The 267,504-nt window shown below is 39.3% G+C and overlaps 8 protein-coding genes and 1 non-coding gene across 16 annotated transcripts in view; 6 read left to right on the top strand and 3 right to left on the bottom strand.

Annotated features, from left to right (window-relative positions):
• The window catches only part of nufip1 (nuclear FMR1 interacting protein 1), a 17,528-nt gene extending 10,164 nt beyond the window's left edge, over window positions 1-7,364 (bottom strand). The window contains 1 exon segment of the mRNA XM_057823059.1: window positions 7,003-7,364. Coding sequence (XP_057679042.1) covers window positions 7,003-7,222 — 220 coding nt within the window. The 5' untranslated portion in view covers window positions 7,223-7,364.
• Window positions 7,365-7,762: 398 nt separating this feature from the next.
• On the top strand, window positions 7,763-16,077 carry nop58 (NOP58 ribonucleoprotein homolog (yeast)). The gene is made up of 14 exons (XM_057823074.1): window positions 7,763-7,954; window positions 9,435-9,511; window positions 9,645-9,697; window positions 9,941-10,065; window positions 10,156-10,292; window positions 10,481-10,545; window positions 13,326-13,606; window positions 13,801-13,927; window positions 14,113-14,276; window positions 14,348-14,482; window positions 15,167-15,228; window positions 15,320-15,468; window positions 15,535-15,656; window positions 15,723-16,077. The coding sequence occupies exons 1-14, from the start codon at window positions 7,910-7,912 to the stop codon at window positions 15,774-15,776; spliced, it is 1,596 nt and encodes a 531-aa protein (XP_057679057.1). The 5' UTR covers window positions 7,763-7,909; the 3' UTR covers window positions 15,777-16,077.
• Window positions 13,647-13,730, top strand: LOC130912583 (small nucleolar RNA SNORD11B). The gene has a single exon (XR_009062636.1). It is a non-coding gene; the product is annotated as a small nucleolar RNA SNORD11B (small nucleolar RNA).
• Window positions 16,078-19,738: 3,661 nt separating the features above from the next.
• Window positions 19,739-31,487, top strand: wdr12 (WD repeat domain 12). The gene is made up of 13 exons (XM_057855965.1): window positions 19,739-20,411; window positions 20,600-20,694; window positions 21,626-21,720; window positions 21,816-21,922; window positions 22,003-22,118; window positions 27,332-27,486; window positions 27,557-27,602; window positions 27,669-27,754; window positions 27,836-27,976; window positions 29,734-29,839; window positions 29,946-30,078; window positions 30,906-30,978; window positions 31,074-31,487. The coding sequence occupies exons 1-13, from the start codon at window positions 20,371-20,373 to the stop codon at window positions 31,149-31,151; spliced, it is 1,272 nt and encodes a 423-aa protein (XP_057711948.1). The 5' UTR covers window positions 19,739-20,370; the 3' UTR covers window positions 31,152-31,487.
• A 1,044-nt stretch (window positions 31,488-32,531) lies between these two features.
• On the top strand, window positions 32,532-47,414 carry ical1 (islet cell autoantigen 1-like). Of its 2 annotated transcripts, none has more exons than XM_057830562.1 (13): window positions 32,532-32,683; window positions 33,424-33,455; window positions 33,534-33,687; window positions 36,337-36,409; window positions 36,499-36,622; window positions 36,696-36,894; window positions 36,967-37,092; window positions 37,867-37,965; window positions 38,032-38,114; window positions 39,898-39,944; window positions 44,899-45,177; window positions 45,248-45,343; window positions 45,419-47,414. In XM_057830562.1, exons 2-13 carry the CDS (start codon window positions 33,448-33,450, stop codon window positions 45,532-45,534), a joined length of 1,404 nt encoding a protein of 467 aa, XP_057686545.1. In that variant the 5' UTR covers window positions 32,532-32,683; window positions 33,424-33,447; the 3' UTR covers window positions 45,535-47,414. The 2 variants fall into 2 exon arrangements, with proteins under 2 accessions (XP_057686545.1, XP_057686546.1); XM_057830563.1 differs by lacking the exon at window positions 32,532-32,683 and adding an exon at window positions 32,740-33,092.
• A 4,322-nt stretch (window positions 47,415-51,736) lies between these two features.
• On the bottom strand, window positions 51,737-63,986 carry fam117ba (family with sequence similarity 117 member Ba). 2 transcript variants are annotated; one of them, XM_057857411.1, is made up of 9 exons: window positions 63,523-63,986; window positions 60,767-61,016; window positions 55,584-55,667; window positions 55,201-55,311; window positions 54,746-54,889; window positions 54,453-54,663; window positions 53,447-53,567; window positions 53,105-53,346; window positions 51,737-53,070 (listed from the first exon to the last, which is right to left on the bottom strand). In XM_057857411.1, exons 2-8 carry the CDS (start codon window positions 60,785-60,787, stop codon window positions 53,121-53,123), a joined length of 918 nt encoding a protein of 305 aa, XP_057713394.1. In that variant the 5' UTR covers window positions 60,788-61,016; window positions 63,523-63,986; the 3' UTR covers window positions 51,737-53,070; window positions 53,105-53,120. The 2 variants fall into 2 exon arrangements, with proteins under 2 accessions (XP_057713394.1, XP_057713385.1); XM_057857402.1 differs by having other exon boundaries at window positions 51,737-53,346.
• Window positions 63,987-71,753: 7,767 nt separating this feature from the next.
• Window positions 71,754-141,931, bottom strand: LOC130907278 (bone morphogenetic protein receptor type-2-like). Of its 2 annotated transcripts, none has more exons than XM_057822168.1 (13): window positions 126,091-126,441; window positions 114,701-114,883; window positions 89,821-89,988; window positions 86,319-86,426; window positions 86,060-86,151; window positions 81,655-81,885; window positions 80,210-80,324; window positions 76,115-76,275; window positions 75,849-75,996; window positions 75,600-75,736; window positions 75,280-75,452; window positions 73,866-75,205; window positions 71,754-73,404 (listed from the first exon to the last, which is right to left on the bottom strand). In XM_057822168.1, the coding sequence occupies exons 1-13, from the start codon at window positions 126,194-126,196 to the stop codon at window positions 73,154-73,156; spliced, it is 3,213 nt and encodes a 1,070-aa protein (XP_057678151.1). In that variant the 5' UTR covers window positions 126,197-126,441; the 3' UTR covers window positions 71,754-73,153. The 2 variants fall into 2 exon arrangements, with proteins under 2 accessions (XP_057678151.1, XP_057678156.1); XM_057822173.1 differs by lacking the exon at window positions 126,091-126,441 and adding an exon at window positions 140,983-141,931 and having other exon boundaries at window positions 71,755-73,404.
• Window positions 141,932-151,222: 9,291 nt separating this feature from the next.
• On the top strand, window positions 151,223-199,268 carry LOC130909407 (dedicator of cytokinesis protein 9-like). Of its 5 annotated transcripts, none has more exons than XR_009061750.1 (52): window positions 151,223-151,435; window positions 153,334-153,450; window positions 158,132-158,221; window positions 158,633-158,715; window positions 161,087-161,156; window positions 161,463-161,558; window positions 161,974-162,108; window positions 162,415-162,589; window positions 163,687-163,736; window positions 163,947-164,021; window positions 164,096-164,236; window positions 164,334-164,681; window positions 164,765-164,847; window positions 165,147-165,269; window positions 165,320-165,423; window positions 165,518-165,705; window positions 166,084-166,149; window positions 166,711-166,803; window positions 166,942-167,053; window positions 168,667-168,785; window positions 168,957-169,043; window positions 169,430-169,519; window positions 169,608-169,723; window positions 169,807-169,876; window positions 170,127-170,252; window positions 175,601-175,672; window positions 175,770-175,916; window positions 176,054-176,137; window positions 176,216-176,327; window positions 176,395-176,570; window positions 179,882-179,989; window positions 182,641-182,722; window positions 183,080-183,210; window positions 183,357-183,471; window positions 184,468-184,534; window positions 184,604-184,651; window positions 185,078-185,214; window positions 185,676-185,791; window positions 188,260-188,397; window positions 190,022-190,204; window positions 190,293-190,406; window positions 191,463-191,678; window positions 191,774-191,831; window positions 191,944-192,050; window positions 192,335-192,457; window positions 193,543-193,656; window positions 194,298-194,444; window positions 195,012-195,222; window positions 195,823-196,013; window positions 198,015-198,115; window positions 198,252-198,379; window positions 199,123-199,268. XR_009061750.1 is itself a non-coding variant. In XM_057825829.1 (52 exons), the coding sequence occupies exons 1-52, from the start codon at window positions 151,319-151,321 to the stop codon at window positions 199,219-199,221; spliced, it is 6,210 nt and encodes a 2,069-aa protein (XP_057681812.1). In that variant the 5' UTR covers window positions 151,223-151,318; the 3' UTR covers window positions 199,222-199,268. The 5 variants fall into 5 exon arrangements, 3 of the variants coding, with proteins under 3 accessions (XP_057681812.1, XP_057681828.1, XP_057681839.1); XM_057825829.1 differs by having other exon boundaries at window positions 198,241-198,379; XR_009061751.1 differs by lacking the exons at window positions 198,015-198,115; window positions 198,252-198,379; window positions 199,123-199,268 and adding an exon at window positions 195,423-195,555 and having other exon boundaries at window positions 195,823-195,957.
• Window positions 199,269-199,678: 410 nt separating this feature from the next.
• On the top strand, window positions 199,679-217,120 carry LOC130929431 (solute carrier family 15 member 1-like). Its single transcript, XM_057856546.1, has 23 exons — window positions 199,679-200,095; window positions 202,895-202,926; window positions 205,917-205,996; window positions 206,168-206,309; window positions 206,386-206,505; window positions 206,577-206,676; window positions 209,562-209,652; window positions 209,746-209,829; window positions 210,231-210,313; window positions 210,418-210,504; window positions 210,645-210,734; window positions 210,838-210,882; window positions 210,959-210,991; window positions 211,081-211,169; window positions 212,987-213,068; window positions 213,166-213,282; window positions 213,357-213,497; window positions 213,574-213,620; window positions 213,693-213,800; window positions 213,887-214,001; window positions 214,096-214,233; window positions 216,426-216,533; window positions 216,607-217,120. Exons 1-23 carry the CDS (start codon window positions 199,679-199,681, stop codon window positions 216,841-216,843), a joined length of 2,586 nt encoding a protein of 861 aa, XP_057712529.1. The 3' UTR covers window positions 216,844-217,120.
• The last annotated feature ends 50,384 nt before the right edge of the window (window positions 217,121-267,504 follow it).

Genomic DNA, 267,504 nt, shown 5'->3' with positions numbered 1-267,504 from the left:
GTCTTCCCGATTCAACATGTTGCTTGCGTGCCTGCTTTCACTTTGAAAACGGCCCCTCCTCCTCCGCTCTGCTGTTCGGCCCCTCCTCCCTCCACTCCGCACTAGCAGGGGAGGGGGAGGAGCCGATGACTGCGAGCTCGAGGGAATGAGAGAGCTGTGCGCTCTCCTTCCCGCTCCTTCCTCAAAACAAACGTTTGTGGATTTAAAAAAATGAAATGAAAAAACTATCGCACGTCCTTGCGATGGGACTATTGCGCATGCGCACATCGCGATGGCGATGTTTAAACGATATATCGTTCAGGCCTAGTATCTGCCGATCCCGATATTTCCCGATCCGATTGCTTTTTTTTGCACCCAATTCAATTCCAATCATTCCCGATAATTTTTCCCGATCATATACATTTTGGCCATGCATTAAGAAAAAAATTAATAAAACTCCAACGAATATATACATTCAACATACAGTACATAAGTACTGTATTTGTTTATTATGTTTATTATGACAATAAATCCTCAAGATGGCATTCACATTATTAACATTCTTTCTGTGAGAGGGATCCACAGATAGAAAGACTTGTGACTTTGTATACTGTGACTAAATATTGACATCTAGTGTATTTGTTGAGCTTTCAGTAAATGATACTGAAGTCCATGCTCAAATGCATGATGGGAAGTGGAACCATTACTGTGCGTAGTGCTACCAATTTATATATCTTCTCTGCATTGGGAAATAAAATAAGGTGTTAAGAAAAAGATAAATTGCTACCTTGCTTCCCCACATTGCTTCCCATGATATTTCTAATCGTAGGGAGAGGGATTGTAAGGCTTTAGCCAATTACATAAAGGTTCCAAAGGCTGCCAAAATTCACTCTACTCATTTTACGCTGCCTTTTATCTCTCTATATAGGTAAAATGCCGCCATTACAGATTGAGCGCGACATTGCGTGAGTGGGTCGTGCAGCGCATGCATTAATTGCGTTAAATATTTTAACATGATACATTTTTTAAAAAATTAATTACCGCCGTTATTGGGATAAATCTGATAACCCTACCTTAAGCCTAAACTAAAGACTCTGGATAAGTGTAACATATTATGTCTGTAACGTTAAATACAATTAGAAACGATTTAATTTAAAAAATATATCTATCTATCTATATATATATATATATATATTTAAAAAAGGCGTGGCCAATATTTTTTTGCTGATTCAGATACTTTGAAAATGACGTGATCGGACCTGATCGATCAGCATCTCTAGTATTTACATAAAATAAATGCTACCTGCACGTTTTTTTTTTAACTTTTAAACAAGAATCGAGACGGTTTTATGTCCATACTTATAAAGAATTCAGGGATTTAAGCATTTATTCACAAGAATGTTCAATGAAAAAAGCTCTTTGTTTGCGATTCCACTCGGTCAGCTTTGACAGCCTCACCAACAATGCAGGCCCCCTATTTATCAGCCCCGCGCCCCGTCAGTTACATTACGAAGTCTGCTGCAAGTTTATCAATGATTGACACATTTGTGCCTTTGATCGTAGAGCTACCAAAATTCTCTGGTAAGATCAAATTAATGGGGACTTTTCAAAGTGATGATGGATGATGAAAACTTTTGAGATTTGATTTTTACCCGTTTGGATGTTGTCTACATCTCATATTACTTGTATGTGAAGAATGAAGTTGCTCTGATGATGCCATAATGTCACGCCTTGCCATATTGGCTAGTACGTGGACTGTGCCTAAATTATGTCAAAGGTCAAGCTTTCAGGTCAAATGTTAGGTACATAAAGTTCATGTCATAAGGATTCTGTACTGAAATTTTGATTTAAGATAATAGTCATCAAATTTGACTGAGATGTGGTTTAAAATGGTTTAGAATCCTCTGTAATTTATTCAAATTTGGATCACAAAAATCAATGGGCTTTTGAAACAATGATGTGTCAATGGGCCAAATAATTCTTTAAATAGTTTCCCCTGGTTCTGTGTATAATAAAAATGATTCTGTGAGCCTTGTAGAATGCAAACCAAAATTTGTGAGGAAAAAAACTTCTAATTTCTTGTCCAAGTGCCTACCTATGACTGGCTCTTGTACGCTCTAGTAGTGACTTTTCTTTATCATTTAATAAGCACGCTCACAAATGTTGACACTCACTATGGGGCGCCGTTTGTAAAGGAGCACATGCTGAAAATTTCGACAACATTTTCTCATATTTAGCGCCACACAGTGTTTAAAATGTGGTGTGAAATTTTTTGTCACTTTTTTTTTTGCACATTTACAACATTATTTAAAAATAAATATTTAAGTTGCTAAACAATCAGTATTGTACCTGAATGTTGAAATCCAGAACTAAATGTTTATTTATATCTTAAATGTAAATATTAAATTCATATCCTAAATATTAAATTTATATTCTAAATTTATATGTTAAATCCAAACTTTATATTTATATATTAAATCTAAATGTTAAATTTATATCCTAAATTTATATGTTAAATCCAAACTTTACATTTATATATTAAATCTAAATTTTAAATCTAAATCTTAAATTATATATTAAATTTAATATTTTAAATCTAAATCTTAAATTATATCCTAAATGTAATTATTAAATTTATATACTAAATGCTAAATCTAAATGTTAAATCTGGAAAAGGGTGAAACTAAATATTTAGCTTAATATGCAAATTCACACGACTGGACACCGGAAGTAACAAAATAAAAGCTTGGAGCAGCTCAGACTGTTTGTTCACGTTGCTTGAAAATGAATAAAGCCTACTGAACGGTGGCGGTCGCCTCTTGGACATGAGTCATTGTGATAATAACAATATCTAGGTTAAATACACATTTAGGAGAAACTATTTAAAGAGTATTTTGTGCTTTTCGTGTCACTTTTACGTCCATGAGCCCAGTAAAGTTACTAAGAATAGCCACCAGGGGTCTCTGTTGGACTGGACCGTAGCTCAAGGTTGACCTTTCTCACTTCATTCATTCATTCATTTCTACTGCAAAAATCCCGCGTTTCTCACAGTCGGCGAAGGTGGGCTGAAAGAAAATATGTCGGTCAAGTCAAGTTTAGCAGAGACTATCAGCCAACAGTCACAATACACTTAAGTTACCGAAGTGGATCGTGAAGTGGAAGCCGCTGTCGCCGACGCTGTAGCTGTGGGAAAATTTTGTATCGGTCTTTGTCAGTCACGTGCCCAAACTAGCGGACACGCCCCCATGCGCCATTTTGAGTGTATCACGGATGTAAACAAACCAGAACAGGAGTAGCTCCGACGCCACGTTACTGCCTCCAACTTCATCCCTGGATATAAAAAAGTCCCTCGTTTACGGTATCAGCGCTTACCTATAAATCTCTCGAAGCTCACGGACATTTAACGAATGGCTCGGTGCAGGATCTTCGCATTTCGACCGCAGGACTGCGACAACACAGTCGTCACTCGTTGCTACTCTCAGAAACATGATACAGCTCTTACTTGAACATCCTTGAACTTGAATTGTACCTTGAATATCATCTTAAACATCACATGACTAAAACAGGTGAAGGAACTGTCATAATGACATGCAAATTCATGTATATTGCACAATATATTGTTTCAGTGTTGACATTGCCATGCAAAGATGTGCAATTCTCTCAATGCAGGACTTATCATGTGAAGTGGGACAAATTTACTTGAACACGTTATTCTACAACTAGTGTTATTTTTCTTCATATGCACGTTTTATATTTCCTTGTATTGCTATTTTCTGTTTACCATTGTGCTGCTGCTGCTGTTTTGATTGAGAATTTTAAATCCAAAAAAAGTAAACCTGTCAAACATCTCGTTTTGTTAGCAAACATTGTATTTCCTATTCAGTGTTTATCTCCACAAAATTGTTTGAATTAGTAAAAAAAAAAAAAAAAGTACTTTTCATCATCAAAACCAACACGTTTTACGTACCTAAGAGTAGCAAGGAGTCAAGACTTCAAAATTGTCACTGACATACTTTATTAAACAGGTTTAAGTCATCTACAAACGTATAAAAAAAACTGCTTGTACAAACACTACGAAAAGAAAATTGTACTATACTACTGTTGGGCAATGGCTTATCAGGGCACAGCAGAAAGTGACCTTATCCAACATTGTAGCTTCTTCACCTTCACATGGAAGAATCATGTTTATGGGTATGGTTCCTGTTAAGATATTATACTTCTGACAAACATTTCCGATGACCCTTTCAACATGGATTCTCAAATGTGCTGACAGCGGCCTTTTGTAAATGCTGGGAGTTTGACATCTGAACACTACATGCCCACACGTTCTTGTATGTCAAAACCTCTGTCAGCCAAGACAATGTCCCCAGGCAACAAATTATCACAAAAAAAAAAAAATCACTGTTCAGGGTTTTATGTTTGTCACTTGTATGCCCTCCCCAGCCTTTTGATATGAAACAAATGGCTCCCTTGGGTGTAATACATATTAAATACTTCATAGTGTGGTGGTGCTTGTACAGTGGGGAGAACAAGTATTTGATACACCTCCAATGAGTTTTCCCATTGGCAGTGTATCAAATACTTGTTCTCCCCACTGTAGCTGGAAAACATTTGGGCACGTGCTTTCAGATTTGATGGGTTTTCTGTGAAAATTTCAAAACGGTCAATAATCACAGTCTGTGTCACATCGTGATTGGTGTTGTGCGTCTCATCCTCTGTGATTAGCTGATCACCTTCTTCTCCAGCTTCATGTGTCCCCTCTTCAGTCTGTAGCTGACCACTTTCTTCTCCAGCGTCAGGTGTCCCTTCCTCATTCTGTTAGTGACTGTTTATTTCACCAGGCTCAGATGGTCCCTCCTTAGTCTGCAGCTCTTCAATGTTTGCATCCTGCTGGACCCCCATCTCTGGTGCTTGCAGTGTCTCTTTCCGTAGCTGCTCACATTCGTCTTGCAGAGCGTGCAGTGTTTGTCGGTGTAACACAGGGGTCTCCAAACCAGTCCTCGAGGGCCGCTGTGGGTCCTGGTTTTTGTTCATACCGATCAAGCATAGACCTTTTAACCAATGTGGTTTGTACTAAAACAAGCAGCACCTGACTGCAATCAACTAATTAAACATATAAAACACCAGATTGGTGAAAAGGTGTGGTCTTGATTTGTTGGAGTGAAATCCTGCACCCACTGCGGCCCTATGTGGAATAGTTTGGAGACCACTGGTGTAACAGATGTGTGTCCCAGATGTAGGGATGGTGCCCAGTCTGGGTCAGTCTCCATCATTTCATAAGCTGGTTCACCTGCAATCACAGGTTTTATTTAGAAAGCTAGGTAAGATTGGATATTTCCATGGCATTTCACTGTCGTAAACACTTAATCAGACATGCTGCCATCCCATCAGATCTCTCAGATCACAAAAGGAAATCTCGCGCATTGATAAATATTTCTGTGCATCTTTGCTGTTAACCTTTATATTTTAAATCATTCACTCTATAATGTTTTTATAAACAATAACTGAATAAATTAAACACTGATTTATCACGTACAGATTAACCCATTTCAACTGCCCTCCCTCTTTGCCTGTAGTTTACAAGTGAGCCTAGCTAGCTAAGGTTAGCCAATGAGAAAATAGCGACTTTAGAAAGAAAAAAAACAGCATATTCAGTATCAATACTTTGAAAAAAACTGACTTGCCTTTATGAAAATGCCGAGAGCAAACACGCCGGAAGGGAGATATGGTGTCGAAAGTGATGCCCTTCCGTCTCACTGCTGCGACCCAGACCATCCGACGCCGCTTCATTAGTTCCTCAACCTGCTGTCTATAACCTCTTTTCCAAGAGGGAAAACGAAAAAATCATACGTCGTGGTCAATTTGCTGCCATTTTTGCCGTGTGATTTAGTATGGCAGCCTTTCAAACAACACGAGTGTCCCATTTATCAAAGACAATGATGAAAGCAAAGACGATTCTCACTGCTCAGTTGTTTACAATAAGTGTACACTCAAAATGGCGATTCAACCCACAATGCACTGCGGCTTTTGACAGCGTTACGTCACCTGACAAAGACCGATTGCTGTGAGAATGGCTTGGCCGATAGTCTCTGCTAAACTTGACTCGCCCGACATATTTTCTTTCAGCCCACCTTCGCCGACTGTGAGAAACGCGGGATTTTTGCAGTAGAAATGAATGAATGAATGAAGTGAGAAAGGTCAACCTTGAGCTACGGTCCAGTCCAACAGAGACCCCTGGTGGCTATTCTTAGTAACTTTACTGGGCTCATGGACGTAAAAGTGACACGAAAAGCACAAAATACTCTTTAAATAGTTTCTCCTAAATGTGTATTTAACCTAGATATTGTTATTATCACAATGACTCATGTCCAAGAGGCGACCGCCACCGTTCAGTAGGCTTTATTCATTTTCAAGCAACGTGAACAAACAGTCTGAGCTGCTCCAAGCTTTTATTTTGTTACTTCCGGTGTCCAGTCGTGTGAATTTGCATATTAAGCTAAATATTTAGTTTCACCCTTTTCCAGATTTAACATTTAGATTTAGCATTTAGTATATAAATTTAATAATTACATTTAGGATATAATTTAAGATTTAGATTTAAAATATTAAATTTAATATATAATTTAAGATTTAGATTTAAAATTTAGATTTAATATATAAATGTAAAGTTTGGATTTAACATATAAATTTAGGATATAAATTTAACATTTAGATTTAATATATAAATATAAAGTTTGGATTTAACATATAAATTTAGAATATAAATTTAATATTTAGGATATGAATTTAATATTTACATTTAAGATATAAATAAACATTTAGTTCTGGATTTCAACATTCAGGTACAATACTGATTGTTTAGCAACTTAAATATTTATTTTTAAATAATGTTGTAAATGTGCAAAAAAAAAAGTGACAAAAAATTTCACACCACATTTTAAACACTGTGTGGCGCTAAATATGAGAAAATGTTGTCGAAATTTTCAGCATGTGCTCCTTTACAAACGGCGCCCCATAACTCACCGGATGGCTGGGAAACGGGTCCCGTCGCCGGTCGGTGGGCGAAGTTGGCGTGGCCGCCCTGGGCCCATCTGTGATCGGAAGGTGTTTCTGTCTCGCTCCAAGTCCACATGCTTGGATGGAAGTTGCTTCTTAAACCCGACGGCTCAGGCCGTGACAGCTGGATGGAGTTCGCAGGAGGACAATCGAAATTAGGCGAAGGATAGGAGTCAAGTTTATCCATAATGCGCACCAAAAGTCTTAATTTGACAGTAAAAGATTTAAATAAAAACAGAAGCAATCGTCGGCGACTTGCTGTATGTGCACATGTGCTTGTTTTGCCCAAATCTTCTTCGCTTGGTGGTAAATGGCGCTTGGAGAAATGTGTTGTTCGCTACCGTCATCTATTGGTAAGGGGTGTGCTCACGAGTATATGCAAAAACGATTAAATAAATGTCATGGGAGTGACTAGAGCCGCTCTAATTGAGTTTAAAAAATGTATATATTAGATTTTTTTTTCACTTTTTCTATCAGGTTGAGTCAGAGAAATACTCACGGGTTTTATTCTGTAAAAATAAAACATGTTGGATTTTTCGTTTAATTAAGAATGTTTTGTCGTTACACCTATGTTTTAATGCCCGATTAGTAATAATAGTCCTGCAATTAATGATTTATTTGATAACATGGCATGAAACAACTGCGCAAGAATGGAATAACTAGTCACCATGCAGTTACATTTGTGTCCTGCATAAGGCAGTAACACAAATTGCCCCACGCGTCCGATTTTGGATTAAACCAAAGAAGAAGAGGCTACGCGTGGCGAGCATTTTCCAGTCAAGAACGTTGCGGTGAACTAAACTTGGATAACATCGCATAAAGAGAACCCCGACCTCAAAAAGAAGGAAAGGGGCGACCCGTTTCTGTGGTCAAAATGCTCGTCTTGTTTGAGACCGCTGCAGGCTATGCCATTTTTAAAGTACGTAATCAAACCCTTCTTTTCTTCTTCTTATGCATGCAGCAACGTGGGTTAGCTTACACGGGTCAATTCGCTAGTTTCAGACTTGGGTCTTGCTTTACTTTCGTATTTTAACAGTTGTGTATTTTAATGTGAATACGGTTATGTCATGTCTCTAACACCATACTGTATCGGAGAATTGTGGAACTGCAATCCAGCTTCTTGACTTCAGTGTGTAAAGTTTATGTCCCAACACTTTGTCGGTAGGCCATGCAACCACGTGTATGAACACATTTAGCCAATCTGTACTTTGCCGTCAGAATTAAAACGTTTTGGTCTTTCTTTTAGCACAGTAGACCAGGGAGGTTTCAAAATATCACCTTGTTGTTCTTCCGTAGAACACCAACTTACGTTTCTATTCCTCCGTTATTCATGGGATGATCAGAATGAAATTTGGTACGTATATTTTAGGGATGTATACACTAGGAGTGTGACAAAATATCGAAATGGTGATAATCGTGATACTTTGTATCCCAAGAGGTTATCAATATGCTCTTGCCAAGAATCGAGATATCGTTTTAAAAAGGTGTCATTGTTTAAAAATAAAATAAAATTTAAAAAAGGAACCAAAAAGTTGCAAACAAAATCCTCCATCATAATAGCGTCTTAGTTAACTCTATGACTGCCATTGGCGGTGCTCGACACCCAATCCATTTAGACTGGGACGGGCGAATGAACATTCGTTCATTTAAAACAAGAGCATTTACAGTCACACATTCCGATTTTTTGGGCATTTACAGGTCCCTTCCTGTTGAGTTTGAGTCATTGCCTATTAATTTGGGAGATTCCCAGGTCACTTCCTGCTCTGTAACTCAAAATCAACAGGAAGTGACACATAAAATGCCCCAAAATCAACAGGAAGTGACCCATAAACTGCCCCCCAGTAAGCAGGAAGTGATGAAAATAAAAAATGTAATGACCTGAAATGCCCAAAAATTAAATCGTACCAGGCATTGGATGCCACTGACGGCCATAAACGTTCAATCCGTTTGAAGTGGGAGGGATAGCAGCTCATTCGCTGCCACCCTCCCAATTCAAATTGATTGGACGTCTACTCGTGCTAAACTCATTCCAATTCACAGCAGAAGCTTGTTTTTCCTGTTTATTAGTTATTTGTCGAATATCCTAGAATGATTTCCTGACCAATGTATGGATAATCGTTGTATCACCGTATTGTGAGATCGTTATCGTGAGCTTTGTATCACAAATCGCATCGTATCGTGAGGTACCGAGAGGTTTCCGCCCCTTGTATACACACAAATTCGCAGAGCCCGATTTGTTCTTTTGTTTGTCTCAGCTGTCGGGCGGTCATAATTAATTTTGAACTTATTTTAAGGTAGTTTTCATGGACAGTATGACTTGATGAAAACCCCGTCAATGTATAGTTTTAATTTGTACTAATCTGAGTGGTGCATGAGTATTCACAAGCCTATTTTTTTAGGTTCTTGATGAATCGAAACTGCAGCAGGTTGACAGTTTGTACAAGGAGTTTGAGACTCCTGAAAAGGCAAATAAAATGTGAGTAAATTCACCGCCCAAGATGGCTGGGCTAGCCGTAGTGCTTGGCAACATTATTTAGCCAAGGCTCATGACACAACAGCAAACAAAAAATGACATTAAAAATGTTTTGTTAATATTCATTGTTTTTCAGTGTGAAACTTAAGCACTTTGAGAAGTTCCAGGACACAACTGAGGCCTTGGCAGGTAATCGAACCCCCCTATTTTAAAGAGCCATGCCATTTCACATTTGTGGTCTGTGATGTGTTTCCTTATTTCTGAGTTAATAGTGAAGTACATCTTGTTCGTCACTACCCCTGAGACCACAAACTGCACATTTATCAAGTGACTGAACTGAATAAAGTCGGGAGAGATTAGGCAGGAATTGTATTTTCATGTGTCCTGTGCATCTTTTTCATTAATGTACTGTTGATTGCTTCCTCTATCCAGCTGCCACTGCCCTTGTCGAGGGTAAAATTGGTAAAAGTTTGAAGAAAGTGCTGAAGAGGGTGGTTGCCAAGGAAGCTCATGAACAGTTAGCCATCAGTGATGCTAAATTAGGTGGCGTCATCAAAGTAAGTGACTTGACTACTTCATGGAAGTTGTTAGTGGGAGGTACTTCCTAAATAGAGCATTGTTGGTAATCAGAATTTCCTCATTTTCAGGAAAAGCTGGATCTGAGTTGCATCCACAGCCCTGCTGTTGCGGAACTCATGAGGTGCATTAGGAGCCAGATGGAAGGCCTCATCTCAGGACTTCCACCTAAGGAGATAAGCGCAATGTCTCTTGGACTGGCACACAGGTGGGCATTCACATATTTGGCACTGACTTTGGATCCGCTGTCTATGATTACTTTGCTGTCTGAAACACACCTGTAGATTTTCCTCAGCATTCGTCACTACCACTGAGGCAGCAGCTGCCCTCATAGGAGAGTCGAATGTTTTGACCTGCACTAAATCTTGACCATATTATTATCTAATGTTTTTCTAGTCTTTCCCGTTACAAGCTGAAGTTCAGCCCGGACAAGGTGGACACCATGATTGTGCAGGCTATATGTAAGTTTTGTTTGGGGAGTTGAGTCCTATTTTACCAAGCAGCTGAGTTGCAGTAATAAGGTGTTGTGCGGTTAAAGAGTTTCGCGCACTGTATTCAGGAGGCTTCGGAACATTTGTTGAGTAATATAGGAAGCGATCGGAGAAGTTTAGTGATTTTTAAATTTTTTTATCATTAATGTTTCAGTCATTTTGATTTTTTTGGGTGTGATCATTGCAGCCTGAAATGCCAGATTTTTTTTCAGCTGTGGTTTATGAAAATTGTGATGAATTTGGCAGTTTTTTTTTCTTCATTTAAATAATTGCATTTACCAATATTTATCATGTTTAAGATGCATTTTCTTTTGTAAACCTTTTTTGCTGTGTCTTAGCACAGGACACTTGATTGTCATATAGGCAATTCATTGAGGTCTTATTCATCAACTGTTCCCCTGGTGGTTGGTTAACATGATTAGATGTGCAGCAGAGACAATATTTTAAATGTAAAAATCCCCAAGTGAGATAAATAGTCTACACAATTAAAGTTCATATGATTGACAACTGGCACGGTAGCGGCACGGTGGCAGAATGGTTACAGTGCCTTGCAAAAGTATTCGGCCCCCTTGAACCTTGCAACCTTTCGCCACATTTCAGGCTTCAAACATAAAGATATAAAATTTTAATTTTTTTGTCAAGAATCAACAACAAGTGGGACACAATCGTGAAGTGGAACAAAATTTATTGGATAATTTAAACTTTTTTAACAAATAAAAAACTGAAAAGTGGGGCGTGCAATATTATTCGGTCCCCTTGCGTTAATACTTTGTAGCGCCACCTTTTGCTCCAATTACAGCTGCAAGTCGCTTGGGGTATGTTTCTATCAGTTTTGCACATTGAGAGACTGACATTCTTGCCCATTCTTCCTTGTAAAACAGCTCGAGCTCAGTGAGGTTGGATGGAGAGTGTTTGTGAACAGCAGTCTTCAGCTCTTTCCACAGATTCTCGATTGGATTCAGGTCTGGACTTTGACTTGGCCATTCTAACACCTGGATACGTTTATTTTTTAACCATTCCATTGTAGATTTGGCTTTATGTTTTGGATCATTGTCCTGTTGGAAGATAAATCTCCGTCCTAGTCTCAGGTCTTGTGCAGATACCAACAGGTTTTCTTCCAGAATGTTCCTGTATTTGGCTGCATCCATCTTCCCGTCAATTTTAACCATCTTCCCTGTCCCTGCTGAAGAAAAGCAGGCCCAAACCATGATGCTGCCACCACCATGTTTGACAGTGGGGATGGTTTGTTCAGGGTGATGAGCTGTGTTGCTTTTACGCCAAACATATCGTTTTGCATTGTGGCCAAAAAGTTCAATTTTGGTTTCATCTAACCAGACCACCTTCTTCCACATGTTTGGTATGTCTCCCAGGTGGCTTGTGGCAAACTTTAAACGAGACTTTTTATGGATATCTTTGAGAAATGGCTTTCTTCTTGCCACTCTTCCATAAAGGCCAGATTTGTGCAGTGTACGACTGATTGTTGTCCTATGGACAGACTCTCCCACCTCAGCTGTAGATCTCTGCAGTTCATCCAGAGTGATCATGGGCCTCTTGGCTGCATCTCTGATCAGTTTTCTCCTTGTTTGAGAAGAAAGTTTGGAAGGACGGCCGGGTCTTGGTAGATTTGCAGTGGTCTGATGCTCCTTCCATTTCAATATGATGGCTTGCACAGTGCTCCTTGAGATGTTTAAAGCTTGGGAAATCTTTTTGTATCCAAATCCGGCTTTAAACTTCTCCACAACAGTATCTCGGACCTGCCTGGTGTGTTCCTTGGTTTTCATAATGCTCTCTGCACTTTAAACAGAACCCTGAGACTATCACAGAGCAGGTGCTTTTATACGGAGACTTGATTACACACATTTGGATTCTATTTATCATCATCGGTCATTTAGGACAACATTGGATCATTCAGAGATCCTCACTGAACTTCTGAAGTGAGTTTGCTGCAGTGAAAGTAAAGGGGCCGAATAATATTGCACGCCCCACTTTTCAGTTTTTTATTTGTTAAGAAAGTTTAAATTATCCAATAAATGTTGTTCCACTTCACGATTGTGTCCCACTTGTTTTTTATTCTTGAGAAAAAAATTAAATTTCATATCTTTATGTTTGAAGCCTGAAATGTGGTGAAAGGTTGCAAGATTCAAGGGGGCCGAATACTTTTGCAAGGCACTGTATGTCCTCCGCCTCAGTTCTGAGATCAAGGGTTCAATCCCGGGCTCAGGCCATCCTGTGTGGAGTTTCCATGTTCTCCCCATGCCTGCGTGGGTTTTCCCGGGTAGTCCGTCCCCCTCCAAAAAACATGCATGGTAGGCCGATCAAACATTCTAATTTGTCCCTAAATATGAGTGTGAGCGCGCAAAGCGTTGTTCGACTCCTTGCTGGCAACCGAGTGTACCCCGCCAACTGCCCATAGTTAGCTGGGATTGGCTCCAGCACCCCTGTGACCCTCGGAGGGGCTCGGAAAATGAATGAATGATTGACAATCTTTGTGGATTAGCACCATCTGGATGGCACCCTTTTCAAAGTATAGCTTAAAATCACGTACGTGTATAAGTTTGCACCGAATTAATGCGTTGCTTGAAGATTTGAGACGTAAGGATTTATGACTTGATGTATGTATTGTGCTGGCTTTGTTAATTTTACAAGTTCAAAGTTAAAATTACAAAACAAATATACAAAACTGGAATGCACTGCAATGGAAACAGACTTTCAGATAAAGGAAAATGTACTAATGAGGTTTTTCTCCACAGCTCTGTTGGATGACCTGGACAAGGAACTGAATAATTACATCATGCGCTGTAGAGAGTGGTATGGTTGGCACTTCCCGGAGCTTGGGAAGGTTATCACCGACAATTTAGCCTACTGTAAGACAGTCTGCAAAATAGGTGATCGCACAAACGTGGCCAGCAGCGACCTATCAGAATTGCTCCCTGAAGAAATTGAGGCAGAGGTAAAGTTGGCAGCAGAGATCTCAATGGGAACCGAAGTGTCGGAGCAGGACATCAGCAACATCCGTCACCTGTGTGAACAGGTATAAGTCCACAGTAGTATTTGGAGCATGAGGATTTAAATGGCTTTGGTGATGATGACGACAAATATCTTTCTCAAGAAACAAAATATGTATGTTTTCAGTCACTACCTCATCTGAATGGTCATGTGACTCAACCTTATTATTTATTGAGACTTCCTCTTTCTTAAAACAAAATGTCTAATTTTTTTGTGCAGGTGATTGAGATTACGGATTACCGCTCTCAGCTTTATGACTACCTGAAGAATCGAATGATGGCTATTGCTCCCAATCTGACAGTGATGGTGGGCGAGTTAGTTGGTGCTCGTCTCATCTCACATGCTGGTAAACCATATTGTAATTTAGGCTATAATGCCAACTTGAGCGCTGATGATCACGACTTAATGTCAATTTCCTGAACATTTCTGATGTTTTAAGTCACTACCTCATCTGAGCTTTGAAAGTGGTCCAATTGGTGAAATTTTACCCAAGAGCCAGACAAGTGCTTATTTGCTGTTTTTGTTACACAGGCTCACTGTTGAATCTGGCAAAGCACCCAGCCTCCACAGTTCAGATCCTGGGTGCAGAAAAGGCACTGTTTCGGGCTCTTAAGACCCGCAAGGACACGCCTAAGTACGGTCTGATCTACCACGCCTCTCTTGTGGGCCAAACAACTGCCAAGAACAAGGGCAAGGTACATTCAAAATATAGTATCCCTGAACCCTTAAACAATGGCATGGTTAAAAAGGTTATGGTCAAATCCAGATCTCCAGAATGTTGGCAGCCAAAACCTCCCTTGCCATACGCTACGATGCCCTTGGGGAGGACACCAACGCAGAAATGGGCGCGGAGAACCGAGCCAAACTGGAGGCCAGATTACGACAGTTGGAGGAGAAAGGAGTAAGTAGTCAACATTGGAAAATCCAATATATTATCTCTGTTTTTTTCAATGGTTTTCTTCTTGGTAGTTTTGTGCGCAACGTATCAACACCAGAGGTTCCAAGACTTTTTGTTCTAATCATGCATAAAACAAATACTTTGCTCTCCTTGTTCCACCTTCATGACTTAAAATTATTCTTCTATTAATAATATCAATAACCGTGTTGGTTTTGCATGACCAAATTTATCAACATGTGTCTAGATTTAGAGGCGTCAACTAGCAGTTGTAACCTTTTATAGTTGTGGATTGCTGGAGCCACAAATTCCTGTATCGATCAGCAAGAGCACTGAAACCAGGAGCTCACAGTAATAAAGACAAAAGGGACACGGTCCTTGTCAAATGCTGCAGTCAGTTGACTTGCTGTGCAAGGTTAAATATTGTAGACCAAGGCCAAATTTTAAGGGGTTGGACCAGTCACACATTATACCAAACTAGGAGTTGTTAATAATCATTTGTTGAGAACTTCAGGTTGGAGGCAATGTCCTCAAACAAATTTGCTTCAAAGTCAGTTGTTTATTTTTTTTTTTAAACACTCGACTGACCTTGAGTTGTAAATAATCTGATTTGAATTAAGTTCCCAGTTCAGTATGTGCATGCATTTCCAGAAATGTAATGGTGTGATAAGCATCTCTGGTTTTCTTCAGATTCGAAGAATCAGTGGAACAGGAAAAGCGATGGCCAAGGCAGACAAATACACGCACAAAAGGTAAGTCATGTAGTCATCAACATCACCACCAGCACATTTATCCTCAGAATATCTACATGAGCAATGCAAACCTCTTGTTCCCCCACAACAGTGAAGTGAAATTATATGACCCCTCCGGTGATTCTACAATCCCCTCTACGTCAAAGAAGAGGAAGTTTGAAGAGATGGAAGAGCAAGAAAAAGAGGCACCTTCAACACCTGTGATGAAAGCCAAAAAGCCTAAAAAGGAACAAGTATTGGGTAGGATAGAGTAAAAGCAAAATGAAATACAACTGGCTATTTTTATATTAAACTTGCATTTCTCAGAGGTAGAAGGTGAGACGTCCACAGTTACGGCTGAGGAGCCCCCCAAGAAAAAGAAGAAAAAGAAGAAGAGCAGTGCCGAAGAGCCACAAGAGGAGGAAGAGAGTGTTGAAGTGGCAGAGCAGGTACAACTTGTTCTGAGCATCGTTTTTATGTTCAATGAATTTTTAGTAATTTTGATTTTCTTCTAGCCAACAGAGAAGAAGAAGAAGAAGAAAAAAAAGATCAAGGAAGAGGAAGACTGAAAAGTACATAGTGTATAGTTTTTTTTTTGTTTTTTTTTTTTAAATCACAAGATTTTCTTTCAGGCGCAGAGCTGTATTAGCTCCTGATGATAAAGGTATAACCATTGTCTGATTTATAACTATCTGAGACCTCAAATGTTTGTATAGACTAAAAAGTTATGAATTTAAAATTACATTGATTTTGGGATTTCCTACGTGTTTGAACTTATGTATCAGATACAAATCTTCACAGCAGATGTGAGAAATCTGAACACTGAAAACACAATAAATACTGCAATAAGACAATTGTATTCATGTGATTTTTAGTGCAATACAACAATTAATGCAAAGCATTCCAATTGGAATGGTGCTGCCATATTGTACCTTGGGAATGGTTTTTAGGTTGATGGAATGATCCTTGATAAGGAATTAGTGACATGGAATCATTATTTGCTACATATTGCATCTTGGGAGTCCCAAAATCCTCTAACAATAACAGCCATTTTCCATGCTTGCTATGGTTATGAACCTGGCAAGGCTTTTGGCAATTTCCAAACAGGACTCTCATGTCAACCAGCATTCTTGGTGTAATTTTCAGATTTTTATTTGTAAATGTGGAACATTTTCATATCACTTCATGGGCCAAATTGGGGGGGGGGGGGGGTGTGTAATGGTTGAAATCATTAAAATCCATAACAGTTGTGGTTGCATTCTGAAAAAATGCATTGCACACTGTGTGTGTGAGGCCATGTATGTGCAGTATGTCTTTTGGAAAGATGAATCCAATTTGATGGGAACGAAAGTAAATTAATTTTTTATTTTTATTTTTTTACTTTTTAATGCTTAATACATGTATTTGCACAGTCTGAACAAAGAAATCCAACTGACAAATCGAGAAATAGAATGGGAAGAACTAGGCACAAGCATATCCGTCATTTACATGTATGGACTACATAATGTTTCATGGAGAAACTTTTCAACATAATGTAGTTTCATGGGGAAACTTTTCTCTACAGGATGAAATCGATCTTTTGCAGTTGCTGCCTCCAGGTTGTGGAATAGCCTACCCCCTGAAATCCGCACCATTACCAATCTAGGCCTTTGTAAAGCTCTGTTAAAGACGCACATTTGTGGACTGACTTTTTCCCGTGACTAGGGTAGCCTGGTTTCATTTCTGAAGTGTTTTAATGTTTTCTGATTTTATCTGTTTTATTTGCTGTTTTGACTTTTATCGTGATGCGTTGTTTTTTTTTTTGTTTTTTTTCTGGGTCGCCCTCAGAGGTCATGGGTCTTCCAGCAGGACAATGACCCATAACACACTTCAAAAAGCACTAGAAAATGGTTTGAGAGAAGGCACTGGAGACATTTAAAGTGGCCAGCAATTAGTCCAGACCTCAGTCCCATAGAACACCTGTGGAGAGATCTGAAAATGGCAGTTTGGAGAAGGCAGCTTTCAAATCTCAGACCCGAAGCAGTTGACCAAAGAAGAATGGTCTAAAATGCCAGCACAGCATTGTCAGAAACTCATTGATGGATACCGGAATAAGTTGTTTGCAGTTATTTTGTCTAAAGGTTGTGCTAGGCAGGTATTAGGCTGAGGGTGCCAATACTTTAGTCCGGCCCATTTTTGGAGTTTTGTGTAAAATGTTAATTACTTAAAATTTTTTCATTCTCTTTTGTGTTTTTTCATTGCAAGCTATTACTACCAAAGCATTTGTAATAGGGAATGGGACGTACTACGTCATTGTTTGGATACGCCGCCATGATGGCAGTATCCCTTCCTTCCGGTCCGGCAGACTCAACGCGGATTGTGACCATAGGCCAGTACTTCTCAAATGGTGGGGCGCGCCCCCCCAGGGGGGCGCAGAGCGATGCCAGGGGGGGCGCGAGTGACCTCGGGGAACATGCTTTTTTTTTTTTTTTTTTTTTTTTTTTGGCCGTACTAGAATAAAGTGTACTTGCACATCCACTCCGTGGGTGGCAGTGGCGCTCTCATTTTCAAAGTGCGTGCAGTATTTTTGAAGTAAGCAAGAGCACACGGAAGAGACTCATGCAGAGCTGGACTCACGCAGCGACCCACTGTCTTTCTCACGTGTCCGGCCGAGAAGTGCCGTTTTCGGCTTGGGATCGTCACGACCACCGCCCTCACCTACGGTTCTCCCTCGGCCGCCGAGAATGCGCTTTTTTCGGGCCGTTTGCCTTTGACTTTTAATATAGTGGGAAATGAGGAAAGACCACTGTTTACTGAGTCTAAAAATGATTATAGCGGAGAAGCCAAATCAGTTAAGACGCCACTTAAAGACATTAGACCTCAATCTCATTGACAAGCCGCTTGATTGTTTTTCAGCGAAAATGTGCCGAATATTGCCAATTGTCACAATCGTCCCGCTTTGTCAGTGTTATATCAGTAAACCAGTGAGCACTGTGGTGAATCAGCGAAAATAAAAACTTTCCTTCTGTCCAGAGACCTTTTCCCCCCCTTCTATTCAGTTTTGGTTTTTTTCGGTCAAAATTTTTGGCATGTTGTCCTGAAGAGTAAATGTTTCTAATCAATTTGAATTTGTTATTATTTACTGATTTTATTACATTTTATTTTTCAGTATCAAATGGTCAAAAATGTACCTTGAGTGTATTTTTACAGTTTGGATGTGACTTTTTTTTTTTTTTTTTTAAACTTCAGGCAAATTGATGCGCATTAAGTCTTTTCTGTTACAAGCAACACAATGTTAAAAAAGTTATACTTTATTATAAGTTGATCTATGTTACTTTTTTTCTTTAATAGAAAAAAAAGGACACAATGTTAGGCTGAGGCGTACTTATAATAGTAATATAGACGAATGATACTATTTACAGTGGCGGCAGAGAGTTGGGGGGGGGCGCGAAACATTTACGTCTTCCTTGGGGGGGCGTAACGGAAAATAATTGAGAAGCACTGCCATAGGCGGAGTTTGACTTTTGGAGTATGGGGCACAACATGTTGATGACTCGGAAACGCAGTGTCAGCAATAAAATTAACTTACAAGAATATTTATAATAATAAGTTGACAATGAGCGCTTTTTGTTTCCCATCATTCTTGAGGGGAATTCTAAATTAGGCAATACTTTTCGCCAAGATCGTCATCCATTGAATATTGTACGCCCGCCGATGTTGTGCCACTGTAGTTACCCCAGTCAAAAATTTTATCCCCTGGGCGGAGCCAAATGGAGGTAGATTTGTGTCTTTATTATTCAATCAAAAATTGTTGCTTCATTTAGCAAAAAAATGCTTCAATCAAAATATATATTTTCAACCACAAAAATGTCGCTTCAATCAAAAAGAAATGTTTGAGTGCAAAAATAAACTTAAACTCAAAAAAAAAAAAAAAAAAATGCATGTGAAAGCTATTTTTCTTTGATTTATTTATTTTTGATTGAAGCAACTTTTTTGATTGACCTAATGTTGATTTGTCTTTTGGCCACATTTTGCTAGGGCATTTTTGTTTTTATTATTCAATCAATAAATAAGTTGCTTAAAAAAATAGATTTTCAAAAAGAAAATCACTTCAATCAAAAAAAGAAAAATTTCAGTCAAAAAAAAGTTTTTGAATGCGAAAAAATATTTGAGATTGAAAATTTTGCATTTGAACACTTAATTTTTCATTGAAAAAGTTTTCTTTGATTGAAGCAATCCTTCTTCTGTTAGGACATGTGTGTCTAATCATTCAATCCCAAAAAAGTTGCGTCAATCAAAAAAAAAAAAAAAAAAATTCAATCAAAAAAAATTATTTAAAAATTATTTTTTTTTTTCGTTTTTTTTTGGGGGGGGGGATCATATGCAAAGCAAATGACCTTCTAAGGTGCTCAAAAATAATTTTGACCCATTATAAAAATTTTTTTTTTTTTTGTGCATTTAATTCATTTTTGTTGCAGTTTATTACTTTACAACTTTCGTATATATAGGAAAGTGAATTACATGCAATGACACTTTTTGGCCTCCAAGGGGGGCCTGGCCTCCCCTGAAAATCCGCTTATGATTGTAACGTGTGGTAGTTCTAAGATAATTCCTTCGGTGTTTCTAAATTCAAACGCATGACTGGAGAACAAACATATTTTAAACATGTTAAGAGCATTCTCATTTGTTCATGGAACCTAACTGCAAACTGATGCTATAAAGCTAGTCCTAACACACGACTGTTTAAAAACACTGCCTTAGTCATAAAAATATCAATGTGTTAGCGGGAAAATGTTTTTTTTTTTTTCTTCTTCTATTTATCCGAAACTATGACTTCTACAATCATTGACCATCTTTTAATGTGAACTTAAAAAGGCACCAAATGAGAATTTACTTGAGAATTTCTCAGGTTTTCTGATGAATATTGAATGGGATTTCTGGATTGGATTTTGCTGTGGTGGACTGTGCTTTCCCACAATCCATTTCGTGTTAAGCGTCAACGTCATGTGTTGTATCTGCATCATTCCCTCGGAGATCTGTTGGTTTTCCTTGTGCAACCACATGGCAAGACAGCGACACGCTCTGTCCGGAAAATGTGAACGAGCTCATTCCGCTTTACGTATTGATTTATAGTTGCGTTTTGATTTGTTTATTCAGGGTTTGACCTACACATAAGTGTTAATAATGTCGCAGTTGCAAGCGAGGTTTTTCACACAAAACCCAAGGTAAGACTTCATAGCATACGATTACCCAAGCTGTGACCAGACATGGATAGCTAAATTTGTTTAGCCTACAATAATGTCGTACAGCAAATAAATACATCGGTGGAAATGCCCCGATATGATTTTGCTGCTTTCTCTGTTAAAAGATACTTTATTATGTGTTTTGGCTCAAACAAGACGTTTTGTTATAGGTATGTAGTAGAAGATGTTCCATTCTCCATCCCGGCCAGTTCTGAAGTCCTTGACCTCAGCAATGTCATCAACAAGCTTCTGGGGGCCAAGAATGGTTTGATGAGTCTTTATTATATCCATTACTTTATTAGTCTTTTTTAAATTATTATTATTTTTATGTCACCATAATGTACCGTCACCGTTTCACCACTCCGACCCCCCCAAAAGTAGAGATTTTCAATTAAATTTAATAATTGTACTAAATGGATGACTGGCTGTTAGAAATGCATATTTGGTTAAGTTCCGCTTTATTTTATTTATTTATTTATTTTTTAATCCAACAACAACAACAAGCCGAAAATGTCAAATACTGTATGTAAGATTTCTGAATCCAACAACTAAGCAGACAACATAGAAAATGCAAGATTTCTGACGGGGTAAAATTTAGATTTTTATTTTTTTAAACGATGGATATTATGTTATAACAGCTCTTTTATTATCGATGACAGTGGGCAGAAAACACTCAAGTGGCTCAAAGTTCTGTTCTGAGACCCTCGATTTGGCTAAATTTCAGAATTGTCCCACATGCATGTGTGATACATCTTTGGGAAGCTTGGAATCTCCATTATTTGAGGGGGAAATATTGGAGAAACAGGGCATTTTTTGCATAGTTGCAATTGCATAGTTTATATTAAAGTCTTAACTTCTCGACGTTTTTTTTTTAAATTAAATTAACTTCTCACAGGGCTAATTATAACTTGTATATAAATACCAGTCTTTAAACTCGAGCAATTTTTTTCTGCCCTGCGGTCAGGGCATCGAAACAAAGAATCGAAATTTAAAGATTCGAACGATTCTGGGAGCATCGGAGTGTTAGAACCGGTTCCCATCGATGCTCGATGCCCAACCCTAGTTGGGAACACATGAAAATGTTCAGTATGCTTGTGAAATTAGAATAGCCATAATCAAAATAACATACTTTATTTAATCAAATACATGTTTTGCAAAGCGTATTTGAAACCCCCTGTTGGTTTTCACCATTACAGAATCTCATACCAGAGTCGACTTCGACTTCCTGGTCAGAGGTCAATTTCTCCGAACATCTCTGTTCAGTCACATGGAAACAGAGAGCATATCGACGGTATGACTAAACTTTGGTGTTTATTTCCGACTGCATATATTATTGCATTTATTTATTATTTCAGCCTCATGTTTAGTTGTGTGTTTGTGTCACAGGAAGATGTTGTGGAGATTGAATACGTAGAGCGGATCACAGCGCCACAACCTGAGGAGTGTATGATGCACGATGACTGGATTAGTTCTGTTGAGGCAGATGCTGAATGGTAATGGGAAGGATGCTTCCGAATCCTGGCTTTACATGAAAACATTGAAAGAATAATTAATTTGTCTTGTATTTTAATAGGATCCTGACAGGATGTTATGACAAGTCAGCCAATATCTGGTCCTTGGAGGGCAAGGCTATGACAAAAGTGGCCGGACACACAGACGTGGTCAAAGATGTCGCCTGGGTGAAGAGGGGTGAGGGAGTAGAATTTTCCTCTGAGAATTGTGAATTGGCAACGGCATACAATATAGTTCGAGAGCTAAACGATCAGTTGAACATATCAAATAATTACTGGATTTTGCAAAGAAAATTCTCTGCCATGACGTGTTGGAGAAAATAATTTTTCACATGGGAGAATGTTACTTCAGACTGACGTACCAAACGATGTAGAAATATGCTGGCAGTGAGGCTACGTCTACACTACGACAGAGAATTTTCTCTAGGGTATATTGCAGACTATTTTTATACCTGTCCACACTTAAATTTAAGATGCATTTAAGACCCCCCCCCCCATGCTCCTGCATTTGCGCAAACTACGCATGCGTAAAAACGAGCCGCCTCATATGTTACGTTACCGCGCGGTTTACCTCTGAGCCGGAAACTCATTACTTGCTGGCGGCCAATTTTGAAATTACTACACCTTCTAGAGCAGGGGTCAGCAAACTTTTTGGTGTGGAATGCCACTTTCAATTTTTCTTGTCAATCAGTGTGCCACACCAAGATTAATGACGTACATCTGAATGTTTATGTCCAACAGAGCTGTAATTTTACTCCAAAAAAAACAACATGGACATACATTGAAATCCTATAACTACCATTCTTCTTTATCACTTCACTAAAAAATAAATGCATACTGTACAAAATGTCAAAACTTGAAAATAAGTGCAACAGTAATAACTAGAGGTGGGAATCTTAGGGCACCTAACGATTCGATTACGATTCAGAGGCTACGATTCGATTATAAATCGATTATTGATGCCCCCCCCCCCCCATTATTAGCTGCTTTTAATGTTTTGTACATTAGTTACAAAAACTGTAAAAAAAAAAAAAGCCTCGCAGGCTTAAATAAACGACTATTTCAGTATCAAGTTAACAGTTAAAACAATAAATAATATACTCAAATCTCCATTCTGTATCAGCAGCTTTAAACTACGTTCAATTAATTTAATGTTGTGAATCAACCGTCAAAGTCGTTAAAATTGCTCCCGTTATTCCATAATTTCCCTTTTGTCTACTTTCGACATGTGAAAGTTTTAAAACTATTTTAAAGATAGATTCAAGTCAATATTTTACCGATTTAGGAGTATTTTAGATAAAAAGTTAATTAGGTTCGCTTGAAGGTTCGCTACAACAGCCTTGCAGGGAAGTCTACTGCATTAAGATGGTGGCCGTTTACTAACGCCCACATCTAGCTTTTTGTACATGTGCTGCTAACGCCACGGAGTCTATATTGCATCTAGTCCTATATAAATATGATATCTACCGTACCATTATGTGGACGTACTTTGTGGCAGCTGTCGGCAGCAGTCAGGTATGTTGTTGTTTTTTTATCTCGCGGCATGAGTTGAGCTAGAGCCGTGAGTTGAGCATTGGCATTACCCGAGGGGCCAGGTCATGACAAGCATGATTTTTAGCTACTCTCGCTCTGTTCCTCATTGCGTCCCGAAGACCACGCGGCGCGCGGCGTGTGTTTTACCTCCGCTTTACTTTACATATTTCAATAATAGGAATTTGGATGTTTGTGAATCGTTCTCGAATCTTCCACGGCCGAATTGCGAATAATCTAAGAATCGAAAATTTCGCACACTTCTAGTAATAACACCTGTACAGCAGCATCATCTTATGTAAACATCACACACACACACCCCAGCAACAGGTGTGATTTTCAGTGCTGGTCTCTCACAGTACAGAGTGGGCTGTTTTAACCTTCAAAGTCATAACAGGCGACTCTTAAATTTTGTCTTGTTCACTAGCAAATTAGACAGTGAATTCTATCCACAATTTTAGATTTTATATTACAAATATAAAAGATGCCTACCTTAATGTGATCCCTGGCCCTGTTTTCCATTATTTTTCATGTTTTGTCTCATAGTGGTATTTTGACACTTGTTGTGCGACACAACGCTCTCGAGGCATAATGCACAAACAGAGCTTTCGGAAGTAACCAGCCAACCAGTTGTTACCGGCATCCCTAAGGGGCCGCTGTCCCCTACAATATGACCGGCTTACTAGTTAAGCGTAGAAGAAGTGGGCCGTCTGGGCGAGAAAAAGAGAGGCAGCGAAGCAAGGTGTGTTGAGAGAGAGTTGCGCGGAGAGCACCGTGAAAAGTGGCTGTATCCCAAGCTGGTTTTTGTTTTATTAATTAAAGTCTCCAGCAAAATGCTATCCAGCGCGTCACTGTGTTTTTATATCGCCACCTCTCCGAAGTAAGCACCGGACGAATCGACGACAACGAGCCACGTTAATCGCGGTCCACTCCACACTACGGTGCAGAGTTGAAAGCACCGCAATTATCAAAAAGTGCAAATTGGTAACACAGTGTACTTCCGCCTGCTCTTTGATTGGTTGGCTTAGTGACACGTTGGTAGTGTGGGCTGAATTGAGCGTGCTGAGAAAAAAATCCGACTGGCGCAGGAGTCGAGAAATTGAGCAATAGCTGGAGGTGTACTCAAAATCCAATATTGCTCACATATAATGCCATAGGCAGAGGGGGTGGGAGGGGTGCTTCCGTAAAGCCCCTAAATAACGGGGCGCGCAACTAAAAGTGCCTTAATTTCAGGTAAAAAGGCGTTGTTTTGTTTTTTTTGCCATGCGCTCGTGTGTCACTAGTTAACCCTTCGCGTGCCAGTGCTGACACGCGTGACATAGGTTGCCGACCCCTGTTCTAGAGTGTCATTATTTTGTGATCATTTTCGTGAATGCAATTGTACGCATCACGCAGGAGTCAGAGTGAAGGGAGAGCACGCTTGGCTTTTACGAGCAGTCGCTGAGTTTAGATTAAAATAAATCTTTAGCAAACAACGAAAGCCTGACATCGTTACTTGGGATGTTACAGTCGATGCTCGGTTGCGCTCTCACCACTTGGAAAAGCCTCAACTACAGTCGCGATCCTGGAAGTGGCAACAGTTTGGACAGGCAGAAATGTCATGGAAAAAAACTGATCGCCTGCCTAGGGATGGGAATTGATAGGATTTTTACGATTCCGATTCCATTATCGATATTGCTTGACGATTCGATTCTTTATCGATTCTCTTATCGATTCTAATTTGGGGGGAAAAAAGAACAAACGTTTTGATTGGCATCGAGTTTGTTTAATCAGAAGTCACAACCTTACAAACTCACAACGAGATCAAAAGAGGCCCAAAGCCTCAATGTTAACTGTGGCAATAAGTGGCAATTACACAAGAATGTGTAACATTTTACTAAAACATGTATCTAATAGAAATAAAAAATATTGGTATATATTGGCAGATAGGTTGTTGTTCTGCCTTTGGCAATATGTGTTAAAGCAGGGGTCCCCAATTTTTTTTCCTGTGAGGGCCACATAACTTTTTCCTTCTCTGATGAGGGGCCGGGGTCAGTTTGTAACAGAAAAAGTGTGACGATTGCAGAAGTGCATAAATGTAGAAAATTATTGTTTTTCAGAAAGCCACAATCAAATAACCCTTTCTGGATTCTTCACGGAATGAAAGTAAATAAAATAAAAATAATATAAGAATAATAATAATTAATAATAAAAACACTATTAATTAAATAGATAATAACCAAATAACCCTCTCTGAATTCTTCAAGGAAAATGCCAGGAAATAAATAACACAATTGAGAAAAAAAAGAAAATTTCAAAATGGCCGGACCAAATGTGGAGGCGGGCCGTATTTGGGCCGCGGGCCGCAGTTTGGGGAAAACTACGAGCCTTCGTTCTTTGTTAATGTTAATATCTACAGAGGCAACGCCTGTATGTATCATCTTTTGTGTTGTTGTTGTGTTTCCACTCGCGATCGGACACTTAAATCCAGTTGTGTAGTGGTTTGAACAATGTGCTAATGCTAGCGAACGAATGCTAACCATTTGTTATTACTGTAATTAGCAGCTAATCATCGCTGATTTACGTTGATGCAAACCTGTTTGTTATTGGGGACGAAATTGATTTGTTTCATTTCTATTCTTAGTTTCACTCTTCAAGTGATGGTTGAATAAAGTCAGCAAATTATACCAACGTCTTCTGCATTGTCATTTGGGAGTTTAGCTAGCTGTATAGCCATGACTGAGCCTTAGCCTCTCTGTGAGGACAGCGCAGTCGTATTCCCTCCCGATGCAGTTATCTCCACCTTGCAATGACTGCAAGTCGCTTTGTTGTAATTTTTCCTCGTGAAGTGAAGACACACTTTCGAGCGTTTGAACCTACGTGCTGTCATTGTTATGTTTATGGCTGCAATGCTCGTGCTTATCCGTCGTAACCTTTCATTTTCACACTCTTTCCTGGTGAAGTGTAGTCAAACTTTGGAGCGAGTGGTTCTTGGCGCCATGCTAGTTTGATGCGTCTGGACAACAAGGCACGTCACGACGCAATACGCGTCTTTATGAATCGTTAAAGGGATCGTTAAGGCTTTTTCATTGTGATGTCGAGGCTTCGAAACACTCGAATTGGAATCGGATTTCGATTCCCATCCCTACGCCTGCCTCTTTGACTGAGGGTATCACGCAGGTCACTTTTCGGGGTTTAATTTTCCTCTACGCATTTTTATATACTCATATTTCATTGGCATTAAGTTGGGATGGGCAAGCCCCGCAGCTGGCTGATCGGAGACAACGCGGGAGACTAGCTCTGTAAAAGAAACTCATCTCCGCGTCATCCGCGATGGGAGGACCACAAATGGAAATTGAATTGAAGCATTATTGATACGTGGTTTCAAGGTTCCAGAAAAAATGTGTGGAAAAGAAAAGAGGAGCAGGAATGCCACGTCGTGATCGTCTGCCTCCATTGTTTACGATGCCGTCATGCCACAATACAAATGGCGATGGCATGACGTCACTTCCTAGTATCCGATTGTTGTTCGGAGACAGTGGTCCATATTAAGCAGCGGGTAATATTACCCGCCTACATTATCCGTCTAACAACTAATCCAGATAATAGGCATCCTAGTGTAGCAGACATGGCGTTTAGTCCAAATAATTACACGTTTAAGGCCATTATCCGTCCTAGTGTAGACGTAGCCTGAGGAGTAATAATCGCAAAAAGGACATAATATTCCAGTTTTTGGATCATTTTATCTAAAGATGGATAAAGTTACTTGTGTTCAATGCAAAGCAGAACTGGCTTCCACAACAGAATGTGTACAAACATGGACACAAGGTAATTTGCTTTTGTATATTTGATTCGCTGGGAGTAAACACAATATTTGTGCAGATGGCCTGACCTCTCTGCTTCTGACTGCCTCGCTGGACCAAACCGTCATATTGTGGGAGTGGAACTCTGAGAAGAACATTGTGGTGGCGAAGCACTGCTGCCGAGGACACACGGGAAGCGTTGACACGGTAGCCACGGACCCCACTGGTTCAAAGGTATGTCCAGGTTGCAAGAATAATGGGGAAAGGGCAGAACAATGTTTTAGTACCTGCTGCTGTGTTTCAGTTCTGCAGTGGCTCCTGGGACAAAATGTTGAAGATATGGTCAGCAGGTATGTCGAGAAAGTCCCGTAGCGCAGGAAGGAATTTGATGCTGCAGTATTTGCTTGCTTTTCTAGTTCCCTCTGATGAAGCAGATGAGGTCGAAGAGCCTGCCGACAGGCCAAGGAAGAAACAGAAGACTCAGCAGCTGGGCCTTACTAGGGTTTGTACAGATTTCTCAGAAATTGGTTGTTTGTCGACCAAAGCTGACGTGGCCTGTATCCATTCCTTGGTTCCTGCACAGACACCTATAATGACGTTATCTGGGCACAACGAGGCTTTATCCTCAGTGCTGTGGTCTGACAGCGAGGAGGTTTGCAGTGCATCCTGGGATCACACGATCCGTTTGTGGGATGTGGAGACAGGAGAGACGAAGACAACCCTGGTAAATGGATATGAAGAATATTGGTTGTATCTTAAAGAGCATATGACACGAGAAAAAAAGTCTTAATGGCATTATTATGTGAATTAGAATCATATTTTGAGACGATTCGACTATATACAACAATTTAGAAAAGCACAGATGACGAGAAATTAGTCTTTTAATCTGCCGGTTAGCCACGCCTACCATTATAGGGCTTTAGCATCCCCAACAGGTGGATGACGTCAGCGGTAGACTGGGCTCATCGGTTTTACCTTTCAGCCCATTGAGGGGGAATTATTCAGAACGAGGAAAACGCGACGAAGAGAGCCACAAAATGTAATTGTTTCAGTCTCTTTACTCCAATATTTTTACAGGATATTCTTTTTATCCAAGTATTTTTCCCCAATAGCTATATAAATGGCTTGAGAAGGACCAGTCAGCCCGTCGAGGGGGAACTATTCACAACGAGGAAAACGCGACGAAGAGAGCGGCAAAATGTCATTGTTTCTGTCTCTTTACTTCAATATTTTTACAGGATATTCTTTTTATCCAAGTATTTTCCCCATTGCTATATAAATGGCTTGAGAAGGACCAGTCAGCCCGTCGAGGGGGAACTATTCACAACGAGGAAAACGCGACGAAGAGAGCGGCAAAATGTCATTGTTTCTGTCTCTTTACTTCAATATTTTTACAGGATATTCTTTTTATCCAAGTATTTTCCCCAATTGCTAAATAAATGGCATGGTCATGACAAATAACAGTCTTGTGCTGAATGGAATATGAAATAATAAAAATGCATTTATTCAGGACGACATGGCAAAATTACTCCATAATGGTCAAAAATGTCGACTTCACCTTTACTGTCGCACCTCCCGAACGATATTTTATGACACCTAAATCGGACATATGTCATTTCCCTTCCCCGGCTTCGGAGAATGTAAACAAACCAGAAGCCGTGACAGCTAGCCGACATGCTAACCCGAACCGAGTGATGTTTCAAAGTCTTCAAAGTGGAAAATCACGCATAACTATCCTGGATTATTTGACATGACGACCCGGTTGTCGATTGTCTTAGTGGATCGGCAAACCGCCCGGCGGAGAGCAATTTACAGTTCGTTCCCCGGAGGAGGGTGGCTGGATTTGTTGTGCAGCTAACGTGCTGCTGCTAATGACCATTAGGAGAGCTTTTTACATGCCTATCAATGATCAAACGTAAGTAGTCCTTCATTTAAAGGAAGTTTGTAGTGTTTACTTTGTAATCGCTGTATTCGTATTTGACATAATACAAAACAAGATGTTTACTCACTTCCTCATAAGTCCAATGGTCCCACAGTAAATATCCACGGTGAATGGGAACCTTTTGAAACTCCAAAAAGGCGCATACGCCTCTCATACAGAATGATTTTTCTGCAGCCGTTTGGCTGGCGTGATGCGAAAAATAAACGTATTAATCCGCAAAATCAGCTGAATCCTTCGTCCTCATACACAACAGTACACTGTAGCGTGAAGAGGATGTCTTCTACCGTACACGTCACAGCGCCCTCCTCCTCAATGCAAGACCGAAGCCGGAAGTCACTCATTTTCATGGCGCGGGATTAAAAAAACTAAATAAAAATAGCGATCGCTTCCACACACATCCAAGCGGCCCATATCATTCAGGGGCATAAAATACCGCGTGTATTATGAAATAAACATGCTTTTTCGTGTCACAGGCACTTTAAGGATCCAAGACAGCATTAACAACTTTAGATACACTGATTGTCTCATTCTTTCAATAGACTGGGACCAAAGTATTTAACAGTATTTCCTACTCGCCTTTGTGTCGTCGCCTGGCTTCTGGAAGCACTGACCGACACATCAGGCTGTGGGACCCTCGTACCAAGGGTAATGTTCTTCATTTTTAAATGAAAGAAATTGGGTACATCTACATCCATGTTCTATGTAAGTTCTCCATTCCCTCATTGACACTCCAACTCTTTGCCTCTTTCAGATGGTTCACTGGTGTTACTGTCCCTGACCTCCCACACTGGCTGGGTCACCACTGTCAAGTGGGCCCCGTCACATGAGCACCAGCTGGTTTCCGGATCGCTCGACAACCTGGTCAAACTGTGGGACACCAGAAGGTCTGGAATATAGTAGAACTGCTTATTTGCATTATGTGCATACATTTATTAATTACATATACAGTTCAGTTATACAATGTGTAGATAAACCATACCACAGACTTGTGCGACCTTTGGCCAGTTGCTTTCTAAGGGGCCTGACCGTCAGTCACTTGTTTTGGATTTTAAGAATAAGTCAGACCAAGCTGTATAAATACAGTACGGTCAGTTGGTGAATGGAATAACAGTGATTGATCATTGCCAACTGCCTGTCAAAATATCTACTCCCACTCTTCTCCACTTCTTTTTAAGATTCATTAGAAAAATCAGTAGGGCTCAATGCTGATTCCAATATCTGGAATATGAAATTTCAAGCGGAATACATCAATAATTTACATCACTTAGTTCTTAGTTAATGTTTTTAAAAAAAAAAAAAAAAAAAAGCAGAAATGAATTTTTAAGAACAAAAACACACGAAATGTGGCATTACTTGATGAATTATTCTTTGGGTTTAGAGCTTAAGCGGCATGAAAATTATAAATGAAGGAATGGATACATGATATGAGCAACATAGTGAGTGAAATTTCTAGCTAAACATTATTTATTCACAATGCCCTTTGCTGTTAGTAATGCACTGAATAATCCTATTATCTTATTTTCAACAGATAAAAGGTAAATCTGTCAAATATAATGTAACGTAGAACGTCATCATCCCAACCAAATTCGGTTAGCGCTAAAATGCATAGAGCTTGGTAGTAACCACTAATTATGCACTGTGAGTGTTAGATTGTATTCTTTACATAAGGGATTGAATTCAAGAGTGGATTAATTTTTTTGTATTGTTTCAGCTGCAAAGCTCCATTGTATGACCTAGCAGCCCATAAAGACAAAGTATTCTGTGTGGACTGGACAGAAAGCGGGGTAAGATCCTCAATGATATGTGTCTTTAGAAAATGTTTGCAGATTAAATGCAGTCTTTTTTAATATTTGTGTCCTTCCTGTGTTTCTTTGTTCAGCTAATGTTGAGTGGAGGAGCTGATAACAAACTGTACACCTTCAGATACTCGGCATGTCCGACAGATGCGGGAGCATAGTCTCAAAAGAGACCCACTTCCTTCTGAATCTTCTGTGCAAAAGCCCTTTGTGACTCGTGACCATTTTATTTTTACGTTTTTCAAACGAATTATGTAATTTCTCCTAACAATCATAAACGGATTTAGTCGCCAAAATATTGCCTCCGTCATTTGTTTGCTATTGTGTTTGTGTAGTGGTAGGTGGGTTGTAATAGTTTTATTTCCTTTATAGATGCTACGGCAACAGTAAATATATGGCGAAAAACACAGACAAGACTGAAAAAGCAGTTTCTGCTCTTGCACTCCTCAACTGCTGTATTTTAAGCCAAAACAACTGTTGTGTTTGATAGAACAATGTCTATATGCTGCCATAGCAGATTCATAGCGCATTAAGCCCCCGAACTATTTTTAATTTGTCTGTTTTACCCTGGAAACTCCTGTTTACAGACGTCGCGCAACCGCTTTTGTTTCAACCCAGCCATAAAACGAAGGTAATTATATTATTCAAAAATGTCTGTCATTTTTATCTTAGAATCATTAATTGATGTCTAATATTTCGTTTAAAAAAAAAAAAAACTTAATAAAAAATTATTCACTCGCATATTTTGAACTTTTAAACAAATTGCATCACAATGAAAAAAATTGTGTATTTAAAAAAAAGTCACAGATATCTACCTCATCACTATCGCTTCATTGTATTTTTTATGTTACAGTGCAATTTTTTCTGATATATTGGATGATAAATAATCGATCCAAACAAAGAAAAATTGGAGAGAAAAAAAATTAAAATGGTAAATATATGAAAAAAATAAATCTTGACCACACCTTGATGTCTGCGATTTCTGCATTGCAACCCTTGTTATATTACCATGTTTCACCCATAAAATCCCCCCAAAAATCCAGCTGTGGCCATTCACAGCTGTGTCTTAACACTCAGTGATACATGCTACATGGAGTTTTTGGATCGAAACAAGCTAAGTACGCGATATCTCGTTAAAATCATGGCGTCTTTAATTCTGCTCTCGCGTGTTCTCACCTCCAGATAGGGTTTTTCTGTTTAAATTATTTATTTTTTTAAATTTACTCCTGTTCAAAATTTTTCTTCCCCCAGAAAAATTTAGATTTTAAGCTTTCCAGTGACGTATCACACAATGGCACACATGCATATGGGACAATTTTGAAATTTGGGGGGTCTCAGAGCGGAACTTCAAGTCACCTGAGTGTTTTCCGCTATTTATATGTTTTTTTGTACTTGTTGCTCTACTGGCACCGACGCAAGATGGCCGACAAGCGATGACGCCCATCCCATTGGCTGACAGCGCGCACCAGACATCTTGAAATGATATGTACGGAAGTTTGTTTTGTGTACGTCAAAGCAAATTTGCATATCCGCGTTTTCTGACTCACACAATGAGTTATCGCGAGAGGACCGTAAACCTGCTACTGTTAGATGTTATCAGTAAAGGATCACTTGAACATTAGAGAACAACTCCATATCGCCTCTCCTTGCTGATGCCTGGCATATAAGGACAGAGTATTTCCCCGTGTTTATAGTAAGTTGACAAAGTTTCGAACGCAACTAAAGCGTAGTCGATAGCAAGCTAGCTGGTGTGCTAACAAACATTTTCTGGCACACGTCGACAACTAAATTAGTTTATTTAGGTATTTAGCCTTGGGTGTAGCTTTAACTATTTTGTCAAAGAAGGACGTCAGGAAGATGACATTGTGCTCACTCCATAGTGTCTGTGGATAAGCGTTTGATGGTGGTGAACCACGTCCACCTGCTTTGGCAGCCAGCTGTTGTCACTGCTCTCTTAGCAGATGCTAAATATTCGCTTGCACTTAGGAAAACAACTGTTGTTCTGCAAACACAAGTTTGTGTTTGTTTTGAATGTACACGTATCCAGCTTGGACGAGCAGTGGCGAAACCAAGAACGGATTTGTTTCCTAGTTTTATAAACGGTACCAACTGTCAGTTTACACGCACCTGGTGTAGTTTTCCAACATTTGGTGATCTAGGTTTAGGAGGATGGGCCGGTGTTTCAATGGTACGCTCTTAATACGTCAGCCTCAAGATTGACTAGCTGTGCAAGGCACTAAATTCCTCGTCACGCAGAAAATGAATGGTTGAATTTCAACAGGAATTTTCTTACTGTCCTCAGAATTTAAAAGTGATTTTACTGAGAAATATCTACTGTTCTACACTATTTTGTTATGCAACTATTTTGTTCGTTAGTTCTATCGCCGTCAGTGGCACTAAATGAATTAAGTATCATACCTTTCATACTTGCAGAGTGGAAAAGACTGACATCCAATCATGGATGGGTATGTATCTACGTTTGCGTTTAACCATTTTATTATCGTAAATAAAAATGTAGAAGGGTGCATACTTTCTCCCTGCAGGTTTGTCGGGGAACTGCTTGGTGAAGACAGTTCTGTGGTGGCACGCATGCAGAAGAAGTTCTGGAAGACCAAGCAGGTGTTAATCAAAGCCACTGGCAAGAAAGAGGACGAATATGTCGTGGCCTCGGACGCCGACCTGGATGCAAAGCTTGAGGTACAAAAGGGGTGCGAAGCCTGCAGTGTTGTTAATCTTAATTTTAAAAAGTAATTAGTTACAGTTAGACATTACTCCTCCCAAAATTGAGTTAGTAACTCATTTAACGCATTGTAAGAGAGATCTCTAAGGGAGAGCCCAGACACCCTGCGGATGAAACTCATTTCCGTCGCTTTTATCTGGGATCTTATTCTTTCGGTCACAACCCCACGGCTCGTGACCATAGGTGAAGGTAAGAATGTAGATTGACCGGTAAATAGAGAGCTACACCTCCTTCATCACCACGGCGGACCGATGCATAGTCCGCATCACTGCAGATATCCCGCACCGATCCACCTGTCGATCTCCACCCCGTTCTTCCTCCACTGGTGAACAAGACCCCGCAATACTTAAACTCCTCCACTTGGAGAAGGACTCCATCCTTTACCCGAAGAGGCATTCCACCTTTTCCCCACTGAGGACTAGGCATGTGCCAATTATCGGTTTCAAGGTATACCGTGGTATGAAAACGTCAAGGTTTCCATACAGCAAAAATTTTCCGTCATACCGTCCCTAAGGTATTAGCTATTTTTTATGTCCCAAAAACGCATAGAGAAATCCCTCGCTTGCAGCTGTAAGACTCAACCCTCCCGCACCGGTTGTTGCTCGGTGTCAGTGAGTAAGCTGTGCTACACGATGGCTGGAGGAGGTGAAACTCCTGAACTTTTTCCCCCCCATTGAAGAAAACGAAATCGCTGGTATGGGAATACTTCGGCTCAGGGGTCGCGTTAACTGAATATTTTCCGTTGTTGACCGGTTTTTTAAAACGGTGATGGAAAAAATTGAAGTCCATCTTTCATTTTGACAGGTTGCAATTCATACCCCAGACCACAGGGTGGCGAGTGAGCATATTAATTAGCTATTGTCTCTCTTGATGCATGACGTCATTTGCCTTACTCTGAAAAATGTCAAGGCAACTGAGTGTCCGAAGTTTCTTCAAAAAGCCCCAAAACGACAATGGTGTTGATAAAAGGTGAAAAAACAGGGACTGCACAAGCGGGCACGCAATTCAAGTCCATGCGCACCAGGAGGAAGGTGTAAGACTCCGTTCAGGCCACAGCAAGTGAACTGTTAATTTCATTGTTCCATATGTAGCCTACCTACTGGGGCCACAGTCAGCTGGTTATGTCACTGCGGAGAAAAAGTTACATATTCATCTGCTTGAAGTGTGATGGCACGGTGTGGATTCTCTGTTAAGCTTGTTCGGACAGAATATTAATTTAAAATGAATGAAAACTAAATACTATTGAATATGTTGAAGCGGTATGCACTGTTAAGAGTCTTGTTAGCTCGAATTGCTGTGTCCAGCCGCTGTAGCTCTGCTGCTCTCTGTGAACTCTCTATTCAAGCCAGAACGCGCGCGGCTCTTAAGTGTCTCTGTCACGTGACTGTGTTGTAGCCGGTAACGCGCTCGGCCAAATGGACACACAAGTACGGAAGGTGAATTATGCCAAACAAAGGGTCACCACAATGTCATTATCATTATTTTTAAAATTTAAGTGAATTTAAGTGAAATAGATTATGACCGGATTTTTATGACCCTGTTAGTCAAAATGACAGACAACGAAAAAGTCTAGCGCAACCTCTGCTTCGGCTACAGAAAAGTTAAACGGCCGCGGCTTAGAGGGGGGCCAACCGACATGTAAAACATGATTGCGGAAGGTTGCTGCCAAGGAGGCAATGCTCCAATATAATTTGGCATATATACAAAATTAAAAGGTTACTAAACACGGTCATTTTAGTATTTTAAAAAAAAAAAAATCAGTTTTTTTTCTTTAATTTATTTTAACCAATTTGCCAATGTTTTGAAAAATAATCGTGTTCGATGGATTTTTTTTTTTTTTTTTTTTAAACCTAGATATCTCAAAGTAACACATTTTAGAGCTGTAATTTCAATACCGTGATATTTTTGCTTAAGGTTATCATAACTTCAGAATCTAATACCGGCATATGCCTACTGAGGACCATGGTCTCAGATTTGGAGGTGCTGATTCTAATCCAGAGTGCTTCACATTCTGTTGCGAACCCCTCCAGTGAGAGTTGAAGGCCTGATGAAGCCAGCAGAACTACATCACCTGCAAAAAATCTGAGTTGTAATACTTAGGCTACCAAACCGGACCCCATCAATGCCTCAGATGCATCTAGATATTCTGTCCATATAAGTTATGAACAGAATATGAGAAATAGGGCAACCTTGGCATCCAACCCTCACTGGAAATGGATTTGACTAACTGCCGGTACATGGACCAAACTCTTGACAACGGTCATACAGGGAGTACCCACCTATCACGGGTATCGGTACCCCATACTCTCGTAGCAGAGCAATGTAGATTGGTTGGGCGAACTCCTGAACCCCCCCCCCCCCCGAGAATCCTGCTGAGGGTATAGAGCTGATCCACTGTTCCGCAGCCAGGACGAAAACCACACTGCTCCCCCGAACCCGAGATTCGACTTCCTGAAGGACCCTCCTCCCTGGTATCCCTGAATAGTTCCCAAGGAGGTGCACCAAATAATTTATGTTTAACAGGCTAGCTGACGTCAATTAGATCAGAACCTATTTTCTGTAAGGAACAGTCTGTCATAACCATCTTCCTCACTTCCTCCCTGCAGTTCTTTCGCTCAGTCCAGTCTACATGCACAGAGTTGCTCAAGGTGATTGAGAAGTATCAGCATAGGATCACGCGTAAGTCGAGATTCCCGACATCTGCAAAACCTTAGTTCTATCCAAACTAACAATTGCAAAGGCTGCAAAACTGCTTGTCCCGTGTGCAGGTCTGTCCCAAGAGGAAAACGAGCTCGGCCTGTTTCTGCGCTTCCAAGCCGAGCGTGACCGCACCAAGGCTGGTAACATGATGGATGCAACCAGCAAGGCCCTGTGCACCTCTGCCAAGAAGAGGTTAGAGGAACGAGGCTGCGTAGAAATTGCACGCCACTCCGAACACTTAAATGAGATGTATTCCACTTCGCAGAATGGCGCTTTGTGCACCGCTAAAACGTTTGCACCAGGAAGTCGAGACGTTTAGACGGCGTGCCATTGCAGACACGCTCTTGACAGTCGGCCGCATGGAGAAAGCTCGCACGGAATACAGAGGCGCTTTGCTGTGGATGAAAGACATCTCTCAAGAACTCGATCCAGACACTTATAAACAGCTGGAAAAGTTCCGTAAGGTACACAGATGTTCAACTTCTAGTCGTTGTCTGGAAATGGAGCTTGAACTGATTGGTTTGATCTTTTGGTAGGTTCAAGGCCAGGTGAGGTCAACTAAGAGCCAGTTTGAGAAACTCAAGAATGATGTGTGCCAGAAGGTAGACATGCTTGGTGCCAGCCGCTGCAATATGCTGTCACATTCACTTTGCAACTACCAGGTTTGCTCAGCTACAAAAGTATATATTTTAGTCTAGTCAAGTTTATTTATAGGGTGTCAATTAACAACATTCTCTCAAGGTCCTATGCATATTTATCAGGTTTTCTCATAGTAAGTCTGTGCTGTGAGAGCCAAGTTTAGTTTGTTACGTGACCAAGCTTCTTAGTTAAAACACTAATATTTCACATCATTGTTCCCCACTGAAATAAGTGGAAATGCTTCTTTTGCTCATTTCAGCCTCCCTCTTTAAAAAAATAGCAAAACATGATTACAATGTTTTTTTAACAAGTAAAATACTATTGGACATTTTAAAAACAGTTATATAACAAAAAATGTAATCTGTCAATATAACCGTTTGCATAACCCAAATAACCATATTGTGATTTTGCAGCTTTTGTTTATGCGCCTTGTCTAAAGTCACTTTTTGTGGTAAAATATAGGTAGCTTTAAGGGTCATAACCCCAATAAATCAAAACTATTGATTGTTATTATTTTAAATTTAACAGAAAACATTCAACAGGTGGCATTAACAGCGTGAAGTCGCTTTTTTTGTGGGGGGGGGAGGGGGGGGGGGCTGTTCACCAAATGCCAGAAGGCGATTGGGGAAATAAGATACAGGAGGTTTTGGGGATGGACAAGGGAACAATGGATACAACACCAATATCAACCACAGTAACAGCCCTACAAAAACGAACAAATCTAAGTGTGAATGCACTGTAGATGCAGTCTTGCATACAATTATTCCGGATTTCACAAATATTTCTTCTCTCTGCAGACAACTCTGCTTCAATTCTGGGAAAAGACAGCCCAAGCCTTGTCTGGCATCCATGATGCTTTCCAGGGACATGTACCTTACCAGTTCACCACAATCAAGGTAAGTAGATGTTGTTGTGCAAAGGTTCTATCTGTCTAGCTTGATTACTTATCCAATCCTTATCAGGATCTACGGGACCCACTGGACCAAATAGGTGCTGTGCATCAAGGAGAGGAAGAGGAGAAAGTACTACAGGGAAACACTGACAGGTGGAGTAACCCACCTAAGTTATATTCTAAAGAGCAATTACACATTAGTATCACAATCAAAAAATCCCTTTTAGTGTGCTTAAGGCTGTATGGCAATGCTCAGTTTTGATTGAAACCTAGGGAGGTATGAATTTAGCAATATTATTATTAACATCTGACAACTGCCTTATTCAATGTGTGATCCTGTTTTGACAGGTAGTCATTTGCAGAGCGTGCGTGAGATAAAGGTCTCACCACAAGATGCCAAAAGCACCAAATCTCCCTGACTTCCTAAATTGCCCAAACAATTATTTTTGTTGCTTGTGTGAGAAAGACCATACTGCTATGATTAGTTTCAGAAACATCAATTAATCAATTAGTGTTGAAATGTCATCTGATTGTACACATGTATATGTCTTGAGTTGTTCATAAGCACTGTATTTTCTGCACTATGAGGTGCACCTAAAAGCTTTCAATTTTCTCAAAAGCCAACAGTGCGCCTTATAAACCAATGCGCCTTATATATTGGTTAATCATGGCATGACAGTCCCTTTAACGCTGCCCCATCCAGTAGATTCATAACGCAACCCCAACCACCACTACTGCTTAGGAGTTCCAAAAAATCGATTATTACATGCATCGCGATTCGACACGTGACAGTTCGATTACGATTCATAAAGGTTCAAAAACGATGATTTTCCCACATAACTTTATGACAGCCGCTCGTAGCGGAACGAAATTCAAGACACGTCTGCCGCCTGGACACCTTTAACGGACGCATGCACAACGTTATAATGGATGCTGCCTGTAACTGAGTGAGAGATTTACTCCTTTTCAAAAGACTGGAAAATTGTGTACGAGACAGGCAGACAGAACGCACAGTTATTTTTAGAGCGAGAGGGGAAGAGAGATAGTTCGTTGCTCATTGTCTTTCAGATGTCCAGCTGTACTTTCCAGTCATGTCAATTGAAAAATGTCCTGAGTGTGTTGCTAAGACCTGTGTGTGTCTATAAGAGGTGAGTACACGAACCCTCTTGTACTGTTTAGCCTTTATTGTTGTTTTTTAGGTGTTAATAGTTAGCGCCGAGTGCTAAGCTAATTAGCTAATTCGCTAACGTGTATTTCATATGCAGAACGTGTAAAACCATGATTAAGTACAGCGGTAACACTACAAACGTGCGAAATAGTACAGAAATCTGTCAAAACAAAGTATATTGGTTAAAATAAGTCTTATTTCTAAAGACACTTTGTTTCCAGAAAATGTGGAATTCATTCCACTTGTGTAAATTTGATTGTATTGTTGAGAGAAATAAGTACTCCCTTTAAAATGGTTAATGTTTTTGCACTTTCTTGTAAAAATCAATAAAAAAAGCCACTTGGGGCAGCTTTTTGTTGTATGGGTATGTTTCCATCGTTCCAGTTGAATAATTAGGGTATTTTAAATAAAAAATGGACAAAAATTTATTTGTCTACTTTATTAATTAGTAATGTACGATGCATCGATAATCTTAACCGTGATCATCGTCAATACCGGGATCATCGTTCAAGAATCGAATCGTAGCCTACTGAATCGTAATCGAATCGAATCGTGCGGTGCCTAAGATGGCACACCCCTACTACTGCGCCTGTAATGCGGTGTGCTCTATATATGAAAACAACTTTTAAAAAGGCCATTCATTGAAGGTGCGCCTTATACGCCGATGCGCCTTATAGTGTGGAAAATATGGTACATATGAGCTCGTTGTTCAAAGTTTTTGTTGTTCAGTATTGTTATTTATTCATATATTTTTTTACAATCCTCTAGTTTAGTGTGCTTGGATGACGAAGCATCAGGAAGTGCTGCTGACACAGGTATGGAGTAGCGAATTACAGTTCACTTAATGTCACACTCTGGTTAAAATGATCCCGTTTTATGCAAAATGCAGAGTACAATTACTTTTGGCAACCTGGGGTAAATTTGATTTTGCCAAGTTGACAGGAAGTGTTCAAAATAACAAATGATTTGCTTGCCTCACATGGGCATACAGTCCTTCTGAAGAACCAATGTCTTGGCAGATTATGATATACTGCAGGGTTCACCAAATCTGGACCTCGATGCCATCTATCCTGTCGTGTTTTCCACGTCTCTCTCCCCTAACACACCTGAATCAAATGATTGTCATCAGCAACCTCTCCAGAAGCCTGATAATAGGCCTGTAGCGATAACAAATTTTAGTGTGCAATAATTTATCTAATAAATTATTGCGATATGCGATATTATTGCTCCTCCTCCCTTTTTTTTTTTTAAACCAATTTACAATAACACAGTGAGAATACAGTATATATTAATAGATCAAGTACACCCATTTAAACGCGATAAGAAATCGCAACTAAAAACAATAGACCATGCCTCTTAAGTAAAAGACAACAATAGTAATACCGCACAGAAACACAGAATAAATAAAATGTGTTTTTCAAGAAAAAAATGACAATTGCAGTTAGTAACTTAAGCACTTAGGCAAATTAAAACGTTTCCCCTCATAGCTTCTGCAATGGTGTTCCATAGGGATGCAACGATAGTTAAGTCACGGTTCGGTACGATTTTCGATACGGGGGACACAATTTTCGATCTGATTCAATACATTTAATGCCCTGGAAAATAACAACTGTAATTTTTTTTTTTTTTTTTTTGCAAACTAACAAAAATTTAATTGCCATCACATAAACATGCATTTTAGTGCATAATACAGGCATTAAAATCTCTCACCTTTCGACGAAATTCGCCGTTTTGAAGTCAAAAAGGGCGACCTACGTGAATTGCGTAGATCCGAGGAGAAATTCTTTTTTTGGGGGGGGGGGGGGTCAGGAGGTTTTATTTAATTATCATTATTATTATTATCATCATGTGATTAACTTAGTACGTAAACTGAGCACTTAAGAACACAGTCAGCAAATCCTTCTAGACGCTTCGCTGACGAGAACCAATCATTGGCCCAAGCTGCGTTGCATTATTCCCAACGCGCGCACTCCTTACTGTACATGGAGTGCTCGGAGAGCCTTTGGTTACATTGCAAAGCTGCGAAAACAAAAAGCAGGCCTTATCCACACCGGGGCAGACCAGAGCGCAGCATACACACTTGCCTGTATTTGCCAGCAGATTGAATTTGGTGAGTAATGGTTTCAATCGTTTTCACATTTTGCGATATAAAAAAGTTACTGCCATTCGTTGCAGCTTGCGTTGAACACTGCCAGAGCTAGCCAAATCTCCCATGAAAAAAAATAGCTCCCGTTAAATTGGCGTCAAGCTTGTGTATTTAGCGGTAATATAAACGAAGAAACACACTGTTGAGTCAAATTAAGCGGCATGCTCTCGGATGAAGGGGGCGCCTCACATCGCTCCCGTCGTCCGCCGGAGACGCGTTATTTTCGGCTTGGATTTGAGCTGACGGGCGGTGTCGGCACAACACCGGCCCGACGAGTGGTGGGAATGAGTCCAGCTTCTTAAAGCTTTTCAGAAATACAGGGATCCCTCGTTTTTCGCGGTTAATGGGGACCAGAACCCGCCGCAATAAGTGAAAACCGCGAAGTAGCGCCCCCTCCCCCCCCATTTTTTTGTGCGTGTTCAATGCATTTATTCAGATTTTACATTGGAAAAATGATACATATATATATAAGACATGTTTTTTCACTTTTTTTCACCAAAGTATCATTTATAAATGGTTTTCAAGTTGCCTGGTACACCAGACTCAACGCTGTTCCAGCTATTGAGTCTGGCCATCATTCCCACAGATACAATTTCCAGCGCGGAGCAAGCCACAGCAAACAGACAGCGGAGTGGACCAATCAGCGACGGGCAGACGTGACGTTATTAACTGACGACGGAAGGACGAGGGACTTGCGCACAGAAGTAAACATACGAATAGAGCGGAGTTTATTCAACATGGCTAGCGCGAGACAGACTATTGTCAATGACTCGTGTCGCTGTGTTTTTGGTAATTTAAAACAGAATTTACCGCGGATTGGAACATGTTCTCGGTTATCCCGTTGACCATCTGTGTTGTAGAGATGACTTTCGGCGCGCAAGAGTGACGTTGCTCGTGAAGAACACGTCACGCAAATAAACGAATCTGATTTGTCGATTGATTTTGTACCTGCTCGAAAAGGCCGTTAATGGGATGGTTCCCAGACTATTTCTCTCAGTGTTTGAAAAATACAGGGAGAATAGTCTGGCAAAGCCAGGCAAGTTTTCAAGCACTTCAAAATGTAAGAATTATGATAAGTTTTAAACATGTTACTGCCCCACCGAATTATTTTTAAACAAGAATAAAGTAGTAAGAAAATGCTTGGCTTTATTAAATGCTTCATAGTGAGTCTACTCAAACCCTCTCAGGCTTTGGTAAACGGTGATTGACACATGTGCAAAGTTTTTCTTTTTATATATATTTTTTTGTTTGAAGCAACTTATTTGATTGAATAATAAAGACACAAATGTCCTAGCCAAAATGTAGCCCAAACGCAAAACAACATTACTTCAATGGAAAAATTTTCAATCAAGAAAAATAGTTTTCAAATGCTTTTTTTGTCTCAAATTTATTTTTGCAATCAAAAACAATTTTTTTTTCTTGAAGTGACTTTTTGGGGATTAAAAGTATATACTGTATTTTGATTGAAGCAACTTTGTTTTTGATAGAAGTAACTTTGTTTTTTGATTGAATAATAAAAACACCAATCTACCTCCATCGTTATTGAGAGAGAAAAATTAAGAAAGCTTTAAAACTAAAAGCCACCGGGGAGTGTTTTTTTTTTTTGTTTTTTAAAATATTTTTATTTCATTACATAGACATGCGTCGTAGGGAAGGGATATTGAGGGATAAAAGGAGTTAGATGAGGCTGCTAAAGGCAGTGGATACCTCATCAGCTGGGTGAATAGCAGACCTGGTAAGAACAAGTTTGCAAGGATAGTCGGGTATTAAATACAATTATAAACACAATTACAATGTTATTTTTCTATAAGATTTTTATGTCATTGCTTTATTAATCATTAGGTGCTAGAGTTGTTAAGTATGGATAATAATGAAATAATAGTTTTAAGAAAACTGTGCTGTTGGTGGCTCAGTGACCATCTGATGTGGTTTGTTCTCAGATGAACAAGTTGAAGAAGGAAGTTTTGATGCAGAGGTTGAAGGAAGAAAAGAGGCAGACTGACTGAGTCACAGCCAGAAAGTGTTGATGACAGTTTTGATTTCTATTCACTGTTGCCCCCTCCCAATTAAAGTATGTCACAGTCGCAGCCAATTATAATCTAAAGCTGGTTAAAATTGAAGTTATGTTGTTTTAAGGTGTATTAAATACTTGTTCATGTGCCCCTTTTGATCTACGAGCACCCGCCCCTCCACCGGTCTCTGCACGGCCCTGCTGAAACACAGTGTGGGTCGACAGAGCTCAGTATTTTGTTGGGGTGTACAGTGTACTGGAACATATTTCCTCCACAACCTTCTCACCTTTTTAACCCCTGACCCATTTTCATGCCTGATAATATCTATGTGCTTACTTCTTACTGATCTGAAGAAATTTAGTATAAAAGTGCTGAGAACAATCTTTACTGTTTGTAAAGTGAGGCGGGGCATACTGTTGATTGCTACAGCTCTCTTAGCAGCTAGGTTTACTACATGAGCAAGACATCACTGGTATGGATTGATTTGGCCTTCTTAACTTCCATTCAGTCATGGCGGTTTATAATTCACTGATGTAGTATATGGACTACGTGTCCCATAATCACTCTGGGCTCACGTAGCCAATGGCATAGGACGTAACACATCTAGTTTGCTATTTCAAGATATCTAGTGTGTGCGCGCATTTAAAAAGTTAGAAAACGCCACAGAAGTCACGTCTGCTCATTACCGCACAACACCAGCATATGACAATCGATTTTCGTAAACAGGACAAGTTTGAAGCACAGCACTCTTAATTTGCCACTCAAATATCCGGTGTTGTGCCGAAAAATAGCCGCCCCGCGTGAAATATCACCCCTGATGGGAGCGCCGACACGTCAACAACACCGGCACGCTGGAGATGGTCCGCAGTCAATCCGGAGCACTGACGCGGCCATTATACATTGAACAATAGGATATAATGGGAACGATTGGCTCCGGCGCTATTTTTTGCCAGACCTGGAACGAAGATGCATTTTGCGCAGTTGCTAACAACTTTTAACAGCATGTCTGCCGCACGCACGTGCACGAGAGGCGATAAATCACAGCGGAAAAATTACCGCCTTCATTTTTATTTATCGTGCGATAATTGGAATTATTGCATATGGCGACAGGCTTACCTGATAATGATCCTGATTATTTGATTCAGGTGTGTTAGTGGAGGGAGACACGAAAAACACAACAGGAAAAGTGGCTCCAAGGTCCGGATTTAGTGAACCCTGATATACTGTATTGATCCTACAATTGAGAAATACAACGTTTCAGTTAACACCTGCCAAAATAAAAATGAGAGTGACATATACGCCGTACTGGGGGCCTTCCAGCAGATTTCACTATCTGCGATGAATCCTTAGGTGGAGAACGTAAAATGCAATCAATGCTCCTTTGAGACCACAATTTGGAATTGGGAAGAAACATGTCAACAGATAAACAACAGAATCAAAATACACCAAAATCAAACGACTAGCGTATTTGAATTATTGTAGGGGGAGTGCTGCCTCAGCACAGACACAGACAGATACCTTGTATATGAAATCAATATCCTTGTTGAAATTAATTCAGATTCCATTGTATCAGCGACATGTCAGCAAATTTGAGTTTTCCTCCACTCCTAGGTGTTTTGTTGGACCCCACCGGCATCGAGTCGAGAGCCGATGATGACGACGGTGAACAAGGTGACATGGCTTTTCTCAAAGACCTGCTTAGCCCTAGTCCGGGGACGACCGACGACTTCAGCAAAGAGTGGCAGGATGCATTCGGGCTCTTCGACGCACCTGTCGAGGGGCCACCACCACTGCCACAAGGCCATTCTGCCCCACCACCGCAGGCTATGTCCCCAAACCCTACTGGTTTTCTGCCTTCCCAGCTACTGGATCAGAGTCTGAGTTCCACAGGTGAGTCGTGTCCACCTGCTGGCGGGAGGCTGACACCGCTTGTCACCATCACCATATGTTTGTCTATCAGGCTGGTCTACCCCACCCATGTTCCACGTCCCGCCCCTTCAGCCTCCTCCTGCACACAACCAACCAGCTACACCGGCGCCAGCTTCTTCAGCTAATGGTAAACTGCAAACCAAGTAATTATTTGTGTAATAACCATGATTTGTTATTAAAATACGACCTGGGGTGACTATAGCTACTGCAGGTGGATCCCGAGATATGTCGGCTTGGTTCAATCTGTTCGCCGACCTGGACCCGCTCTCCAATCCTGACGCAATTGGACGTTCGGCAGACGAGCTCCTTAACGCCTGAAACCCTCCAGGACGATGTCTTAGTCATATTCTAAACATTATTACACACACTCACAGAGGAAATGACTGTTAACATACCACACCAAGGTTGCAAATGTCTGGTAAATTTACATGTAAGTTTATTTGAAGGGATTCTTCTTATTGGAAATGTGGGAATGGGAATTTTAAGAATTAATGGGTATCAAGTAGTAATTTATTGGAAAGGAATCGTATTGTCATTTTTGTAGCTGTCCATGCTAAATGGGTTGCTCTCCTTGTCCATTTAAAAGTGTATTACAGTATCTAAATTTCTTCATTGACCAAGCCATTACTTCAGTTACGTCAGTTACAGCTACTCATATATATATATATATATTTTTTGTCGGGGATATGCAAAAATATAATGTGAAAATATATTGAGGTTCCCTTTGAATGAGCCAACCTTCGCCTAAGTAATTTCCTCTTTATTTCCATTAATTAACTTCGCACAAAAAAATCCAACCATTTGCAACCCTCTAAAAATGTGCATAATTTGACTTTATTTTTGTGTTTCCTTCGTACCTGCACATTGGATCTATTCTGGATGTGTTTTTTTGTACTTGATCACATTAATGCCAATGCATTGCAAAGAAGGGTTTTAAGTTTATCACATAACATGTATGCACTGAACTGTCTAGAGTGCACCTTTGTGTCTGTGAACCAGAAGCCATCATATCTTTGCTAAACCTCTTCCTGTCTATTTTTGAGAAACGTGAAAATGAAAATAACAAAATTACCCTTTTAGATCAAAAAATGGACTTCTTACTTGGTTTTGGCAGCCCTCTGCTATTTGTAATTTTTAATTCATTTCTGCTAATCTGTGAATCGGTAAATTAAATGAATAACCCCAGAACACCCCCCCAACAGGTCATTGTCCACCAACCAGTTTTGTGCTTGACGCCATCAGCAGCAGAAATAGTTGTTGTAGTTGGAAAAGGTTTGGGTTCATATAGTTTTGTGTTTTGGTTGTACTGTTTGGTTTCACTTGGACCTTTACGGTTATTTTGTCTTGAATACTTATACAACAGAGCACCAGTTTAATACTAGAAAGTGCAATACACAAGTCTCTTGCTCTCGCTCGCTCATTCTGCAAACATTGGGATGACATTTAAATCGCTGGCTGCCGTTGACAGTGATTGACGCCCCCTCCGTTTTAAATATGTTCAGTCCCTGCCAACACTCCCTATTAAAACGGTTTGGATCTACATCGCTCCAACAAACTAACTTTAAAGATCACTTGAAAATGCTCGCTAAACTGTTGAGTTGTATGTATAATTTAATTTTGGATTTATTTGCAAAAGAAGACTTAATTTCGTCCTAGAGAAATGGGGGCAAATATTTTGAGACGAAATATGTATGTACAGCAGAGGTGCCCAAGTCCAGTCCTCGAGAGCCCCTATCCAGCTTGTTTTCCATTTCTCCCTCCTCCAACACACCTGACTCAAAAAATCAGGATCGTTATCAGGCTCCTGCAGAGCTTGCTGATGGGCTGATCATTTGATTCAGGTGTGTTCAAGGAGGGAGACATGAAACACAAGCTGGATAGGGGCTCTCGAGGACCAGACTTGAGCACCCCTGGTGTACAATATATGCTGGATTTAGTGCATCTGTTGTGCAGGCAGAGCCTGTGGGATACAATACTGTATTACTATGACTATTTTAATTTGTTTCCGTATGCTACAAGATCACTTTTTGCTACTATAATAAAAATCATATCTAAAGATGTTCTACACTGAAGGTAGTATTTACACTGTCACTTGCTGTCCATTGTTTACTCTTGAAGAATGTATTATCAGCCTTTTATTTCATCTAGCTTCATGATTTACAAATGGAATTAGGTAACAATAAACTGGAGGAAAAATGTTGGACTTGTGTGGTCATTGTTGTAGTTCATCGCTCAACTTTGCAACATTCATTAAAGCGATGACATCGATGGACAGAGTACATGACGTCTGGTTGCAGACGTGCGTTGTTTTATTTGGCCGAGTATCAACAGAATGGTAGATCACGGGATTCACTGTGAAAAAAAAATCCATCTGATATTGGTGTAAAATTTTGGTTTTTAACTGACTATGCGAGTAGAATATTCATTGTCAGTGAACGAGTTATGGGCTTCAAACAAAGTAATGCAGAGCTATAATGATATTCAAAAATATACTAGTCCTTCTATTAAAAAAAAATAGCATATTGTGATAAAGTGCATTATTTTCTGTAATGTACTGATAAACATTAGACTTTCATATATTATAGATTCATTACACACAACTGAAGTAGTTCAAGGCTTTTATTGTTTTAATATTCCTGATTTTGACAAAAAAAGACAAGAAAAACCAAAAATCCCTATCTAAAAAAAAATGCATATTTCATCAGACCAATACAAAAAAGTGTTTTTAAAACAAAAAAAGTCAACCTTCAATTAATTATATCAGCTATGCACTCAATACTTGGTCAGGAATCCTTTTGCAGAAATGACTGCTTCAACGCGGCGTGGCATGGAGGCAATCAGCCTGTGGCACTGCTGAGGTGTTATGGATGCCCAGGATGCTTCGATAGCGGCCTTAAGCTCATCCACAGTGTTGGGTCTGGTGTCTCTCAATTTCCTCTTCACAATATCCCACAGATTCTCTATGGGGCTCAGGTCAGGAGAGTTGGCAGGCCAATTGAGCACAGTAATGCCATGGTCAGTAAACCAGTTTACCAGTGGTTTTGGCACTGTGAGCAGGTGACAGATCATGCTAAAAAATGAAATCTTCATCTTCATAAAGATTTTTAGCAGATGGAAGCATGAAGTGCTCCAAAATCTCCTGATAGCTAGCTGCATTGACCCTGTCCTTAATAAAACACAGTAGACCAACACCAGCAGCTGACATGGCACCCCAGACCATCACTAACTGTGGGTACTTGACACTGGACTTCAGGCATTTTGGCATTTCCTTCTCCCCAGTCTTCCTCCAAACTCTGGCACCTTGATATCCGAATGACATGCAAAATTTGCTTTCATCTGAAAAAAGTACTTTGGACTGCTGAGCAACAATCCAGTGCTGCTTCTCTGTAGCCCAAGTCAGGCGCTTCTGCCGCTGTTTCAGGTTCAAAAGTGGCTTGACCTGGTGAATGCGGCACCTGTAGCCCATTTCCAGGTTTCTGCAGGTCCCCCGAGGTCTGGAATCGGCCCTTCTCCACAATATTTCTCAGGGTGAGTTCACTTCTTCTGGTTGTGCAGCGTTTCCTGCCACACTTTTTCCTTCCCACTGAGGTGTCTTGATACAGCACTCTGGGAACAGCCTATTTGCTCAGAAATGTCTTTCTGTGTCTTGATGATGGCCTTCTGGACAGCCGTCAGGTCGGCAGTCTTGACCATGATTGCAGTTTTGAGTAATGAACCAGGCTGGGAGTTTTTAAAAGGGTGAGGAATCTTTCGCAGGGGTTTAGAGTTCAGATGCATGGTTAGTAGCTTCTTTAGAGTACCTTTTCATGATATGCTAATTTTTTGAGATAGGGATTTTTAATTTTTCCTTACTTTTTTGCCAAAATCATCAATACTAAAATAATAAAAGGCTTGAACTACTTCAGTTGTTTGTAATTAATCGAAAATATATGAAAGTCTAATGTTTATCAGTACATTACAGAAAATAATGAACTTTATAATAATTTTTAATAATTGAATAAAGTGTCCTTGAGCAAGATACTCCTTGAGCAAGGTAGATGGCAAGATAGTGTAAAGCGCTTTGAGCGCCTTGAAAGGTGGAAAAGCGCAATATAACACCATTTAATAATTTTTTGAGAAAGACTAGTATATTTACACTACGTACTGCAGAACAAAGGGAAAATGTCCAGTGATGACAAAATGGTCAAGAAAATCACAACCAAGACAGCTCAGTTTATCACATTTGTATTAGGGCTGTCAAACGATTAAAATTTTTAATCAAGTTAATTACAGCTTAGAAATTAATTACTCATAATTAATCGCAATTCAAACCATCTATAAAATATGCCATATTTTTCTGTAAATTATTGTTGGAATGGAAAGATAAGACACAAGACTGATATATAATGTACATTCAACATACGGTACATAAGTACTGTATTTGTTTATTATAACAATAAATCAACAAGATGGCATTAACACTATTAAAATTCTCTTAAAGTGATCCATGGATAGAAAGACTTATAGTTCTTAAAAGATAAATGTTAGTACAAGTTATAAATTTTTTTAAATCAAAACCCCTATTAATGTTTTCGTCTTACTAAAATTTGTAAAATTTTCAATCAAAAAATAAACTTGTAGCTCGCCATTGTTGATGTCAATAATCACACCATGCTCACTCATGGTGTAACACATAAAATCAGTTGGACCCAAGCGCCAGCAGAGGGCGCCAAACACCAAAAAACAAGTAACAAGCGAACACTAAACGGTGCTGTCATTTATAATGTTTGAGCGAGGCATGTGCGTTAATCGTGTCAAATATTTTAACGTGATTAATTTCAAAAATTAATTACCGCCCGTTAACACGATAATTTTCACAGCCCTAATTTTTACATAAGTTTATTTAAAATTTCAAAATACTAGTTTTCTACATTGATTTCAACATGTCAGGTTTTGACCCCTGAGCTAATGAAGTGGTGCTGTTTAAGTGACTACCTCCATCTCGTGTTAAAACTGAGAAGTGCTATAGAATGTAGGCTCAATTTCAACTTCTTGTCCAGGCCATATTCAATGATATTTTTATGATTTGCGCCGGGCCAATGAAAACTGGGTAGCGGGCTGCAGTTGTAGTTTGGACACCCTTGCTGTAGAGGATGACGTTATTTTGTAATTTGGAATGGAGTAAGCTTGTCTTTTAGAAACTAATAGACGAGTCATGTTTTCCAAAAATGGGTCAACTATATCTGGATGAAAATCTTATATTTGTGCATGTTTTACAGTCTATTTAACATAAACTCTGAGATTCAGAGATTACATTCAAGCAAAAGCGGCAACCATATAAAAAAAAAAAAAGTATGTAAATATCCCTGTTTTGTACATTTGCATCACAGCTAAAATGGTTTCAACAAATCAGGAAATGTCATAATTGGAAATCACAAGTCCAGTTCTGAATATTTGAAGCAGAGCAGCGATTACGTAACGTAATAGAAAGTAATACAATGGAGATAGATTTGTGTCTTTATTATTTAATCAAATAAAAAGTTGCTTCAATCAAAATATACATTTTAAATAATTAAAAAATGTTTGAATGCAAAAATAAATTTGAAAACTGTTTTTTTTCTTCGATTTATTGTTATTTTTATTTTGATTGAAGTCAAGTTTTTTTTTTTTTTTTTGATTGAAAAAACTTTTTTAATTGAAGAAATGTTGTTTTGTATTTGGGCCACATTTTGGTTAGGGCATTTGTGTCTTTATTATTCAATCAAAAAATAAGTTGCTTCAAACAAAACAAACAAACAAAAAAAAATTTCAAAAGAAAAATCACTTCAATCCAAATAAGAAAAATTTTAATAGAAAAAAGTTTTGAATGAGAAAAAAATATTTGAGATTTGCATTTGCATTTGAATAATTTTTCATTGAAAATGTTTTCTTTGATTGAAGCAATCCTTTTTGTGTTTGGGCCTTATGGGTAGGACATTTGTGTCTAAATCATTCAAATCCAAAAAACTTGCTTCAATCAAAAGACTTCAATCAAAAAATCTTTTCAATCTTTTTTGATTGAAGCAACTTTTTTTTTGATAGAATAATAAAGACACAAATCTACCTCCATAAAATACTGATTATTTAAAAATACATTTTGTGTAAATGAAGTTCATGTTTCCATGAGGCATAAATTGTTAATTCATGTGCAACTGTAATATTTAGTGTGAGAAGTGCCAAAAGTCGACCAGTTTAGGGTGCGGTCCGTCTTTTGCCCCAAGTCAGCTGGGATAGGCTCCAGTGCTCCGTGACCCTGACAAGAATATGTGATGTTATCATTAGTAGAAATCCAATCCATTTGAACTGGGAGGGTGGCAGCAAAAAGTGACCAGTTTAGGGTGTGGTCTGTCTTTTGCTCCAAGTCAGCTGGGATAGGCTCCAGCGCTCTGTGACCCTGACAAGAATATTTAGTGTTGAAATTGGATGGATGGGGATGCCGAAAGCTCCGTTATGAAATAAAAAGTCACAACAGTTTATGGAACAAGACAATTTATTTCTTGCTTAGTTAAAAAAAAAATGGGGAAAAGTAGTACAAAAAGAACAAAAATCCAAATCAGGTTGTTGAAAATCTTTCAGTGTACGTTTTGTCTGCTACACATTCCCATCTTTGAATGTTGACTCATTGCAGCTTTTGCTTGGTTAGCACTTCATTCACCACAACCTGAGATGGATGATGCCGTTGTCTAGTCTTCATTTGACTCCAGTCTGATAAATAAATACAATACTATTCACAAGAATGATAACATGTAATTCACAGTACTCAGTCGCGCAAATAGATAAGGGGGTTGAACCGTATATCTGTTGTTTACTCAAATCAGATAAGTCTGTCAGCGGATACAATGCGACATATATTTACATCCCAGTACATTCCTATGGCACATTATAAATAGTGTTTTAAGAACATTATGAATTGGATCATTTTCATGTTCTGCAGCTGTTTTTGAAGCTGCAGTCATTTGCTAATGATGGGAAAGTGTCTGAAGATGAGTCTTGTCTGGAGAAGGTCAAGGTGTTTTTTTTTTTTTAGTTTTTCCCCCCTCCGTTGCCATGGTAACCACTGCCATCTGTACTATGGAAACGCAGAGTGGGCGTCTTTGGGCTCGGAAGTTACGAGCGGACCAAAGAGAGAGAATTCAACTCAAGATTTTGGCTGGACGGATGAGAGCTGGTACAGTGGAGATAAAAAAATCGACACACCCATGTTCAAACGTTTTGCTCCATTTCAAAGGGTCGGTAATTCATTTTCCTCACGTATTCTCTATGAAAACTCTTTTTGTTCATATCTCAGTAACCACTCACTGCCATCACTACCAGTTAAAATGGAGAGGATATCTATCGCCGTCTATGGCAGCAAATGATGCAAGGGTGTGTAGACTTTTTATATCCTCTGCTTAGCTGCCACAAACAAAATAAAAATTGAAAAAAAGGGAAAGTTGGCAAGTTTGTTTTAGCTTTGGCCTTTGAATACAAACGTATGAATTTTTGTGGCACCGCCCTTTGCAACTAAAGAAGAAAGGTTGAGGCGCTACATCACTTTTGGGAAATGGGAGTTCTGTCCTTGAAAATATCAGGCACATTTTTTTCCCCACCTCTTCAAGTTTTGCTACAATCTGGCAGCACCGTGGCCTTTTGTAGTGGAAGGCATATTTTATAGAAAGAATTAGATACAAAAAAAAAAAAAAGATATGTCTGCGGAAAGGCGTCATGGTATCATAGGTGAAAAAAATGCGTTTGCCCTTTTCTGTACAGAACAACACAAAACAAATGGACAGCAATGAGACGGGTCGTACAGAGGCGAGGCAGTGGGAAGCGTTCGTTCAAACAAAGACATCAGAGAGCGAGCATGCTGAAGGCCTTTCTTTTCTCCACGTTTTGGGAGGTGCTCGTCAGAAGCTCTCGGGCTCCTCCAGGAGGCAGGGCTGGGTAGACAGAGGCACCAGCGATGGGGACAGACTACGCAGGCCCACCCCGGGGCGAAAATTAAGGTCCGGGGCCGGCAAGAGTGGCTTGAGGATGCTGACGAGGCAGAAGGCCGAGCCGCTGTTGGGGATGAAGTTTACTTTGTTGCGGTCGGGACACAGGAAGGGGGGGACCTCCTGCTGGGTTTTAGGCCTGAACAACCACATACCAACACACTTCTGTCATTTTCTGGTTTAGCATAGTGACAGGCAGACAATCCAAAACCAAAATAGCAGTTTTTTTTTTTACGTACAGAGACTCCTCAGACACTTTGACTTTTTCGCAGCCCTCCGGAGGTTCTCTCTTGAACGTGTAGCTGTTGTTGGGTCGTGGAGAAGCGGCGTATTTTGGCAGCGGGGAGCAGGGCCCCAACTCTGAGGACAGACAGATCACATTTGAAACATAATATTCTAGTTGTAAAGCCAGTGGGAAGATGTAACTACTATGTAATGTCACAATTTTTTTGTTCTCGATTCAGTGACCACTAGGGGTGGGAACCTCTTGGTACCTCATGATATGATACGATTTCCTTACAAAGCTAACAGTAACAATGAACTCGCAATATGGCGATACAACGATTACCGATACATTAGTCAGGAAATCATTCTAGGTCAGTCTACAAAACAACTAATCAACAGAAAAACAAGCTTCATCTTCATCCTTATGCTGTAAATTTATCAGTAGTAGACATCCAATCCATTTGAACTGGGAGGGTGACAGCGAATTAACCCCTCCCACTTCAAACGGGCCCCTCCCACTTCTATGGCCGTCAGTGGCAGCCAATGCCAGGCAATGAGGTCATTTTGGGCCATTTCAGATCCTTTGTTGACTTTCAGCCATTTTCTGTTGATTTTGGAGCATTTTATGGGTCACTTCCTGTTGATTTTGGCTTAAAGAACAGGGAGTGACCCGGGAATCTCCCAAATGAATAGGCAGCGACTCAAACTCAACAGGAAATGACCTGTAGATGCCCCGAAAATCAGAAAGATCTACATTCACTGTCACTGGCAGGGATAGAGTTAACTGAGACACCATTATGGTCTGAGGTTTTGGTAGCAACTTGTTCCTTTTTTTTCTTTTTTAAACATTGACACCTTTTTAAAACGATATCTCGACTCTTGGCATGAGCATATCGATAACCTTTTGGGATGCAAAGTATCACAATATATCACCATTTTGATATTTTGTCATACCCCTAGTGACCAACGTGCACAATTTGTGAGTACTTTTTATCATTTTTTAAAATCACTTGTCATTACCTTTGTCCTCCAAGGGGCTGCCGCCGCCGACTGCGTCATTGAGAACTGTGAGGTAGGAGGGCGAGATGGAGTCAGGGCGGCTGCTGCTGTTACTGTGGCTCCCACTTAAGCCGCCACCCGAAGGTGTCTGTGTGTCAATGCTGCGGGTGCTGCTGCTGCGCCGCGGGGGGACAGGTGGTGGCGCGCGGTGCCCGTCCGGCACATCCTGTGGCTGTTAAGCCAAAAACAGTGTTCAGAATATTAGTGTTGGTGGGGATAAAATGAGCATGGCATTAAACAATGGTGTCACCCACAACAATGGTCTCTTCCTTTTCGGGGGTGTCCCGGATGATGATTCGTTCGATCTCCTGGTTGAGACCCTCCACGCTGTTGCGGAAACGAGGCGCGGACGACTTGGATATGGGAATGGGAATCAGTATAGTCTTGGGCAACGGAGCCTGCCGAACACACGTCAAACGCTCTTCAATAAAGGTGCAGTACGTGAAGTGATTTACAATGGTTATTTAATTAACGATATTTCTTCCAAATTATATTCTCTTTGTTAAACTGAAGTTATTTTTATTAAGATCTCCTTAGCTACCATTGACAGTGAATAGAAGTCCCATCAATTTTGACTGGGAGGGCTAGCCAAAATGGAGTAGCTGCTTATCGTCGTCAATGGCAACCAATGATATATTTGTGGTTGTCTGTAACCGATTCATAGGATTTCCATGACTTTGCTTAGGTCAACTCCAAAATGGTTGATCACCTGTGAAGACATGATGGTGTGGCTGCCATTGAAGGGCGACTTGCGCTCTTTGTCCCTCCGATGGCGGCTGCTCCGCTTGCTGCGCTGGAGTTGCTGACGCAGCTTGGCAATCTGAAAGATGTTCATTGCATGCATGTTGTCAACGCATGTATCACTCACTTTCCATTTTTAATTTGCCATGGGGAAAAAATATATCCTTTTTTTTTTTTTTTAAGTATGGCATTGACACTGATACAGATACTCAGTTATTTCCCTTTTTAAATTGTTTTTTTTCCCAGTTGAAAATTGATATAATGAATAAAACATTTCTGCAGTTTATTTTCACATATTTGTTGTCTTTATACTAAAAAAAAAAAAAAAAAAAAAAAGGTGAGTGCACTTACCTCCTTGAGCTGGTCGGTGCTCCCACAGGAGGCCGAACGCTTATGAGAGCCTCTCCTTCTCTCATCTGCCCAGGCCCTGGGGGTCTGACACACAACAACAATAATAATTTAAAAATATTTGAGTGTGTATACGCCACTCAAAAAGTGATTCGACTTTAGCTGTGCATGATAAATCGATTGATGATTTTTTAGTTATTTATTTTATTGCAGATGTTAAAAAGAAATAATAACCCAATTTTTTGTTGTAAGATGTTTGTTTTTTTTGTTGTTTTTGCCAAAAAGGGAATCTGGCAATCAGTTATTAGCTAGATTATTCAATGAGAAAGAGTTTATTTCTTTATGAAGTAATTACAGTGGTACCTCTACATACGAAGTCAATTTGTTCCAGGACCTTGTTTGTAAGTCGAAATGGTCGTATGTCGAGCAGGGTATTCCCATAACAATACATTATAATTGAAAACCTACACTAAATTCTCAATAAATACTGATGTTACCATTGCAAATATCAATTACAAAGAGCAAAACAAATACATTATGAATACAAATCGGAATAATAATAGTAATAATAATAATGATAATAATTAATAATACAGTACTTTGTATTTGGGGGCTGTCAGCCCGAATAGGAGGAGAGAAAAAAGATATTTCAGTTTTTCACGTATTTTTGTTCAACATTTAACCCTTTTTAAAAACCTATTACAGGCAAAGTGACTTTATAATTTTTCGTGATGAAAAAAAAAAAGTAACCCTAGCAAGACCTGGCTTCCACATAGGTGGACACCACATTTTGGGTCTTATACTGTAAATTTGGCCAACATGACCCAAAAAGTGATGTCCACATTTGTATTTCACCATTTCCAGTCAAAATGGATTGGATGTCTAGCTGTCAATGGGAGCCCATGAGCTTTCTCTACATTCAATTCTGATTGTCTCTTTAAAAAAGAGAGCGCGAGGGGAAAAATATCGTAAATCAAATTTTGGATGAAAAAAATTGGAAAGCCTAACTTAACTCTTAATTGCATGACAACTTTCCACATTAACACGATCCTATAAATCAATTTGAGACCCTTGAACAACTTTCTACGAAGAAAAATCACACTCTACATTATTCCATATTACTGTAAAGTATAAAATATACAGCGAATACATGAATACACACAACGAAAACAATAAAACTGGTTGTACATCATCCTTTCATGCTTAAATTCAATGGAAATTGTGCTGTTCCTTTGACTGTGCACTACAGGTAGCAGTATAATATGTAGTTAATGGAATACAAAACAAGTTGAAAGAACTATACACTATGCACTTTGAATTATCTTGTGTTAAATTGTGATATACAAATAAATTTGCCCCGCGTAGGAAAAACATCACAGTACACTAATACACTGTAAAAAATAAAACTACCAAAAATTTGCCAGTTTTTGTCAGTGACTGGTTATTTTGAGCGTTCTTAACGCATATTATCAAGATAATGGTGTTAACTTGAAAAAACAAGCTGTGCTAAGTATTTTTGTCAGTGTACTGTAAGCATAAGCAGAGTTTGCAGGGGGGGCGAGGGGGCCAGGCCCCCCTGGTGACCGAAAATTGTCATTGCATGTAATTGACTTTCCTATCTATGATTTTAAAATTAAGAGTTTTCCAGTAAAAATTGTATATACAAGTTATAAAGCAATAAAACAAACAACAAAAATGAATGAAATGAACAAAAAAAGATACTTTTATAATTAGTCAAAATTTACCCGATTTGCGTTATTATTGTAATTTTACTCCTTGCCACAAGAGGCTGCCAAACGTTTCTTTCCACTGATCTGGAGTCAGCCCCGGTACCCTTAAAATGACAGCTAACCATGACACAAGGTTTGGCAGTTAGGAGGGCAAAACAGTTTTTGACCGCAGCTTAGAGCATTGTGCTCGAAAGCAATGTACTCATTTTGTTTGTTCCGTTGTGAATACGTTTTTGAGTCTTTTGGTTTGTTTTTATTTGGATAAAGAGCATTTGACTTAAGTTACAAGACGCCGCCAAAATAAACTATAGGATAAGAGAAATGGACTCACTGTGTATGCATCGCTTCTTCAGCTGCACTGGGCGCACATCCTGACGAAATTATTTTTAGAACTGATAATGTGACTAGCACCTTAGACGGTCATTTGCTTTGCTTAGCCAAAACCACCCAAGGACCGAAGCGGCAACATTTTTTTTTCTTTTCTCCAAACCTAAGCTTTCAAAAGCGACAACAACTACTGAGCAAGAACCAAGGACTGAAAATGTGGACCACGAACTACCAGACAGCACCGCCAAAACGGTGAGCAGAGTTTCAATTTGCCCCACTAAAGATTCTAATTGTACAACAGAGCCACCACCGGTTTCTTGGCACGCACACACATTAGTTATGAGTTATGTCCACTTATAATTTAAGACAGAAAAGAACCACTGTTCTATATTTTTGACATCGAAGTTTATTAAACTGGAGAAACTCCATACAGGACTTGATTTACAGTAGTAACAGTTATAGGTCATCCTACGAGTAAAACAGTAAAACCTTCCTATTTTGTAAATACATTGGCACGACAACGCCGGGAGTACTAACTTCAATGGACGACGATCTCGGCCAAAAGTATAGCTATCCTAAGCAGCCTGATTTAGAATTCCCTTCAAGAATGATGGGAAACAAAGAACGCTCATTTTCAACTTATTTTTCTAAAAATTTTTGTAAGTTCATTTCATTGCGGACACTGCGTTTCGGGGTCATCAACATGTTGTGCCCCCCCTGCAACAAAAGTCAAACTCCGCCTATGACTGTAAGTAGCAATGAAATGACATATTTAGTGTATATCCCAACTTAATTCAATGACAGCTGATGTGTATGTAATCCAAACACATACAAACCTAAAGTTTATATCCATTTTTTCTTTGGTGATGCTGATGTGTGATAAAATAATAAAATCCATAAATTAACTTGTTAAATTGACAGTGACATCTCTAGCCTTAATTGTATTGTTGTAAATTGCTCTCAAAGCAGATAAAGTTCAGAATCATGTTATAATATGATGAATGTCACGGTACAACTAGGAATGTCCCAATGGCACATTTTAGCACCAGAGTCTGAGTCAGCAGATTTTAAGAATCCCGATCCGATATGGGGGAGAAAAAAAAAAAGTTTTTTTTATTTTTTATTTGAACAAAATATAGTACTGTACATTTTACAGTACTGTACTTCCTCTGCTGCTTTTTCTGGGAGTGTAGAGGAGTATAAAACATATATTTTTGTAACTTTTGGCAATGCCATTGTATTTCTGGATTATTTTGGAATTAACCTCTTAAAAAGTAAAAACATATATAAATTAGACGTCAATGATACTTAGGGATTTTTTGAGGGGTTTGCGATATAGTGTGATGTTAAAACTAGAAGAATTTTTACCAGATAACTTGAATAGCTTTGTTTGGGATAGGCTTGAATGATATTGGAAAAAATGGACATCGCAATATAGTGTATATTGCCAAGGCGCCACATTTACTTTTTGCATTGGTTGCACTGGTGCGCCTAACTTTTCTCTTAAGGAGCACCAGTACAAAATGTAGGCGCACCCACATTTTTCATTGCACCACTTAATGCCATACTTTTGACAACTCTCTATAACACTCAGATAATTCATATGAGTGCGTCAACTCAAATTCATTCACACTTTGACACTCACGATGCCAAAAACAGCCTCTCACTTACAAAATAAATGAGTTGGCACAGCACACTTCAGACTGGGGCTGCAAGTTTAACGATAATTAACACATTTGATCATCAGCTACCGAAGCTTCTCTGGCCAGATAAAAGCTACAAACCAGTCAATCATCATTAACTTTAAGTACCAAACGCCAGCTGCAATGGTGACCAAGAAAAACAGTTTGGTCGCACTGCTTAGCAGGAGAAAGGGTGAGGGGCTGTGGCGCTGTATGAGCATGAAGCAGAAAAATATAAATACATTTTTTAAATAAAAAAACCTGGTCCTTTTTACCAGATTCTGATCCTCTGAAAAATGGCCTGATTGACCTGATTTTCTGATCACGTGATCAGGACATCCCTAGGTACAACACAATAAATATCATATTTTAAGTACAATAACTTTGACTTCTGCATTCATTCAAACAAAATGTACCATTTCCTTCCTGTTCAGGGGCTCATTTAGTTTTATGAGTCTTCCTTTTGTGTTTCATAACTCAAAGTTATGAGCTATACGCAGTGCTCCCTCGCTACTTCGCGCTTCAAACTTAGATTTTTTTAAAATAAAAAAAACAACAAAAAAAACCCCACAGATGAGCTGTCCAAAGCCAATCACTCTCCGTCCCGTCTTCAGTCTCCCTGCTCTTTGTTGGTCAGGCAGCGAGTGCTATGGAGTTGCTTATTAAGGTAAACGATGATTGACAGACGTTTAATGTTGAAGTTCTGTTCTCTGGCTAGATCAAAGTGCTGCATGCGTCAATCATTGTTTAACTTGTTAAACAGTTCCTGCGGCAACTCATTGTGTGTAAGTGAGCAGCGTAAGCGGAATTAAGTGGACTCTTAACAAAGCCAAGCCATTTTTCTGTTCTATTCTTGTTTAAAAATAATTTGGTGGGACAGTAACAAGTTTTTTTTTTTTTTTTTTAATTATACTTTGGGAAAAAAAAAGTGAAAATAACATGTCTACTATATACTGTATCTCTTTCCAATGCTAAATCTGAATAAATACATTGAACACACAAACAAAAAAAAAAGTATATACAGTACTGTGCAAAAGTTTTAGGCAGGACACCTGCCTAAAACTTTTGCACAGTACTGTATATTTTTATTATATTATGTATATACAGTATATACTGTATGTATATATTTTCCCCAAGGGGAAGCTTCCATGATCCTAATAAATTTAATAATTAAAAAAAATATATATACAGAACTGTGCAAAAGTTTTAGGCAGGTGTCCTGCCTAAAACTTTTGCACAGTACTGTATATTTTATGTAGGACCCACCCCCCAAAAAATAAGTACCGTATATATATATTTTGTGGGGGGGCCTACTTCGCAGTTTTTCACTTCTCGCTGTGGGTTCTGGTCCCCATTAACCGCAAAAAACGTGGGATCACTGTAATGCCTTTTCTCTTCTATAATACTGTAAAACAACAAATAAAATGGATGAAAAGTATTTGCTCACCTGTGTGGCCTTGTCCCTCATGTAGGAAAGGTTTTGGTGCTGGCAGTCGTCCTGAGGCCAAGGACCTTCCAGGTGAGCGCCAGCGGTCGCGCCCTGTGAGGGCCACAGCTGGGCGGGATGGTGGGGGGCGGACAGGAGAATGAGGGAAGCTCTGAGGGGGGCTCCGAGGGCGGCCCGGGTGACAATGGATTTAGGGTAAGGCCGTGGGTGCTTTGTGAGAAAGAGGAGGGAGAGGAAGAGGAAGGTCGTCCTGGAAATGTAAACATGTCAAAGAGAGGATGAGCCCGCTTAGGAAGTCGCCTTGTACGTCGTGGTACCAGATTGATGTTAATCCCTACCGGCATTAACACTGTTTACTAAAATGGGTAGCGGGCAGACGTAGGGGGGAAATACAGGGAGCCTTCTGCCAGACTGACCCTGATAGGGAACCCCTGACAGTGACACGTCTTGTAGTGTCGACAACTCGACATTTAAAAGCGCAGAAATGCAAACAGCACATGTTCCAATTGTGGATCTAAATTTGGCCAGGGTCTTTGACCGCTACATGCTTTGTTGCTAGGAAACGGGACAAACAACTTCAGGCTAGTTTATGTTAGTGTTGTTGTATAAGTCAACACACCCTTGTTAACTCAATGGCTACCATTGATGGCAATAGACTGGACATGTGCCAGTATGATAATCTTAAACCAAAATATCACGTTTTTTTTCTACATTACAGCTCTAAAATATGTTACTTTGAGATATCTGGGTTTAAAAAAGAAAAAAAAACCTTTTTCCCATTGAACTGGATTTTTATTTTTCATGCATTTTAGCATAACATATATTCTAAATAAAAAGAAATATGTACTGTATAATAAAACATATTGTTTATATATTTGTATGATTTTTGCAATATACCTGGATCTGGATTATTTTGTTGCTTGCAGCCTTTAACTCTTTCACTACCATTGAGTTACAGACATCAAATCCTTTCCGACTGGGAAGGCTAGCGGCCAGCCCGTCACTGGCAGTGAAATATCCATCCAGAGATAGTTCAACCAGTTTACAGGAATTGGACGTACAGTAGGGCAAATAAGTATTTAGTCAACCACCAATTGTGCAAGTTCTTCTACTTGAGAAGGTTAGAGAGGCCTGTAATTGTCAACATGGGTAAACCTCAACCATGAGAGACAGAATCTGGAAAAAACAACAACAGAAAATCACATTGTTTTATTTTTAAAGAATTTATTTCCAAATTAGAATGGAAAATAAGTATTTGGTCACCTACAAACAAGCAAAATTTCTTGCCGTCAAAGAAGTCTAACTTCTTCTAACGAGGTCTAACGAGGCTCCAAAAAAAACACCTGTCCAAAATCTCAGTCAGTCACACTCTAAATTCCACTATGGCCAAGACCAAAGAGCTGTTGAAGGACACCAGAGACAAAATTGTAGACCTGCACCAGGCTGGGAAGACTGAATCTGCAATAGGTAAAACGCTTGGTGTGAAGAAATCAACTGAGGGAGCAATTATTAGAAAATGGAAGACCTACAAGACCACTGATAATCTCCCTCGATCTGGGGCTCCAAGCAAGATCTCACCCCTTGGAGTCAAAATTATAACAAGAGCGGTGAGCAAAAATCCCAGAACCACACGGGGGGACCTAGTGAATGACCTACAGAGAGCTGGGACCACAGTAACAAAGGCTACTATCAGTAACACAATGCGCTGCCAGGGACTCAAATCCTGCATTGCTAGAGAGCATTTGGATGATCCAGAAGAGGACTGGTAGAATGTGTTTTGGTCAGATGAAACTAAAATAAAACTTTTTGGTAGAAACACAGGTTCTCGTGTTTGGAGGAGAAAGAATACTGAATTGCATCTGAAGTACACCATAGCCACTGTGAAGCATGGGGGTGGAAACATCATGCTTTGGGGCTGTTTTTCTGCAAAGGGACCATGACGACTGATCTGTGTAAAGGAAAGAATGAATGGGGCCATGTATGGAGAGATTTTGAGTGAAAATCTCCTTCCATCAGCAAGGGCATTGAAGATGAGACGTTGCTGGGTCTTTCAGCATGACAATGATCCCAAACACACAGCCAGGGCAACAAAGGAGTGGCTTCGTAAGAAGCATTTCAAGGTCCTGTAGTGGCCTAGCCAGTCTCCAGATCTCAACCCCATAGAAAATCTGTGGAGGGAGTTGAAAGTCCGTGTTGCCCAACAACAGCCCCAAAACATCACTACTCTAGAGGAGATCTGCATGGAGGAATGGGCCAAAATACCAGCAAGATTGTGCGAAAAGCTTGTGAAGAATTACAGAAAACGTTTGGCCTCCGTTATTGCCAACAAAGGGTACATAACAAAGTATTGAGATGAACTTTTGGTATTGATCAAATACTTATTTTCCACCATGATTTGCAAATATATTCTTTAAAAATCAAACAAGGTGATTTTCTTTTTTTTTTTCACATTCTCTCTCATGGTTGAGGTTTACCTATGTTGACAATTCCAGGCCTCTCTAATATTTTCAAGTGGGTGAACTTCCACAATTAGTGGTTGACTAAATACTTATTTGCCCCACTGTATATAGTTATAGGGTCAGGCAATTAGTTAAACTGTAACTAGTAACACTATTAGGCGCACTAATAGCCTCACCGTCAAAGGTATTGAATGGAATAGACAATTCAATTGCAATAATATCCTTGATTTCTCCAGTCCTGCGTGCAATTTATTCATGTTAGACAACATGAACTTCGCCTGCTTGTGCTTGACTTACCTGGAAAGGTGAGATGTTTTCCAGCGGTGTGCAAAGCAGCATGGGAGCTCGCCGTCCACCAGACAGATGCTCGCCGCCTTCTGAAATGCTAACGCGGATAGAAAAACACGAGGATATTCGTGGACATCAACGCGCGCGTAAAAGGCAAACCAGGGTCAAATTGGTGACGCATGCAGGGTCAAAATAGGCGACGACGCTGCATGGATGCTTGTTGTTTTTTTTTTTCTGTTGCGTTTCGGGCGGCTAGCAAACACCCCCCGAATAATAATAATAATAATAAAAAAAAAAAACGCTTTGCACTCGAAGAGAAAATGTGGAGAGTGAAAGAAAGGCGCCTTTTACACTGGATGGAGTCAGTGAAATGTCGAAAAATGACAGAAATGCAACAGAAGGCTTAGATAGAAAAGACAGAAGGGATAGAAAGAGGGAGGGCGGTGATGCTCGACTAGCTTCGATTGGCACGACTGGTGGAGGACCAGAGTGAAGCTAGAGGAAATACGTGGAGCATCCGGCGCTGGCTTTCAAAATAACGCTCACGAGAGCATTTGAATTTGGCTTTTTTGGTTGTTGTTGCAATTGCTAACGCAACAAGCGATTACAGTACTAAATGTGACTGAATTTTCAGAATGCTTCAGAATTACAGTACTCTCCTTTGCAGTGGTGCTGTTCAGAACCACCCTCACCTTATGTGACATCTACATTCAGGGCTGTCAACAGATTTGCAGGGGCCCGGGGACAAGAGACCTTTATAGGGCCCCACCACCCCTGCCACCGGCTTGTCACGACAAGATACGCAGTACTTTTAACGCTTTGCAAGCAATTACAGTGTAAATTTTCAAATTATTTAATTTGAGACAGTTAAATTTAACATACCGTGATGTGATGTGACACAATATAAACAAACAATTTCCATCTATTGTTCCGTGTAGGCTACAATACAATACAACTGTGAGTGCTATGCCTGCCTGCTAAGCAACAAAACAGTATAACTAAACATCCTGTGCCTGCGCCCTCCTCATCCCTGGGGTTATCGAGCCCTCAAACAGTGATGCGCTTAGATTTTTTGACAGCAAAGTCATTTATAACCAGTGTTGTTAATTTTACTTTAAAAAAGTAATTAATTACAGTTACAAATTACTTCTCCCAAAAAGTAATTTGCGTTAGTAACTCAGTTACCTTAATGTAAGAGTAATTAGTTACTTGGCAAAGTAACTAGTGATATATATATTTTTTTCTCTCAAAAAAAAAAATAAAAATAAAATAAAAAACAGGTCACGCAATGTGAAGTTTAAAGGGTTTGGGGGACAATTGGCCCTAGCCCAATTCTTTACCCTCCTCTTAACTAGACACAAGGGTATTGCGATAACTAGATTGTAACCTTTGCTATGTGTGGAAGTCATTTAAAGTTGTGAATCAACCGTTAAAGTTGTTAAAAACGCTCCCGTTATTGCATTAGTTCCCTTCTGTCTACTTTAAACATGTGTAAGTTTTAAAACTGTTTCATCATTTAAAGATAGATTTAAGTTAAGATTTTGCCGATTTAGGAGCATTTTAGATTAAAAAAAAAAAAAAAAAAAGTTACTTAGGTTCACTAGGAAGGATCTCTACATCAGAGCCTTCCTGAGAGGTCTACTGCTTTAAGATGGCGGCTGTTTACTAACGCATGTAGTCCTTAAAACATGTTGCCAATGCAGCTGTGTCAGTTTTTGCATCTAGTTCTATAATATGATATCTACCATGTCATGTGGGCGTAGTTTGTCGGCTATGGCTACAGTCAGGTATTATTGGAGCCACCTAGCATCGCGGTTGAAACGGCGTCTTTCCCACTCCTGCTCTGCTCTCTCGTCTCCGTGAGTCCGTTTCTCTGACTTTTTTTAATTCAACCAACATAGTAACGCATAGTAACGCACGCCTTTCCCGTCTCAGTAACGGTAACGGCGTTGCCAAGATGAGAAAAGTAATTAATTAGATTACTCATTACTGAAAAAAATAACGCCGTTAGTAACGCCGTTATATTCTAACGCCGTTATTAACAACACTGTTTATAACATCAGTAAAATCCAGTTTTTGAGCAGACTCACGCTCAATGGAGAGCAGACAAGGCGCTCCGCATACGCATAACACGCACTGCGCGTAGGGCACCAACTCTGCCTGAAGGGGCACAAAAAAAAAAACAAGTTTGTAAAAAATCCTAAAAAATAGTAATTGTAATAATAACAACAATATATAGTATTTAAAATAAAACTTACAACTGATAAATGCAAGTAATACAAATATAAGTAACACAGGCTCATTATTTACACACAAAAAGAATCTCCTGTGCGGCCCTCTTTGCCTGGTACACCAGACTCACCGCTGTTTCAGCTATTGAGTCTGGCCACCATTCAGCGGATACAATTTCCAGGGCGGAGCAAGCCACAGCAAACAGACAGCGGAGTGGACCAATCAGCGACGGGCAGACGTGACGTTAGTAAAACGACGAGGGCAGGACGAAGGACTTGCGCGCGAAAGGAAACATACGAGGAGAGCGGAGTTTATTCAACATGGCTAACGCGAGACAGACTGTTGTCAATGACTCGTGTCTCAGTGTGTGAAAAAGGGAGAACAGTCTGGCCGTGCCAGGCAACGGCCCTCTCGTCAGTCTATCTTTGGTGCCCCCCCCCCCCCCCAATTCCCTAGTGGTTTGCTCCATTATGCTTCAGTCGCAAATTTGGCAGAAGTTTATTCTTGAAAGGAAATGTCATCAAAAAGACAAGAAGAGTCGGGGGCGGAAAAAAGGAAGAGGAAAAAGGAGCGAGATGATGCCCGCGCATCACTTGCAGGTAAGAATGTTGTTGTTGCTTTTTAAACAATTGTTTATTTATTATCAGCTACGTTTACATGACTACAATAATCCGATAACTGGGAATAACCAGGTAATGACAATAATGAGATTTGACGCATTTACGAGCACTTCAGTGATGTGATAATCAGGAAAAACCTGGTAGTTCGATTTCTTTCCAAGTACACGACGTAAAACTCTTGGTCTCAGCATAGGCCTTCCTCCATGTCGACCAAAAACCCATGCTTACTTGAAGTTGTCCCACTGAACCTCTTCAAATGTGAGTGTGGCGATTGCGTTACACAAGCTCACTAACTGCAGAGTAGGCCCATAGGTTGAAAGCGAATCAGTTTGGCGTCCCTAAGGCCTCTCTAGCGACATCCGTTTTTCCATTTGTACACATTCTTAGAGATGTAAAATAGCGGTGTTTATCAGATAAAGGATAGCGGATCATGCTCTTTACATGACCACTTGAATAAACTGGTAACTCGAGAAATCGGGTTATGATCGGTTTATTAGTGTGCACAACCCAAAAAAAAAAACACTCCAAAACACTGTGGTGGAAATGATGTGACTTGCAAATTCATTGCACAATGAAAATTAAATGGAATGTTACTAAACTTACCGTTAGTGGTTTTATGCAACGACTATGTTGATACCGAAATTTTTCCATTAGTAAGAAGCCGTAGTCATTTTCGAAAGGTTCAGAGGCCAAGAGCGACATCTACTGGTGAAACTAATTAGAAAAAAAAACAACAATCTTAAAGCTATGTAGATTTCCCCTTTCATATTCATTGTTTCCACATTATGTCCAGAATGTTTATATAGTGCCCTATCAGTCCATGTCTATAAAGGTATAATATTAAAGTTTTCATGTATCTGTGTTTTAAATATGGGCCTGCTTAATACTATAATTAATTTAGAAAATGTTTTTACCATGGTTCAAAGCAATATTTCACCGTATAATCCCTGAATGTTTTGTCTTGTATTGGTGGATGGGGGGGCACCACAAAGCATTTATGCCTAGGGCACCAAAATAGCTGGCGCCGGCCCTGATGGAGAGCATGGCTAGGTTGTTGACCCAAGATAAATCCAGCCGCTCCCCACAGACTAACATATATCCCTGATCTCCCATCACCTTCTCTCTCCTTGGCTCAACGCGAGGAGCATGTCTTGTCATACCGCAGCTCAATAGGCTGCAAGCAGCTGGTAACAGAGTCGAATCTGGGTTTGGTCCCGGTGATGGCGAATGTAAACGTTCAGTGTTAGCGGCTATTATTCACTTACCGACATTACCGTCCACAGCCTAACTCTAACCCTACTTCTCTGGCTTCTTGTCCCTCTTTTAAAGACTTCATTTTTTCTCGTTCACCTCTATGATCTTCATCTCTTTTTCTTTTCTTTTCTGCGCACCCGATTTATGGCGACTCTCCATGTTTAGAGTTTATAACAATGACAGATTTTAATTTCCCGCTACAGGGCGCGTACGTGGTGTAGCCTTGAGTGCGCCAGAGCGGGGTCAAACCATTCTCTGCTAAAAAAGAGGGGTGGGGTAGGGGGCGTTATGCACAAAAAAGGAAAAAAAAATATTTGAAATATTTAATATGCTAAAGTTTTTAAGTATATATCGAGTAGAACGTAATATTTCATCAGACATTGATTAAAAAAAAATATATGTGAATGTAAAGTTAAATAAATTAAGGGTCATTCAGGGGCCCCTATGGTCCTGAGGCCCGGGATAACATACCCGGTTGCCCTTCCCTGTCGACGGTCTTGTCTACATTATCGAAAATTACAGTATTTAAACGTGCATATTTATTATTTCCATTACATGTTAAACATCTATAATCCGTATACTGAAAGCAAGAGCAATGAATAACAGAAGATATTGTGTAACAAGTACAAAAATGAAAGATAACAACTGTATTTAGGTACCCTTAAAGAATCTGCGGGTTTGCTTTTCAATTTGATGCCCGAATTGTTCACCAATCCTGGTCTGACTCCCATCAATATGGAAATACTAAATGTGGCCCACATCTAGTTATTTTTATATATTTGACTGCTTTTAGTTGACTGTGACACGTCAAAAATATTTACAAATTAAAATTCAACAAGTTCAGCTCGCTCATGCGCTAAAATGTATTTGCATCGTGTGAAAAACTTCGACTATCTAATTTAGGGGCTGTCTGGAGCCCTACATATACAGGAGTTATGTGTGATTTTACTTTGGAGGGTTAAAGTGTATTTCCGGTTGGTCTTCTCTAAGGTTGTGTGACTTTGATGCCGTCAAAGGCGAGCTGACGTAGATCACCGACGCTCGCAGCTCGTGCTGATGCTGCAGTTGCTAGGGCGCGGGAGCAGAGAGCAGAGAAATAAACACATTTTTTAGGGGGTGGGGTGGGGATAGGTTGGAGAAGAATATTGCCCTCGTGTGGCCGAATTCATGATATTCCTCGAATATCAGACGGATGGACGAGTGGTTGGCTGGCATAGGCGGACGGACGGACAGACAGACAGAAGATTAGGCCTTTCAGAGACAATCTATTCAAAAGTGGACACAGTTAAGACCTTTAACCCTTTATACGGCAAGTGACGAATGGAAATAATAATAATAACTATATATATATATATTAGCAAATATCATACTATTTTTTCATTAATCACTATTGTATTTTCTATATTATTTTTTAAACTATAAATGTATAAATTAATACTATGTCAATTAAAATGAAATTAAAATGAATAAAAACCAAAATAAACACTGGTTGTCGTCCCAAGCAATATAGTTGATTGATTTATTTATTTTTTAGGTATTTAACTAATTTCAGCTCGTCCCTCCCAGTATAAATGGATTGGACTTCTCATCCCGTCAATGGCAGCCAATGAGTGAAATATGTGCTTCGTAGGGGTTAAAAAAAGGACACACACCCACTCACACACAAAAACAATTTGTGCATGAAAGGGTTAAATATAAATAGATTACTGAATAAAATTATTTTGGGACCCCAAGTAATGGCTTGCATCCCCATAATTTAGGACTACTTCTACAGTATTTCACACTTTAAAATTTTGAGGAGCTAAAAAGCCCCCCTAAAGACAGCCAAAACACCCCCCCCCCCTTTTTTTCTTTTTTTAAATAAAGGCCAATAACTGAGCTTTTGCGTGCTTACCTGTAGATTTTTGCTCGTCTCAGAAGGGCCAGTTCTCAATCTCACATAACATGTTGTCATAGCTAAACACTCTTATCTGAATCCAGCGTTTTTTCTGAAATAATTTTCATTGGAGTACACCAATATCTAAGGAAAATACATTTAACAATGTAAAACTTACAAAAAAAACATACATAAATAAAGCCCTGCTCAACAAAATTGGCACCCATTCATGTGCACTATTTGAAATATTCTCTGGAAAAAAACGTCATTTCCTTTGCTAAATTACTTTGGATTTCCATTTAAAAGATCTTGATTTTATAAATTTGGAAATGATTAATTCTGAAGATAGTCAGGATTACACACACACACACACACACACAAAAATCAATGGCACTAATGATCATGAGTTAAAATTACAAAATAATAGTAATACATTGCTTATTTTGCAAAATACACAAATGGTCGATTTCCATACATTGAAAAACAAACATTAAAAGTCACACATGGGAGTATATTACTTGACGTGTTGCATGATATTTTCCTACATACAGTGCTGGCCAAAAGTACTGGCACCCCTGCAATTCTGTCAGATAATGCTCATTTTCTCCCAGAAAATGATTGCAGTTATAAATGTTTTGGTACTAATATCTTCATTATTTTGCTTGGGACGAAAAAACATAAAAGAGAATGAAAAAAAAAAAATGAAATCATTATCATTTTACACAAAACTCCAGAAATGGGCTGAACAAAAGTATTGACACCCTAAGCCTTGGTAGCACAACCTTTAGACGAAATAATTGTGAACAATAGCTTCCGGTAGGCCTATCCATCAATGAATTTCTTACAATGCTTTGCTGGAATTGTAGACCTTTTTTTTTTTTTTTAGTCAACTGCTCCAGGTCTCTGAGATCTGAAGGGTGCCTTCTCCAAACTGACATTTTCAATTGCTCAGGTTTTCTATGGGATTCCGATCTGGACTCATTGCTGGCCACTTTAGAAGTCTCCAGTTCTTTCTCTCAAACCATTTTCTAGTGCTTTTTGAAGTGTGTTTTGGGTCATTGTCCTGATGGAAGGTCCATGACCTCTGAGATAGACCCAGCTTTCTCACACTGGGCCCTACATTATGCTGCAAAATTTGTTGTTCGTCTTCAGACTTCATAATGCCATGCACACAGTCAAGCAGTCCAGTGCCAGAGGCAGTAAAGCAACCTCAAAACTTCAGGGAACTGCCACCATGTTTAACAGTAGGGACCGTGTTCTTTTCTTTGAAGGCCTTGTTTTTTTTCCGTGTAAACTCTAAGTTTATGCCTTTTCCCAAAAAGCTCTACTTTTGTCTCATCTGACAAGAGAACATTCTTCCAAAACGTTTTTGACTTCCTCAGGTAAGTTTTGGCAAACTCCAGCCTAGCTTTCTTATGTCTCTGGGTCAGAAGTGGAGTCTTCCTGGGTATCCTACCAGAGAGTCCCTTTTCATTCAGACGCCGACGGATAGTACGGGTTGACATTGTTGTACCCTCGGACTGCAGGACAGCTTGAACTTGTTTGGACGTTAGTCGATGTTCTTTATCCACCATCCGCACAATCTTTCGTTGAAATCTCTCGTCAATTTTTCTTTTCTGTCCACATCTAGGGAGGTTTGCCACAGTGCCAGGGGCTTTACACTTATTGATGACGCTGTGCATGGTAGACACAGGGACATTCAGGTCTTTGGAGATGAACATGTAGCCTTGAGATTGCCTATGCTTCCTCACAGTTTTGCTTCTTAAGTCCTCAGAGAGTTCTTTGAGCATGGAGAAAAGAAAGAAGACCAATGTGGTACACGCAAGGACACAGAGTCAACTTTAATCCATTTTAACTGGCTGCAAGTGTGATTTAGTTATTGCCACCACCTATTATGTGCCACAGTTAAGAAACAGGTGCTATTAATTACACAAATTGGAGAAGCACCACTTTGTCCAGCCCATTTTTGGAGTTTTGTGTAAAATGATAATGATTTTTCCCCCATTCCCTTTTTTTCCATTGCAAGTAAAATCAATGAAGATATTACTACCAAAGCATTTGTAATTGCAATCATTTTCTGGGAGAAATTGAGCATTATCTGACAGAACTGCAGTGGTGCCAATACGTTTGGCCAGCACTGTTCTGCAACATATTGGTGTTATAAGGGGTTGAGCCATTTTTTAAATTTCTGTTGGCTACAACAAAATATTTCCCAAACTTCACCCAACCCAAAAAGACAAAAAACAAGTTTTCATACATTTATTGAGATTTTTTTTCTTCCATAGTCTTAAAAGGTTTATGGAAATTGTATCAAGCAAACGTGAAGCAATGGAATCCAAGGTCATCCATGTCCATTGAATGCAACACAGAATCCCATAAAAATATGCAAATAAATGCAATATTTGTTTTTTCTTGCATACAAATTACAGATTACAAAAACTTAAATGCGATCTTTTTTTAATTGATCCTGAAGTGGCGCTGGGAATAGAGAATGGTTACAGCAAACATTGAATGTACAGCGCTGGACTCCAGGCAAACAAATTACTCAAAGAAACACACACACATACCGTACATACTGTAGAACGACCCATTCACACATTAAGCAATGTGACAAGTAGACGTACAAATATTCAACGTGCTTTTAAAAGGGTGAGTTATTCTGTCACTATTTTTCTTTTTAAATTTCCAGCACAATTCCAAAAAGTGGAAATAGGACAATTTTTTTTTTGAAGTCTCAGGTTATAAATTCAGTCACATAGACAAAGTCGGACATAACGTGTGACACTTAGACAAGAGCCTTCGATTGTGAGCATTACACAAACAATAAAATGTATGGTGTGATTATGTGGAAAGGGGGGGGGGGCAATGTTCTCAACCACTCAGATGAGTTTGATTGTTGGTGCCCCAATTAGGAATCCCCAGAGATGGAAAAAGAAGGATTGTCATTTGTTTTTCCCTCTTCAATCAGGGTTTGGGAGGGCAAGGTTGATGATTGTGACTAATCATAAGTGCAAAGGAGATTGACATATTTAAAACATGATTGATGGTTAAAAACAAAATATGAAAAGCATCTATAAACTACATCCTATTGCACAAGTAAAATAGTGTGATGATACAATACATGGAAAGTCCACGACAACGGGTCTTGCATACCAAAAAAATCAAATAAAAATACAATTAAAAATGAGTTTTTCTGTCTTTTAAGACCATTTCTTCTTATCAACAGGGCTTTGTGCTTGAATGGAACAAAAAAGCGAGACCACGTGATTGAATTCCGTGCCGTGTTGCGGTCACGACAGGCAGAGCAGGACCAAATGCCGAACTCATCGGCTCAAAGTGCACGTAGAAAGAAAACACTTGTATGCGTGTGAGGAGCGAACATACAGGGGATAGCGGCTGCAGTGAAGGAAATGGATAAGCGGGGAAAGAACGCTGCATAGCTTGGATTGCGTTTAAAGCACATGACGCCATCGGAATAGACACACAGCAGCGAGACCTTAATTACTGTACTGTACATCGGACTCGACTATTAGGCCACGATTCGCCGTAGCCTTCTCTCGATTATTCTGATCTGACACCCCTCAAAACAAAAAGAAACAACCTCAGTGGTTTTCTCTTCTTTAGTCTTTAACAAGTCTTTAACAGAATGCCGGTGCGCTCACACGCGTGTGTCGTTGCGCTCACCGACCAAGTCTCCACCCCGCAGGTAGATGGCCGAAGTGGACTTGGGCCGGTTGTGGCCTTGGCCCCGCCCAGAGCCGTTGTTGTTGTTGACTTCGAGCCCCCTTGCGTCTGTGGAGATGACCCACGTGGTCGGCCGCCATTTCTTCAAGGAGTATGGAGTCTTGACGCGCTTCTTGATCTTATCGCTGGTGCCCAAAGCGCTGTCGGGGTGCCCCAAACTGGCGCCTGCAATCAGGAATGGATTACTGTTGACGGAACGGTAGAATTTCTGCCTGCTTTTGCTGCTGCTGTCCAATGTGAACTATGTACACTGAACCTGTATTAGCATAAGAAAAGGTCATCATTTGTAGACAGAATTTTGTGTTTACTAGTTTTGTCTATAGCCACTTTTAGACATAATGTACTGCAACATTACTACGTTATGTGGCCTGCAGTAAACGCGACTTTTAGATATACAGCCGTGAGCTGGAATTTATCCGGGTTGCCCTCTTTCAGATATGCCGCCTGCCGGTAAAGACTAAAATGCCTGAACATTATCAGAATTCAGGTCATATCTGAAAGGGGTTTTTGACTGTCATTGTTGCCATTGCCATTGACTGAAATATCTAAAGTTTGACTCATAAATCAAGATACCACTGTATAAATTTACAGTCACTGACATACAATGTAAACAGTTGCTGTCTCACCTAAAGAGGCCAGGTCTTGTGTAGTGAAGGACAGGTCCAAGGAGTTTGGTCTCTCTGGTCTGCGAACTCTGGGCTGTCTGAGCAGGGACTCATCTCGCATGGTGACCGTCACCGGGAAGTCTGAAACACCAGAGCCGGGTCCCGCGCTTTCGCCTGGTGGCCCGTTCGGAGCTCCACTCCCTCCTTCCATACTCGAATCCTCCTCTCCGCCTCCTTCGCTCTCGCCTCCGCTGTCGCCATCGCCCCGGCCATGGCCTGTGTTGCTATTGTTATTGTTGGTGTTGGGTCGAGCGGAGCGGAGCGCGGTCACACCCGAGGACGTGTCCCCGGGATCTGGCTGCTCGCGGCTCAGTAGAGGCTCGTGTTCGTCAGGGCTGGCCGTGATGACGCCAAGGCTAAGACGACTGTCATCAGACCGTAACGCTCCGTTTCCACTCGGAATGAAACCGGACCCTCCAAAACCCGTATCTCCACCAGTGGCCACGGAAGAGATAATGCTGCCATTGTGACCGTTAACGGCGCCATTTACACCGCTGTTAGTGTGTGCGTCCCGTAGAGCGGGTATATTGTTTATGCCTGCTCCTCGATGAGCTTCTACCTCCAAGTTGGGGCCTGTTACTGCACCACTGTTAATCTTGGAACCCTCCACTTGCCGTAGGTTGGACTTGCCCGAGCGTCCGAACTTGAACCTGAGTGAAGAGGATGATGGCTCCTTCTTAGCTGGCTTGTTACGCAAGGACAAGCTTGATGGCCTTTTGGGCAGGTTCTGTTGTTTAGGCAGTGGGAAAACTGTGGGAGGCATTGGAGCAGCAGGTTCCGACGTACCCGAGGCCTCAGTGGCCATCTTGATAAGGGGGTACAGCAAGCTTGAACTGCCTGGGCTCAGAGGGTCCGGTGAGCAGAACTGCTTTTGAGAGTGTTCCATCAGGTTCTCATCTGAGCTTTCTTTCAGGTTCTTGTCCACCTCTTTGGGGTCAAGCTTGGTGGTCTCCAGGTCTTCCTGTGTTAGGTGAAGGCAGACCGGCACTGCTGGTGCCGCCACAGGCCCCTCAGACTCAGAAATTATGGTGGTGGTTGTAGTGGAGGCCGAGGGGCTCCCTCTTAGACCCAGGCAAGCTCCGCTGGTGCTGCTAGCCTCAGGGCTGGGCAGCCGGGCGTTCGCTTGTTGCTGACGCTCTTGGTTGATAGAGTTCCTGTTCCTCTCTCCGGTTCCGCCTCCGACTCTGCCACCCGCAGAGCTTGAAGTATCGCCCTGTGTGTTTTTAGGCACGCCTTCATGCTCTTCAATATAAGTGGAGGAATGATCCGCATATTGGCCAGACTTGGGTGTCACACGGTTTCTAGATTAAAATGCAAGTAATTGCGGTTTTGAATAGACATTTCAATAGGTTAAGAACAGTCTTAAGAAGTTTACCTCTCATTATACAGAGTGGTTGACATGGGGTTGAGCGTGGGGCTGACCGATTTGGAGCGGTCCCAAATGACGAGCAGCTCTGCCAGGCGTTCCTCTGCACACTGGGCTGTGAGGCGGGCCTCTGCATCCTGGTCCCAGCAGTCATTCATAGTCTCTTTTAAAGAGCGGACAGCCTGCAAGATAAGAGACATGAGGTCATCATTTGCAAACACTTTCTACAGCCACAAGAGTGTTTTTTGTTTTTTTTTTTGTACACATTTTTGCTTTCTGGCATTTCTGTTGCTCCCCTTCTGCTCTTGCCCTCCTGTACACACACATACCAAGCTGTTCTCTTTCCAGGCCTCTGGGAATTTGGGCCGCTGTTTCTCCCTTGACACCAGCACTTGCATGTCCTCAAACGTCGGGTGGTTTCCGGCCTCCGCCTGGAATGCCATCTGGTACTCTGGTACAGATTCACCTAGAAAAGGTTCATTAGAAGTAGGAAAGGGAAATTTAAGAACCAGTTTTATGCGCCTACTATATAAAAAAAATATGAGTTTCCATTAATGTGTGTGTGTGTTAAGTCTCACCGGGGAAAAGATCTGTGCATCTCATGAAGATCTCCCAGTAGACCAAGCCCAGAGCGTACATGTCCACCTGCTTCAGCGCAGACTCACAGTCCTTTAGATTCACTGCTCCCTCCAAGACCTCTGGCGCCATGTAACGGATGGTGCCCACCTACAAAGGGGTAAAGAATGGGAACCCGCAAAAATACATTTTGAATATTCACTGCCATGTGCCAATGCATCCCTTTAATTAAACTCTCTGAGCAACTGTAACTAAAGTCTTTCCTCACCTCACTGATAGCAGTGTTTTCCTCTTCGCCGTGGCGTGCTGGCCTGTTACCCGTCAGCTTCATGGACAGGCCAAAATCGATTATCACACAGGTGCCATCGGCCTTGACAAGAATATTCCGACTGTTCAGGTCCCTGTGTGAGACCGCTGGTTTGTACATATCTTTGAAAGAAGAAAGGAAGAAGTATTTGATAAGAATTTGGTTATTGCACAGGACAAACAGCTGAACACAGAAACACACAGAATCAAAACACACAAAGCTGATAAAGCAGACATTCATGTGACTCATGTGCCAGATGACTGGAGTCAAATTATTTAATAACCACACCCTATTAAATGAACACATTAAAACATGGATAACATGTTTGATACATGCACTGCTTTCATTGTGTTACATTCAAAAATTTTATAATGGGGGGTATTTTTATTTATTAAAAAGATAAAAGCTCGCATTTTACTGAAGGTAGTTGAAGCAGATTTCTCACTAAACCAGTTAAACTTGTGTGCCAAGGAACTAGTTTGTATTTGGTACTGAATTATACTTGAAGCAAATCCCTTTATAAAACTTGCTCCAGTCTTAACATTCTTCCAAAACATGGTACTTTCCAGAGACTCCTAAAATGTGTCCTCTATCAACGCTCCCAAAATAAGATTATGAACATATTGCCACATATACTAGTATTCTGCCTGCGCAAACTTACTGCGCCAACGAGCGACATTTGGAGGACAGAATCCCGAGATTTGCCTGATCGGAGCTCCAAGTACAACAGGACACTCTTTTTTCCCCTTCCAAATCTTCACCCATCACTTGCTCATCTACCTGCCTTTTGCTCCCTCAACCTTGTTATTTGTAAGCCTCACTGGCTACTGCGATGAGTACCCCTGCTGATTGAGATGAATGAGGAGGGCTTGAGGAGTTTCAACTCAGTTGTCAGTTCTGCCTACGAAGAGTGATTTTACTAAGCCGCAAGAATATTCATATCAACTCACATCATCCTTCTACCCAATTGTGTATGACTTGGGTGCAAGCAAGAGGCAATTTTATAAATAGCCCTGGCTGCGCAGGAAACATGCGTGTGTTTCTCCCAATGCAGTAATGCGAAGACCACAGCTCCAGACTAACATTTTTTACTCGGAGCACAGTGGACCATAACCTAAGATTTTAGGGGTGCAAGCAGAAGATTTAGGGGCGCACACTGTAAATCGACATACAAGTTTTCCTCTAATTTTCACTGTTTAACCAATAAATTCATAAAAAATGCAAAAAACTACAAACTTAATCTATTTTATTCTCCATCAGTTTTGACATCAACCAATATACTGCTTAGAGATTAGGTAAACATGGGATTTTTTTTTTTAGGGAGACCCAGCTGTAACATGGATGTGGAGTGTGCCATTTATGACAAAAAATAAATATATATATGAAAAAAAGTTTTAAAAAGCATCATGGTTTTAAATCAGAGGTCGGGAACCTTTTTGACCGAGAGAGCCAAAACATCCAACATATTTTAAAATCTGATTTTACGAGAGCCATACTGTTTGTGTGTTTATATATATGTATACACTATATTTTATGTTCTGTTGCGAGATTGTCAGAGAGTCAGTTTTGTGAGCACTGTTTCTTTCGTGAATGCATTTGAATGCAACACACGGGAGGGAAAGCGTGGTCACACTCTGCCTTTACAAGCAGTTGCCGAGTTGTGATTGAAATAAATCATGCGAAAACGACAAAGAAAGTCTAACACTGTTACTTGGGATGGGATCGTTGCGCCGTTGCGCTCTCACCCCTTGGAAAATTAATTAATTAATTCATTTTCCATGCCGCTTTTTCCTCACAAGGGTCGCGGAGGTGCAGGAGCCTATCCCAGATAACTACGGGCAGTAGGCAGGGTAGAAACATGGTGTGGCGCTGCTTATATTTCCTGGAAGCGGAAACCACAACCGGAGACAACCAGGGGGATGTGTCAGTAAAAGTGGCCAAGACGGGCAGAGCCTCTACGGGTGCCCGTTTTGTGAGTCTCGCTCTCTTGGAACTGGCAACAATTTGACATTACCAAAAAGTCACAAAAGTGAAAGCGATCGTGCCTGTGTGACTTTGGGTACCAGGCAGTTAGTTCCCTTTTGTGGTTTAATTTTCCCCTAGCGGCGACCGCTTCACACATCGCCCACCTCCATCTTCGTTTTCGTCTGTTGTATTTTCACTTGGCAAACCAGCTCGTGACATGACCGCCGACAAGCGGATTTAACCATTAAGGAGTTTGTCAGCAACAAAAAAAAAACAGCAATGTTACTGGTCATGCATGTGTGCGTAGATGAAAAAAATGCTCGCACTGGCTTCAATTTCAGTAGCAACATGTGACCATTTGGTCGCAGTCTGGTGCCCTGGAGACTAGGGGTGTGACAAAATATCGAAATGGTGATATATCGTGATACTTTGTATCCCAAAAGGTTATCGATATGCTCCTGCCAAGAATCGAGATATCGTTTTAAAAAGGTGTCAGTGTCTAAAAATAAAAAATAAAAAGGAACAAACAAGCTGCTACCAAAATCTTCCACCATAACAGTGTCTCAGTTAACTCTAAGGCTGCATTGATAGTGCTTGATGCCCAGTCAATTCAGCCTGGGAACGTTCGTTCATTCGAAACCAGAGCATTCACAGTCATTCTGATTTTCACGTGTATTACCATGCTGTTTGAGCGCTGTCTGCCCCACGGCTGTCAACAACATAGCTGCTTCCTTGTCAGAATGCTAACAGTGAAAGACAGGCTATATACCGCAAATGGTTGCTTTTACTCACTGGAAATACAGCCATTACTTCACATTTCTGTCCAGTAAAGATGACAAAAATATCTTCGTGCATTGCAAACTTTGCGCTGGCTGAAAAAGACTGTCGGCCGCTAAAAACTCTACATCCAATTCAACAAGGAAGCACTTGGAATTACAGCACGACGCGACAAAACTCGAAACAAAGCCTACCGGTAACAAGACAGCCAGCATTTCTATAGTTTGTAACCAGCCTTTATGCACATTTTATTGTTAGTGTTTGTAACCATAGGCGGAGTTTTACTTTTGTGGGACTGGGGGCAAAGCATGTTGATGACTCTGAAACTAAAGTCAAAAGTTTGGACACACCTCATCATTTTAGCGTTTTATATATTTTCACTACTATTGTAAATCTTTTCTGAATACATCACAACTATGAACCAACATGTGGAATGGCAAAAAAAAAGGGAAATAACTGAAAACAGGTTTTATATTCTACATTCTTCAAAGTATCCACCTTTGAGGTGTCGCCAAACTTTTGGCCAATACTGTATATACACATATATATAAAACTGTTCAAGCTCAGTTGTTGGTTGCGTTTGAAAGCTTAGGTTTACAGAAATTCTAAATATCCATCTTGCATCCACAGGTGTAGTTTTGGCTAAGCAAAGCAAAAGATAAAGTGCTAGTCACATGATGTGCTCGAAAAATGATTTTGACCCATACGTTGTAGGATTCTTGTTTATTTCATTAATTTTTGTTGTTTGTTTTATTGCTTTGCAACTTTTATAGACAATATTCTAATAGCTAGGTCTTTATTTTAAAGGGGAAGTTCAGAATTTTTTACATTAGGCCTTATCTTGGAGTTAGCGGGGGTTTATTTAGTCGTTGGAGTTGATCTGAACAAATTCCGTGCAGTTCGTCAGTTATTTGTTAGTTTCAGGGCTCCGGAGTGGCTAAGCTAGCGCGAGTCAACGGTGGTTGAAATCAACTCCATCGACTAATTAAACCCCCGCTAACTCAAAGATTAAGCCTTATGTGAAAAATTCAATTACATGTGATGACATTTTTCTGTTGTCATTTTTATGCTGAGGCAGCAAAAGGAGAGAAATTGGTAAAAAGTAAGTGATAAGTTACTTTTAAAGTAACTTACTTTGATAATAAAGTAATCAGTAAAGTAACTAGATTACTTTTTTGAGGTGTAATCAGTAATTAAATTACTTTTTAAGTAATCTGTGACAACACTGGTCCTGTGCAAGCTAAAAATCATCTCAAGGTTTTGACTGAAAGACAAGGCTTTCAGAATAGTTTTCTAAAAAAATTGCCATCTCACCTCCTTTGACAAGTACTGTGTGCAGATGCGCCAAGCCATGTGTGACGGAATGAGCAAGCCGGCAGCTGTTGACCCAGTCATTGGCCTGAACGCTCAGGTAGCGGCTCAGCGATCCCTGGAGAAGGAAAAGGTAGGATGAAGAAAAAGAGGCACCGTTGTAAGAGATGGAGAGTGATGATGCGGCAACGTCAAATCAATCACCAGCATCGCTTTTGAGCTCTGACAAGAGGATATGCGATGTGTGTGTTGGACGTGTGCGAGTGGGAAAAAATGCTGAGTCTTTGTTTGCCACTTCAAATAACTAATTGACAAAGGCCAAGTGACATACTGGTTTCCCTGAGTCACATGCATAACATCCAGGTGATAGCAGAGGTTTCATTCTTATAGCAAATAATTATGCTTATTTTAAGCTTCTACTTTACATTGACAACAAATTGGCAAATGTGTTAATCATTACATTCAGTTTTTACAATTTGTGTAGTGTCCTAAATTTTTAAATTTGGACGTACAAATAAACTACTAATTAAACTACCTTATTGGCCCGAATATAAGACGGTGTTTTTTTTGCATTGAAATAAGACTGAAAAAGTGGGGGTCGTCTTATATTCGCGGTCTAGACGTTATGCCCATTCACGACGCTAGATGACACCAGATATCATTGAAGCGATTTTCTGTCATGACAGATCTCAGCTACTCTCAAGTTTAACCAGTTTGCATTAATTTATTGCATGTTTTTCCTTATTCAGATTTGTTTCAAGACTACAGTTAGCTAGACTTCACTTTGATAGTTAATGCAGTTATTGCAATTTTGTTGTTTTATCACAATAAATTGGTTTATTTACATTTCAAAAACCAGAAGCCATTCATTTACGAATGTGATTGTACTTTAGTTTACATATTTAAATGTTCAGATATTAAGATTTGAATGAGGCAAAATAACATGCTTTTTCTCTCAAATATATTGTTATAATCATTTGTTTCAGATGTATTGTAATTATTTTCTCTATAAAAATTAATTTGATGTTCAAAAAGTCTTTTTTCAAACTTGAGTCTTGAAAAAGATATTCGGGCCTATACGGTATTTTAAACTATTAAAACTACTAACACTTTACTTCTACTACTTTGAAATAAATTAATTGTAAAATGTTTTATTAAAAAATAAAGTAACTTCTTTGTTCTACTATAAATAATCAAACTGCAAACTGAAATAATTTTAGTCATTTGTCTACGCTAGCTGTAATATTCAAACAAAATAGATTCAAAGTCATTAAGCACAAGTAGGACTGATACATAAGGCGCACTGCCAATATTAGGGAAAAATAAAAGATTTTAAGTGCACTTTACATTCTAAAAACAGGTAGGTTTGACACAGATACTGCATTCAACCACAGTAATAGTGCATGTTGCCCTGATTGCCATACACCCGTGGGAATCACTTAACTTACGTGTGGGTAGTAATCCATGACCAGCAGGTACTCGGTGCGCCCCTCTGGGCCTGTCCGCTCATCGGCAGCCACAAAGCAGGCGATGTTGTCGTGTTCGAGTAGTGGCAACCGGTATATGGAGCATTCGTTCAGAAAGTTCTGGCGGTTAGCGGCAGTAAAGACCTTAACGGCAACAGGTCGCTCATCTAGGGAGCCGCAATAGACGGCACCGTATCGGCCCCTACCAATCAGCTAAAAGCAAAAGGGTGAGGGAAGAAGGGCAGAGAAAAATGCTAAATTAAATTAAATTTATCAAACGTTTTATCTAAAATCGGCTAGACATACATTGGTGTGGAGTCAGAGAAGCATTTTTTTTTTTTTAAGAGAAAAAATTTACTTCAGGAAGTACAAATCTCATGAGCACACATTTGTGTATTTTGCAGTAGAGTACGCATAGAAAATCATGATTCTAAAGGAAAAGAGCATTCTAACATAAGTTGAGCACTGTATAGGCAAATCAGTGTCCCTATTTTAAACTCATTTAACGTCAGCAAGCTCTAAAATGAAATCGAAGGTTAAGAGAAATACTGACAGTTAGGCTGCAAGTAGAGAAATGACAACCAGATGAAATGGCTGAGTGGCAATCCAAAATAAAAACAACCAATCAAACTGCATAATATTAAATTAAGGTTTTACCATTTGTTGAAAAAAATTCATTTAAGTTAGTGTTATGAAAGTGGCAGCCTTTAAAACACAACCAAAAAACAAACAAAGCTAGTAAGCTACACGTGAAATGCAAGAAAGACACAAAAAATTAAAAATGGTTTTTCTTTAGCCTCGCTCAGTTTACCAGTTACAGTGAACCTGCGGATTTTTTCTGCCCTGTGGGAAAGAATGCGTAACTGCATGTCATAAGCAACAAGGATAGCATTGGGAATTTAAACTCCTGCTTGAAAAAGTATTCTATATTCGATAAAAGGCTAGCTGAGGTTATCCAACTTTTTGAAAATGAATTTTCTTTTAATATCCTCTGGTTTCTCTTCTGCATTCAGCTAGTGGCACTGGTTTATCAGTGTGATAACGAGCAAGCAGAGACTTGCCGCTTGAAGTCAAATATCCATTTTGTCGTTGATTTTATCGTAGTGGATGTTAACCTGCAAGAAAAAGCTAAGGAAAATAAGCAGTGATGATTTACCTAATTTTTTCATCTAAATAAATATGAATATTGAATTAATAAAAAATCTCATACTCTACTGCATTTTGCATTAACCTTTTCAATCTTTTTAATTTGTGTTGATATAAGTTTTATCGCAAAGATTTAACTCAAACAATACTGTATTGCTGTTTCTTCTTCCTACAGCTAAGTGTGTGGCATGACATCGCTTTGCTACAGTGACACTATTAGCAGACTGCCGTCACGCGGGCAAACAAGGAAATGGCTACTGGTTGCGTGAGTATGTCAGCTGTATTTTGAAATAAATAATAATAACCTTACGCTTGCCAAATGTGAGCTATGCAAACTTGGGATTTCAAGAGGTGGTAAGTAATATATTGACATGACACTTCCAGCAGACCGTGCGCCATGCCTTCAAGTAGGAGGCTGGCCAACCCCACACCACCCCCTGCCCCTGGCAGGGTGAGCAATTCTCAAATACACACTGCGTTCTAACCTTGGATTTACGTTGAAACAGGACGAAACTTAAGCCTACAAGCAGGCTCGAGTGTATCAAGAGTGATTTGGTCGAGGATTCAAGGTATTTATATTTTTTGCACCATGCATGCATTTTGAAACGTGAATACAATGGGAAAAATTAGCTGGAATGGCTGCCATATTGGATTTTTCACTAGCGTTGTACGTCGAAATATTTACGGAAAATGAATCGTAACTGCCCGTTTTGCTTTTAACCAAGAATCTTGTTGGAAAACCCATTGCGTGTGTGTGTGTGCTTTAGTTTAATTGTTGCGATGCTGGCGCTTTAAGAAGAGGGAAGCTCGCTTGAGTAACTCTCTCTTCTCTTCACATCAGTGTAGTTTGTTCCCGAAGCTACAGTCACGTCCCTACCATCCGAAAGTTGTGTGTAAATGAGAGTAGTGTTGAAGTGTGCCTTTACAATGTATAAACACGTTGGTTTTTGACAGTTCCTCAGCTAATAATCTGTTGCATTCGCTAGCCACCGCGAGCTAACCTCTGGCCGCCCTGTGCTAATTGCTAACGCTAATCGTTGGCCCCTTTGACTACATTGTTGGGGCTAAAAGTTGATTTTATTTCCAATTCATTTGTCAATCTAAGTTATTATTCTAATTTTCTGCTTAATGTGTTTGCTGATTATTGTCCACGATGAGCACGATATGCATTATGTGAGCAGTATATTTTAATTTATATTTAATGTTGAGCGTGTTATTTTAGGTAGATATGTGCATACAGTATATGCGTGTGTGTATTATATAACTGACATGTTGCATATGATTATAATGTATTGCAGAAAACCACACACACCCATCCTCATCATTCTCTTAAGTAAACCAAAAATAAATCCTGAACAGCCTCTTTGAATGTCTGATCGGATTTCAAACAACATAGTGTCACTGGCTTTATTCCAAAAACCCATAGAGAGATCCCAATCTGAATTAGCTATTTTTCAATCTAGACTGTTTTACATTCATATCTATAAAACATTCTGGGATTTACACATTTATTCACAAGATTTTTCAACTTAAAAAGCTCTGTTTTGTTACTTCCAAATATCTATGGAAAAATTAATGATAACTGCCTTTTTTTGTGTGTTTTTTTTTTTTTTGTGCTTTTAACCACCATGGGGAAGGAGCTGCAAGATTACTGGACCAGCGTAAAGAACTTCATGGCCAGCAATAGACCGGCCCAACGCCTGCACTTGCTAAAGCTCGTCGGGTTCTTCCCCGGGGATGTGCAGGCCGAGCTGGACCGTGCCAAGTCAGAGGAGAAAGAGGATGAGGAGGAGATCTTGGCCGAGCTTGACAGGGAGCTGGCTGACGATCAGGCAGACTCGCCGTGGAGCTCGAGAGGGGTGACACGCCCTACGCGATGTTCGACGTCCTAGTCGAACTGGTGGACATGGGAGAGCTGGGCTGTCCTCAAGGGGCCATCTCTCCCAATGACCCATAGTAACATTGAAATTCAATAAATTATAAGTTGTGATTGTATAAAGAATTTAAAATGTATTCAAATATTATTTATAATTGATTCTGCATGCTTTCCTCAAGTATTATGTTTCTGATGTGAAAATTGAGTAACTTATTAGCTCTTGAAAACTTATGTTAAATTTGCACAAAAAAAAAAAAAAAAAATTAAATTGCTGTTTTGGGCAAAAACTTAATGATATTTTAAATATTGCTATTGATCCTGAAAATATAGGTGATTATATCTACATTTGGTCATTTTTGTGCATCTAGTGTAAAATATGAGAATTTTATAGTCATTTTAAGTTTTGTTATACTTACATAAAAAATAATCGGGATTTTATTAGGGAAAAACTTTGAATTTCTTGATGCCGTTGTTTATGGTGGCTCAAATATGCCTAATGTAGGTGCCTGTTTTGGTTTTAGGTCTGTAGCAGCTTTGGTTTTGAAAATAGTTGAATTTTAAGTTGTTGTTTTTTTTTAAATAGGACCCCTAATGAATCGGCCCTGCGCCACATGTCCCGTCAATATATTATAAAGTCTATGCCTTGTGTTTCTTAAAAAATATGAAACAGAGGAGAAGAATAAAAAAAATAAAAGTAGTTGCTTCAGTTATGTGAGTAAAATACATCTCTGTCGACACATCCACTTTCAATTATCTATTTTTACAGTCTAATCTTAAGAAATGTCGAATTAGTCATAAGTTTGTATCTATATCAGAAATATTGGCTGATGACATGGTATCGGTTACAAATAAAATAACTCTGACTCCAGGCCAAAAAACCTGATTGGGACATCTCTAATGATCATTAAGCAAAAATGAGCATTCTCCTATCATGCTTTTCAGAATTTTAAACTGGTGCATGTAGAGAAAGTCATCAAGAAGACTGTTTCAAAGAAACGCTTGGCTTACAAATCACCGTACGAAGACATAGCATTCTCACACCCCCACATGAGCTGAATTGACTTATCAAGATTCTTACAATATCATGTTTTTTTGAAACAGTCACATGATGCGTGCTGCCGCATTTGGATGATGAGTCACATTGAAACAGCAATTGTAACTACATTGCTTGTATGCATGTATGTGACTGATTTGACAATACAAAGTAAATGTATACATTTTCAACTTCTGCAGTACTGTTGCAGTGAGTGCTAGAGTTGTGCTGCCTTGTACTGTATACGGTACTGACCTACTTAGGGTGGAATAAGTAATATAATTTCTTCAGGGAAGAAAAATTGTACCTATTATATTTTGATTTGAACATACCTCAAGTAGTTTAAGATTATCTAGGTCCAAAGAGCTCTCTGAGCCAGCAGCCTCCATCATGTTCAGATTGTGAAGACCTTGCTTACGATCTCCTGTAAAATAAAGGAGAGGGGGCTGAGTGTGTAAATATAAAGAAATCTTTTCAAATAAGGTCATCACTGATTCCGTTCATTTCAATGATTGTGACCCCATCATATAACAGACTTCCCAACTGAATATGGTCTGTTCTTCCTCTCAGCTGAGCACCATGGAAACTCACCAGGCATCATGCGATAACCAAAGAAAGCAGCTACCGCGACGACAGCCAGCACAGAGACTGTTGCCAGGGCAATTATTATTGTCTCTTCGTAACTCAGAGTGTGAGGGTCTGCAAGGACAACAGATAAAAAATAAATGACAAAACAAACGGCCAAAACATGCTGAAAGTATTTGTGTTTTCACAAGTGAATCATATAAAATGTGGTTTATGGGAAAGCTATTAGTAAAATGGTAAATGGGCTTTCACTTGTATAGCGTTTCTTCACATTTGAGATGCACAGTGCGGCTAAACACAGTCTCCTCATTCCCTTTAAACTGAGCCAATAAAAATGTATTGGGCAACTAACCATTCACTATGCTGTGCCTTATACTTGGTTGCAAGGGGCTGAAGCAGAAATATTAAAGGAACATCTAAGCATTTTAGAAACGGGAAGTCATAGCAAAAATCTGACTGAAAAACGCCTCTCTGCATGCAAGCGAAATATTGATGCTTCGTGTCGTTGAAGAACTTTTTAGTCTGCATCTCGATGATGCGTCAAAGTCACCTCACACATTGCTGAAGTCCACGAGATTCCCACAGACTACACTGATGTTCAATCAGAGCAAAGAGTATTCAAATTAGATCCATTCAGGTCTATTTCAAACCACATATCTGCAAAGAAGCCCCAAATGGACCAACTAAAGTAACTTGAAAAATGACATTCTGGGCATTTTCAACATTAATTGTTGCGCGAGCCAGGTAAAATGTCATCCAAGGTTTAAAAAAAAAAAATTAAAAACCCTACAAAAAACGTATGTCTCTTTGAGGATAAAATCTAGGCATTATTTCCGACCCAGCGCTTTCTTTTCAGGCACATATTAGGAATATTACTAAAACTGCATTTTTCTATCCCTGCAATACAGCGAAGATAAAACCCATCTTATTCACTAGTAACACAAAGACGATAATTCACGCGTTCGTCATGTCTCACCTTGGCTATTGTATGTACAGTATTGTACTCTGGTCTTCCCATGTCTAGTCCAGTTTAAACAGCCTGCAAAAAAAGGCTTTTGACCAGTATGAGAACGTTTGATCAAATTAATCCTACACTAGCTAATTTGGACTGGCTCCAAATTCATTTACGACGCGATTTTGCTACTGACAGTACTTAAAAAAATTAAATATGTACAATAAACTACTAATTCATTCAAAGCATGGTTAAAATATTAAAGTTTTGTTAATTATATATTCACAACAAAATCATTATTTCAATGTGAAAATTCATTTATGTGAATATTTTATATATTATTTTTATGAACTTATTTGGAAAAAAGGAGGAGAAAACGCATTCTTCATAAATTATTAGATCAAGTTGCCATGAATGTGGGCCTCACAAAACCAAAATGAGTTTGACAACTCTGATCAAGATGGAGGGTCCGTGACCTGTGACTGAAACCAAGCTCTCTGATGCAGAGGAGCACATTCTGCTCCAGGATGTCTTGAATGTTTTGAGATTTCATCGTACCCTTGTAATCAAGACACTCTGTTCCAGATGCAACCATCAAGTCCAAAACATGACCAAGACTAATTAAAATCAGTTTTCGAGGGTAATACTATCTGTTTAGAAGTTAAGAATTAGAGCAGTGTAATTACACATGGCAAATTGGCCCCAAAAAAGTGTGGCGTGAAAAGGGTCTTTTATAGCTACTGTACAGTATCAATGCTCTACAATACAAATGGAAAAACTGGAAATCGCAAGCTATATAATTGTTGCCTTGCTCTGCCAGACTATTCTCCCTGTATTTTTCAAACACTGAGAGAAATAGTCTGGGAACCATCCCATTAACGGCCTTTCGAGCAGGTACAAAATCAATCGACAAATCAGATTCGTTTATTTGCGTGACGTGTTCTTCAGGAGCAACGTCACTCTTGTGCGCCGAAAGTAGTCTCCACAACAACACGGATGGCGAACGGGATAACCGAGAATATGTTCCAATCTGCGGTAAATTCTGTTTTAAATTACCAAAAACACATCGACGCGTGTCATTGACAACAGTCTGTCTCGCGCTAGCCTTGTTGAATAAACTCCGCTCTCTTCGTATGTTTACTTCCGCGCGCAAGTCCCTCGTCCTGCCCTCGTCATTTTGCTAACATCACGTCTGCCCGTTGCTGATTGGTCCACTCCGCTGTCTGTTTGCTGTGGCTTGCTCCGCCCTGGAAATTGAATCCGCGTGAATGGTGGCCAGACTCAATAGCTGGAACAGCGGTGAGTCTGGTATACCAGGCAAATATAATTGTCTCATGTTCTAGCTGACATACGTTTATATTTTTTTAGTCAGCCAACCATTAAGTAGAGAACTACTGTACTAAAAATTATCCCACAGCCACAAAGTAAATGGAAATCATTGGATGTCATCAATAATTTTGGCTCGAGATCGCAGTTAGCCAATTTTGCCGCCTCAATAGTGGTAATGGAGCGAATATAATATTTCAATCCATTATCTTGAAATCATGACTTTTTCTTCTTTCCTTCCTTCCATGTTTGTCTTGTCACCTGCCTGCTACGATCAGTCAGCAAAGTCACTCGCAGACAGACTGATAATATAGATGCCTTGAATTCCGAGGAATGTGGAGTCGCAACATCAACGGTAATGGGTGTGCCTGTATGTGTGTTCCGCCACCTGCGCACCACTACACACACAATACATACTGCATTTAAGTAACTGCTAAACCTTGAGGAAGGAACAATTGAGAGTACATGCGCTTCCTTTACTTGACTACCTTCCAAAGAACAGCCAGAACACTTATAAACGATTAAAGGTGATCTTGAATTACTTTTATTCACTGTGCAAGCACATTATTTCAAAAACATTTATCATTTCAACATTGTTAAGAGTGCTTTGCTTAATGGTTTATTATTGTGTCACGAAATTAGATTCACTATTGCTAACTATATTATACAATTATACAAAAATGAGAATGTTTACGATGTTGTGTGCCGAGGATGCAGGGTTGATGTCTCCATGGAGGCGAGGCGGAGCTCCTTAACACCAGCTTAAAAAGTAGGCGCTCCAGTGGATATGACCCAGCAGGGCCATTAACCTAATCCAGTCGTTCTCAAATAGTGGGGCGCAAAGCAATGCCTTGCATGCGACCTCGGGGAGCATTTTGACATACTAGTAAAGTGTAATTGCACAACCACTCAGTGGGTGGCAGTGGTGCTCTCATTTTAAGAGCTTTCACAGTATTTTGACACCAAACAAGAGCACACAGCAAAAGCAAGAGATATGAAGTGCATTGAACAAACGCTTCAGCCCGAGAGCTCAGATAAATTAACTCGGGACCTAGTAACTTCAATGCACAAGTAATATATGGGTCTATTATCAAGTGTAAACCAGAAACATTAAAACAAATGCAGGTGTAAGCTCACTCCAACTGTTTGATAGAATTATAGAAAAAAAAGTTGAGTTGTATTTTCCAATGTATATGTAGCATGAGTGTGCATCAGTGTGCTTGCACGTACAGATGGGCTGTGCAGTAGTGGGGCTCGGAGGTGGGAAATCCTCTGTGAAGTTGACATTGCACATGTCACTGCCGCAACAGCAGAAGTAGTACGTCCCATTCTGGATATTCTTCACCTTGCAGCGGTCATCACGACAATCTTGGTGGTCACCAAGGTGGGGCCAACAACCTGATTTGGATGAATAAAAATATATTGAGAAATTACAACAGTTCAAATTTGGTGTCCAATATCTGTTCTTCCCCTAAAACCATGCATAACTATGAAATGTTTGACTATGAATATTATGTCAAGTTACATTTAGTTATATAGCTATTAATCACAACAAATGTCACAAAGGGTTTCAAAAGCTCACAGTTGGCAAAGAGTTACAACAGCCCCTGATCTGAATCCCCAAAAGAGAAAAAAAACACAAAACCCCATCAGTGGACATAGGATACCTTCTTGCATTCAAAAATACTGAATCCTTTTTGCCCGCTAAGTTGGTACTGGTAGCTATGACACTCTTCTGTACCTAAATCGGTAAACAAGATACAACTGACCAAAACCTTGAGGAAAAAAAACACCGTATTTTCGCGACCATAGGGTGCACTGTATTAAAAGGCGCAGGTTCATTTTCGGGTAATATTTTTGTACTAAACACACACACAAGGCGCACTGCATTATTGGGTGCATGAAAAACATACGCTAGCATGCTAACTAGCGTTTTCTTTTCTTTTCTTTTTTTTTTCTTTTAAGGCAGAGGAGCAAAACTGAGTTCAATTGCATTTTATTAAATAATTTAACAAAAGACGCATATCAATCTTAATCCACAAATCCATCAAAGTCCTCATTTTCTGTATCTAGAGTTACCACCTGTCCCGGTTTTCGGACGGACACTCAGCCTTTTAAGTAATGTGTTCGGCACAACCCATAAGCCAGACTATTTGTCCGGCTTTCAAAGAAAATGGGCCGCGGTTCAGTTTATGTGACGCAACTGAGCACCATGGTTGTCACAACTGGTCTGTGATTGGCCAAGAGTGGCTTTAGTTAAAAACTATCATTACCTTGGTCTTTCTGAAAGAAAGAACAAGGTATTGTTATTGTGCAACTTTATTATTATTATTATTATTATTCAATAATTCTCCGCGTTTTTTTGAGCCAACGCACAGCCCAAACCGTAGCACCGATCGGCACCGTTGAAGTATCGGCACGACCGGATTTTTCGCGTGACGATGGGAATTTTTCAAACCGCCACGAAAAATTTTCCGTTCGCCCGTAAACGGCAATTTTCCGAAAAATAAAAAAAGTTTCAAAATGTATCTAGTCCTACAATTTTTGACCAAATCACATAATTTGGGCATCAAAAATTCCGGGACGGTGAGGGGCATAAAAGTTGTATACAGAATTTGGCAAAAATTTACGGTTCCCCGGAAATTTGCCAAAAACTTTCCTATTCATTTTGAATGGAAAAAAAACGCGCGCTTCAAAGCCCGAACCGTTAGACCGATCGGCACCGTTCAAGTATCGGCACGACCAGAATTTTCGCGTGACACAGGAAACTTTACAAATGGCCCCGAAAATTTTTCCGTTCGTCCGTAAACGGCAATTTTCCGTGAAAAAAAAAAAAGTTTCAAAATGTATCTAGTCCTACAATTTTTGACCAAATCACATAATTTGGGCATCAAAAATTCCGGGACGGTGAGGGGCATAAAAGTTGTATACAGAATTTGGAAAAAAATTACGCTTCCTCGGAAATTTGCCAAAAACTATCCCATTCATTTCGAATGGGAAAAGTCCCATTCACTTCCAATGGGATTTCCAATGGAATTTACATTGCATTGATGCCATTGACGGCCATGCATGTCGAATCTACTGATGCCAATGTACTTGGATTCTATTGACTATATGGATGTCGATGCCATTGTCTGCCATGGACGTCCAAAATTTTTCCCATTCATTTTCAATGGGGAAAAAACAAAATTACCCCAAATCAACAGAAAATGACCAGATATCAATAGGACGTGTCCCCCAAACTTCCCCAATTCCATTGACGCTTATGAAGGGTGCCGCCATTGACTTACATGGACGTCCAAAATTTTTCCCATTCATTTTCAATGGGGAAAAAACTAAATTTCTCCAAATCAACAGAAAATGACCAGATATCAATAGGACGTATATCCCAAACGTCCCCAATTCCATTGACGCTTATGGGGGGTGCTGCATTTGACGTCCATGGACGTCCAAAATTTTACCCATTCATTTTCAATGGGAAATTTTTTTTTTTCCCCAAATCAACAGAAAATGACTAGATATCAATAGGACCTGTCCCCCAAATGTCCCCGATTGCATTGCTGCTTATGGAGGGTGATGCCATTGACGTCCAGGGACGTCCAAACTTCCCATTCATTTCCAATGGCATTTCTTCATGTTTGTTCATTCTTTTGATGCCAATGTACTTGGATTCCATTGACGCTTATGTAAGTTTATACCATTGACGTCCATGGACGTCCAAAATTTTTCCCATTCATTTTCAATGGGAATTTTTTTTTTTTTCCCCAAATCAACAGAAAATGACTAGATATCAATAGGACGTTTCCCCCAAATGTGCCCGATTGCATTGCTGCTTATGGAGGGTGATGCCATTGACGTCCACGGACGTCCAAACTTCCCATTCATTTCCAATGGCATTTCTTCATGTTTGTTCATTCTATTGATGCCAATGTACTTGGATTCCATTGACGCTTATGTAAGTTGATACCATTGACGTCCATGGACGTCCAAAATTTTTCCCATTCATTTTCAATGGGAATTTTTTTTTTTTTCCCCAAATCAACAGAAAATGACTAGATATCATTAGGACGTGTCCCCCAAATGTCCCCGATTGCATTGCCGCTTATGGGGGGTGATGCCATTGACGTCCATGGACGTCCAAACTTCCCATTAAATACCAATGGCATTTCTTCATGTTTGTTCATTCTTTTGATGCCAATGTACTTGGATTCCATTGACGCTTATGTAAGTTTATACCATTGACGTCCATGGACGTCCAAAATTTTTCCCATTCATTTTCAATGGGAATTTTTTTTTTTTCCCCAAATCAACAGAAAATGACTAGATATCAATAGGACGTTTCCCCCAAATGTGCCCGATTGCATTGCTGCTTATGGAGGGTGATGCCATTGACGTCCACGGACGTCCAAACTTCCCATTCATTTCCAATGGCATTTCTTCATGTTTGTTCATTCTATTGATGCCAATGTACTTGGATTCCATTGACGCTTATGTAAGTTGATACCATTGACGTCCATGGACGTCCAAAATTTTTCCCATTCATTTTCAATGGGAATTTTTTTTTTTTTCCCCAAATCAACAGAAAATGACTAGATATCATTAGGACGTGTCCCCCAAATGTCCCCGATTGCATTGCCGCTTATGGGGGGTGATGCCATTGACGTCCATGGACGTCCAAACTTCCCATTCATTTCCAAAGGCATTTCTTCATGTTTGTTCATTCTATTGATGCCAATGTACTTGGATTCCATTCACGCTTATGTAAGTTTATACCATTGACGTCCATGGACGTCCAAAAATTTTCCCATTCATTTTCAATGGGAATTTTTTTTTTTCCCCCAAATCAACAGAAAATGACTAGATATCAATAGGACGTTTCCCCCAAATGTGCCCGATTGCATTGCTGCTTATGGAGGGTGATGCCATTGACGTCCAGGGACGTCCAAACTTCCCATTCATTTCCAATGGCATTTCTTAATGATTGTTCATTCTATTGATGCCAATGCACTTATGTTCCATTAACAATTATGAAGGGTGCCGCCATTGACGTCCATGGACGTCCAAAATGATTCCCATTCATTTTAATGTACCTGGATTCAAATGACTATATGGATGTCAATGCCATTGACGGCCATGGACGTCCAAAATGATTCCCATTCATTTTCAATGGGGAAAAAACAAAATTTCCCCAAATCAACAGAAACTGACCAGATATCAATAGTAAATGTCTCCCAAACGTCCGCAACTCCGTTGATGCTTATAGGGGGTGCTTCCATTGACGTCCATGGACGTCCAGATTTGTTCCCATTCGTTTTCAAAATCCCCAAATCAACAGGAAATGACCAGATATCAATAGGACATGTCCCCCAAAATTCCCCAATTCCATTGAAGGGGCCGACCGCTCGTTGGACGTCGGCCCCGTCCGCTCGATGGACGTCAAAGTCGTCCAAAGTTTTGACGTCGGCCACGTCCAACCACATCGGGGACGTCCGCTCATTGGACGTTGGCGCCGTTTGCTCGTTGGACGTCGTCACCATCCGCTTGTTGGACGTCGGACGGCGCCGTCTGCACTTTTGACGTCACTGTCCGCTCGTTGGACGTCCGCGCCGTCCGCTCGATGGACGTCGGCAACGTCCGCTCGTTGGACGTTGGCGACGTCGTCCCTGTCCGCTCGATTGATGTCAAAGTCATCCAAACTTTTGACGTCGGAGTCGTCCGATCGTTGGACGTCGGCCTTATCCGCTCTTTTGACGTCGGTGCCGTGCGCTCGTGGGACGTCCGCTCGTTGGACGTGGGCCGCGTCAGCACTTTGGATGTCGGGGACGTCCCCTCGTTGGACCGGTGTCATCCGCTCTTTTGACGTTGGACGTCGGCGCCGTTTGCTCTTTGGATGTCGTCACCGTCCGCTCGTTGGACGTCGGCGCCGTCTGCACTTTTGATGTCGTCACCGTCCGCTCGTTGGACGTCGGCGCCGTCTGCACTTTTGATGTCGTCACCGTCCGCTCGTTGGACGTCGGCGCCGTCTGCTTGTTGAACGTCGGCTTCATCCGCTTTGACGTCGGCGCCGTGCGCTCGTGGGACGTCCGCCCCGTCCGCTTGTTGGACGTCAACGTCGTCCAAACTTTTGACGTCGGCGCCATCCGCTCTTTAGACGTTGTCACTTCACTGTCCCACGTTGGAAGTTAGCGCCGTCCGCTCGATGGACGTCAAAGTCATCCAAACTTTTGACGTCAGCGCCTTTCGATCGTTGTACGTCGGCCTTATCCGCTCTTTTGACGTCGGTGCCGTGCGCTAGTGGGACGTGGGTGGCGTCAGCACTTTGGACGTCATCGTTGTCCAAACTTTTGACGTCGGCGGCATCCGCTCTTTTGACGTCACTTCACTGTCCCACGTTGGAAGTCAGCGCCGTCCGATCGTTGGACGTTGGCATGTGTTGTCATGGTAGTTATTTCTCCGCCCACTCTGAGGTATACGCATAAAGAAGGACTCGCTTGACACTGACCGGGGTTTGAACCACCATCCTACCGTCTTTAAATCAGTGATATTCACACTGAGCTATCCATCCACTATTAGCAATTGTGTGTGATCTCTATATAAAATCACCGCCCATTCTGCGGTAGAGGTATTAAGAAAAGCTAACGTAGAATCGACGAAGGCTCGAACCTACGACCTCCCGCATCAAAGGCAGCAATAATAACACAGAGTTATCCAGATGGACTTGAAATGTTCACAAGTCAGAATAAGACGACGAAATATCCGGGCGAGCGAACTCATCATGGAGAGAAAAACACACCTGCGAGTCTACCTGCATTTTTGATGCTTGTAAAATATATAGAGGCAACGCCTGTATGTATCGTTTTATTTCCATTTTTAGTTTCACTTTTACATTCATGTTTTTAATTTACAAAATGTGTTATAATGCTTATGTGTTGCATTCGTGTTTTCAGTAAAATCCTCCACATAACTTCCGTTTCACTTTCGCCAGCACCTCAACATAACCTTTTTTTCTTTTTATCTCTTTTTTTAACAGCTTTATCAACTGAATTTGAGGAGCCAGCAATGTCGAGCTAGCGTTAAGATTTTAGTGAGGAACAAATTGTTAAGTTTCCGATGTCACTTGAACGCATCTGGGGTCGAATTGCCATTACGACACACGTGGCTGTTGGATTCAGACTGGTTTTTTCCCGTTCGAGGTAAGTGTTCAAAAATAGGCATCGTGTATTTTATAAGCTTTTTTCTTCTGTATGTGTGGGTTTTATCCCCCATAAATTGTATGTATGTAAAATGTATGAGCGTGAAGTGTTTTGCTGTCAGCTAGTGCAATGATTATCAATATAAACGTCATTATTTTAGAGTTATTGTGCTTGCATAACGTGATGAAAAGCACGTTAGCCATTTAACGTCATTCAATGATCCAACGTCTTAAAACGATGTCATTTTGATAAACTATGTCTTGTTCGAGAATTCATGGAAACCAGTCAGAGTTCAAGAAGTGTTGAATAATATTGTATAAGGCTTATCTTATCGTTGTGTAAATTACATGCTAATTAACGAGTAGCACGAGGCTAGCGCTACTCGCACCTGACTAAGCTAGCATAACCTTGCTAATTAACGATTAGTAGTAGGCCAGCGCTACTCGCCAGTGGCTAAAGTAGCAGATACTGGCACATTGTGAATGCTAAATATGCAGCTAGTTAATGGTATGTGCTTATTTTGGCATGCTGTATAATTCATTTTGTTTGAATGAAACGCACTTATTTTAATGTGTTTGTGAAAATGGGTTGAAAGCTGTTTAAAAATGTAAATGTTTTAAGTGTTTATTAATTCAGAATGTGAAGTGTGATTTTTAATAAATGTACTTAATATTCTCCCCTCATTATCTTCATAGTCTGACAGAAAAATAACTTGACATTTTATTACAACTCAAATGGTACGATTGTTGTGAATGTTGTCTTTTTATTAATTGTATTCCAACATAGTTAAGTAACTCAATAGGCCATTCTCGTGGATGCCACAGCCATAACAGTCATAACTGTAACAAATGTTTCCAGCAAGTAAAAGTTTTTTGTAATTTGTATATACCGTATTGGCCCGAATATAAGACGACCCCCCCTTTTTCAAGACTCAAGTTTGAAAAAAGACTTTTTGAACACCAAATTAATTTTTATACAGAAAATAATTACAATACATCTGAAACAAATTATAACAATATATTTGAGAGAAAAGGCATTTAATTTCGCATTCAAAACTTAATATGTGAACATTTAAACATTTAAATATGTAAACTAAAGTCCAATCAAATTCATAAATGAATGGATTCTGGTTTTTGAAATATAAATAAGAAAAAAATATTGTGATAAAACAAAATTGCAATAACTGCATTAATTATCAAAGTGAAGTCTAACTGTAACTGAAGTTCAGCATTCGATTCATTGATGACTGGCGCCATCCAGCGTCGTGAATGGGTATATGTCTAGGCCGCAGTTTTTTTTTTTTTTTTTTTTTTTTTTTTTTTTTTTTTTTAGGCCGCAGTTATAAGACGTCCCCCAGGTTTTCATTCTTACTTTAATGCAAAAAACACCGTCTTATATTCGGGCCAATACGGTATATCCATTCGTATCCATTTAGTCTGGTGTTTAATGCAATCAAAACCTAAAATTATTTAAGATCTATGAATTGTTCTTAATGTGTTTAAACCTTGGCCTGTTACAGTTGTGACATTTACACAAATTTGGTAGTATTGCGCTTTACGTGAAGTCACTTTCAGTTAAGCATACATACACCAATGGGCTGCTGTTGCTGCCGCTGCTGTCATGCAAGGTGCTGCTGTGATCCACTGGAGCAACTAGGGTAAAGTGTCTTGCCCAAGGAGACAACGACAGAGTGCACAAGTGGGTGCCAGAATGGAACTCACCCTCAAAGAATGATCAACTCAGTCACCTGCGCTGTTGTTTTATACTGTAATGATTTTATGTGTAGAAAAAATAGCAACATCTTTTGGTAGTATTGCCTACATATGTGTTACAATGCGCTTTACGTGAGGTCACTTTCAGTTAAGCATACGTACAACAATGGGCCGCTGTTGCTGCTGCTGCCATGCAAGGTGCTGCTGTAACCCACTGGAGCAACGAGGGTAAAGTGTCTTGCCTAATGAGACAACGACAAAATGCACAAGTGGAAGCCAGAATGGAACTCAACCTCCAAGGATGATCAACTCAATCACCTGGCTGTTGTTGTACACTATAATGATTTTATGTGTGGAAAAAATAGCAACATCGTAACACATTGGCAGCGACTACAGTTGCTTTAAATTTGAATTGTTTTTACATTCATGACAGCAACTTTGCCACATTATTACTTACAACACTCAACTGAGGAAACCCCTCAATAGTTCTGTTCTAGCATGGTATGAAGCATGATCATTTAATGCCCTCCAAACCAGTAACTTGGATTTGATGTCATTACCAGTGAACTAATGTTGTAAAATTACAATTCAGACTATTAAATTGCAATGCTCTATAGTTTGTATTCAATGTTTTTTCCACAAGTGCTTTTCAAAATTTTTGATGCCAGGCACTCTTAAAAACATTACTGTGGTACACAAATTGAAATGGCAACACAAGATTTTTATTTACTTTTTTTTTTGTTTTTTCAATGATTTTTGATGTCTGAACAAGTACGATGTACCTTTGGCACAGGAGACAAATTGGAAAGTTGTAGCACCTAAAAAAATGTTTTGTTTTTTTTTTGCAGAAGGCCAGATCACCTGTGGTTGACGACCTGTTGCAGACCCACAATCCCCTCTTGTCGCTGCTCTTTCTGTTGTCTCTTCCTACTTTCCTTCTAAATCCATTGGTCCATTGATCCACTGAAAGAAAATGCCAAAAAAGGGCAAGAGATCTCAAGCTACAAAGTTGCGCTGGGAACAGTGTGATAAAAATGCTGAGTCACAGGCACCTGTTGCAGCTTTAGTAGATTTCTCTGTCACTGCTGCACATCTTGATGCAAATTCGGACAACGGCATTGGTACAGCCCTTGGTCAAACAACTGATAAAATGCCAAAAAAGGGCAAGAGATCTCAGGCTACAAAGATGCGCTGGGAACAGCGTGATAAAAATGCTGAGTCCCAGGCACCTGTTGCAGCTTTAGTAGATTTCTCTGTCACTGCTGCACATCTTGATGCAAATTCGGACAACGGCATTGGTAGAGCCCTTGGTATGAAAAATGGAGCATTGCGTGAGATACGCAAAGATGATCATGGCACACATGATCATTGTAGAGCAAATGAAAGCATGCGTAAGACACGCAGAAATTATCATGGCATATCAAATGGCACCTCGCGTCAGAGACGCAATGTTGACACCTCACCGATGAGAGATGAGAAACTTCTCTGTGACATGACAGCGCATTCATGTGAAGCAGCTGAGAGCCAGGTTTTATCCCATTGTCTTCAGACAAGTTCAGCTGTTGCAGCGTTGGTGCATGACACACCTGTGGAGGTAACAACGCCTATCCAACATGATTTAGTAACGTATGTGTTGGCATCTTACAGCCAGGCCCACACGAAATACGGCGAATCCAGAAATATTCAATGTTCTGTAAATTGTGCCACATTTCTAACCTTTCTCCATGAAATCAAGCAGGTGACAAGTGCTGAACTGGATCTTGTCCTTGACCGAGGCAATGAACTGTACATGCGGACAGTGTCTGCGTTGAAAGTCCAAGGAAAATTCCAAAATGCATTATTAGCAACTGATGAAATTCCAGAATTTGTGAATGGTTTGGAGAAACAGTTTCTTTTAATAAAGTGTCAGTCAATGTATGGATTTTTTATGTCTTCATTTGGTGATGTGGAAATTATGAGCCTTCGTGACAGACTTCAGTGCCTAATGTCAGAAGTTAACTATGCTCTTATTGTCATGAATGCCATGTACATAGCGATTTTCCGAGACGAACAAGGCATGTACGGCTACTTTGATCCCCATTCGAGAGATCGTCATGGTCATGATACTCGCAATGGTACTGCCATAATGATGCTTTTCAAAAATTTGAATGACTTAATAGATAAGTTAATTGAAGTTTTCGTAAGTATGGACACAGGTGCTGACTGTCAGTACGAAATTATGCCAGTTCTTTTTGAACCTGTTGATATGCCTGTGGATGACCAAGAGATGGCGCCATGTGTCGATCTTTCTTCTGTGACAACGCACATTGATGACGGACCACGCAAAGAAGTAGGTGAGGTAATCTCATGTCCTGTGACGAGCCAATCCACGCAAGCCAGTGTACAACGCCATAGCAACGAGATGACAGACAGTGACGTGGTCTTACCAGCAAAAGGTGCTGCTCCACATAAACAGATGCCAAACGTGTCAAGAATTGAAAAATCAAAACGAAAAAAAATTCTAAGACGACAGCGGCAGAAGGCGCAGTCAAGGTTGAGTGACAAAAATGAAGTGAGAATGAAAAAGGAGCTAAAACTAAGGTGTTACAACAGTGATAAAAGGCAAAAATACCGTCAAACTAAAAAGTTACAACAACGTAAAAGGACTTATGTTTCCACTCATTATCAACAAGACAAGCATTTAGGAGTAAAACAAAAGTCTCATTTTAAACAGCGTTACATGATGGATAATGAATTTAAAATGAAACACCTCTCCAACTTCACACATCGTTATAGGAATGATGATTCATTTAAAATGAGACATCGCGCTAGTGTTAAACAAAGGTACACAGATGATCTTTTTCGTGAAAAGCAGCGTAACTACATGAAACAAAGATACAAAGAGGATGTTTTTCGTGAAAAGCAGCGCAACTACATGAAACAAAGATACAAAGAGGATGTTTTTCGTGAAAAGCAGCGCAACTACATCAAACAAAGATACAAAGAGGATGTTTTTCGTGAAAAGCAGCGCAACTACATCAAACAAAGATACAAAGAGGATGTTTTTCGTGAAAAGCAGCGCAACTACATCAAACAAAGATACAAAGAGGATGTTTTTCGTGAAAAGCAGCGCAACTACATAACACACCGTTATTCCAGCGACTCTGACTTCAGATCCAAACATAGGGAAACTATGAGAGGGATTATGAAAGCAAAAGCTAATTCACGAAGCACTAACAAAACGTGCACCGCAACGAGGATATTAAAAAAATACAGAATTATTAATGAGTTATGTAGCCAAAGAAATGACTCTGAAATCCTAAAAGCTGTTGAGCTATTCAAACAAAATGTTACATTTGGGCCAACATTTCCGTGTACGGTTTGTAATAGGGCGTTATTTCCAAACCAAGTACGACTTTGCCAGCGCAGCCTGTTCACGAAAAATGAGCAAACTGTGGCAAGTTGCCTCACTGGGAAGTATGTCCATATTTGTACTCCAGAATGCGAGCCAACATGTCAAGTACCAAAAGAAAGGTCCAGAGTATGGATTTGCCACACATGCCATGAATATCTGAAAAATGGTCAAATGCCAGCCCTCGCTGTGGCCAACAATCTCCAACTTGCAGATATTCCCACTGAACTGTGTGGTTTAAACATATTGGAGAGACACCTCATCTCCAAATGCATACCTTTTGCAAAAATTGTGCCTCTGCCCAAAGGCCAACAAAGATCTATTCACGGAAATGTGGTGTGTGTCCCATCTGAAATCCAAGGAACAGTGAACTCTTTGCCGAGACTAAAAAGCAGGTCCCAGGTGTTGAGAGTGAAACTCAAGAGACGGTTATGCTACAAAGGCCATCAAGTTTTTCAAACTGTCACTTGGTCCAATCTAGTGAGTGCTCTCAATAAATTGAAACAAATACATCCGCAATACAGTGACATCACCATTAGAAGTGAGGCAGAATTGTGTGATCCTACACTCAGTAGCTCAGATGAATCGATGAACGACAGTGATTATGATAATGCAGATATGCAGGAAATAAACACATTTGAGAATGACGCATTAAGTGGAAAAAACGGTGACCCACAAGTTGATGACAGGGCAACTGATGAAACACAGCAGCAGCAAAAGGATCCCGAATACACTGATGGCGATGAACCAAATGGCGGTGTCATACTTGAATCTTGCTTACAACCAAATGATGTATCTGAGGACATTCTGACTTATAGTGAAGGAATTTACTGTGTTGCTCCCGCGGAAAGAAATAACCCAGTGAGCTTTTTCAAGACACCCAAACTTGAGGCCATGGCTTTTCCTGTCCAATTTCCAACAGGGGAAAACACACTTGATGAAGACAGACCAATAAAACTGACACCCAGCAAATATTTCAAGACGCGCCTCTGCTGTGTTGATGAACGTTTTGCCAGGGACACAAACTACTTGTTCTTTGCTCAGTTTGTGACAGAAATATACCTAGCAATTTCGAGCATGCAAATTCAGCTCCGCAAAGGCAAACCTCTCACCAGAGATGGTCGCCGGATAACGAATCGGATGCTCCAGGACAAGACTGAGGTCGAAAAACTGATTCGAAACAAAGATGCGGTTCGTTTTATGGTTCCATTAAGAGGCACCCCGGCATACTGGGAAAAGACAACTAAAGATCTGTTTGCAATGATCAGACAGTTGGGAACGCCTACCTTCTTCTGCACATTTTCTGCTGCGGAGATGCGTTGGGAAGAAGTCATCAAAGCTATTAAACGGCAACAAGGGGAAACAGTGAATTTCCAGGAACTCGACTGGGCCACCAAGTGTGAAATTCTACGCAGTAATCCAGTGACGGCCATGCGCATGTTTGACAAACGTGTGGAAGCCCTGTTTAGAGATCTTATGCTGTCTCCCGCGCAGCCCCTTGGAAAGGTTGTTGACCACTTTTACCGACTGGAGTTTCAGCACAGAGGGAGCCCTCATATTCATTGTCTCATATGGGTGGAAGGTGCCCCAGTGTGTGGAGATCAATCGGAGAAGGAAGTTTGTGATTTTGTGGAACGTTACATCACAGCTCAGCTGCCGGACAAAGAAAAGGACCCTGAACTGTTCAAAATGGTCACAGAAGTTCAAAGACACAGCAAAAATCACTCCAAAACATGTGTCAAAAAACCTGGCGCGAGTTGCCGCTTTGGCTTTCCAAAACAGCCGTGTTTGACCACAATGACTGTAAAGCCACCGTCGGCACCGAAACGCTGTGCGGAGAATCCGGATAAATACGACGCAGATTTTAAGGAATACAAGGCGAAATTGGATTTCGCAAAAAACAAGCTTACTGAAGTTCAGCATTTGCTGAATGACCCCGAATCCACATCCCTGACTTGGCCCGATCTACTGGCTAAATGTGAGTTGACGTATGACAAGTACAAAGAATGTTTGCGCATGTCGGCCAAAACGAGCAGCATTTTGATGAGACGAGATCCAAAAGACTGCTGGGTGAACAACTACAATCGGCATTTGCTGCTCGCATGGAATGCCAATATGGATATTCAATTCATTCTTGATGCCTTTGCTTGCATTGGATACATCTGTAGCTACATAACTAAAGCGGAGCACGGTCTTAGCCAATATCTGAAATCTGTCATTGACAACGCCCACAATGAAAATGTCAACGAGAGCGATGAAATGAAACAAATAATGCAAGCGTATTCTAAAAAAAGGGAAGTCAGTGCCCAAGAGTGCGTCGCGCGAGCATGCGGCTTGCATATGAAACAGACCTCACGCAGTGTGATTTTTGTACCGACAAGTGACAACGCGCTAAAAATGAGTTACCCTCTCTCGTACCTTGAGAGCAAAACGGACGAATCCGTCCAAGTGTGGATGACTGGCTTGCTTGATAAATATCAGTGCAGACCCGAAGCAGCTGAATTTGAAGAAATGTGCTTGGCTGATTTTGCATCAACGTGCAGAATTGTCTATGGCAAACATGCAAAAGGGAAAAACGTTTTACCTCTCCTGAACGACTTGGGATACGTCCAGAAAAGGACCGGAAAACCTGCTGTCATCAAATACTGCAAATTTTCCAAGGAGAAAAAACCTGAGGAATTTTACTGCGCTTGGCTCAAGCTGTACCTTCCTCATCGTAATGATAGCGATTTGAAATCCAAAAGCTTTCCTACGTACCAGATGTTTCATGATAACGCATGTGTAAGGTTATCAGGTGAAAAAGGTGAAGAAAAGGTCTCGGAAATAGTCAAAAGGAACAGACAAAACTACGAGAAGTACAGCGACGATATTGACGATGCCATCCAAGAGATGGAAGAAAACGGAATTCAAATAAACGAATGGAACGACCTGGCTCCTGAGTGCGAATTGGAAAGACTGGAATGCATTGAGGAAATGGAATCGAGGGACGATCCCGTAGACACTGTGGAAAATGTGCCAGACTACGACATCAGGAATGATACGTCAGATATGTCGATCGTGAGAGAAGTCGTCGCCGTCGACCCGACAACGTTACGCCGCATGTATCGAAACCTGAACCAAAAGCAAGCCTGTGTCTTCCACGAGGTGAGACAGTGGTGCTTAAAACGTGTGTGCGGCCAAAAAACGCAGCAATTCTTCCGTTATGTCAACGGCGGAGCCGGAACTGGTAAATCACACCTAATAAAGTGCATCCACGCTGAGGCTACGAAAATACTGTCAAGGCTCCCACGTCTGGCTGAGGAAGCAGACATCTCCCGAGAGACGGTGATTCTCGCGGCCTTCACTGGCACGGCTGCGTTCAATATTTCTGGGAATACGTTGCATTGTCTACTCAGACTGCCGAGAAGTCTAAAACCGCCGTACCTTGGCCTGGGTAACAAACTGGATGATATTAGAGCGGAGCTGTGCGACGCTGAAATACTTATCATCGACGAGATTTCCATGGTATCGAAAGACCTCTTTGCTTATGTGGATGACAGATTGAAACAAATAAAAGGAATTTCTTTGCCTTTTGGTGGAATGTCCATTCTTGCCGTAGGAGATTTCTATCAGCTGCCCCCTGTGAGACATTCCAAGCCCTTATGTGTGCACGATCCAAGACAGGTGGACCACTGGCGTGACAACTTCCAAATGATCACTCTCACTGAAATCATGAGACAGAAAGATGACGTTGCTTTTGCTGAATTGCTGAACCGACTTCGGGTCAAAAATAAATCAGACTGCCTTTCGGAAGAAGACAGAGCTTTGCTCGCTGCTGCCTACACTTCTCTGGAAAATTGCCCAAAAGATGTACTCCATATTTATGCAACAAATAAACAAGTGAATCTTCATAATTCAGAGATGCTGAGCACGCTGCACAAAGACATTGTGACAATTGATGCAGACGACTATAAGAAGGACCGAAGGACTGGCAGAATGACAAGACAAGTTCATCCTGTTAAAGGAATAAAGAACGAGTTGCCGGACTCCATCCAAGTTGCTGTTGGTGCACGTGTCATGATCACGCGTAATATCGACGTCCGGAAGGGTCTGTGTAACGGTATGTTTGCAACTGTCGTCAAATTTGTAAACTACCCGAATGAGTCTCGCGTGCAGAAACTTGGACTACAACTTAAACACATGACCGGGAGCTCCAGCGACGCCGACACAGTGTATATTGACAGAATGGAGGAGAAGATTCAAAAGCCTGGAGTGACGCGGCGACAGTTCCCCATTAAGCTTGCTTTTGCCTGTACGATACACAAGGTACAAGGAATGACCACCTCTGATGCAGTCGTGTCTCTGAAAGGTGTGTTTGAACCTGGCATGGGGTACGTAGCTCTCAGTCGAGTGACCAGTCTCAATGGTTTGAGAATTGTTCATTTTGATGAAAGAAGAATTTATGCCAACCCAGATATAACCAATGCTCTCGCTCAGATGACAGAGGCTTCGCTGGCCCACGTGATGCCCCTCCTTCAACTCATGCCGACGATGGATTCAGCAACGCAACTGGTCGTCATACACCATAACACGGAAGGACTGTTTGGTCACCTAGACGATATCGTGAGTCACCATGAGCTGCTGTTTGCTGATGTTTTGTGCTTTACAGAAACGCACTCCCAGGAATCAACAGCTGCTGAAAATGCTCGCTTGGAAGGCTACACAATGTTTCACCGGAACCGAAGTGCTTCTTATTCAAACTGTCCTGACTTGGCAACAAAACAGGGTGGTGGTGTTGCTATCTGTATAAAAAAACACATTGCGGCCAAGGAAATTAAATACATTCACGGTGTCACCGATATGGAATTTGTGGTGGTGAAACTTGACTTTCCTGTCAATGTGCTTATCGCTGTTGTGTACAGGCCTCCAACACACAGCCTGCGCCCCTTCCTGCAAAACCTGGGAAATATGCTTGATTCTCTCGAGGTTATGGATAGTCAACAGATCTTGGTATGTGGAGATTTCAATGAAGATGTGCTTTCAGATGCGCACAAGCCCATTTTTGAACGGTTTCTCTCAAAAGGTTACACGCAACTCATCACTACCATCACCACTGACAAGTACACATTGCTTGACCTCATTTTTGTGTCTAAACCTCAGTGTGTTCTTCATTCAGGTGTCCTTCGAACATACTACAGTTATCACAATCCTGTCTTTTGTGTTTTAGGCGATGAAAGGTGAGTAATCTCAAAGAAATGCAAAAGAACAATTTGGATTTCATTTGCAATGTGCATAGTTTCGTTGGTCACAGAGGTGATGGGTATAAAAATGAGATAGGGAGCGGCAGATGATTTTAAAATAGTTTTGTTGGACTGATTTGTGTGTGAAGAAGCATTTTGTTGAGATAATATAATTTCATGATCTGTAGGCTCTGTAGGAAATGTAATGCGAATATCGGGTGGAAAAATGTCACTTTGAAAACCTAACCTAAACTGGACAGTCTGACAGTGAACTACTCCAAGCCGTCCTGTTTAAAATCAATTTGTCAAGGAAAATAAATGGATTGATATTCCTTTGCCAAAAATATTTGTTCATTTTTCACATTTGAGATTGATCAATATGTATTTTTGCTAAGAATTATACGTTGGTTTCAATTATATCACATTCACCAAATTTCTGACAAGGTGTTTTCTGTCTGACACCAGTGTCGGCAGCTGGGTTGCCATTTGCAAATGATAAACTGCTGGACCTGAATAAGACATGATTCAATTTATGTAAAAATTTGACATGAGAATAATATTTTATTAGAGAGGTGCAGGGTGGAGGGAATGGTGGAATCTTTATAGTTATTATTATTAATTTTTAAAAATTGGAAACTGTTTTAGAGGAATTAGAGCACAATCAAACAATAATAAGGTTAAGGATTTTTCGTTGAAAATAGATACTGAAAAAGCATTGGAAAAAGCATTGTTTAGTGAACCAGAAGGTCAGTAGAAGTAAGGCAGAAGGATCAGGTCTAGTGATTTCAAGCACGGGAAAGGCAGAGTGAGAGTTTTTGTTTGTTTGTTTGTTGTTGTTTATTTATTTATTTTACATTTCCTATTTTTCACAATCATCAACATTATATGAGAATGGAAAAGAGACAAGGTGAGTACATATTTTTTTTTTTAATGTATTAATTGGAATTGTTGTAAAAGTTTTAATTGTGTTCTACTGTACTTTTAACAGACTTGGAGAGCAAGTGCCATAAGTGTGCATTTCACACCAGGGTGGAAACTAGCATGACATGTCTTCATTCATTTGTAAGTAGCAATATGCATGTTATCGGTATACATCTTCTGCACTCACCACTACTTTTGTGTGGGTTTTATTTTTTTTTTGTATTCTTCAATAGTGGCATGTGGCATTAGGTGCTCCATTTGTCAATTAAGACAAAGAATGGATGCAGCACTGATTATTGGAAACTCAGCCACTATGGTAGGAAAACCTCCATGAGACTTGGACTTGCTGACCCAGCGAAGGAATGACGTGATGAAAAGTCTGGAAAGATGGCTCTCCTAAAGATCCAACAAGTCTGCTTTCTGTTCTCTTAAATTGTGTTCTATTCGTCAAGATTAAAAGGTTAGTGCAGCTTGATTAAATGTTTTTTTTTTCTTTTCTTTTTTTTTTAAAGATAGTACATTTTATGATTGTATAATTATTATAATACTAATTGTATTCTTTTAACAGACCTGGTGAGCAGTTGCTATATGCCACGACAGGGTGCCAAATATTACTACTTGCCTTCATTTGTAAGTAGTTAACATATATGTTGTCAATAAACAGTCACTTTACTGCTGTCAACATTACCTTCCTTTAATTATTTTGTTTTGTTTTGCATATTCTCTTAAAGTTGCAAAGGGCTTCATACAGTCCATTTGTGATATAAGACAAAGAATCAATGATGATATCAATTCAGCCACCCTTGTAGGGAAACATCCATGACACTTGGGCTTGCTTGGACAACAAAGGAATAACATGATGACTTGTCCAAAAAGATGACACCATGCTCTGCTAAGGCTCAAACGAATCTGTTTTCTGTTGATTATGTTCTGTTTGTTGAGAGTCAAAGGTGAGGGGCTCTTGTGATTAAACCTGTTGTTAATTTTTAATGACAGCGAATGTTGTAACATTACTCCCTTTTATTTACAATAGACATGAAGAAGGGTGGCAAAGCAAATTCATGGTTTAATACTGACTCCAGAACCATGGTGTCAACAAACATAACATCGGCTTCATTGTTCTGTAAGTAGTCTCGACAAAAAGAATTGTTAGGAAATACTCTGATATTTTTTTTTATCCTCACCCCCCCCTCCTTTTTTAATACTTTTCTTCAATTAGGGGCAATTGACTATCGCAACCTCTGGCACCCTGTAAGCACCACCGTGAGATTAAGCCTTGCTTGCTCAAAAAAGGAATGGCTTGAAGTATGGAAAGAACATCCTCTTCTGACAAACAGACAAGTGTGTTTTCCCTGTAATTTTCAATTAAGGGAAAGGAAAATGTATGTAGCTCTTGAGTAAACATTTGTTATGACTAGATGCAGTACATGTTTAATATTACTGCCCTTTATTCAAAACAGGAAGACGGAAGAACGGGTGCTAAAATGCATACAGTACATTGTGGAACACAGACTTCTGAGCCAGTTTGGTAACCATCTCTGTAAGTTTTCCTCATCTCCTCTTTACTTTTTGAGCACTTTTTTGAGAGTTGGTTTCGTTGGTCAATGAAGGAATGGCTTGAAGATAAGTTCTGGAGGAGAACTATACACTTCTGAAACAAAAATGAAGTCTGTGCTGTGTCATCTGTAGAACCTTTTCTACAGTATTTATCAGTAGGAAAAGGTAAGTAGCTAATGTTAAAGAATGTTTTTATTCAAATAGACGGTCAACTTTGTCATCTTAAAACCCTCTATTATTTAGGAAGGTCTGTGGCGTGATGGCCTAAGTATGGCGTCGTTATCCTTGTATCAAGAAATATACACACAGACACTGTCCAATGTCCATGCCTCTGGCTCAAAAAGGTATCTAATAGCAACTAATACATTCCCATTGCACTGATTACAATCATAATTAAGTAACTGAGATGCATTGATGCATGCAATGATCTCTAACAGGTTTACTGGAGCAAAAAGACTGACAGAGCATTTTAGCCCACTCCACCCTGAGCCCACCTGCTTCTGCCAATAATCATGCTTGACATCCTGGGCAGACGTTCCCTGATGTCAGACCCTTCACACACTCCTCTATCACAAGGCTGTGATGAGCCCAATGCTCTTTCTACACTACACCGCCAAATACAGACAGAGCAGCTCCAGCAAAGCCATTGTGACATTTGCAGGCAACAAATGGTGGCGAGACAGATCTGAGACAATCTGCATCAATCACAGCACCGCTTATCTATTTTTCATTCATCCTTTCATTTATCCACCGTGTGAGAAATATTTTTCTCCTTGGATTGATTTTTTTTTTTTTTTCCCAGTATGGAATTGTAACCTCCTAAAATGAACCAATCAAATGTCAGTTTTCAAACTTCAGCACTCTGGACAGCTCACTAACACTTATATGTGTGGGGTAGATAAAATATGTGTGGGGGTGTACCTGAGGTACACCCCCACACATATTTTATCTTGGGTCAAAAAAATAACAACAATGAAAAAACATGCTAGAACCACAATATCAGAAGTGGTATTACAGTTTACCTCTCATCATTAATTTTGACTATTTGCAAATACTACATTCAAGCTGCAAACTCTGTCCAGCCATCATGGTGTTTTTTTCTTAAATATTAATTTACACTGAACTCTGCGTCTGCCAGACACCACACTGGCCAGCAGACACCTAAGAGTGCTTATTAGGCTGAGCAAAACCGTTGACCCGCTCACCAAACCTATCTGCTGGCCAATGTGATGTCAAGTAGATGAAGGGGTGGCTGGACAGACTTTGCACTTTAAGTTGTGCGCATTGCTTTTAGGTTGTATTTTAATTCAATGCCAGCAACAGGAATACTGTTGATGTCCAATACATGTGAACTGCGATCGTCTAGCAGTGATGATGACTGCCAGATCTTCAACTCTAAAAGATTGGGCATACAGTGGGGAGAACAAATATTTGATACACTGCCAATGGGTTTTCCCATTGACAGTGTATCAAATACTTGTTTTCCCCACTGTATATTGTATTACTGTTGTTGGTATTGAATGATCATTGTCTCTGGACAGGAGAAGCTGTCACCTATGGGTGGCATATACCAAATCTTCAAATTCCTAAGTACGGAAATTAGCCACAAAACTAAGCTTTATTGGAGTTATTCTAGCTTTCACTGAGAGAAATTTTCTTAACTCAGTGGCTATTATTGAGACCGCCCTGTCCCCATTCCTTAAAATGAAACATAGGAAATGAATGATACAATTTTTTTAAATCTTTTTTTTCTTATACATGTATCCATGTCCTAAAAAAAATTGTGTGTATCATATGTTCACATGGCATGTGTATTTCTTTTGTAATTGTTATGTAATGTGTAACCTTACCAATACCGAACCAATTTCCACACATTTATGCGTGGAACCTACATATTATGGTTAATTGTATTGTGCGGCCCATTTGGACTCTTTAAAGCTGAGGTTTTCTCAATAAAATAAACAAATTTTATAATATTCACCACCCGATAATGTCATTACAAATATTTTACTATATTAATTTATACTACCTTTATCGGCTGATATTATCAGGTGGCCAATATTATCAGATAATAATTCTAATCTGTTTATCTTTATATATATATATATATATATATATATATATATATATATATATATATATATATATATATATATATATATATATATATATATAATATATTCTGTATTTCATTTTTGATTCATAATTAAAGCAGTACTTAATATTTATTTATTTATTTATTTATTTTAATCAACGTGAATATGTATTTCAGTGCCAAAAAAGACATGATGGTATTATTGTCTGCATGGAAATGTTGTCACATGTATGCTGATTGATAATCTATTAATAACACATTCGGTACGTAATTCTTAATTACTCATATATAAAGCAGTGTGTATTATTTTTATCAATGTGTAAATGTATATCAATATTTACAATTGTATTGGAATAAATACTGCATGCTCCTTTATTACATTGACACGTTAAATGCATTTTATCTTGAAAACGATCATTTTGGTAAAATAAAATGTATTTGCTATTGTTAGACTTTTATGTCTTGTATTCTGCGCACGTGCGTTTATGATGACGTAAAATCCAAATGCTATTTTGCGATTATATGTTACTTTACATTAAAAATCAGAGTGAATTGTAGTAACAGAAGATCGAGATCAAGTTCATTTAAGTTCATTTTATCTAGACGTATTTTGTTAATCAAACCTCTAAAATGACTACATAACGTTTATTATGTTAGTTCTAAATTTATACGTCGCAAAAACAATAATATCGACAAATCTGCGACTACTATCGATGATCTGAAAAATGTCCCCGATTGCATCAACGCTTATCAAGGATGATGCCATTGACGTCCATGGGCGTCCAAACTTCCCATTCATTACCTTGGTCTTTCCTATGGAAAGAACAAGGTATTGTTATTTCCAATGGCATTTCATCATGTTTTTTCATTCTATTGATGCCAATGTACTTGGATTCCATTTACGCCTATGTAAGTTGATACCATTGACGTCCATGTACGTCCAAAATTTTTCCCATTCATTTTCAATGGGATTTTTTTTTTTTTCCCAAATCAACAGAAAATGACTAGATATCATTAGGACGTGTCCCCCAAATGTCCCCGATTGCATTGCCGCTTATGGAGGGTGATGCCATTGACGTTCATGGACGTCCAAACTTCCCATTCATTTCCAATGGCATTTCTTCATGTTTGTTCATTTTATTGATGCCAATGTACTTGGATTCCATTGACGCTTATGTAAGTTGATACCATTGACGTCCATGGACGTCCAAAATTTTTCCCATTCATTTTCAATGGGAATTTTTTTTTTTTTCCCAAATCAACAGAAAATGACTAGATATCATTAGGACGTGTCCCCCAAACTTCCCCGATTCCATTAACAATTATGAAAGGTGCCGCCATTGACGTCCATGGACGTCCAATTCTCCCATTCATTTCTAACGGCTTTTACTTTGTTTTTTGCCAATGACTGGCATTATGATCCATTCTATTGATAGACCTGAGTGGGGCTAAGATCTGTATCTCCACAGAGGAAAGACCAAGGTGTGTAATTTCTCCCGAAATTGCAGTTTCTAGTTGGTTCAGTAAAATGTAAACAAAGTTTCATGTGTGGCTAAGAGACGACATTTCGTCGCTGAGATTTTGCAAAAGTGCTAGCAAACATGCCAAAACGGTGGACATATTTTAACATTGAATGGACGAAAGAACACAATTTCCTGGCCCAAAATTTTTCAGGAACCCCAATGAGGATCATGGATTGGAGGAAGTTGGAACACGCTTTCGCTGTTGAGGCATTTTTTTCAAGCGAGCAATAAAATCGCGTGGATTAAGTTCCTGCACCAGAGCTAATTTGTAGGGATGAAATTTCAATTCTTTATGGAGGATTCGTCTCACAGAATGAGCAGACAACCCAAACGCAGATGCATGTTTGCTGGCGGACCGTCTGGGAGACCTCAAAACAGATTGTCTCACTGCGTCAGTGTTTTGGGGTGACCTTGCTGTTCGTGGGAGGCCAGGTTTCTTTTTCTTTACAAAACCGGTTTCCTTGAAGTTGTTTACTAATGAAACAATCGACTGCCGGCCAGGAACACGACCACGGAGGGGGGGACATTGAAATGTCTACTGAATGCACGTTGTGTTGTGACGACTGAGCGACCGCTTCAAAAAACAAAAAAATGCCTCAACAGCGAAAGCACTTTCCAACTTCGTCCACTTCATGATGCTCACTGGGGTTCCTGAAAAATAAACACAAAATAAATAATGCACGTTAAGAACCAAACTTTAAGCCCCATCCTCTCAAATAAGTCCATCCCTATCATCCTCAAAGCAACCATCGCTTCAGGGCGCCAAATTTAAATAAACAAGTTGCTCTACCCCAGTCTAATGCACACATTAGAACTTTCTAGCTACTGGGGGCACGCCCCCTATCACAGGCAACCTTCTACCTTTAAGGCTCTCTTGCCGCTCTCACTTACGTCTGCCTTTTCAAATATTGCTCGGTCAGACAGACACACTTTGGTACTTAGTCCACACAATAGGCACACCGCATTATTAGTAAGGGAGTGCCCCAAAAAAAAAAATCACGTGAAGATTCGATTACGATTCATCCCTAATAACTTAATAATAATAGCCGCTCGTAGCGGAACGAAATTCAAGACATGTCTGCCGCCAGGACACCTTTAACTGACGCACGCACAACGTTATGATGGATGCTGCCGGTTACTAAGTGAGAGATTTACTCCTTTTCAAAAGACTGGAAAATAAATTTGTGTATGAGACAGGCCGGAACCCGGTAGTCGCACTTCTGTGCACAAGTTATTTTTTAGAGTGAGGGGAAGAGAGATAGTTCGTTGTGCCTTGTCTTTCAGTTGTCCAGCAGTAGGTTCAAGTCTTGTTAATTGGAAAAAGTCCCTCGTGTTTGGCTAAGTCCCATGTCCGTCTATCAGAGGTGAGTACACGAACCCTTTTGTACTGTTTAGTCTTTATTGTTATTGAGATGTTGATAGTCAGCGCCGAGCGCTATGCTAATTAGCGACTTCGCTAACATGTATTTATATGTCAAGTTGTGCGTTGTTTTGGTGTACATAAGTTACTCCATATGCAGAACGTTTAAAACAAGGATTAAGTACAGCGGTAACACTACAAACATGCGAAATAGTAAAGAAATCTGTGAAAATCAAGTATATTGGTTGAAAGAAGTCTTATTTCTAAAGACACTTTGTTTCCAGAAAATGTGGAATTCCACCAGTGTAAATGTTATTGTATTGTTGAGAGAAATAAGTACTGCCTTTGAAACAGCTAATGTTTTTGCACATTCTTGTGAAAAAGAGTATCTCAAGGTCAGCTGTGTGTTGCATGGGCATGTTGAGAAACAAGCACTACTTTTAAAATGGTTAATGTTTTTGCACTTTCTTGTATAAAAAAACAAAAAAAACCCTACTTCATCAATTAGTAATGTACGATGCATCGATAATCGCGACAACAGTGATCATCGTTCAATAATCGAATCATAGCACCCTGAATCTATAATCAAATCGAATCATGGGGTGCCTAAGATGGCACACCCTTAATTATTAGGCGCACCGTCCATTTTTGAATTTTTTTAACTTTTGGGTGCACCTTGAGATCGTGAAAATATGGTTTATTAAATGGCTAATCGCTGGTTTGTGGCAAGATACAGCATACAAACATCAAACGACTGTAATGATAACAGACTGTACCATTTAGTTTGTCCTGTAACAATTGATTCCAAATAATTTAAGGTGAATAACTTTGACGTTAATCTACTGTAATCAACATTTGCTCTAAATCAATTTATCCATTAAACAGACAAAGGAATTTACAATAGTCTTTATTTATTTATTTACAATTAGTGTACAGCTTGGGATTCCATCATTTGCCCCCCAGAGTGCCAAGACGTAGTCATTTAAGACTGCCTGTGACACAGTTTTTGCATGATTCGAATCTCAAATCATCTTTCTGTACTTGTATATTCACTCAGCTCTTACACTGGTTTTCCTCCAGGTGCTGCTACCTCCTCCCACATTCCAAAAACATGCATGCTGGGCAAAAAAACATCATACCTTGTTTGACTAGACGGACATCGCCGGGTGTACTTTTTTCCCACAAGCCGAAGCAGTGGCCGCCCTTGGCGCATCGGATGGTTGTATTCTCGGGAGAGACCCAGCCCTCGCCTAACGCCACTCGCTCAACCTCCTGATGCTGCTGGTCGGTGAATGCACACTCACGCTCTTCACCCTGTGCCGCTAAAAAATACAAAAGAGACAAAGAGGAATGGGTACTGGAGTAAATATCAAATTTAAGTGCAGTACTTTTGCTGAACAGCTAATAATTATACTTAGTAGACATGTATTCTGACTTTTCGCCGGAATTTTAACTTTTAGTTGAAAAAACAAAAAAAAAAAAAAAAAGACTAGAAACACTTCCTCATCGTGAATGGCGACGTCACCATTAGTGCTGCAAAACATATTTAAAAACAAAACAAATTGTGACAAACCCTATGAAATGTTATAACAGTTTACCAGTACACTGGAAACAACCACCTATTCTTACTAGTCGAAAATGCATCTATAAAACAAGAAAATGTTTTGCTCTTCCGCAAACCAATACATCATACTCTGGCTTAATGTGGATTGGTCGCCTTCTGGTGGCGAGCCAATTAGGGGAAAGAGGCGGGAGCTTCAAATGTGACCAGGAAGCAACTATCTGCTTGAATACTATGGCGAAGTGCAAAGCGGTTCTTGTATATAGGACAATTGCACAAGTTTTTTCTGAAATGCACAATGTCCTTATTAAAAGAGGAACAAAGAAGATCTCTAAAAGCTTCTTTGACGAGAAAATGTTTGTGAGTGATGAGAAGAGCCATTGTCCACTCAGCAGCCTTATATTTATTTTTGAAGGTTCCTTCCATGAAACGGCTCGAGTGAATCTTTCCCAGTTTGATATGTGGAATATGTTTGTAGCGGATATATATATATATATGGAACAATCAATCTGGTGTGCTAGGTTAGTACAAATGATGTCCATTGAACATATCAAAGCGTCTCCTGTTGGAAAACAAATTTGTTTCCATTCCATTGCTTACTGAAATAAAATGGGTCATTATAACTTTAAAGCAAACAATTCGTAAAAAAAAAAAAAACCAAAATAAAAAACAAACAAACAAAAAAACCCCCAAAAAACTACCTTTTGTTTAATTCCATTACTGGTGAGCTGAAATTAAATGCTCCATGCATTGTTGGTTTACAGTAGTCTCACCATCTAAACAAAGATCTAAAATCTACAATGTGCCTAAAACAAAAGTGTTTACTAGCTGTTGTCCATTTCAGTCGAGGAAGTCATGGGATTAGCAAAGGGAGCGTGTGCTTTTGTGTACCGATACATAAAACTTCATCACGGATAATCTACTGTAAGATAAGAAACATGAGATGCTATATTCTATGTCTTATAAACAGTTCCTTCCTTTCCTCTGTTTGGAGGGGGTACGCCCGTTATGGAGGCAAGAGTGGATTTGTTCTACCCAAGGTCAAGCTAGCCTGCGAGGACAGTGGTGTACAGGGTATTCTCACATGGCCAATCCAAATACACAGTAAAGCCTGACTGTGAAATGCAGCCTCTGTTTACTTCATTTTTGTATGTATAGCCATCAAGAACTAAACTCAAGTTAATGTGTTTTATATAGCACATTAAGAGCAACCAAAGCTGCGACTAAGTGCTGCACAGAAATACAACTCTAACACAAGACAATGTGACATAATTTAGAAGCAAAACAAAGTTGGCTTTGAAGAGTAGAAAGCATAAGTATTAATGCAATTCTATTCTGGAATACTATGAAAAACAGGAATACATTTACAGCACATCCATTGTTTCTATACAAGAAAAAGCACACTAAAATAATCAATTTTCTAGGTATTTGTTATATCCACGGTCTGACATTAATGTTGGCCCGCTGGCCACCATGTGATTTTGTCAGGCCACTCAAAGTTCACTGACTGGGTTTGAGACTGCAAGCATTATTTCAGCATGTGAGTGTACCTATGCAAGTATATTGTAAATATACTGTAGTATAGATACTGCCAAACAGCAGATCTTACACAGTGTGTTGATTAAATGATGGTTATAACAAAATCAGCAATATTTGTGTTCAAACTGTCATGTCAAACTTCAGTTATACTAATTGTCGCAGAAAACACAATCCTTCCTCTGGGCCTTAGATGGAAAATGGCCTTAAACATGTAGTTAGACCATACGGCGCGTCGGCTAGACCAGGGGTCCCCATCTGCCGGGCCGCGGACCGGTATCGGTCCGTGGCGCATTTGCTACCGGGCCGCACAGAAATAATAATTTAATAACGACCGCATTCCGGCCGAATTAACCCCGTGCCCCTGCTTAACACACTAATATCTCTGTCTACTCTAGATATAATACTACGGGATAGGTTACAATGTTGTCATAGAAGTCCATTGATTGGACTGCTAGCAGTACATCTTGTTTGTATATATAATATATCTATGTGCGCTCATCCTCGATAATAGCGTATTACTCGGCCGCAGGCACAGCACATTTGTTCCCGGAAATAATTAGCCACCACACGAGCGAAGATAACTGGAAAACAGACGTCTTTGGAGATATTTTTACGGCGAAAAGGATATTTTTACGGCGAAAAGGGCACCTGACGAGCCTACAACATCAAAGATCCACGAACTGCGAAGGAGTGGATTCGTGATCGTTTGTGAATAAACAGAGAGATCGCAAATGACGGCGACCTTATTAAACGTACATTTGAGACAACAACTCTACTGAGGTTCTGGATTAAAGTCATTCTGGAATATCCTGACATCGCAACAAGAGCATTGAAAACCTTGCTTCTTAATTAATGTTTAACGACAAGGCGAAGTCGTTAATGGTGAGCGCGGTGTGCAGCTGTTGTGTGCAGCTTACATGGCAGGATGAATCTGAGGAGAACTTTTCTACAAGTCCTTCCATGATCAAACATAAGTTAATATTCCTTTCTTTCAAGAAAGTTTGTTGTGTTTACTTTGGAATCGCTGCATTTGCGCATTTTGCGGCTATGTTTAACGTTACGCGCATGCGCAGAACCGCATCGTTGCAATTTTTGATGGGTTGCAAAATTTGTCAGAACACCGGTCCGTGAAAAAAAAGACCCAAATAACACCGGTGCGTGGTGCAAAAAAGGTTGGGGACCCCTGGGCTAGACTAATCTACCTCTTCTCTGTACATGTTTTTGCACTAGGTAGGTAGCCATGTAACATTATAAACTACGGACCGGCTGCTTAAAATAGATTGGTGTCTCCGTATAATAATCGGATACAAAGGAATTGACCTCATGGAGCGCGCCATCGCCATTTTTAGTGTGGCATTACAGCATTGTAAACAATGGAGGCGAGCGATCAAGACGTGGCATTCCTGCTCCTCTTACCTTTTCCACAGCCATTGTTTACAGTATATCCTCTAGACTCTCGAACGAGGGTCGGCAACCTGTTTTTTGAGAGCCGCATGCGGCTCTTTAGCGCTGCCCTATTGGCTCCCTGAGCATTTTCAAAAATGTTTGAAAATAAAAAAGATGGGGGAGGGAAATATTAATATAGGTTTGTGTCATAGCCTGCGACACGTTTCTATCAGCAGGGCGGGATGCCAGGCATGTGGCTTTTGTAAACAAACCTGCAACCGAGTACCCAGTCAGGATTGAGAGAAAAAGTGCAATTCCATTAACTCTGAAGAACCTAGAGGAACCCAAAAAGAGATTTTCGAAGTGGATTGCATCGCCAAACTTCACTACTGCTGCATGTTTTGTTGCAACTCGAGAGATAATAAAGCGTGGAAAACTGTTCACAGATGGTGAGTACATGAAGGAGACATTCATCGACATATCAGAACACCAATTTGCAGACTTCAAAAACAAAACCAAGATAATAAAGAAAATCAAAGACATGCCCAGATAATGGGCATGTTATCCAAGTTCCATTTTGTTGTTTTTCGAAACTTCAAAATAAAAATGAATTTTTTTTGTTGCATTTCTATAATTTCATCAAAGCAATGAAACCATTCATTAATATTCTAATGAAGTTAAACTTGAGGTGGCATCATACAACAGAGTAGTCACGTGGTGCGTTGGATGCACTGCAGCGAGAATAAACATTTAATCATGAATGCTCATGATGTATTGTTAGCAAACTTAGTCATTTTGATAGTAGGCTAATATAGCTAATACAGATACATATGGCACGTGTTGCCTTTATTATTAGGCTTATTTAAGGTTTTTAATTTTTTGCGGCTCCTGACATAGTATTTGTTTTTTTTGTCCAATATGGCTCTTTCAACATTTTGGGTTGCTGACCCCTGGTCTAGAACAACGGTCAGGAACCTATGTCTCGCGAGCCATATCTGGCCCTTTTGTTATATGCATCTGGCTCTCTGCCAACCTGTAATTTTAAATGTGGAACTGGCCGGCTCGCTTGACATGGACGAGCTGTGCTGAGCTGATGGTGCATTCACACATATTTCTTGGTCCTTTAAACGTCCGTCCGTCCGTCTCAGACCTGCTGTGACATTAATTTTGGTTGACAGCAGAGGGCGATAATGGAAAAAAATATTGGCGCCCTGATATGAATGAAAAATCATCGTTTCATTTATTCCACAAATGCATTGGCAAAGAAAATAAGTTTTTTTGTTGCTGTTGTTATTTTTACTGATGGTCATCATATACAAATTATTGGAAACAAAATTATTTTTGTGTTTAGTTCACCGTTAAATAAAATTTTTCAAAATGTCTATGAGGCTTAGACCTGCACAGCTTTGACACTGACAAAAATCCTTTTCTTCGTGGAATCCACTTCCTTGAGTAAATTTTGAGAATACTGGTAATGACGTTCATTAGGGCGGGGTGACAGCCATCAGGATATACTGTATGCTGCAGAGAGGAAATATGTAGGGACAATAGAAGGAAGTGCACAGCCAGTGACAACATCCGAGGCGGTAAAACAATCAGACTTGACCGTGTTGGCTGTGGTTTGACATAGTAATTACCCATCTTTTTTATTATCCTGCATTCTGTAGTAGTAGAAAGGCCTAAGTTGTTACTAGTAAAGCAATGCTTCGTTCAAGCCACAGCTTAAAGTGATCCGAGTCAAATCTTTTTGCCCTTGAATGACTGCAGTGAGATTCCTTTAAGACGGTCTAAATGGGCCAAGTTACATGGAAGTTAAGATTTTCAAATCTGATCCACCAACTTTTCTGAGTTTTTAAATCTGACATAGATTTAGAGTGAGGTTTTTTGGAAAATGACTGAAGTCTGAATTGTTCATTGAACCCCAAATCGGAATCCTTAGGACGATGACATAAATTGGTAGTGCTCAGCAACAGGTGCAATAGCAGGGGGACGTATAGATGAGATATGCCATGCCATGGAGGGACAGCAATTTGTTACAACTAGTAAGTATTTAGGAGATTGAAACAATTCACAGGTGACTTCGAGGGATCATAACTTGGGGCTTTTTTGATCTCCACTTTCCACGTTGAGACTGACCTGACCGCAGTTGTAAAAATGAAGAAAAAATAAAAATGACCTTAAAGCTAGATTTCACAAAGCCAAAGAATCCAATCAGCAAAGTGAATGGAAATGTATAACACGCCAACTTTACAATGAGCCGAATATTGTGAATAACATACAGTAAATCAAAAATGTTTAGGCTGCTCATGACATTCTATTTGTCTTACCGCTCCTGCAGGTAGGGGCTACTTTAGGGCTTTGTGCATGGTGGACTGTGAGTAAGGCAAGATTCATTCCGCATGTCTGAATGCACAGTTCTGTTTTTTTGTTGTTGTTGTCATTTCTGTTTTTTTTTTGGTGTGCCCATTCAGACTGCCTTTGTCCATTGAGCCCGTTCAAGTATTACACATGCGCACTAATTCGGAGTCTGAGATGCAAACTGACCTGCATGCACAGAAGCATCAAAACAAACGACTACACATGCTAGCTCAACATCATTCTCGGGTGATCATATTTTGATTTCCAAAACGAGGACACAAATAATCCCCATTTAGTCCTATATTAAAAGTTTATATCGATTAATAGAACGCATGCACACACTGTGCCTGCATGACGCACACACATACGGGCAGTTCGCCCAGACTCTCGGCCGTGTAAGCAATCTTGAAATATTGCTCATTTGGAGCACAGACAGAAAAAATGAGCATACTCAGGCTTATCCTTTTTCGCCCCAATTTCATTTTTTTTTAAAGACTGTTGTCAAGCCCGCCTCTTCCCCAAAAGCCGAGTTTATGCTAGGCGATAACGCTAATGTACAGCTCCAACGCTGCCATCCTCCAAACCTCTCGCTCCTTGCTGACATAATTGCTGCATCAACTCCGATTTGGGAGAATTGACTGTTAGACCGCAGCCACAATCTGGAAAAATGTGGCCCAGATCGGATTTTAACCACATACGAATGTGACCTAGATCGGGTTCGAAATGGTCCACTTTTGTGAGACTTTTCTCATTCAGACATCAGGTCAGTGCCTCACTTGAGTCGGAAAAACCTGAAAAAAAAATGGATTTGTGCATTTAGCCAAAAAATGGGGAAAAGGCACTCTGGGTAAAATCTAGCGAGTGGGTGCGGGCAAAACATGAGTACATACCCTCGTGGTCAAAAATTTTGAGACTCTCTCATTATACTGAATGGTTAAGTGTCTCAAATCGTTTCACCCCAAGTTTAGAAAAGAAGCCACCACTGCCAGCTCGACATAAAGTCTGACATTTCTAAGCCTTTTGTCTCCGCCTTGACATCATGGCAACATGCGCCCCCCCACATCGGCTGGTCGCTGGCTGTCAGTACGGGAACTTAGCTCAGACAAACTGCACGGGGCATTATTGCAGTGGCGTCCATGCGTCGAGCTGGCACCGGTGGCTTATTTTCCACAACCGTCAAATACTACAGTATGAGAAGTTTAATCATTCAGTGCAATGAGAAAGTGTCTTAAAACTTGTAACCGTGGGTGTAAATGCTTACGCTCGCCTGCGTTGATGCGATAGATTTTATCCGCAAACAAGGAGCTCCCTTTTAACATTTTTTTTGAAACTTGTCGTTTTTTGGACTTATTCTTCCAATCGCTTAGGAGCATATCTGTTTAGTTGCTAATCTCAGCGTTTATTTCTGATAGGCCATGGTCGACTCTTTTTCCTGGTTCTGCCCTGTAGAGCTTGTGCTCAGCTTCCACTGCTAGTGGGTTAGGGCGTGCAGGCAAGCCCAGTGAAGCGTGACAAGAGACAGAGCCAGAGAGAGAGAGAGAGAGAGAGAGAGAGGTAAAGAGATATCAAAAGGCTAGAGAGTTGTCCTCTGCTGCAAGCTCGCTCATTGGATGGTGGTGCGTACTTTAGCGGTTGCCAATGGCCCAGATATTTGTTAATACTCAGCCCCTACAGCGCCACCATCTATCCCCCACTTCGGCCCAGTAACCCTCCTCCCTGGTGGCCATAGGTGCCCCCGCCCTCCCTCTCCAACTACCCCCTTCCACTCAGCCTCATTGCTGAACAACAACAGATCTAATCTGACCCTATTGCCCAGGTCCATAGGAGATGGAAGAGACTGCAGTTAGAATACTACAGTGTGCCTGCGTTCTTCTTGCGAAATGCATCAAGCTTTCGTTACAAATGTTGGAGATCATATTGAATTATTTCCTAATATTCCGACGGAATAATAATGTTAGAAATGTTATTTCTTGCTTTTCTGTTCAGTCTTTATGAACACTTTTGTTTAAAGAAACCAACCCAACATTTTTTTCCCACCGACAAGTTTATACAATTTGACATTAAAGGGAAATAATAACCTTCATTTGCATATCTATCGTCACTCTAAAGGTAGTATTCACTACAGTATACTGGCCATTATGTTCTTTTCCCCAAAAGAAAAAAATATTGGTCTCATAAGAGTGAAGCACCTTCACTCCAACTAAATGTACTGTGTATACCTCATGAATTCTATTGTTTTAAATTCCCTGTCTTAAAATATTTTGGTTTATTACATTTACCATTTGGGACTGAAATTTCCATTGTTGCAGAAAGTCAAGCTATTTATCAGCCATAATCTACCTGCAACGGCTGTTGTTTGGGTGCGAGCATGTTGCTGAGGTGGGATGGGTTGGATTCAGGGGCCTTTGCTGACACCCCCGATATTCCAAGCCTGTTCAAAGATGGGAGAGATGAAGCGGGTGCAAGTAGGCTTTTAATCCGTCCCATCTGTTGCGTAACGACTGCCACCCCCTAAAAACACCACCAATACTCAGTCTGTGTCTGTCTGGATCTGGCACGGTTATGCTAATCCTAGGGTTTACACTGCCCTCAAATCGTAGGGCCACAATTACTGACCACAATGCTTTTGTATCATATCCTGGTTTCCACCCCCCTTCCTAAGCCACCCACTGAACCCTAACTTTCCCAAATATGCGATGAAAACACAAATGACTGAGTGACCGAGGTGGTGTGCTGTTACACAACAAGGGGGGACCAGGGATAATCTCAGATGATTTATGAACAAAGCACATAGTGTTCACCAGACAGTGGTCAATTCCAAATAGTGTTGGTCAATCTGCAGCTGATTTTGATCTTTTGGTGTCCTTCAGATTTTATATTTTTCAAATTTAAACATTTTCCCAACACATACGAAATTTGGTTGACTGCAGAGACAAAGATTTTAAAACATAACTAAATATAATGTAATTAGAGAGGTCCCGATCACATATTTTTGCACCCAAGTCTGAGTCAATTGATTAGATAATCTTTTTTTTTGTTAAATTTGAACAAAAGTTACAAAAATGTGTTACACTACTGTACTGTTTACAGTACTTCCTCTTCTGTTTTTGTGTTCCGGAGTATAAAACGTATATATATTTGTTTCTTTAGGCAACGCTATTGTATTTCTGGATTATTTTGTTACTTTTCAGCCCTTAAAATAAAAAAATACACTTTAAAAAAAAAAAAATAAATAAAACCCAATTCTTTTCACCCAATACAGATTCTCTAAACATCCCTAAATATAAATAAAACTTTGCAACATTGCAACTAGTTTGCATGGCAATACATGCACTCATCACATCATTATCTTTCCACTGCTTCGATCTCCATGTAAACTAGAAGTGAAAATCACCAAATTCATGACGATACAATATTGATTCTTTGAACAATGATATAATTACTGATAATACAACGTATATAAAATGATATTCTACTGTTTCAAATACTGACTGTAAGAACTTGTTTGTGAGAAGCAGAGTGTTCTGTGCTGGTTATTTTACATTCATATCTACTTTATATGTGAATGCTTAGCTACTTTTACATTTTTTGTTTGTATTGCAGACTCTTTAAAACAACCAGATTAAAAAACTCAGTAGAAAAACTAAGTTGATAAAATAGCGAGAGAGAAAATATGGTTACATTTCTAATGCAGAAATGTTTTTCTCAAATCCAACACCACAGAAAGGTTTCCGGGGTACTTCTGCCGGACTTCCACAGTGTCACTCTATAATTCATTATGAACCAGAGCCGCGAGTTGAGCATGATGTTTACTCTGGGTCCGTTCCTCATTGCGTCCCGAAAACTGCGCTGACTGTGTTTTAGTTCTGCTTTACTTGGCTTATTTCAATAATCGGAATTTCTGGAATCTTCCACGGCCGAATCGCGAATAATCTAAGAATTGGAATTTTCGCACACCTCTACGGTCTACACACCGCTCATTCAACCGCACTTGATGTTGTTCTGTCTAAACTGGAAGTTCGTAGCAGAAAATGTCAAAGATGGCACCGCTCATGTTTCGCTCAGGAAACTCGTCTGTAAAAAAAAAGTGTTAATCTTTATTGCATTATAGATGGCCTTTATAAACCACACACAGTCTGGTTTAAAGTGATGGAATGTATTACATTTTAACCTTTCAAAACCTGGATCGTAAGCGATATCTTCATTGATTTTAATTGCATCTATTGAAAGTCTTTAAGGTGTTTCAGTATTGTTGCTCTAAAATCCAGCTAATAATTATTACCGGTATATGAATACGAAAACAATGTCTCTGGTTATGTATGAGTGGTAATTTTCAGATGAAGCATACTTAAACTACGCTAAAGTCAATAATTAAGGCAATTAACTAAATTGTTATCTCTTTACTCTTTCAGATTGGTATAGCCTGGTTTACACAACAACTACATTTAAAGAGGTCACACATAAAGTAAACCACACCTGAGGGAGAACATTAGCATATATTTTGAAATGATGAACGTATAACATCTTCACTTGGTAAAAGCATAAAAAGGGCATCTCATTTTTAAAGGTCTGATCTGACAGTAGACAACTGTGATCCTTTTAAAGAGCTAAAAAAAAGCTCAATAAAAATACAAACCAAAAAGCATACTGTATGAGACTCAGCTGTTGAATTCCATAATTCTCTGCTTAATTTGGACGAGGAAATCAAACTAAGAATGTACACAGTCTTAAATTGCATTACTCATGTTCATCTCCTACCACAATCCATTCAGCTATTAATATGCTATTCTTCAATGCCAGCCAACCATTAAAGGAGAATCGAAAGAGAGTCATTTGGCTGACCTGTATGGCAGTTGTTATGGCGGATGCCCATCCTGACTCAATCCCACCTCCATTTCATGCGGTTTCAATACAGGCAGTGACTGGGAATTGGTGCACTGTAATCTCTTGTTTCAATATGAGAAACATTTTATTTGAATGTTAGAATTGAACAACCTGTCTGCCAGAGGAAAAGGGTAGAAGATGCATAATATCTACTCCACCAATTAGACAAGATTTTGCTTTTGGAAAACCCAGCTAACTGACATTTACTTGTATTTGTTGCAAATATGTGCAATATTGACATGGGGTTTTAGTTGAGAATATACTGCTCTCATATACAAGATTCTGTAGAGCAGGGGTGGGCAAACCGGTCCTCGAGGGCCGCAGTGGGTCCTGGTCTTTGTTCCAACTGATCCAGCACAGAGCTTTTAACCAAAGAGGTTTCAGTGGTAACAAGAAGCACCTAACTGCAATCAACTGATTGCACTTATAATACACCAGATTGGTGAAAAGGTGTCCTCTTGATGAGTTGCAGCAAAAATCCACACCCACAGCGGCCCTTTGTGGAATAGTTTGCCCACCCCTGCTGTAGAGTATAAGCTCACATGCATGTTTTTATATAAACTTTTGTTTTACATTTATTATCTGATAAACAATGCAATTTGAAAATGAGTCTTTTTGTACTCATTTATCAAATCGCAGAATGCAAATAAAAAGGTCTTAACATTTTGTCTTTCTTATTAAAGTATGTCCCCTGAAACAGCTTGAATAGTACACAGTGTGTTCTTTACTTTGCTCTTGCTACACAATGTAGTCGTCATGGAAAAATCACAATAGGCATAGGGCCTTGGCTTTAAAACTTACTGCTCAACCAGCTGACTTGTATTACACCACACTCTCTCCTCTTCACTTGTCTCGCGGCGGTTTGATTTAAATCATAGCGCCGCGCTCTTTCTGGATCCCATGACATATCTGGTGCCACTGTCTAGCTGACAGTGTAACAATAGTAATGATTAAGCATACTCAATCTTTAAATGATCCATACATGAGAAAACAAAACAAAACAAAACAAACAAACAAACAAAAAAAAACGAGAAGACAAAAGAGAATTATGACCAGTGTTGTTAATCTAACTGAAAAAAAGTAATTAATTATAGTTACAAATTACTTCTCCCAAAAAGTAATTGCGTTAGTAACTCAATTACCTGAATGTAAGAGTAATTAGTTACTTGGCACAGTAATTGGTGATAATTACTTTTTTTTTTCCCTCAAAAAAAAAAAAAAAAAACAAAAAAAAACATTGGCAACACTATGTGAAGTTTTTTGTGAAGGTTTTTGGTACAATTGGCCCGAGCCCAATTCTTTACCCTAATTTACCCTTTACCCTGAATCAACTGTTAAAAGTTGTTAAAATTGCTCCCATTATTGCATTTGTTCCCTTCTCTCTACTTTCGACATATGAAAGTTTTAAAACTGTTTCATCATTTAAAGATAGATTCAAGTCAAGATTTTGCCGATTTAGAAGTATTTTAGATAAAAAGTTACCTAGGTTCGCTAGGAAGGTTGTCGACAACAGAGCCGTCCTAAAAAGTCTACTGCTTTAAGATGGCGGCTGTCTACTAACGCATTTAGTGCCATGCAGTGTTGTTAATTTTACTTTAAAAAGGTAATTAATTACAGTTACAAATGACTTCTCCCAGAAAAGTAATTGCGTTAGTAACTCAGTTACCTGAATGTAAGATTAATTAGTTACTTGGCAAAGTAACTAGTGATTTTTTTTTTTCTCCAAAAAAAAAAAAAAAAAAAAGGTCACACAATGTGAAGCTTAAAGGGTTTGGGGGGACAATTGGCCCAAGCCCAATTCTTTACCCTCCACTTAACTAGACACAAGGGTATTGCGATAACTAGCTAGTAACCTTTGCTATGTGTGGAAGTCATTTAAAGTTGTGAATCAGTCGTTAAAGTTGTTAAAATTTCTCCCGTTATTGCATTAGTTCCCTTCTGTCTACTTTAAACATGTGTAAGTTTTAAAACTGTTTCATCATTTAAAGATAGATTTAAGTTAAGATTTTGCCGATTTAGGAGCATTTTAGATTTAAAAAAATTACTTAGGTTCGCTAGGAAGGATCTCTACATCAGGGCCTTCCTGAGAGGTCTACTGCTTTAAGATGGCGGCTGTTTACAAACGCATGTAGTCCTTAAAACATGTTGGCAATGCAGCAGTGTCTGTCATTTGCATCTAGTTCTATAATATGATATCTACCGTGTCATGTGGGCGTAGTTTGTCGGCTATGGCTGCAGTCAGGTATTATTGGAGCCATCTAGCATCGCGGTTGCAACGGCGTCTTTCCCACTCCTGCTCTGCTCTCGTCCCCGTGAGTCCGTTTCTCTCAGACTTTTTTTTATTCAACCAACTTAGTAACGCATAGTAACGCACGCCTTTCCCGCCTCAGTAACGGTAACGGCGTTGCCAAGATGAGAAAAGTAATTAATTAGATTACTCATTACTGAAAAAAATAACGCCGTTAGTAACGCCGTTATATTGTAACGCCGTTATTAACAACACTGATTATGACACAAGTAGAGGGATAAATGAGCATTTCCCATTATTCTTCTCCTGAGATGTGAGAAGACACTGCCAACGGCATAGTAGCTGATATATATATGTGGCGGAAAACACTCAGGTGGCTTGAAGTAGAACATTAGAGCACAAGACTCCCTGCTATTTTGTCTCACGAAGAGTGTTTTCAACACCCATAGATGGTCCAATACTTTGGTAGCACATTACAGGGTTCGTAAACCTTTTTCATGGCTATATTCAAACACTTTTGTAAGGACCTTCAAGACCATTTTTTCTAGTTTTTCCAGTCTCTTTTAAACAATATCCAATATTTCTGTATCCAATATTTATTTATTTATTTATTTATTTACTATTGGGCGGAAATAAATTATGATGTCTTTTCATAAGTACACAAACGTATTCCAAAAATGTTATATGACCCAGGAGGCTCGAGAAATTTATTTTGAAAAGTGCCAATTCAAAAACCCAATGGCATTCCCGGCGGAAGGGAGTTTTTTATGGAAAACTCAGAATGCATCCTATAGCAGAGCTGCCCGCGTAGTGATAGCATGCTGTTCGGTGGACGGAGACACACGTTACTGCCGAAAAAAAACTTGATAAATGTGCTTTCTCTGAAGAACTGGAAAAATGGCTCTCATGCCTCCAACTGCTAACAACATGAAATCTCGATGTACATTTGTTTGGAAGTGTAGTTCACAACAACAATAAAAAAACAATTCAGTTCTCACAAAAACAATTAAGCTATTTCCAAACGGATTTGAATCTCTCCTTCTCCTTGAAATAAGACTCACTGTTTTCTTGTACAACAAAGGGAGTCGATCGAGAGCCAGGCAAGTAGGCAGAGTCCTAGCGGCGACATAGCCGAGCGAAGTGGCTCCCAGCCAGATTAAACGGTGACTGGCAGAGGGGGTGTGGAAGTTACGGAAAAAATGTGACAAAAAGAGGAACTGCTTGTGCGATAAAAGTGTTGTATTAAACCCCAGCAAATGCACACCTAGATATTTAAAGTGCATGTGACACGAAAAAGCATGTTTATTTCATATTACACGCGGTATTTTATGCTCCTGAATGATATGGACCGCTTGGATGTGTGTGGAAGCGATCGCTATATTTTAGGGCTGCAGCTAACGAATATTTTAGTAATCGAGTAATCGACTGAAAATTCTATCGATTAATCGAGTAATCGGATAAAACAAATATATTTTTAGGTGAAGAGCAATTATAAATATACATGAGAAAACAAGACATTTCATCTAATCTTGAACTATTTTCAGTCAATCAATGTCTATATTTTCGATGTATATTGTTGAAAACAGCCAACAATTGCATCTCAGATGTAGCTAGAATTAAAAAAAAACAAAAAGCTAATTCACTGCTTTCACTCAAAAAACTTTTAGATCTTATTTTAAAAAAAATTTATATATATATATATATATATATATCCTAAAAATGCCGTTACGCTTGATAACACACATCACTTAAAAGTTAGGATTTTTTCCCACGTGTTTCAATTGAATTTCTCTTTGTGTCAAGCCATTTTTAAGTTCTAGTTAAGTTTTAAGTTAGTCTAAACTGTAAGTCCTGATAGAATTTTGAGTTTTTGCAGTGTTCAAAATAAATGTATGATACAGGCTGTACTGGAGCACATTAGGGACTATTGCTACATGGTGTTTTATCCAGCAATGACTACTGAGCTAAAATTGATAGTTAGCATGATAAAGTTTTTATTTTACACCCTCATCACTCCACATTGCTATGTTATGTTAAAGCCTGTATGTAAGACACGTTAGCCACGCATCGACAGTGGTCATAATTAATTGAAACCTAGCCCCCCGCAGGGCTAACTTTACGTGAGCTAGTGGCGACAGTAACGTTAATCTTATTTATTAGCGCTTAGCGCTCTTTACTAGCGCTTAGCGCTGTACTGCTTTAAGATGGCGGCTGTTTAATAACGCTGCCCAGACGCGGCCGAGTCTGTCATTGCGCATCTAGTTCAACATACATGTGATCTTTATGAGACGAATCAGACGCTAGCTGTTACCTACGTAGCATCGTGCGGGCTAGTATTTGGCAACGTCGGCGTCGTTTGTGGCGGCTGTCAGCTGCAGTAAGTTTTTTTTTTTTTTTCCTTCTTCCTCCCCGCACGTGACAGCGCGTTGTCCCGCATTAAAAGTAGTCCGAGCAAAACGTGATGCTTAGAGCTGTCAAAATAAACGATTACTCGAGGTGAATAAAATTACTCGGATCAGTTTTTAAACTCGAGTTACTCGAGTTGCTCGAGTACTCGTTTCAGCTCTACTATATTTATTTAGTTTTTTGAATCCCGCGCCATGAAAACGAGTGACTTCCGGCTTCGGTCTCGCATTGAGGAGGAGGGCGCTGTGACGTGTACGGGTGAAGGCGTCCTCTTCACTAAACAGCCGTACTGTTGTGTATGAGGACTAAGGATTCAGCTGATTTTGCGGATTAATACGTTTATTTTTCGCATCACGCCAGCCAAACGGCTGCAGAAAAATCTTGCTTTATGAGGGAGAGGCGTGTGCGCCTTTTTGGAGTTTCAAAAGGTTCCCATTCACCGTGGATATTGGCCAAGCCCTACTACTGTGGAACCATTGGACTTACGAGGAAGTGAGTAAACATCTTGCCAAATTATTATGTATTATGTAAGTATTATGCCAAATACGAATACAGCGAATACAAAGTAAACACTACAAACTTTCTTTAAATAAAGGAATACTTACGTTTGATCATTGATAGGCATGTAAAAAGCTGTCCTCATGCACATTAGCTGCACGTTAGCTTCACAACAACTGCAGCCGCCCTCCTCCAGGGAATGAAAAAATTGCTCTCCGCCAGGCGGTTGGCCAAGCCGCGAAGACAATCGACAACGCAGTCGTCATGTCAAATAATCCGGGCTAGTTATGTGTGATTTTCCGCTTCAAAGACTTTGAAACATCACTCGGTTCGGGTTAGCATGTCGGCTAGCTGTCACGCCTCTTGGTTTGTTTACATTCTCCGAAGGCGGGGAAGGGAAATGACATATGTCCGATTTAGGTGTCATAAAATATCGTTCGGGAGGTGCGACAGTAAAGGTGAAGTAGACAGTTTTGACCATTATGGAGTAATTTTGCCATGTCGTCCTGAATAAGTGCATTTTTATTATTTCATATTCCATTTAGCACAAGACTGTTATTTGTCATGACCATGTCACTTATTTAGAAATTGGGGAAAATACTTGGATAAAAAGAATATCCTGTAAAAATATTGAAGTAAAGAGACAGAAACAATGACATTTTGCAGCTCTCTTCGTCGCGTTTTCCTCGTTGTGAACAGTTCCCCCTCGACGGGCTGACTGGTCCTTCTCAAGCATTTATATAGCTATTGGGGAAAAATACTTGGATAAAAAGAATACCCTGTAAAAATATTGGAGTAGAGAGACTGAAACAATGACATTTTGCGGCTCTCTTCGTTGCGTTTTCCTCGTTCTAAATAATTCCCCCTCAATGGGCTGAATAGTAAAACCGATGAGCCCAGTCTCCTGCTGACGTCATCCACCTGTTGGGGACGCTAAAGCCCTATAATGGTAGGCGTGGCTAACCGGCAGATTAAAGGACTAATTTCTCGTCATCTGCGCTTTGCTAAATTGTTGTATATAGTCGAATCGTCTCAAAATATGATTCTAATTCACATAATAATGCCATTTAAGACTTTTTTTTTCTCCTGTCGTATGCTCTTTAAATACTACTTTATTTGTATACTGATTGTTTGATTAAACTCCAAATTACTCACGCACGGGTTGAAATGCACTGTACTCGATGTGATGCGGGACATCAATGGAAAGCATTTTAGGAAACGAGCATGTAGTAGTGATGAAGAAAATTTATTTTATTTTCCTTCATTTATAATTTGTATTTTTAGACAAAGAAATTTTGTGTGTCTAACATTTCCAAGCATTTTTCCCAACCAAACAGCTACAGTAGGTGGTTATTTCTGATCATGCCTAAAGACTTATAAAAACATTCCACTAGGGGCGCACGATATCCATTTTTTGAAACTGATACCGATATCGATAACTTCCTGCTCCCTAAAGCAGATATCGATAACCGATAATAAATCTATAATTTTGAAATGTACTAGTATATTCAGTTTTTGAACACCTGGAGGTTAAAACAAACAAAAAAAAACTAGTGGTGGACTCAACATAGATTTGCCTTTGACCTAACCATTTTTTTAATGATGACATGAACATTATTATAACGAACATAACAAAGACAAGAACAGTCTCGACTTCAAATAAAGTGCCAATATTTATTTTTTCAAATATAATTTGAGTCAATCACAATCAATCAGTCAATGTCATTGAAGATGTGTTCCCTGAACGATGACCACTGAACTAAAACGTAAACCCAATAGGTATTGTGCCTTGTTATCAGATAAAAACATTTGAAGCTACAGAAATACTAACTACTGTTGTGGTCTTGGTCTATGAAACAACTTTCTTAACCTGGCAATTATAGGACAGCAAGCCTATCAATACCCAAAATGCCTCTCAAAAATTTACTAACTTATAACTAGCACTGTAAAATGCAAACATATAGTAAGGTATGGTCGAACAAAAAGGATTAACGGCTTGCCTTGTAACAATCCATATAAACGGCAGTGAGTGTACCCATTTTCAATAAAGCATGAGGTTTCTTCTCTGCGCAGTACAAACTCCTTGTCCAGCCACTGAGCCGTCATACCAAGCATACTGACAGGACTAACATTACACGGCCATATGTCCATGGTGAAAATTACGTGCCGTGCATGGTTACCGATTGAAGTATGGAAGCGTGTGGCAATGTTCTCATACTTCGCCGGTAAACATTCGCCTTGGAATGATGAACCTGGGCTCCAAATGACAAAGTAGCCGCCTGAATCCTATGTCTTCGAAGAGGGAAAAGGGTTGGTAGCGCCATCATTTCTGTGATCCCTCGGTCATCTTTGTGAAACTCTTCGGATTCATTCGCAGCTCGCGCATCCTCGTACTCTTTTAAAACACCATCGAAGCGATTGTGATCTTTTAAGTGGCTTAATAAGATGTGTTGTAGCTCGACACTTTTTTCCCTCCTCGTGGAAGTTCGGCTTTGCATTTGTTACAAACTGCAAGTGAAGTGTTTTCCACTGACAATTTAAAAAAAAAAAATCCCACACTACCGATGCCATGCTTTTTTTTTTTTTTTTTTTTTTTTTTTTTTTTTTTAGTACACTGCCGTCGTTTGAGCGTTACGTCACAGAAGGGGAGCCCTTGATTTGTGGCACAACTCCCTCTTCTTCTCCAACACACAGTCACTGATACATTGGACTGGCAAAACAGGAGTAGAAACGAACGCACACATCCCAATCCACCGACACCATGCCAAAGTAATTATACTGTATATTATCGGACCTATTAATAATGTTATTGTATTTATTTGGATGACTTCATAATTCCTATTATCAGACCGATAATTATCGTGTACCTATACATTCCACGAAAGAATCCTGATTTAGGTTGTCATAATTCATGCATGAAAGGGTTAAGAGACTTTTCTGCTTTGAGGAAAACAGAATGTGAGGCAAAACAGGATGTGTGATATAACCAAAATATTGAAACCCAAAACACTTATGAGGGTGTGTCCATATTAAAATAGACATTGCATTATGCTGCATCGTAATGGAAGGTAGTGAAATGAAAAAATGGTAATCTAATCTGAACTATATGAAGAGTTTCCCTCTTCCCCAAAACATAACTGAGTAATCCAAAACAGAATTATGATGACATGTAAGGAAAATGCCGGTCTTAGTTTGAATGAAAAAAAAAAAAAAAAAAAAAAAAAAAGATAGTAAAATCATAATTAAATGAACTGAAATAAAAAAAAAGAATTTACAAAAAACTTTGGAAAGAGCAAATATGTCTAGGCAGCAAACATGAACACGAATGCTGAATGCAAGCATGCTAAAAAATTCCAGTCATGTCTGTTAAGTAACAAATCGAATATATGTACAGTATAGGGCTGCAGCTATTGATTATTTAAGTAATCGATTAATCTATCAATCAGTTCAAATAATTGAGTTATTTGAATTACGAACATTGAATGCGTTGCACAATAAATTTTAGGAGATGTAAAACGAACGCTTGCTAAAATGGCAATTTCAAAAGAACATTAAATTTCGAATACAAAAGAAAATTTCCAGGTGTTTTTTTCAAACTATGCAATTCAAAATAAATTACCTGAGCTTAAAAAAAATAATAAATGATGATCAAAGTACAACAAAAGAACAACAGGCTAGCTTGTGTTGCAAAAGTCTGCTATCTTAAAGGCTAATAAATGTTAACCTTTTTTTTCTTTTTGAACAAGGCTCTTAACAAATTATTCAAACACATATTCCCACAAAAAAAACAAAAACAAACTGATAAATATATCTGAACTAAATTATGAATGCTTAAGCAATCAATTTTAGGTCAAACAAAAACAACTTTACATTGGTCTTAACAGGGAGCAGCTGGATCCAGCCATGTTAGACAAGTTTGGTCATATTCACTGTTGCCACTAGAGGGCAGTATATCTACCCAAAGGAAAAAAAAACTAAATACAAACATTTTCAGAACAAACCACTACAACACCCCTCTAATTAAACGAATCCTTGAAGCACCAACTTTTGATGAGAAGCTTTTTTCCCCTAATCGAACTGCTCGAGTTATTTGATTAATCGGTGCAGCACTAGTACAGTACATGACGTCATGTACTCTAGTGTTTGCCTGGCACGGCAAGACTGTTCTCCCTGTGTTTTTCAAACACTGAGAGTATAGTCTGGGACCCAGCCCATTAACGGGCTCTCAAGCAAGTACAAAATCCATCGACAAATCAGATTAGTTTATTTGCGTGACGTGTTCTTAACGAGCAACGTCACTCTTCCGCGTCGGAAGTAGTCTCCACAACAACACAGATGGCGAACGGGAGAGCCGAGCATATGTTCCAATCCACGGTAAAATCAAAAACACATCGACACAAGTCATTGAAAACAGTCTGTCTCGCGCTAGCCATGTTGAATAAACTCCGCTCTCCTTGTATGTTTACTTCCGCGCGCAAGTCCCTCGTCCCGCCCGTCGCTGATTGGTCCACTCCGCTGTCTGTTTGCTGTGGTTTGCTCTGCGCTGGAAATTTTATACGCTTAATGGTGGCTAGACTCAATAGCTGGAACAGCGGTGAGTCTGGAGTACCAGGCTACTGTAGTGTATATATTACCATCAGAGGCAGGGAAATACACACTATGCTTCATCCTGCTAGCTACTTATTTTATTTTCGCTTGTACTTATTATTATTTTTTTTTTTTAAATTGACTTGACCAATTAAAACCCCTCCCAAACAAGTACAAATTTTTGTTCAATTCTGTAGCAAACCACACAGAGAAGCTGACCCTACACACGCACAAATACTCAAGGAGAAATTAGCTGAGTTTCAGGGAGTTTGCTGAAGGGCACATCTAAAGTAGTGAAAAAGCAGACTCTCCAACGAATGGATGGACGTCCTCGTTGCTCCCCCCGTCTCATCTGGCTAGATGGACCTCTTCTTGTTCCTTTACTCCACTGCATCTTTACGGACTGTAACTTCGCCTGCTAATTCCCATTAGCGGTCCTGGGGCTTCCTGTCTATCCGTCCTGGGAATGGATCTCTCCTGACTGTGGCACTCCCCAAGGTTTCTCATTTTCTCCCGAAGACTCTGAAGTTTTTGGAGTTTTTCCTTGCCGACATGGAGGGTCTAAGGATGGGGGATACCCAGGACTTGAATTTATTTATTCATCTTTGTTGCTTCATTTGCTGTTTCTGATTGTGTATCATATTGCCTCTGCAAAGCCCTTTGAGTCCGTTGTTGTGATCCAGGGCTATACAAATAAAATTGAATTGAATGGTTGCAATTGTTTTGACTTTTTTCTGCAGCAGGACCCTGCACTTCTAAGCACTTACAGACGAGGTACAGATGATGCTGATACAGATGTCGCTTAAGTTTGCTCTATGCTGCTTCACAGAATTAAAGAGTGGCCAGCAACAGACTAATCCAGGAGATGCTAGATACACCGGTTTTAGCAATGATTCAAACTTGAAAGAGAAATACTACTCATTTGAACAGTGATAAGCTTCATAAATATTTTAGGAGTAGGAAAAAAATTAATCTCAAAGCTTGTTTTGCTCAGTGGCTGGCTTTGTGTGACTTATGGCCAGTGCAAAGATAGTGACTATATTTTAAATTAGGTGAATAATGTCTAAAAGATTGTCAGAGAGGACTTAAAGGGACAGACAAGACCGTTATCATGCAGATACCAGCTAAAAGAATCTTGTTTCATAAATTGAAAAACACAGACTTTCATTTTGCTGATTTGTAATAACGGTGAAAAACATTAATAAGAGCCGGTATTTCCAGAAAGTGGCCTCCCTTACTATGGGCAGCCAATTGATCAACTATTTTAGTCAATCAGATGGAAGTATCCCAGATATTCTGCCCTTTCTCGTGGCATTTTGCAGACACAACGCAATTCTTTTTCACATGGAACTATATTGTCAATTACTACAGCCATAGCTGTTTGTCAGTTTTGTGTTCAGTGTTTTCCCTGCACAAGATCATTTAAAAAATGCTGCCTTGATATTGATAAGCTTTTATGTTATGTATATATTCAGTGCAGCAGCCAATCATGTCTACACTAGTAGTCATTAAAATAATAAAAGATATTACAAGAAAAATTACAATTTACTTGAGTTTAATTAAAACAAAAAATGTGTTAATGAAGGAGAAATACGCCAATGATGGCAATAAAACATTTGCATGTTTCTTTTGATTTTTTTTCTTTTTTAAATCAGTACCCAATATAGGTGAGTACAAAAAGTGTATACTATTACTTTTCACAGCCTGAAAGATTCACACCTAATCCAGGTCACACTCATCTGTATCCCATTCTTCATGAAAATGTAACAATTAAGCTCGAGCGTTTACGTCACAGCAGCACGGAATCATGCGAGATTTGCGACAACGCAGCCATTTCGGAAGCACGTCTGCATCACGGGACATTTAAACTTAACAGCAAATACAATTCAACTACAAGTGCCAAAGATGGAAAAAAGTAAGGAAAACTTGCCAGTTCGATACAAAGACAAACTTGTTACTACGGCGAAGGACAGATATGTGAGCAATTTTAAGGATGCGAACAATGTTGACCCTTACGAGCAAGCCGAACACAAATGGAATAAAGATGTCGACAAGCTTCCACCACTACGCGAAATGGACATCATGCTGTATTTAGTGTTTGGTGTAAGTTACTACACTCATCAGCAATTCCGAAACTAAAAATCGCTACAAAGCTACGAACAGTTTTGCTGCGGATGGGTGCAGGATCTGCACATTATGACCATAGCAAACGGCAACACCATCTTTCTAGCAAAGGTAGGCAATGTGTGTTTACATTAGTCTGTGACCATGGATGTACAAATTTTTTGTTGCAGAAAATGTAGCCTGTGTACAAATTCTTTGCCACTCTCTCACGTCAAAATATTACAGCTTTTTCATTTAGCAACGACAGGAATTATGTCTTATGAAGACAATGCACATATATGCATGCTAGTTGTTTAGCTGTAGCTATAGCTAACAACAGGCAGACTTAGGGCATGAAGTTACCAAAATTTGCGTAAACAAACGAAATTAACTTACCGGAGTGGAAGTGCATAGAGCAAACTCTGTGTGTAACTGGAGAATCAAACGTTATGCCCAGGGGTGCACATAATTTTTTTGCCCAGGTTCTCAGAGGAGGACCTGGAGATGTGACTTGGTCCTCATTGAGCTTGAGAGCCGACCCGCCTGATGCGATAAAATTATGACAAGCTTTACTTAGAGCCAATTACCTTTAATTAATTATATAAACAATTAACGCTTGATTAACATCAACTGGCACAACAAAATTGCCATTACTTTGAAGTGAAATGTAAAGAAATAAACATAAAAGCACTAATTCAAAATAAAGGGCATTCATATGCGGCTCTCACATTAACTCCAAGCCTTTGTAAAAGTGGAATGTCCTCCTCATAAGAGCTCATTGAACGTGCATGTTTAGCTTTGTGAAATGCGGGCAAAAACACGTTTGTCAGCGCATGGCGCTGTTCATTACCTTTATTCCGCCGCCACTTGTCCATATGGCGAGTGGGGTCCTGTCTGACATCGATAGTTTGATTAATTGCCACATGCTTTGTTTTTTTCGTGCTTTTCAAAGTTTGGATGGCTAAAATTCTTTGACCCTACATAAAATGCGCTGCTCTTATTAGTGACATTGGGATTCTCACGGCAAATGTTGCACCACATTTCCGTGCGAGCATCATTTGCTTCTAGCTATGGTACCTCCTGCAGCCACCTTTCAGCAAAAGTCCTTTTTTTCGGGAGCTCCGGTGATGTCTCTGTCGTCTGTCTGTCTTTTGACGGGGGTTGGGGGAACACGGAAATAATTACTCAGTGGGGCCTGCCTCTTTGACATTTTGAGAAGTGATTTTCTCGTGTCCGCCGCAAATACAGTGGTCAGCTAGGCCTGTCGCGATAACAAATGTTAGTGTGCGATAATTATTCTCATAAATTATTGCAATATGCGATATTATTGCGCCCCCCAATTTTTTTTAACCAATTTACAATAACAACACTAAAAAACAACAATATTGATACCGCACAGCACCACAGAATAAATGTGTTAAAAATAAAAAAAAAAAAGAGAAAAAAAAATTGCACTTAATAACTTAAGCATTTAGGCAAATGAAAACTTTTCCCCGTCATAGCTTCTGCGGTGGTGTTCCATAGGGATGCAACGATACAGTTAAGTCACGGTTCGGTACGATTTTTGATACGGGGGTCACGATTTTCGATCCGATTCAATACATTTAATGCTCCGCAAAAAAAATATAACAATCATATTTTTTGTTTCGTTTTTTTTTTTTTTTTTGCTAGCGAGCAAAAATTAAATTGCCATCATATAAACATGCATTTTAGTGCATAATATTTACTGTATGTGCTTACTTCTTACTGATCTGAAAAATGTTTGTACAAAAGTGCTGAGAACAATCTTTACTGTTTGTAAAGTGAGGAAAGGCACACTGTTGATTGCTACAGCTTTCTTAGCAGCTAGGTTTACTACATGAGCAAGACATCCTATTTGTGGTCCGAATCCATCTGTGTCACGTACTGAATTAACAATATTTGCAACATTATCTGTAGTCACTAGTATGGAATGATTTGGCCTTCCTAACTTCCATTCAGTCATGACAGTTTAGAATTCATCGATGTAGTATATGGACTACGTAACCCATAATCACTCTGTGCTCACGTAGCCAGTGGCATGGGACGTAGCACATCTAGAGTGCCATTTCATGATATCTAGTGTGTGCGCGCATTAAAAAAGTTAACAAGCGCCGCTGAAGTCACGTCTGCTCATTACTACACAACACCAGCATATGACACAGCGCTCTTAATTTCAGTCAGCTGTTTATTGTCAAAGCGAGGTTGTTCGTAGCAGCCTAGTCGGTAACAATGTTTTGGCGGACTTCGTTGTAAATATCCGGCGTTGTGCCGAAAAACAGCCACCGCGTGAAATGTCACTCCTGACGGGAGCGCCCACACGTCAACGACACCGGCGCGCTGTAGATGGTCCACAGTCACTCCGGAGCACTGATGCGGCCGGTATACATTGAACAACAGGATATAATGGGAACGATTGGCTCCGGCGCTAGTTTTTGCCGGACTTGGAACGAAGATGCATTTTGCGCAGTTGGTAACGAGGAATCCGAACTTTTAACAGCACGTCTGCCGCACGCGCGCACACACGTGCATGCGAGGCGATAAATCGCAGCGGAAAAATTACCGCCTTCATTTTTATATATCGTGCGATAAATGGAATTACAGCATATTGCGACAGGCTTATGGTCAGCCATTGGTACGCAAAAGTGTATAGAAGCCGTTGAGGGCCAGCGCGTTTGTCTATGTCCGGTACGCATGCGCGCATGCGGACCACTTATGTGCACCCTTGGTTATGCCCTTCCTTCTGATCAAGGCCACCCATGCCATTCTTCGAAGTTTGGTAAGTTCAGATATGACCTTTCCCTCGCCTTTTCTCCATGTAGGGATCCGGAAGAAACTCAATGGTGTTCCGTCGAGCTGTACATTCTCCTTTCTATTCGATCGGTTGTTGCAATTCTTTACCGCACAATAATTTCCAACCATTTTTAAAGAGCGACCTGTGCTGAAATGCCTCACTGTTTATGTTTCCCACTTCCAAAATGGCGATAGCGGCGGAAACCTCGCGAGTGCCACGTCATACGCTCGAGCCTAATACATGAGGTACTGGCTAAATGCGTTATTTTTCTTGGGTTTCTTCTTATATTCCTTGGGCATTTACACATAATTAATCACTGTCTGTAATTTAAGATGGAATAGTTACCCACATATCTATTAACACTTAATGTTAGGCACAACCATGAGCATATTAATTACAACAGTGCACACTTTATTCACTCGCTGACTTTACTACATGGACTAGGAATCACAATGTAAAATTATGAAGAACATAATTTATACATTTACAGAAAGAATCCACTAATATTCGCACTGATGTCCGGGCCATGGAATCAGATTGTTTTATCTTCCCAAAAAATACCTGTCCGATCTTCCCACACATTCCCTACATACACTGTTCATCCATCTCTGCACAGTCTCAGTATCTTATCAAGCTCAAGGTCTTACAGAAGCCTGGCCTCAACCCAGAGCCTGGAAAAGGGGGGTTGGGGCACAACTTGGCAGACAAGGCCTGCAGTATGTTTGGCAGTGTTTTTCCAGGCCTTTGTACACAGAACGATTAAAAATGAGCTAGTGTGGGTATTTGCTTGAACACGCAAAATGACTTATCTGCGAAGGCTACTGGACATTATGGACATCAATGAGCTCCATATAACATTTCAGAAATCACTGGGAAGGAAGGCAAACAGAAGGATGATAATTTGAGAATACATCTTAATTTGGAGCTATGAGAAGATCCAATAACAGAACCACATATCGAGTGACGAATTTGGTGTACACTGTACTCAACACATTAAATATTGACAAGACAATAATCTATACACAGCCAAGCCACTTACCAGCCACTGGAGTAAGGAGAAGAGCCAAGCAAAAGCCGAATTTGGCGAGGTATTGCATCGTTGTAGTTCGGCCCAAAGGCATAATCGTATAGATAGACTTTGGTCTTTAACTTGGAGATAATCCACACACTTGATGTACTTTCTGGTCCTCTTCTTTTTGCTTTTACCACATCAATGTTTCCACCTTCGCAGATCCTCGGGTCAGCTCAATTCGTTGAAATGCTCTCTGGCATATAGCTATACATTTGATGCAGCTAAAAGGTCGCTTCTGTGCCGTCAAAAGGGGGTAAACAACAACTCTAACGTCGTCCGGTGATTGATTCCTGCATAAAACCTAAGCGATCGGCCTGTTTGGTGTATATTAAACGCATTTGCGAAAACAAGCCATCCCGACAAGCTGACATGCTAGCATCTAGACGTCTGGCTCGTGAAGGGGGGAAACTTAGCTAAAGACAAAAAATGTGGCGTAAAAACGACGCACATGTCATTTGATTATCCATTTAACATTCTCGGATGTACAACAAATTCGTTCACTCAGCGTCTGCTCTGCAAACACGACGTTCCCATGTAATTATACGTTAGCCAATTAGCTCGTCTAGAGGCTAAATAAATGCTATCGAAGCTCGTCGACGATTGCAAGCGAGTTTGTCCTCCTCCTCAACGTCCTAGCATAGTTCTCGCTTTTAAAGAGAGGAATTTGTCCAGGCGCTGCGACTTTTCGACACGCACGAAAAAATTACATCCGAGAGCTTGCTTTGCAAGCGGTGGCGTCAAGGGGGGGCGTATATCTCTGGAACTGATCTTTTCAGGGGCGGTCGACTGCGCGTGTTCCAGACGCTCTGGAGCTCCGTTAGGGAGGCAGACAGACAGACAGGCTGGGCGGATGGGAACGCCTCATTTATTTGCAGGCTTGTTTGGACCGCTCGTCTCCGGTGTCATGTTACTGTGGGTTGGCGTCGGGAGGGCGGAGGAGGAGGGATACAGTACAGAAGTAGCATGAAGCAAATAGCAATGTTGCAGCGCCACTGTGGCGCAGACGGTGCGCACAACACGTAGAAAGTGGAAAACGCACTAAATTGTCAAAAGTATTCGATAAATTCATTTGGAACATGGACGGGCTATCCCTAAGGTTGTTTTCCTATTCTTGGAAGCATGGAAATGTCCAAAACTTTTGTTATTCTGAATTATTCAGTTTCATGCAAGGGCGCAGGTTTGGTCTCAACATTGGTAGGGACGATATAACAGCATAACCTGGATGTAAACTTTTTGCTGGGGACGGTACATTAATAAACCAAACAAATTGGGTGAACGGTGATCTCTCACGCTTACAGGGGTGAAAATGGGCAAGAACGAACAGGAACGCAGTTCCGGTATAAGATTCAGTGCCAGAACGCAGGTCCGGTAGACGATTCAGGGCCGGAATTCTGTTCCGGAATAAGATTCAGGGCTGGAATGCTGTTCCGGTACACGGTGCTTTGATTCCGAAAATATGACAGCAACTGTCAAAACGCAATGAAAAAAGAAAATGCTAAGTTGCCACACATGCATTTCAGCTCCAAGAAGAAACCAATCTACCAACATCAGATTTACATACACAAGTGTTAACAACAAGCATAATAAAGTGCTTGTGTAGCATAATCTGTTTCCACCAATATTTATTATTGATTTTATTCCATGGAGGTTTCCCCAGCTGCTGCAGTTATCTGAGTTTGACGATGATAAGTCACGTCAATGTGTGAATGTACGCACCAAAGCAAAATGCCTGGACTCATTTATCCGTTCAATTGGCTGACATACTGACATGTGATCAGCAGAGATGGTTATCTCTGATTGGTTCAAATTTGACTGATTTCTGGAACAGCAAAAAAAAAAAAAAAAAAAAAAAAAAAAACAATGTTGAATTGAATTGATGTCACAAAAAAGGACAATGCAGCATAAAATGGATCAAATCTTTAAGAGCAACGAAAGAGTTGAGGAGGCTTATTTAAATTTTAATATATATGCTATTTTCTTAAGTAGTTAAAATTGACATTTAGTATGTGAGGAAATGAGGCAAAATAAAAATTAGGAGATGGACGTTGGGGTTATTGCTGCTTTTGTTAACTTTTATTTTGCAAATCATTGAAAAAATACAATTTTGAATGAAAAAAAAAAAAAAAAAATCTGGCTCCGTGGCAGCCTTTACATCGGGGAGTTCCGGCAAGAAATTCAAGCCACTTTCACCCCTGCACGAATATGAATCTAATTAATTAAAAGGCTAAATGATCAATGCAAAAATAAATCTGTATTGACTTATACTAAATTTCATAGGTATTGGTTCAGGTGATACACCATTTGATTCGAACCTTTGTTTTCAAAAACTTAAAGAAAGATGATTAAAAAAACCAAGGCACTCAAGGAGCTGAAAAATAAAAAGCCTTTATTAAATCATGGCTTTGTTCCCCACACCGAAGAGCACCAGAAGTATGCTTTCTACACCCATCAGCACTCCATGCACCTCATGTTATACTGACCATTAAAGAAAGCTTTTGAACGCTTCCAGAATAAATGTCTGGATTTTATCAGGAAATTTAAATAGCAATATTTGAACATAAATTATATTAACATACACAATAAATACAAACTTGTCCATAATCTCTTCACTATCCAAGAATGCAAAAAAATAAACATTTATCTTAAAACCACTCAACATTGTCTAAATAAAGATATTAAAAGTAATTGCAATAAAACACATTCTGCTTTTGTCGTCAAGCATAACCAAACTAAAAAAAAGAAAAAAGAAAAAAAAAAGAAAGCTCCTTTGGGCTGCTTTAAGACCACATAAATAAAATAAAAATTGGGTTGAAGGGGTAAACTCACTACATTTCTCACAGTTTAATTAATGTTATAGTAGAAAACACATACAGGAGGGCACTTCTCTCTAAGCAGCTTCCTATTCGAGTTTTCAAGGTTAGCAAATTCAAACAATTTAATGTTATTCTAACTCTGATGCAGGTTCAACTGTCAGTAAAAGAAATTAGTGGTGTGTTCCCCACCGTCGTCTTTTAGATTACTTAGAGTGGATGCTGCCGGCTGAAAAAAAAAAAACTTCTAATATCCCTCCTTTTCGAAGGGGGCGGAGGAGGCGGCATGTTGTCGACATGTTGCATATCTGTCAGGGCTTTTAGTGTGTGTGTGTAGTGAGGGAGGGGTCAAGTCATCAGCCAATCAATAGACTGGCACATTCAGCAAGTGAAAATGGGTAAATGTAAGTCTGAACATAATGAAGTAATTCACTTAATTAATGGTATGATAATGGTCAATTCTATCCGTACAACATATATGGGTAATTTAGATTTTCTTCCCATAACTGAAGTCATTATGTATTGCAAATAAGGTTGCTTTAAAGTTGGTGGGGACAATTTGTGCATCCCCTATGCAAAGCTACGCCCTTGCTTTCATGAGATGTAAAGGGCCATTTTTTTTTTTTTTTTTTAATTTCTGATTCCCAACTTGTGGGCTGTTTTTTTCCATTTCCAGCATGACAGCGTGTGCACCAATCAACGGAAAGTCTATAAAAGCATGAATGAAAGTGTTTGGTTGAGCGGACTTAACAGGTTCTTGACCTCCAACAAAACAACACCTTTCGGGTAAATTAAAGCAGACATTTAACTGAGAGCCAGGCCTCGTCTTCCAAAATTAGTGCAGGAGTTCATGAATGTGCTTTATAAATAATGGTCAAACATTCCTATGACACATTTTTGAATTTGTTGAATTAGCAAAAAGCAAAAAGTGTGGGTCGGCATTATAGGTAAACCAAATAAAAGTTTTGGATGTCACTTACATTTATTTGCAAGTCAAAGCAGGTTAATAAATACTTTTAGTTTTTTGAGGCTCATACCAGACAGACATGTATTAATGCACGCAGACGTGTTGTGCTTGTCTAACTTGGTTGTGATCTGACCAACCAATCAGAAAACAGAATTCTGAACATTGTAGGTCAAATCGATGGACCCCTGAGGCAAATTTGAAATCTCATTTATCTGATTGGTAAAAGCACTGATTACCAAAGTTTTTTTTCCCCACTACTAAGTAACAAAAAAAATTTTTTTTTGTTCAGTTTCACCAATTCACCAAGTGGTTTTATTTCTAAAACGAGAATATTTAGTCGTAATTTAAGCCAATGTAAGGTTATGTACGGCTTGGACATTTAAGATTATGTTTGAATATGGTCAAGAAATGTTAATTTGTAATTAATGTCAATTTATATAGTACGGTGCAATCAGTTAAATAAAAATTGTGCCGAAGTGAAAAGCATGTAAATATTCCAGCAGGTGGCAGTAGATGTATGAATGTAAAGTACACATGATTCTGTAGTCTGCTATCCATTAAGTATAGCTAAAAATGATTGAATAAAATAAGGTAAAGACAATCTTTTTGAAAGAACAACTGCTTGGTAATGATGTGAAGGATTACGAGTTTAATATACAGTTCTTCAATTGTTTCAATTTGCTGAAACTAATATTACATACAGTCAGGGCTATCAACCGATTTGCAGGGGCCCGGGGAGAAGAGACCATTATAGGCACCCACCCACCCCACCGGCTTGTCACGACCACATACGCAGTACTTTTAGTGCTTTACAACCAATGACAGTGTAAATTTTCAAATTATTTATATGTAAGCACTGCATTTGTGTTACTTCAAATCAATGTAATTAGAGTGAAGAACGAAAAACATTCAAACAAAAATTAAAATCCAAATTAAAAATGCTTTGTTTTTAACACAGTACCAGCTTGTGTGCATGTAGCTGAATGTTGAGTGGTACAATCAATGTGAGATCACAAATATCTCTAAGTCCTATTAAATAATGGATTACATTCTTGGTAGGTTTTCAGGCTATTATATCCTCTGTCATCGGGCATTATACTCAAAGCACCCAAAGGTCTATCAATTATGAATACTGTAGTTGCAAACAGCCGATGAAAAATTACATGCAATAAATGGGAACAGTGGAGTATACCTGAATCTCATTTGCTGTGGTGGAGAACTGCAATGCATCAAACAGAGGTGTTTCAGTCTGATTTTAGCGACATAAGATGGAGGGGAGATGCAGTGCAAAACAACATATAGTAGTAAGGTAACTAAAGTAACTGCTGACTGCAATTTGATTTCCAATTTTATAATTCTCAAACATCGTCATTCAAAGCTCTTATATAAATATTTGTAAATGGTGAGCATTAAATAAATTCTTTAAAACTGATCTCATTGCACTGTAAATTTGTACCTAATATTGTGGTTAATAATTTAGATTATTTACGCAGTAGTATTCAGTTACTATTTACACTTCTTGACCACCAATAACAGCCTCTGTTGTTCGATGATCAATCCCAATTGCAACCAGCAGCAAGAAAAAAATTCTTAATAAACATTATTTAGATGTCTTTTTTTCTCTTTAGGTCATTGTTTTTGCTCCCCCACCGTCACTACCCATACATCAAAAAGCACTCTCTCCACACCCACACAGTAGCCAAAAATACTTGTGTGTGTTTATTTGTTGTTTGTTATGAACACACAGCTCCACTCGAGAGGATTTGGCCTGATCAGAGTATAAAATAACTGCAAGGAATAATCTGCAGCTTTGCGAGTTTTGGTATTAGTACCCCACCGTGTATCTGGGTCATTACAAAGGAGCAAATGCTGATGTTATAGCCTTGTATAGAAATCCGATGTGTGTCAGTCATTCTAGATGTGTTCTTGCTTTACAATTCAACGAATAACTCGTTGTATTATAGATCACATTTGTCCTTTATCATAGACAAGTGATATGTGAGTAATGACTAACGGGAAGCCAATGACTAAGCCATTTTTGTGGGGTTCACCCTAAATTTTGGACAGAATTGCACCCTAAATTTCGGACATAATTACTATTAGTGTTTGTCACTTACCATTTAAAGAAACCTTGCGAAGCCACTTACTTGTGTGTGAACTGAAGCCTTCTCATACCTCAATTGGTTTATGACTCATGACGAAGAGAATGCATGTCAAGGATTATTAAAGCATTCGTTTTTATGACATTGATTGCATAGAGATCAAAAAGTAAGCCAGTGAGTGACAAAGCAAGTATTGGACTATCTTCATTCTCTCTTCCCAAGCAGAGAGAAGGGAGAAGAAGAAAGTATAACATCCAGCTCAACAGCTCAGCATTTCTACTGCTGGCAATCTTCCCTCTATTCCCATAGTATATCTATAATAGCCGCTTGCCAGGTATAGCTGACACTGGGGTTTTCAACTTCTGTCATGATTCAAAGTAAAAATGAACACACCCAGCCTGACCTTTGGAGTAGTCATTCAGACTGTGAAAATGTTTTAAAGAACCTTTATCCTGCATCTTGTCAGGCATTGTGGATTGGTATTATGCACTGCACTACATGGCTAGCTGTGTTTCAAGGTACAAATTTCAGTGTATACAAATCATAGAGGTTTCCTTGCCTTGAGAATCTTTGCAGCATTCAAGATGTAGGGTGTGTAGTCAAACTCACTTACCCAGCCACTCTTGGGGCCGTATCTTTGCAAAGAGCGCACAAGACATATACCTTGGCTTGTCAGACAATGTTTTCGTAATTTTGTGGATGCACACTGGTGGGTAAATTAAAAAAAAAGCCATTTTGCACTCTTAGCATGAAGACATTTAACATGCCTGAACTAAAATCTACGTATGCTTTCACGTCACAGGCACCTGAATGATCTGCAGTAATACATATACGTATACTTGCAGTTCATGCACATCGCTGTTTATTGAATTTAGCTCAAAAGCCTCAGTGCGAATTAACAGTTGCCTCTTTAGCACATCATCCCTGCTCTAGGCTGTTCTTCTGTTATGCCATACTTTCTGATGCTAAAATGAGTGCAAATAGCAAAAAGGACTTTGAAACTTCTTTTGTCTTTGGTCCACCTCTTCACCATTCTTCTGTAGTTAACAGCTAATGGCAACAAAACTATGTAACAACAAAAACTACAACTTTTGACAAGATAATTAAGAACAGATGGCTTTTGGAGCACTTTGGCAACTCAGCTCTTAAATTTGTTTAGAGGTACTAAATCCCAGGGGAAGACGATAGTAATTGTATAAACTCTCACACAAGATGCTAGGATCTCCCCTCTCTAGTTGCGTCTTTTATTGTGTTTTTCAGGTGACACCGTTGAAATTTTTTCCTCCTGCTGTAAGTGGCTGGAATTTGTGTATGTTTGCGCGCGCATGCTTTTGTGTATGTGTGCATGTATGTGTGCTACTGTTTAAAAGGGGGTGGAATACTAACACTTTGTAATGGTTTCAAGTTGTGCAAAAATCGAAAAGATAATCACTTCCTGCTTTCACTTTCACAAGAAGGACGTAAACAGAATTGTTGGTCTTTTCTAAACTCCACTTCATTATCTGCTAGCACATTCAATTTGCTTTTTACAATAGCAACTGTGGCTTTTGGGGGGTTAATGGCATTAATAGCGCCTCTGAGATGTGGTTGAATGAAACAGGGATGACCTCAGTGCATCTAAGAGAAATAAGACAAGAGGTTTATTATAAGACAGAACTGGCAATGCCATCACTGAAAGCTCAACACAAATGGAAACAAGTATTTGTATTATCTAGGAAGGAGAAAACATCACAGAACAGTCAGCATTGTGACAGAGTAGTTAACTAAATACATTATTATCAACATACAGAATGAAAAAGTTTGGGTATCCCTGATAATTTTCAAGGCTTTCCTTTGTAAACAATTGGTTGCATTGTTCAGAAACTTCAGTTAAATATATCAGATAGCAGAAAAACAGTTCGAACCTGAGAGGTAATTTAAATTATTATTATTATTATTTTTAAATCAGCATTATGGAAAGTGCGTAAGAATTATTTAAAAGAATTATTTAAAGAATTATTTAAAAATTTTGCACCCCTGTTTTTTCTTCACTTGAATACCTTTAGTACTAGTTATTTGAACGTAAATATTGTTTGGAAAGATCACTGACCCACATACACAGGTAAAGCCAATAATGACAAAGGGTATTATGGTGGCCCTTTGCAAGTTTTTCTCCTCTTTGCATCTTCTCTAAAGAGTGACAGCATAGAAGCCTCAAAACAACTCTCAAATGACCTAAAGCCAAAGATTGTTCAACATCATGGTTTATGCAAAGGATGCAAAGAGCTAGCCGAAGGTTGTCAGCTGTCAGTTTTCACTTTGAGGAATGTTGTGAGGAAATGGGAAACCACAGGCAGTTGTCGTTAAGGCCCAGAGTGGCAGGAAAACAAAAATTTCAGATAAAGATGGTGTTTTTGTGGAATATTTATATGTTCAACACACTTCGCATAAGGAGATGGTGTATGGGAAAGTAATGCTGAAAAAGGCTCTTATGCACGCACGCTACAAACAGAGTCACTTGAGGTATGTTAAAGCACATTTGGACAAGCCAGCTTCATTTTGGAAAAAGGTGACGAATGATGAAACTAAATTGGAGTAATTGGACATGAGGTGTGCTATGCACATACACAGCATAGCATTCCAAGAAAAACACGTGCTACCCACAATATAATATTTAGTGCTGTGTGGCCATTGCAGGTAGTGGTCAATCTAATTAAAGTTGAAGCTCGCATGTATTTAAGTCAGTGTCAGCAGATTCTTGAGAACAATATTCAAGAATCACTGACAAAATTGAACTTCCAACAGAGCTGGATACTTCAACAAGACAACGACTCAAAACACTGCTCAAAATCTAAAAAAGACAATCATGCAGAGGAAAACGTACATCATTCTGGAATGATCTCAATCCCCAAGCCTGAATAATATTGGAGACCTATGGTGTGATTTAAAGCTGGCTTTCCATGCTTTCTTTGTAACTGTCAATACCTGTCTGGAGATGTTTTGTAAAGAAAATTTTCCAAAATAACTTCAACCACAACCAGACCCTCATTGGAAGATAAAGAAAGCATCTAGAGGCTGTTATTTTTGCGAAAGGAGAATCTACAAAATCTTGATCTATTTTTGATCTAATTTATGATAAATGATTACGGTATCACACACTTTCTGTCACTAATATAAACTTTTTTTTTTTTTTTTTTTTTTTACCTTAAATTGCTGTGCCCACCTTTTGAGAACAAGCAGCTCAGAAGATGAATGAATGAATAAACACCTGTATTTAATACTTTTCAAATATTTTATTTAACAGCAGTAATTTCAGCCAAAACCTATATAGAATTGGACTTAAGACACAATTGTTTAGTTGGAAGTTATTTTATGTATTCCTTACGTTTTTCCATTCTAATCAAGAGCAACAAAATCGTTAACTTTCTTCTGCTGAAAATAATCACGCTGTCATTTTAAGGTGCATCACATTTAACAGAAGACATAGTTTATTATTCGCACAATTTACTACAACCGTATGTTTTACATTTAATGATTAAGGTTAATATTTTTCATGTTACATCAATGCATAGAAAAGTTAATAATAACATTACTAATACTAATACTAAAATACTAATACTAAAACTAATTACTAATACATGAATAGTTGTAAATCTCGGGTGTGTTTGAAAAAAAACAAAGCAAGGTTATTTTATTTATTTACTTTCAGTCCAAGAAGGTTCTGTTAGCAATCAAATTTCTCCTAAAAACAGAAATGTGTCTCCAAAGGCTATAAACACCATTGTAAATGACGTCAGAGGAACTTCTACTGGACTCTTGGGGCCTGAGGCAATCTTACAATATGTTCTATCTTTTGCCTTTGACATTCTTGCAAAAGGAGTCCAATCGTTTGTGAACTACGATTTTGTCTAATGTTTTGTCCAGAAAAAAAGCCATAGGCCAAAGCCACTTTGTACTTATGTTGATATGAATTAATCTGGAAAATGGTAATGTTATAAAATGGTTACAATTGGGATGACAACCAATCATCATCCGTAAACACTAGTTGAGAAATGTTTGTCTGCATTCTGATGAATATAAGTTGTTTCTCAAAAATGTGTATGCATTTGGAAGATAAGTGTAAAGATTAAATCATATGACAATACTTCTCTTATATTAAGATATGCAGGTGGAGATCCACGGCAACATCATTTAATGAGGTAGAGATGGGCTTCTTAGCTCCTCCTACTTACACACGTAACATACCACACAGACATCATTCCAGCTGTCAGGGTGGGAGGGGCTCTTTGGGGAGAGACAGGGAGGTCGGCATTGCAACTTAGTCCAGATTCCAGAAGTAAAAAGTTCTTTAGAGCTCTTGCTATCCACCTCACAACATGACAGTGTGCTCAGTGAAGTGAGGTTCAGACCTGATCACAGGCAGACAGTACTGGGCACTGACAGCCATGCAGGGCCGGGCAGGAAAAGCCCCCAACCGGGAGATGGTGATAGAGTCACCACAGAAATATAAGAGCTGGGCTGAAATTGAGGCTGAGGTGGAGGCTGGGTCACAGGTGGCATCGGTAAGTTACTGTTTTATAGCATCATACTCTTTATTTTGAGAGTTTTATGCTGGATAGAAGCAATAGGGTTTGATTGTTTAACAAATTCCTGATCTCCCAGAAAGGCTTTCAAGAGCAGCTTTGAAGAGACCATCTGAAAGGAAGTGGACGGAAATAGGAAATAACACCTCCAGGGTATACCTCTGTGGGGAGTTGAATGTTGATTCTTATTTTTAGGATCTAGAGTTCCCTTTGATTCCTGACTCTTTCGGGAATTCTTGAAGTTTTATTAAGTTGACAAGTATGCATTGCATAGAACAGGGTCTCCAAATCGCTTCTCAAGGGCCACTGTGGGTCCTGGTTTTTGTTCCTACTGGTCAAACACAGACAGTTTGACCAATGAGGTTTCTGCTAAAACAAGCAGCACGGTTTTGTCAAGTGGATATACTTGTAAGCCACCAGATTAAGCTATTGAGACACCTTTCTTACAGTGAGGTAGCAGCGCTAACCAGTCATCAACATGGTTGAACATGCTTCAAAGTTCCATCCACAGTTTGTTTTATCCTTGTGTTTTGTAAACAGAATCACCTGCCTGTTTTCTGCCAATGGGGGTCAATGGAGGCTGGAGCCAATCACAGTCCAATTGTCAAGTAATGGCCATCCACTGGCAGGACACATGTGATCTGATTTCAGATTATCTTTCTAGGAAATCGCAATCAAAGGAGATTGGGTTTATTCATCTGTCAAATGAGACAAAACTTGCTAAAGTGCATACAGATGTGCGGGTTTTGCCAGAGGCATGGCAATGTCAGCATCTACTTCAAGACTGTGATAAATGCTTTCTAATAAAAAAAGAAAAAACACACCAGTACCTGAATTTACAAGCACACTTTCCCAGCTGTGTATTGAATGGGAGAAACAGTCAAACACAAAACAGCAAAATGCACTTGGAAGGATCTGATTTACTTTAGGATATTGCCACTTTCCAAAACCAGATAATTTCTTTACAATCTCTTCACTTTTTTTCTTCCTCGAAGCATGTTTTTGGGCTGGGCGAGATAGAGTAGTAAATCAACTCCTAAATTTACCCACACATAGCATTAAACCTGTGAGTCAAGGTATCTAAAGGTATTTGATATACAATTCTTCTGATTTGACCAAATCATTCTCTTATGATTGTTGCTTAATTAAAGTATGTGTGCCAGCCATTCCAAAACAAAATAACAAACAATTTGGGCTGCATTTGCTACAAACATTTAGAATGGAACGAGACAGCAGTAGCTCATTTTTAGAAGACTTGAGCTTGGACCAAGTGACATTCTGAATAATATGGGTTAAAAAATAAAAATGGTAACTTGTTATCAGTGAGATGGTATCCCATAATTTCTGACCACTGCCCGTTTCTTTCACTTTTGCTCCAAATCGCTGTAATTTAAATACTTTTTTAAAGGGTTGAAAGAAGCAATGTCTCAATTCGGACAAACTAATTATAAGAAAGTACCAATGTCTGTTTACAAATGCAGGGACTAAAAGTCGAAAATTGTTCAAGAAATGAATACTCATGTAAAGTAATCTTAAAAATTATTCTTAAGAACTTGTACTTTTTACTTAACAACCTGACCATTGACATAGCTAATTACTTCACCCCAGTTTTGTATTGTAGTTGCATTTGAGATCATGCGATAGTGTCTGGTAGAGTCATACACAAACACACAAACTCCACGCTCAGCCTTCTGTTGCTTCCTTCATTTATTGTGCTGCTCTAACTGATGACTTCTTGTGAAAGAACAATGGCAACTTGTCCACACAGTTTTCGTACCCCTCCGCTCTTGAAAACAAATTCTCTTATGTATTTTACAGTCACCGGTCAAAAGTTGCTCTGCCACATGTTGATGCCATGTTATTCTTTACTTTTTTAGGTCAAGCCCAAAGTCATAGAGCCTCTGGACTATGAGAGTGTAATCTTACAAAGCAAAATGCAGATAATCAGTGATCCTCTGAGGGACATGTTGCAGTTCCCGCCGGATGACTTCCAGGTAAAAGTGTTTAATTGCAACATCAGTTAGAACAAAGAAACAAACAAAGGCCGAATATATCATTTAATTTCTCATCAAAGAAAGGGATTTCAGGGGCACCATAGACTCTGACTTGATTGTCTTTTTCAATAACCCAAGTTTTAATTTTAATCCAGGGACTTCTTGTTTTATTTTCCTCAGTGTTTTGTTTTAAGAAGCAGAATTGGAAGGTCACACACACTGCATATAGGTGTTTTCATTTGTCGGCATTCAGATGCAAACACCAAGCGAAATTACCACAAAGATGAACATGATCTCCTAATCCAAATTTATACATACTATTGACAAACCTTTCAGCCCTTTTACCTTAAAATATATGTACTATACAGTACATTTATTTGCAAAAATATATCGACGTACGATTGGCAGGTTGGCAAACAAAATCGATGCAGTAAAGTTACAATCCAAAAGACTTTCCATTTTCATGTTTGCAAACACTTTGGTTTCACAACACTGTTATTGTTACTCATTTGGAAACAGCAGATTTTCTCATTGCTGCATATCACTTTGGCTGTTGGAAATGAGGGTTTTCTTAGCCTGCGCAGTAATCCTAAATTCCTTGCTTTTTTCTTAGCTCTGTATAGCTTTGTGAATGCCTTTTTTAAGCATCAATGAGAATGAGTGTTCCTTACTGGTGGTATCAAACAAAATAAATTCTGCAGTTGTTGGCATGCATTAGACAAGTTGAGACAGAGGTAAATATTTTAGAGACTAATGAAGGCTGCTCACAGCTAGACATATCGCAGGTGAGCTTGGGCCCATTCCAACTGAATTTGGTTGAGAAGCAGTGGACTTGTCAATCATATGTGTAATAGGTGTTTTGCCCTTTATGGGGCAAAGGACTAATTTCGAAGATGATTTGAATTTAAGACAAAATGAATGCTACAGGCCTCAATACCAATTTATATGATAACTACCTGCCACTCAGTGAGAAAAGGTAATAGTATAATCATTCTATAGTCTCCAACTTTTCATTCTTCTGCCTAGCAAACAAATGTTATACTGTATATCACTTGTGTGGAGGTGAGGAGAAAGGAGTGTGAGGTTAGTGGTTACAGAGGAGTTTCACACATTCCGGCCTCGTGCAAGTGCATGTGAGCACATGAAGTGGGTATGAGAGAGAAGGTCATAGCCTGATTGTAGAAAGTGCTGATTCGTTTAGCTGCTAAAATGCCACCCTACGCTCATAGGTGGAGTTTGACTTTTGGGGCGGGGGGCACAACATGTTGATGACCCCTAAACGCAGTGTCAGCAATAAAATGAATTTATAAGAACATTTATAATAATAAGTTGAAAATGTTTTTTTTTTTTTTTTTTTCCCATCATTTTTGAGGGGAATTCTAAATCAGGCTGCTTGGAACAGCTATAATTTTCGCCAAGATCGTCATCCATTGAACATGGTATGCCCGCTGGTGTTGGCTCTGTTGTACAATTAGTGTCTTTAGTGGGGAAAATTGAAACGCCGCTCACCATTTTGGCAGTGCTCTCTGTTGTTTCATGGTCCACATTTTCAATCATTGGTTCTTACTCAATAGTTGTTGTCGCTTTTGAAAGCTTAGGTTTGAAATTTTTTTTTAAAAATTACATATACCCATCTTGCCTCTTCAGTCCTCGGGTGGTTTTGGCTAAACAAAGCAAATGAAGGTGCTAGTCAGATGATAAAAATATCTTTTTTTTGTTCATTTAATTCATTGTTGTTGTTTGTCTTATTGCTTTACAGCTTTTATAGACAATATTTTACCGGAAAACTCTTAATTTTAAAATCATATATAGGAAAGTCAATTACATGCAATGACACTTTTCGCCTACCGAGGGGTGGCCCTCCCTTAAACTCCGCGTATGCCTCCACTCGACCCTTTCATGAATAAGCCCTACATGCCTCACTCCCTTTGAGACATGCTGCTCAAACAATGTGCAAATAAATGCTGTTAATTTGACCACAGTTGATTAATGGCACTTTGTGTGGATTTGTTTTGAATTATCTTCATGTTATTCCCATTGAGACACATATGTTGGCTTTCCTGGGGAGATAAAAATACGTGAAACAACATGCTACAGTACATCATTGATTACTCTCTTCTAATTGTTATTATCACCATGTGAGTTGAATCATTTTTCTTTAATTTTTTTGGTTGGATGATCTCTGTGGAGGAGTGCACATGTGCCAAGGATTAACACATAACATTTTGGTGTCATGGTTAGTTCTTACTCGTAATCCTTGTGAGGATAAGTGGTATAGATGATAAATTCATAAATGAATGAATTATTAGTGGTTAACGCAGCTTAGGTAGAATGTAAATTGGAAGGGACTAGAAAAAGTATTTCCATTCCATTCAAGTGATAGCGAATCACGATTGCTGCAGATGGAGTAGAGGGCGTATGAGAGATCGGTAGTTTAGAATTTAGGAAAGGAACTTGGAGGGACAGATGACAGATTTGCCAAAGGGATGGAAATTGCTGTAGTGAACATATTCCTCCAGTAGAGACAGGCGTAACTAACAGTGGTTATCTATCCTTCTTTAAATCCATCTCACCACCCATGGTTAAACTTCAATCCTCCTTCTGTAGCGGCACATAGCATCGAATGGAGCCCTATTCATCAATAAAATCACCAGAGTTTGGGTGAGGTGCTAGGAAGCAAATGGCAGGCTTTTTAGCCACTGAGAGTATTGTCCTGGCAAAATTCGGATATCCATTTTGTAAGAATATGTCCAACTATCCATGGTTAACCTTAAAAAGTTCTTCTATAGTGGCATTAATGGTCTTCTCTTGATAACAAGTCGCCATGTACATAGGAAAAACACTTGCTTATAACAAACAGAGTTTTTAGAAGGTTATCATAAGTGTGCAACTCGAGGGAAAGGAAAACGTAAATTATGTATCCAAAATGATGTAATAATAATATTAACAATAATAATAATAATAATAATAATAATAAAAATTAATAGTAATAATAATCAGTCCTGGGACTTTAACAGATTAATTTGGTTATTGTACAGGCTTTAAATGATCCCCAGTAATGCTTGTTTGTGTGAGAATATGAGACATTAAAGGCCAATGACATATCTAGGTCATTGAAGCTCGGCTTTGCAACACAAGATGTGTGTGTTGAGTAACACTTAATGGTGGATGCACACTCCTAGTCCTGTGGCAACAGGATTGATTATTCCCTTTCTGGCGCCACAATACATGACTAATAAGATTAAGGAGATCTTCAGACTGAATATCTTACTCTGCGGCCATTATTACTATTTTTGCATTGATTTACATATTATATGTTTAAATTGGTAATCTATAAAGATTAATATCTGCTTAAACTGCCAAAGAATTTGGAAATCCTTGCACAATGACTTGTGTTTCAATTCAATTTAAAGAAACGGGTACTTCAAAAGAATATACTTAAATTAGAATAACGTATAGTAAAATTTGAATGCTGTAAAATTACATCGGAATCTCCAACTAAATGTACTTACCATGTTTTCATGAAGGCTGTTAAGAAACAGTATCTGAGGACTCTACATAGAACTGGTCACCTGTCAGATGTCTTAATCAGGGAGGTGCCCAACAGTAGTTGGTCATTGTGTCAGAGCTTCATTGGTCCTCTGCAGAAAGAGGAGAACCTTCCAGGAGGACAACTATCACTGCAGTCCAGTCAGTCATGTTTGGTTGAGTGGCCCGACAGAAGCCACTTTTTAATAAAATGAGGCCTGCCTGGCATAAACGCCAGGCATTCTGCTTGGAGGAAACCAAGCACCTCTATTCATCTAGCCTCAACGTGAGCGCGTGGTGGTGGCTGAGTGTATGATTTGCAAGTGTAAGAAATAGGAGACTAAGCAGGATTGAAGAAAAGATAATTGCATCAATATATGTACAGACATCCGATGTGAAAATTTTCTCCAGATTGCTTTGGACCTCAGAGTGGGTTGATGGTTTATTGCAGGGTTCACTAAATCCGGACCTTGGAGCCACTTTTCCTGTCATGTTTTCCATGTCTTCCTCTCCAACACACCTGAATCAAATAATCAGGATCATTATCAGGCTTCTGGAGAGGTTGCTGATGACATAATCATTTGATTCAGGTGTGTTAGGGGAGAGCGACGTGGTAAACACAACAGGATAGATGGCATCGAGGTCCAGATTTGGTGAACCCTGGTTTATTGTATCTTCTTACACGATAATCACCATAAGCACAGAGCCAAGAAAACAAAGGAGTTAATGTCAGGAAAACTCTGAATGTCCTTTAGCCCAAACTTGATCCGATCAAAAATCTCTGAAGACAGATTTCTGAAAATGGTTGTGAAGTGATACCCTTCACCCAACCTGGTGGTGCTGGAGACGTGATGCAAATAGGAATGGGCAACACTCTCCATGCATTTGGCATCACACACTGCCAAAGATGGATCAACAAAATACTGAGCAAAGGATGTAAATATTTATGTAAATGGGATGGCATGCGACGAAGCTGTAACATAACAAAATGTGGAAAAGATGAATCGATGTGAATACGCTCCTGAGCTGCATGTTGACTATTTCCACCTTAAAACCTACTCAATTTCACTTTTAATTCTAATTTTTACACTTCTTTAATCCCAGTAAAAAATTGTCTCAAAAAGGCTGTTTTATTTTGTGCCTGTCTCATCAGATATGCACTTTGATACGCCAGAGCCGGACTGTTTTCTCTTCTGTGCCAGAAAATGCTGAACAAGACGCACATTCATTGTTTGTTCGAGAGGTAAAACCATCACATGTACCATGATACGATTGTGCTTTCAAAATTTGAAAAATAGAACAGATACAACGTAGACTTGTTCTTACATGTGAACTTCAGATAGAACGTTTCCACTCTCAGTGAAATCCACAGCAGATGGGCCTTTTTTATGATTCTCCAGACTGTTCTGCTGTTGGTTTGGGTGTGGCCTTTTTATTGCGACTAAAAAACATTCTCCCCAAGTTTGTGCCAGAAATGACATCATGAACTGGAATAGCTAACATGATATGAATTGGAATCCTTCCAGCCATCTTACCTTCTTCCATATGTAATGAATTTCCATAACAGATATCCAATTCTTCCTATAAGTAGCCCTTATTATGCATTTATTATTTCATTTATTGAATTACAATGCATACCTTTGTTTTTCTACAGTGTATGAAAAGTTATATGTCAGAGTGGAATGTGGTCAATTACAAGTATGAAGAATATTCTGGGGACTACCGACAGCTTCCCAAGTAAGATTTAAAATCTGAAACTGCATGTTCAGTAAGATCTGGGATGTCATGTCCTAAGGCAGACAGTCTCATGCTATGTCCTCTAAATATTTTATCCCGAAATATGGAGGCACACATGGAAATTTGTTGTTTTGGAGCTGCAAGACAAAACACAGTAGTGCTTCTACTTTGTATCTTCCAGCGTTGTAATGTGCTATTCTTTGACCATGATGAAGAACATTAGTTGCAATGACAATTTAGAGAAAAGGCATAGATGTTGAAGTAATTACATTGCATTCTTATTATTTATTGAATTATTTTTGCTTAATTGCTTAATTAATGCTCTAATAACTATTTAAAAACACCAATAAAAAACACTTCAAAAACAAATGAATATATTACAATTTTTATTACAATATGATTAACACCCACCCACAAAAACTTATATAAAGACATACAGAACACTTTAAAATGCAACTTTTTTCCCCATCTTGACCTACAACCTTACCCACCTTGTCTTCACTGATGCAAAAGCATCTATCGCACTTTCATATGACAGTTGTTTTGGAAGGTGCACTTCTTTCCTGGACTTGGTGTGCTTGGACTTGGTGCTGATGTGAATAAGTTCGCTGTAAAGGATGGCCCAGGATGTACAGATGTAGAAGGAAAATGTTTCAGAAGAGAATCTACAAAGAGAAGAAAGTGGAATGTTACATTATATTAGTCAAATAGCTGTTGATTGTGAAACCAGCATGACATAACCATAATAGCGCCTAAATTCTAATGCAGTCTACTGGATCCAGCCACTATCTTTGATGGGCGTAGTTAAAAAAATATATTCTTGAAGCACTGCAACTACACAGGACTATCCAGTAATAATTAATTAGATAATATATGATAGTAAAAAAAAAAAAAAAAAAAAAAAAAAAATTGAATATTTTTTTCCATGATTGTGATCGCGATTTTAATGAATTAATGACACATTTGATAACAAATGTTTTGCATTTAAATCCGTGGCACTTTTAGTCCCCCATACCACAGAACTTTGAAAATATTAATTGCATATTTAATGGTGTATTTATTTAATTAATCTTAGCACTTTTAGGCAAGGCCAATTTATTTGAAAAGCACAATTTAACACAATATAAAAGTGGTCCACATCACATGAAAATAAGCAAGACAATTTTAGTCCCCCATACACTTTGTCCAAATTTCTCTAAAATGGAAGGGGGAGTAATTTTAACTGAAACTAATCCACAGCTGGCTGAATACTGAAAATATTTCTAAAACAACAGCCCGGCTAATGATACAGTATAATGTAGCTTTAGCAGTAAGTCATATAAACTCTATGTATATAACCGCTTGCTTGACGTTGCGCTAAGTATACGTGCTTATGCTGTTGAAAAAATCATCACAACATACCTCTGTCTTTCTTCACGTTTATGCTCTCTTCTTTCTTTTTCTTCTCTCTAAAATGCGACCAGGAGGGCTTTTGTCTTTTCATGAAATTGACTCGTCACTGTAACGTCGCTCAATTGCGGAGGCTAAAAATAGCACCTTCAGGTAGCTCGCTGGTCTGCCGAGTGGTGAGACTAGGGTCTGTGGTGAAATCATCGCATCACAGGAAAAAGTGAAACGGGCAGAAGGCACACTAGAAAAATGATTTCATTATTATTTAAAGATTTACTACGATAGGTTATGTTGTTCTTTTGTTTTATTGTTTTGTATAATTTTTTGAATACTGCTATAATCAAATATTATTAGAATGTTTTTCTTGATGCCCTTTTGGACACTGCGGCAGCCCTAGGCATTTGCCTAGCTCGCCTTATGGACGGCACGGGTCTGTAGGTCTGGGGATTGTGCCGGCCGTATGAGATGCTCAACTTCATTATAATGTTCCTCATGCCATTCTTTAACAATTATGTTCAATGATTATGATGCCAAAATGTTAGGGTTTTCCATTATTTTGTCCAACCCCTGTATATCAGTTGGTGCAAGAGCATTACAGCAACAATTTTCCTCTCTAAATTATTAGGTGGTGTCAAAATTATTTTAAAACTAAAAATATATCAAAAGCTTGAAGCTTTAGAATGAATCTGAGGTAAAATGTTTTCTCGATGAGCGCCATCCAGTATTTGAGTCAGATAGTGTAGAGGTTAAGATTGGCTAAAAACAAGCCTTGTCCTTGACTTTGAGAGGACGTTGTCTTTTATATGTACCAAGCAAACTGTCAAATACTAAACACAATACTTCACCAGCATTCTTACCCCAAATGCATTTGAAACGGTGAGAACTATTGAATATTTTGTATGTTAAGAAACTATCTAGAAATGTAATTATGGAATGAACTCTAATGTATGTTAAAGCATGTTAAATTGACTCTTCCCAACAGTAAGGTGATCAGGCTCGAGAAACTGGCCACTCATTTGTTTGAAGTGGATGAGGAAGTGGAAAAAGATGAGGTAACAATTTGAAAAACTCTTCCCCTTTGAGATTACCAATAGAAACTTACCACTGGAATTTGGAATACATAAATTAATTACCTATTCACAGCTTTTGAAGCTTGTTAAGAGCATATTCAGCAGATTTGCCCGATAAGTGAACATAATTATAGAATATACTTTAAGTATAGAATATTCAAAAGGAATAGAATGTGTAACCCACTATGTTATATGGTATGCCTTTCAGTAATACAAAATTGTTTTCTCAGGGTTTTAGGATGTTATTGTAAATGCCTTCAAGTGTTTTATCAGCGCTCCCTCCTGCAGGATACAGACTCGCTTGGGTCTCACAAGGGAGGAGTGTCTAAACACGGCTGGCTGTACAAAGGCAACGTGAACAGTGCAATCAGTGTTACTATGCGTGTGAGTACCATAACGTCCTCCATTCCAGGCACCACACCGTACAATGTCACCATGTACTTTTGTGGCTGAACAGCTGAATTAGTTCAGAGGCATCATATATTTATGTATGCCTCATTAGTGTCAGTCTATGGTACTGTATGTATCAGGGCAATCAAGACCAATCCTGGCCGTTATATTCTTTCTATGGTCTTACATAAATGCCTATGTTTATATTATTCCTGACACGCAGTTTTGTCTCAACAGCATAGACTTCAGATCAAGGGGTTGACCTTGATGAAGCCTAGGCCAGGGTAAAAGATTAGGGAGTAAAATAACATCACAACCTATTTCCTTAAATTATGCTTGGACTGTAGATAAAGTATTTTTTCAATGCAAAGTTCTCACTGACATCATACCTCTAATTGTCACTCTCCAGTCCTTTAAAAGGCGATACTTCCATCTGGCTCAGCTTGGTGATGGCTCATACAACCTAAATTTCTACAAAGATGAAAACACCTACAAAGAGCCCAAAGGAACAATCTTCCTTGATTCATGCATGGGCGTTCTTCAGGTTGGAGTCGGGGGGCAACACACACATTAACACACACAGTAATGTAATGGATTAGTGCTAACTATGGTTTCAACAAAGTGGGACATGAAAATGTTGGGCCTGGGAGCTCGAACTTAGGCAGCCTTTGCCACTCAAACATTTTCATGCTACTGTGGCCATATCAAACTAGAGGCACATAATTCGATTGGAGGCAAATTTTTTTTTTTTTTTAAATTTCAAAATTCCTAATTGTTGTTACGCATTCGCATATACGTTTTCAAACTATAAACCCTTCTTACCGGTAACAGTTCTTATCTTGATTTGCAGAACAATAAAGTAAGAAGGTTTGGTTTTGAGCTGAGGATGCAAGATAAGAGCACATTCTTGCTGGCTGCAGAGAGTGAATTGGAGATGGAAGAATGGATCAGTACTCTTAACAAAATTCTTCACAGCACCTTTGAACAAACCATGCAGGAGAGACACCAGAGGGACATACAAGATGGCATGTTTTTTTTTTTTTTTTTTTTTTTAAACACATTTCCCAGTACAGTGGTACCTCGACACACGATCTTTATGACATTCGATGTAAAATTTTACTCGCCATTTGTTTCTACATTCGATGACACTCTCTAAATACGACGATCTATGACACCACTGAAGTTTCATTGTTTTCCCGCAAGACGGACGCTCGGCAGATTTTCTTGTGAGAGAAATCAACATGGGTTCCAACAATGTTAGTGCAGGTGGTGCAAAACAGGAAAAAAGGTGATGCTTACAGTTACCACTGACATAAAGATAGATATGACAGAAAAATATGAGCGTGGGGTGCGCATCCGTGATATGGCTCGCTCAACAATACAGCCGTAGTCGGTCTATGACGGGCTTCTTCCGTTCGCCAGTCTTAATAATTTAAAGTGGCAATTATTATTGTGGTAACATTGCCAAAGAAATCGCCAGCTTCATCAGGTTTCTAATCATTTATTCCATCAACTTGTGCCTACAGTGTCCCCCGCAGCAAGTAAACAAAGTGAAACTAAAAAGGCTCACTCTATGAAGTCCGCCACGATGCGTGCAGGTTCACCACGCAAACACATTCACCACATTAGAACCCCGTTTGTTACATTATTACAGGTATTATTATTATTATTGCTAATATTATATTATTATTCCAATTTTTATGCATAATATATTTGTTTTGCTCTTTGAAATTGATATTTGCAATGGTAACATCAATATTATTGAGAGTTGAATGTAGGTTTTCGGGCTTTGGAACGAATTAATGGAATTATAATGTTTCTTATGGGAAAATCCTGCTCGACATACGACCATTTCGACTAACAAACCAGATCATGTAACAAATTAACTTTGTATGTAGAGGTACCACTGTAATTGTATATAGTAAGAATGCATAGGTATCACAATAATATCATTCCATCTATCCATTTAACGATTCATAAGGAATTTCAAGTAACCAACATAGAGCAATGGGTTGAATATGCATTTTTCTTTTATGCTCCAACGAGACTATGCATTTCATTGTATTCTGTAATTTAATTTACAGTAGAATTTCATTACGGTTCACTTTGATCTTTTCCACAGATGAGGATGATGGAAGAGCTTTATCTGGAAGTTTTCAAGATAGTTTTCAGGTGGATTCTACTGTCTACTTTGAAGAACTATTGTTATACAATTATAATATTGTTTGAGAATTAAAAATAGTAATCATAATGGTTATTTTCAAGCATACTGAAGTAATCATAATCTAAAACCTGCAAACTGAAACAACAATGAGTGAAACTATTTAACAATTGCAATAATTGCTGTCGAATTTGTGACATTTCTGTTTTTTTTTTTTCTAGACGACCAAAGATAGTGAATTTAAGATTAGGAGTGAAGCCAGGTTGAAATTGATTACTTTGGACCCTGACACACAGGTAATTTCTAATATTGAGATGCTCTCTTCTCGTCATGATTAATGGCTGCCTGACAAAGGTGCTCATATTCGCAGAAACTGGATTGCACAAGCATTGAGCCAGATGTGAGTCAATTTGAGGAAAAATTCGGGAAGCAAATCTTGGTCAGCTGTCATGACTTGTCGTTCAACCTGCAGTGCTGCATTACAGAGAATGATGAGGGGCCGATAACTAATGTAAATTCTTTTAAGAAACTTTCATTAAAGAGAAGTTTTTGTCCGTTGTATGCTTATTTACAGTGTTACAATAAATGTTTTCTTTCTTTCATGAAAGGTGGAACCTTTCTATTTGGTTCTGTCCCTTTTTGACATTCAGAACAGCAGAAAAATATCAGCTGATTTCCACGTGGATCTCAACCACCCTTTGGTCCGACGAATGACACCAGGTTTTGCTTGCGGCCACGACTTGGACAGGAACGTTTGTAAGGGTGAAGATCCCTTTAGTAGGAGAAGGCTTGCTAATGGCTTTCCAGAGACACTTCTCCAATATACCAAACAGGCAGTGTTTTCAGTCACGTGCCCCCATCCCGATATCTTCCTGGTGGCGAGGATTGAGAAGGTCCTCCAAGGGGGTATTACCCACTGCAGTGAACCCTACATGAAGAGCTCAGACTCCACAAAGGTGCCCTCAGGACAGTGACATGTTCCCATCTACCTCCTTTAGTTATTTGCTTTTTTATAATAATAATTTCCTTTTCTGACTAGATGGTGCAAAAGGTACTGAAAAATGCAAAACTGGCCTGCAGCAGATTAGGCCAGTACCGGATGCCATTCGCTTGGTCTGCAAGGTGTTTTTTTTCCACTGAAGTCTGAACATGACTAGTTACATTTCTCACAAAAAACTTTGATATGTATAAAAATTCAAGACAAACTAAAATGCACAACAATATTATTTTATTCTCTTTTGTTTCGATGTCACTGTCATGCCTACAGTACTGTATTCCAGAATTCAGCCATCTTAAGTGATGAAAGGCTAACTTTAATTTCATGCAGTGACCTAAATTTTGTATGAGAGACATGCATTTTCTATCGAGACCTTTACAGTGTGATGAAGGTCAATTTTTACTGTAGTAATGTTTTCCAACAGACCTGTGTTCAAAGATGCATCAGGAAATTTGGACAAAAATGCTCGTTTCTCAGCTCTTTACCGACAAGACAGCAGCAAGTTGTTGGATGAGGACATGTTCAAACTGCTCGCTGACTTTAGAAAGTATATTATCCACTCCCGGCATGATATTCCTACAGCTCTTTTCTGTTCAGTGTTTTATGGTACTCTCCCAACAGACCAGAGAAAATGGCCAAACTTCCTGTGCTGCTAGGGAATCTGGATGTAACTATTGAATATGTGACCCCAGATCTGACCAGTAAACCTATTACACAGTAACTTTGAAACAAAAATACAGTAACCATCTACCTGAAGCAAGTTGTAATAATGGAACTCTTGTCTTTTTGCTGCAGATTGCTTCACTTCGTCCTATATCCCTTTGCGGAACTTTGAAATAAATGGGTCGAACAGCACCACTCTGGAGGTGGAGGAATTTGTACCCTCCATTGCCAAGTGCTCCCAACCTTTTACCATCTATAAAAACCATCTTTATGTCTATCCAAAGCAGCTCAAGTATGATGGTCAGAAATCTTTCGCTAAGGTACAGTATATGCATTATACTCTGCAGGCATAAAACAGGAATTGACTTGGAAGAAAGGTTTTGGCTCATTTTCAGCTATGCTCCTTTAAGGCCAATACATTTGCTGAAACCAGCTAAGAAGAGCTGAGAGTATCTTTCAGCAGGAGAGCAGCTTATCATTACAACATAAGAACCACCTTTGTATTTCTCCTTCCATATTTTGTGCTTACTTTGTTTTTAACTGAACCATGCAGCTAACCACACTGGTTAGACACTGTTTACTGTTGATTTCCATTTTATGTGTCTGTGAGTACAGTATATCACTGACTGCCCTTGTTGTTGTTGTTGTTGTTGTTGTTGAGTTCATCTTTGCCAAATGTATACTTCTTGTCTTCTCAGGCCAGGAATATTGCAGTTTGCATTGAATTCAAGGATTCTGACAAGGAAGAAGCACAGCCACTTAGGGTAGATTTACTTGAACTATATTTGTAGATATAATATGCATGTCAGGCCAGTAGGAAGCCGAAAACATCAAGAGCACTCCAGACTGTCCTGAAAGGGGGGATTTTGTCAATAAAATTTGGTACATTGCCATGATTTTTTTTCCCATCTGACTGCACCTGTACAACAAGTAAATTGGCAGATTTTTTTTGTTCACTGAATAAACTTGGATGTTTACTCTTCAAGTCGATTGACATTGTGCATTTGGATATTTTCTTCTAAGGCCCCCTAAAATTTATGTTCGTGAACAGTGTGCTCCTGGTAAAAAAAAATAAAAAAAGTTGGTCTCAATCTGACAAAGTTGAAGATATTAGGGTTGTAGTAAATGCAGATTTTCTAGAGAAGGATTTTAAGAAAAGGATGGAGTGAGTCTGATAGAGTATGTGCCAGTCAAAAATGATGTAATTTTCAAGTCATAAACTTCAAGCTTCAAGCAAGTCCCAAGTTACAGTGGCAAAATTAGCAAGTTTTTAAGAGGTTTTATTTATTGAATTTTAACAATGTGTTTTTCCTTGTTCACAAAAGTGCATCTATGGGCGTCCTGGAAATTCTCTCTTCACAAAGAAGGCCTTTGCAGCTGTTATGCACCACCAACAAAACCCTGAGTTTTATGATGAGGTAACGTTTATTCTCATCACAGTTGATCAGTCTTGTAATCTTTATGTTTTGTCTGATAAAATATGATTTATTGTAAATATTTCTAATCCATGCTGCCATTTTATACGACCCAGAGTACATTTGTCTTTCACAACCCAGATAAAGATAGAGTTGCCAACTCAACTGCACCAAAAGCATCACCTACTTTTTACCTTCTATCACGTTAGCTGTGACAGCAACAACAAGAAGAAAGACTTGGTGGAGACACCAGGTAGGCTGGCCAGAATACACTGAAACTGAATTAATGAAAACAGCAACATACAATGAAGATGTGTCATTGATTTATGGAATTAGAAGTAGCCCAGGAATTAGTGGAGGTGGTGAAATTGCATTACAGACAATGTACACAGATTTACTTTATCTCAAACTTTCCAATTGTTTTGTCCTTTTTTAAAATTGTATTTATTGTGTAGCCTTTGGCCTGATTTTAAAGATCTGAGTAGTAAATAAAGAGGGATTAATTGCGTCAATGCATACCAATGCAATGTACTGCTATCCAGCGGGAGAGTCAGAGGAGCACAGCAGTGGATTTGGCAGATACTTTACTCAGCCACACCTTTGGCCTATTTATGTCCCATTCACTGAAGTCAATATCTCATGCCCTTATAGCAGAGTTGTGTGGCTTTACTCATGCGGCATCTACATCTTCCTTCATTCTCTTGTTTCAAAATTTCTTTGATTATAAATTTTCTGGATAAAATTATCACTGTACGAGCAGCAACATCTGCAACAAAATGCTGTCCTTAATACAACTCTAACATGGAAGAATGTAAAATATCACGATGTAGAACGAAAATAAAGTTAAGTTGTACAATAAAATGTCTGAATGTATAACAAGAGGCAACGATGACAATGACAAAAAGCGGCACTCTCAAAATGGAAACTTGTGGATCCCCAAAAGACAACAGCGTGTAGTGGGACTTCATTACAAAGCCCTACCTACACACATGCTTCCGTTCACGAGATAGGGTCGAATGACACGGCTCAGAGAACAAACAGACCCAATAATGCAGTGCTCAGAGCAGATTTATTAACAATGGTTCGGAGAGGAAGAAGTCTTGGCCCTTGGAGAGGCACGGAAGGCTGTTCGAGCGGGGGGGACGAGCAAGGCGAAGGCCCAGGCAGGATGCGTCTAGAGCCGGTCCTGTAGCAGGGTTCAGGTCACAGGGAAAAGGCAGAGGCACAGACGAGGAGCAGGCTAGAGGCAAAAATCCACAAGGTCAAAAAATGTATCAAAGGCAGAGGCACAGACGAGGAGCAGGCTAGAGGCAAAAATCCACAAGGTCAAAAAGTGTATCAAAAAACCAGCAAGACAAGGTAACTAGGAACGCTCGTAAGTTGCAGTGAGGGCTAACAAACTCGCAATGGCTTAGAGGGCTGTGGGTGTTTATGTAGGGAGGCTGAGGTAATGACCAGGTGTGCAGGACAGGTGTGTGGAATTAGTGTTGATGACTGGAAGGGGAAAAAAAAGGAAAAGGCATACAGGCCTGCAGTGGGTTCTAACATCGAAACCATCTAGTGTGACCCAATGTCTCTAAGGTGCTGACTGGAGTCAAAAGAAGACGTAAACAACACAAACATAAATAACAACAAACAAAAAGCAAAAACAAGAACCAAAATACACTAGTCCATAATAGAAATATTTCTTGGGCCAAAAGTAAAAGCAAAATGAAGCTATATGCTACTGCAGTAGAGTATATTTAAAGAGCATCATCGGACATAAGGTATAATAGTGTTTTCTTCCTCCTCAGTGGCGGTTTTGCTTTTATTTTCAATGTAACTTTCATTCGGAGCATTGGCTAAAAGACTGCAATGTTTCTACAGTGGGCTCAGCATGGTGGCCTCTGCTAAAAGATGGTAGGGTCAACATACAACACCAGCAGCTACCCGTGGCTGCTCATTTGCCTGCAAGCTACCTAAGCTCCCAGGATGCTGTCACTAAGGTAAAAATAACATCTTCTAATTTAAAAAACATTTTGGTAAATGTAACAGATGGATTTTTTTTCCTCCTCGTTTGTATTTAAAAAAAATCATATTAGGATTGTTTTGAGTTCTATGACTGTACAAATTCTCATGTTATGTACTGCATCTCAATCCAGTATTTGCCATTGCAGCATTCTGCGTTGGGTATCAAGTGGGTTGATGGAGGAAAGCCTCTGTTCAAAGTCTCAACGCATCTGGTTTCCACAATTTACACTCAGGTATAATGTAAATAATCAAATACTGACCTCACATTACACCATGACTGCTGTATAGAGACTAATATAGTTGTGTTGTGTGACATTCATCAAGCGCAGGGGTGGGTAAACAATTCCGCAAAGGGCCGCGGAGTGCGTGGGTTTTCAATCCAACCCAACAAGAGGACGTTTCCGCCAATCTAGTGTTTTACGAGTTATTGTTTCTGAAGAAACCTCATTTGTTAAACTGTCAATACGGTGGAACAAAGACCATGACCCACAGCAGCACTTGATGATCAGTTTGCCCACCCCTGGTCTAGCGCAAGCTCTTCAATATTTATACAGAGTAAAGAAATTGCCCTCTTTGGTTTCGAAATGTATTTATTCCATAATAATCCCATTTCATTTAGGATCAACACTTGCACAACTTCTTTCACCACTGTGAAAGCACTGAATTGTCAGAACAAGGATCAGAGGGCGAGCTGGTGAAATTCTTAAAGGTTACATACTTAATCTTTTAAAAGTAAAAGTACAACCATCATGTACGTATGCATCTCCCATTAATTAATCATCTTGGTTGTTTACCAGAGTCTCCACGCAATGGAAGGTCATATTATGGTGAACTTTTTGCCCACCATTCTTAACCAGCTGTTCTGTGTCCTGACTAGAGCCTCAAATGAAGATGTGGCTGTCAATGTGACAAGGTGAGGCCACAACTACCAGCATAATAGTCTTCTCTCCACTTTTGTTTTACATTTAACAATGTGAACTATCTCTTTTGCTCTAGGGTAATGGTGCACATTGTAGCACAGTGCCATGAAGAAGGACTTGAGCATTACCTGAGGTCTTATGTCAAGGTTGTACTGTGAATTGTTGATACAATTACCGTAATTTTTGGACTATAAGGCGCACCTGACTATAAGCCGCAACCCACATCATTTGGCATGAAAATGGCATTTGTTCATAGATAAGCTGCACTAGACTATAAACCGCAGGATTTAAAATGAGGGGAAAAAAAGTATTAGTTTATAGTCCAAAAATTACGGTACACATATAAAATCCAGGAATAAATCACTATAGTTATTGTTTGGTCTTCTCTTTGTACAGTTTGTCTTTAAACCAAGGCCTTATTCTTCGAACAATGTAAATAAGGTTCACGAGGAGCTAACAAAGGCCATGACAGCAATTCTGAAGCCGTCCACTGATTTCCTAACAAGCAACAAGCTGCTTAAGGTACTGTTAAAACATATTCCTGGCTTGTGCTACTCAGCCTATGTTCATACCGCAGGTCCTATGCGCAAATCCAATTTTTTTCGTGGTTTTCCGACTTGAGTCAGGGATTAACTTGACGGTCTGAATGAGACAGGTCTCATAAAAGTGGACCATTTCAAATTCGATCTGGGTCACCTTCGTATGTGGTTAAAATCCGATCCGGGCCACATTTTTCCAGAATGTGGCTGCGGTGTAAACTGTCAAGTCCCCCAAACCGGAATTCATGCAGCAATTACGTCAGCAAAGAGCGAGAGACAGGGCGCTACGTTAGCTGTGCATTAGCGTTAGCGCCTAACTTGAACGCAGGTTTTAAGGAAGAGGCGAGCTTGACAACAGTCATGAAAACAGTCATAAAAAAAAATAAAATGGGGGCTGGGGTCAGATAAGCCTGGGAATGCTTGGTTTTTCCTCTGTGCTCCAAATGAGCAATACAGTATTTCAAGATTACTTACATGGCCGAGAGTCTGGGCAAACTGTTTTTATATGTGTGTGTCATGCACACACAGTGCGTGCATGCTATCAATCCATATTATCTTTGAATATAAAACTAAACGGGGATTATTTCTATCTATTATTTGTGTCCTCTTTTTGGAAATCAAAATATGATCACCGTAGAATAACGTTGAGCCAGCACTTGTTTTGATGCTCCTGCGAATGCGGGTCAGTTTGCACCGCGCATCTCGGACTGCGAATTAGTGCGCATGCATGATACTTGAACGGGCTCAATGGACAAAGGTAGTCTAAACGGGCACACCAAAAAAACAGATGTGACAAAAAAATCGGAATTGTGCATTAAGGCCAGCTGTATGATCCTAGCCATATTTACTTATTACAGGGAGTCCCCAGTGTACGGACAAGTTCCGTTCCTACGCTGGCGAAAAAACCCGAATTTCCGTGAAAATCGGAATTAACCCTTTAAGTACCCCAATTACGCCTTAAATCTCAAAATAACTATCCACAAACATGTATTATACGTCATCGTCTTGTCCTCGCCAAGACGTTGGAGCTAAGTCCTGCCTAGACAGCGAGCTAAGCTGTAATCTTTCCCCTCTCTCTCTCTCATTCGGCTGCGTGACTTCTTCATGGGAGCAAATGCGCTCTTCCTTGTGTGTGCGTGCGCTCTTTTTCCTGTGGCCAAATACGTTCTTCTTCGTGTGTACATGCGCTCAAACTCATGTGCGGAAGTACTACCTGCTCTACGCTTCCTGCGCGAAAAGAAAAGCATGCATCACAAACCAAAAATCAACATTATTTTCAAGTACAAATTTTGCCAAAGGGCAGAACAGTCATATTAATAAAATAAAGTAAAAAATAAAATCTGAGGTACAACAATGTACTGTTTACGCGACCCAAAAAAAAAAAAAAAAAAGACTGGAGACAAAATGGCGGACGATTCTCCGGCTTCGTAAAGTCGAATTCACGTAAGATGGGTACTTCGTAACCCGGGGACTACCTGTACTTGAAAATTGACATTGAAATGTCCATAAATACAAATCAATATTTTAAAAGACGCCTATAAACCAAGTATTATACGGTATAAATATTACAAACTGATATATATATATTTGGGCTGTCAAAATTATCGTGTTAACGCGCGGTAATTAATTTTTTAAATTAATCACGTTAAAATATTTGACGCAATTAACGCACATGTCCCGCTCAGAAAGTATTCTGCCTTTTGGTAAGTTTTACAGCAAGACTTTTTGTGCTGTCCAACAGCGAACTCTTGTGGTCGCTTTGCGACATGGTTTATTGTTTTCTTTCCAGTTCATTATGGCTGCACGACGTCTCGAGCTGATAATGTTGTGCTTATATGATCCTTGGACAAGATTTGTCCGTAAGTATGGTTGTTGTAAAGAATGTACATATTATGTTAGTAAGCGAAATGTTATATTTTTTGTATGAGACGCTTTTTGTTTATGTTTAGTGAACCTGTATAGCGTGCTAAGCTAACGTTGTTGCTAATGCAATGCTTGTGTACATTTTTTTTGTAGTTTTACGACGGTCTAAAGAGGACAATGGTTTGAGGCCATTTTATTAATAAATCGGATGAAAAAGGAAGAAGTCTAATTATTAAGGCGTCGTTCACTAGCTGTCTAGCTTTGGAAAAAGTAGACGCTTCGGAGTAAGGACAGCATAGACAGATTTAAATGACAGTAGAGTGAAATGCCCACTACAGTCCTTTTGTACCGTATGTTTAATGTATACAGTGGGGAGAACAAGTATTTGATACACTGCCAATGGGAAAACCCATTGGCAGTGTATCAAATACTTGTTCTCCCCACTGTATATAAAGGGATGGGAAAACCCATTGGCAGTGTATCAAATACTTGTTCTCCCCACTGTATATCCATCTTGTGTCTTATCTTTCCATTCCAACAATTTATTTTACAGAATATATATATAATTTACAGAAAAATATGGCATATTTTATAGATAGTTTGAATTGCGATTAATTGCGATTAATTACGATTAATTAATTTTTAAGCTGTAATTAACTCGATTAAAAATTTTAATCGTGTGACAGCCCTGATATATATGTATATGTATATATATATATATATGGCGGAAAACACAGACATGGCTGAAAAAGCACTTTCTGCTCTTGAACCCATCTTTAAAATAAACTGCTGTATTTTAAGCCAAAAGAACTGTTGTGTGTATATCTCTATATGCTGCCATAGCAGTTTCATGGCGCATTAAGTCCCCAAACTATTTTTAATTTGTCCGTTTTACCCTGGAGACCCCTGTTTACAGACACCGCGCAACAGCTTTTGTTTCAACCCAGCCATAAAAAGTAGGTGAGTAATTACATTTATTATTTAAAATGTCTATCATTTTAAGCTTAGAATTATTAATTAATGCTTAAGTTTCCATAAATAGGTCACGGATATCTACCTCATAACTATCGCTTAGTAAATATTTGTATAGAAAATCTCGACCAGTCCTTGATGTCTGCGATTTCTGCATCGCATCCCTTGTTACAGTATGTTACCGTGTTTCACACATGAAATCCCCAAAACGTCCGGCTGTGGCCATTCACAGCTGTGTCTTGACACTTGGTGAAACATGCTACACGGAGGTTTTGGATCGAAATAGGATAAGTACGCGATAATATCTCGTTAAAATCATGGTATCTTTTATCATGTTTTCTCATGTTCTCACCTCTAGTTAGGGTTTAGGGGTTTAATTTTTTTTTCTTTTAATGCCCTCCTGCTCAAAATTTCTCTTCCACCAGAACATAGAGATATAAAGCTTTCCAATGATGCATACATATAGGACAATTTTGAAATTTGGCCAAATTGCTGGCCCCAGAGAGGAACTTCAAGCCACCTGAGTGTTTTCCGCCATATACAGGGTGTCGCAGAATAATGTATAGGCCTACACTCTTTGACTTTAAATAGCTAATATATATATTTTTTCTATTTCAGATTTGATTATGGAATAAGAATGGCAGATACAGAGCTTATCGTAGGACAAAAAAATGTACAGAAAACATTCAGGAAATGTGAAAATAAAGCTGAAATGGCAAGAGCTTTACGCGTGAGTTCCACAGAGATGCCCCGACATGAGATCATTCAACCCAGTCACTGTGCCCTTAAAAAAATGGACCAGTAAGTCCCCTGGCTGAAAATCACACCAGACAGTGACTCCAGGCAGAGGCGTCGTGTCCCATTAGGCAAAGGAGGCAATTGCCTCGGGCCCCAAGCTGGAGGGTCAACAGATTTAGCACATGCAGCTTTACTGCACTGTCGCAGCGACAAGTGTGACAGTGCCAGTGAAAGCCTTGTGTCTGAGTTCCCTGAAGGGGTCCCTTCACTTGCTCTACACACTCCCCTCCCTCACGTGACTCAGAGTGAGAGTGAGTGGCGATTTGGCTTTTTTTAATTGGTGTATATCCTAAATGAAGAGAAGTTATCCTTCTGGAAGCGACAAAAGAAAAAAAAAGCAGAATGGGAGAAAAGGAAGCTAGACAGCAGTGATTGTACTATGTTACTGTAGTTTTATGTCCTAATGTAGTAGAAGCCGAGCACATTGAGTGTCATAAAAGCGCTATATGGCTACGTTCATACTACAGGTCTTAATGCACGAATCCGATTTTTTCGTCTTTTTCCGACTCGAGTGAGGCATTAACTTGACGGTCTGAATGTGATAAGTCGCATAGAACTGGACCATTTCAAATCCGATTTGGGTCACTTTCGTATGTGGTTCAAATCCAATCTGGGCCACATTTTTCCAGACTGTCGCGGCGGTCTGTACTGTCCAGTCTCTCAAATCGGAATTCATGCAGCAATTATGTCATCAAAAAGCGAGAGAGACGCCATGGTAGCGGTGCAGCTGTGCGTTATTAGCGCCTAGCTTGCCTTGAACACGGCTTTTTAGGAAGGGTCGGACTTGACAACTGTCCCCCTTACTTGCACATGCTCGAAGGGACCCATGTTGCTTGTTGCCCTGGGCCCCCGGGGACCCTTGCTATGCCTTTGACTTCAGGTAAATTCAAGTGACGTTCCACTGTAGGATGAGGATTTTCTTGTGCCCAGTAACTGCTATTATGGGGATTTATCGGGCCATTCATTTTAAATGTGGCTTCGTCACAGTGAAAACGCGTTATCGTCTGCACATCATGCACGGTACCACTAGCAGAATTCAGTCCTTTGATCAGGGTCATATTCGTTGATAGCATGAACTAGCGCCGGAATAAAACTTTTCCATTGCGCACGTTTCAAAATGTGATGGACGCTTGATTCAGTTCACCTCAGTAGTTTTGGGATGCCTGTTTCACGTGACAGTTGACAAACAGATTTTCATGGGGAATTCTGAACATTATCAATAACATCTTGCTCTTTAGTTGGGCTTGTCGATGTTCTTTTTCATCCCGAATGTTCTTTTTCTAATGCACTGGATGCTTCCATGATTCCCAAAGTTATCTACGATTCGTGAAATGGTGACGCGTGTTGGGGCATCTCTGTGGAACTCAAAAGTGTCTTGCCACTCCAGCTTTATTTTCACATTTCCAGAATGTTTTCAGAAACAAATATCTTTTTGCTCGAACGTCAGCCCTGTATCTGCTATTCTTACTCCAAAATCAAATCTGAAATAGGAAAAAAAAAAAAAAAAAAAGTTTTTTTGCTATTAAAGTCAAAGCGTGTATACATTATTTTGGGACACCCTGTATTGTATATATATATATTTTTTTTAAATAAAAGTGACATTTGCATATTACAATGTGTTGAGCTTCTTTTTATTAGTTTTTCATGCTTTTTCCAGGAATGTTTTTTACACTCTTAATATTTGACATTGTGTTGCAGCACTCTTGGTATTTCTTTGAAACGTTGAGCAAATCCATGGCTCATTATCTCACAGACAGTGGTAAAGTCAAGGTAGGTATTTTTTCAGTTGTAACAGCCTACCTTCCACGGTCAAAGTTGAAACCCTATTTATTTATTTATTTTTTAAAATTTAATCATCCTGGATCAGCTCCCAAGAAACCAATGCTTTTCTTCCTCCTTCAACCATGCAATCGAGATCTTGGTCAATATGCTGATGTCTCACATCACCCAGAAGTTCAAGGACAACCTGGATGCTGCACGCAATGCTAATCAAAGCCTGGCAGTTTTCATTAAGGTTAAGATCACACCCAGAATCTACAATAAAGCATCTCTCTTGTTCCTTTGATTCTCAACTGTATGCAGGTCCAAATGTCAATGTTAAGCACAATGCTTTTTTTCATACTACACTGACTATTGGTATTCTTCCATTAGCGCTGTTTCACTTTTATGGACCGGGGATTTGTGTTCAAGCAGATCAATAACTACATGATTTGCTTCACACCTGGCGACCCCAAGGTTTTTATTTCAGCTCATTCTGACTTAAATGTTAAGTGCTCCCTCAAAACCATATATCCACTCTTATTTTGCTTCCAGACTTTGCATGAATTCAAATTTGAGTTCCTTAGGATTGTGTGCAACCATGAGCATTACATCCCACTCAATCTCCCCATGTCATTTGGAAAAAGCTGCATACATTGGTTCCAAGGTAAGCGTGATTACTTATTAATCATGTGATGAACATCTCTTTGGAGTTCCATCATTGCTGTTCATAGATCAACTGGAGTATTCACTGACTGATGACTTCTGTCGAAACCACTTCCTGGTGGGTCTGCTGCTGAGGGAGGTGGGTAGTGCCTTAAAGGAGAACCAAGAAATTCAGCACATGGCCATCCAGGTGCTGAAGGGGCTGATGATTAAACATGCATTGGACGATCGCTACGCTGCCAGAGTGAGTATATAGCTTTGACGTTGTTAATATAATAATAAAACACACAGGTAATATTATCATACAACTTGATTTGTAAGGCTGAAACATACAGTATACTCTAGCACACATTTGATTTAAAATGAGATTTAATATGAATACTACCGTATTGGCCCGAATATAAGACAGTGTTTTTTGCATTGAAATAAGATTGAAAAAGTGGGTGTCGTCTTATAGTCGTGGTCTAGACGTTATACTCATTCACGACGCTAGATGGCACTAGATATCATTGAAGCGATGTTCTGTCATGACAGATCTCAGCTACTGTCAAGTTTAACCAGTTTGCATTATTTTATTGCAATGTTTTTCCTCATTTAGATTTGTTTCAACACTACGGTTACAGTTAGACTTCACTTTGATGGTTAATGCAATTATTGAAATTTTGTTGTTTTATCACAATAGATTTCATTTAAAAAACCAGAAGCCATTCATTTACGAATGTGAGTGCTCTTTAGTTTACATATTTAAATGTTCAGATATTAAGATTTGAATGAGGCAAAATAACATGCTTTATCTCTCAAATATAATGTTATAATCCGTTGTTTCAGATGTACTGTAATTACTTTCTGTATAAAAATTAATTTGGTATTCAAAAAGTCTTTTTTCAAACTCGAGTCTTGAAAAAGAGTCTTATAATCAGGGCCGTCTTATATTCGGGCCAATGTGGTAATTTAACTTTGCATTCCAACAGTGGTATGAAAATGTGTCTGAACCTTTTGGAATTTCTCACATTTCTGCATAAAATCACCATCAGATGTGATCTGATCTTTGTCAAAATCACACAGATGAAAAAACAGTGTCTGCATTAACTAAAACTTCCCAAACATATATATAGGTTTTCATGTTTTAATGAGGATAGCATGCAAACAATGACAGAAGGGGGGAAACGCAAGTGAACCATCACATTTAATATTTTGTGGCCCCCCTTTCGGCAGCAATAACTTCAACCAGACGCTACTTGTAGCTGCAGATCAGTATGGTACATCGATCAGGACTAATCTTGGCCCGTTCTTTTCTACAAAAGTGCTGTAGTTCATTCAGATTCCTGGCATTAATCGCTGTCTTTAGGTCATGGCACGGGATCTCAATGGGGTTCATGTCTGGGCTTTGACTTGGCCACTCCAGAACGTGCTTTTTGTTCTTCTGAAACCTTTCTTAAGTTGATTTACTTCTGTGCTTTAGATCTTTGTCTTGTTGAAGCATCCATCCTCTTTTTAGCTTCAACTGTCTGACAGACAGCCTCAGGTTTTCCTGCAAAACATCCTGATAAACTTGAAAAAATTCTTCCATTAATGATTGCAAGTTGTCCAGGCCCGGAGGTAGCAAAACAGCCCCAAAAATTATGCTCCCTCCTCCATGCGTCACGGTGGGGAGGAGGTGTTGATGTTGGTGTGCTGTTCCATTTTTCCTCCACACATGGCGTTTTATGTTACTCCCAAACAATTCAACTTTGTCTTGATCAGCCCACAAAATATTATGCCATAACTTCCGGGAGCGTCCAAGTGCCTCTTTGACAACATTAAACGAGCAACAATATATTTTTTTTTAGACAGCAGTGGCTTTCCTTGTGGAGTCCTCCCATGAACACCTTCTTGGCCATAGTTTTAAATATAGTTGATGTGTGCAAAGAGATATTGGACTGTGCCAGTGATTTCTGTAAGTCTTTAGCAGACACTCTAGGGTTCTTTTTTACCTCTCTGAGTATTTTGCGCTGAACTCTTGGCGTCATCTTTGGTGGATGGCCACGCCTTGGGAGAGAAGCAACAGTGCCAAACTCTTTCCATTTGTAGAAAACTTCTCTGACTCTCAATGAACATCAGGACTTTTAGAGGCGGTTTTGTATCCTTTCCCAGCTTTATACAAATCAACAATCCTTGATTGTGAGTCTTCAGACTGCTCTTTTGACCGAGCCATGATGCGCAACAGACAATGCTTCTCATCAAAGACATTTCTTACCAGGTGTGTGTTTTATAGTGGGTAGGGCAGCTTTAAACCACTCATCGGTGATAAGGCACACACCTGACTTAAAATGTTTGGAAAAAATTGGTTTCAATTTTGGTTTCAAAGTCTCCCTGAGACAGAGGGTTCACTTACTTATTTTTCCCCCTTCTGTCATTGTTTCCATGCTATCTTCATTACAATATGAAAACCTCAAACCTAAATGTTTGAGTGATATTAGTTAAAGCAGACACTATTTTTTCATCTGTGTGATTTTGACATAGATCAGATCACATTTGATGGTGATTTTATGCAGAAATGTGAGAAATTCCAAAAGGTTCAGATACTTTTTGATACCACTTTATGTCTAAAGCGGTCTTTGTAGCAGCCACTATTAAGAAGATGGTCTTTGATAAGACAAAGTGATTTAAAAATTAAAAGGAAGACATGAAAAAAAACACACCAACAACAAATTTCACCTGTTATGTTTGATGTGTAAGAAAGTCTGCAAGAAGCGATAAGCGAAACAATCCCCATTTTAGCTGGAGTGGAAGAGTTATTTTAGTCAAATCTTTTAAATTATTATTATTATTTTTTTTCATAACAAAACAAGACACAACAACACACAAACAAAAACAGAATATGAACGATATCCGCAAATTGATCTGGAAGCAGCAGTCAGTGCACACTCAACGATGGGGAAAACAGAAGGAAAAAACAACATAGACAAACAATACACAGGTACTGTACATTGTCTGGGATCGAAAAAATGGCTACTTAGTTTGCCGTTTCCACTCCAGAGTCACAAAGACTCAGGGGGAACACATAACCTCTACAGGAAAGTAATACTGGACAGCACCTGAGCGTATTTCACAAGGGGGATACAAATTTAGCTCTGTTTACAAAATAATATATGGAAATCAGATTAATTTGAAATTGAGAGCTGAAGGTGCAGGTGGTTTATAAAATAAACGAATAAAGGAAAGGGGGCGGGGGGGCTTTAGCAGCTTAGATAATGATCAGAGCTATCAGAGCCGTTTTAGATTGAGTCTCAAAAAAGTTAAAAATGGTTGCCATGTTTTTTTTTGTATGTCTGGAGAGAACCAGTCACAACAGGTCCTAGGTGTAGAGTTATGTATTTTGTTTAAAAAAACAAACAAACATAAAACCAATTTTACTACAGCTGCAGTCACATTTTGTCTCAGGACAAGTATAATTCATATAAAGTAACATGCAATATGCTATATTGTGTGCGTGGATAGTTTACAATTTCATGAGAGCGCATATAAAATGTTACCAAATTGTGGAATGACTCGTAAAATTAACCTTCATTCCAGGGCCATCAGGCTAGACTTTCCAACCTCTACTTGCCGTTGTTTGGCTTGGTGCAGAAGCACGCCAGAAGGCTGGAAGGCAAGGATTTCGTCCCTCCTAGTCATCGCAATGTAAGCCTGACATCTTGTGGTTTCCAAGTTAATGGCAGCAGAAGCACTAACACTCCGTTGAGCTGATATTGAAAACGCACTAAATCAATTTTAATTACACAGACATTTTCCTTTACGCCTTAGGGTCGCGGCAATCCTAGAAACATTAATTTTACCCTTTTAGAACAATACCGTATTTAATATCATGTGCACAATGATTTACATAGCAACAGTGTTGTTAATCTTACTGAAAAAAGTAATTAATTATAGTTACAAATTACTTCTCCCAAAAAGTAATTGCGTTAGTAACTCAATTACCTGAATGTAAGAGTAATTAGTTACTTGGCAAAGTAATTGGTGATAATTACTTTTTTTTTTTTTTCCCTCAATAAAAAAACAAAACAAAAAAACATTGGCCACACTATGTGAAGTTTTTTGTGAAGGTTTTTGGTACAATTGGCCCGAGCCCAATTCTTTACCCTAATTTACTCTTTACCCTGAATCAACTGTTAAAAGTTGTTAGAATTGCTCCCATTATTGCATTAGTTCCCTTCTCTCTACTTTCGACATATGAAAGTTTTAAAACTGTTTCATCATTTAAAGATAGATTCAAGTCAAGATTTTGCCGATTTAGAAGTATTTTATATAAAAAGTTACTTAGGTTTGCTAGGAAGGTTCTCTACAACAGAGCCGTCCTAAAAAGTCTACTGCTTCAAGATGGCGGCTGTCTACTAACGCATTTAGTGCCATGTCTGTCATTTTGCATCTAGTTATATCTATATACAGTACATGTGATATCTACCATGTCTACCATAACATGCGGGCGTAGTTTGTAGGCTATCGGCTACAACATGTATTATTGGAGCTACCTAGCATCGCGTTTGCTCGGCGTCACAACTTTCTTGCCTCCTCCACACTCCTGCTCTGCTCTGTCGTCTCGGTGAGTCCGTCTCCCTCAGACTTTTCGACCAATATAGTAACGCATAGTAACGCATGCCTTTCCGTCCTCAGTAACGGTAACGGCGTTGCCAAGATGAGAAAAGTAATTAATTAGATTACCCACTACTGAAAAAAATAACGCCGTTAGTAACGCCGTTATATTGTAACGCCGTTATTAACAACACTGCATAGCAAGGGGATACGTCTATTATCCATCCATCCATCCATCCATCCATGCATCCATCCATCGGTGCATATTTGAAATAAAACAATTTAGCCTCCCTTAACTATTTGGTATTTCATTTATGACTTGCGTGAGTCTTCTGTTAAGACACAAAACAGTGATCCTGACTCGATGTGCCTATTAATGGGAAGTTAAACTTCTTTGTTAATCTCGCAAGCCCTAGAATACATTTTAATCAAATATTCATTTATCTAATATAAAACTGAGCCACGTCAGAAGGTTCAAAGAGCTGCATGTGGCTCTGGAGCCGTGGGTTGCTGACCCTGGTTTAACTTGTAAAGACAAGAATTTACGCGCAACTAGAGGCTGAAGGATGCTATGGGGCGCTGTTTGTAAAGCAGCACATTCTCAAAATTACGACATTTTCTCACATTTAGCGCCAAACAGTGTTTAAAATGGTGTGAAATTTTTAGAGTCACCTTTTTTTTTTGCACATTTACAACATTATTTAGCAACTTAAATATTTATTTTTAAATAAGAAGTTTTGGACCTGATTGTTTAAATCCAGAACTAAATATTTAATTTAAATCTTAAACCTATATCCTATATCCTAAATGTTAAATCAGGAAACTGTCGGAACTAAATATTTAGCTTAATATGCAAATTCACATGACTGGAGACCGGAAGTAACAAAATAAAAGCTGGAGCACACAAAATACTCCTTAAATAGTTTCTCCTAAATATGTATTATACCTATGTATATACCTATAACAATGACTCATGTCCAAGAGCAGATTGCCACCTTTGAGTAGGTTTTATTCATTTTCAAGCAATGTACACAGACAGTCTGAGCTACTCCACCAGCTTTTATTTTGTTACTTCCGGTCTCCGGTCGTGTGAATTTGCATATTAAGCTAAATATTTAAAATATTTAAAAACTTCTTATTTAAAAATGAATATTTAAGTTGCTAAAAAATGTTGTAAATGTGCAAAAAAAAAAAGTGACTAAAAATTTCACACCACGTTTTAAACACTGTGTGGTGCTAAATGTGAGAAAATGTCGTAATTTTGAGCATGCGCTGCTTTACAAACGGCGCCCCATTGGAATCCCTTTACTGGCTAACTTTTAACCTGGCATAAATAAATCCATCTGTTGTGCGCATGCTCTCTACTGGAAAATACCTGATCAACAGAGGGCTGCCCTCTACTGGTTAACTACCAACTATGACTCCACAGAAGACCTCGATATTTAAAAAAAAAAAAAAAAAAAAAAAAAAATCAGGCTCAAAACGCGATGGATTCTGGTCCATGCTACATAGCCACCAAATTTCAGGATCATAGGTTCAGGCATGGTAGAGGAGTAGGACTTCAAAATTAGTGTCCACAAGAGGAAAAAGAACACCAACCCGAGTGGTGACATGGCAGCTCGAAAAAAGACAGGAGAAGAAAAATGTCTTTTGTCCTGTTAAGGAAAGGACATATTTAAATACAGTATTTGCCAGAATGTTTTGGAAAATGTGTCCCCTGTTTTGCTGTGTTCTCTCGCCAGAACCCGCAAGAGGATTTGTTGGGAATGAACTCTTTGCTGACCCGTCAGAAGCAGACCACTTACAAAGATGTTTTTGGAGCAAGTGAGTTCAGTCAATTATCTTTCGGTATCATTATAACTTTACTGAAGGAGGATGTTACACTTTTAGGGGCACTAGAACCCCAAGATGTGCCAGAGCATCTGATGCGAACGAATGCCTTCAACCTTTTATATAATAGAGGAGTGGCATCTCAGCCAATGCCTCACTGTTTTATTCAGAGTTTTCCAGTTTGGTGCTTTGATGTTCTCTTCGTGTATGTTAGTTTTCACCCTGTAAAATAAACATGTATGTTTGGTACCTTGAGGAACAAACCTGTGTGTGAGCGGGTAGGCGTAGAATGCTGCTATCTGTAGATGACAATGCAGCTGTGCACTAACCCTGATTTAATTGTCACTGCAGCTTCTCCTTATAGCTCCATTCCCACTTTTGGCTCAGTTCACCTTGCAGACTCCAGAGGCTCCCTGGTCTCCACTGATTCTGAGAACAGCCTGCTAGACAAGAATTGTGATAGGGCACACTTCCTGGAAAAGGTCATATTTTCGTGGGTGTGCATGTTTAGTCTTTACGTCTACTTTTGGGCTTTGGGGACGATTCATTATACACCTAAGAATGCATTTTCCCACTTTCTCACATTTACTTGAATCCTAATTTTAATTTTTCACTCTCTACATATCAGAACCACTGTATATCAACTCTGGGGAGCGCTGTGCCGCATTGTAACAAAATGAACCAAGATGAGAGCAAAAACCTGCTCATGTGTTTTTTGCATATCCTTAAGAATGTGTCAGAAGGTGTGTACATACATACATATATATATATATATATTTTAAAATATTTACAATACTATTTACATTCAAGACATTAAAATCCCCTCAAAAATAGTACGGGAAAGCTGAAATCTCAAATAACTACGTCCAATTTGCTTGATTACACAGTATCACATCATTGGGGCTGTAAGCTTCCTTTGGATCTCCAGGCAATGATTGGACCTATGTACACTTCCACCATTTGAAGATGAAAAACTAATAACATTTCATTTTTATTTTCATTGAAAAAGATAACTGGTTTAAATCAATGGCCATTCTAATATTTGGATGATTAAAATATTTGAGGATGTTTTTTGTACATCCTGCGATTCCTCTCGGGGAAGAAGATTCATGACTTTTGGTGAAGATTTATAATGTATCTGCTCCATTTGTCATGGTCAACCTTAACGTAGGTTGACTTTAAATTGATGAGGGCAGAGCTTTAGACCAGGGGTGTGCATTACGCCGATCGTGATCGACCAATCATTCGCAACGCACATAGTTAATTATGTTGTGTGGGCAACATAACCTCATATGTTTTTTATACCTTTTTTGGACTCCCACTTTGATGTTAAGGTAGCTCACGGCAGGTTGTCTCCTTGAAAAGTAGATCTTGGAGCAAAAAAATTTAATTTATGGGGCTCAAATGAAAAATTAAGCAGTGCACAAAATCAATTTACGGGGTAAACATTCAGAATTCCAATCATTTCACTATATTAATACTTGTAGTTTAATAGCTCATTTATTCCTCATCAGCAATTTATTGGTCACACAGGTGCGACTAATTTAAAAAAAAAAAAAAAGGTCTTCACCTAGAGGCAGTCTCAAGCCCTGTAGCTAAAGAACTTCTGATATACAGTAGTAGCAGTACACCCACGTTAGGTTCGAACCACTGACTCTGAACACCAGATGAATGTTTTAGCATGAACACAATAACAGCTCTGCGTAGACAGTTTGACACCTTGCTTTTATTCCCCTCAGATGCCCTTTGTACGTACTGGAAAAAAGCATCACCATCTGAGCTGATAGACTTTTTTACAATACTGGAGTAAGTATAATGCTGTGGTCTATACTACTGGGTAACCTGAACTTATACTTGACTTTGTTCAACCTGCAGAGTTTGTCTTCATCAATTTAGATACATGGGGAAGCGAGTCATTGTCAGGTAGAGTCAATATATCTTTTTTAAATAGTTGCTGAAATTAATAAATTAACTTACTAATTTTCTGATTAAGAATTTTCTTTGAGTCCTTTGTTCCTTTTGCTTGGATCATCATCATTACTGCTGTTGGCAAATACAGTTAATGCTTTGGCCCTTAACCACTGCTAACTTCTTTGCATGATGTTTCTACTAGGGCATAATATCCCCTTCTTAAAATAACAGCCTAAGTCAGTTTTTACAAAAATCATTAAAATTGTCAGAAAACATCCATAATTCAACACATAGTTCAGTTTTACTTTGTTTCCTGAATAATACGAATAAATAATTACTTAAATTATTTTAAGGTGTCGAAAATTTCTTGTTCATCCCAAACCCCTTGTTTCAGTAAAAGCAAAAGGATTGATGACGTACATGTTTTTCTGCCGATAGGAATCTTGAAGCGGCAATGCCTCTTGGTCCAGACAGGAAGTCCTTGACTCTGCCTGTGTCTCGTAACAGGGCGGGAATCATGCCTGCCCGCTTACAACAGTTTGGGACATTGGAGAACTCGCACGCAGTTAACAACAGTAGGCTTCTGGTGCCTTTTAACAATAGTCACAGATGAGTCAAATTGACAAAAACAACAAAAAAATTCTTTATTTACTGAGTACGGAACCTTTTGGGTGAGTCCAATTTTAACAATTGGCAAAAATCCAACCTCAATATTAGTTTGATGATTTTAGAAAAAAACAACAACTTTACAATGTAGTTAAATAAGATAAGATTTTAATGTAGGAAAAGCAATATAAAACTACAGCCCTATATTATATGGTTCAATACCAATGTAAAATAAAATTGAAAAAAAAGTAAAACTTATGCTGTAGGTGGTTTCTATAATTAAACAGGCCATTAAATAATAATGGAGGCTACAAAGAATTAAAATAACACTATCTTCCAAGCAACATTGGGTAATCAGGCAATATCTCTGGTCTATCACATACAGTATACGACTACAATAAATCCACAAAGATTGTGTTGTTTCTATCAGTGTATTCCTATACAGAAGCTGAAGTGACCAGCCAATGCTTGCTGGAAGCAAACGTGTCCACAGAGGTGTGCCTGACTGTGCTGGACACACTCAGTATCTTCATTATGGCATTCAAGGTACAGTAATTCTGGTGATGACTTTAACAAAATTCCTTTGGAAAAAAACAAAATTGATTATTAAAAATATTTCATTGGAAAAAAAAACTAAGTTTAATTGAAAAACAAACTATTGAAAAACAAATTGAACCCTCTTACTGTGTTTCCATGGATACGGTTAGATGGATACTCTCACACTGTGTGCCGTAGTGTTGCGTAGGCCGCGAACGATTCGTTCAATAGAGCAAATCTTTTGGCACGGCGAGAACTAATGAATTACCTTGTGCATGAATTCATTCTTGAGGATGTTATGACTTGGGTCGGAGGGCGTTAAGACGTAACTGCTGCAGCGTCAGACATCGCACACAACTAATCAGATGCAAGCGTTATCGCAGGCAGAAGAGGGAGCAGAAACAGAATCATGGCACCTGTCACAAACTTCTGACGGGTGGCCAATTAGCAGCCAGTGCACAGTAAGGGGTGGAATTGATTCCCTGTCACTTACTAGGTTCACTTTAGACTACAACTTGATCCTGAACGAACGGAATTGCTTTGTCAATCTCTCTGTGATTCCTACTGCAACGTCACATCCTGTTCACACGCTGAACGAATCAGTAAACGAACAAAGTCGTCAAACAGTTAGTTAGAAATGATTTTTTTTACTGAGTGGATTCTAATGAATCAGGACACTCAAATTAACTGTTGTGCCCATCACTGGTGTGCAGAGTTTGAAAACTGTTTCATTAAATAGACGATTGCTCACCAATTGATTTTGCTGGTTTTTCTTCGAATTAAAGTTACCAATGAAAATTCACAAAAACTCACACCGACTTCAGGTTTACGAGTGAGGGACCCTAGTGGTTGACCTAGACATACAAATACAATATGTACAGTGCAAATAGTTTGTGTTTTAAAAAGAAATACCCAGTTAGAAATATAATTTCACATTTATCTGTGTATGAATGTTGCATAAATTACCCTGCCAAGTCCGTTCATGTGAATGGGACTAATCTTACCTTTGAATATATTTTTATGGTTTAAGAACATTTAAATAATATTGATTAAAGAAAAAAAAAAGTATACACACACACACACACACACACACACACACACACACACACACACACACACACATACATACATATATATATATATATATATATACATATATATATGTGTTTGACTTTGCACTTTTGCCTACTGGACTATTTTTTCCCCTTTACATCAGGGATGTCCAAACTTTTTGCAATGGGGGCCAGATTTGGTGCGGTAAAAATGTGGGGGGGGGGCCACCTTGGCTGACGTCTTTTATGTAGAACAATATATTTAAGCAAATTTTAGCAAGCCATTCTGTGTGTCACATTTGCTTTATTATTTTTTTATTAATAATTTCAACAATCTCGCAACTAGCCTTTGTGGCGTTCTCTTTCGACCCTCGGGCTCTTGCGAAATACTGCTGCTGTGAAGTTAAACTAGCTTCAAGTTGCTTCAATTTCTCGCGACGTATATTCCCTGTAATCTTGTCGTACATGTCAGCGTGTCTTGTTTGGAATATTAGCTCACATTGAACTCTTTAAAAACAGCGAATGTCTCTTTGCAAATGAGACAGACAGTTGTTGCGTACTGTAGTGAAGAAATAGTCCAATTTCCACCTATCCTTGAAGCGCCAGCCGTCGCAGTCAACTTTCTTTTTTTGTTGATTGTCGCCATTTTAGAAAATTGGGAGTAAAGGGTCACACGGGGTAATTTTGCTTCGAGTGCTGCTGCCTTTTCGTGGGTGAATGAGGAGCGGCATTTAGTGTGTAAGATACTTCATATGCTGGTAGCAGTATTAGTGACCAATTTATTAATTCTGTGTGTGGGCCAGACGTTATTGATTTTATGACAGAGGCTGGGGGCCGGATTATATTTGACCACGGGCCGCATTTGGGCCCCGGGCTGGACTTTGGACATGTCTGCTTTACATGTATTTGTCATATCACCTGATCATTATTATGATTAGAATCTCATCTCATTATTTATTTATTATTATTTTTCAACTTGGATGGATTTGATTTCGTTATTGAATGTAAATGCAATCAGATCATAATATTGACACCCTCATAATATAATTGCCCAAATCAATTTTCCTTTTTTTTTTTCAGAAGGAAGTCAGAATGTTAAACATAATATATTAATTTATTATTGTACTTTAAGAGTAGAATGGAATTATCGGTTCAAGTAAGGATGTGTGAGATTTTACCTTGGATGCTAGGATCATAAAACGATTTTTAAAGCAAAAAAAAAAAAAAAAAAAAAAAGAAACAAAAAACACAGATTTTTAAGCTAATCATCCATTAAGCAAGATGTGCATATATTTTAGAGAAGTGATAATACTTAAATGGAGCGTGCGCAACACTCTACAGGTATGAAAAGTTGAGCTTCAAGGCAATCTATAAACTATATCATATAACAAATGCTTTTATAACACAAAGGTTTTCGTCCCACAGAGCCAGCTGAACTCAGATCTAGGCCACAACCCATTGATGAAGAAAGTATTTGAGGTGCATCTATGCTTACTGCAGATCCCTCAGTCTGAAGCTGCTCTCAAACAGATTTTCACCTCATTGAGAACCTTTATCTACAAGGTGAACCATCTTGCTTGCTGTTGGTATTACAAAAAACTACTGCAATACCATGAAAATGTATATAATGAATGAATCAATGATTGGTTAATCAATTATGGTTTGTGTCTAACTTCTTTGTTCTGCCTCATTGCTCCAAAGCTGCTTGCCGTTGTGCAAAGGAAGGTCCGTAAATGAATTTATGTCAACCATTGACCTCACACTGTTGAACATTTTTGGGCTGCTCTAGAATGGAGATTGGAGGCTCAGATCCATCCTGAATGACAAAATGTCTTATTGGTTTCTTGCCTGGTTACCCCAAAATGCATGCCTATTTTAGTGTATCCTGTCTCCAGAAAGGGCTGTACAATGTTCATCAGAAATTTTCCAGGTCTGGTGTCACTAAAGATATACTTTGTAGTTCATATCCAAACTAAAAACGACACTATTTTCTATTTAAAGTAGTACTCATTGAATCTCCATTCCCTGTCTTTGCTGCCAAACCTTCATGCACTAATGGAAGGATATTTCCAGGATCCTCTGCAACCCAAGAAAATGCTGCAATCTTGATGTTGATTTCTTTTTCTTGGCCATAAACGTTTTGATGCTCAGGGCAATGATTGTCAATGCATTCAGACATGAGTTGTCCTGCCACAGCTCTCACATCTTAAGTGTTGAACCATAGGCGGAGTTTGATTTTTGGGGCGGGGGGGGCACAACATGTTGATGACCCCGAAACGCAGTGTCAGCAATGAAATGAACTTGCAAGAATATTTATGATAATAAGTTGACAATGAGCGTTTATTGTTTCTCATCATTCTTAAGGAGAATTGTAAATCAGGCCGCTTAGGCAATACTTTTCGCCAAGATGGTCATCCATTGTATATGGTACGCCCGCCGGTGTCGTGCCAATGTAGTTACCCCAGTCAAAAATTGTATCCCCAGGGCGGAGCCATATGGAGGTACATTTGTGTCTTTATTATTCATTCAAAGAAAAATTTGCTTCATTAAAAAAAAAAAAAAGTTGCTTTAATCAAAATATATATTTTCAATTAAAAAAAGGTCGCTTCAATAAAAAAAAATGTTTGCAAAAATAAATTTGAAACCCCCCAAAAAATGCATGTGAAAGCTATTTTTCTTTGATTGAATTTTTTTTTTTTTTCTGATAGAAGTCAAGTTTTTTTGGATTGAAGCACCTCTTTTTGATTGAAATAAAATTTGTGTATGGGCCACATTTTGGCTGGGACGTTTTTGTCTTTATTATTCAATCAAAAAGTAAGTTGCTTAAAAAATATATTTTCAAAAATAAAAATCACACCAATCAAAAAAAAAAAAAAAAAAAAAAAAAAAATTCAATCATATAAAACATTTTTGAATGCGAAAAAATATTTGAGATCGAAAAATTTGGATTTGAACACCTAATTTTTCATTGAAAAAGTTTTCTTTGATTGAAGCAATCCTTTTTGTGTTTGGGCCATATTATGGGTAAGACATTTGTAAATCATTCAATCCCCAAAAATTTGCTTCAATTAAAAAAAAAAAAAAAAAAAAAAAACTTGTAACTGTAACCTGTAACTTTTCTGACACACTTCGTATTCGGCACAGTCCTGCAAAATGTAATATTTCATTTACTGTACATATCCTCTAGTTCCCCTGCACATTCTTCAATGGCCGAGCAGACATGTGTGGCTCCTTATGCTATGAAATTTTGAAGTGTTGCAACTCGAAACTAAGTTCCCTCCGCAATGCTGCAGCCAATCTTCTTTACATCCTAATGAAGAGCAACTTTGACTACACCGGACGTAAATCGTTTGTCAGAAGCCACCTGCAGGTACCTGTTTTAATTGAAAATGATTCTTGATACTGTATACCAACACAGTGTTTGCATCTCAGATTTGTTTGCTCTCCGTTCTGCTAAGGTGATAATTGCTGTCAGTCAGCTGATTGCTGATGTCATTGGCATCGGTAGCACGCGTTTCCAGAGATCTCTGTCTATCATTAACAACTGTGCAAATGCTGATCAAAGCATCAAGGTCAGTTGTCCGTGTGTTGTGACATCTCACACGTAAATGAAATCAGTATGTTTTTATGACATTTCAAACAAAAAATGTTACTTACTGTAACCACTCACTCAGTACAGTACATGCTGCAAAGCCTCCCGTAAATGTGATAGTCAGGATTTTTGTGTGATGAATTTCCACCATTTTGTTTATTTCGAGCCTGTGTTTGACTATTGCCCCAAAAGTCAGCTGGGATATACTCCAACATAACACATGGTATTAACTGGGATAGGTGGTATGGATAATTACTGTATTGGCCCGAATATAAGACGGCCCTGATTATAAGACGACCCCCTCTCTTTCAAGACTCAAGTTTGAAAAATGACTTTTTGAACACCAAATTAATTTTCATACAGAAAATTATTACAGTACATCCGAAACAATTGATATGTTATTTATCGTCATTCAAATCTTAATATCTGAACATTTAAATATGTAAACTAAAGTGCAATGACAATCGTAAATGAATGGCTTCTCGTTTTTGAAATGTAAATAAACCAATCTATTGTGATAAAACAACAAAATTGCAATAACTGCATTATCCATCAAAGTGAAGTCTAACTGTAACTGTAGTCTTGAAACAAATCTGAATAAGGAAAAACATTGCAGTAAAATAATGCAAATTGGTCAAACTAAAAAGAGTAGCTGGGATCTGTCATGACAGAACATCGCTTCAATGATATCTGGCGCCATCTAGCGTCGTGAATGGGTATAATGTCTAGACCTCGAATATAGGACGACCCCCTCTTTTTCAGTGTTATTTCAATGCAAAAAACATCGTCTTATATTCGGGCCAATACGGTAAATGGATGGGTGGATGAATAGTTTAGTTTACATCACTTCAACCTACTTGCGCCCAACACATTACCTTATGTGTGTCACTCCAGTTTATTGAATGATACTTTAGTTCATTTAGTTTAGATAGTGGGTTTGCCTGGACGCAAATCTGAAATAAAGTGTTAAAGGGTTAGGTTACCTGAGTTCGGTTTACTTGTTGTCTGTAGTTAATGACACTACTGTGTTTTATAGCACACTGCGTTCCCATTAGATGTGAAGGACCTGACCAAACGAATCAGAACAGTGCTGATGGCCACTGAGCAAATGAAGGAGCATGAAAATGACCCAGAAATGTTGGTGGATCTCCAATACAGTTTAGCTAAGTCCTACACAAGTACACCAGAGCTCCGCAAGACTTGGCTGGACAGCATGGCACGAATCCATACTAAAAATAGTGACCTTTCGGAGGTGCTTGCAGAAGAAATACTGAAATATCAATATTGAAGAACTAGATGTTTGGTTACTATTTTGAGTCTGATCTGTTTTGTCTGCTTCTCTTTTAGGCAGCCATTTGCTACGTGCATGTTGCAGCTCTGGTTGCCGAGTACTTGTGGAGGAAAGGTGAACTTACTGTTCCTGCATTTGCTCCCACATTTTTTGACCCCACAACAAATTAGATTACACTGTAATGAACGGGCCTTATGTTTTGCTTCTGTCTCTTTCTGTTCACAAGGAATGTTCAGACATGGTTGCTCAGCTTTTCGTGTCATCACTCCAAACATTGATGAAGAGGCAGCCATGCTGGAGGATGTAGGGATGGAAGACGTTCATTTTAATGAGGTTCGCCCTTCACGTGCCACTCCAAAGTCCAGATACAGCATTTTTTTCTTCACTATCACACGTGTCACCTAATGCCTGTTTAGCATTGCCCTTATCTCTGTCAAGAGTGTTAATTGCAGTGTGAAGGTATGATGGGAAACTGAAATAGACTTTGACACAGGGGCTGGTCCAATGTTGCATACACTTTTGGCACCGTGTCAGTGAACCACACCTTAGTGGGCAATTCAGTCAAAGATGACATTAATCAGGGCAATTAATTGACTGCAAAGATTATGTATGTACAGGATGTATTGATGGAGCTGTTGGAGGAGTGTGCTGAAGGTCTTTGGAATGCAGAGCGCTATGAGCTCATTGCTGATGTCTACAGGCTCATCATTCCCATCCATGAAAAACGCAGAGATTTTGAGGTACCAGTTGATATTTTTGAGAAAACCACTATTATATGCCCCATCAAACCTTGACTCTCACTGTACCCCAATTTTTTTTATTCATTTATCTATTTTCAACAGTAAAACAGATTTCAGTCTCTATCACCAGAAGTGTCCTTTGACAATTTCCCATTTGAGATGTTATGCCGTTAGAAATGCATATTGATCAAGCTCCCATACTTAAAAAGAAATGGAAAAAAAAAAAACCCAAAAACTTATTTATTCATTTTGGATTCTTAATGATCTAAAAAATTCTTCGAATTGGGGATGTGGCTGTATTCAGTGTAACCAATCATATTCAAACAGCTGCTCGATGGGAGTCACTTGATGGGATGGATATACACCTGTCATTATTTCAAGAGCTCAACCCTTTTCCTGATGTGTTTTCTTCATAGCAGAAGCCTGAACGTTTTGTAAAATGTTATTTTGAACTATTCATGGCTTCATCATGACCAAGGCCCCAGTTCCCGCTAAAGAAAAAAATGCCTCAAAGCATGCTGCTTGCTAATACCATAATTTGCTGTAGATATGATGCTCTTTTAATGATGAGCAATGCTATGTTTGCCAGTCATGTTTTGGAATTATGGGTATTAAGCCTTGGTTTTATGGAAGCGTATCAAAATTTACCAAAATCTATCCCCCTTTAAAATGAGTCTGAATGGGATGGGTTCATTATCTCAAAATTTTTTTCAATTGAGTTGTAAAGGATATATGGCAAAATAGTGTTTAAATTGACCTTTGTTACAAAACCTGCCCTTTTAACAGGTGTGGGTAGAATTATCACAACTCTACCACTGTGCACTGTACTTTCTGATGTTTGTAATGTGTCAGCTTCGATAGACCCCAACACCACTGTGACCCAGGGCAGATTACATGGTGTACAAGATTTATAGAAAAACTCCATTGTTCGATGCTTGAGAAAGACGAAGCCTGACTTTCCTTTCTTTATACTGTTTAGAGTTATTATTATTAATTATAATTATTATTATCAAAAGCACAGATCACTTACCAAATTATTTAACCAATCGACTCTTTTTTTTTTTTTTTTTTTTTTAATTCTGCAGAAACTGACACACGTGTATGATACGCTCCACCGTGCCTACACCAAAGTTTTGGAAGTGATACATACTGGAAAGCGTGTGCTTGGTACATACTTCAGAGTGGCATTTTTTGGACAGGTAATGGGTTACCCTTGAATAATTAAATATTTATGGTATTAGTCGTCCTACGCAGGGCTATAGGGGCTGTGGGGCCCCCGCTGCACTCTGGTTGTGTGCTCCCTTAACCATTTCCAATAGCTAGTAGGGGAATTTCTCTAGATCCTGGGGTGTGGTTAGTGTTCCATTGGCTATGGCCCACGGACCGAGGGGCACGCTGTCCCTGCTCCCAGCCGGGATGGTGGAGCGGTGCCAGGCCCGGGAGACAGCTCATGTGTAGCAGTTTCGTTCTCTGCAACGACAATGGGCACAGGTGGGAGTTCGAATTGAACCCCCGATCCTTTGATCAGTGGATGAACCATTCAAACCACCTGCATCACCGTCACCCCAAGGTTTTAACAAAGAACGTTTCTAGACTGTGTTCGTATTTGCCCATGCCATTCAAGAGTATATAGGTCAGGGGTGTCAAGAGCCACTGTTCTCTTGTTCCAACTAATCCAGCAGAGACTTGATTGAGCCTGCACCCACTGTGGTCCTTTGTGGAATAGTTTAGACACCCCTGGTGTAGGTGTTTTAAGCATTTGTGCCATATTTTTGCATGTTGATTAACCCTGCTTAGAGTTTAATGACTGCTAATGTGTTCTTACTATCCTCCCTTGTAGAGCTTTTTTGAGGATGAAGATGGCAAAGAATACATCTACAGGGAGCCAAAGTTCACACCTCTGTCTGAGATTTCACAAAGGCTCTTGAAGCTGTATTCGTACAAGTTTGGTCAAGACAATGTGAAAATTATTCACGACTCAGGAAAGGTGAGAAAAGATTTTTAGCCCAACACAAATTCCCACTTCCTTGTTGTAGCATCAGAAAACATGAAATGGTTTGGTAAAAAACTGTGACTTCATTGTATGTGCAATGCCATGGTAGTGGCTCTGGAACTCTATTTGATGTGTGGCTGAGTGGAGCCCAGAGTGTTGCAGTGCAGTATCTTTTTGACGGCTCATAGACTCGATCGATAAATCACACACTGTATGGACAAAATTATTTGTCCAGGGACCAAATTCCTCTTGCAGCCTTATGGGAACAGTTCTAGTTCAGTTTTTTTTAAATCCTCTTGAATGAATGTGCCCTAGCACAAATAAAAAATCTAAAACAAAATACATGGTTTAAAGAATGGGTGTGGAATAACTTAAGAGACCTCAAACTCGGAACTCTTTTAGGTTCTTTTATAGTGTATAGAATGATTCAACAGAAGTTGAAAAACCTTTTGTTCTCTCTGCAAAGAGCATTTCATATGTTGCACCTTTTTAGTCCTTATAGGTTCAATATCTATTGCCCCAGTATTTTTTATCTTTATAATGAATAGTCCATATTCACAGGTGAATCCAAAGGACCTGGACTCCAAGTATGCCTACATTCAGCTGACGCATGTTGTGCCATACCTCGATGACAAGGAGTTGGAGGAAAGGAAGACCAACTTTGAAAAAAGCCACAATATTCGTCGTTTTGTGTTTGAGACACCCTTTACAATTTCTGGCAAGAAACAGGGTGGTGTGGAAGAGCAGTGTAAACGACGAACCATTCTAACCAGTAGGTTATTGGTGATGTCCACACACTAACTGACAAAGAATTCTTGCTTTTGTCAAAATAACCTTACATTTTTCAATTTAAAGCACACCAAACATATCCGAACTGTTATCATATCTGAACTGTTGCGCAGCGTGAGGTTTGGCAAATCATTTTTAAGAGTTCTCAACTGAAGAAGAAATATGTTGATTTGACCTTTTCAGAGGTTCTTTAATACTCTTAATGAAAGGGAGATGACGACAAACAATTCAGGATCAATAAGAAAGCAAAAATCACCAAGCTAAAAGAACAATGAAAAGCTGGCTGACCAGGACTGAATCTCCTAGATTTCCCCAGGTGCCTTTGAGAATACTGGCAATGAATGAATACGTATGATCATATGAAACGAACAAATGTGTAGGAATAAATAAACCTATCTACAGATGGCGATTCAAAATTTGAATCACTGGTGAAAAGCATTGCATCATTGTAGATGTATCAGACATTCAAACATGTACATTAGCTTGGAACACACAAGGCTATACTGTACTTGTGTGTCAGTGTGTCAAAAATGCTTTTTCCTTAAAACATATTGTATTCTACATATTATTGTTTCCCCCATAGCCACCCACTGTTTCCCTTATGTGAAGAAGCGCATTGCTGTAATGTACCAACACCAAAGTGATCTTAGCCCTATCGAGGTCGCCATTGATGAGATGAGTGCGAAAGTGACCGAACTGCAGTTGCTGTCCTCGGCCTCTGAGGTGGACATGATTCGCCTACAGCTTAAATTGCAAGGAAGCGTCTGTGTTCAGGTACATGTGACAATGTTTTTTCTCATTATCGTTTGCTAAGACAGTGGGGCTGTTAAATGTTCAAATACACAAAAGTTTAAATAGGTAGATAATGTATCGTTTTATAGATGATGACCAGTGTTGGGAATAACGCCGTTATAAATAATGCCGTTACATAGCGGCGTTATTTTTTCAGAAACGGGGTAATCTAACTAATTATTTTTTCCGCCGTTACAACGCTGTTACCGTTACTGGCGGTCAAAAGCGGTGCGTTACTTACTTTGAATAAATTGAAGAAACTACCAGCCGTAGCGAGTCTACTCTGCTCTGTTTATTTGTCATCCAAGACTTGGGGTGCATTCAGGTTCATGCCAATGAAAATAGTAAACACACATAGCCTACCTTTGCAAGAACGATGGAGTTGCCGTTTGATACGGTCATAATGTGCAGGTCCTGCATCCATCTGCAGCAAAACTGTTCGTAGCTTTGTAGCGATTTGTAATTTCGGAGTCGCTGATGAGTTTAGTAACCTACACCAAACAATAAACACAGCAGAATGTCCATTTCGCGTAATTGTGGAAGCCCGTCGACATCTTTACTCCATTTGTCTTCGGCTTGCTTGTAAGGGTCAACATTGTTCACATCCTTAAGTTTGATCACAGATCTGTTCTTTGCCTTAGTAATGAACTATCGAACTGGCAAGTCAAAGTTTAATGTCCCGCGAGCCAGACCTGCTTCCAATATGACTGCGTTGTTGTCAAATCTCACATGATCCCCCATTCTGTGATGTAAACGCTCGAGCCTAATAGCGCACGTACTCCAGAGCCGGTGTTTTCACACACAAACCGGAACAGTGCGTGCTGTAAACACACACACGCAAAACAGATGCAGAGGGATATGATGGCAGGCATTCAGAGGAAAATGTGTCCTTTACGAGGTGGAGATATAAACACTATTTCAAGTTGGTCGAAATTAAAGGAAAGAACGTGCATGTAAAGTGTAATTTATGTCCCGGGGCAAAGCTTTTGTCTACATCTGTGGTAAGCAATTCAAATCTGTTTATTTTTGTTGCACTTCAAATGCAGGATAAATGTGTTGCTGGCGAGGTGCAATAAATATTACAAGGTTCTATAACACACCTACCTGTCTGTTCTTCTCTATTCAACTGACTCGAATACTGCTCAGAAAATTTCAAATTCTTTGACATACAACAACTTCTTTTTAAACTAACGGAAATAGTTACTTTCACTGGTAACTAGTTACTTTTACTATAAAGTAATTCAGTTACTAACTCAGTTACTTTTTTGAAGAAGTAGTGAGTAACTACAATTTTTTAAAGACACGTGCCCAACACTGATGATGACAACAGGATGGAACATATTTACAGTTAAAATGGTTATTTGCAGTATTTACAGTTGTAATATCGTCAAGTCACATTCAGTATTAGAAAAGTTCCGGAAAAGTCCCAAGGGCCACAGGGCTTTTTACTGAAAACCCTTGAAGGACTTTTACTTTTTTTGTGAAGTTAAAAGGGAATTCATATCATTCTTTTTTTTAAGTAAATCGAGAAAATATCTCCTGTCTTGTTTAGTTCGCCTCTTTAGTAGGCTAATACAATGTTTGATTAATGGAAATCATGAGGTGAACAAAGCACCCTTGTCCTCCTTACAGGGAAGCTTAATTTACTCTTCCAAGGCTGCTCATAATGCTTCTCAATAGTGCATCACCGCCCTATGATCCTTCAATGAATATATGCCACCACTATTCCGGGTAAATGTAAACATTAATGCCATGCACAGTATATCTAAAACTAATTTTGTGCACACCAAATTTGTAGCACCTGCGTAAAAGAATGATTGTTTTCCCCCTCGATTTTGGGTTACGCCAAGAAAATCCGTAAAATTTCAGGGTCAAAAAAATAATATCTAAGGTATTTTCAACAGTAGAGCTTGGCAATGCCAGCAGAAAGCATCTAAAAAAATATGAAACATACTGCAATAATCAAGCATTCATTCTCCCCAGGTCAATGCTGGCCCACTTGCTTATGCCAGAGCCTTTTTGGATGATATTTGTGCCAAGAAATATCCAGACAATAAGGTCAAACAGCTCAAAGAGGTCTTCAGGTTAGTACAAAGGCACATTTTCTGCATATGCGTTTTCACTCCACTTCGCTTCACCTCACTTTTATTCCGAATCCATTTATTGTAACTTTCAACTGAAACTAAAAGTTTGGGCCTTGCTTTGGCAGGAATTTTGCAGAGGCTTGTGGCCAGGCACTGGCTGTAAATGAACGGCTGATTAAAGAGGATCAGCACGAGTATCATGATGAAATGAAGGCTAACTACAGGGATCTTACCAGGGAGCTATCAAATATCATGCATGAGCAGGTAGGTACTCAGAATCTCAAGGGTGAAGTGACATTTAGAGGATGTGATCTGATAATAGAAAAGATTAATTGCATTTCTGTTCATTTCATTAAGAAAAGATGATTTAAATTACGAGTGTTGTCCTAGAATGAAATAAACTCATACCAAGGCACAAATCTACTGTACAAAATTATTGTTCAGATACATAATATTTATTTGAATGCTTATTTGTTTTTCTTTATTGCAGTGATCATTGTGCTGTCCTAATAACTACTAGGGCTCTATTTTTATTGTAGGGCTGACTAAATACAAGTGCTTGTTTGCATTATTTTTTTTTTTTTAACAGTCTGTAAGATGATTTTGAACCCATCCGTGCGCATGACTAAGGACATCCTCCCTTCATAATGATAATTTGCTGGAAGAAAGTTGATCTAAAATAAATGAATAAATGAATAAATCTCCAGCTGTGAAAATGCTCCACTTGCGCTCATGGTGCTGGGATTATGCATTACATCCTCTTCTGCACAATGTCCCTCCATATGAAACTCTGAGTGCGCCATATTTAAAGGGAATTAGAGGATCCTCTTGGCGGTGACTTAGGTCAGATGTAAACACTCTCCGCAGTTGCGCAACCTTCTAGTCCCGCCGTACACTACAGTTTTGTATAGTCCAGCTATTGACATTTGGATATAGGGCCTTTTTCTATTAACATTTTTGAAAATGTAGTAAATTTTCTGAACTTTAAATTGTACTATTTCTTTCAGATTAACCCAGTGAACGATGGCAACAGCGGCTCTCTGTCTGACTCAATAGGCCTCTACAGTACAATTGGTGGCACATCCAGCAGTGGCACAATGTTCTGATATTTTTATATCAAATACTAAGCTCTACCTTTTTTGTGATTTAGTCCGCTCCAGATTTAAATACCTAAATAAGTGTCAGGTATACTAAACTAGCTTCCATTGTCAGTTATTGCTGCTTCGCTCTCCTGCTGTTATCACTAGGTCCTTTTTATATTGCTTTTCGTGGAAACAACAGTGAGTATTTATACATACAGTCATGTGAAAAATTTAGGACAACCAACAATTCATCGCCATCAATCATTGCACATCCCCTCCTGCTCCCCTACCACAAGGTGTCCCCCAGGGTTCAGTTCTAGGTCCCCTCCTCTTCATTCTCCCCCTTGGTCAGATCATCCGCAAACATGGACTCCAATTTCACTGCTACGCTGACGACATCCAAATTTACATAACCACACAACAAATCTCGCACAGCACCCAATCCACACTTCAAAACTGCCTCAGTGAAATTAATTCCTGGATGCAAGAAAACTATCTTCAACTCAACAGTAACAAATCAGACATAATCATCTTCGACCCTGCAGCCCACATCATAGACAGTCAATTTTCCCTCACCCTCAACAACTGCACCCTGCCTTTCTCAACACATTCCCGCAACCTTGGTATCATTTTTGACAATAAACTCAGATTCGACCACCACGTCAACCATATCACCAGAACTGCCTTCTTCCACCTCAAGAACATAGCCCGTCTTCGCCCCTCCCTCACCCTCTCTACTGCTGAAACCCTCATCCATGCCTTCATAACCTCCAGACTTGACTACTGCAACAGCATTCTCTTCGGTTCTCCATCCAAACTCATCAATAAACTACAATATATCCAAAACTCTGCTGCACGCCTTCTCACCCGGACCCCCTATAGGAACCACATTACCCCCGTCCTCCACAAACTGCACTGGCTTCCTATTTCATACAGAATTCAGTTCAAAATCATCCTTCTCACTTACAAAGCACTCAATAACTTGGCCCCGTCTACCTCACGGACCTTCTCTGTCCCCACACCCCTTCCCGTCACCTCCGCTTTTCTAATGGAAACTTCCTCGCATTGCCCAAACAAAGAACACACCGAACTAGGGGGGACAGAGCCTTCTCCGCTGCCGCCCCCTCCCTTTGGAACTCACTCCCAAAACCCATTCGTTCATGTTCAGACCTTCCCACATTCAAAAAACTGTTAAAAACTCACCTTTTTAAACTAGCTTTTAACTTATAATTATTTTCTTGTTTTGTTCTGTCCACGTTGTTTGCTGTTTCTGTTCCTACTGTAAAGCGTCTTTGAGCATTGGTAAAAGCGCTCTACAAATAAAATGTATTATTATTATTATTATTATTATTAAATATTCAGTTCTTATTAAGAAATGTTCACATATCAATGTCTGATCTTGTTTTTCTTTGTCACTGGAAAAGAAAGTAATTTAATTGCAGGTGGACAACAAAAATTAAGATTGTTTTACCCGTTAAACCAAATTTATCAACAACAATGCATATTCTAACTGAGGAAAAAGTTAGGACACCCTACCACCTAATAGCTAGTATTACCCTCTTTGGCTGAAATAACTTCAGTGAGAGGCTTTTTGTAGCCATCTACCAGTCTTTGACATCGGTATGAAGAAAGTTTGCCCCACTCTTCAACGCCGACTACTTTGAACAGAGAGATGTTTGAGGGGTTTCTTGCATGTACAGCCTGTTTCAAGTCACCCCACAACATCTCAATGGGATTAAGATATGAGCTCCTGACTTGGCCATTCCAGGACACCCTATTTCATTTTAGCCTGTCCTTGGTGGATTTACTGGTACGTTTTGGGTCATTGTCATGTTGCAGGGTCCAGTTTCGCTTCAGCTTTAATTTTTTCACAGATGATCTCACATGTTCCTCAAGCACCATCTGATACACGATAGAATTCATGATGAATTCTATGATGGTGAGCTGGCCAGGTCCTGCTGAAACAAAGCATCCCCAAACCCTTACACTTGCACCTCCATGCTTCACAGTTGGTATGAAGTTCTTTTCCTGAAATGCTGTATTGGGTTTACGCCAAGCATGTCTTCTGTTCTGGTGTCCAAATGATTCAATTTTAGATTCATCTGTCCAAACAACATTATTCCAGAAGTCCTGGTCTGAGTGAATGTAGACAAATTCACTCTGGCAAACTTCACTCTGGCCTTCTTGTTCTTCTTTGAGAGCAAAGGTTTCCTCCTTGCACAGCTCCAATGAAGGTTAAACTTGTGAGGTCTTTTTCTGATTGTAGAGGCATGCACTTTCACATCAACAGTAGCAAGAGCCTGCTGTAGGTCCCGTGATGACATTTTAGAGTTTTTGGAGAGTTCTTCTAGCATCTTGCGGTCTGCTTACTGGGTAAATTTGCTTGGACGGCCAGACCTGGGCAAGTTGGCAGTTGTTTTGAATGTCCTCCACTTGTACACTATTTTCCGGACAGTGGAATGGGTGATTTTATATTCTTTTGAGATCTTCTGAAATCCCTTACCAGACTCATAGACGTCTACAATCTTGTTTTTGAAGGCCTGAGACAGCTTCTTTGATCTTACCATGGTGTTTTCACTCACTTCAAGTCAGTCACTGTTCAAAGTATTCAGTGTTGATGAGTGGGGGGTCTTCAGACCGATGTCACTCTCACTAGTTATTTTAGCCAAAGGTGGTAACACTAGCTATTAGGTGGTAGGGTGTCCTAACTTTTTCCTCAGTAAGAATATGGATTTTTGTTGATACATTTGGTTTAATGAGTAAAACAATGTAAATTTTTGTTGTTTACCTGCAATTTACTCACTTTCTTTTCCAGAGATAAATAAAAACAAGATCAGACATTGATATGTGAACATTTCTTAATAAGGAACTGAATATTTAATGGGGTGTTCGATTTTTTTTTTCGTTCAAATGTGTCTCTCTCTCTCTCTCTCTCTCTCTCTCTCTCTCTCTCTCTCTCTCTCTCTCTCTCTCTCTCTCTCTCTCTCCTTTTAAATTGCTGTCCAGTTACCATTGAATTTAGCTTTGTATTTGAAATGATCATCAAAACCTTGCTTACTCCCTACATCATTATTAAGTGAATTATGTCTCTTTCTGGCATGTATTATATGCAGCCTTTTTAGATCATTAAATAATGACTCACTTTTAGACTAATGAGAAATGATCACAAGTCACCTGTTTTGTGGAATATACTGTGTATGTACAATAAATTACCATGGCCCTCAATTGCAGGGCAAACACTCTTGCAAAATATATTTGCTACACAAGAAAATGGTTTGATGAATTGTTTTTAGTTGCTGTATTATCAATACTTTTTATTATGCATGGTGTCATTTAATTATATACAGTATGAAAATAGGTTTACCATATATATTTATACTGTATATTTTTGTATATAAGGTCCACTGTACTACAGGCTGCATCCACCAAATTTGAAAAGGTACCAATTGTTTTCATTTCGGTGTCACTGGACAATAAGGTGCAGGTGTGCACATTGCATTTATGAAAATTTTATAGTGAAATATTTTATACGAAAGGATTTGATTGCGTAAAAGCTCTTTATCAACACACCAAGCTGTATCCCCTTTATTCATTAATATCGTCCCTATGCCAGCCAAAGAGTGTCTGCCACAAGTCCCACCAGTGTATTCACACTGAAATCACAAAAGCACTTACAGTGCCTTTAACGACTTGGTAGCTTAAATTAAAAAAAAAAAAAAAAAAAATACACACATACAAAAAAATAAATCTACTTTATCTTGACTTTTTTACTTACCAGTAGCTTGAAGCAGACTGAGGCCTCTGACAAAACCACTTGTGATTGATGAATAGTGAGCAGCATTGTTGGTGCAAGCATCTTAGCACACTGTGGTTGAGTGTCCTTTTTAAAACTGTCAGAAAGCTCATGGTTAGGTTGGTTAAATCGTTCTTCTCTAGTGACGTGATGGATATTATCTTGACAAGATGTGGGTATGAACCTGGAAACAATTCGCCTTTGCACAAAACTTTGCCTCGGGAATACACTAACACACAAAGGTTAGGGTGAGTTATATCTGATTCGGACTACACGTCGTTCCCGACGGTCAAAGTATAAGATTATAAGGAATGATGTTATGAAGTTGTAGCGTACCTTGGAACGGACAAGTGGTCACACTACAAGACCAGAGCTACCCCGATCTTTGCGTGCTACAACAAAGAGATCTGACGAAGGCCCAGGCAGGATGCGTCTAGATCCGGTCCTGTAGCAGGTTGCAGGTCACAGAGAAAAGGCAGAGGCACAGACGAGGAGCAGGCTAGAGGCAAAAATCCACAAGGTCAAAAAAAGTGTATCAAAATCCGGGAAGACAAGGTATCTAGAAACGCTTGTAAGTTGCAATGAGGGCTAACAAAGGGCTGTGTGTGCTTATGTAGGGAGGCTGTGGTAATGACCAGGTGTGCAGCACAGGTGTGTGGAATGAGTGCTGATGACTGGGAGAGGGAAAAAAAAGGAAAAGGCATACAGGCCTGCTGTGGTGTTTTAACAGGCATGTGATTGGCTGATTCGAAAATAACATTATTGAGCAGTTGGACAAGTATACCTAATAAAATGAGCGTTGAGTGTATATTATAATTATCTGTAATATAGGTATTACTGGTATTATATATAGTATACACTGTGAGGAGCAGAAGTATTTGCACCCCTTGTGATTTTGCAAGTTCACCCACATAGAAAATTGGTAGAGGTCTGAAATTTTAATCAGATGCTTTTCCACTTATCGAGAAATAATCTAAAAAACGAAAAAAATAAAATCTGGAACTTACATTCTATGATTTTAATTCATTATAATTCATTTGTAGTTTACTGGGGGTTTAAATAAGTATTTGTACCCCTGAGAAAATCAGTGCTAATATTTAGTGCAGAAGGCTTTGTTTGCAATTACAGTGGTCAGATGCTTTTTGTAGTTCTTCACCAGGTTTTCATATATGGAAATGAATTTTGGGCCATTCTTCCACACAATTTTTCTCTAGATATGTCAGGTTACGGTGATGTCATTTGAGAAACACGAATTTTCAGCTCCATTTAAAATTTTTCTATTGGATTGAGGTCTCGAGACTGGCTAGGCCACTCAAGAACCTTGATATGCTTTTTACGCTCCCTCTCCTTGGTCAGCTTGGCTTTGTGCTTCGGATCATTGTCATGTTGGAAGATCCAGCCACGACTCATCTTCAAGTCTCTGACTGAGAGAAGGAGGTTGTGGCTCAAAATCCGATGATACTGTACATTTCACCGTTCATCCTCTGCTTTACATAGTACAATTGTCCTGTTCCCTTTGCTGAAAAGCATGAGGTTTCCATCCCCATACTTCCCAGTAGGAATGGTGTTCTTGGGATTGTACTTATCATTCTTTTTCCTCCCCACACGATGAGTAAAGTTGCACCAAAAAGTTCTACTTTGGTCTCATCTGACCACAGGACTTTCTCCCATCACCCCTCTGCATTATTCAGATTGTCCCTGGCAAACTTCAGACGGGCCTTCACATGTACTGGCTTCAACAGGGGAACCTTCTGAGCAATGCATGATTTTAAACCATTGCACTGTACTGTTCTACTCACATTAGCCTTTGAAACTGTGCATCCAGCTCTCTTCAGGTGATTGACCAGCTCCAGATTTTCAGGGGTGCAAATACTTATGAACCCCAATAGATTACAAATACATGATTGAGAAATCTATAATTGATCATCTATGAATGAAATTTCAGACCTCTACCTATTTTCTAAGTGGGTGAATTTGCAAAATCACAAGGGGTGCAAATACATCTGTTCCTCACTGTAAATATATTTTTAGCTGTAATATTTATATTTTTGTGTTATTTTCTTGCCTTCATTGGGGCTCTGCTATTTTCTTTTGTATACTCGGTTTCCATTGTCTCTCATAAAACTTGAAGACAACCCATGACAATATTATTTCAGGAATTCCTTATTTGGCAGTCTAACAACCCAGGTCTCACTGGAAAAAAATCATTCTGAATTTGCACCAAATATTCATTTTTTCACTTAGTTACGTAGATATTTTGAAAGATATCATTTGAATGACTACATATTAGGTGAAGTGCTCACCTACGTGTTCATTGTATGTAAACATTACTTGCTTGCACATTGAGACTACAAATAATCAGCCAGTATATAACCAACCTTATCTGCAAATTTAGCCGTGATAAGCCACATACACGGCTCATCCACGTGCATTTTCACTTTGTGACTTGCACACAGCTAATGGGAGGTTACAAAAGCTCACCTTGCTTCAGCTGGCGCTTGAAGTTTTAAGACACTTGACTTAGTGAGGGATTGGAGCAGAAAGGGGATACGATCTTGCGGTACACATTCAGTCATGGCAGGTGAGTCTGATTTAAATGGTCACTGTGTAAGATATCTAATAATCAGTTTAAATTAATACCAATAAGTGTCATGTGTACACAGTATTTATGAATGAGTAAAATTATTTTACCTCTGCAAAGATTTAACCTAAAATTGTCTTTGTACTGTTGTTTTTGTCTTTACAGGTAAAGGTGAAATGGGGAAGTCAAAGAGCGTAAGTACTGTTTGGAATTTCAAATGTATTCCAAAATATACATTTAAAAATAATTCTTGATTCAACAAAAAGTTGTTTAGTCACCTCTGAGCATGTATCTGGCTTCATTGAATTAGTAATAGCAACGACAATGTCACCTCTCACAGGCTTTGGTGTGTGGCTTTCCGATTAGCATCTTTTTTATTGTGGTCAACGAGTTCTGTGAGCGGTTCTCGTATTATGGCATGCGAGGTGAGTTTTTAAATTTTTGTTTTATTTTGATTTTTTAAAAACATATTATAAATGTCAATTCAAAGAAAAGCATTCTCGCACAAGAGATATTAGACATAGTTGCTGGATGCAGATGCAACTTTTCTGTGTTATAAAATAATTTTCATACATCTGTCCGCTCCCTGTGTGCAGCCGTGCTCGTACTTTACTTTAAGTACTTTCTGAGGTGGGATGATGACTTTGCCACCACAATCTACCATACTTTTGTTGCACTCTGCTACCTGACCCCAATTCTGGGTGCCATTGTGGCCGATTCATGGCTTGGAAAATTCAAGTGGGTCTCACTGCTGCTCATCTAATTCCACTCGGATTGCATGTTCCATAATGGCTTCATTCTTCCCTCCATGCAGAACTATCGTGTACCTGTCCATTGTGTATGCATTAGGGCAGGTGGTCCTGGCGGTCAGTGCCATCCATGACATCACAGACACTAATAAAGATGGCACCCCAGACAGCATGGCTGTACACGTGTAAGTCATCGGGCAACATTTCTCAAAGCTGCGCAAACACTTGAAAATGACCCGATGCATACTTCCCTCAGAGCTCTGTCCATGGTGGGTTTGATTCTCATAGCTGTAGGAACAGGAGGCATCAAGCCTTGTGTTGCAGCCTTTGGTGGGGACCAGTTTGAAGACCATCAGGTAGAGTTGTCTTTGTGGGAACCCATTATTAACATAGGTCTAAACCAGAGTAGTCCAAACTTTTTTCTTTAATGGGCCGAATACAGAAAATCGAAAGGCTTTTGGAGCCACTTTGACATTAATCTACACCAATGTTTTTCAACCTTTTCTGAGTCACGGCACGTTTTTACATAGGAAAAAATGTTGCGGCACACCACAAACCAAAAATGTTCCAAAATTACTTCCTGTAGAGTATATTTAATTAACCAATGATTTCTCAATATTTATTCTAACTAATCGAACACAAAGCTGATATCCTGCAGGAATTGAAGAAAGACACACATGAAGCTCTTCTTCAACAACTCTTTGTCCCTCTTTTTATTTTTTTTTTTTATCGCAGTTAGGCTTGAAAAGCTCAGAACTATCAGACAGGGGGACTTTAGCAATGTCTTTAACCGCATCAGGCCCAAGAATCTCGCTGACAATAACTTTGCAGGCAGGTAGTATTAATGTCTCTGCCACAATGTGGGACTTTTTGGATTTAGCAACAAGTTCAGCAACAAGGTCTGAGAAGTCAAGCTTTGATAGCTATTTCATTTACCTTAGTAGTTTTTCTCAAAAAAAGTTTTTCTCTGTGTTTCTCTGTGTTCTGTGTCTAAGGCGAACAAAATAGTCCACTGACTTGAAGCGACGGGTGTCTCGTTTGGAGATAATGTTTAAGCTTGCTTGGCACCATGGCGCTGTTGGATAGCTGCTCGTGTTGCATTCAAGAACTGCTCGGATTTCTAGCAATTGGCCAACTTGCTGTCCTCGACAGTGCGTCGGAATAAAACACAGGGGGAGGATTGACGGTCGTCACATATGGATAAAATGGAAAGGACACTTTCGTATATATCGACACTTGACGAGTCTAATCCAATGATGTACAGTAGATTTGCTGGGGTCCACATTGTCGCAGACAGCAAGGTGGCTGGAAATCCGAGCAGTTCTTCAACGCGACACGAGCTATACCTCCCTCATTTCCAAACAACCGAAAGCGTCTACCTAGTCGTTCCTTCCTTAACAATGTCAAAAAAAAAAAAAAAATGCGACATTGGATAATTTCTTCACATCTGACAATCTCTCACGACACACTAGTGTGCCTTGACAATGCGTCGGAATAAAACACAGGGGGAGGATTGACGGTCGTCACATATGGATAAAATGGAAAGGCCACTTTCGTATATATCGACACTTGATGAGTCTACCTACCTACATACATATATACATATACAGTGGGGAGAACAAGTATTTGATACACTGCCAATGGGTTTTCCCATTGACTGTGTATCAAATACTTGTTCTCCCCACTATATATATATATATATATATATATATATATATATATATATATATATATATATATTTATATATATTTATATTAGGGCTGTCAAACGATTAAAATTTTTAATCGAGTTAATTACAGCTTAAAAATTAATTAATCGTAATTATTCGCAATTAATCACAATTCAAACCATCTATAAAATATGCCATATTTTTCTGTAAATTATATATATATTCTGTAAAATAAATTGTTGGAATGGAAAGATAAGACACAAGATGGATATATACATTCAACATACGGTACATAAGGACTGTAGTGGGCATTTCACTCTACTGTCATTTAAATCTGTCTATGCTGTCCTCACTCCGAAGCGTCTACTTTTTCCAAAGCTAGACAGCTAGTGAACGACGCCTTAATAATTAGACTTCTTCCTTTTTCATCTGATTTATTAATAAAATGGCCTCAAACCATTGTCCTCTTTAGACCGTCGTAAAACTACAAAAAAAAAGTACACAAGCATTGCATTAGCAACAACGTTAGCTTAGCACGCTATACAGGTTCACTAAACATAAACAAAAAGCGTCTCATACAAAAAATATAACATTTCGCTTACTAACATAATATGCACATTCTTTACAACAACCATACTTACGGACAAATCTTGTCCAAGGATCATATAAGCACAACATTATCAGCCCGAGACGTCGTGCAGCCATAATGAACTGGAAAGAAAACAATAAACCATGTCACAAAGCGCCCACAAGAGTTCGCTGTTGGACAGCACAAAAAGTCTTGCTGTAAAACTTAACAAAAGGCAGAATACTTTCTGAGCGGGACATGTGCGTTAATTGCGTCAAATATTTTAACGTGATTAATTAAAAAAAATAATTACCGCGCGTTAACACGATAATTTTGACAGCCCTAATTTATATATATATATATATATATATATATATATATATATATATACACACACACATATATACATATATACACATATATACACACACACACATATATATACACATATATATATACACACACACATATATACATATATATATACACACACACACATATATACATACATATATATGTGTGTGTGTGTGTGTGTATATATATATATATATATATATATATATATATATATATATATATATATATATATATATATATATATATATATATATATATATATATATATATATATATATATATATATATACACACACACACATATATATATGGTGGTGGCAATGGTTCCACTCCAAACCTCGCCAATATATTAGGCTGCAGAATTTCTACCGAAGCATCATCCTTCAAAAAGTGTTTACTGTTTGCTATATTGTTATCATTACTTTTATGTGAGATTTCCTGCTGTGTAGACAACATATTTTGACCAATACAGGGTGTGACTATGACTTATCTGATGCTTCTCAGCATTTTTTGTACTGAGTTGTTAATTAACATATATGAACATGTGTCATATTGGCTTGTGAACACTGTCCAAGGCCAAGTACAAAGATTATGGATGTTGCATAAGAACACTTTTTGACCTTTTCAACATTCTGTCTCTTCCTAGGAGAAGCAGAGGAGCACCTTTTTCTCCATTTTCTATCTGTCCATCAATGCAGGCAGTCTGCTGTCCACTGTCATTACCCCAATCCTCAGAGGTACTGATGGACAAAGAGCATTTTAAAAAGAGATGGAAACATTAGGGTGCTGAATGGAGAGATAACCTATTTAATTTGTGTGTTGTATTGTAGCTCAGGAGTGTGGGATTTACAGCCAGCAGAAATGTTACTCACTGGCTTTTGGTGTCCCCGCAGCCCTGATGGTAGTCGCTCTAAGTAAGAACACATCCCTTTGCTCAGTTTGAGTTAGGTTATTAAACCACGATTAGTGCTCAGTACTTATGACAAAATTTGGTTACAGTTTTTAACTTAGGCCTTTGGAGACTGTCTCGTAGCAAGAGTTTTATCATTTTGAACACATCTAACAAAAAGTTGGCAAAATGTGTCAGAGAAACTCTGACGTAGTTTGTTAAACAGTGCCAGATGCTTATAGCAACTGGAGTAGATACAAAAAGGGGTCCATGACCCTGTGGAGCAATTCACAGCACAACATGAGAAATAATAAACCCAATGTCGAAACCCATTATAGTTTGGTACAGGACACTGCAAAAAACTGTATTTACAGTTGCTGGCTAAACAATTATTTTGTCTTCATAATTGCATGCATTTGTATGCAGTTGTGTTCATTGTGGGAAGTGGAATGTACAACAAGACTGCTCCTCAGGGAAACATCTTGGTGAAAGTCTGCAAATGCATCGGAGTATGTGCACCTTCTGCAACCATCACATTTCACTATCTGGTTCATCACATTATCATTCTCTTTTTAAATGAGAATGAAAATAAAAAATAATTCCTCCTCTGCAGTTTGCTATCAGTAACCGCTTCAATCATCGTCATCCACAATACCCGAAAAGAAATCACTGGCTGGACTGGGCTGAAGAAAAATATGATGTAAGATCAGAATATTTGTATTTGTGTATAAGCCATTGGCGAATTAAAAGGAAATCATAAAACTTCCCAAAATGGCGTGTTAAAAGACAACCGGAAATACTATGCCAGAATAACAACCGGTCTTCTGCTTGTGGTTGTAGAAACTTCTGATTGCCCAAGTGAAGATGGTGGTTAAGGTGCTGTTCCTCTACATCCCCCTTCCAATGTTCTGGGCTCTCTTTGACCAGCAGGTGACTAGTAGTATAACCCCCACAATCACTCTTATTGATGGCACAAACTAAGCCACGGAAAGTCTGCATGCCTATAGTATTAAAAAAAATGCCCACTTCTCAGGGATCAAGATGGACGCTCCAGGCAACTACCATGGATGGTGATTTTGTAAGTCTAGAGTAATCGGAATACCAACAATAGTGCCCCCAAAAATAATACTTCTAATTTTGCCTGTTTTTGACAGGGAATCCTTGTTATCCAGCCTGACCAGATGCAGGTGAGCTCTTATATTAATAATCTTGGTCGAGATGTTTTATTTTTATTTTATTTTAAACACACTGAGCAAGTGAAGTCCTTTCTCACCAGACGGTCAACCCCATCTTGATTCTGGTTTTGGTGCCCATCGTGGACAGTGTGCTCTACCCACTCATCTCCAAATGCAAGCTAAACTTCACGTGGGTGTTGCTGTTATATTTCATGCCTATAGCCTTTTACTGGTGTTCTTTCTGCTTGGCAAACAAATGTGTACTCATATCAAACTGGGCAGGACCCAACTGAGACCTGCTGACTGGACGATGGGTCTTCTCGTCACACTAGCAAAAACATCGTTTCCTTTCAAATGAGCTTTTAGTGAGGTTCTTTACTCCTCTTTGAATGAGGAAATTAAGTGTATTTCTGACAAAACTTGGGAAACCGACCTATCGACAGGAACTGCTTTGCACTCCAACATTGCATTCAACCATATGGTTGCTTCCTGGTCACGTCTGCAGCTACCGCCCCTTTCTCCTGATTGGCTCGGACATTAGATGGCCACTAAGTGGTTGGACATTTGAGATTGGCAAGATGGTACAATAGACCCTACCCACGTGACGTCACAACTCCGCTCTCCTGAATGGTACCGCCCAATTGTCCGTCAAAACATAGTGTTAACCTGTTACGGCTACGTACATTCCTCCTATTTACGGCGTGTTTTTCTGCTCCTTAACATTAATAATCAAAATGGTGAAGGCGTGTGTGGCTGTTGGTTGCACTAACAGAGAAGATGGAAGGAGAGACTTGAAGTTTTACCGTATTCCGAGGGATCCAAAGAGGAGAGCGAAATGGACGGCTGCAATTCGACGTGAAAACTGGGCACCAAAAAATCACCACAGACTATGTAGTAGTCATTTTATATCCGGTAAGATGCATTTAAGATATACTTAGAGGGTTTTGGGCTGACAAATAACCACAATTAAGATCATTGCTAGGCTAATCGCCGACAACATACACGTATGTATGTAGTGAGAGTGCTATCGCTAAACCATATAAACATTAAAAGCCTTAACTCCATTGACAAACGACATGAAATACATTAGACTTGACAGTGGATGTTAGCAATAGCAAAAGATTTTGAATTGAAAATTTCGTAACTCACCTTTCCAAGCACAAGATAGATTCCTGCCGAATTTTCGTGGACGAGGACCTGTTTCACCCAACCAGCAACGAAGTATTTATAAGCCTCCAAGCTCTTGAAGTTTTTCAAATTTTCGTGAGAATAGGCTGATTTTGTGTGAACAAGATAATTGTAAATATCAGCGTAGCAGATGTCAGGCAGACAGGGCGAAGACAGTGGGTCGAAAAACATCGATTTGGGCATCAAATATGGATCTGGCGACTGTATAGAACGAAGCTTTTCCACATAACGCCTTTTATGCAACACATCCAGTGAGTTTACGGCATCAGAAAGCACCGGGTCTTCCATGAAATGCATTTTAAATTCCTCGATCAATTGAAACCAATGCTAATACAGAGACAAAATAACGGACAAGTGGGCGGAACCATACAGCGAGCACGTGGTTTTGTGACGTCGGTGGGTAGGGTCTATAGGATGAATGAATCAGACAGGACCGTCTTGTTTGCAAGGCTAGTAAGTTATACTTTCTCAGTAAATACTATAGGTAATAGAATGTGGCATTATACACTTATCGCTCTCAAATTCAACACAATTTGTTCAAATCATTCATATTTGCCTGAGTTATTTGAAAAACCCTTCTTGATGTTGTGTCAAATTTAGAAGTTATTTATTAACACTTTTTCTGGACTTTAAGAGTTAAATACAACTGAACTGTGCTTGAATAGCGATTATTTCATGCACTCCTTGAGGGAGCCACGGACCACTTATGATAATGATAATGCTGTACATTTTAATAATCACTGCTTCAGCTTGCTTGTGGTCATGAACATGAAAAGAAGATGGATGGCTATCAATGTAATTAATTTGTCCATATTGCAGTCCGTTAAAAAGGATGACAGTGGGGATGTTCCTCGCCGCTCTGGCATTTGTTTCTGCAGGCCTGGTCCAAATCCAGATTGATGTGAGAGTGACACTTGAGAAAACACTGACATATAGGACACAATGCACTTTTCAAATCTGTTCTCATGCACATGTACGTCCTTTTACGCTGTTTTCAGCAAACGCTGCCCACATTTCCAGCAAGTACTGAGAGCCAAGTGAAGTTCCTCAACATGCTGAATAAGCCATTGGACATCAAGGCTGGGTCACAATCACTTAAATTGGATGCTTTTACGGTATTTAAGCATGCAGATGAGATGATCCTTTAAAAGCAAGCCACTTGACTAACAGATGCATTCAAATTCACCAGGCCAACATTGATTACTTGACCTTTGATGAGCCCTTTTCTCTTGAACTGGCCCCAGATGCTATTTATCCTATCAGTTTGAGTGATGGATCTCGGAATACTCTGGCAATTCTCCAGGATGGGCCCTTGCCCAGGCCAGTAATGGTAAGGAAAACCAGCAGAAAAGGTAAAGGAAGCAACCCTCTCACTTGAATCTAATGTATAAATTTACTTGTCACAGTTTGAAGACATCACGGCCAAACCAGAGCAAGGAGCTAATGGGATAAGGCAAGTTTAATTAGCTCAACCTGAGGTATTGATATTGTCGTATAATGCGATTAATGTGATTTCCTTCTGCAGATTTTTCAATGGCCTTGACTCTCCTTTAAATATAACCGTTGGTAATTTGGGCGTCAAGGATGTTACTGCTTCAAACATGTCAGAATATTTTGCTGTACCACAGGGAAAGTATGTAGGGCATTACATTTTCTATTTACTTCTGCTCACACAAGCACAAATGCCCTTATTCTTTCTTTTTGTCTTGTCACAATCAGTGCACAGTTCTTGATCAAGAACACCACAGGAGGTCATTGTATCTACAACAAGCATCTTGGCTTTGGCAGCTCTTACACCTTGATCATCCCACCCAATTTTCATTTTGGACCAAATGTAATAACATATTTGATTGCATGTACTGTATCTGCTTGGGAGCTACCTTTTCCACCAAGATTGTGCATCAGAGTGATTTGTTTTTGTCCTCCAGTGTGAACAGGATATCCGTCAAGTGAATGACATCAGAGAAAACTCGGTCCACATGGCCTGGCAGATTCCTCAGTACTTCCTCATCACTGCAGGAGAAGTTGTCTTTTCAGTTACAGGCCTGGAATTCTCCTACTCACAGGTATTCATTGCATGCATTCTAAACAGCTCAGACATTGCATTTAAGCCAATCTGCGATTTGTTTTGTTTTGGATCCTGGAAATAAAATGAAGTTGCATTCTCGGTCATAAAACCAATATTTAAACAGGATGGTAAAATCAATGCCAGGTGATGGATTGTTACTACTTTGGTTTTGATGGAGACCACACAACAAGCATGATAATGGTTTGTTTAGATTTTTTTTTTGAGTGAGTTTAGTGACATATTTCCCTCCACATTTTGGTCAGTTTCAGCATCATAAAACTGGTCAACTTGCACTCTAGCTCCCTTGAGTGGTGCACGAAAGAAAGGACTAAACTGTGCACAAAGCTAAATTGAGTTAAACTTTTCCACACAAAACAACAGCTAAAGCATTCTTAATTGCACCCCCCCCCAAATGTTTATTTTGGTAACATTTTTATGTAACTTATTTGTGCAATATATTTCAATAAGATCATTATTTTATTTATTTATTTTTTATTTATTTATTTAGTTTAGGGCTGTCAAACGATTAAAATTTTTAATCGAGTTAATCACAGCTTAAAAATTAATTAATCGTAATTAACGGCAATTCAAACCATCTCTCAAATATGCCATATTTTTTTGTAAATTATTGTTGGAATGGAAAGATAAGACAAAACGGATAAATACATTCAACATACTGTACATAAGTACTGTATTTGTTTATTATAACAATAAATGCACAAGATGGCATTAACACTATTACCATTTTTTTCTGTAAAAGGGATCCACGGGTAGAAAGATTTGTAATTCTTAAAAGATAATGTGAGTACAAGTTATAGTAATTTTATATCAAAACCCCTCTGTATGTTTTTGTCTTAATAAAATTTGTAAAATTTTCAATCAAAAAAATAAACTAATAGCTTGCCATTGTGGAAGGTAGTGACTGAAATACACCACAAGGTGTCAAGGGCGAGTTTTAAATTAATTAGAGATTTAGCCACGTTTTTCCAGTGCGTTTTGCCCCTCGACTGACGCCGTAGTTTCCGGGTTCATTGTACCTTACGTTCATTTGAGTGTTGACTTCACAGCGTACGAGACCTCTTATAGTTTGTATATTGTGACTAAATATTGCCAACTAGTGTATTTGTTGAGGTAAATGAAATGTTTTAATACAGTTTGACCAAAGTCTGAGTATTATTTTGCATAGCTATTTTGATTGGGAATGCCAGTTTGCTTTGCATTGAGCGCTTTTCTTTTTGTGAACAATATTTTGTTGTTGTTGAAGAAATAGGAATATTATTTTTGTTGTGCTTTCAGTAAATAATACTGTAGTGACTTGACTGTTCCGCCTAAATGCATGATTGTAAGTTGGCCAACCATGACTCTCAGTGGTGGCTGCAAATGGTATATCTTCTCTGCGCTGTGTTCAATACAGGGTGTTAAGAAAAAGATCATCTCCTGTCATTCGTCCCCACGTCCCTCGCCACAATAATTATGTTTCTTGTGAAAGAGCTGCCAAAGCTTATGCCAATAAATAGCGCAATGAATGCCTGTGTCCACTCCACTCGCTTGTCTCTGACTCTAGCTCTCAATATACATAAAACGGTGCCATTGTAGTCTGTTTGCGGCAATGCATTAGTGGGTCATTCCGCGCATGCATTAAATAATTAAACGTGATTGATTAAAAAAATTAATTACCGCCCGTTAACGCGATAAATTTGCCAGCCCTAATTTTATTTATTTTTTTAAATATACCTTTACATTTTTTTTGCATGGATATGGGCCCGGAAACTTAGCTATCTGGCTTTATGCTGGCCTTGAACTCACTTAATCAGCAGCACTTCCAAAAAGGCTTCAAGCTGATTTATGCCACCCCTAATGAGGTTTTCTGTCAAAATAAACATGAAACAACAATTACACAATATATATTTCAAACTAACACAGCATTGTCTCAAGAAAGTCCCCCTGTTTTAATGCAACACACCGAGTCATAGGCAAAAGTTTTAGGAGCAACCCATATGTACATGAGGAGCAAAACATCAGACAGCCAATACAACAATACTCCCAGGCATTCAGTATATTATTTATCCTTTTCCAAAAATAACCAATATTAAAAAACCTGTGTGAGTCACTTACAATAATCTTATGAAAAGAGCTGATAGGTTAGAGCGTATAGTTGAAATAAGGATGACAAAACAAACTTCTTCCCAGGCACCCAGCAACATGAAATCGGTGCTTCAGGCTGGTTGGCTGTTAACGGTTGCTGTTGGTAATATCATTGTGCTCATTGTTGCTGAGGCAGCAACACTTGAAGATCAGGTGGGTGTCTTATAATGTTGTATTAAATAATTAATAATGTATTCACAACACTAATAGTCACTGTATTCTTTAGTGGGCTGAGTACATTCTCTTTGCATCCCTGCTGGTGGGGGTGTGCATCATCTTTGCCGTTATGGCTTACTTCTACACATACACTGACCCAACCAAGATTGAAGCTCAGTTCAGAGAGATGGAGCCCAATGATAAGCAGAAGACGGATAGAAAGGACTCCTTAGAACGTAGCAATGAAAAGAAGAGTTATGATTCCAGTTCAGATGAGGAGGGAGCTTTTGCACAGACCAAGATGTAAAGAAAAAAGAAAAGGAAGTAGAAATAGAGACAGTATTTACCCTCATTGTATTTCAACGCTGCTTGGTTCTGTGTTTCTTGTTTAATGTTAAAAATGACTTTTGATTTGTGTTTGGCAACATGATTTGTAATTTAAAGGAGGTTTGTTTCCAAGCAGCTGTACAGAGTGCATTTTAGTTTTTTCTGTTACGGTTAATTCACGATCAAATTGGCTTATTTTGCACTATGTTGCAGTGACTTGTTGCTGTTTTTTTTTTGTTTGTTTGTAATGTGCTGTTTAGGAGGTTGTAGGCATTGGGTTATTTTGTAATTATTCTGAATTTAAAGTAAATGTTTTCTCAAATCGTCTTTTTTGAGTACAAACAGGATGGGTTAATTTTTCCAATAAAAAGTTTATCTTCCCCTTTTTTAACAAAGACTGAAATTCATTTGTGTTGCATTAGCATATGAAGTAAAACCCCTTTAGTGCTGCCTTCTGTGTTTTTTTTTCTTTCTATTTTTAAAAACACAATGATCTTTAATATCCGCTCCCTAATTGCGTGAATGTTGCTTGTGATGATGAGGCCAGTTTAAGGGTATAATAAATAGTTATTTTATAACAAATAAATGATTGATGGGCTAATAAAACAGTTATTGCTAAGGGTAATAAAGCACAATGCTAATAAATGCTACAACGAACTTTTGGACAGTTCCAAGTTTGAAACCCAGTCAGCATTTTTCCATAAATATACACATTAGAATGAGTAATAAAATATAATATGGTAGGTGTTATAGTATTTACCTATTACATGTTTGTTTTTATTTTTTTTCAACTGGTACAAATGTTCTACAGTAGGCCAACTTTTCCTGTTGTTTGACTACATTTAGGTATACAGTACTCCTACAAACACAGTGAATCAATTATTAATTTGAATGCATGTATTAAGTATTGTTCTGAATTATTCATAAACATGTTTTTAATACAAACTGCTGTCATTAGAGAAATCAAGTATCACTGCTTAGGTGAGAGGTGAGGTACGCCCTAAACATGTTGTCAGTCAATCACAGGAATCCTGCGCCTCCATGCTTGAATTAAAATAATGATCATAAAAATGTGTTTACTTGAAATAGCATGTACATTACAAAATGGAGACAAGAACTACTTCTTGTAAATGCCCCTTGTTTATAGGCTAAGAAATGTAATTTAGAAGTGTTCCAATGGGCCTGCTTCACTGACTCAAGTGGACTCTGTAATCAGGCATTCATTTCCCTGAGGAAGGACGGCGAGCCACTCAGCACATTTACCGTGATAGATGACAACGAACAGACTGTTGAACTTTGCTTTCTTTTTATTAGGACATTCTTGTCTGTGCCAGCAACATAACTATTGTCGTATGTAGAGGTAGAGGTACAAATAATATAGTGGGCTTCAACTACGACTCTTGTTCAGTGAACCCCCAACACATCCATCCATCCATCCATCCATCCATCCATCCATCCATCCATCCATCCATCCATCCATCCATCCATCCATCCATCCATCCATCCATCCATCCATCCATCCATCCATCCATCCATCCATCCATCCATCCATCCATCCATCCATCCATCCATCCATCCATCCATCCATCCATCCATCCATCCATCCATCCATCCATCCATCATCTACCACTTACTCTGGGGTTGGGTCACAGGGGGAGCAGCTTTAGCAGGGAAGCCCAGACTTCCCTCTCCCCAGCCACTTCAACCAGCTCGTCCGGCGGGATCCCAAGGCGTTCCCAGGCCAGCCAAGAGACATAGTCTCTCCAGCATGTCATGAGTCGTCCCGCGGCTTCCCGCTGGTGGGACATGCCCAGAACATCTCTCCAGGGAGGCATCCAGGAGGCATCCGAACCAGATGCCCGAGCCACCTCAACTGGCTCCTCTCAATGCGGAGGAGTAGCGGCTCGACGCCGAGTCCCTCTCTGATGACAGAGCTTCTCACCCTATCTCTAAGGGAGAGCCCGGACACACTACAGAGGAAACCCATTTTGGCCACTTGTATCCGGGATCTTGATCTTTCGGTCATGATCCGCAGCTCGTGACTATAGGTCGGGTAGGAACACTACTTTGTAGATCAACTGGTAAATTCCTTCGCCTTTCGGCTGTGCTCCTTCTTTACTACAGACCGGTGCAGAGTACGCATTACTGCAGACATTGCACCGATCCACCCCCAACACATTCACTGAAAATGCCAATTTATTTACCGCATTGGCCCGAATATAAGATGGCCCTGATTATAAAACGACCCCCTCTTATTCCAGACTCAAGTCTGAAAAAATTTGGTGTTCAAAATGTCTTGATTTTTATACAGAAAATAATTACAGTACATCTGAAACAAATGATTATAACAATATATTTGAGAAAAAAAGCATGTTATTTTGCCTCATTCAAAATTTAATATCAGAACATTCAAATCTGTAAACTAAAGTGCAATCACATTCGTAAATGAATGGCTTCTGGTTTTTGAAATGTAAATAAACCTATTGTTATAAAACAACAAAATTGCAATAACTGCATCAACCATCAAAGTGAGGTCTAATTGCAACTGTAGTCTTGAAACAAATCTGAATAAAAAACATTGCAATAAAATAATGCAAACTGGTTAAACTTGAGAGTAGCTGAGATCTGTAATGACAGAACATTACTCCTCAAGTTCAGCATTCGCTTAATTGATATCTGGCGCCATCTAGCGTCGTGAATGGGTATAATGTCTAGACCACGCATATAAAACGATTCCCACTTTTTCAGTCTTATTTCAATGCAAAAACACTCTGTCTTATATTCGGGCCAATACAGTAGCTTACAAAAAAAAAATTGGCAGGAACTTACCCTGTGTTATCTACTAAAGAAAAAAGCTCACTTATTTGCTGTTTTATGCTCAGCCACCGACTGGTGGTATCTTGTTGCCAAAGAAACAATCGGAAGTAAACAGAGAGACTTCCAGTACGGAAAAAACAAAACAAAAAAAAAAACAATTACAAACCCCTTTGTTGAGAGTTGATTACATGAGGATTTTTTGATTATTGGGGCAGGGATTTGCCACGTCTCCTGACAATTGCAGTGGATCACTGTAGACAAAATAAAACAATACTATGACTTTGAATCATCTGCAATTTTTGTTTCGTGTCTTCAGCACGTATGAACAGAATGTAGTTAGGTTCATCTCCTGACAGAAAAGTGTATGACAAATACCGTGCATCCAATGGCACCGCCAGGGGGTGACCAGGAGTGGCCATGCCCACCCCAACCTATAAATCTGCTGGCTACCCCACGGGCCATCCCACATGCATTAAGCAACAACATGAGTGTATGTTGCACATAAAGTATAGCCTGGAAATCTCTTGCACCCTGTTGGGAAGTTCTTTTTGTTATATTTTGTTTATTCAGTAATAATTATTTTTGTGTTGCATTATCACTGTTTTGGGAAAAATCCAGTTAAGAATTGACCGTTTCTGTACTCGCTTTTATCTGTATCTGCCGGCACCTGCTTTTCCCCTGTAATCGTTTTGTTTTGTTAAATGCAGTGTTGTTAATTTTACTTTAAAAAAGTAATTAATTCCAGTTACAAGTTACTTCTCCCAAAAAGTATTTGCGTTAGTAACTTAGTTACCCAAATAAAAGAGTAATTAGTTACTTGGCAGAGTAACTGGTGATCATTTTCATGCCCCCCCCCCCCCAAAAAAAAAAAAAAAAAAAAAAAAACAGGTCACACAATGTGAAGTTTAAAGGGTTTTGGGGACAATTGGCCCTAGCCCAATTCTTTACCCTCCACTTAACTAGACACAAGGGTATTGCGATAACTAGATAGTAACCTTTGCTATGTGTGGAAGTCATTTAATGTTGTGAATCAACCGTTAATGTTGTTAAAATTGCTCACGTTATTGAATTAGTTCCCTTCTGTCCATTTTCGACATGTGTAAGTTTTAAAACAGTTTAATCATTTAAAGATAGATTTAAGTCAAGATTTTGTCGATTTAGGAGCATTTTAGATAAAAACACTTAGGTTCGCTAGGAGGTTCTCTACAACAGAGCCTTTCTGAGAGGTCTACTGCTTAAAGATGGCGGCTGTTTACTAACGCATCTAGTTCTTTATTATATATGTTGCTAATGCCGCCATGTCTGTCATTGGCATCTAGTTCTGTATATATGTGATATCTACCGAAGCATCATGTGGGCGTAGTTTGTAGTCTATCGTCTACAGTCAGGTATTATTGGAGCCACCTAGCATAGTAGCATCGCGTTTGCAATGGCGTCACACTCCCTTGCCTCCTTCCCACTCCCGCTCTGCTCTCTCGTCTCCGTGAGTCCGTCTTTCACAGACTTTTCTCGCGTCAATCAACCAACACAGTAACGTATAGTAACGCACGCCTTTCGCGCCTCAGTAACGGTAACGGCGTTGCCAAGATGAGAAAGGTAATTAATTAGATTACTCACTACTGAAGAAAATAACGCCGTTAGTAACGCCGTTATATTCTAACGCCGTTATTAACAACACTAGTTAAATGTACACTTCATGCCTAATAGGCAAAAACAAAAGTGCTGTGAACCCAAAATGTTGACTGGGTATTTACGGACGATGCACATTAAATCATGAGCAGGGTTGAAAAACTTCTGGAGGTGCCACATGACATGAGTGTTACTATGACATAAAATGCTATTTTTTGGGGTTTTACTTGAAAGTTTATAGTCAATTTTTAATATAATAATAAAAGAAGTTTTTAACTTGTTGTCAAGCAAAAACAGCTAACAGCTCTTTGCTCTGCTTCTGTTTGTCGATAGCAAATGAGTGATGGGCAATTTTTAAACAAGACCTCATTGGTCACACCGCTCATCTCTTGTTTGTTGTTGGGACAGTGCTTTTATAACAATCATATAAGAAGTACATGATAGGGTGAGCAAAGGCATATGTTTTTTTTCTCAGCATGGAACACTAATGAACTGCTGTCATGTTAGACTGACAGTTTAAACAAATATGTTGTAAAGTTGTTTTATATTCATTTTTATTTTTTAATAGGGTGGGGGGTGACCACAAACTCTCACAGATCTGAGTTTGGTGAAATGTCTGTGGCATGTGCTACAAATACAGATATGCAGACAAACAATCAAATTGAAGTGCGACATCCACAACTGAGGACAACTGTGAGACTGAGCCAGAACCAGCTCAGTGCAGGCTCAGTTGTGTTTGCAGTTTTGAAAACCACCTGCTCAGACTGCAGCTGGAAGGGAGTCTTTTAAAAAAAAGTTTATTTGAGGAGTTTGGGATACTTTCTTGCAAATCATGGTGCTTCAGCACAGCATGCAAATGTGATAGTTTTGGGCCAATAGGGGTTATTTCAACATAAGCAGGACTATTACAGTAGCATACACATTGTTGATGACCTTATCTTAAGGCAAGCACAAGGAAGAATATTATTGATTTGGTCAATTTTGTATAGAGACAGTAGTTTTTTAAAGTTTTTTTTTTTTGGCACAGTGGTGCCTTGAGTTATGACTTTTACTGACCTGACACACAGCTTTTTGAGATACGAGCAGTTGTTCAGCAAATTTGTAGGTTTCACTAGAAAGCAAAAACACAAGATAAAAACACCGTTTGGGAGCATGAAACGCAAGTAAACTCACTTCGCTTAAAGAAACAGTTTGTCAGGTAGAAAACAATTCTTAAGAAAATGATAAAACAAATTTACAGACGTACACCTAAATTTTTACCAATACTGACAAGAATTTTTCACACTCTACATATTTTATATTGCCACAATTTACTCAGCTATTTATTATAGTTGCAAAATATTTGTTTTCACATCATTTCAAGTGCAGTGAGTGGTAGAAATAAAATGAAGAAAATAATTCTCCAACTTGTTACTACTCTTACTACCGTATTTTTCGGACTATAAGTCGCACCTGAGTATAAGTCGCACCAGCCATAAAATGCCCAACGAAGAGGAAAAAAACATATATAAGTCTCACCGGAGTATAAGTCGCATTTTTGGGGGAAATTTACTTGATAAAATCCAACACATAGAACAGATACAGTGGGGAGAACAAGTATTTGATACACTGCCAATGGGAAAACCCATTGGCAGTGTATCAAATACTTGTTCTCCCCACTGTATGTCACTATGAAAGGCAATTTAAAATTAACATACAATAGAGAACAACATGCTGAATAAGTGGACAGTATGACAGAGGTTGCGCTATACTTTTTCGTTGTCTGTCATTTTGACTGACAGGGTCATAAAAATCCGGTCATAATCTATTTTTACCCGTCACTTAAATTTTTAAAAATATAATAATTACATATTCAATAGTATTTAGTTTTCATTCATTTTTAATTAATATTCTGTCCGAACAAGCTTAACAGAGAATCCACACCGTGCCATCACACATCAAGCAGATGAATATGTAACTTTTTCTCCGCAGTGAAAAAACAGCTGACTGTGGCCCCAGTAGGTAGGCTACGTATGGAATTACAAAATGAAATTAAATTACCAGTTCACCTGCTGTTCACACCTTCCTCCTGGTGCGCATGGACTTGAATTGCGTGCCCGCTTGTGCATAATCAAATGTCTCAAGTGGGATTGCTGCAGAGGCTATTGTCATGAGGTTTTGGACTTTTGCCTCGGACAGACGACTTCTCATGGCCGTTTTGATGTTGTTCTGGAGGCTGAATCCGCGCTGTGCGGCCACACTCTTTTTTTCACCTCTTTTATCAACACCATCGTCGTTTTGGGGCTTTTTGAAGAAACTTCATCCCAAGAGAGTGCTCCTCTCAACTTCGGACACTCTGTTGCCTTGACATTTTTCTGAGTAAGGCCAACGACGTCATGCATCAAGAGAGACAATGGCTAATTAATATGCTCACTCGCCACCCTGTGGTCTGGGGTGTGAATTGCAACCTGTCAAAATGACAGATGGACTTCAGTTTTTTCCATCACCGTTTTAAAAAACCGGTCAACGACGGAAAATATTCGGTTAACGCGACCCCTGCAGTATGATAATGTTACATGATGCATGAACAACGAAATGCGAACGTGGCCGGTATGTTAGCTACTAAGAGTTATTCAGATAACTATAGCATAAAGAATATGTTAACAAGTTTACCAAACCATCAGTGTCACTCCGAAACACCAAAATAACATGTGAAATTATATAATAATGTGTTAATACTTCACATATAAGTCGCTCCAGAGTATAAGTTGCACCCCCAGCCAAACTATGAAAAAAAACTATGACTTAAAAGTCCGAAAAGTACAGTAAATGGACTCTGCATTATGTTGCAATGGGAGCCACATATATAAATCATTGAAGGGAAATGAGGCTGAAATGCAATATTGAATGTACACCTTTACAGGAAGCTACAATAACCATGTCAACTTTCCTTTGACATGCATATAAGCTTGCTGATCGCTCATGAATGAAGTGACAGTGTTCGAGTACCTCTATTGCTGTACCTTTTAAAAATGCTGTGGCAGTGAAACTCATTAAATTTCTTTCAGATTCCCTATTGTGAGGTTAGCTGATTCAAATTTCTTGTTTGTTGCAATAGTTTTGTCTGGTGATCGTTTATCCGTCTCTTATCTCTTAACTTGATATAGCAATTCATTGTTACAGTTGTTACCAGTGTTGTTAATAACGGCGTTACAATATAACGGCGTTACTAACGGCGTTATTTTTTTCAGTAGTGGGTAATCTAATTAATTACTTTTCTCATCTTGGCAACGCCGTTACCGTTACTGAGGACGGAAAGGCATGCGTTACTATGCGTTACTATAGACCCTACCCACCGACGTCACAAAATCACGTGCTCGCTGTATGGTTCCGCCCCCTTGTCCGTCATTTTGTGTCTGTATTATCAATGGTCTCAATTGATCGAGCAATTTATAATGCATTTCATGGAAGACCCGGTGCTTTCAGATGCCGTAAACTCACTTGATGCGTTGCATAAAAGGCGATATGTGGAAAAGCTTCAGTTTATCCATTCGCCAGATCCATATTTGATGCCTAAATCGATGTTTTTCGACCCGCTGTCTCCGCCATATTTGCCTGACATCTGCTAGCTACCCTGATATGTACAACTATCTTGTCCACACAAAATCAGCCTATTCTCACGAAAGTTTGAAAAACTAAGAGCTTGGAGGCTTATAAATACTTCGTTGCTGGTTGGGTGAAACAGGTCCTCGTCCACGAAAATTCGGCAGGAATCTATCTTGTGCTTGGAAAGGTGAGTTACGAAATTTTCAATTCAAAATCTTTTGTTATTGCTAACATCCACTGTTATGTCTAATGTATTTCATGTCGTTTGTCAATGGAGTTAGGGCTTTTAATGTTTATATGGTTTAGCGATAGCACTCTCACTACATACATACGTGTATGTTGTCGGCGATTAGCCTAGCAATGATCTTAATTGTGGTTGTCAGCCCAAAACCCTCTAAATATATATTAAATGCATCTTACCAGATATAAAATGACTACTACATAATCTGTGGTAATCGTTTGGAGCCCAGTTTTCTCGTCGAATTGCAGCAGCCCATCTCGCTCTCTTCTCTCCGGGTCTCTCAGAATCCGGTAGAACTTCAAGTCTCTCCGTCTTCTCCGTCTATCTTCTCTGTTATTGCAACCGACCGCCACACACGCCTTCACCATTTTGATTATTAATGTTAACGAGCAGAAAAACAAATAGGAGGAATGTACGTAGCCATAACAGGTAAACATGATGTGTTGACGGACAAATGGGCGGCACCAGTCAGGAGGAAGGAGTTGTGACGTCATGTGGGTAGGGTCTATATTGGTCGAAAAGTCTGAGGGAGACGGACTCACCGAGACGACAGAGCAGAGCAGGCAAGAAAGTTGTGACGCCGAGCAAACGCGATGCTGGGGACCTCCAATAATACATGCCGATAGCCTACAAACTACGCCCGCATATTATGGTAGATATGGTAGACATGGTAGATATCACATGTACTGTACATAGATATAACTAGATGCAAAATGACAGACATGGCACTAAATGAGTTAGTAGACAACCGCCATCTTAAAGCAGTAGACTTTTTAGGACGGCTCTGTTGTAGAGAACCTAAGTAACTTTTTATCTAAAATACTTCTAAATCGGCAAAATCTTGACTTGAATCTATCTTTAAATGATGAAACATTTTTAAAACTTTCATATGTCGAAAGTAGAGAGAAGGAAACTAATGCAATAATGGGAGCAATTTTAACAACTTTTAACAGTTGATTCAGGGTAAAGGGTAAATTAGGGTAAAGAATTGGGCTCGGGCCAATTGTACCAAAAACCTTCCCAAAAAACTTCACATAGTGTGGCCAATGTTTTTTTTTTTTTTTTTTTTTTTTGAGGGGGAAAAAAAAAAAAAAAAGTAATTATCACCAATTACTTTGCCAAGTAACTAATTACTCTTACATTCAGGTAATTGAGTTACTAACGCAATTACTTTTTGGGAGAAGTAATTTGTAACTATAATTAATTACTTTTTTTCAGTAAGATTAACAACACTGGTTGTTACAATTAAAATGTTAATCTATGATTTCTTTGAGGTCTATTTGTGACTCGAATCACATAGCCTTTGTCATTCCTCATGAAGAATCTTAAAATTTATTTCTGGAACTGAATGTTTTCTAGATTCTTTAACCTTTTTGTCTGAACAAATTGAGCTCAAATTCACTGCACAACATCTGTCAGCTAACATTTCAGAACAAAGGAATAGGGTATATATTTTTAATACACTCTCTAGTGTTCAAAAGCAACACTGAACTATTTGACAACCCTGTTTGATTTCATGTAGCCATCAGTGCAGTCTGTTGTAAACCAAAGGTTAAAAAAACGAAAAAACAGAGGACAGTGGAGATGACATGTGGGAATTCCAAAGGGGACCTGCCGAGTCGTCTCTTAAAAAATGAATGAGGCAAATACACAAGATACTCTAGCAGCGTTCATGCTTTTTTCCCTCCCCCTGTGGATTCATGGGTAATTACATGCCCACTGGAGATGTAAAAAGCTTATATGTGAGAAGGTAATGAAGGAGGATATAAAAGAAGTCATCAAAAGGAATACTTAAAATAGGACCTACAGAAATCAAAAGATTTGCTGGATGAAAAAAAGAAAAAGACTACCGCTTCTGAAGAAGCCCTGCGGTTGTGATGCTCTCAGTTAAACCACTTTATTTTGGACTATCTAGTGCATCGGTGTTTTTTAATCAGGTCTGTGAGCTCACTGAGTGGGTGTGAACATTGAAGAAATGGCTTTAGGGCTCTGCAATTATATAATGTAAGCCATTTATGCAAGAAGAAATGTGTCCATTTGTTGACTTTTTCCATGTCCAGGTGTCAAAGTGAATTTCATAATATCTCAATTGAATTCTTATTACAGCAAAAATTTCCCAAACTATATTATGCAGACAACACATTTTTAAACAAGATGCCCACTAGTGGCTTGGGAAGTGGGGTGCTAAAGGTGTTGGTGTTGGGGAGATAAAAAACAAGTGTTTTGGTAAATATATACTGTATATCAGGGGTCCCCAAACTACGGCCCACGGGCCGGATACGGCCCGACTCCACATTTGGTCCGGCCCCCTCAAAAATACCAGAGAGCATTTTGACTCCCCCCCCCCCCCCCCCCCCCCAATAGTGTTATTTATTTCCTGGCTTTTTTTCTGTGAAGAACCCAGAGAGGGTTATTTGGTTATATTATATTATATTTTTATTTTATTTACTTTTGTTCCGTGAAGAATCCAGAAAGGGTTATTTGATTGTGGCTTTCTGAAAAACAAAAATTTTTTACATTTAGGCACTCCTGCAATCGTCACACTTTTTCTGTTACGAACTGACCCCGGCCCCTCATCAGAGAAGGGAAAAGTTATGTGGCCCTCACAGGAAAAAGTTTTGGGACCCCTGCGTATATGATCAAAACGTTTTTTATTTTGTTTTTGTTAATACCAACTGACACCTTGTTACCAGGTCACGTTGAATAAGGCACTATTGGATTGGAAAAGTAAACGGTGGACAGAGGAGGCGGTAACATAGCACAAAAACAAATTTGTGATTTTTTTTTCTTTACAAAAAAAGCGAAATCTTCTAAAATTCAATTCGAGGTCGAAAATGAAGATGATTATGATGCTAGTTCTATTTACCTTTGATGTCTTCAAATAGGTAAGACATGCTTGCATTGTAGCCATATTATTGTTTGTTGTTGCTGTTGCGCTGCCGCCGTGCGAGCGCTGTTTTATATTCATGTGCAATATATTTTAGTAGTATGAAAATGGGTTTTAAACCGAGGTTTATTGGCCCTATTACTTTTCAAATGTGTAATGTGTCATTTCGCTGTCTAGCTGCGGTGATTTGTATTAAATACACGAGTGCTTTTATTTCCAGTACATAAACTCCAACATACATTGTTAGTGAAATGTAACGCTGTCATTGTAGTAGCCTAGTAGTAGTACGTAAACCATCCAGCATGCATCTGTACTGCCATTGCGCAGAAAACAAGTGAGGATGACAAATTTAGACCGAAACAGCTGTTTATGGATGGGAAAAACTTAAAAAGATCCTCAGCACCCCTTGATGTTTGTGACTTCCACCACCCCTGATGTCCACCGAAAAAAAATGGTGTTTGCCAACTCAATTTGATGTAAAAATAACATGTTCATTTTCATTTAACACGATTGGTCAGAGTCAAGATGTTCTGGTACCGCATATACACCTAAACTGCTGGCCAAAAGTATTAGCCCACCTGGAATTCTGTCAGATAATGCTCAATCACTCCCAGGATATGATTGCAATTACAAATGCTTTGGTAGTAATACCTTCATTTACTTTACTTGAAATTAAAAAACACAAAAGAAAATGGAAAAAAAACACCCCAAAAAAATCATTATAATTTTAAACAAAACTCAAAAAATGGGCCGGACAGAAGTATTGGCACCCTTTGAAAAATCGTGTGATGCTTCTCTAATTTGAGTAATTAACAGCACCTCTTACCTGTGGCACATAACAGGTGGTGGCAATAACTAAATCACACGTGCAGCCAGTTAAAATGGATTAAAATTGACTCAACCTCTGTCCTGTGTCCTTGTGTGTACCACGTTGACCTTGCATGGAGAAAAGCCGTTTTATAGATGTTGAGATATTAATTTCGAGTGATGATGTCACTTGCAGCTTTTCCGTATCCAACTCCTGCGGCTGATGGCGCGTACTAACTCTCTCAATAATAGAGGGGTGTCCCAACAACTAGCGCAAACATATCACAGACAAATGGCCTCCCTTTGGGTCCATTTTGCAGTAGGTGGGGGTCTTGAGACATTAATTTCGAGTAATGACGTGTCCCGCAGGCCCCAATTTACTGCAAAATGGACCAAAATTGTGAAAGTTGGTATGCAACGTCTGCCACGATGGAGGGGCTGCGATTCTAAATCTCTTTAAAAAAATCGCAGCATAAATGGAAAATTTTTGCCGCTCAAACGAGCCCAATTCTAGTACAAACGAATTGCCCAATTGCAGTTCCATTCCGCTGTAGATGGGGAGGCTGCGTGAAACTATCACTCGAAATTAAAATGTCAATATCTCAAAAATGATAGCAGCACAAACGGATATTTTTAAAGCAAAAACCAAAACAAACGAAGCATGAACGACTGACACAATTTTTAGTCATTTTTAATTAAAAGGGGGGGCTGGTTAACCTCAGATTGACCTATAAAAGAATTGTAAATATCTTAAAAAACGATAGCAGCACAAGCAATACATTTTACAGCACAAATAAGCACAAACGATTGACATCATTTTTATGTAAATTTGCGCCTGATGAAGGGCTAACTTCACCAGTATGTACCTCATACAACTGGCAGAGTCATCTGGCACCTGTTTGCTGCCCAGGCCACTCCTTAAAAGCAGTGATGATTACAGATAACCCTAACCTAACCTTCTACACCCAGCCTGCCAAGAATGTCCTAATGCCATGTGTTAAAACAGGAAGTGTTACAAAGGTAAAAGTTGAGGGGAGTCTGGGCAAGGACCACAACAAGTTTTGAATAACTGTTTCATGGGGTTGGTGCATGAGTTGCATGCTGTGGTCATTTTATCTCAAGAACCCAAAAAATGTGTGTCAACACTCAAGAAACACTGTCAGTGATTATGTGAATGTGAGAAGTAATAGTTGTTGATCTCCTTATGTGCGCTACGATCGAGCAGCAACCACTCCAGTCTGGAGTCCAACTGGGATAGGCTTCTGATCCCTGTAACTCTGAAAAAGATGATTGGTATAGATAATGAATAGATGTTTACAATCAATTAAAATTTACCACAGTAGGGGAAGCTGAGAAACAAGATACAATCAAAGCAAAATATACTGTAGCTTGACACTCCCTTTCGGTCAGTGCTCCCTCTTTAAAACATTCAGTGATTGTGTCTTTCAGCTAAACACAAAAGTCCTAATTGTTCCTGAGACAGCATAGAATGTGAGCTAAAGGAGTTTGTTTAGCAATCAAGTTCAATTATGTTGTCCTTGGCCATGTACACATTTACTCAAGCACCCTATGAAGGACGAAAACAAGTAAAGAATTGCTTTCAGATACATTAACATGTTATGTGCACTTACCTATTTGCTAAGCAAATGTAGTTTCAGACCCCTCACTGTTATTGACATGTTTAGCTGGAGGGTTTTACTTGGACTCAGCTATCAAATTTGCTCATCATCCTTCTAAAGTATCTCAGAGGCCAATTACATCAAGAAATCAATGATTTATGGTTGCTGGCACAATTATTTTGGGAGCAAGAGCATATTGATATAAATGTCCCCTGAGCCGCCGGAAACACATTGGCATCCTTAACAGCAGCTGTCTCTTCAGGGTTCAGCTCAATGAAATCAGACACCGTGATATTTTTTGTTGTTTTGTGATACAAATGGGTATGTACATATTTGTACACTGTTTCCATTTATTAGGTATGTTCGATCTTTATGTACGTAAGTGTATTTTTACATTATTTGTATCTATTTTATTCTCATGCCTTTTAGATACATAGTAAATCTTCTAGATGTTTAATTTATTCCCCAGAGAACCTTATTTTCTTGAAAATTAATTCATGTAATAGCACAACTCCATGTCTAAATCCAAGTCTAAATAAAGGGCATTTCTTTAAAATCATCATCCTGTCAAATATTTTAATGTTTCTGAGATTCAGAGTAACTTTAACAAAGTTTATGAAGCTGATTGATCTATTTGTTCGCTTTTCTTTTTCACTAATGTGTATAAAAGCATCTAATTTATTATTAATTAGTACAGTACCGTTGAAGGGTTTGTGGTCACCCTGACAATTTTGTGTTTTCTGTGAAAGTATCATGCTTTTAGTCATCAAATAAGTTTCAATAGTGAACGTTTTGACGCAACTTTCAAGGCCCACAGAATACTGTGTGTTATATGTAAACAGAATGGGTACCACATGAAAGAATGGATTCCGATCTGCCGTCAGAAATAAGTAAGGTTCTACCTTATTCCATTCTTGTCAAGTGATTAAAAAATTGCCATTAATCACATGCAGTTCATAGTTACCCACATAGCATAATATAAAGTGGGCAAACAAGTATTTTGTCAACCACTAATTGTGCAAGTTCTTCCACTTGAAAATATTAGAGAGGCCTGTAATTGTCAACATGGGTAAACAGGCTCCCATCGGCTCCCGTATTCGCTAATAGAGTAGCAATCAGTGAGCTCAGCTGCGCTAGGCATTATGGGCAATGTAGTTTTGAATTTGAACTGCTGCAATTGGAAACATGCTGGTTGAATCGCTTGTCAGTTTATTTCAGTTATTGTTTGCGTACAATTTGGAACATTTTATGAGAATAAAAATTGAGTGGGAATAACATTTTGTCAACGACAATTGTTGTGATCGTAATTTTAAAAAATGTTGAGTTGGCACATAGCCAACTGTGTGTGTGTGTATTAACTGGACTACATTTCCATGAGTCTGCATTATATTATATTTTTAATAATTATTATTCTTTTTTAAAACAAATTTTATTGTTTGATTATTTTTTTTGGGAAGAATAAAGCCTGTTGAGTAAAAAAAATGGGAGATATACGCATCTTTGAGTGATCTTCGAGTAAAATTCAAGTATCTCAAGGCCGGGCCGAGTGTCCTCTTTTTTGGAAATCAAAATATGGTCACCCTAACTGACATGTACTCAATGACTGGGGAGCAGTGCTCCGCGAACACCATGCTGTTATTGCAACAGTTCTCATGTACGCAAATGCAAAGTCCCCTTCCTCTGCTCTTACCGGAGTCGTTACCGTTTTGTCGTACTGGTGTAGCGAGCGGCCTGCTAGCTGCACATTAGCATCTGGGAATGCTCGAGTGGAGCCATGTCTCCATAATGATGAGGGCGCAGCATTCGAGGGCATAGCTGTTTCCAGTAAGTTCTAGTTGAAAGTCCTCCGTTTTCGAGGGATCTGGCGTTTTTGAGGTATAGGCTCGGCAGGGCTGGCTCGTGCGGATGGTCTCGTAGCCTTTGCCAAATGCCGGACCTGCGGCTGCGCTTTTGCTTCCTCTTACTCCTCCACCTGTGCCGCTTCTCAGACCCGACAACAATCCAAGGAGAGTCCGGGGCTCTTGTTGCTTCGTCTGGGATGTTATGGGAGTAGTGAAATTCCCTCGTGATGGCTATCTTGTCACCGTAACTTATGTCCATGAGGTCCTGGCTTGTCTATTGAAGTAGCGCCGAGGTGAATGTATGAAAAAAACACAAACTAACAAAATAAAAAGCAAAAACAAGCACTGAATGGGAGAGCCGTGAGTCGCTGCATCTTTCTGCGCCACCATCTTGGATCAGATTGAAAGAAAGATGACCCATTTTTAAACTGTAAACAACATATTGTATTTGTTAAGGTTCTGGGGTAACGAGGGACCTAGTTCATTGATGATGAGCGGGAATGGTAGATAGTGTCCGAAGAATCCGGTGGGCAGTTTGGTGATGGAACAGGTGAACGGGCAGGCAGGCGTTTTTCCAGCCAAGCAGTACAGGATCTAGGTGGGAAAAAACATAAAAATGAGCGCAGTATTAGGATTACAAGATTCTTTGTTAGCTAAAAGTCACATACCTGTAGGTGACTTGTTGATCTGGCGATGACGTGAGGCCAAGGACTGGTTTAACAATGATCAGGGGCACCTGGTCCCAGGCTCACCCTTCTGTGCAATCAAGGTGACAATTAAGGCAAAACTGTCATAGTGCTGATCTGGGCCAAATCTGGCGCACTGACGTTAAGCGCAAGTTTGAACGAGTCCGGTATGCACTGTCCGCCCCAGAACAGTGCGTAACCTATAATTTAGACTGTCATAGTGCTGATCTGGGCCGCATCTGGCACACTGACATTAAGCGGGTGTGATTGCTATGCGGATCTGGTGAGCTGAGGCCAGATCTGGCACACAGTCGCCTGCTACTGGGGTAATTAAAGCCTCATATGAAACAGCAGTTGGACAACTTCACATTTGTAAAAATGAATTAACCGTTAACTTTTTAGCCTCACTGGGCCTCTGAAATTGTCCTTAGGTGTGAGTGTACATGTGAATAGCTGCGATTGGCTGGCAACCAATTCAGGGTGCACCCCATCTACTGCCCATAGTTAGCTGGGATAGGCTTCGCTGCCCCCCGTGTGACACTTATGGTTTTGGTTTTAAATGTATTTTTTGTAATGCCAGTCTGGAATTTTTCTATCGTATCTTGTCATAAGCCCCATTCACAAACATATCCCAGTTAGTTCCTGTGTAAAGTGACGTGGGTTTTACTGGCGTCATTGCTTTTACGTATGTAGAGATATCCCGGGAATGAAGCGGGTTGGACACTTTCACAGACTTGTTCCGTGTTGCCCACTGGCGCTCTCTGTGCGGAGAGTGCTACTGGCGCGATTTTATAACCTGGACATTACGTCATTTTTGGTCGGCATCAGCTGTCACTATGTTGGTCAAATCGTGGTTTGTTACAGAGCCGGTTGTGGGAGCGGTCCTGCCGTCATAATTGCAGCCAATTCAAGCTCATCAAGACTGTATTTAAGACCAGGCAATCCAAGAGAAGGGTGACGAGATATTAACTTGCCTGGCGTCATTCACACCTTGTACTCTCGAATTTCGTGCATTTGCTAGCTTGTTCGTCTGCCGCCCTTGTTTTGCAATCCCCTATGTTGTGCTGGTGTTTGAGTCTATTTGTTTTGTTGTCTTATTAGCTCTCTGCCTACCGCTTAGGTTAGTATTATTGATCCCTGTCGACCTACTGTCATGGACCCATTGTGTTTTCCCCCTTTTCCGCGATCATGTGTATTTTTGTTTGAATTTAATAAACCCTTGAGCGCGTCCCTCCGTTGTTTTTTGCTTTGAGGCACAACCTTGTTTCCGCAGTTGCAGACCCTAACATCAGCAACAAAATAAACCACACATTTCCAAAAATGGATGATGGACTCTCTTCCTTAGCGCTACAATCCAGTAGCGATGGACTCTTTCCTCGGCTCTACAATCAAGTAGCAATTTAATTTCGTTATGTTTTCAGTTTAATTTAACCCTTGAGAGTCGAAGGACGCGCCGGCGCGTCCTCAGCGCACGTCGTCTTTGAAGCGCCCTCACGTTTTAATTACGTCACCCACATGCCGTTGGTTGGTCTCGTTTTAAAGTGCGGAAGTTGCGGTTTACTCTCGTTATTATTTGAAGTCAATCGACCAACTAAAACGTGAGATATTGTCATTTAAGTTTTATAGTTTTATTGTCCTCTCAAAAAAAAACATTAAAACGCTGCATGGATCATTTGTTTATGTCTATATTTCCATCATTTCTTGTCCTTTTTCAAAACGGAAGCTCCATTAAAAAAACACAAATCAAACGAACCCTTTCGAAATCACAGTGGAAGCACAAAATGCGTTTTTTTTTTTTTTTTTTATAAATATAACTGCCGTGCGAGGTTCCACCGAACGAGAGGGAGGAATGTTCTGAAGCAGCGAGGTGGCGAGCGACGGCCGTTTGGATCGAGCAGCGACTTTGTGTGACTTTGAGAATGAACGGAAAACTAAATTTTGCGCAAGCAATTGTGCTTTTTGATCAACTTAAGGAAGAGGATGGTCCAAATTCGTCATCATCGTCTTCTTCGGAAGAGTCCTCGAGTGAAGATAGTGACGGATTTGAACACGTGGGTGACGCCATCGACGAGCAGAGGTAAGCCAACTCACTTTTTTTTTTTTAATGCTGAAAAAGTTTCTTTTGAAAGTTTCTTTTGATATTGCAAGACAAAGTTAATTTTGATGCAATATAAGTGTGTTTTTGTGTATATAATAATAAAATGTGCATATCAGATCAAAGTCGTACGTTCACTGTGTATATCACAGGCAGGAATTTATAATTTGTGGTGTTCTTCTTTCTATATGAAGATTAGGGATGTAGCACATATTCAGCTATGGTATTCTTTCTATTGTCATACATATAGATTTCCATTATTATTTATTGCTGTATATATTTTTATTTTATACTTTATTATTTTCATAAATACTAACTTTTTTTTCATGTACATTTAGTGACAATGAAAGTAAAGTGAAATGAAAATGGAAGGGTGGAAAGAGGACCGACACCCCATGGAAGTGCGGGCTGTTTGATGTAGCCCTGTGTCTAATTCCAGGACGAAACTGCTTTTCGGAGTGGCATGCCTGAAAAAAATTTAACTTGTTTATTGTAAATATTTTTGAAAATACTTTTTTTCCCCAATTTTATATATCTATATATTTTCCCACAATCAATCTTCACAATTTGTTTTTTGTGTTAGGTGGTATATATTTTTTCACTGTTCTTCACTGTTTGGTCTGCTGTATATAACCTATTTTGACTAGAGCATGTATAAAGGCAAAAAACGCCTATGGCTATACCTGTTGTTTATGTTGAATTGTCAAATATAAGACTATTTATTCTAAATTTTTTTGGTTGAATGTTCATCCTAACATGTTGAATAAATATTACAAAGTTTCAAAACGGTTCGTTACGCATGTTTGGTTGTCAATTGGACATCAATATTAAAAATTTTAACAAAACGATTTTGGAATTTTTGGTCTTTTTGGGCCCAAAATGATGATTTTTAATTGGTCAGTGAAGGAAACAACAGTTTGGACATGAAGTTTAAGGTGTCACAAAAAAAGGGACCAAACCAGGCCATCGTAAACAATTCTTTCTTTGAAATATAAAGGCAACTTCAAAGGCATGCAAAATCAGACAAAATAGGCCCAGACCTTAAAGGGTTAACTATTTACAGATTGCTATGTTGATAATTGCGATGTTTGTTTACTGCTTTTCATCCTACTATGAAGAAAGAGGAAGTGACGATCAGCCCTGCATGATATTTACGTCATCAGCCATTGTGCTGTCATCCGGGAATTTAATGCTTGCTTTAATGTGCACTGCTTTCTGGGAAAGTCCCGGACATTATACTAAGACACGACCCGTTAAATGTCCGCGTAATATTCGTGTCAGTCGACCCGGGAAATTGCTTTCACATACAAGGGCTGCCCATTTAAACCCTGGGATTTAAACTATGTTCAGGTGTATGTGAAAGGGGCTTTAGACGAACAAGCATCCACACCCACTTTCACACCTATTAATTTAGTATTCAAATAACCAACTGTAACATGTATGTCTTTGGACTAGTGCTTTATATACAGCAGATAAGCGATGATTTGAATACCAGCTTTTACTCAAACATTTGCTTTTTACGTAAAGACTTAACAGATTGAGACAGATTTAGCTTCAATAATGAAAGAAAATACATTATATTTTTGTCTTGACATGAATAGCCTCAAGAAGGAAGATGCAAGTTTGAAATACTCATTGACAATGCAAATCAATATCTAATTAAAAGCTGAACATTAAGGCGCTTGTGTAGGAGAATGAGAAGACCAACACAGACACAGACATACACACACACACACACACACACACGGCCACAAACCTGAAACTGAGTGATCAATACTACCCTGGAGATTATTTCTTTACCTGTCATTGGCATGCTTCCCCTGTAATGGTCCTTCACTTAGAGAATTTATTAGCATATTTTTTTTTTTTGCCTTAAAGTCAGCACTTTTCTAAAGACTTAGATTAGTCTTGCCAGAGTTCATCACTCAGCCTAAGGTGTGTTGCATTTACACCACAAAAGCGTAATATTACCTTTAAAGGCATCTTTTGTTTCAAATAGGTGCTTGTCCTTGAGTGCAATTTTTAAACAGAGGGTGGCATTTGAATGGAGTCACAAATCAGTCATATAATTTCCCAATGTAAAGAACTAGCCATAAGTTTGAAATGGTAATTTACTGCTCCATTTTATATATATATTTTAAGCAATTATTATATTTTTCTATTAATTGTGTAAAATTTTTAACAGCAGAATTGATTGATTGACGGCAAGTTTCCACTCATCCATCCAACATCCATACAATGACCTGATCACTGTTGTTATCTGATTCATTCAAAGTCACTGTTATTCAGTCTTTCTCATCTTATCTACCTATAAAGTGAAGGTTGAAGTCATACAATCGTAGGCAACATTTCAGTCCCTTTCTGCAGGATTTCACGGAGTGACCTGGCATGAATAACTGTGTCAATAATGAGTCATTTTTTTCTGGTGAAAAAAACAAAAAAAAACAAAACAAAAAAACAGCAGCCCTTTAAACATCATTGGCGGTCTTTCAGTTTTACAGAGAAACAATGGACTCGACAGCAAGTAAAAATAACATTATTATGAGAATTACAATAAAGTCAAAATATATGTACAACAAGAATTATACATTCACTTTTCTGAATGTCCAGATTAAGCTAAAGACAATCTAATCAAATTTGGTTGAACTCTCGTTGTTTCAACTTCTCTTGTACAATACTCTAGTTACCTGCTTTTATAAGTGATGGCTGTTGTGCATTGTACAGAAACAAAAACAACAACAAAAAAAGATGAATGTACGGTAAAATACTGGTAGTTTTGGTTGCCAGAATGATACCATATAAAAACAACAAAAACAACAAAAACAAACAAACAAACAAACAAAAAAACAAAAAAACAAAAAAAAAGTAAAATATTGTCAAATTAACAACAAACAAACAAACAAACAAAAAAAGGAAAATATTTAATGTACTACCAGTTTAAGCTCTAAGTAAATCATGTTCTCCTTAACCTCTACAGGTACAGCACATTGTCTTCCTGGTCTGAAGTAGCTCAGATGTTAGCTCCTTTACCTGCCAAGATGAGTGGGACAGTGACTGAAGGGGCAACATGATGTAACCAGTATTAAGACTGATTACATATTAATTACGGAATAAAAAATGTAAAAATATAAAATTTTACTACCGTTAAAAGTAAAAAAAAATCTCCCGTAAAATTTGTTGATTGCTATAGCACTATACCGTTTTTACATGTATTTAAGAGTTTTTCCATTTTTTAAATTTATTTTTTTAAACGCTAAATTTGGCCAATATTATACTGTAAATTCAATGGCTTGCCTTCCACCTGCTTCTTCTCATACAAACTCATCTGCCTCTTTTTTTTCTAATGTTTTTTTTCTTATTAAATGTAAGCACGCGTGGCAGCTGTGCAATCTGAACTGTGTTTCTTCCTGCCTGATCACGTCATTAGAAATTTGTGACTTCACACTTTGTTGATCATGCCTTCACTCTCTGATTGGTTAATCTTCCTCTAATTGGATGCGCAAGACGTGGCCAGAGAGGATGTTTATTTTGCTCTCCAGATCATTTTACTAATACACCACCTTCAGTTTTATACTAACAGTTTTTACAACTGTGACTAAAAGTAATTTTGAGGAAAACTGCAAATTCTCTCTGATAGACAAGGCTATAGATTTGGAATATTTTATGTATGGAACACAAAATTTCACTATAACAACTCAACTTGGTGTTCAGTATCTTCAATCTCAATGATTAATCAACCTTCCATCTTTGTTTTGGAAAATGACCAAATTTGAATTTAAAAAAAAAATCTGTTTATTAACATACCACAACCATATTAATTTACACTAATGTAAAATTAAACATCTAGATAAAAGATCACATTGTTTGCTTATATGGCCCCTTGTCAGTGTTTAGAAGACAGTGGACTTTTTTTTCTCCATTCCAAATAATGATCTTATTTTGCCTACTTTCCATTGTATTTCTCAAAGGAAAATAGGATGTCAATATTCAAGTGATGACATATAAAATGACAATGGCATGTCATATGCATACGATGCCTTACAGCAGGGGTGCCCTATCCCGGTCCTCGAGAGCCCCTATCCAGCTTGTTTTCCGTGTCTCCCTCCTTTAACACACCTGAATCAAATGAACAGCTCATCAGCAAGCTCTGCAGCAGCCTGATAACGATCCTGATTAGTTGATTCAGATGTGTTAGAGGAGGGAGACATGGAAAACAAGCTGGATAGGGGCTCTCGAGGACCGGGATTGGGCACCCCTGCCTCACAGTATTCACGTTGACCGTCAAATCAATAACGTCATGACATAATTGGCCTGCATTGTGAAAACGAGGAAAATAAGTTTTCTTTAAATAAAAATTCAACACATCAATGATCATAAATCCTTCAACTCTTTATTGAAGGACAGTAAAAAGACACAGCAAGCGCTGGTTGGGTTGCGCCAATGTTGTTAGAATTTCCAATAATTTTAAACTTTCACTGGTCACCTCACATACTCATTCACAAGGATGGAGCTGGGCCGTGTCACGTTTGGACAGCTCCATTTATCAAGTACTAAAAGTGAAGTACAAAAGATGCGGTCGGTCATCTTTCACCCTGTCACACAGTAAGAGTAGGCCAGTGTACATGAATCTTCTTGTTATTTTCTCACTCGCTGTGCCCCATGGTATTGCGACAGTAAGGAATAAATGACTGACTCACTTTTAATGATGAATACGCCACTGATTTTTAACATGCAACGAAATTTAGACCATCAATAAACAGAGCTCTCATATCATAAAACTATTTCTTAGAAAGACACCACGTAAAGATGTCTACTTCTCCACACACAAAAGTAGGTGCTTTTTGGGTTAACTCAACTTAACCTATTGTTTAGTCATTCCAACTTATGACAGGAGAATAAAGTGTGGCCAAGAGTGAGGAGAGTAAAAAAAAGACAAAAGGAAAAAGATACTATGACTACTTTAACATGATACATATAAATCTTTAGCCACAATCTGCTAATTATACATATGTACATATATACAGTATACATATATACAGTACAGACAAGACTGAAACAGCAGTTTCTGCTCTTGCACCCCTCTTTGAAAGAAACTGCTGTATTTTAAGCCAAAACAACTGTTGTGTTTGATAGAACAATATGTCTATATGCTGCCATAGCAGATTCATGGCGCATTAAGCCCCCGAACTATTTTTAATTTGTCCGTTTTACCCTAGAAACCCCCGTTTACAGACGTCGCGCAACTGCTTTTGTTTCAACCCAGCCATAAAACGAAGGTAATTAATTGTATTTATAATTGAAAATGTCTGTCATTTTTAGCTTAGAATCATTCATTGATGTCTAATATTTCGTTTAAAAAAAAAAGAAGACTTCAAAAAATTATTCACTCGCATATTTTAAACTTTTAAACAAATTGCATCACAATGAAAAAAATGGGGTCTGTAAAAAAGTCACGGATATCTACCTCATAACTATCGCTTAATTGTATTTTTAAAAAAAATTTTCCCCAATATTTTAGATGATAAATAATCAATCCAGACCACAAAAAAAAAAAAAAATGAAAAAAACATTTAAAAGGGTAAATATATGAAAAAGAAAATCTCGACCACTCAATGATGTCTGTGATTTCTGCATCGCGACCCTTGTTATATTCCCATGTTTCATCCATAAAATCCTCCAAAAATCCAGCTGTGGTCATTCACAGGTGTGTCTTCACACTCATTGATACTGGCTACATGAAGTTTTTAGATCGAAACAAGGTAAGTACGCGATAATATCTCGTTAAAGTCATGGCGTCTTGAATTCTGCTCTCGCGTGCTCTCACCTCCAGACAGGGTTTTGCTGTTTAATTTTATATATATATATATATATATATATATTATATATATATATATATATATATATATATATATATATATATATATATATATATATATATATATATATATACAGTGGGGAGAACAAGTATTTGATACACAGACGGGCAGTCATTGCTCCAAGTTGGCAAGCTTTGTATACATCATATGCGTGTTGCACATTTATGCTGAGGTGATGTGTTCGTTTAGCATCTGTGGGATGTGTTTAAGTCCGATTGAGTGTAAAGTGCTTAGTTGCCACCACGTTTTGTGGCCAAATTGACCGCGTGTGTGTCGCGTGTGAGGACTACTTCCGGGTTGTGGACGCGCATCCGCGCCCACCACCTTTGCTATTTTGTGCAGTCAGTTTGCATTGTTTTACATTGGCACTGATATGCTGTTAAACATAAGCCGAAATTCAGAAGTTTTGACATTAGGCTTAATCTTAGAGTTAGCGGGGTTTAATTGGTCGGTGGAGTTGATTTCAACAAATTCCAAGCAGTTTGTCAGATATTTCTTAGTTTCAGGGCTCCGGAGTGGCTAAGCTAGCATGAAATTCTGATATTCCCCTTTAAATTCAATCATCGGAAAGTCAATTACATGTGATGACATTTTTCTGTTGTCATTCTTATGTTGAGGCGGCGAAGGGAGAAAAATGGGTAAAAAGTAACTGACAGATTACTTTTAAAGTAACTTAGTTACTTTGATAATGAAGTAATCAGTAAAGTAACTAGATTACTTTTTTGAGGCGTAATCAGTAATCAAATTACTCTTTCAAGTAATCTGTGACAACACTGTTTTATATATACATATATATATATATACATATTATATATATATATACATACATACATATATACACACTAGTATATACAGTATAGAAAACAGAAGATGAATAACTCATCTTACTAAATAAACAGGCCACACGCCTTCTACATACATGCTGTTACATACTGACCTTAATTTTTTATTTCTAGCTCCTTATAATATGTAGTTTTTTTATTTGTATTGTTTACTCTCAATGCATGAAGTTTACTGTTTGTAAAGCAAATAAAACAGTTCAGATCACACTTTGAGAATCACTGACAAAATAAAACAGGATTGCCACATTGAATACTAACTGGTAACGCATCCGTGACATGGGTAGGTAGGTAGGTAGGTAGTAAGCACACTCCAGAAAAAAAAAAAAAATTCAAAAATCAAACTTACTGGGGATACTTTTCAGAGTTGTACTGTACAAGCAAATGATGGGATTGTGGAAGGTCCAAGTCCCGCAGGCTGTATTTAAAAGAAAATAACAAGATTTCTATCTAAGTTATAGGTGAAACGCGCCCCTGCACATTATCTTTGGTAACAAACTAGCTAATAGAACCCTTGATCAAAATGACACCATGGTATGCAATTCAGGTGTATGAATCCACTGATCTTGACAAGAGGCCAATACAGCTTGTTTTTGTGCAATATAAAGTATTTTGTGTGAGGGGGATCTATAGTATGCAAGATTTTCCACACCCAACAGCACCACTGCCAAACTATGTATGTATTTACTTTCAGCTAGCGATGGATCCAGCAACACCATATGCGCCAACGTGCGTGCTGAGCTCATGGAGCAATCCCTGCTTTGGTTCTCGTACCGCTTTGAGAAAATTACATGACAGATACATGAACTCATTGAACTGCGTCGACACAGTCGCGACGCGGCAGACTGTGTTTAAAAGGTAGTACATCTGTCAACGCGATGGAGCTTCTGAAACAATCCGCATCTCACGGTACGTTCTTCGTTGTCTTCGTGCTGTGGAAAATGGCCCAAACACAGAGAAAACGCAAATTGTCAGCTGTGTGTTACCATTTTGATCTCATCGGAGAATAAGGTATTTATTTTAATTTTTACCGGGTTTGTCTCAGATTTTCTACTTGTCATGTTCCATTCAAATTTATTTTAAGGTATCATTCACAATTTTTTTTGCAGGTTAAATGTCGCATTTGTCCTTCCGACCTGTCGTACACAAACAGTAGCCACTAGAGGTGTGCATCGACACCACCCTCACGATTCGATTCGATTATGATTCGGAAGGCCACGATTCGATTCGATTCGATTCAATTTGATTCAGAGGGTCACGATTCGATTCGGTTCGATTCGGCAATGCATTGCGATGCATTAAAGCCTGGGATGCATTAAAATTCTAAAGCAAAGCATATTTTTTGTGAATCATGAGCCAACACAAGCGGACAGACATTAAACAACTTTTTATTGGCTCTTGTGTCACTCCTGGTCGAAGTCAAATGTATTTTAGTCACAACGACCCATCAATAAAAATATTCAAGTAAATATTAAAGAAAACGACAAAGAAAATATTGTACTGCAGCAGCATCTTTATCGCAATATCAATCCAGGGATCAGTTCAGTTGCAAACAAAACATCAACTAAATTGCAATGTAGAACAAAAGTAAAATGTAGGCCTAGCCAATCTTATATCTATAATATTTCTCGCTCCCTCTTTCTCCGTTTCAGCCATTGTTATGTTATGTCCTATCTCTCTGCTCTCTCGATTACAACTGCGCTCGTCTGTGACGTTACTCCGGTAAGGAAGCGGATTTGGGTTCCTCGTCCCCCCTGCATAGAGGTTAGATCTTGTGCCTGAACCCGACCCGACCCGAAATGTTAAGCATTCACGTTTCGGTGGGTCGGGTCGGGCCGCCGCGCCGGACTAATAAAGTATTTCCCCCCCAAAAAAAAAAAAATGCGCAGAGGGCTGTGGCGCAGCCCTCTTTTTCTTCTTCTCCTCCCGTTATTTCGTTTTGTGAATGCTTTTATAATTCTCATAAATATATGTAGACTATTTAAATATTGAGTAAACTTGCGTTTTTTTCCTGCCAACTGAGAATTCGTTACGAAAGACTTTTATTTACGCACACAAAGGCAAATGTGATCCTTTTGAATCTTCTCCTCTGTGTGTCTGTAAAACCGTTTTTTTTTTTTTAATCAAACTTTCCCAGCGTTATTTCGTTGTGTAAATGCTTCTATAAATTTCATAAAAATATGTAGACTATTTAAATATTGAGTAAACTTGCGTTTTTTTCCTGCCAACTGAGAATTCGTTACGAAAGACACTTTTATTTACGCACACAAAGGCAAATGTGATCCTTTTGAATCTTCTCCTCTGTGTGTCTGTAAAACCGTGTTTTTTTTTTTTTTTTTATCAAACTTTCCCAGCGTTATTTCGTTGTGTAAATGCTTCTATAAATTTCATAAAAATATGTAGACTATTTAAATATTGAATAAACTTGCGTTTTTTGTCTGCCAAATGAGAATTTGTTAAGAAAGACACTTTTATTTATGCACACAAAGGCAAATGTGATCCTTTCGAATCTTCTCCTCTGTGTGTCTGCAGAACCATGTTTTTTTTATATTAAACTTTCCCAGCGTTATTTCGTTGTGTAAAGGCTTTTATAACTCTTATAAAAATATGTAGACTATTTAAACAGTAAGAAAACTTGAAGAAATTAAAATAAATTGCTGCTGCTGCGTTTTTTTTTTTCCGCATCACTCGGCTCGGGCATGCAAATCTATAGTTAATTGATCTGGCCGGTCGGGCTTCAATACCAACGGGCCGTGTCGGGTTGGGCTGGAATTTTTTAGGCCCGATCTAACCTCTACGGGCTTGCTTTGAATGTAAAGTAGCTCTCTCTACAGGTAAACATGAGAATAACAATACAAATGAGGAAGCCAAATCCATTGCATCACCGGAATTGCGCAGGGAAGATTTTTGAACGTACTTATATATTTTAAAATGCGCTGAATCGATTCAGCGTGTTGCCCGCATCGAATCGAATCGTCCCTGCCCCGCATCGGGATCCATCGCCGCATCGATTATTGTTGACACCCTTAGTAGCCACCTCCTCAATGCTGAGGCATTATCGAGCCTGGTATCTGAAGTTTCTGAATACACCCAGGATTAAAACAGAAACAAAGCCATTCCTTTACTTTTGCGGAGTAACTTTGTTGATAATTTGTTAGAAATTGGTAATCAAGCTATAATTCATTTGTTGTCCTTTTCCATTTTTTTTCTGATGGTAGCACTTAGATGACAAAGTGGGGAGTCAACGAGGTAATGCAACTGTAGATGCAATTACAGAAGTGCAACGATACATGGCTGAGCCGAACATGGCACGCAATGAAGATCTTCAATAGTGGAGGAGCCAACGGACATATTATCCAAACCTCTTTCAACTGGCTAAGGAATTCTTGTGCATGCTGGCATCGTTGATTCCATGCGAGTGTGTGTTGTCCACAGGAGTAGAAATTGCTTGTAAAAAAAAAAAAAAAAAAAAAAAAAAAAAATTAATAAGAACAAAAATTCCACAAGCATCCTCATTCATTACATTACATATTACTTAGATTTCACATTATAAAATCTGTTTACATAATTTGAAGATATGGAATAATGCAGTACCAATACAAAGATTTAAATTATTTTATTTTACATGCTAGGTCTAAATTCAGTGTCAGTCTGTTAGGTGGGTTGCCTGCAGGGGGATTTGGATGTCCAGCAAGTGTCAGTATTCCATTACACATTATTAACACAGTGTCAACACAGTGTGTCATTGTGTCGACACGCTTCATGAGGCCTCACAGACCCATCACTACTGTGGTGATGGTGATTGCATAGCGGCCAGGGCCTGTGTAATCTGTGCAAGCTGTTCCTGTTGTTTTTGTACCAGGGGAGAGAGGGCTGCTAACTGGGTAGCAGTGTCAGTAGGACACATGCTCAGCAATGGTAAATTGGCACTTTGAGTAGCACATAATGTAGGCACCGAATGGAAATTAGTCCTACACTCAACACCTCCCTCACGTTCCCAATCAATAGCTGCTGCCCGAACATCCAGTAAAGTGTCAGTGTCAGTTGAAATATGTAGATACGGGAAATTGTAGTACTTCTGGTGAGATCCCCAAAATTGTTATTATCGGATTTGGAGCGATAGTGACTTCCAACACGGAAGAAAATTCTCCAAAAATTCCCGTCCAAAAATTTTTCGAACTAGGACACAGCCAAAGCAAACGTATGTATCAACGCTACATTCGTTCTCTTACATTTGTTGCATGTGATGCTAATTTATGGAAGAGTTAGGGTTTTCAGATTAGGAATTGAAGATAATTTAACTTTATGTAGAATAGTGCACACGGTGTATTACTTTAAATTGGATCATAGCAAGTCGAGCACATATTGATGATTAATGCACACCCTAAAAAAAAAAAAAAAACCCAGACCATATTTCATCTTCGGATTTTGTTTGAAGATCCTGTTCCCATAAGTTTTTAATTTTTGATAGAGAAGAAGCATGTTTGTTGAAAAATCAAACCAAATATGCTAGTGAGTGAGCCTTTTCTTGTTGGGTTGAAAGAAAAAATGTCATCCGACATTGTAGTTGAGGGTTTGCTATGAAAGTGAAATATGGTTTGAAGCGTTTAACATAGTTTTTAAATTCAAGCAAATGGCGTCTCAGGGATATCACATTTTTTTCAGTTGTGTGAAAGAAGCAAATAACAGATCAATAAAAGATCATTGAGACACATATCGCCCCTATCTGACCACAGATGGAAAGCTTTGTCAACTGTATGAATAGATAATTTGATGATACTGGGCTGAAAAGAGGAGTATTATTTAAGTAATCCCCGCCCCCCCCCAATTCTGAGAGAGAATCCCGGGAAAAAAAAATTAATTACTGTATTGTTTTTAAACTGACTCAGTGTCAAATGTAGAAGCATGGCAACGAGGGCTGACTGTGATAAAGGGAGACAATTACAATTAGATTACAAATGTTACTGTTTATACAACAAGTATTGACATATAATGGTAAGTTTTAATAACTTCATCCTGAAAAAATAGCCAACACTATTAATGACATGGGTCATCGGTGATTCTCATGCGTGCATATGTTGTTTTTTATTGGCATAATAGCTTGCCCCATCGACTCACGCTACCTTAGCCCTGCAACTAACAAATAACCAGTATTGGGCACATTACTTTAAAAAAGTAATTAGTTATAGTTACTCACTACTTCTTCCGAAAAGTAACTGAGTTAGTAACTGAATTACTCTATAGTAAAAGTAACTAGTGAGCAGGGAAAGTAACTATTTCCGTTACTTTAAAAAGAAGTTGTTCTATGTGAAAGAATTTGAAATTTTCTGAGCAATATTCGAGTCAGTTGAATAGAGAAGAACAAACAGGTAGTTGTGTTGTAGAACCTTGTAATATTTATTGCACCTCACCAGCAACAGATTTATCCTACACTTGAAGTGCAACAAAAATAAACAGATTTGAATTGCTTACCACAGATGTCGACAAAAGCTTTGCCCCGGGACATAAATTACACTTTACATGCATGTTCTCTCCTTTAATTTCGACCAACTTGAAATAGTGTTTAAATCTCCACCTCGTAAAGGACAAATTTTCCTCTGAATACTCTGCCATCATATCCCTCTGCATCCGTTTTGCGTGTGTGTGTTTGCCGCAAGTGCTGTTCCGGTTTGTGTGTGAAAACACCAGCTCTGAAGTACGTGTCCTATTAAGCTCGAGCGTTTACGTCACAGAATGGGGGATCACGTGAGATTTGACAACAACGCAGCCATATTGGAAGCAGGTCTGGCTCGCGGAACATGAAACTTTAACTTGCCAGTTTGATAAAGAGACAAACTCGTTACTAAGGCGAAGAACAGATATGTGATCAAACTTAAGGATGTGAACAATGTTGACCCTTACGAGCAAGCCGAAGACAAATGGAGTAAAGATGTCGACGGGCTTCCACAATTATGCGAAATGGACATTCTGCTGTATTTATTGTTTGGTGTATGTTACTAAACTCATCAGTGATTCAGAAATTACAAATCGCTACAAAGCTATGAACAGTTTTGCTGCGGATGGATGCAGGGCCTGCACATTATGACTATCAAATGGCAAATTGATCGTTCTTGCAAAGGTAGGCTATGTGTTCACTATTTTCATTGCCATGAACCTGAACGCACCCCAAGTCTTGGATGACAAACAGAGCAGAGTAGACTCGCTACGGCTAGTAGTTTCTTCAATTTATTCAAAGCAAGTAACGCACCGCTTTTGACCGTCAGTAACGGTAACGGCGTTGTAACGGCGGAAAAAATAATTAGTTAGATTACTCCGTTACTGAAAAAAAATAACGCCGTTATGTAACAGCGTTATTTATAACGGCGTTATTCCCAACACTGCAAATAACTAGCAAACTGCACGGAATTTGTTGAAACTAACTCCACCGACTAATTAAACCCCCGCTAACTTCAAAATTAAGCCTAATGTCAAAAATTATGAACTTCCCGTTTAAGCTGTATTGACACAAAGTGTGCTGGCTCCAGAATTCTCGAAGCAACCCTTGTGCCTTCTATCATTTTTAAAATCGTTTTTTTGCTCTGCTTCTTTCAGAAAGTTGCATAGGTTCCCTTGGTCAGCACTCTTAAATTCACCAAAATTGGGATTCACCCCGCTGTTGTTTTAAAACCATCTGCATAAAAGCACATGCAAAGAGGGGAACACGTAGGCTAGGTTCATACTGCAGGTCTTAATGCACAATTCCGATTTTTTTGTCATATCTGTTTTTTTTTTTTTGGTGTGCCCATTGAGACTGCTTTTGTCCATTGAGCCCGTTCACGCATGCGCACTAATTCTCAGTCCGAGACGCGCTGAGCAAATGACTCGCATGCGCAGGAGCATCAAAACAAATGACCACACATGCTGGCTGTACGTGATTACAGGGTGATCATATTTTGATTTCCAAAAAGAGGACACAAATGACACAAATAATTCATCCCTGTTTAGTCTTATATTCACAGTTTATGTGGATTGATAGAACGCATGCATGCGCGTGCATGACACACAGATAAGCCTTATGTGTGTGCGTCAGTTTGCCTCGACTCGGCCATGTAAGCAAGACTGAAATATTAATTACTTGGCGCACATAGAGAAAACCGAGCATAATCAGGCTTATCCTATACTTCATTTTTTTATGACTTAGGTCAAGCCTGCCTCCTGCGTAAAGCCGTGTTCAAGCTAGGCGCTACGGTGCTACCCCTAATGCACAGCTATCGCTGCCTTCCTGCCTGCCGCTCTCGCTCTTTGCTGACGTAATTGCTGCATGAATTCTGATTTGGGAGACTTGACAGTTCATACCGCCGTGACATTCTGGAAAAATGTGTCCCAGATCGGATTTAAACCACATACGAAAGTGACCCAGATCGGATTTGAAATGGTCCGCTTCTATGCAACTTGTCCCGTTCAGATCGTCAAGTTAATGCCTCACTCGAGTCGGAAAAATACGAAAAAAAATCAGATTTGTGCATTACGACCTGCAGTATGAACCTAGCCTTACTTGCATACCTACAGTATAAGCAAAAACAGTGACGTGCGGTGAGGTTCTTGACGTGTGCCACTGACTTCCAGTCAGATTTACAAACACACAAATACATATATGCAACGATCCTTTTGGACAAAAATGTATATTTTTGAAAGAGGTCCACCTTGTTGTCCTTCAGTTTTATTGTTTAAATAAAGATAATTGCCTTGGATGAAAGCCGTCCTTGACTAGTCCTCTTCCAATTGTATGTTTTTTTTTTTTTTTTTTTAATGCTGGAAAGAACAAAAAAGTTTTCAGCACTGACCCTTTAATGTGAGTAGCTTATTATTTGTGTTTATTTCGCCTTCTAGACAAATTCTTCAAATCGCAATGTCTACTGTATTTTGTGTCCAGACACTGCCACTCACTGAAAACCGAAGACGGGAAGCAGAAAAGGTGGTTTCTCGTGGGACATCCACACAGTCAGTTTTTTCCTGTGTACCACTCGAAAATAGCGAGTGACGTTTTTTTTTCTTCTTTCTTTTGTCTTCTTTTGTGTCTTCTTCATTAGTTCACAGGCTCATAGTCCACCTACGTATGATAGGTGCCCTTTGCCGAATTATTTACAGCTGTTTTATAATTAATCCACGAGTTTTAAAAACGTTTCAGAAAAACATTTCATACATTACCCAGATTATGGAAATACATGGCCTATCATCAGAGTGTTTTATTTGTTATATATAGAGGAACAGAGACACACTATTTCCCCTGCGTACTAACAGGGTTACTGAGAGATCACACTGCATGCCAAGCGGCACAGTAAGGACCGGCCTCACAGCACATCTTCTTTCTGGTTTGAACAGGAGTTATGGAGCATGCGAAAATTATATTCTAAATGGGGGGGGGTTCCTATTGGATTGAAATGGAAAAATGTTTATAAATACATATCAAATTACTAAAATGAAAATGTTATACATATTATAATTACATTTTTTCCCATGACTGGCAGGTGAGGCTCTGCCTTCCCTGTATGCACGCCACTGAACAAAAAACATTCTGTGATCTTAAGTCACAGTTGATTTTTGTGAATTCTTTGGTGTTTTTTTCCCCGTGCATAACTTCATATGGGAGAAAACTATTAGCTATGTTTGATTTATTCATAGAATGGTATTTAGGTACAAGATTATGATGAAGGTGAAAGTTACTCTTTGGCAAAAGAGGACATCTGTCATTTTCAGATGAAAGTGGCAGTAGTCGTGCCTGAAGTACAAATGATTAATGTTCATTTGTGAGAAGAAGAAACACTGGCAGACATTGCCGAAGGATGTGCTCATACAACTAGGCCCAACCTAATACTTTATAATGGTTGCAGCGGCTCTGTAAACGGCCAATTCACTGATATAGTGAAAAATCTGCATTATAAAAATACAAATTATTTTAAAAATCTGCTGTATAGTGAGACATCGCAAAAAGTGAACCACAATATGGCACGAGATTAACTTTTTTTTGTTTTGTCATAATACATTAATTTTGCTCCTCTTCCTGTTTTTACTTTTCTCTTTGTTCGTCAGCAATGCTGCCAGTAAACCTAATCTATGTTTTCTATGATACATCACTTTTTAAAAATTTTTTTTAACCTTTCTCCATAATTGCCTTTTCTCGTGGGCCAAATTTTCTCAAATGACAAGTCAATCTAAGTCACATAAAAAATATTAGTGTGATGCTGCACTCTTTGGAGTGCCCCCCCCCCCACACACACACACCCAGACATACACAAAACAGCTTTGGATGACCTTAACATTCTTGTACTTCAGCGTGTGTATCGAAACTAACATCAAGTCTGATAAATATTGCTGCAGTCTTATGTTGTCTCTGAGTTCCAAAGCCCTTGAACAAATGTTGAGAGACGTTGCGGAACACTGCTGGTGCTGAAAACATCTTCATTCCATGCATAAAGGGTCATTTACGTTGCAGAGGGAGTGGAAAAAAAATCTCAGTTCAATCTTTCCCACTAAATTACCTTGGCAGATATCAAACAGCGTCATTGAGCCTCGCTGGGTGATAATTGTAGCTGCCAGGAGCAATACTCAGTAGGTCATCTCTAGAGAGCCAGGCTGCCATGAAGAAATGATCACCACCACTCCCCATCTCTCCATTTTCCCTGGCTTTGAAAGATATATTGGTGGTGTGATAGCCACATATCCTATGGCTAAATGGACTGCCAATCACGGGTGTGCTGGAGGTCTCGTGGTTTTAATCTCAAGATGCCATGAGCATTGCTGATTCTTCAAAATCAATATAATTCCTGCTCTGATATTGAGCTGTAATTAATCCATGAGAGTTTTAGGTACTTCGTTTATGAAGTTCCAAATCTTGGCCATCTTCAGTTAGAAACATTTAACTAAACCACTTCAGGATGTATGTAAAGTACCGTAATATGACTTGATTTTAATGAGGGAAACTTTGTAAACAGTCACTTTAACGCTTTTATATTATAGTTCATTTCTGGGGATCTTACTCAAAGCTAGCCGTCCAGCTGTACAGAAAAGCATGAACACAAACGTATTAATCAAGTTTTCAAAACCTGAAATATGAAAATATTTGGGTTTTTGAAAATGTTTACAGGGCCTTGCATAACTGAGTTACGACTAAAAATCCATTTTATAAAAGTTATAAAGTATTGGATGCATGTAAAATGTGGCAATTGATGCCACAATTATTATTATTGGATGGGACCAGGTTCTGAAATTGTCTGTAAGAAGAGAGCAGGATATACTTTTTATGGGATCCATTTCTGAAAATATCCTGCAATCTTCTCTCTCCTCTCCATATTTAAATTTGATTGAATAAGAGCAAAGCTCATATACATGTCACTTAGTGAGAAATCCAGCCAACTGCAGGGTGAAAAAGAGCAACTACAATGGCTCAAACAAGGAAATTCTCTGCATTTTCAAACCCAATTCTCTCTCTTTCGTCCCTTTTCTTTATTTATTTATTTGCTCGCGACTGCTACCTGAAGTGTAACCGCAAATCAAGCATTGCATGAATGCTTAGCCTGTATGAGAATACAGTGGGGCAAATGAGTATTTAGTCAACCACTAGTTGTGCAAGTTCTCCCACTTGAAAATATTAGAGAGGCCTGTAATTGTCAACATTGGTAAACCTCAACCATGAGAGACAGAATGTGGAAAAAAAACAAAAAATCACATTGTTTGATTTTTAAAGAATTTATTTGCGAATCATCGTGGAAAATAAGTATTTGGTCTATACCAAAAGTTCATCTCAATACTTTGTTATGTACCCTTTGTTGGCAATAACGGAGGCCAAACGTTTTCTGTAACTCTTCACAAGCTTTTCACACACTGTTGCTGGTATTTTGGCCCATTCCTCCATGCAGATCTCCTCTAGAGCAGTGATGTTTTGGGGCTGTCGTTGGGCAACAAGGACTTTCAACTCTCTCCTCACCCCCTGGCGTCAAAATGATAACAAGAATGGGGAGCAAAAATCCCAGAACCACACGGGGGACCTAGTGAATGACCTACAGAGAGCTGGGACCACAGAAACAAAGGCTACTATCAGTAACACAATGCGCTGCCTGGGACTCAAATCCTGCACTGCCAGACGTGTCCCCCGCTGAAGAAAGTAAACGTCCAGGCCTGTCTGCAGTTCGCTAGAGAGCATTTGGATGATCAAGAAGAGGACTGGGAGAATGTGTTATGGCCAGATGAAACCAAAATAGAACATTTTGGTAAGAAACACAGGTTCTCTTGTTTGGAGGAAAAAGAATACTGAATTGCACCATACCCACTGTGAAGCATGGGTGTGGAAACATCATGCTTTGGGGCTGTTTTTCTGCAAAGGGACCAGGACGACTGATCTGTGTAAAGGAAAGAATGAATGGGGCCATGTATCGAGAGATTTTGAGTGAAAATCTCCTTCCATTAGCAAACGCATTGAAGATGAGACATGGCTGGGTCTTTCAGCATGACAATGATCCTTTGAAAGAAGCATTTCAAGGTCCTGGAGTGGCCTAGCCAGTCTCCAGGTCTCAACCCCAAAGACAATCTGCGGAGGGAGTTGAAAGTCTGTGTTGCTCAACAGCAGCCCCAAAACATCACTGCTCTAGAGGAGATCTGCATGGAGGAATGGGCCAAAATACCAGCAACAGTGTGTGAAAGCTTGTGAAGAGTTACAGAAAACGTTTGGCCTCCGTTGTTGCCAACAAAGGGTACATAAGAAAGTATTGAGATGAACTTTTTGTATTGACCAAATACTTGTTTTCCACCACGATTTGCAAATAAATTCTTTAAAAATCAAACAATGTGATTTTCTATTTTTTTTTTTCACATTCTGTCTCTCATGGTTGAAGTTTAACCATGTTGACAATTACAGGCCTCTCTAATATTTTCAAGTGGGAGAACTTGCACATTTAGTGGTTGACTAAATACTTATTTGCCCCACTGTGAACATAAAGCAACAAGTGTTTGGCTCATACAGTTAGTAGCAATTCTTAAGTGGGTTATAAAAGTGGGTTAGAAAAGTGATTTTGCTAAGCGGAGACTAGGGTGAGGCTCGGTGAAACAGCGCTGCTGCCGTAGGGATGCACATGGTCGTGCACAGGTGTGTGATTGTCCAAAGTGGTCGACTTGAACTCTCTATTGAATGTAAGAAAAAGTGCTTTTGGGCAGTCACAGTCAAAATGTCCAAGCTCTGTGTACTCATCAGGGTATTGGTGGAGCATGCATTGAGTAGAAAAGTATTTTAAATTAACTCTAAATATCCAGTACAGTCCCAAAATGATGTAAGGTCTAATATTTGCTGACAATTAAAACTACATCATTAAAATTACATCATTACAACAGTTTGTGAAAAATTGTCCATTTCCCCATCATACATGTCTCTAATTTAAGGTTTAATTATTATTATAAAAGTTGTCACGACGCAAACAAATCCGCCAGAGCAAAATTAGAGTGACAGAATCTGTGAAAGAATAAAGTATTACTGCCTCGAGCCAGATGGCACAGTACACAATCATAAGCAGACTAAAATAACAGCACACCATTTTTAGCTGAGACGGACAAACATATGCTGCTGCAATATTTGGTACAATTTATACAATGTGGCAGGATCAAATATGGTGTAGGTTCAAACTCATCTTTATTTCTTCGCTGATGTTATGTTTTGTGATATTTATTTTTACCTGCGTTTTTTGGAACCGGGGAGAATATGTTTTAGTGTTAATACAATTTTATGACATTTTTTCCGACTGTTGCTGAATTAATTATATATATATTTTTTTCGCAAGAGTGTTTACTATTTGTGTTGGTTTGGAGTGGCTGGAGCTTACTGTGACTCCTGGTGCTTACTTATGCTTCCCACTCCATTGGTTCAGTCACGAGAACCTGTGACCTGGGGCACGTCTCGTCTCTCATGTGCGCTCCAACAACTAGCTTGGGCCACGCTGCAGGTGTTCTCTATGCCTGCCTTAGATCTCGTCCTTTTTTGTTTCTCTAATCATTTTTTTTTGGGAAGGGATTTCTGGTTGCTCCTCTTATTGACTTTACAGGACTATTTCCGCTTTTGTTTTGGTTGGGTTTTGTAACTTTGTGCAAACTGTTTTTTTTTCTTAGCTTGGGTGAAGGGACTGTCTTCTTTGGTCCTGTATAGGGCTGGCCCAGCCAGCTACCTACTTTTTATTTTTTAATGTTTGGCCGGTCTGTCAAGTCTAACTTTCTAGTGGATATACTAGTACTTCGCTCTCCGAAACCCACATAGTTTTGGTTGTTTCTATTATAATATGGTAGGGGTATCCAACTCCGGTCCTCGAGAGGCCCTATCCAAGCCCCAGTTGTTAAGACTTTTATTACGATCAATACGTATATAATGAAATGCTCATGTACCCAAAAGAGTAATTAAGATGAAAATACCATTATTCTACTTTGGATACAAATTTGCCCACATCGGTATGTACACTTGCTAAACTTACCTTACTTTTCAGCAACTGTTGACTTCTGTCAGAGGTTTGTACTGGTGTGATCTGTAAAATCCCGTTTGGTGTAGCATTGTTGCGCTGCCGATGATTGTAAACGTTTATACTAGCAATGTTTGATTTTGCCTTGGCTACTGGCGCTCGCTAATAGAGTAGCTGTCAGTGAGCTAAATCGGTTAGGCATTATGGGAAATGTAGTTTTAAATTGCTGCATTTGGAAACATGCTGGTTGAATTGTTTGTCAGTTTATTTCGGTTATTGTTTCCGTGCAGTCTAGAACATTGAATGAGAATAACAATTGAGCGGGAATAACAATTAGTCAACGACAATTGTCGTGATAGTAATTTATAAAAATGTTTAGCTGGCACATGGCTTACTGCGTGTGTTTATTGACTGGACTATATTTCGATGGATCTGCATTATATATATATATATATATATATATATATATATATATATATATATATATATATATATATATATATATATATATATATATATATATATATATATATATATATATATATATATATAATCGTTTGATCTTTTTAAAAAAAAAAAAATATTCGATTTTTTTTAGGAATAATAAAGCCTAAAGCCTCTGAGAATTTGAATTTGTGTCTTTGGTTACATACTATATGGCTATAATTTTTTTTCCTTTTTTTGTTTCATAAACCTGAATTTTTCTATCCAGACGGGGGAGGCACACTTTAAATATATTAAACTGGTATAGGTATCTTTGAGTGAACTTCGAGTAAAATTCAAGTATCTTGAGGCTTGGCCGAGTGTAAAAATCAAAACTCTTAAGTTCTTTGAGGTGTCGTGATTAACCTTGGGACCAGACAGCTGCCCCACTCTACCCTTCAGGTACTCAAAGTCATTTACACCCTCACAATGTTTTCCAGTCAAGTACTTTGAGCCTTAAGATCATATAAACTGATTGGAACATGTGGCTAATGGGTCTCATGGCAAGTCAATAATTGGACAGACGTAGCAGTAGTGCCTCCGAATGGTTTAACAAAGCACTCTTAGGACCAGCAACTTTCTGTCCCTCTGATCTGATCATCATTTTATAGCGCAACTCCAGCTTGTCGTTTCTAATCTAGTTTATGTGCAGAGTGCTGTCACCTTTTAGATTTGTACTTTAACCAATATATCACGGAGCTGACAGGACGGAAAGGGGACTCGATTATACAGCATAATAGGAAGAGAGTTCTAAATTCTGCGAGCACATTAACTCTCGCATATTCAGCATTCTAATCAAGCCTGAAACCAAATATCCATACCAGTTAACTGTGCAATTTATTCACCTTGGTTGTTCACCTCAGGCCAGTTGACTGAGGATCATGCCGTGGCATGTAAATGAAGGTCCTATGGTGTCACAAAACTAAATGAGCCACGCGATTTTCGATTCCTCTCCACCTAAACCTGACAGGCTGTTCAGAGTCCTTGTGCCCTTTGCCCCCCAAACCTATTATGCCTCTGCATGTGATTGATGTAGGATATAATAGATTCAATCATCATTTATTGCCATCATTATTTATATACTATACGATAATTCTTGGCTCAGTCGACAAGAAAGATAGCGCAGCTTATTTATCATTTATTTGGCCATCTCACACAAAGGATGTTTAACTGCTGCGACCAAAGATGCTCTGCAACAGATATCAAGTGAAGCCTTGACTCAGGATTGCACCGGTTGATGATTTTTCCTATAATCATCTCTTTCTTTGGGTTGTGAGAACACATTTGACTGGAGTGGGAGCTTTTCTGCATTGAGAACAAAAAGTGGCAAATAAAGTTTGGCAAATAATTCCTTAAAAAAAAAAAAGGATGGCAACAATGTTTGCTACAAGCAGATTATTTCCACCCTAAATTGAGGTTTACTGTGCAACTACAAATGATTTAAAATAAATAAATAAAAATGCATCCAAAACACACAACACAATGCAGTCACAGTTTCTGAACCCTTGCCAATTTCCTCAACGGGATAAATTTCCTTTCATTGCCTAAATGTGCTTTCATGCGGTGTCCTATTCAGGAAAAAGCCTAGTTTTACATTTTTGGGGGTCTCAGCCATGGGGATGGAAAATGTCAACATGGGTTTCAAATAAAGGGAGAGATTAGCCTACTAAAACTAACACATTGGCTTTTCAAAACTTGCATCAATAACATGATTCACCTCCATCTTTTTTCCTAACACAGGTTTCCCAAGATATCCCCCGATCACATTTTTTCTCTTTTCTCAGTTTTTTCAGCAAAACCCAAATTTATATTTTTAGACTATAAATTTGATCCTAAGTCTGTATCCTCCGCCATCTCCTGTATTGATAGTATTTACACTGTATAACCCAACATTGACAGCATAACCTTCTAATTAGTTTATGCTATTCACCACTTCGTATACGATTATCTTTACAAATGAACTCCAGATTATCGAAAATGAAGGTGTATTTTTAATTTTTTTTTTTTCTCTTTTTTTGTCAAGTATGGTGAATTCAACATTTAGGCTCTATGGCAAATTAATTTACGTTGCGTTCAAAATAAACTATCAATACTATGTTCAAATGACTTCATGTCTTGCAAATATTATGATTTTGTTATCTTGTTTTATATTTAAACTCTTGCTCGTTTAGTCAACCACCAATTGTGCAAGTTCTCCTACTTGAAAAGATTAGAGAGGCCTGTAATTGTAAGGATGGGTAAACCTCAACCATGAGAGACAGAATGTGGAAAAAAGTAAATAACATTGTTTGATTTTTAAATAATTTTTTTCCAAATTAGAGTGGAAAATAAGCATTTGGTCACCCACAAACAAGCAAGATTTCTGGCTGTCAAAGAGGTCTAACTTCTTCTAACGAGGTCTAACAAGGCTCCACTCGTTACCTGTATTAATGGAACCTCTTTTAACTCATTATCGGTATAAAAGACACCTGTCCACAAACTCAGTCAGTCCCACTCCAAACCCCACTATGGCCAAGACCAAAGAGCTGTCGAAGGACACCAGAGACAAAAATTGTAGACCTGCACCAGGCTGGGAAGACTGAATCTGCAATAGGTAAAACGCTTGGTGTAAAGAAGTCAACTGTGGGAGCAATTATTAGAAAATGGAAGACATACAAGACCACTGATAATCTCCCCCGATCTGGGGCTCCATGCAAGATATAACCTCGTGGCGTCAAAATGATAAGAACAGTGAGCAAAAATCCCAGAACCACACGGGGGGAACCTAGTGAATGACCTACAGAGAGCTTGGACCACAGTAACAAAGGCTACTATCAGTAATACAATGCGCCGCCAGGGACTCAAATCCTGCACTGCCATATGTGTCCCCCAGCTGAAGAAAGTATACGTCAAGGCCCATCTGCAGTTTGCTAGAGAGCATTTGGATGATCCAGAAGAGGACTGGGAGAATGTGTCTACCAAAATAGAACTTTTTGGTAGAAAACACAGGTTCTCGTGTTTGGAGGAGAAAGAATACTTAATTGCATCCGAAGAACACCATACCCACAGTGAAGCATAGGGGTGGAAACATCATGCTTTGGGGCTGTTTTTCTGCAAAGGGACCAGGACGACTGATCTGTGTAAAGGAAAAAAATGAATGGGGCCATGTATCGAGAGATTTTGAGTGAAAATCTCCTTCCATCAGCAAGGGCATTGAAGATGAGACGTGGCTGGGTCTTTCAGCATGACAATGATCCCAAACACACAGCCAGGGCAACAAAGGAGTGGCTTCGACATTGTGATTTTCTGTTTTTTTCCCCACATTCTGTCTCTCATGGTTGACAATTACAGGCCTCTCTAATATTTTCAAGTGGGAGAACTTGCACAATTAGTTGTTGACGGAATACTTATTTGCCCCACTGTCGTCGGCTTCACACTCGTGTCCGAGTATTAGTTTCAGTCGCTTTTTCAACCTATTTTCGTGGTGGGTGTTTATATCTCATATGACTTGAGAGGCCTAGTCTATGGTGGAATAATCGCTGGCATTGTGTACAAGGGAGGGTCGGTGGAGGACGGGGTTGTTGTTGTCTCTCTTGTCTTTTCCTCTGTTTTGACTCTTCATTTTCTGTTCGTTTTTTTTCGAAGGCATCAATGCCTTGGTGAATAGTTCCCCTCCATGTTTTGCGGTCCATGGCAGTTTGCTCCCATGACAAGGGGTCGATGTCAGTGCGTACCAGGGTGCGCTTGAGCTGGTCTTTGTAGCGCATCTTTGGGGCGCCTCGCGGTCTAGTGCCATTTGCGAGCTCGCCGTACAGCATTATTTTGGGGAGTCGAGAAGAATCCATTCTCCGAATGTGGCCTGCCCAGCGGAGACGGTGGTAGATAATAGTGGCTTCAACACTGGTCACCGAGGCTCGTTTTAGGACATCTATGTTGGTGGTGTGACTCTCCCACGGTATTTTTAAAATTTGTCTGAGCTTGTACTGCTGGAAGCGCTCTAGGCTTTTAATGTCACTGCTGTAGAGGGTCCACGTTTCACATGCATACAAGAGAGTAGACAGGACTATTGCCTTAAAGACCATGATTTTTGTAGAAACTGTTAGTGCGTGATTGTTAAATACCCGATTACGGAGCTCCCCATAGGCAGTGTGGGCTGCCCTGATTCTGTTTTCAACATCCTTTTTACATGTGGGAATCGAAGTAAGGATGCTGCCTAGGTATGGAAATCGGTCCACTTCCTCTAGGAGATGTCCATTAATTATGGTATTTGTGTTTGGGAGTGCCCGGCCAGGTAGATTTTGAATCATTATTTTGGTCTTGTCAGTGTTAACTTGCATGCCAAAACGTTCGTATGCGGTATTGTATGCATTTGCTGTCAATTGAAGATCTTCTGCAGCTTGGCACGGGGTGGCATTGTCATCAGCATACTGGAATTCTCGTATTGTTGTGACGGTGGTTTTAGTAGTTGCGCGAAGCCGGGCGAGATTGAAGACTCCTCCATCCATGCGAAAACGCAAGTTTATTGTAGGTGCGTCTGGCGGTATCTCGTTCATCATGGCTGCTGTGTACAATGAAAAACATGTTGGCGCTAGTACACACCCCTGTTTAAGGCCACTGTTGATAGGGAATGGGCCAGAGAGAAAGTTTTGGTGGCATACTCTGCCAACCATTCCATCATGGAGGCCACGGACTAAGGCGACAAAGTCTGGTGGACAACCATACCGTGCAAGTACTGCCCACATTGCAGGGCGGGGTACTTTGTCAAAGGCCTTTTTTAGGTCCCAGAAGATGAGCAGCAGTGGTCGTTGTTGCTCACGGCTCTTCTCTTGTAACTGCCGGGCACAGAAGATCATATCTATTGTCCCACGGGAAGGTCGAAAACCGCACTGGGACTCTGGAAGGACGTCTTCTGCCAAGATGAGGAGGCGTTCAAGGAGAATGCGGGCAAAGATCTTGCTAGCGATGCTTAACAAAGAGATGCCACGGTAGTTGTTGCAGTTCTCTCTGTCACCTTTTTTAAATATGGTGATGATGTTTGCATCGCGGAAGTCATTTGGCAGGGTCTTTGTTTCCCATATTTTCAGAATCAGGTGAAAAAGGTGGTTTCTCAACTCAGGGCCACTTTGAGTGAGGAGTTCCAAAGGGATGTTGTCAGGTCCTGGGGCTTTACCTGGTTTCATTCGTTTCAGTGCGTTGTTGAAGTCTTGGATTGAGGGTGGTACTGACATCCAGTATTGGACTGGGTGCTGCGGGGTCATTCTCAAGAGGTCATTAGGGGTATCAGCTTGATCGTTGAGAAGGTACTCAAAATGGGACTTCCATCTTGCCAGGATGCCCTCACTGTTGGTTATGAGAGTGGCCCCATCTGTGTCCTTTAGGCCACCCACTGATGATCGTGTGGGACCAAAAATTTCTTTCGTGGCTGCATAAAAGCGGCGCAGGTCTCGCTGGTCAGCGTAGTTTTGAGTTTCTGCAGCTTTTCTTTGCCACCAGGTGTTTTGGGCATCCCTGATTCCCCTTTGGCAATCTGCTACAGCTTCTTTGTATGCTTGTTTGTTCTCAGCTGTATGTTGGTTCTCTAGTGTTAGTCGTGCCTGACACTTGGCTTCAATGAGAAGAGAAATTGTTCTGTCATTCTCATCGAACCAATCCCGCTGTTTCCTCTTGCTGAATCCTAAGGTTTCTGTTGCTGCCCAGATTATGGCATCTCTAAGGCTGGTCCAGCGATCGTCTGCTGTAGCCTCGACTGCAGGTTCTGCTAGATGTCTTTCACAAGCTGCTTTGTAATCTTGTGCCAACAGTGGATCTTGGAGTTTACCACAGTCAAAGCGGGAATTTGGCTTGCTGTCAGGTGTCCTTCTGGTTGGTTTTCGAATTTTGAAATTAAATCGGGAAAGTAGGAGTCTGTGATCTGTCCAGCAGTCGTCCGCCCCGGGCATAGATCTAGTAATGCAAATGTCTGCTTTGTCTCTTGCCCTGGTCAGGACATAGTCCAATATGTGCCAGTGTTTGGATCGCGGATGTCTCCATGTTGTCTTTTGCCGGTTCGGTAGTCTGAACATAGTGTTTGTCACAACGAGTTTGTGTTCGGCACATAAGCCGAGTAAGAGTTGGCCATTTGCATTGCACTTCCCCATACCGTGGTGGCCGATGATACCTTTCCACAGGCAATGGTCGTTGCCTACTCTGGCATTAAAGTCCCCCAGCACAATGAGCTTATCATTGGCTGGCACTGTCTGGGTGATGTGGTCTAGTTGGTTGTAAAAGGCAGCTTTATCTTCGTCACTTGATGTTAGTGTGGGGGCATATACTGAGATCAGGGTAAGATGCCTGTCCTTGAGGAGTGGTATACGGACAGTCATCAAGCGCTCGCTGATGGCAATTGGAGCGAGGTTGTGTTGTTGCACTAACTGTGAACGGATGGCAAAACCTACACCATGTATGCGTGGCTCTTTTGGTGCCTTTCCCTTCCAGAAGATGGTGTATCCTGATCCAGTTTCCCTGATGTTGCCCTCTTCGGGTAGTCTAGTCTCACTAAGGGCTGCTACGTCGATTTTGAAGCGGGCAAGCTCCTTACAGACTAGAGCTGTGCGTCGTTCAGGGCGGTTAGTGTTTGCTACGTCCTGAAGGGTGCGAATGTTCCACGTACCAAGGGTAAAAAATTTCTTCGTGTACTTCTTAGTAGTTTGACCGCGTTGTTGGGATGTCCGCCAGCCGCGGTTAGCTGGCCAGACAAGTTTGCCGTGTCCGATGTTTACCCCACCTTTTCTAGTGGCCTCCCCATGTGGGGTGGGCTGCGGTGGTCCTCAAAAGGCCAGCCCAGTCACGGATCCAGCTGCCGAGCTCTGGTGTCACGGCACCGTCATCAGAGAGCGACCATCTTAGACCCGCCGCCGGTGTGCAGTTGTGGGCTAGAGGCTTCCAGCTTTCCAAGCCTGCCTCCGTTACCCACAATACTGTCGCCACAGGACTTGGTAAGGTGGTGAAATGAAAAATGAAGGATGAAAATAGGTGGTGAAAACGACAGAATGCCATTCGCTGGGAGTGTTGTTTAAGGTGGTCGTGGCTGCGCGACTCCCACGCACACACACTTGGCCCACATCATTTCCACTGCGGCTCAAAAAGATGAGACAGGCAGCCTCCACAATGTTGGTTGCATCGGGCTGCCGGATTCTTGTTTGCTGAAGATCCGCCTTGCCGCCTGCACGACAGGCGTTGCCCTCTTCCGCCATTGCTAAGTAGCTTCGTCGTTGGGGTCTTGTTGGGTTTTATTTCGGAGTTTCCTTCTCCTAGCCTTTGCCTAAAGAGGCAGACCCTACAAGGCAGCAAGGGATTTGAATTAAGAGTTTTCCTTCTCTTAGCCTTTGCCTAGGAAGGCATACCCTGCAAGGCAGCAGGGGGGGACTGAATATACCGTCAGTCCACTCGGTCACTTGCTTGCATTCTGTGATGAACAGGGGGGACCACGGGAAGGTAGCAAGCAAGCAGTTAGGAGGCAGAGGCTGTAATGGGCTTAAGACTAGCTTAGCCTAAGACGCATGCGACTCCAATCACCCCCCCACTGTATATATGTATATATAAATAAATATATGTTTTTTGTTGTAAAAAGGGGAGTTTGGAGAATGCGTTAAAAAAAATCCTAAAATATCCTCAATGAGTTGAACATTATTTACTTATTTTTAACCAGTCCTATTCGGCTGCTTGACACAGAGAATGGGAATCTGAGTGTCCTATTTGTCTGAACAGTTTTAATAGATCACATGAGAGTATTATATACGCACATGCTTACACGCACGTGCTTATTCATTGTGTTCCGTTTATTCGGAGAATGCAGCGAGCAGGAAGGGGCTATGGGGGGATGAAACGAAAGTAGAAAAGGAGAGGGAGACAGAAGAGAAGAACGAACAACAACAAGAAATACATTCAACGCCGACACTAACTATGAATATACTAGTGCTATCGTTAGCTAATTGTATATCTGGTTGACACCATTTGGGGGGCCTGATGACCAAGGAGAAAAAGGAGTTGTTGAACATTTTGACAGTGGAGTTTGAAAATCTTAGAAAATATAGAAGGAAGATGTCATTTTGAAAAATATCTGCACTGATTTGGAAATAGCATGGAAAATGTAGACTAATGAAAACCCTGCATAATTCGGAAAAGTGTAAAAAAAATTGCCAAAATACATCTCAATTTCATTCCAAAACGTCTTAGTTTTTCCAACTATAACGTCTTGTAAAATTCTCACTAACAAACTTAACACCCATATTCAGAGCCATGAATTTGTGAGTAGTTTAACATTCCATTCTTCAGTTACATACATGCACGATGTAGATATTGATATTAATCATAATTGCACAGTCTCCTTTTTTATTTTTTTTATTAATCATTAACACACAATCATTGTATCACTGTCTTATAAATGTAGTAAGTCTGCAGGTCCTAACCCAAATGGCCAAGCTCAGCAGTCACAGTGTCTGATGGTGCCCTGAAAAGAAACCTGACAAATGCATCCTAAACGCAGTAATCCACAAAGCAAACAAGTCCTAAACAATAGGAGCTTTGCTACCATAAATTAAATGGTGAGTGGATTATGGCAACCACAGTGGAAAAACCCAACAAATAATCCTGCAGATATACCGTGTCTGTTCTGATTACCGCAGCTCGGAAAGCACATCTGCTCTTGATCCAATCGATTTGATTTAATTAAGTTTGAAGGTGAGTACTTGCAAGACTGCAAGTGGGTAAATCTTTTCACACCTGGCCTACATCAAGACACAAAAGCTGAGACAAATCCAGGCCTCTGGGAAGAAATCCCTCCTATTGCTCATCTGTTTTGATTGTTGTCTTGGGAAAAGCAATAAATGAATTTAATAATAAAAAATCTACATTTGTAAATGAAGAGCCCTTTTCCAAAAATGTGATGAATGGCAAGTAAAAATAAGGCATTGACATGCCATGTCTGTACTATTTTTTTTGTAATGAATGAATTTATTGTCATTGTCATCATTATCAAAATCATTGACAGTTTCAGAGTGTGGAATTTTGCCCGAAAGAAAAGACGATGACAGACAAGGAAAGACGGGAAAAGCAAATGCTTATCGATACCCGTCCCCCAACAGCCAGGGACGCACAGACAGCATATTTGTGTTACAGTCCAGTTATCATCTTCTTTTTTTTTTGCTTTTGTTTTTCACATATCGTTCAAAAGTCATTGATTGCCATGGAATTTCACATATTGTCAATTTGAGTGGGTTCATTGTATCAGTTGATGTCCAAGTAGGTGTAGGGAGGGAAGGCCGAGGGTGTCATGGAGGCTCACGTCTGCTGTATCCGCTGCTGTATCCGCTGTTTATACTGTATGTAGTCATTGTTGGATGAAGGTCAATATATTTTTTTTTCAAACTTTCCAAATTATTAGCTAGCATTTGTGAGCTCCCGGGATTACTTTTGTTTAATGGTAACTGTTATTGGTCTGATATTTTGATTCAAAACATGATGCAGGCATATTGTCTCTATGCACGCAGAATGTCATAATGCAAATCCCCTTCATTTCCTCTGTGCATGAACTCCTAATAATTTTTCGTTTGCCTTTCTTTTTATGTAAATATTACTGTACCTTTGCTTTTTACCATAAGAAAAATTAGGGCCCTATTTTTGTAAGCCGTCCAATTACAGACTAGCATAACTGTGGCAAGCAAAGAGATGTTTAGACCAGGTTTTGATCATTCATGAGCAGGAGGAAGCTTGTGCTTTGGAAACAGAGGGGAATGGCTCGATTGTACACTTTCACACTGATAAGAGGGATTCTTTACTATCCGATTAAAACATCGGCATGTTCCTTTTGATCCACTCGTCCTCTGTTTAGACAGAAAGAGAGATTGGTTCACTCAGTGGAAAGTCGATGCAACGTGCTTTGTTTGAGGAAGTACCGTATAAACATACCTGAGAATTACTATTTATAGTTGTTGAGGGACATCTACACTGTCACTTTGGCACTACTTTTAAGTCTTTCATTAAAAAGAATTTAGTTCCTCCTCACTCCAAATGTGTGGTGCACTGTTGTGTTTTACCGTTTTCTCCGTATTTGTAACAAATATTTCCAGTACACAAGACCAAGGAATTATCGTTTCTTCCAAAAGAGGATATCCTGGTGGCCATATGAATGGGCTGATAATCAAGTTAGAAAAGGAGTATTTGTTAACTCATCCATCTATCTTCCACTTGATCTAAATTTGCATTGTAAGTCAACAGATCAGAAAGAGAAGTTCAGACTTTTCTCTTTCAAGAAACTTTACTCAGATTCTCCAGTGAGAACCTGAGGGGTTCCTATAGGCCAGCTGGGAGACATAGTCTTCCCATCATCTCCTGAGTCGTCCCTAGGCCCTCCTTCCTCTGGGACATACCCAGAGCACTTCACCAGAGAGGCTTCCAGGAGTCATCAAATGCTCTAGCCATCTCACCAACCTCCTCTCAATGAGTAGGAGGAGCACCTCTACTCCACACACCTCCCAGATGACCGAGTTTCTTCCCCTCTCTCCAAGTGAAACAGCAAACACTAACTCAATTCGGCCATTTTATGCAAGATCTTGACCCACAGGGACCATAGGTGGGAGTAGGAATGTCAATCAAGCTGTAAATAGAGGGTCTGGCTGTGGTCGATGCAGATTTTTGCCTGTTGATCTCTCGCTCCATTCTTCCCTCACTTGTGAACGAAACCTCAAGATACCACCTTTTTCCAACTGAGGACCATACCCAGAAAGGAAAATATAACTGGCGCGGACATGGGCCAGATGTACTGCAAATTTCGGCCCAATTTCGTAAAACGGATCTGCCCCAGTCTCCTTTTGAACAATGGCCCAAACTCAGTATGGAGTCGCTTGCCGGATCATCAACCACTTTTGGGCCAGAACTGGTCCAAATGAGTGGACACTACATTAACGTATGGCTCGGATGTGGCATACATGTTACACAATCTGGGCCAAATTTGTATCAAAACTATTTTCAGTATTAAATTTGAGGTCCATTTTCTTCATGTAGCAAACTGTATTGTGTTTAAACTGCAAATTAAATTTTCTTTTAAAAGCAATAATAACACACATTTTTTTTCATGCCATTCATTAATGCTAACATATAAATGCACCATAACAATACATTGTTTTTTTCACAAAATATTTTAATTGACACAAGCAACGCCACATTAAAGATGACCTATTGTGTACAGAGCAGGTGAACGGGCAGGCCTATGTTCTGGCAGGCAAGCAGTACAGGATCTAGACAAAAACAAAAAACAAAAAAACAAAAGTGAACTCAGTATCAGGATTACAAGATTCTTTGTTGGCTGAAAGTCACGTCGGTCAGTTGTCTATCTGGCGGTGATGTGAAGCCAAGGACCGGTTTAAGTAAGCTGCTGACGATAATCAGCGGCACCTAGTCCCAGGCTCACCCATCTGTGCAATCAAAGCAGTGACACAAATACTCAAACACAAGGAGGAGGGGCTCAGTTTGAATAATAGTATTCAAACATTGAAACATTTAGATCAACATAGAGTAAATGCCTTCTCCCTTCATATATTGTTATGCAACAAATTTTGAATTAGTTAACTTGTAGACATGGCAGATCCATTGAATACACCGGCCATTTTATTAAGGCTCGGTTGAATAACTTTTTCAACAGTCAAGAAGTGACTTCAAAACGCGATTATGACTGTGAATAAAGCACTTACCATACAAATTTGCCGTCCACCGACATGTCGTGACTCCTGCATACGCAGCTGTTTAGTTGCCT

This window comes from Corythoichthys intestinalis, chromosome 2 (genome assembly GCF_030265065.1).
Source record: "Corythoichthys intestinalis isolate RoL2023-P3 chromosome 2, ASM3026506v1, whole genome shotgun sequence".
Classification (NCBI taxonomy): domain Eukaryota; kingdom Metazoa; phylum Chordata; class Actinopteri; order Syngnathiformes; family Syngnathidae; genus Corythoichthys; species Corythoichthys intestinalis.
This window is presented reverse-complemented; position numbering and strand designations above follow the sequence as displayed.

Excerpts from the sequence above, each read along its gene's own strand:
- nop58 (XM_057823074.1), top strand. The coding sequence starts at position 7,910 with ATGCTCGTCTTGTTTGAGACCGCTGCAGGCTATGCCATTTTTAAA. Across the intron at positions 7,955-9,434 it reads CAGGCTATGCCATTTTTAAA|GTTCTTGATGAATCGAAACT; the intron begins GTACGTAATCAA and ends CTATTTTTTTAG. Across the intron at positions 15,229-15,319 it reads GACAAATACACGCACAAAAG|TGAAGTGAAATTATATGACC; the intron begins GTAAGTCATGTA and ends CCCCCACAACAG.
- wdr12 (XM_057855965.1), top strand. The coding sequence starts at position 20,371 with ATGTCGCAGTTGCAAGCGAGGTTTTTCACACAAAACCCAAG. Across the intron at positions 21,923-22,002 it reads GTTGAGGCAGATGCTGAATG|GATCCTGACAGGATGTTATG; the intron begins GTAATGGGAAGG and ends GTATTTTAATAG. Across the intron at positions 29,840-29,945 it reads GTGGGACCCTCGTACCAAGG|ATGGTTCACTGGTGTTACTG; the intron begins GTAATGTTCTTC and ends TGCCTCTTTCAG.
- ical1 (XM_057830562.1), top strand. Across the intron at positions 36,410-36,498 it reads GTATCAGCATAGGATCACGC|GTCTGTCCCAAGAGGAAAAC; the intron begins GTAAGTCGAGAT and ends TCCCGTGTGCAG. Across the intron at positions 45,344-45,418 it reads GCCAGCTTCTTCAGCTAATG|CTACTGCAGGTGGATCCCGA; the intron begins GTAAACTGCAAA and ends GGGTGACTATAG.
- fam117ba (XM_057857402.1), bottom strand. The coding sequence starts at position 60,787 with ATGAGGGACAAGGCCACACAG. Across the intron at positions 54,890-55,200 it reads ACACCATCATGTCTTCACAG|GCTCCGTTGCCCAAGACTAT; the intron begins GTGATCAACCAT and ends TGTGTTCGGCAG. Across the intron at positions 53,568-54,452 it reads CAGCCCCTTGGAGGACAAAG|AGTTGGGGCCCTGCTCCCCG; the intron begins GTAATGACAAGT and ends GTCTGTCCTCAG.
- LOC130907278 (XM_057822168.1), bottom strand. The coding sequence starts at position 126,196 with ATGTCATGGGATCCAGAAAGAGCGCGGCGCTATGATTTAAATCAAACC. Across the intron at positions 89,989-114,700 it reads TGTCCGTCTAGTCAAACAAG|GTTGTTGGCCCCACCTTGGT; the intron begins GTATGATGTTTT and ends CATCCAAATCAG. Across the intron at positions 86,427-89,820 it reads CACTACTGCACAGCCCATCT|ACCCTCACACTCTGAGTTAC; the intron begins GTACGTGCAAGC and ends TTGTCCTTGCAG.
- LOC130909407 (XM_057825829.1), top strand. The coding sequence starts at position 151,319 with ATGCAGGGCCGGGCAGGAAAAGCCCCCAACCGGGAGATGGTGATAGAG. Across the intron at positions 176,328-176,394 it reads CTGCATACATTGGTTCCAAG|ATCAACTGGAGTATTCACTG; the intron begins GTAAGCGTGATT and ends TGCTGTTCATAG. Across the intron at positions 176,571-179,881 it reads ACGATCGCTACGCTGCCAGA|GGCCATCAGGCTAGACTTTC; the intron begins GTGAGTATATAG and ends CCTTCATTCCAG.
- LOC130929431 (XM_057856546.1), top strand. The coding sequence starts at position 199,679 with ATGCAAGAAAACTATCTTCAACTCAACAGTAACAAATCAGACATAATC. Across the intron at positions 206,310-206,385 it reads TCATGGCTTGGAAAATTCAA|AACTATCGTGTACCTGTCCA; the intron begins GTGGGTCTCACT and ends CCCTCCATGCAG. Across the intron at positions 213,498-213,573 it reads CCTTGCCCAGGCCAGTAATG|TTTGAAGACATCACGGCCAA; the intron begins GTAAGGAAAACC and ends TACTTGTCACAG.